At 37.4% G+C, this 257,901-nt stretch overlaps 221 non-coding genes and 1 pseudogene across 221 annotated transcripts; 1 reads left to right on the forward strand and 221 right to left on the reverse strand.

The window, feature by feature from the left end:
* The first annotated feature begins 89,214 nt into the window (after positions 1–89,214).
* LOC119221151 (U2 spliceosomal RNA) lies at positions 89,215–89,316 on the forward strand (annotated as a pseudogene).
* Positions 89,317–94,584: 5,268 nt separating this feature from the next.
* Positions 94,585–94,655, reverse strand: trnag-gcc (transfer RNA glycine (anticodon GCC)). The gene has a single exon. It is a non-coding gene; the product is annotated as a tRNA-Gly (tRNA).
* Positions 94,656–96,666: 2,011 nt separating this feature from the next.
* Positions 96,667–96,737, reverse strand: trnag-gcc (transfer RNA glycine (anticodon GCC)). The gene has a single exon. It is a non-coding gene; the product is annotated as a tRNA-Gly (tRNA).
* A 158-nt stretch (positions 96,738–96,895) lies between these two features.
* trnag-gcc (transfer RNA glycine (anticodon GCC)) lies at positions 96,896–96,966 on the reverse strand. The gene has a single exon. It is a non-coding gene; the product is annotated as a tRNA-Gly (tRNA).
* A 336-nt stretch (positions 96,967–97,302) lies between these two features.
* trnag-gcc (transfer RNA glycine (anticodon GCC)) lies at positions 97,303–97,373 on the reverse strand. Its single transcript has one exon. It is a non-coding gene; the product is annotated as a tRNA-Gly (tRNA).
* Positions 97,374–97,659: 286 nt separating this feature from the next.
* trnag-gcc (transfer RNA glycine (anticodon GCC)) lies at positions 97,660–97,730 on the reverse strand. The gene has a single exon. It is a non-coding gene; the product is annotated as a tRNA-Gly (tRNA).
* A 158-nt stretch (positions 97,731–97,888) lies between these two features.
* On the reverse strand, positions 97,889–97,959 carry trnag-gcc (transfer RNA glycine (anticodon GCC)). Its single transcript has one exon. It is a non-coding gene; the product is annotated as a tRNA-Gly (tRNA).
* A 158-nt stretch (positions 97,960–98,117) lies between these two features.
* Positions 98,118–98,188, reverse strand: trnag-gcc (transfer RNA glycine (anticodon GCC)). Its single transcript has one exon. It is a non-coding gene; the product is annotated as a tRNA-Gly (tRNA).
* A 336-nt stretch (positions 98,189–98,524) lies between these two features.
* On the reverse strand, positions 98,525–98,595 carry trnag-gcc (transfer RNA glycine (anticodon GCC)). The gene has a single exon. It is a non-coding gene; the product is annotated as a tRNA-Gly (tRNA).
* A 286-nt stretch (positions 98,596–98,881) lies between these two features.
* trnag-gcc (transfer RNA glycine (anticodon GCC)) lies at positions 98,882–98,952 on the reverse strand. Its single transcript has one exon. It is a non-coding gene; the product is annotated as a tRNA-Gly (tRNA).
* Positions 98,953–99,110: 158 nt separating this feature from the next.
* Positions 99,111–99,181, reverse strand: trnag-gcc (transfer RNA glycine (anticodon GCC)). The gene has a single exon. It is a non-coding gene; the product is annotated as a tRNA-Gly (tRNA).
* A 158-nt stretch (positions 99,182–99,339) lies between these two features.
* Positions 99,340–99,410, reverse strand: trnag-gcc (transfer RNA glycine (anticodon GCC)). Its single transcript has one exon. It is a non-coding gene; the product is annotated as a tRNA-Gly (tRNA).
* Positions 99,411–99,806: 396 nt separating this feature from the next.
* Positions 99,807–99,877, reverse strand: trnag-gcc (transfer RNA glycine (anticodon GCC)). The gene has a single exon. It is a non-coding gene; the product is annotated as a tRNA-Gly (tRNA).
* A 336-nt stretch (positions 99,878–100,213) lies between these two features.
* trnag-gcc (transfer RNA glycine (anticodon GCC)) lies at positions 100,214–100,284 on the reverse strand. The gene has a single exon. It is a non-coding gene; the product is annotated as a tRNA-Gly (tRNA).
* A 336-nt stretch (positions 100,285–100,620) lies between these two features.
* On the reverse strand, positions 100,621–100,691 carry trnag-gcc (transfer RNA glycine (anticodon GCC)). Its single transcript has one exon. It is a non-coding gene; the product is annotated as a tRNA-Gly (tRNA).
* Positions 100,692–101,382: 691 nt separating this feature from the next.
* Positions 101,383–101,453, reverse strand: trnag-gcc (transfer RNA glycine (anticodon GCC)). Its single transcript has one exon. It is a non-coding gene; the product is annotated as a tRNA-Gly (tRNA).
* A 336-nt stretch (positions 101,454–101,789) lies between these two features.
* On the reverse strand, positions 101,790–101,860 carry trnag-gcc (transfer RNA glycine (anticodon GCC)). Its single transcript has one exon. It is a non-coding gene; the product is annotated as a tRNA-Gly (tRNA).
* Positions 101,861–102,714: 854 nt separating this feature from the next.
* Positions 102,715–102,785, reverse strand: trnag-gcc (transfer RNA glycine (anticodon GCC)). Its single transcript has one exon. It is a non-coding gene; the product is annotated as a tRNA-Gly (tRNA).
* Positions 102,786–103,121: 336 nt separating this feature from the next.
* On the reverse strand, positions 103,122–103,192 carry trnag-gcc (transfer RNA glycine (anticodon GCC)). The gene has a single exon. It is a non-coding gene; the product is annotated as a tRNA-Gly (tRNA).
* A 752-nt stretch (positions 103,193–103,944) lies between these two features.
* trnag-gcc (transfer RNA glycine (anticodon GCC)) lies at positions 103,945–104,015 on the reverse strand. The gene has a single exon. It is a non-coding gene; the product is annotated as a tRNA-Gly (tRNA).
* Positions 104,016–104,351: 336 nt separating this feature from the next.
* trnag-gcc (transfer RNA glycine (anticodon GCC)) lies at positions 104,352–104,422 on the reverse strand. The gene has a single exon. It is a non-coding gene; the product is annotated as a tRNA-Gly (tRNA).
* An 854-nt stretch (positions 104,423–105,276) lies between these two features.
* Positions 105,277–105,347, reverse strand: trnag-gcc (transfer RNA glycine (anticodon GCC)). Its single transcript has one exon. It is a non-coding gene; the product is annotated as a tRNA-Gly (tRNA).
* A 336-nt stretch (positions 105,348–105,683) lies between these two features.
* trnag-gcc (transfer RNA glycine (anticodon GCC)) lies at positions 105,684–105,754 on the reverse strand. The gene has a single exon. It is a non-coding gene; the product is annotated as a tRNA-Gly (tRNA).
* Positions 105,755–106,506: 752 nt separating this feature from the next.
* Positions 106,507–106,577, reverse strand: trnag-gcc (transfer RNA glycine (anticodon GCC)). The gene has a single exon. It is a non-coding gene; the product is annotated as a tRNA-Gly (tRNA).
* Positions 106,578–106,913: 336 nt separating this feature from the next.
* On the reverse strand, positions 106,914–106,984 carry trnag-gcc (transfer RNA glycine (anticodon GCC)). Its single transcript has one exon. It is a non-coding gene; the product is annotated as a tRNA-Gly (tRNA).
* Positions 106,985–107,320: 336 nt separating this feature from the next.
* trnag-gcc (transfer RNA glycine (anticodon GCC)) lies at positions 107,321–107,391 on the reverse strand. The gene has a single exon. It is a non-coding gene; the product is annotated as a tRNA-Gly (tRNA).
* A 691-nt stretch (positions 107,392–108,082) lies between these two features.
* On the reverse strand, positions 108,083–108,153 carry trnag-gcc (transfer RNA glycine (anticodon GCC)). Its single transcript has one exon. It is a non-coding gene; the product is annotated as a tRNA-Gly (tRNA).
* A 336-nt stretch (positions 108,154–108,489) lies between these two features.
* On the reverse strand, positions 108,490–108,560 carry trnag-gcc (transfer RNA glycine (anticodon GCC)). The gene has a single exon. It is a non-coding gene; the product is annotated as a tRNA-Gly (tRNA).
* A 1,201-nt stretch (positions 108,561–109,761) lies between these two features.
* On the reverse strand, positions 109,762–109,832 carry trnag-gcc (transfer RNA glycine (anticodon GCC)). Its single transcript has one exon. It is a non-coding gene; the product is annotated as a tRNA-Gly (tRNA).
* A 1,022-nt stretch (positions 109,833–110,854) lies between these two features.
* Positions 110,855–110,925, reverse strand: trnag-gcc (transfer RNA glycine (anticodon GCC)). Its single transcript has one exon. It is a non-coding gene; the product is annotated as a tRNA-Gly (tRNA).
* Positions 110,926–111,261: 336 nt separating this feature from the next.
* Positions 111,262–111,332, reverse strand: trnag-gcc (transfer RNA glycine (anticodon GCC)). Its single transcript has one exon. It is a non-coding gene; the product is annotated as a tRNA-Gly (tRNA).
* A 157-nt stretch (positions 111,333–111,489) lies between these two features.
* trnag-gcc (transfer RNA glycine (anticodon GCC)) lies at positions 111,490–111,560 on the reverse strand. The gene has a single exon. It is a non-coding gene; the product is annotated as a tRNA-Gly (tRNA).
* Positions 111,561–111,896: 336 nt separating this feature from the next.
* trnag-gcc (transfer RNA glycine (anticodon GCC)) lies at positions 111,897–111,967 on the reverse strand. The gene has a single exon. It is a non-coding gene; the product is annotated as a tRNA-Gly (tRNA).
* Positions 111,968–112,719: 752 nt separating this feature from the next.
* Positions 112,720–112,790, reverse strand: trnag-gcc (transfer RNA glycine (anticodon GCC)). Its single transcript has one exon. It is a non-coding gene; the product is annotated as a tRNA-Gly (tRNA).
* Positions 112,791–113,126: 336 nt separating this feature from the next.
* Positions 113,127–113,197, reverse strand: trnag-gcc (transfer RNA glycine (anticodon GCC)). Its single transcript has one exon. It is a non-coding gene; the product is annotated as a tRNA-Gly (tRNA).
* Positions 113,198–113,711: 514 nt separating this feature from the next.
* Positions 113,712–113,782, reverse strand: trnag-gcc (transfer RNA glycine (anticodon GCC)). The gene has a single exon. It is a non-coding gene; the product is annotated as a tRNA-Gly (tRNA).
* A 691-nt stretch (positions 113,783–114,473) lies between these two features.
* On the reverse strand, positions 114,474–114,544 carry trnag-gcc (transfer RNA glycine (anticodon GCC)). The gene has a single exon. It is a non-coding gene; the product is annotated as a tRNA-Gly (tRNA).
* A 336-nt stretch (positions 114,545–114,880) lies between these two features.
* Positions 114,881–114,951, reverse strand: trnag-gcc (transfer RNA glycine (anticodon GCC)). Its single transcript has one exon. It is a non-coding gene; the product is annotated as a tRNA-Gly (tRNA).
* Positions 114,952–116,152: 1,201 nt separating this feature from the next.
* On the reverse strand, positions 116,153–116,223 carry trnag-gcc (transfer RNA glycine (anticodon GCC)). Its single transcript has one exon. It is a non-coding gene; the product is annotated as a tRNA-Gly (tRNA).
* A 1,022-nt stretch (positions 116,224–117,245) lies between these two features.
* trnag-gcc (transfer RNA glycine (anticodon GCC)) lies at positions 117,246–117,316 on the reverse strand. Its single transcript has one exon. It is a non-coding gene; the product is annotated as a tRNA-Gly (tRNA).
* Positions 117,317–117,652: 336 nt separating this feature from the next.
* trnag-gcc (transfer RNA glycine (anticodon GCC)) lies at positions 117,653–117,723 on the reverse strand. The gene has a single exon. It is a non-coding gene; the product is annotated as a tRNA-Gly (tRNA).
* Positions 117,724–118,924: 1,201 nt separating this feature from the next.
* trnag-gcc (transfer RNA glycine (anticodon GCC)) lies at positions 118,925–118,995 on the reverse strand. The gene has a single exon. It is a non-coding gene; the product is annotated as a tRNA-Gly (tRNA).
* Positions 118,996–120,908: 1,913 nt separating this feature from the next.
* Positions 120,909–120,979, reverse strand: trnag-gcc (transfer RNA glycine (anticodon GCC)). The gene has a single exon. It is a non-coding gene; the product is annotated as a tRNA-Gly (tRNA).
* Positions 120,980–122,180: 1,201 nt separating this feature from the next.
* Positions 122,181–122,251, reverse strand: trnag-gcc (transfer RNA glycine (anticodon GCC)). The gene has a single exon. It is a non-coding gene; the product is annotated as a tRNA-Gly (tRNA).
* A 285-nt stretch (positions 122,252–122,536) lies between these two features.
* trnag-gcc (transfer RNA glycine (anticodon GCC)) lies at positions 122,537–122,607 on the reverse strand. Its single transcript has one exon. It is a non-coding gene; the product is annotated as a tRNA-Gly (tRNA).
* Positions 122,608–123,604: 997 nt separating this feature from the next.
* Positions 123,605–123,675, reverse strand: trnag-gcc (transfer RNA glycine (anticodon GCC)). The gene has a single exon. It is a non-coding gene; the product is annotated as a tRNA-Gly (tRNA).
* Positions 123,676–124,240: 565 nt separating this feature from the next.
* trnag-gcc (transfer RNA glycine (anticodon GCC)) lies at positions 124,241–124,311 on the reverse strand. Its single transcript has one exon. It is a non-coding gene; the product is annotated as a tRNA-Gly (tRNA).
* A 641-nt stretch (positions 124,312–124,952) lies between these two features.
* trnag-gcc (transfer RNA glycine (anticodon GCC)) lies at positions 124,953–125,023 on the reverse strand. The gene has a single exon. It is a non-coding gene; the product is annotated as a tRNA-Gly (tRNA).
* A 307-nt stretch (positions 125,024–125,330) lies between these two features.
* Positions 125,331–125,401, reverse strand: trnag-gcc (transfer RNA glycine (anticodon GCC)). Its single transcript has one exon. It is a non-coding gene; the product is annotated as a tRNA-Gly (tRNA).
* A 641-nt stretch (positions 125,402–126,042) lies between these two features.
* On the reverse strand, positions 126,043–126,113 carry trnag-gcc (transfer RNA glycine (anticodon GCC)). Its single transcript has one exon. It is a non-coding gene; the product is annotated as a tRNA-Gly (tRNA).
* Positions 126,114–126,420: 307 nt separating this feature from the next.
* Positions 126,421–126,491, reverse strand: trnag-gcc (transfer RNA glycine (anticodon GCC)). Its single transcript has one exon. It is a non-coding gene; the product is annotated as a tRNA-Gly (tRNA).
* A 642-nt stretch (positions 126,492–127,133) lies between these two features.
* trnag-gcc (transfer RNA glycine (anticodon GCC)) lies at positions 127,134–127,204 on the reverse strand. Its single transcript has one exon. It is a non-coding gene; the product is annotated as a tRNA-Gly (tRNA).
* Positions 127,205–127,889: 685 nt separating this feature from the next.
* trnag-gcc (transfer RNA glycine (anticodon GCC)) lies at positions 127,890–127,960 on the reverse strand. The gene has a single exon. It is a non-coding gene; the product is annotated as a tRNA-Gly (tRNA).
* A 641-nt stretch (positions 127,961–128,601) lies between these two features.
* trnag-gcc (transfer RNA glycine (anticodon GCC)) lies at positions 128,602–128,672 on the reverse strand. Its single transcript has one exon. It is a non-coding gene; the product is annotated as a tRNA-Gly (tRNA).
* Positions 128,673–130,432: 1,760 nt separating this feature from the next.
* trnag-gcc (transfer RNA glycine (anticodon GCC)) lies at positions 130,433–130,503 on the reverse strand. The gene has a single exon. It is a non-coding gene; the product is annotated as a tRNA-Gly (tRNA).
* A 565-nt stretch (positions 130,504–131,068) lies between these two features.
* On the reverse strand, positions 131,069–131,139 carry trnag-gcc (transfer RNA glycine (anticodon GCC)). Its single transcript has one exon. It is a non-coding gene; the product is annotated as a tRNA-Gly (tRNA).
* Positions 131,140–131,780: 641 nt separating this feature from the next.
* On the reverse strand, positions 131,781–131,851 carry trnag-gcc (transfer RNA glycine (anticodon GCC)). The gene has a single exon. It is a non-coding gene; the product is annotated as a tRNA-Gly (tRNA).
* Positions 131,852–132,158: 307 nt separating this feature from the next.
* On the reverse strand, positions 132,159–132,229 carry trnag-gcc (transfer RNA glycine (anticodon GCC)). The gene has a single exon. It is a non-coding gene; the product is annotated as a tRNA-Gly (tRNA).
* Positions 132,230–132,870: 641 nt separating this feature from the next.
* Positions 132,871–132,941, reverse strand: trnag-gcc (transfer RNA glycine (anticodon GCC)). Its single transcript has one exon. It is a non-coding gene; the product is annotated as a tRNA-Gly (tRNA).
* Positions 132,942–133,248: 307 nt separating this feature from the next.
* trnag-gcc (transfer RNA glycine (anticodon GCC)) lies at positions 133,249–133,319 on the reverse strand. The gene has a single exon. It is a non-coding gene; the product is annotated as a tRNA-Gly (tRNA).
* Positions 133,320–133,961: 642 nt separating this feature from the next.
* Positions 133,962–134,032, reverse strand: trnag-gcc (transfer RNA glycine (anticodon GCC)). The gene has a single exon. It is a non-coding gene; the product is annotated as a tRNA-Gly (tRNA).
* Positions 134,033–134,717: 685 nt separating this feature from the next.
* Positions 134,718–134,788, reverse strand: trnag-gcc (transfer RNA glycine (anticodon GCC)). The gene has a single exon. It is a non-coding gene; the product is annotated as a tRNA-Gly (tRNA).
* Positions 134,789–135,429: 641 nt separating this feature from the next.
* Positions 135,430–135,500, reverse strand: trnag-gcc (transfer RNA glycine (anticodon GCC)). The gene has a single exon. It is a non-coding gene; the product is annotated as a tRNA-Gly (tRNA).
* A 943-nt stretch (positions 135,501–136,443) lies between these two features.
* Positions 136,444–136,514, reverse strand: trnag-gcc (transfer RNA glycine (anticodon GCC)). Its single transcript has one exon. It is a non-coding gene; the product is annotated as a tRNA-Gly (tRNA).
* A 285-nt stretch (positions 136,515–136,799) lies between these two features.
* trnag-gcc (transfer RNA glycine (anticodon GCC)) lies at positions 136,800–136,870 on the reverse strand. The gene has a single exon. It is a non-coding gene; the product is annotated as a tRNA-Gly (tRNA).
* A 641-nt stretch (positions 136,871–137,511) lies between these two features.
* On the reverse strand, positions 137,512–137,582 carry trnag-gcc (transfer RNA glycine (anticodon GCC)). Its single transcript has one exon. It is a non-coding gene; the product is annotated as a tRNA-Gly (tRNA).
* Positions 137,583–137,889: 307 nt separating this feature from the next.
* trnag-gcc (transfer RNA glycine (anticodon GCC)) lies at positions 137,890–137,960 on the reverse strand. Its single transcript has one exon. It is a non-coding gene; the product is annotated as a tRNA-Gly (tRNA).
* Positions 137,961–138,602: 642 nt separating this feature from the next.
* On the reverse strand, positions 138,603–138,673 carry trnag-gcc (transfer RNA glycine (anticodon GCC)). The gene has a single exon. It is a non-coding gene; the product is annotated as a tRNA-Gly (tRNA).
* A 685-nt stretch (positions 138,674–139,358) lies between these two features.
* trnag-gcc (transfer RNA glycine (anticodon GCC)) lies at positions 139,359–139,429 on the reverse strand. Its single transcript has one exon. It is a non-coding gene; the product is annotated as a tRNA-Gly (tRNA).
* Positions 139,430–140,070: 641 nt separating this feature from the next.
* On the reverse strand, positions 140,071–140,141 carry trnag-gcc (transfer RNA glycine (anticodon GCC)). Its single transcript has one exon. It is a non-coding gene; the product is annotated as a tRNA-Gly (tRNA).
* A 1,760-nt stretch (positions 140,142–141,901) lies between these two features.
* Positions 141,902–141,972, reverse strand: trnag-gcc (transfer RNA glycine (anticodon GCC)). Its single transcript has one exon. It is a non-coding gene; the product is annotated as a tRNA-Gly (tRNA).
* Positions 141,973–142,537: 565 nt separating this feature from the next.
* On the reverse strand, positions 142,538–142,608 carry trnag-gcc (transfer RNA glycine (anticodon GCC)). The gene has a single exon. It is a non-coding gene; the product is annotated as a tRNA-Gly (tRNA).
* Positions 142,609–142,893: 285 nt separating this feature from the next.
* Positions 142,894–142,964, reverse strand: trnag-gcc (transfer RNA glycine (anticodon GCC)). Its single transcript has one exon. It is a non-coding gene; the product is annotated as a tRNA-Gly (tRNA).
* Positions 142,965–143,783: 819 nt separating this feature from the next.
* Positions 143,784–143,854, reverse strand: trnag-gcc (transfer RNA glycine (anticodon GCC)). The gene has a single exon. It is a non-coding gene; the product is annotated as a tRNA-Gly (tRNA).
* Positions 143,855–144,419: 565 nt separating this feature from the next.
* On the reverse strand, positions 144,420–144,490 carry trnag-gcc (transfer RNA glycine (anticodon GCC)). Its single transcript has one exon. It is a non-coding gene; the product is annotated as a tRNA-Gly (tRNA).
* Positions 144,491–145,131: 641 nt separating this feature from the next.
* trnag-gcc (transfer RNA glycine (anticodon GCC)) lies at positions 145,132–145,202 on the reverse strand. Its single transcript has one exon. It is a non-coding gene; the product is annotated as a tRNA-Gly (tRNA).
* Positions 145,203–145,509: 307 nt separating this feature from the next.
* Positions 145,510–145,580, reverse strand: trnag-gcc (transfer RNA glycine (anticodon GCC)). Its single transcript has one exon. It is a non-coding gene; the product is annotated as a tRNA-Gly (tRNA).
* A 641-nt stretch (positions 145,581–146,221) lies between these two features.
* trnag-gcc (transfer RNA glycine (anticodon GCC)) lies at positions 146,222–146,292 on the reverse strand. Its single transcript has one exon. It is a non-coding gene; the product is annotated as a tRNA-Gly (tRNA).
* Positions 146,293–146,599: 307 nt separating this feature from the next.
* trnag-gcc (transfer RNA glycine (anticodon GCC)) lies at positions 146,600–146,670 on the reverse strand. The gene has a single exon. It is a non-coding gene; the product is annotated as a tRNA-Gly (tRNA).
* A 641-nt stretch (positions 146,671–147,311) lies between these two features.
* Positions 147,312–147,382, reverse strand: trnag-gcc (transfer RNA glycine (anticodon GCC)). Its single transcript has one exon. It is a non-coding gene; the product is annotated as a tRNA-Gly (tRNA).
* Positions 147,383–148,067: 685 nt separating this feature from the next.
* Positions 148,068–148,138, reverse strand: trnag-gcc (transfer RNA glycine (anticodon GCC)). The gene has a single exon. It is a non-coding gene; the product is annotated as a tRNA-Gly (tRNA).
* Positions 148,139–148,779: 641 nt separating this feature from the next.
* On the reverse strand, positions 148,780–148,850 carry trnag-gcc (transfer RNA glycine (anticodon GCC)). Its single transcript has one exon. It is a non-coding gene; the product is annotated as a tRNA-Gly (tRNA).
* A 943-nt stretch (positions 148,851–149,793) lies between these two features.
* Positions 149,794–149,864, reverse strand: trnag-gcc (transfer RNA glycine (anticodon GCC)). The gene has a single exon. It is a non-coding gene; the product is annotated as a tRNA-Gly (tRNA).
* A 285-nt stretch (positions 149,865–150,149) lies between these two features.
* On the reverse strand, positions 150,150–150,220 carry trnag-gcc (transfer RNA glycine (anticodon GCC)). The gene has a single exon. It is a non-coding gene; the product is annotated as a tRNA-Gly (tRNA).
* A 743-nt stretch (positions 150,221–150,963) lies between these two features.
* Positions 150,964–151,034, reverse strand: trnag-gcc (transfer RNA glycine (anticodon GCC)). Its single transcript has one exon. It is a non-coding gene; the product is annotated as a tRNA-Gly (tRNA).
* Positions 151,035–151,319: 285 nt separating this feature from the next.
* Positions 151,320–151,390, reverse strand: trnag-gcc (transfer RNA glycine (anticodon GCC)). The gene has a single exon. It is a non-coding gene; the product is annotated as a tRNA-Gly (tRNA).
* Positions 151,391–151,675: 285 nt separating this feature from the next.
* On the reverse strand, positions 151,676–151,746 carry trnag-gcc (transfer RNA glycine (anticodon GCC)). Its single transcript has one exon. It is a non-coding gene; the product is annotated as a tRNA-Gly (tRNA).
* Positions 151,747–152,031: 285 nt separating this feature from the next.
* On the reverse strand, positions 152,032–152,102 carry trnag-gcc (transfer RNA glycine (anticodon GCC)). Its single transcript has one exon. It is a non-coding gene; the product is annotated as a tRNA-Gly (tRNA).
* Positions 152,103–152,566: 464 nt separating this feature from the next.
* On the reverse strand, positions 152,567–152,637 carry trnag-gcc (transfer RNA glycine (anticodon GCC)). The gene has a single exon. It is a non-coding gene; the product is annotated as a tRNA-Gly (tRNA).
* Positions 152,638–153,152: 515 nt separating this feature from the next.
* On the reverse strand, positions 153,153–153,223 carry trnag-gcc (transfer RNA glycine (anticodon GCC)). The gene has a single exon. It is a non-coding gene; the product is annotated as a tRNA-Gly (tRNA).
* An 870-nt stretch (positions 153,224–154,093) lies between these two features.
* Positions 154,094–154,164, reverse strand: trnag-gcc (transfer RNA glycine (anticodon GCC)). Its single transcript has one exon. It is a non-coding gene; the product is annotated as a tRNA-Gly (tRNA).
* Positions 154,165–154,806: 642 nt separating this feature from the next.
* trnag-gcc (transfer RNA glycine (anticodon GCC)) lies at positions 154,807–154,877 on the reverse strand. The gene has a single exon. It is a non-coding gene; the product is annotated as a tRNA-Gly (tRNA).
* Positions 154,878–155,569: 692 nt separating this feature from the next.
* trnag-gcc (transfer RNA glycine (anticodon GCC)) lies at positions 155,570–155,640 on the reverse strand. Its single transcript has one exon. It is a non-coding gene; the product is annotated as a tRNA-Gly (tRNA).
* Positions 155,641–155,925: 285 nt separating this feature from the next.
* Positions 155,926–155,996, reverse strand: trnag-gcc (transfer RNA glycine (anticodon GCC)). Its single transcript has one exon. It is a non-coding gene; the product is annotated as a tRNA-Gly (tRNA).
* Positions 155,997–156,332: 336 nt separating this feature from the next.
* On the reverse strand, positions 156,333–156,403 carry trnag-gcc (transfer RNA glycine (anticodon GCC)). The gene has a single exon. It is a non-coding gene; the product is annotated as a tRNA-Gly (tRNA).
* A 336-nt stretch (positions 156,404–156,739) lies between these two features.
* trnag-gcc (transfer RNA glycine (anticodon GCC)) lies at positions 156,740–156,810 on the reverse strand. The gene has a single exon. It is a non-coding gene; the product is annotated as a tRNA-Gly (tRNA).
* A 285-nt stretch (positions 156,811–157,095) lies between these two features.
* trnag-gcc (transfer RNA glycine (anticodon GCC)) lies at positions 157,096–157,166 on the reverse strand. Its single transcript has one exon. It is a non-coding gene; the product is annotated as a tRNA-Gly (tRNA).
* Positions 157,167–157,808: 642 nt separating this feature from the next.
* On the reverse strand, positions 157,809–157,879 carry trnag-gcc (transfer RNA glycine (anticodon GCC)). Its single transcript has one exon. It is a non-coding gene; the product is annotated as a tRNA-Gly (tRNA).
* Positions 157,880–158,571: 692 nt separating this feature from the next.
* trnag-gcc (transfer RNA glycine (anticodon GCC)) lies at positions 158,572–158,642 on the reverse strand. The gene has a single exon. It is a non-coding gene; the product is annotated as a tRNA-Gly (tRNA).
* Positions 158,643–159,741: 1,099 nt separating this feature from the next.
* Positions 159,742–159,812, reverse strand: trnag-gcc (transfer RNA glycine (anticodon GCC)). Its single transcript has one exon. It is a non-coding gene; the product is annotated as a tRNA-Gly (tRNA).
* A 1,048-nt stretch (positions 159,813–160,860) lies between these two features.
* Positions 160,861–160,931, reverse strand: trnag-gcc (transfer RNA glycine (anticodon GCC)). Its single transcript has one exon. It is a non-coding gene; the product is annotated as a tRNA-Gly (tRNA).
* Positions 160,932–162,209: 1,278 nt separating this feature from the next.
* Positions 162,210–162,280, reverse strand: trnag-gcc (transfer RNA glycine (anticodon GCC)). The gene has a single exon. It is a non-coding gene; the product is annotated as a tRNA-Gly (tRNA).
* A 692-nt stretch (positions 162,281–162,972) lies between these two features.
* On the reverse strand, positions 162,973–163,043 carry trnag-gcc (transfer RNA glycine (anticodon GCC)). Its single transcript has one exon. It is a non-coding gene; the product is annotated as a tRNA-Gly (tRNA).
* Positions 163,044–164,142: 1,099 nt separating this feature from the next.
* On the reverse strand, positions 164,143–164,213 carry trnag-gcc (transfer RNA glycine (anticodon GCC)). The gene has a single exon. It is a non-coding gene; the product is annotated as a tRNA-Gly (tRNA).
* Positions 164,214–164,854: 641 nt separating this feature from the next.
* trnag-gcc (transfer RNA glycine (anticodon GCC)) lies at positions 164,855–164,925 on the reverse strand. The gene has a single exon. It is a non-coding gene; the product is annotated as a tRNA-Gly (tRNA).
* A 285-nt stretch (positions 164,926–165,210) lies between these two features.
* Positions 165,211–165,281, reverse strand: trnag-gcc (transfer RNA glycine (anticodon GCC)). Its single transcript has one exon. It is a non-coding gene; the product is annotated as a tRNA-Gly (tRNA).
* A 514-nt stretch (positions 165,282–165,795) lies between these two features.
* trnag-gcc (transfer RNA glycine (anticodon GCC)) lies at positions 165,796–165,866 on the reverse strand. The gene has a single exon. It is a non-coding gene; the product is annotated as a tRNA-Gly (tRNA).
* A 743-nt stretch (positions 165,867–166,609) lies between these two features.
* On the reverse strand, positions 166,610–166,680 carry trnag-gcc (transfer RNA glycine (anticodon GCC)). The gene has a single exon. It is a non-coding gene; the product is annotated as a tRNA-Gly (tRNA).
* A 285-nt stretch (positions 166,681–166,965) lies between these two features.
* Positions 166,966–167,036, reverse strand: trnag-gcc (transfer RNA glycine (anticodon GCC)). The gene has a single exon. It is a non-coding gene; the product is annotated as a tRNA-Gly (tRNA).
* A 285-nt stretch (positions 167,037–167,321) lies between these two features.
* Positions 167,322–167,392, reverse strand: trnag-gcc (transfer RNA glycine (anticodon GCC)). Its single transcript has one exon. It is a non-coding gene; the product is annotated as a tRNA-Gly (tRNA).
* A 285-nt stretch (positions 167,393–167,677) lies between these two features.
* Positions 167,678–167,748, reverse strand: trnag-gcc (transfer RNA glycine (anticodon GCC)). The gene has a single exon. It is a non-coding gene; the product is annotated as a tRNA-Gly (tRNA).
* A 285-nt stretch (positions 167,749–168,033) lies between these two features.
* Positions 168,034–168,104, reverse strand: trnag-gcc (transfer RNA glycine (anticodon GCC)). The gene has a single exon. It is a non-coding gene; the product is annotated as a tRNA-Gly (tRNA).
* Positions 168,105–168,389: 285 nt separating this feature from the next.
* trnag-gcc (transfer RNA glycine (anticodon GCC)) lies at positions 168,390–168,460 on the reverse strand. Its single transcript has one exon. It is a non-coding gene; the product is annotated as a tRNA-Gly (tRNA).
* Positions 168,461–168,744: 284 nt separating this feature from the next.
* Positions 168,745–168,815, reverse strand: trnag-gcc (transfer RNA glycine (anticodon GCC)). The gene has a single exon. It is a non-coding gene; the product is annotated as a tRNA-Gly (tRNA).
* Positions 168,816–169,457: 642 nt separating this feature from the next.
* On the reverse strand, positions 169,458–169,528 carry trnag-gcc (transfer RNA glycine (anticodon GCC)). Its single transcript has one exon. It is a non-coding gene; the product is annotated as a tRNA-Gly (tRNA).
* Positions 169,529–170,043: 515 nt separating this feature from the next.
* On the reverse strand, positions 170,044–170,114 carry trnag-gcc (transfer RNA glycine (anticodon GCC)). Its single transcript has one exon. It is a non-coding gene; the product is annotated as a tRNA-Gly (tRNA).
* Positions 170,115–170,984: 870 nt separating this feature from the next.
* trnag-gcc (transfer RNA glycine (anticodon GCC)) lies at positions 170,985–171,055 on the reverse strand. The gene has a single exon. It is a non-coding gene; the product is annotated as a tRNA-Gly (tRNA).
* Positions 171,056–171,391: 336 nt separating this feature from the next.
* On the reverse strand, positions 171,392–171,462 carry trnag-gcc (transfer RNA glycine (anticodon GCC)). Its single transcript has one exon. It is a non-coding gene; the product is annotated as a tRNA-Gly (tRNA).
* Positions 171,463–171,798: 336 nt separating this feature from the next.
* trnag-gcc (transfer RNA glycine (anticodon GCC)) lies at positions 171,799–171,869 on the reverse strand. The gene has a single exon. It is a non-coding gene; the product is annotated as a tRNA-Gly (tRNA).
* A 285-nt stretch (positions 171,870–172,154) lies between these two features.
* trnag-gcc (transfer RNA glycine (anticodon GCC)) lies at positions 172,155–172,225 on the reverse strand. The gene has a single exon. It is a non-coding gene; the product is annotated as a tRNA-Gly (tRNA).
* Positions 172,226–172,867: 642 nt separating this feature from the next.
* trnag-gcc (transfer RNA glycine (anticodon GCC)) lies at positions 172,868–172,938 on the reverse strand. The gene has a single exon. It is a non-coding gene; the product is annotated as a tRNA-Gly (tRNA).
* A 515-nt stretch (positions 172,939–173,453) lies between these two features.
* trnag-gcc (transfer RNA glycine (anticodon GCC)) lies at positions 173,454–173,524 on the reverse strand. Its single transcript has one exon. It is a non-coding gene; the product is annotated as a tRNA-Gly (tRNA).
* A 514-nt stretch (positions 173,525–174,038) lies between these two features.
* Positions 174,039–174,109, reverse strand: trnag-gcc (transfer RNA glycine (anticodon GCC)). Its single transcript has one exon. It is a non-coding gene; the product is annotated as a tRNA-Gly (tRNA).
* Positions 174,110–174,445: 336 nt separating this feature from the next.
* On the reverse strand, positions 174,446–174,516 carry trnag-gcc (transfer RNA glycine (anticodon GCC)). Its single transcript has one exon. It is a non-coding gene; the product is annotated as a tRNA-Gly (tRNA).
* Positions 174,517–174,852: 336 nt separating this feature from the next.
* trnag-gcc (transfer RNA glycine (anticodon GCC)) lies at positions 174,853–174,923 on the reverse strand. Its single transcript has one exon. It is a non-coding gene; the product is annotated as a tRNA-Gly (tRNA).
* A 285-nt stretch (positions 174,924–175,208) lies between these two features.
* trnag-gcc (transfer RNA glycine (anticodon GCC)) lies at positions 175,209–175,279 on the reverse strand. Its single transcript has one exon. It is a non-coding gene; the product is annotated as a tRNA-Gly (tRNA).
* Positions 175,280–175,921: 642 nt separating this feature from the next.
* On the reverse strand, positions 175,922–175,992 carry trnag-gcc (transfer RNA glycine (anticodon GCC)). Its single transcript has one exon. It is a non-coding gene; the product is annotated as a tRNA-Gly (tRNA).
* A 1,328-nt stretch (positions 175,993–177,320) lies between these two features.
* On the reverse strand, positions 177,321–177,391 carry trnag-gcc (transfer RNA glycine (anticodon GCC)). Its single transcript has one exon. It is a non-coding gene; the product is annotated as a tRNA-Gly (tRNA).
* A 1,048-nt stretch (positions 177,392–178,439) lies between these two features.
* On the reverse strand, positions 178,440–178,510 carry trnag-gcc (transfer RNA glycine (anticodon GCC)). The gene has a single exon. It is a non-coding gene; the product is annotated as a tRNA-Gly (tRNA).
* A 336-nt stretch (positions 178,511–178,846) lies between these two features.
* Positions 178,847–178,917, reverse strand: trnag-gcc (transfer RNA glycine (anticodon GCC)). Its single transcript has one exon. It is a non-coding gene; the product is annotated as a tRNA-Gly (tRNA).
* Positions 178,918–179,075: 158 nt separating this feature from the next.
* On the reverse strand, positions 179,076–179,146 carry trnag-gcc (transfer RNA glycine (anticodon GCC)). Its single transcript has one exon. It is a non-coding gene; the product is annotated as a tRNA-Gly (tRNA).
* A 336-nt stretch (positions 179,147–179,482) lies between these two features.
* trnag-gcc (transfer RNA glycine (anticodon GCC)) lies at positions 179,483–179,553 on the reverse strand. The gene has a single exon. It is a non-coding gene; the product is annotated as a tRNA-Gly (tRNA).
* A 285-nt stretch (positions 179,554–179,838) lies between these two features.
* Positions 179,839–179,909, reverse strand: trnag-gcc (transfer RNA glycine (anticodon GCC)). Its single transcript has one exon. It is a non-coding gene; the product is annotated as a tRNA-Gly (tRNA).
* Positions 179,910–180,551: 642 nt separating this feature from the next.
* Positions 180,552–180,622, reverse strand: trnag-gcc (transfer RNA glycine (anticodon GCC)). Its single transcript has one exon. It is a non-coding gene; the product is annotated as a tRNA-Gly (tRNA).
* Positions 180,623–181,314: 692 nt separating this feature from the next.
* trnag-gcc (transfer RNA glycine (anticodon GCC)) lies at positions 181,315–181,385 on the reverse strand. The gene has a single exon. It is a non-coding gene; the product is annotated as a tRNA-Gly (tRNA).
* Positions 181,386–182,484: 1,099 nt separating this feature from the next.
* On the reverse strand, positions 182,485–182,555 carry trnag-gcc (transfer RNA glycine (anticodon GCC)). Its single transcript has one exon. It is a non-coding gene; the product is annotated as a tRNA-Gly (tRNA).
* A 641-nt stretch (positions 182,556–183,196) lies between these two features.
* Positions 183,197–183,267, reverse strand: trnag-gcc (transfer RNA glycine (anticodon GCC)). The gene has a single exon. It is a non-coding gene; the product is annotated as a tRNA-Gly (tRNA).
* A 1,531-nt stretch (positions 183,268–184,798) lies between these two features.
* trnag-gcc (transfer RNA glycine (anticodon GCC)) lies at positions 184,799–184,869 on the reverse strand. Its single transcript has one exon. It is a non-coding gene; the product is annotated as a tRNA-Gly (tRNA).
* A 285-nt stretch (positions 184,870–185,154) lies between these two features.
* trnag-gcc (transfer RNA glycine (anticodon GCC)) lies at positions 185,155–185,225 on the reverse strand. The gene has a single exon. It is a non-coding gene; the product is annotated as a tRNA-Gly (tRNA).
* Positions 185,226–186,223: 998 nt separating this feature from the next.
* On the reverse strand, positions 186,224–186,294 carry trnag-gcc (transfer RNA glycine (anticodon GCC)). The gene has a single exon. It is a non-coding gene; the product is annotated as a tRNA-Gly (tRNA).
* Positions 186,295–186,859: 565 nt separating this feature from the next.
* Positions 186,860–186,930, reverse strand: trnag-gcc (transfer RNA glycine (anticodon GCC)). The gene has a single exon. It is a non-coding gene; the product is annotated as a tRNA-Gly (tRNA).
* Positions 186,931–187,571: 641 nt separating this feature from the next.
* trnag-gcc (transfer RNA glycine (anticodon GCC)) lies at positions 187,572–187,642 on the reverse strand. Its single transcript has one exon. It is a non-coding gene; the product is annotated as a tRNA-Gly (tRNA).
* Positions 187,643–187,927: 285 nt separating this feature from the next.
* Positions 187,928–187,998, reverse strand: trnag-gcc (transfer RNA glycine (anticodon GCC)). Its single transcript has one exon. It is a non-coding gene; the product is annotated as a tRNA-Gly (tRNA).
* A 107-nt stretch (positions 187,999–188,105) lies between these two features.
* trnag-gcc (transfer RNA glycine (anticodon GCC)) lies at positions 188,106–188,176 on the reverse strand. Its single transcript has one exon. It is a non-coding gene; the product is annotated as a tRNA-Gly (tRNA).
* Positions 188,177–188,690: 514 nt separating this feature from the next.
* On the reverse strand, positions 188,691–188,761 carry trnag-gcc (transfer RNA glycine (anticodon GCC)). Its single transcript has one exon. It is a non-coding gene; the product is annotated as a tRNA-Gly (tRNA).
* Positions 188,762–188,919: 158 nt separating this feature from the next.
* trnag-gcc (transfer RNA glycine (anticodon GCC)) lies at positions 188,920–188,990 on the reverse strand. Its single transcript has one exon. It is a non-coding gene; the product is annotated as a tRNA-Gly (tRNA).
* Positions 188,991–189,326: 336 nt separating this feature from the next.
* trnag-gcc (transfer RNA glycine (anticodon GCC)) lies at positions 189,327–189,397 on the reverse strand. Its single transcript has one exon. It is a non-coding gene; the product is annotated as a tRNA-Gly (tRNA).
* Positions 189,398–190,038: 641 nt separating this feature from the next.
* On the reverse strand, positions 190,039–190,109 carry trnag-gcc (transfer RNA glycine (anticodon GCC)). The gene has a single exon. It is a non-coding gene; the product is annotated as a tRNA-Gly (tRNA).
* A 463-nt stretch (positions 190,110–190,572) lies between these two features.
* trnag-gcc (transfer RNA glycine (anticodon GCC)) lies at positions 190,573–190,643 on the reverse strand. The gene has a single exon. It is a non-coding gene; the product is annotated as a tRNA-Gly (tRNA).
* Positions 190,644–190,928: 285 nt separating this feature from the next.
* On the reverse strand, positions 190,929–190,999 carry trnag-gcc (transfer RNA glycine (anticodon GCC)). Its single transcript has one exon. It is a non-coding gene; the product is annotated as a tRNA-Gly (tRNA).
* Positions 191,000–191,869: 870 nt separating this feature from the next.
* On the reverse strand, positions 191,870–191,940 carry trnag-gcc (transfer RNA glycine (anticodon GCC)). Its single transcript has one exon. It is a non-coding gene; the product is annotated as a tRNA-Gly (tRNA).
* Positions 191,941–192,581: 641 nt separating this feature from the next.
* trnag-gcc (transfer RNA glycine (anticodon GCC)) lies at positions 192,582–192,652 on the reverse strand. The gene has a single exon. It is a non-coding gene; the product is annotated as a tRNA-Gly (tRNA).
* A 285-nt stretch (positions 192,653–192,937) lies between these two features.
* On the reverse strand, positions 192,938–193,008 carry trnag-gcc (transfer RNA glycine (anticodon GCC)). The gene has a single exon. It is a non-coding gene; the product is annotated as a tRNA-Gly (tRNA).
* Positions 193,009–193,115: 107 nt separating this feature from the next.
* On the reverse strand, positions 193,116–193,186 carry trnag-gcc (transfer RNA glycine (anticodon GCC)). Its single transcript has one exon. It is a non-coding gene; the product is annotated as a tRNA-Gly (tRNA).
* A 565-nt stretch (positions 193,187–193,751) lies between these two features.
* On the reverse strand, positions 193,752–193,822 carry trnag-gcc (transfer RNA glycine (anticodon GCC)). The gene has a single exon. It is a non-coding gene; the product is annotated as a tRNA-Gly (tRNA).
* Positions 193,823–194,158: 336 nt separating this feature from the next.
* trnag-gcc (transfer RNA glycine (anticodon GCC)) lies at positions 194,159–194,229 on the reverse strand. Its single transcript has one exon. It is a non-coding gene; the product is annotated as a tRNA-Gly (tRNA).
* Positions 194,230–194,336: 107 nt separating this feature from the next.
* trnag-gcc (transfer RNA glycine (anticodon GCC)) lies at positions 194,337–194,407 on the reverse strand. The gene has a single exon. It is a non-coding gene; the product is annotated as a tRNA-Gly (tRNA).
* Positions 194,408–194,921: 514 nt separating this feature from the next.
* On the reverse strand, positions 194,922–194,992 carry trnag-gcc (transfer RNA glycine (anticodon GCC)). The gene has a single exon. It is a non-coding gene; the product is annotated as a tRNA-Gly (tRNA).
* Positions 194,993–195,150: 158 nt separating this feature from the next.
* Positions 195,151–195,221, reverse strand: trnag-gcc (transfer RNA glycine (anticodon GCC)). Its single transcript has one exon. It is a non-coding gene; the product is annotated as a tRNA-Gly (tRNA).
* A 336-nt stretch (positions 195,222–195,557) lies between these two features.
* trnag-gcc (transfer RNA glycine (anticodon GCC)) lies at positions 195,558–195,628 on the reverse strand. The gene has a single exon. It is a non-coding gene; the product is annotated as a tRNA-Gly (tRNA).
* A 285-nt stretch (positions 195,629–195,913) lies between these two features.
* trnag-gcc (transfer RNA glycine (anticodon GCC)) lies at positions 195,914–195,984 on the reverse strand. Its single transcript has one exon. It is a non-coding gene; the product is annotated as a tRNA-Gly (tRNA).
* Positions 195,985–196,625: 641 nt separating this feature from the next.
* On the reverse strand, positions 196,626–196,696 carry trnag-gcc (transfer RNA glycine (anticodon GCC)). Its single transcript has one exon. It is a non-coding gene; the product is annotated as a tRNA-Gly (tRNA).
* A 641-nt stretch (positions 196,697–197,337) lies between these two features.
* Positions 197,338–197,408, reverse strand: trnag-gcc (transfer RNA glycine (anticodon GCC)). Its single transcript has one exon. It is a non-coding gene; the product is annotated as a tRNA-Gly (tRNA).
* A 565-nt stretch (positions 197,409–197,973) lies between these two features.
* trnag-gcc (transfer RNA glycine (anticodon GCC)) lies at positions 197,974–198,044 on the reverse strand. Its single transcript has one exon. It is a non-coding gene; the product is annotated as a tRNA-Gly (tRNA).
* A 641-nt stretch (positions 198,045–198,685) lies between these two features.
* Positions 198,686–198,756, reverse strand: trnag-gcc (transfer RNA glycine (anticodon GCC)). The gene has a single exon. It is a non-coding gene; the product is annotated as a tRNA-Gly (tRNA).
* Positions 198,757–199,499: 743 nt separating this feature from the next.
* trnag-gcc (transfer RNA glycine (anticodon GCC)) lies at positions 199,500–199,570 on the reverse strand. The gene has a single exon. It is a non-coding gene; the product is annotated as a tRNA-Gly (tRNA).
* A 463-nt stretch (positions 199,571–200,033) lies between these two features.
* trnag-gcc (transfer RNA glycine (anticodon GCC)) lies at positions 200,034–200,104 on the reverse strand. Its single transcript has one exon. It is a non-coding gene; the product is annotated as a tRNA-Gly (tRNA).
* A 565-nt stretch (positions 200,105–200,669) lies between these two features.
* On the reverse strand, positions 200,670–200,740 carry trnag-gcc (transfer RNA glycine (anticodon GCC)). The gene has a single exon. It is a non-coding gene; the product is annotated as a tRNA-Gly (tRNA).
* A 641-nt stretch (positions 200,741–201,381) lies between these two features.
* On the reverse strand, positions 201,382–201,452 carry trnag-gcc (transfer RNA glycine (anticodon GCC)). The gene has a single exon. It is a non-coding gene; the product is annotated as a tRNA-Gly (tRNA).
* Positions 201,453–202,017: 565 nt separating this feature from the next.
* On the reverse strand, positions 202,018–202,088 carry trnag-gcc (transfer RNA glycine (anticodon GCC)). Its single transcript has one exon. It is a non-coding gene; the product is annotated as a tRNA-Gly (tRNA).
* A 336-nt stretch (positions 202,089–202,424) lies between these two features.
* trnag-gcc (transfer RNA glycine (anticodon GCC)) lies at positions 202,425–202,495 on the reverse strand. The gene has a single exon. It is a non-coding gene; the product is annotated as a tRNA-Gly (tRNA).
* Positions 202,496–203,060: 565 nt separating this feature from the next.
* Positions 203,061–203,131, reverse strand: trnag-gcc (transfer RNA glycine (anticodon GCC)). The gene has a single exon. It is a non-coding gene; the product is annotated as a tRNA-Gly (tRNA).
* A 565-nt stretch (positions 203,132–203,696) lies between these two features.
* On the reverse strand, positions 203,697–203,767 carry trnag-gcc (transfer RNA glycine (anticodon GCC)). The gene has a single exon. It is a non-coding gene; the product is annotated as a tRNA-Gly (tRNA).
* Positions 203,768–204,332: 565 nt separating this feature from the next.
* On the reverse strand, positions 204,333–204,403 carry trnag-gcc (transfer RNA glycine (anticodon GCC)). Its single transcript has one exon. It is a non-coding gene; the product is annotated as a tRNA-Gly (tRNA).
* Positions 204,404–205,222: 819 nt separating this feature from the next.
* On the reverse strand, positions 205,223–205,293 carry trnag-gcc (transfer RNA glycine (anticodon GCC)). Its single transcript has one exon. It is a non-coding gene; the product is annotated as a tRNA-Gly (tRNA).
* A 564-nt stretch (positions 205,294–205,857) lies between these two features.
* trnag-gcc (transfer RNA glycine (anticodon GCC)) lies at positions 205,858–205,928 on the reverse strand. The gene has a single exon. It is a non-coding gene; the product is annotated as a tRNA-Gly (tRNA).
* A 285-nt stretch (positions 205,929–206,213) lies between these two features.
* trnag-gcc (transfer RNA glycine (anticodon GCC)) lies at positions 206,214–206,284 on the reverse strand. Its single transcript has one exon. It is a non-coding gene; the product is annotated as a tRNA-Gly (tRNA).
* A 641-nt stretch (positions 206,285–206,925) lies between these two features.
* On the reverse strand, positions 206,926–206,996 carry trnag-gcc (transfer RNA glycine (anticodon GCC)). The gene has a single exon. It is a non-coding gene; the product is annotated as a tRNA-Gly (tRNA).
* A 285-nt stretch (positions 206,997–207,281) lies between these two features.
* Positions 207,282–207,352, reverse strand: trnag-gcc (transfer RNA glycine (anticodon GCC)). The gene has a single exon. It is a non-coding gene; the product is annotated as a tRNA-Gly (tRNA).
* Positions 207,353–207,993: 641 nt separating this feature from the next.
* On the reverse strand, positions 207,994–208,064 carry trnag-gcc (transfer RNA glycine (anticodon GCC)). Its single transcript has one exon. It is a non-coding gene; the product is annotated as a tRNA-Gly (tRNA).
* A 336-nt stretch (positions 208,065–208,400) lies between these two features.
* On the reverse strand, positions 208,401–208,471 carry trnag-gcc (transfer RNA glycine (anticodon GCC)). Its single transcript has one exon. It is a non-coding gene; the product is annotated as a tRNA-Gly (tRNA).
* Positions 208,472–208,807: 336 nt separating this feature from the next.
* On the reverse strand, positions 208,808–208,878 carry trnag-gcc (transfer RNA glycine (anticodon GCC)). Its single transcript has one exon. It is a non-coding gene; the product is annotated as a tRNA-Gly (tRNA).
* A 285-nt stretch (positions 208,879–209,163) lies between these two features.
* trnag-gcc (transfer RNA glycine (anticodon GCC)) lies at positions 209,164–209,234 on the reverse strand. Its single transcript has one exon. It is a non-coding gene; the product is annotated as a tRNA-Gly (tRNA).
* Positions 209,235–209,799: 565 nt separating this feature from the next.
* On the reverse strand, positions 209,800–209,870 carry trnag-gcc (transfer RNA glycine (anticodon GCC)). Its single transcript has one exon. It is a non-coding gene; the product is annotated as a tRNA-Gly (tRNA).
* A 565-nt stretch (positions 209,871–210,435) lies between these two features.
* Positions 210,436–210,506, reverse strand: trnag-gcc (transfer RNA glycine (anticodon GCC)). Its single transcript has one exon. It is a non-coding gene; the product is annotated as a tRNA-Gly (tRNA).
* An 819-nt stretch (positions 210,507–211,325) lies between these two features.
* Positions 211,326–211,396, reverse strand: trnag-gcc (transfer RNA glycine (anticodon GCC)). Its single transcript has one exon. It is a non-coding gene; the product is annotated as a tRNA-Gly (tRNA).
* A 742-nt stretch (positions 211,397–212,138) lies between these two features.
* Positions 212,139–212,209, reverse strand: trnag-gcc (transfer RNA glycine (anticodon GCC)). Its single transcript has one exon. It is a non-coding gene; the product is annotated as a tRNA-Gly (tRNA).
* A 285-nt stretch (positions 212,210–212,494) lies between these two features.
* trnag-gcc (transfer RNA glycine (anticodon GCC)) lies at positions 212,495–212,565 on the reverse strand. Its single transcript has one exon. It is a non-coding gene; the product is annotated as a tRNA-Gly (tRNA).
* Positions 212,566–213,206: 641 nt separating this feature from the next.
* On the reverse strand, positions 213,207–213,277 carry trnag-gcc (transfer RNA glycine (anticodon GCC)). Its single transcript has one exon. It is a non-coding gene; the product is annotated as a tRNA-Gly (tRNA).
* Positions 213,278–213,562: 285 nt separating this feature from the next.
* On the reverse strand, positions 213,563–213,633 carry trnag-gcc (transfer RNA glycine (anticodon GCC)). The gene has a single exon. It is a non-coding gene; the product is annotated as a tRNA-Gly (tRNA).
* A 641-nt stretch (positions 213,634–214,274) lies between these two features.
* On the reverse strand, positions 214,275–214,345 carry trnag-gcc (transfer RNA glycine (anticodon GCC)). The gene has a single exon. It is a non-coding gene; the product is annotated as a tRNA-Gly (tRNA).
* A 336-nt stretch (positions 214,346–214,681) lies between these two features.
* Positions 214,682–214,752, reverse strand: trnag-gcc (transfer RNA glycine (anticodon GCC)). Its single transcript has one exon. It is a non-coding gene; the product is annotated as a tRNA-Gly (tRNA).
* A 336-nt stretch (positions 214,753–215,088) lies between these two features.
* Positions 215,089–215,159, reverse strand: trnag-gcc (transfer RNA glycine (anticodon GCC)). The gene has a single exon. It is a non-coding gene; the product is annotated as a tRNA-Gly (tRNA).
* Positions 215,160–215,444: 285 nt separating this feature from the next.
* Positions 215,445–215,515, reverse strand: trnag-gcc (transfer RNA glycine (anticodon GCC)). The gene has a single exon. It is a non-coding gene; the product is annotated as a tRNA-Gly (tRNA).
* Positions 215,516–216,157: 642 nt separating this feature from the next.
* trnag-gcc (transfer RNA glycine (anticodon GCC)) lies at positions 216,158–216,228 on the reverse strand. The gene has a single exon. It is a non-coding gene; the product is annotated as a tRNA-Gly (tRNA).
* An 870-nt stretch (positions 216,229–217,098) lies between these two features.
* trnag-gcc (transfer RNA glycine (anticodon GCC)) lies at positions 217,099–217,169 on the reverse strand. Its single transcript has one exon. It is a non-coding gene; the product is annotated as a tRNA-Gly (tRNA).
* Positions 217,170–217,502: 333 nt separating this feature from the next.
* Positions 217,503–217,573, reverse strand: trnag-gcc (transfer RNA glycine (anticodon GCC)). Its single transcript has one exon. It is a non-coding gene; the product is annotated as a tRNA-Gly (tRNA).
* Positions 217,574–217,909: 336 nt separating this feature from the next.
* trnag-gcc (transfer RNA glycine (anticodon GCC)) lies at positions 217,910–217,980 on the reverse strand. Its single transcript has one exon. It is a non-coding gene; the product is annotated as a tRNA-Gly (tRNA).
* Positions 217,981–218,087: 107 nt separating this feature from the next.
* trnag-gcc (transfer RNA glycine (anticodon GCC)) lies at positions 218,088–218,158 on the reverse strand. Its single transcript has one exon. It is a non-coding gene; the product is annotated as a tRNA-Gly (tRNA).
* An 819-nt stretch (positions 218,159–218,977) lies between these two features.
* trnag-gcc (transfer RNA glycine (anticodon GCC)) lies at positions 218,978–219,048 on the reverse strand. The gene has a single exon. It is a non-coding gene; the product is annotated as a tRNA-Gly (tRNA).
* Positions 219,049–219,384: 336 nt separating this feature from the next.
* On the reverse strand, positions 219,385–219,455 carry trnag-gcc (transfer RNA glycine (anticodon GCC)). The gene has a single exon. It is a non-coding gene; the product is annotated as a tRNA-Gly (tRNA).
* A 285-nt stretch (positions 219,456–219,740) lies between these two features.
* Positions 219,741–219,811, reverse strand: trnag-gcc (transfer RNA glycine (anticodon GCC)). Its single transcript has one exon. It is a non-coding gene; the product is annotated as a tRNA-Gly (tRNA).
* A 641-nt stretch (positions 219,812–220,452) lies between these two features.
* trnag-gcc (transfer RNA glycine (anticodon GCC)) lies at positions 220,453–220,523 on the reverse strand. The gene has a single exon. It is a non-coding gene; the product is annotated as a tRNA-Gly (tRNA).
* A 285-nt stretch (positions 220,524–220,808) lies between these two features.
* trnag-gcc (transfer RNA glycine (anticodon GCC)) lies at positions 220,809–220,879 on the reverse strand. Its single transcript has one exon. It is a non-coding gene; the product is annotated as a tRNA-Gly (tRNA).
* Positions 220,880–221,520: 641 nt separating this feature from the next.
* Positions 221,521–221,591, reverse strand: trnag-gcc (transfer RNA glycine (anticodon GCC)). Its single transcript has one exon. It is a non-coding gene; the product is annotated as a tRNA-Gly (tRNA).
* Positions 221,592–221,927: 336 nt separating this feature from the next.
* On the reverse strand, positions 221,928–221,998 carry trnag-gcc (transfer RNA glycine (anticodon GCC)). The gene has a single exon. It is a non-coding gene; the product is annotated as a tRNA-Gly (tRNA).
* A 336-nt stretch (positions 221,999–222,334) lies between these two features.
* On the reverse strand, positions 222,335–222,405 carry trnag-gcc (transfer RNA glycine (anticodon GCC)). Its single transcript has one exon. It is a non-coding gene; the product is annotated as a tRNA-Gly (tRNA).
* Positions 222,406–222,690: 285 nt separating this feature from the next.
* trnag-gcc (transfer RNA glycine (anticodon GCC)) lies at positions 222,691–222,761 on the reverse strand. Its single transcript has one exon. It is a non-coding gene; the product is annotated as a tRNA-Gly (tRNA).
* Positions 222,762–223,403: 642 nt separating this feature from the next.
* On the reverse strand, positions 223,404–223,474 carry trnag-gcc (transfer RNA glycine (anticodon GCC)). The gene has a single exon. It is a non-coding gene; the product is annotated as a tRNA-Gly (tRNA).
* Positions 223,475–224,344: 870 nt separating this feature from the next.
* On the reverse strand, positions 224,345–224,415 carry trnag-gcc (transfer RNA glycine (anticodon GCC)). Its single transcript has one exon. It is a non-coding gene; the product is annotated as a tRNA-Gly (tRNA).
* Positions 224,416–224,748: 333 nt separating this feature from the next.
* trnag-gcc (transfer RNA glycine (anticodon GCC)) lies at positions 224,749–224,819 on the reverse strand. Its single transcript has one exon. It is a non-coding gene; the product is annotated as a tRNA-Gly (tRNA).
* Positions 224,820–225,155: 336 nt separating this feature from the next.
* trnag-gcc (transfer RNA glycine (anticodon GCC)) lies at positions 225,156–225,226 on the reverse strand. Its single transcript has one exon. It is a non-coding gene; the product is annotated as a tRNA-Gly (tRNA).
* A 107-nt stretch (positions 225,227–225,333) lies between these two features.
* Positions 225,334–225,404, reverse strand: trnag-gcc (transfer RNA glycine (anticodon GCC)). Its single transcript has one exon. It is a non-coding gene; the product is annotated as a tRNA-Gly (tRNA).
* An 819-nt stretch (positions 225,405–226,223) lies between these two features.
* On the reverse strand, positions 226,224–226,294 carry trnag-gcc (transfer RNA glycine (anticodon GCC)). The gene has a single exon. It is a non-coding gene; the product is annotated as a tRNA-Gly (tRNA).
* Positions 226,295–227,037: 743 nt separating this feature from the next.
* Positions 227,038–227,108, reverse strand: trnag-gcc (transfer RNA glycine (anticodon GCC)). The gene has a single exon. It is a non-coding gene; the product is annotated as a tRNA-Gly (tRNA).
* Positions 227,109–227,215: 107 nt separating this feature from the next.
* On the reverse strand, positions 227,216–227,286 carry trnag-gcc (transfer RNA glycine (anticodon GCC)). Its single transcript has one exon. It is a non-coding gene; the product is annotated as a tRNA-Gly (tRNA).
* Positions 227,287–227,444: 158 nt separating this feature from the next.
* On the reverse strand, positions 227,445–227,515 carry trnag-gcc (transfer RNA glycine (anticodon GCC)). Its single transcript has one exon. It is a non-coding gene; the product is annotated as a tRNA-Gly (tRNA).
* A 275-nt stretch (positions 227,516–227,790) lies between these two features.
* trnag-gcc (transfer RNA glycine (anticodon GCC)) lies at positions 227,791–227,861 on the reverse strand. The gene has a single exon. It is a non-coding gene; the product is annotated as a tRNA-Gly (tRNA).
* Positions 227,862–228,909: 1,048 nt separating this feature from the next.
* On the reverse strand, positions 228,910–228,980 carry trnag-gcc (transfer RNA glycine (anticodon GCC)). Its single transcript has one exon. It is a non-coding gene; the product is annotated as a tRNA-Gly (tRNA).
* A 107-nt stretch (positions 228,981–229,087) lies between these two features.
* On the reverse strand, positions 229,088–229,158 carry trnag-gcc (transfer RNA glycine (anticodon GCC)). The gene has a single exon. It is a non-coding gene; the product is annotated as a tRNA-Gly (tRNA).
* An 819-nt stretch (positions 229,159–229,977) lies between these two features.
* trnag-gcc (transfer RNA glycine (anticodon GCC)) lies at positions 229,978–230,048 on the reverse strand. Its single transcript has one exon. It is a non-coding gene; the product is annotated as a tRNA-Gly (tRNA).
* A 743-nt stretch (positions 230,049–230,791) lies between these two features.
* trnag-gcc (transfer RNA glycine (anticodon GCC)) lies at positions 230,792–230,862 on the reverse strand. The gene has a single exon. It is a non-coding gene; the product is annotated as a tRNA-Gly (tRNA).
* Between the last annotated feature and the right edge of the window lie 27,039 nt (positions 230,863–257,901).

Consider the following 257,901-nt stretch of genomic DNA (forward strand, 5'->3'; position numbering starts at 1 on the left):
AACTTTCACTGTTACTATCAAGCAAATGACCTTTTTTCATCCCTATCATTATGGTATGAAGGATGATGTTTAGTTTTAGAACCTGATTCACTCAACCACGTTTTGACCAATATTGTTACTTTCAAAGCTTTTGCAGAACGAGAAAACAGCTAAAACGGACTGTATGAAGAATGCTTTACCTTACACTGTTTCTATCAAGCAAATTACCTTTTTTCATCCCTATCACTATGCTATGAATGATGATGTTTAGTTTTAGAACCTGAATGACTCAACCACGTTTTTTACCGTTATTGTTACTTTCAAAGCTTTTGCAGAAGGAGAAAACAGCTAAAACGGACTGTATGAAGAATGCTTTAACTTTCACTGTTACTATCAAGCAAATGACCTTTTTTCATCCGTATCACTATGGTGTGAAGGATGATGTTTAGTTTTAGAACCTGATTCACTCAAGCACATTTTGACCATTATTGTTACTTTCAAAGCTGTTGCAGAAGCAGTAAACAGCTAAAACAGACTGTATCAAGATTGCTTTAGCTTAAACTGTTTCTATCAAGCAAATTACCTTTTTTCATCCCTATCATTATGGTATGGAGGATGATGTTTAGTTTTAGAACCTGATTCACTCTACTACGTTTTGACCATTATTGTTAATTTCAAAGCTTTTGCAGAAGGAGTAAACAGCTAAAACGGACTATATGAAGAATGCTTTTAACTTTCACTGTTACTATCAAGCAAATTACCTTTTTTCATCCCTATCATTATGGTATGAAGGATGATGTTTAGTTTTAGAACCTGAATCACTCAACCACGTTTTTTACCATTATTGTTACTTTCAAAGCTTTTGCAGAAGGAGTAAACAGCTAAAACGGACTGTATGAAGAAAGATTTACCTTACACTGTTTCTATTAAGCAAATGACCTTTTTTCATCCGTATCATTATGGTATGAAGGATGATGTTTAGTTTTAGAACCTGAATGACTCAACCACGTTTTTTACCATTATTGTTACTTTCAAAGCTTTTGCAGAAGGAGAAAACAGCTAAAACGGACTGTATGAAGAATGCTTTAACTTTCACTGTTACTATCAAGCAAATGACCTTTTTTCATCCCTATCATTATGGTATGAAGGATGATGTTTAGTTTTAGAACCTGATTTACTCTACTACGTTTTGACCATTATTGTTACTTTCAAAGCTTTTGCAGAATGAGAAAACAGCTAAAACGGACTGTATAAAGAATCCTTTAGCTTACACTGTTTCTATAAGGCAAATGACCTTTTCACCATTTTCATCATCGTATGATGGATTAGGTTTGGTTTTAGAACCTGATTCACTCAACAACGTTTTGACCATTATTGTTACTTTCAAAGCCTTTGCAGAAGGAGTAAACAGCTAAAACGGACTGTATGAAGAATGATTTACCTTACACTGTTTCTATCAAGCAAATGACCTTTTTTCATCCCTATCATTATGGTATGAAGGATGATGTTTAGTTTTAGAACCTGATTCACTCAACCACATTTTGACCATTATTGTTACTTTCAAAGCTGTTGCAGAAGCAGTAAACAGCTAAAACAGACTGTATCAAGATTGCTTTAACTTTCACTGTTACTATCAAGGAAATTACCTTTTTTCATCCCTATCATTATAGTATGAAGGATGATGTTTAGTTTTAGAACCTGAATGACTCAACCACGTTTTTTACCATTATTGTTACTTTCAAAGCTTTTGCAGAAGGAGAAAACAGCTAAAACGGACTGTATGAAGAATGCTTTAACTTTCACTGTTACTATCAAGCAAATTACCTTTTTTCATCCCTATCATTATGGTATGAAGGATGATGTTTAGTTTTAGAACCTGATTCACTCAACAACGTTTTGACCATTATTGTTACTTTCAAAGCTGTTGCAGAAGCAGTAAACAGCTAAAACGGACTGTATCAAGATTGCTTTAGCTTAAACTGTTTCTATCAAGCAAATTACCTTTTTTCATCCCTATCATTATGGTATGGAGGATGATGTTTAGTTTTAGAACCTGATTCACTCTACTACGTTTTGACCATTATTGTTAATTTCAAAGCTTTTGCAGAAGGAGTAAACAGCTAAAACGGACTGTATGAAGAATGCTTTTAACTTTCACTGTTACTATCAAGCAAATTACCTTTTTTCATCCCTATCATTATGGTATGAAGGATGATGTTTAGTTTTAGAACCTGAATCACTCAACCACGTTTTTTACCATTATTGTTACTTTCAAAGCTTTTGCAGAAGGAGTAAACAGCTAAAACGGACTGTATGAAGAAAGATTTACCTTACACTGTTTCTATTAAGCAAATGACCTTTTTTCATCCGTATCACTATGGTGTGAAGGATGATGTTTAGTTTTAAAACCTGATTCACTCAACCACATTTTGACCATTATTGTTACTTTCAAAGCTGTTGCAGAATGAGAAAACAGCTAAAACGGACTGTATGAAGAATGCTTTAACTTTCACTGTTACTATCAAGCAAATGACCTTTTTTCATCCCTATCATTATGGTATGAAGGATGATGTTTAGTTTTAGAACCTGATTCACTCAACCACGTTTTGACCATTATTGTTACTTCCAAAGCTTTTGCAGATGGAGAAAACAGCTAAAACGGACTGTATGAAGAATGCTTTACCTTACACTGTTTCTATCAAGCAAATTACCTTTTTTCATCCCTATCACTATGCTATGAATGATGATGTTTAGTTTTAGAACCTGAATGACTCAACCACGTTTTTTACCGTTATTGTTACTTTCAAAGCTTTTGCAGAAGGAGAAAACAGCTAAAACGGACTGTATGAAGAATGCTTTAACTTTCACTGTTACTATCAAGCAAATTACCTTTTTTCATCCCTATCATTATGGTATGAAGGATGATGTTTAGTTTTAGAACCTGATTCACTCTACTACGTTTTGACCATTATTGTTACTTTCAAAGCCTTTGCAGATGGAGTAAACAGCTAAAACGGACTGTATGAAGAATGATTTACCTTACACTGTTTCTATCAAGCAAATGACCTTTTTTCATCCGTATCACTATGGTGTGAAGGATGATGTTTAGTTTTAGAACCTGATTCACTCAAGCACATTTTGACCATTATTGTTACTTTCAAAGCTGTTGCAGAAGCAGTAAACAGCTAAAACAGACTGTATCAAGATTGCTTTAACTTTCACTGTTACTATCAAGCAAATGACCTTTTTTCATCCCTATCATTATGGTATGAAGGATGATGTTTAGTTTTAGAACCTGAATGACTCAACCACGTTTTTTACCATTATTGTTACTTTCAAAGCTTTTGCAGAAGGAGAAAACAGCTAAAACGGACTGTATGAAGAATGCTTTAACTTTCACTGTTACTATCAAGCAAATTACCTTTTTTCATCCCTATCATTATGGTATGAAGGATGATGTTTAGTTTTAGAACCTGATTCACTCAACAACGTTTTGACCATTATTGTTACTTTCAAAGCTGTTGCAGAAGCAGTAAACAGCTAAAACGGACTGTATCAAGATTGCTTTAGCTTAAACTGTTTCTATCAAGCAAATTACCTTTTTTCATCCCTATCATTATGGTATGGAGGATGATGTTTAGTTTTAGAACCTGATTCACTCTACTACGTTTTGACCATTATTGTTAATTTCAAAGCTTTTGCAGAAGGAGTAAACAGCTAAAACGGACTGTATGAAGAATGCTTTTAACTTTCACTGTTACTATCAAGCAAATTACCTTTTTTCATCCCTATCATTATGGTATGAAGGATGATGTTTAGTTTTAGAACCTGAATCACTCAACCACGTTTTTTACCATTATTGTTACTTTCAAAGCTTTTGCAGAAGGAGTAAACAGCTAAAACGGACTGTATGAAGAAAGATTTACCTTACACTGTTTCTATTAAGCAAATGACCTTTTTTCATCCGTATCACTATGGTGTGAAGGATGATGTTTAGTTTTAAAACCTGATTCACTCAACCACATTTTGACCATTATTGTTACTTTCAAAGCTGTTGCAGAATGAGAAAACAGCTAAAACGGACTGTATGAAGAATGCTTTAACTTTCACTGTTACTATCAAGCAAATTACCTTTTTTCATCCCTATCATTATGGTATGAAGGATGATGTTTAGTTTTAGAACCTGATTCACTCTACTACGTTTTGACCATTATTGTTACTTTCAAAGCCTTTGCAGATGGAGTAAACAGCTAAAACGGACTGTATGAAGAATGATTTACCTTACACTGTTTCTATCAAGCAAATGACCTTTTTTCATCCGTATCACTATGGTGTGAAGGATGATGTTTAGTTTTAGAACCTGATTCACTCAAGCACATTTTGACCATTATTGTTACTTTCAAAGCTGTTGCAGAAGCAGTAAACAGCTAAAACAGACTGTATCAAGATTGCTTTAACTTTCACTGTTACTATCAAGCAAATGACCTTTTTTCATCCCTATCATTATGGTATGGAGGATGATGTTTAGTTTTAGAACCTGATTCACTCTACTACGTTTTGACCATTATTGTTAATTTCAAAGCTTTTGCAGAAGGAGTAAACAGCTAAAACGGACTGTATGAAGAATGCTTTTAACTTTCACTGTTACTATCAAGCAAATTACCTTTTTTCATCCCTATCATTATGGTATGAAGGATGATGTTTAGTTTTAGAACCTGAATCACTCAACCACGTTTTTTACCATTATTGTTACTTTCAAAGCTTTTGCAGAAGGAGTAAACAGCTAAAACGGACTGTATGAAGAAAGATTTACCTTACACTGTTTCTATTAAGCAAATGACCTTTTTTCATCCGTATCACTATGGTGTGAAGGATGATGTTTAGTTTTAAAACCTGATTCACTCAACCACATTTTGACCATTATTGTTACTTTCAAAGCTGTTGCAGAATGAGAAAACAGCTAAAACGGACTGTATGAAGAATGCTTTAACTTTCACTGTTACTATCAAGCAAATGACCTTTTTTCATCCCTATCATTATGGTATGAAGGATGATGTTTAGTTTTAGAACCTGATTCACTCAACCACGTTTTGACCATTATTGTTACTTTCAAAGCTTTTGCAGATGGAGAAAACAGCTAAAACGGACTGTATGAAGAATGCTTTACCTTACACTGTTTCTATCAAGCAAATTACCTTTTTTCATCCCTATCACTATGCTATGAATGATGATGTTTAGTTTTAGAACCTGAATGACTCAACCACGTTTTTTACCGTTATTGTTACTTTCAAAGCTTTTGCAGAAGGAGAAAACAGCTAAAACGGACTGTATGAAGAATGCTTTAACTTTCACTGTTACTATCAAGCAAATTACCTTTTTTCATCCGTATCACTATGGTGTGAAGGATGATGTTTAGTTTTAGAACCTGATTCACTCAAGCACATTTTGACCATTATTGTTACTTTCAAAGCTGTTGCAGAAGCAGTAAACAGCTAAAACAGACTGTATCAAGATTGCTTTAGCTTAAACTGTTTCTATCAAGCAAATTACCTTTTTTCATCCCTATCATTATAGTATGAAGGATGATGTTTAGTTTTAGAACCTGAATGACTCAACCACGTTTTTTACCATTATTGTTACTTTCAAAGCTTTTGCAGAAGGAGAAAACAGCTAAAACGGACTGTATGAAGAATGCTTTAACTTTCACTGTTACTATCAAGCAAATTACCTTTTTTCATCCCTATCATTATGGTATGAAGGATGATGTTTAGTTTTAGAACCTGATTCACTCAACAACGTTTTGACCATTATTGTTACTTTCAAAGCTGTTGCAGAATCAGTAAACAGCTAAAACGGACTGTATCAAGATTGCTTTAACTTTCACTGTTACTATCAAGCAAATTACCTTTTTTCATCCCTATCATTATAGTATGAAGGATGATGTTTAGTTTTAGAACCTGAATGACTCAACCACGTTTTTTACCATTATTGTTACTTTCAAAGCTTTTGCAGAAGGAGAAAACAGCTAAAATGGACTGTATGAAGAATGCTTTAACTTTCACTGTTACTATCAAGCAAATGACCTTTTTTCATCCCTATCATTATGGTATGGAGGATGATGTTTAGTTTTAGAACCTGATTCACTCTACTACGTTTTGACCATTATTGTTAATTTCAAAGCTTTTGCAGAAGGAGTAAACAGCTAAAACGGACTGTATGAAGAATGCTTTTAACTTTCACTGTTACTATCAAGCAAATTACCTTTTTTCATCCCTATCATTATGGTATGAAGGATGATGTTTAGTTTTAGAACCTGAATCACTCAACCACGTTTTTTACCATTATTGTTACTTTCAAAGCTTTTGCAGAAGGAGTAAACAGCTAAAACGGACTGTATGAAGAATGATTTACCTTACACTGTTTCTATTAAGCAAATGACCTTTTTTCATCCGTATCACTATGGTGTGAAGGATGATGTTTAGTTTTAAAACCTGATTCACTCAACCACATTTTGACCATTATTGTTACTTTCAAAGCTGTTGCAGAATGAGAAAACAGCTAAAACGGACTGTATGAAGAATGCTTTAACTTTCACTGTTACTATCAAGCAAATTACCTTTTTTCATCCCTATCATTATGGTATGAAGGATGATGTTTAGTTTTAGAACCTGATTCACTCAACAACGTTTTGACCATTATTGTTACTTTCAAAGCTTTTGCAGATGGAGAAAACAGCTAAAACGGACTGTATGAAGAATGCTTTACCTTACACTGTTTCTATCAAGCAAATTACCTTTTTTCATCCCTATCACTATGCTATGAATGATGATGTTTAGTTTTAGAACCTGATTCACTCAAGCACATTTTGACCATTATTGTTACTTTCAAAGCTGTTGCAGAAGCAGTAAACAGCTAAAACAGACTGTATCAAGATTGCTTTAACTTTCACTGTTACTATCAAGCAAATTACCTTTTTTCATCCCTATCATTATAGTATGAAGGATGATGTTTAGTTTTAGAACCTGAATGACTCAACCACGTTTTTTACCATTATTGTTACTTTCAAAGCTTTTGCAGAAGGAGAAAACAGCTAAAACGGACTGTATGAAGAATGCTTTAACTTTCACTGTTACTATCAAGCAAATTACCTTTTTTCATCCCTATCATTATGGTATGAAGGATGATGTTTAGTTTTAGAACCTGATTCACTCAACAACGTTTTGACCATTATTGTTACTTTCAAAGCTGTTGCAGAATCAGTAAACAGCTAAAACGGACTGTATCAAGATTGCTTTAACTTTCACTGTTACTATCAAGCAAATTACCTTTTTTCATCCCTATCATTATAGTATGAAGGATGATGTTTAGTTTTAGAACCTGAATGACTCAACCACGTTTTTTACCATTATTGTTACTTTCAAAGCTTTTGCAGAAGGAGAAAACAGCTAAAACGGACTGTATGAAGAATGCTTTAACTTTCACTGTTACTATCAAGCAAATTACCTTTTTTCATCCCTATCATTATGGTATGGAGGATGATGTTTAGTTTTAGAACCTGATTCACTCTACTACGTTTTGACCATTATTGTTAATTTCAAAGCTTTTGCAGAAGGAGTAAACAGCTAAAACGGACTGTATGAAGAATGCTTTTAACTTTCACTGTTACTATCAAGCAAATTACCTTTTTTCATCCCTATCATTATGGTATGAAGGATGATGTTTAGTTTTAGAACCTGAATCACTCAACCACGTTTTTTACCATTATTGTTACTTTCAAAGCTTTTGCAGAAGGAGTAAACAGCTAAAACGGACTGTATGAAGAAAGATTTACCTTACACTGTTTCTATTAAGCAAATGACCTTTTTTCATCCGTATCACTATGGTGTGAAGGATGATGTTTAGTTTTAAAACCTGATTCACTCAACCACATTTTGACCATTATTGTTACTTTCAAAGCTGTTGCAGAATGAGAAAACAGCTAAAACGGACTGTATGAAGAATGCTTTAACTTTCACTGTTACTATCAAGCAAATGACCTTTTTTCATCCCTATCATTATGGTATGAAGGATGATGTTTAGTTTTAGAACCTGATTCACTCAACCACGTTTTGACCATTATTGTTACTTTCAAAGCTTTTGCAGATGGAGAAAACAGCTAAAACGGACTGTATGAAGAATGCTTTACCTTACACTGTTTCTATCAAGCAAATTACCTTTTTTCATCCCTATCACTATGCTATGAATGATGATGTTTAGTTTTAGAACCTGAATGACTCAACCACGTTTTTTACCGTTATTGTTACTTTCAAAGCTTTTGCAGAAGGAGAAAACAGCTAAAACGGACTGTATGAAGAATGCTTTAACTTTCACTGTTACTATCAAGCAAATTACCTTTTTTCATCCGTATCACTATGGTGTGAAGGATGATGTTTAGTTTTAGAACCTGATTCACTCAAGCACATTTTGACCATTATTGTTACTTTCAAAGCTGTTGCAGAAGCAGTAAACAGCTAAAACAGACTGTATCAAGATTGCTTTAGCTTAAACTGTTTCTATCAAGCAAATTACCTTTTTTCATCCCTATCATTATGGTATGGAGGATGATGTTTAGTTTTAGAACCTGATTCACTCTACTACGTTTTGACCATTATTGTTAATTTCAAAGCTTTTGCAGAAGGAGTAAACAGCTAAAACGGACTGTATGAAGAATGCTTTTAACTTTCACTGTTACTATCAAGCAAATTACCTTTTTTCATCCCTATCATTATGGTATGAAGGATGATGTTTAGTTTTAGAACCTGAATCACTCAACCACGTTTTTTACCATTATTGTTACTTTCAAAGCTTTTGCAGAAGGAGTAAACAGCTAAAACGGACTGTATGAAGAATGCTTTACCTTACACTGTTTCTATCAAGCAAATTACCTTTTTTCATCCCTATCACTATGCTATGAATGATGATGTTTAGTTTTAGAACCTGAATGACTCAACCACGTTTTTTACCGTTATTGTTACTTTCAAAGCTTTTGCAGAAAGAGAAAACAGCTAAAACGGACTGTATGAAGAATGCTTTAACTTTCACTGTTACTATCAAGCAAATTACCTTTTTTCATCCCTATCATTATGGTATTAAGGATGATGTTTAGTTTTAGAACCTGATTCACTCAACAACGTTTTGACCATTATTGTTACTTTCAAAGCTTTTGCAGATGGAGAAAACAGCTAAAACGGACTGTATGAAGAATGCTTTACCTTACACTGTTTCTATCAAGCAAATTACCTTTTTTCATCCCTATCACTATGCTATGAATGATGATGTTTAGTTTTAGAACCTGATTCACTCAAGCACATTTTGACCATTATTGTTACTTTCAAAGCTGTTGCAGAAGCAGTAAACAGCTAAAACAGACTGTATCAAGATTGCTTTAACTTTCACTGTTACTATCAAGCAAATTACCTTTTTTCATCCCTATCATTATAGTATGAAGGATGATGTTTAGTTTTAGAACCTGAATGACTCAACCACGTTTTTTACCATTATTGTTACTTTCAAAGCTTTTGCAGAAGGAGAAAACAGCTAAAACGGACTGTATGAAGAATGCTTTAACTTTCACTGTTACTATCAAGCAAATTACCTTTTTTCATCCCTATCATTATGGTATGAAGGATGATGTTTAGTTTTAGAACCTGATTCACTCAACAACGTTTTGACCATTATTGTTACTTTCAAAGCTGTTGCAGAATCAGTAAACAGCTAAAACGGACTGTATCAAGATTGCTTTAACTTTCACTGTTACTATCAAGCAAATTACCTTTTTTCATCCCTATCACTATGCTATGAATGATGATGTTTAGTTTTAGAACCTGAATGACTCAACCACGTTTTTTACCATTATTGTTACTTTCAAAGCTTTTGCAGAAGGAGAAAACAGCTAAAACGGACTGTATGAAGAATGCTTTAACTTTCACTGTTACTATCAAGCAAATTACCTTTTTTCATCCCTATAATTATGGTATGAAGGATGATGTTTAGTTTTAGAACCTGAATCACTCAACCACGTTTTTTACCATTATTGTTACTTTCAAAGCTTTTGCAGAAGGAGTAAACAGCTAAAACGGACTGTATGAAGAAAGATTTACCTTACACTGTTTCTATTAAGCAAATGACCTTTTTTCATCCGTATCACTATGGTGTGAAGGATGATGTTTAGTTTTAAAACCTGATTCACTCAACCACATTTTGACCATTATTGTTACTTTCAAAGCTGTTGCAGAATGAGAAAACAGCTAAAACGGACTGTATGAAGAATGCTTTAACTTTCACTGTTACTATCAAGCAAATGACCTTTTTTCATCCCTATCATTATGGTATGAAGGATGATGTTTAGTTTTAGAACCTGATTCACTCAACCACGTTTTGACCATTATTGTTACTTTCAAAGCTTTTGCAGATGGAGAAAACAGCTAAAACGGACTGTATGAAGAATGCTTTACCTTACACTGTTTCTATCAAGCAAATTACCTTTTTTCATCCCTATCACTATGCTATGAATGATGATGTTTAGTTTTAGAACCTGAATGACTCAACCACGTTTTTTACCGTTATTGTTACTTTCAAAGCTTTTGCAGAAGGAGAAAACAGCTAAAACGGACTGTATGAAGAATGCTTTAACTTTCACTGTTACTATCAAGCAAATGACCTTTTTTCATCCGTATCACTATGGTGTGAAGGATGATGTTTAGTTTTAGAACCTGATTCACTCAAGCACATTTTGACCATTATTGTTACTTTCAAAGCTGTTGCAGAAGCAGTAAACAGCTAAAACAGACTGTATCAAGATTGCTTTAGCTTAAACTGTTTCTATCAAGCAAATTACCTTTTTTCATCCCTATCATTATGGTATGGAGGATGATGTTTAGTTTTAGAACCTGATTCACTCTACTACGTTTTGACCATTATTGTTAATTTCAAAGCTTTTGCAGAAGGAGTAAACAGCTAAAACGGACTGTATGAAGAATGCTTTTAACTTTCACTGTTACTATCAAGCAAATTACCTTTTTTCATCCCTATCATTATGGTATGAAGGATGATGTTTAGTTTTAGAACCTGAATCACTCAACCACGTTTTTTACCATTATTGTTACTTTCAAAGCTTTTGCAGAAGGAGTAAACAGCTAAAACGGACTGTATGAAGAATGATTTACCTTACACTGTTTCTATTAAGCAAATGACCTTTTTTCATCCGTATCACTATGGTGTGAAGGATGATGTTTAGTTTTAAAACCTGATTCACTCAACCACATTTTGACCATTATTGTTACTTTCAAAGCTGTTGCAGAATGAGAAAACAGCTAAAACGGACTGTATGAAGAATGCTTTAACTTTCACTGTTACTATCAAGCAAATGACCTTTTTTCATCCCTATCATTATGGTATGAAGGATGATGTTTAGTTTTAGAACCTGATTCACTCAAGCACATTTTGACCATTATTGTTACTTTCAAAGCTGTTGCAGAAGCAGTAAACAGCTAAAACAGACTGTATCAAGATTGCTTTAACTTTCACTGTTACTATCAAGCAAATTACCTTTTTTCATCCCTATCATTATAGTATGAAGGATGATGTTTAGTTTTAGAACCTGAATGACTCAACCACGTTTTTTACCATTATTGTTACTTTCAAAGCTTTTGCAGAAGGAGAAAACAGCTAAAACGGACTGTATGAAGAATGCTTTAACTTTCACTGTTACTATCAAGCAAATTACCTTTTTTCATCCCTATCATTATGGTATGAAGGATGATGTTTAGTTTTAGAACCTGATTCACTCAACAACGTTTTGACCATCATTGTTACTTTCAAAGCTGTTGCAGAATCAGTAAACAGCTAAAACGGACTGTATCAAGATTGCTTTAACTTTCACTGTTACTATCAAGCAAATTACCTTTTTTCATCCCTATCATTATAGTATGAAGGATGATGTTTAGTTTTAGAACCTGAATGACTCAACCACGTTTTTTACCATTATTGTTACTTTCAAAGCTTTTGCAGAAGGAGAAAACAGCTAAAACGGACTGTATGAAGAATGCTTTAACTTTCACTGTTACTATCAAGCAAATGACCTTTTTTCATCCCTATCATTATGGTATGGAGGATGATGTTTAGTTTTAGAACCTGATTCACTCTACTACGTTTTGACCATTATTGTTAATTTCAAAGCTTTTGCAGAAGGAGTAAACAGCTAAAACGGACTGTATGAAGAATGCTTTTAACTTTCACTGTTACTATCAAGCAAATTACCTTTTTTCATCCCTATCATTATGGTATGAAGGATGATGTTTAGTTTTAGAACCTGAATCACTCAACCACGTTTTTTACCATTATTGTTACTTTCAAAGCTTTTGCAGAAGGAGTAAACAGCTAAAACGGACTGTATGAAGAAAGATTTACCTTACACTGTTTCTATTAAGCAAATGACCTTTTTTCATCCGTATCACTATGGTGTGAAGGATGATGTTTAGTTTTAAAACCTGATTCACTCAACCACATTTTGACCATTATTGTTACTTTCAAAGCTGTTGCAGAATGAGAAAACAGCTAAAACGGACTGTATGAAGAATGCTTTAACTTTCACTGTTACTATCAAGCAAATGACTTTTTTTCATCCCTATCATTATGGTATGAAGGATGATGTTTACTTTTAGAACCTGATTCACTCAACCACGTTTTGACCATTATTGTTACTTTCAAAGCTTTTGCAGATGGAGAAAACAGCTAAAACGGACTGTATGAAGAATGCTTTACCTTACACTGTTTCTATCAAGCAAATTACCTTTTTTCATCCCTATCACTATGCTATGAATGATGATGTTTAGTTTTAGAACCTGATTCACTCAAGCACATTTTGACCATTATTGTTACTTTCAAAGCTGTTGCAGAAGCAGTAAACAGCTAAAACAGACTGTATCAAGATTGCTTTAGCTTAAACTGTTTCTATCAAGCAAATTACCTTTTTTCATCCCTATCATTATGGTATGAAGGATGATGTTTAGTTTTAGAACCTGATTCACTCAAGCACATTTTGACCATTATTGTTACTTTCAAAGCTGTTGCAGAAGCAGTAAACAGCTAAAACAGACTGTATCAAGATTGCTTTAACTTTCACTGTTACTATCAAGCAAATTACCTTTTTTCATCCCTATCATTATAGTATGAAGGATGATGTTTAGTTTTAGAACCTGAATGACTCAACCACGTTTTTTACCATTATTGTTACTTTCAAAGCTTTTGCAGAAGGAGAAAACAGCTAAAACGGACTGTATGAAGAATGCTTTAACTTTCACTGTTACTATCAAGCAAATTACCTTTTTTCATCCCTATCATTATGGTATGAAGGATGATGTTTAGTTTTAGAACCTGATTCACTCTACTACGTTTTGACCATTATTGTTACTTTCAAAGCTTTTGCAGAAGGAGTAAACAGCTAAAACGGACTGTATGAAGAATGCTTTTAACTTTCACTGTTACTATCAAGCAAATTACCTTTTTTCATCCCTATCACTATGCTATGAATGATGATGTTTAGTTTTAGAACCTGAATCACTCAACCACGTTTTTTACCATTATTGTTACTTTCAAAGCTTTTGCAGAAGGAGTAAACAGCTAAAACGGACTGTATGAAGAAAGATTTACCTTACACTGTTTCTATTAAGCAAATGACCTTTTTTCATCCGTATCACTATGGTGTGAAGGATGATGTTTAGTTTTAAAACCTGATTCACTCAACCACATTTTGACCATTATTGTTACTTTCAAAGCTGTTGCAGAATGAGAAAACAGCTAAAACGGACTGTATGAAGAATACTTTAACTTTCACTGTTACTATCAAGCAAATGACCTTTTTTCATCCCTATCATTATGGTATGAAGGATGATGTTTAGTTTTAGAACCTGATTCACTCAACCACGTTTTGACCATTATTGTTACTTTCAAAGCTTTTGCAGATGGAGAAAACAGCTAAAACGGACTGTATGAAGAATGCTTTACCTTACACTGTTTCTATCAAGCAAATTACCTTTTTTCATCCCTATCACTATGCTATGAATGATGATGTTTAGTCTTAGAGCCTGAATGACTCAACCACGTTTTTTACCGTTATTGTTACTTTCAAAGCTTTTGCAGAAGGAGAAAACAGCTAAAACGGACTGTATGAAGAATGCTTTAACTTTCACTGTTACTATCAAGCAAATGACCTTTTTTCATCCGTATCACTATGGTGTGAAGGATGATGTTTAGTTTTAGAACCTGATTCACTCAAGCACATTTTGACCATTATTGTTACTTTCAAAGCTGTTGCAGAAGCAGTAAACAGCTAAAACAGACTGTATCAAGATTGCTTTAGCTTAAACTGTTTCTATCAAGCAAATTACCTTTTTTCATCCCTATCATTATGGTATGGAGGATGATGTTTAGTTTTAGAACCTGATTCACTCTACTACGTTTTGACCATTATTGTTAATTTCAAAGCTTTTGCAGAAGGAGTAAACAGCTAAAACGGACTGTATGAAGAATGATTTACCTTACACTGTTTCTATTAAGCAAATGACCTTTTTTCATCCGTATCACTATGGTGTGAAGGATGATGTTTAGTTTTAAAACCTGATTCACTCAACCACATTTTGACCATTATTGTTACTTTCAAAGCTGTTGCAGAATGAGAAAACAGCTAAAACGGACTGTATGAAGAATGCTTTAACTTTCACTGTTACTATCAAGCAAATGACCTTTTTTCATCCCTATCATTATGGTATGAAGGATGATGTTTAGTTTTAGAACCTGATTCACTCAAGCACATTTTGACCATTATTGTTACTTTCAAAGCTGTTGCAGAAGCAGTAAACAGCTAAAACAGACTGTATCAAGATTGCTTTAACTTTCACTGTTACTATCAAGCAAATTACCTTTTTTCATCCCTATCATTATAGTATGAAGGATGATGTTTAGTTTTAGAACCTGAATGACTCAACCACGTTTTTTACCATTATTGTTACTTTCAAAGCTTTTGCAGAAGGAGAAAACAGCTAAAACGGACTGTATGAAGAATGCTTTAACTTTCACTGTTACTATCAAGCAAATTACCTTTTTTCATCCCTATCATTATGGTATGAAGGATGATGTTTAGTTTTAGAACCTGATTCACTCAAGCACATTTTGACCATTATTGTTACTTTCAAAGCTGTTGCAGAAGCAGTAAACAGCTAAAACAGACTGTATCAAGATTGCTTTAACTTTCACTGTTACTATCAAGCAAATTACCTTTTTTCATCCCTATCATTATAGTATGAAGGATGATGTTTAGTTTTAGAACCTGAATGACTCAACCACGTTTTTTACCATTATTGTTACTTTCAAAGCTTTTGCAGAAGGAGAAAACAGCTAAAACGGACTGTATGAAGAATGCTTTAACTTTCACTGTTACTATCAAGCAAATGACCTTTTTTCATCCCTATCATTATGGTATGAAGGATGATGTTTAGTTTTAGAACCTGATTCACTCAAGCACATTTTGACCATTATTGTTACTTTCAAAGCTGTTGCAGAAGCAGTAAACAGCTAAAACAGACTGTATCAAGATTGCTTTAACTTTCACTGTTACTATCAAGCAAATTACCTTTTTTCATCCCTATCATTATAGTATGAAGGATGATGTTTAGTTTTAGAACCTGAATGACTCAACCACGTTTTTTACCATTATTGTTACTTTCAAAGCTTTTGCAGAAGGAGAAAACAGCTAAAACGGACTGTATGAAGAATGCTTTAACTTTCACTGTTACTATCAAGCAAATTACCTTTTTTCATCCCTATCATTATGGTATGAAGGATGATGTTTAGTTTTAGAACCTGATTCACTCTACTACGTTTTGACCATTATTGTTACTTTCAAAGCTTTTGCAGAAGGAGTAAACAGCTAAAACGGACTGTATGAAGAATGCTTTTAACTTTCACTGTTACTATCAAGCAAATTACCTTTTTTCATCCCTATCACTATGCTATGAATGATGATGTTTAGTTTTAGAACCTGAATCACTCAACCACGTTTTTTACCATTATTGTTACTTTCAAAGCTTTTGCAGAAGGAGTAAACAGCTAAAACGGACTGTATGAAGAAAGATTTACCTTACACTGTTTCTATTAAGCAAATGACCTTTTTTCATCCGTATCACTATGGTGTGAAGGATGATGTTTAGTTTTAAAACCTGATTCACTCAACCACGTTTTGACCATTATTGTTACTTTCAAAGCTTTTGCAGATGGAGAAAACAGCTAAAACGGACTGTATGAAGAATGCTTTACCTTACACTGTTTCTATCAAGCAAATTACCTTTTTTCATCCCTATCACTATGCTATGAATGATGATGTTTAGTCTTAGAGCCTGAATGACTCAACCACGTTTTTTACCGTTATTGTTACTTTCAAAGCTTTTGCAGAAGGAGAAAACAGCTAAAACGGACTGTATGAAGAATGCTTTAACTTTCACTGTTACTATCAAGCAAATGACCTTTTTTCATCCGTATCACTATGGTGTGAAGGATGATGTTTAGTTTTAGAACCTGATTCACTCAAGCACATTTTGACCATTATTGTTACTTTCAAAGCTGTTGCAGAAGCAGTAAACAGCTAAAACAGACTGTATCAAGATTGCTTTAGCTTAAACTGTTTCTATCAAGCAAATTACCTTTTTTCATCCCTATCATTATGGTATGGAGGATGATGTTTAGTTTTAGAACCTGATTCACTCTACTACGTTTTGACCATTATTGTTAATTTCAAAGCTTTTGCAGAAGGAGTAAACAGCTAAAACGGACTGTATGAAGAATGATTTACCTTACACTGTTTCTATTAAGCAAATGACCTTTTTTCATCCGTATCACTATGGTGTGAAGGATGATGTTTAGTTTTAAAACCTGATTCACTCAACCACATTTTGACCATTATTGTTACTTTCAAAGCTGTTGCAGAATGAGAAAACAGCTAAAACGGACTGTATGAAGAATGCTTTAACTTTCACTGTTACTATCAAGCAAATGACCTTTTTTCATCCCTATCATTATGGTATGAAGGATGATGTTTAGTTTTAGAACCTGATTCACTCAAGCACATTTTGACCATTATTGTTACTTTCAAAGCTGTTGCAGAAGCAGTAAACAGCTAAAACAGACTGTATCAAGATTGCTTTAACTTTCACTGTTACTATCAAGCAAATTACCTTTTTTCATCCCTATCATTATAGTATGAAGGATGATGTTTAGTTTTAGAACCTGAATGACTCAACCACGTTTTTTACCATTATTGTTACTTTCAAAGCTTTTGCAGAAGGAGAAAACAGCTAAAACGGACTGTATGAAGAATGCTTTAACTTTCACTGTTACTATCAAGCAAATTACCTTTTTTCATCCCTATCATTATGGTATGAAGGATGATGTTTAGTTTTAGAACCTGATTCACTCAAGCACATTTTGACCATTATTGTTACTTTCAAAGCTGTTGCAGAAGCAGTAAACAGCTAAAACAGACTGTATCAAGATTGCTTTAACTTTCACTGTTACTATCAAGCAAATTACCTTTTTTCATCCCTATCATTATAGTATGAAGGATGATGTTTAGTTTTAGAACCTGAATGACTCAACCACGTTTTTTACCATTATTGTTACTTTCAAAGCTTTTGCAGAAGGAGAAAACAGCTAAAACGGACTGTATGAAGAATGCTTTAACTTTCACTGTTACTATCAAGCAAATTACCTTTTTTCATCCCTATCATTATGGTATGAAGGATGATGTTTAGTTTTAGAACCTGATTCACTCAACAGCGTTTTGACCATTATTGTTACTTTCAAAGCTGTTGCAGAATCAGTAAACAGCTAAAACGGACTGTATCAAGATTGCTTTAACTTTCACTGTTACTATCAAGCAAATTACCTTTTTTCCTCCCTATCATTATAGTATGAAGGATGATGTTTAGTTTTAGAACCTGAATGACTCAACCACGTTTTTTACCATTATTGTTACTTTCAAAGCTTTTGCAGAAGGAGAAAACAGCTAAAACGGACTGTATGAAGAATGCTTTTAACTTTCACTGTTACTATCAAGCAAATTACCTTTTTTCATCCCTATCATTATGGTATGAAGGATGATGTTTAGTTTTAGAACCTGAATCACTCAACCACGTTTTTTACCATTATTGTTACTTTCAAAGCTTTTGCAGAAGGAGTAAACAGCTAAAACGGACTGTATGAAGAAAGATTTACCTTACACTGTTTCTATTAAGCAAATGACCTTTTTTCATCCGTATCACTATGGTGTGAAGGATGATGTTTAGTTTTAAAACCTGATTCACTCAACCACATTTTGACCATTATTGTTACTTTCAAAGCTGTTGCAGAATGAGAAAACAGCTAAAACGGACTGTATGAAGAATGCTTTAACTTTCACTGTTACTATCAAGCAAATGACTTTTTTTCATCCCTATCATTATGGTATGAAGGATGATGTTTAGTTTTAGAACCTGATTCACTCAACCACGTTTTGACCATTATTGTTACTTTCAAAGCTTTTGCAGATGGAGAAAACAGCTAAAACGGACTGTATGAAGAAAGATTTACCTTACACTGTTTCTATTAAGCAAATGACCTTTTTTCATCCGTATCACTATGGTGTGAAGGATGATGTTTAGTTTTAAAACCTGATTCACTCAACCACATTTTGACCATTATTGTTACTTTCAAAGCTTTTGCAGAAGGAGAAAACAGCTAAAACGGACTGTATGAAGAATGCTTTAACTTTCACTGTTACTATCAAGCAAATTACCTTTTTTCATCCCTATCATTATGGTATGAAGGATGATGTTTAGTTTTAGAACCTGAATCACTCAACCACGTTTTTTACCATTATTGTTACTTTCAAAGCTTTTGCAGAAGGAGTAAACAGCTAAAACGGACTGTATCAAGATTGCTTTAACTTTCACTGTTACTATCAAGCAAATTACCTTTTTTCATCCCTATCATTATGGTATGAAGGATGATGTTTAGTTTTAGAACCTGATTCACTCTACTACGTTTTGACCATTATTGTTACTTTCAAAGCTTTTGCAGAAGGAGTAAACAGCTAAAACGGACTGTATGAAGAATGCTTTTAACTTTCACTGTTACTATCAAGCAAATTACCTTTTTTCATCCCTATCACTATGCTATGAATGATGATGTTTAGTTTTAGAACCTGAATGACTCAACCACGTTTTTTACCGTTATTGTTACTTTCAAAGCTTTTGCAGAAGGAGAAAACAGCTAAAACGGACTGTATGAAGAATGCTTTAACTTTCATTGTTACTATCAAGCAAATGACCTTTTTTCATCCGTATCACTATGGTGTGAAGGATGATGTTTAGTTTTAGAACCTGATTCACTCAAGCACATTTTGACCATTATTGTTACTTTCAAAGCTGTTGCAGAAGCAGTAAACAGCTAAAACAGACTGTATCAAGATTGCTTTAACTTTCACTGTTACTATCAAGCAAATTACCTTTTTCATCCCTATCATTATAGTATGAAGGATGATGTTTAGTTTTAGAACCTGAATGACTCAACCACGTTTTTTACCATTATTGTTACTTTCAAAGCTTTTGCAGAAGGAGAAAACAGCTAAAACGGACTGTATGAAGAATGCTTTAACTTTCACTGTTACTATCAAGCAAATTACCTTTTTTCATCCCTATAATTATGGTATGAAGGATGATGTTTAGTTTTAGAACCTGAATCACTCAACCACGTTTTTTACCATTATTGTTACTTTCAAAGCTTTTGCAGAAGGAGTAAACAGCTAAAACGGACTGTATGAAGAAAGATTTACCTTACACTGTTTCTATTAAGCAAATGACCTTTTTTCATCCGTATCACTATGGTGTGAAGGATGATGTTTAGTTTTAAAACCTGATTCACTCAACCACATTTTGACCATTATTGTTACTTTCAAAGCTGTTGCAGAATGAGAAAACAGCTAAAACGGACTGTATGAAGAATGCTTTAACTTTCACTGTTACTATCAAGCAAATGACCTTTTTTCATCCCTATCATTATGGTATGAAGGATGATGTTTAGTTTTAGAACCTGATTCACTCAACCACGTTTTGACCATTATTGTTACTTTCAAAGCTTTTGCAGATGGAGAAAACAGCTAAAACGGACTGTATGAAGAATGCTTTACCTTACACTGTTTCTATCAAGCAAATTACCTTTTTTCATCCCTATCACTATGCTATGAATGATGATGTTTAGTTTTAGAACCTGAATGACTCAACCACGTTTTTTACCGTTATTGTTACTTTCAAAGCTTTTGCAGAAGGAGAAAACAGCTAAAACGGACTGTATGAAGAATGCTTTAACTTTCACTGTTACTATCAAGCAAATGACCTTTTTTCATCCGTATCACTATGGTGTGAAGGATGATGTTTAGTTTTAGAACCTGATTCACTCAAGCACATTTTGACCATTATTGTTACTTTCAAAGCTGTTGCAGAAGCAGTAAACAGCTAAAACAGACTGTATCAAGATTGCTTTAGCTTAAACTGTTTCTATCAAGCAAATTACCTTTTTTCATCCCTATCATTATGGTATGGAGGATGATGTTTAGTTTTAGAACCTGATTCACTCTACTACGTTTTGACCATTATTGTTAATTTCAAAGCTTTTGCAGAAGGAGTAAACAGCTAAAACGGACTGTATGAAGAATGCTTTTAACTTTCACTGTTACTATCAAGCAAATTACCTTTTTTCATCCCTATCATTATGGTATGAAGGATGATGTTTAGTTTTAGAACCTGAATCACTCAACCACGTTTTTTACCATTATTGTTACTTTCAAAGCTTTTGCAGAAGGAGTAAACAGCTAAAACGGACTGTATGAAGAATGATTTACCTTACACTGTTTCTATTAAGCAAATGACCTTTTTTCATCCGTATCACTATGGTGTGAAGGATGATGTTTAGTTTTAAAACCTGATTCACTCAACCACATTTTGACCATTATTGTTACTTTCAAAGCTGTTGCAGAATGAGAAAACAGCTAAAACGGACTGTATGAAGAATGCTTTAACTTTCACTGTTACTATCAAGCAAATGACCTTTTTTCATCCCTATCATTATGGTATGAAGGATGATGTTTAGTTTTAGAACTTGATTCACTCAAGCACATTTTGACCATTATTGTTACTTTCAAAGCTGTTGCAGAAGCAGTAAACAGCTAAAACAGACTGTATCAAGATTGCTTTAACTTTCACTGTTACTATCAAGCAAATTACCTTTTTTCATCCCTATCATTATAGTATGAAGGATGATGTTTAGTTTTAGAACCTGAATGACTCAACCACGTTTTTTACCATTATTGTTACTTTCAAAGCTTTTGCAGAAGGAGAAAACAGCTAAAACGGACTGTATGAAGAATGCTTTAACTTTCACTGTTACTATCAAGCAAATTACCTTTTTTCATCCCTATCATTATGGTATGAAGGATGATGTTTAGTTTTAGAACCTGATTCACTCAAGCACATTTTGACCATTATTGTTACTTTCAAAGCTGTTGCAGAAGCAGTAAACAGCTAAAACAGACTGTATCAAGATTGCTTTAACTTTCACTGTTACTATCAAGCAAATTACCTTTTTTCATCCCTATCATTATGGTATGAAGGATGATGTTTAGTTTTAGAACCTGATTCACTCAACAACGTTTTGACCATTATTGTTACTTTCAAAGCTGTTGCAGAAGCAGTAAACAGCTAAAACGGACTGTATCAAGATTGCTTTAGCTTAAACTGTTTCTATCAAGCAAATGACCTTTTTTCATCCCTATCATTATGGTATGAAGGATGATGTTTAGTTTTAGAACCTGAATGACTCAACCACGTTTTTTACCATTATTGTTACTTTCAAAGCTTTTGCAGAAGGAGAAAACAGCTAAAACGGACTGTATGAAGAATGCTTTAACTTTCACTGTTACTATCAAGCAAATGACCTTTTTTCATCCCTATCATTATGGTATGAAGGATGATGTTTAGTTTTAGAACCTGATTTACTCTAATACGTTTTGACCATTATTGTTACTTTCAAAGCTTTTGCAGAATGAGAAAACAGCTAAAACGGACTGTATAAAGAATCCTTTAGCTTACACTGTTTCTATAAGGCAAATGACCTTTTCACCATTTTCATCATCGTATGATGGATTAGGTTTGGTTTTAGAACCTGATTCACTCAACAACGTTTTGACCATTATTGTTACTTTCAAAGCCTTTGCAGAAGGAGTAAACAGCTAAAACGGACTGTATGAAGAATGCTTTACCTTACACTGTTTCTATCAAGCAAATGACCTTTTTTCATCCCTATCATTATGGTATAAAGGATGATGTTTAGTTTTAGAACCTGATTCACTCAACCACGTTTTGACCATTATTGTTACTTTCAAAGCTGTTGCAGAAGCAGTAAACAGCTAAAACAGACTGTATCAAGATTGCTTTAACTTTCACTGTTACTATCAAGCAAATTACCTTTTTTCATCCCTATCATTATAGTATGAAGGATGATGTTTAGTTTTAGAACCTGAATGACTCAACCACGTTTTTTACCATTATTGTTACTTTCAAAGCATTTGCAGAAGGAGAAAACAGCTAAAACGGACTGTATGAAGAATGCTTTAACTTTCACTGTTACTATCAAGCAAATTACCTTTTTTCATCCGTATCACTATGGTGTGAAGGATGATGTTTAGTTTTAGAACCTGATTCACTCTACTACGTTTTGACCATTATTGTTACTTTCAAAGCCTTTGCAGATGGAGTAAACAGCTAAAACGGACTGTATGAAGAATGATTTACCTTACACTGTTTCTATCAAGCAAATGACCTTTTTTCATCCCTATCATTATGGTATGAAGGATGATGTTTAGTTTTAGAACCTGATTCACTCTACTACGTTTTGACCATTATTGTTACTTTCAAAGCCTTTGCAGATGGAGTAAACAGCTAAAACGGACTGTATGAAGAATGATTTACCTTACACTGTTTCTATCAAGCAAATGACCTTTTTTCATCCCTATCACTATGCTATGAATGATGATGTTTAGTTTTAGAACCTGAATGACTCAACCACGTTTTTTACCGTTATTGTTACTTTCAAAGCTTTTGCAGAAGGAGAAAACAGCTAAAACGGACTGTATGAAGAATGCTTTTAACTTTCACTGTTACTATCAAGCAAATGACCTTTTTTCATCCGTATCACTATGGTGTGAAGGATGATGTTTAGTTTTAGAACCTGATTCACTCAAGCACATTTTGACCATTATTGTTACTTTCAAAGCTGTTGCAGAAGCAGTAAACAGCTAAAACAGACTGTATCAAGATTGCTTTAACTTTCACTGTTACTATCAAGCAAATTACCTTTTTTCATCCCTATCATTATAGTATGAAGGATGATGTTTAGTTTTAGAACCTGATTCACTCTACTACGTTTTGACCATTATTGTTACTTTCAAAGCCTTTGCAGATGGAGTAAACAGCTAAAACGGACTGTATGAAGAATGATTTACCTTACACTGTTTCTATCAAGCAAATGACCTTTTTTCATCCCTATCATTATGGTATGAAGGATGATGTTTAGTTTTAGAACCTGATTCACTCTACTACGTTTTGACCATTATTGTTACTTTCAAAGCTTTTGCAGAAGGAGTAAACAGCTAAAACGGACTGTATGAAGAATGATTTACCTTACACTGTTTCTATTAAGCAAATGACCTTTTTTCATCCGTATCACTATGGTGTGAAGGATGATGTTTAGTTTTAAAACCTGATTCACTCAACCACATTTTGACCATTATTGTTACTTTCAAAGCTGTTGCAGAATGAGAAAACAGCTAAAACGGACTGTATGAAGAATGCTTTAACTTTCACTGTTACTATCAAGCAAATAACCTTTTTTCATCCCTATCATTATGGTATGAAGGATGATGTTTAGTTTTAGAACCTGATTCACTCTACTACGTTTTGACCATTATTGTTACTTTCAAAGCCTTTGCAGATGGAGTAAACAGCTAAAACGGACTGTATGAAGAATGATTTACCTTACACTGTTTCTATCAAGCAAATGACCTTTTTTCATCCCTATCACTATGCTATGAATGATGATGTTTAGTTTTAGAACCTGAAATACTCAACCACGTTTTTTACCGTTATTGTTACTTTCAAAGCTTTTGCAGAAGGAGAAAACAGCTAAAACGGACTGTATGAAGAATGCTTTAACTTTCACTGTTACTATCAAGCAAATGACCTTTTTTCATCCGTATCACTATGGTGTGAAGGATGATGTTTAGTTTTAGAACCTGATTCACTCAAGCACATTTTGACCATTATTGTTACTTTCAAAGCTGTTGCAGAAGCAGTAAACAGCTAAAACAGACTGTATCAAGATTGCTTTAACTTTCACTGTTACTATCAAGCAAATGACCTTTTTTCATCCCTATCATTATAGTATGAAGGATGATGTTTAGTTTTAGAACCTGAATGACTCAACCACGTTTTTGACCATTATTGTTACTTTCAAAGCTTTTGCAGAAGGAGTAAACAGCTAAAACAGACTGTATCAAGATTGCTTTAACTTTCACTGTTACTATCAAGCAAATTACCTATTTTCATCCCTATCATTATAGTATGAAGGATGATGTTTAGTTTTAGAACCTGAATGACTCAACCACGTTTTTGACCATTATTGTTACTTTCAAAGCTTTTGCAGAAGGAGTAAACAGCTAAAACAGACTGTATCAAGATTGCTTTAACTTTCACTGTTACTATCAAGCAAATGACCTTTTTTCATCCCTATCATTTTAGTATGAAGGATGATGTTTAGTTTTAGAACCTGAATGACTCAACCACGTTTTTTACCATTATTGTTACTTTCAAAGCTTTTGCAGAAGGAGAAAAGAGCTAAAACGGACTGTATGAAGAATGCTTTAACTTTCACTGTTACTATCAAGCAAATGACCTTTTTTCATCCGTATCACTATGGTGTGAAGGATGATGTTTAGTTTTAGAACCTGATTCACTCAAGCACATTTTGACCATTATTGTTACTTTCAAAGCTGTTGCAGAAGCAGTAAACAGCTAAAACAGACTGTATCAAGATTGCTTTAACTTTCACTGTTACTATCAAGCAAATGACCTTTTTTCATCCCTATCATTATAGTATGAAGGATGATGTTTAGTTTTAGAACCTGAATGACTCAACCACGTTTTTGACCATTATTGTTACTTTCAAAGCTTTTGCAGAAGGAGTAAACAGCTAAAACAGACTGTATCAAGATTGCTTTAACTTTCACTGTTACTATCAAGCAAATTACCTTTTTTCATCCCTATCATTATAGTATGAAGGATGATGTTTAGTTTTAGAACCTGAATGACTCAACAACGTTTTGACCATTATTGTTACTTTCAAAGCTGTTGCAGAAGCAGTAAACAGCTAAAACGGACTGTATTAAGATTGCTTTACCTTACACTGTTTCTATTAAGCAAATGACCTTTTTTCATCCGTATCACTATGGTGTGAAGGATGATGTTTAGTTTTAAAACCTGATTCACTCAACCACATTTTGACCATTATTGTTACTTTCAAAGCTGTTGCAGAATGAGAAAACAGCTAAAACGGACTGTATGAAGAATGCTTTAACTTTCACTGTTACTATCAAGCAAATGACCTTTTTTCATCCCTATCATTATGGTATGAAGGATGATGTTTAGTTTTAGAACCTGATTCACTCTACTACGTTTTGACCATTATTGTTACTTTCAAAGCCTTTGCAGATGGAGTAAACAGCTAAAACGGACTGTATGAAGAATGATTTACCTTACACTGTTTCTATCAAGCAAATGACCTTTTTTCATCCCTATCACTATGCTATGAATGATGATGTTTAGTTTTAGAACCTGAATGACTCAACCACGTTTTTTACCGTTATTGTTACTTTCAAAGCTTTTGCAGAAGGAGAAAACAGCTAAAACGGACTGTATAAAGAATGCTTTAACTTTCACTGTTACTATCAAGCAAATGACCTTTTTTCATCCGTATCACTATGGTGTGAAGGATGATGTTTAGTTTTAGAACCTGATTCACTCAAGCACATTTTGACCATTATTGTTACTTTCAAAGCTGTTGCAGAAGCAGTAAACAGCTAAAACAGACTGTATCAAGATTGCTTTAACTTTCACTGTTACTATCAAGCAAATTACCTTTTTACATCCCTATCATTATAGTATGAAGGATGATGTTTAGTTTTAGAACCTGATTCACTCTACTACGTTTTGACCATTATTGTTACTTTCAAAGCCTTTGCAGATGGAGTAAACAGCTAAAACGGACTGTATGAAGAATGATTTACCTTACACTGTTTCTATCAAGCAAATGACCTTTTTTCATCCCTATCACTATGCTATGAATGATGATGTTTAGTTTTAGAACCTGAATGACTCAACCACGTTTTTTACCGTTATTGTTACTTTCAAAGCTTTTGCAGAAGGAGAAAACAGCTAAAACGGACTGTATGAAGAATGCTTTAACTTTCACTGTTACTATCAAGCAAATGACCTTTTTTCATCCGTATCACTATGGTGTGAAGGATGATGTTTAGTTTTAGAACCTGATTCACTCAAGCACATTTTGACCATTATTGTTACTTTCAAAGCTGTTGCAGAAGCAGTAAACAGCTAAAACAGACTGTATCAAGATTGCTTTAACTTTCACTGTTACTATCAAGCAAATTACCTTTTTTCATCCCTATCATTATAGTATGAAGGATGATGTTTAGTTTTAGAACCTGAATGACTCAACCACGTTTTTTACCATTATTGTTACTTTCAAAGCTTTTGCAGAAGGAGAAAACAGCTAAAACGGACTGTATGAAGAATGCTTTAACTTTCACTGTTACTATCAAGCAAATTACCTTTTTTCATCCCTATCATTATGGTATGAAGGATGATGTTTAGTTTTAGAACCTGATTCACTCAACAACGTTTTGACCATTATTGTTACTTTCAAAGCTGTTGCAGAAGCAGTAAACAGCTAAAACGGACTGTATGAAGATTGCTTTAGCTTAAACTGTTTCTATCAAGCAAATTACCTTTTTTCATCCCTATCATTATGGTATGGAGGATGATGTTTAGTTTTAGAACCTGATTCACTCTACTACGTTTTGACCATTATTGTTACTTTCAAAGCTTTTGCAGAAGGAGAAAACAGCTAAAACGGACTGTATGAAGAATGATTTACCTTACACTGTTTCTATTAAGCAAATGACCTTTTTTCATCCGTATCACTATGGTGTGAAGGATGATGTTTAGTTTTAAAACCTGAGTCACTCAACCACATTTTGACCATTATTGTTACTTTCAAAGCTGTTGCAGAATGAGAAAACAGCTAAAACGGACTGTATCAAGATTGCTTTAACTTTCACTGTTACTATCAAGCAAATTACCTTTTTTCATCCCTATCATTATATGAAGGATGATGTTTAGTTTTAGAACCTGATTCACTCTACTACGTTTTGACCATTATTGTTACTTTCAAAGCCTTTGCAGATGGAGTAAACAGCTAAAACGGACTGTATGAAGAATGATTTACCTTACACTGTTTCTATCAAGCAAATGACCTTTTTTCATCCCTATCACTATGCTATGAATGATGATGTTTAGTTTTAGAACCTGAATGACTCAACCACGTTTTTTACCGTTATTGTTACTTTCAAAGCTTTTGCAGAAGGAGAAAACAGCTATAACGGACTGTATGAAGAATGCTTTAACTTTCACTGTTACTATCAAGCAAATGACCTTTTTTCATCCGTATCACTATGGTGTGAAGGATGATGTTTAGTTTTAGAACCTGATTCACTCAAGCACATTTTGACCATTATTGTTACTTTCAAAGCTGTTGCAGAAGCAGTAAACAGCTAAAACAGACTGTATCAAGATTGCTTTAACTTTCACTGTTTCTATCAAGCAAATTACCTTTTTTCATCCCTATCATTATGGTATGGAGGATGATGTTTAGTTTTAGAACCTGATTCACTCTACTACGTTTTGACCATTATTGTTACTTTCAAAGCTTTTGCAGAAGGAGTAAACAGCAAAAACGGACTGTATGAAGAATGATTTACCTTACACTGTTTCTATTAAGCAAATGACCTTTTTTCATCCGTATCACTATGGTGTGAAGGATGATGTTTAGTTTTAAAACCTGATTCACTCAACCACATTTTGACCATTATTGTTACTTTCAAAGCTGTTGCAGAATGAGAAAACAGCTAAAACGGACTGTATGAAGAATGCTTTAACTTTCACTGTTACTATCAAGCAAATGACCTTTTTTCATCCCTATCATTATGGTATGAAGGATGATGTTTAGTTTTAGAACCTGATTCACTCTACTACGTTTTGACCATTATTGTTACTTTCAAAGCCTTTGCAGATGGAGTAAACAGCTAAAACGGACTGTATGAAGAATGATTTACCTTACACTGTTTCTATCTAGCAAATGACCTTTTTTCATCCCTATCACTATGCTATGAATGATGATGTTTAGTTTTAGAACCTGAATGACTCAACCACGTTTTTTACCGTTATTGTTACTTTCAAAGCTTTTGCAGAAGGAGAAAACAGCTAAAACGGACTGTATGAAGAATGCTTTTAACTTTCACTGTTACTATCAAGCAAATGACCTTTTTTCATCCGTATCATTATAGTATGAAGGATGATGTTTAGTTTTAGAACCTGATTCACTCAAGCACATTTTGACCATTATTGTTACTTTCAAAGCTGTTGCAGAAGCAGTAAACAGCTAAAACAGACTGTATCAAGATTGCTTTAACTTTCACTGTTACTATCAAGCAAATTACCTTTTTTCATCCCTATCATTATAGTATGAAGGATGATGTTTAGTTTTAGAACCTGATTCACTCAACAACGTTTTGACCATTATTGTTACTTTCAAAGCTTTTGCAGAAGGAGTAAACAGCTAAAACGGACTGTATGAAGAATGCTTTTAACTTTCACTGTTACTATCAAGCAAATTACCTTTTTTCATCCCTATCATTATGGTATGAAGGATGATGTTTAGTTTTAGAACCTGAATCACTCAACCACGTTTTTTACCATTATTGTTACTTTCAAAGCTTTTGCAGAAGGAGTAAACAGCTAAAACGGACTGTATGAAGAATGATTTACCTTACACTGTTTCTATTAAGCAAATGACCTTTTTTCATCCGTATCATCCGTATGATCATCCGTATCATCCGTATGATTTACCTTACACTGTTTCTATCAAGCAAATGACCTTTTTTCATCCCTATCACTATGCTATGAATGATGATGTTTAGTTTTAGAACCTGAATGACTCAACCACGTTTTTTACCGTTATTGTTACTTTCAAAGCTTTTGCAGAAGGAGAAAACAGCTAAAACGGACTGTATGAAGAATGCTTTAACTTTCACTGTTACTATCAAGCAAATGACCTTTTTTCATCCGTATCACTATGGTGTGAAGGATGATGTTTAGTTTTAGAACCTGATTCACTCAAGCACATTTTGACCATTATTGTTACTTTCAAAGCTGTTGCAGAAGCAGTAAACAGCTAAAACAGACTGTATCAAGATTGCTTTAACTTTCACTGTTACTATCAAGCAAATTACCTTTTTTCATCCCTATCATTATAGTATGAAGGATGATGTTTAGTTTTAGTTTTCTTCCCTCCACCCAACTCGGAACCTTGAATGAAGGAGCACACATCCAACAAGGAGGCGGTGAGTCTGTTGCGTCACTTCCTGTCGACAGCGTGTTTGATGTCTTGAACTTTTTCAGAGCTCTAGCGATACCAAGTTGATTCTGTCGTGATATTGTCAGTACAAGCGGCGAATTATCTACGTGAGACGTTGTTAAACGCCTCGCCGTCCAGCACTTTGTCGTTTAAACGAATAGTTGCTTAGACGTTGTTTAGCGTTAGCGCTACCTCTTTTAGCATTAGCTTAGCAGCTAACATTGTGATGTCTTCCCTCCCTACCTCCCCTGCTCTCTCTTGCTCGGTGTGTCACATGTTTAGCTATTCCTCTGCCTCCCTTACGGATAATGGTACATGTAAGAAGTGCAGTATATTTGATCGCTTGGAGGCGAGGCTTAGTGAGTTAGAAGCACGGCTCCGCACCATGGAGGTAGCCGCTGTTAACCAGCCATCTCCTATAGTCGGTGCGGACCACATAGACGTATCGTTTGCTCCTGCTAACCGTCCCCCGGCAACCCCCGAGCGGCCGGGAGGCTGGGTGACTGTCCGGAATAAGCATAAGTCTAAGTCGAAGCACACGGTTAACCACCAACCACTTCACGTTTCAAACCGCTTCTCCCCACTCAGCGACACACCCGCTGAGAAGCCAACTCTGGTTATAGGTAGCTCCATTCTGAGGAACGTGAAGTTAGCGAAACCAGGGGCCATAGTCACTTGTATCCCCGGGGCCAGAGCGGGCGACATTGAGTCTTATCTTAAACTGCTGGCTAAGGATAAACGTAAATACAGTAAGATTGTAATACATGTCGGCGGTAATGACTCCCGGTTACGCCACTCGGAAGTCACAAAAGTTAACGTGGAATCGGTGTGTACATACGCTAAAACAATGTCGGACACCGTAGTTTTCTCTGGCCCCCTCCCAAACTTGATCAGTGACGACATGTATAGCCGCATGTCGTCATTCCGCCGCTGGTTGTCGAGGTGGTGCCCAGTAAATAATGTGGGCTTCGTTGATCACTGGAAAACGTTTTGGGGAGTGCCTGGTCTGATTAGGAGGGACGGCATCCATCCAACTTTGGATGGAGCTCAACTCATTTCTAAGAACCTGACCCAGTTTCTTAATGGACTTAATCCATGACCCAGAGTTCAGACCAGGAAGCAGAGTCGCAGTCTTACACACTTCTCTGCGCTTCATTCCGAGCAGTCACTCAGCGTAATTAACTCTATAGAAACTGTTTCTGCCCCACGGACACCGTTATTTAAGTTAAAGGTAAACAACCGAGGAGTTATATTTAATAACTTAATCAAAGTTAAATGTAACAATACAACTGTGCAACAAACTAGGAGAATTAAAGGGGGTCTTTTGAATATTAGATCTCTGTGCTCTAAAGCTGTTTTAGTAAATGAACTAATATCTGACAACCATGTTGATATTTTCTGTCTTACTGAAACATGGCTATCGGATGGGGAGTACTTTAGCTTAAATGAAGCGACTCCTCCAAGTCATGTTAATACTCATATCCCCCGAGGCACAGGCCGAGGGGGTGGAGTGGCAGCTATTTATGACTCCTGCCTTTTAATAAACCTTAAACCTAAACTGGATTATAACTCATTTGAAAGTCTGACTTTCAGTCTTTCACAACCAACCTGGAAAATAATCCAGCCGGTTCTCTTTGTAATAGTGTACAGGGCCCCAGGTCCTTATTCTGAATTTTTATGTGAATTTTCACAGTTCTTAACGAGTTTGGTCCTTAAAACGGACAAGGTAATTATAGTGGGTGACTTTAACATTCATGTGGATGTCGATAACGACAGCCTTGGTACTTCATTTCTCTCTTTGCTGGAATCAATTGGTTTCTGTCAGACTGTAAACAAACCAACTCATTGTTTTAACCACACCCTCGACTTGGTTCTTGTGTATGGTATTGTGATAGAACACTTAACAATCTTTCCACAGAACCCTCTCCTGTCCGACCATTGTCTGATAACCTTTGAATTTCTACTGCCAGAATCTCCTCCTCCTGCCAAGGGTTTCTACAGTCGATGTTTATCGGACACCGCTGTAGCCTCATTTAAAGAAACCATTCCTTCTGCTCTAAGTTCAGTGTCCTGTCTCAAGATATCAGAAGACTCCTGTGAAAACTTCAGTCCGTCACAAATCGACCATCTTGTCGATACTGCCACAGGCTCTTTGAGAATGGCGCTGGACGGTATTGCTCCCCTCAAAAGAAGAATGGCAACAAGAAGGAAGTTCGCGCCTTGGTATAACTCTCAAACCCGGAACCTAAAGCAAACTGTGCGGAAACTTGAGCGGTTATGGCGTTCCACCAAATCAGAAGGATCTAGGCTAACTTGGCAAGACAGCGTTAAAACATATAAGAAGGCTCTCCGTAACGCAAGAGCATCTTATTACTCATCATTAATCGAGAAAAATAAAAACAACTCCAGGTTTCTCTTCAGCACTGTAGCCAGACTGACAGAGAGTCACAGCGCTGTCGAGCCGTGTATTCCTGTGGACCTCAGTAGTAACGACTTTATGAACTTCTTCAATAATAAGATTCTGACTATCAAAGAGAAAATTGATGGTCTACTGCCCCCAACCAGAGCCAACCCGTCCGCGGATGTAGGATCCTTGGACGCAGCCGTGGGCCCTGATACCTACTTGGATGGTTTCTCTTCCATCAACCTTGATCAACTGACTTCTACAATTTTGAAATCCAACTCTTCCACTTGTCTCCTGGATCCGATTCCAACTAAGCTGCTTAAGGAAGTTTTTCCGTTAATTAGCACATCCCTACTGGATATTATGAATCTGTCTTTGTTGACAGGACATGTACCACAGTCCTTCAAGGTAGCTGTAATTAAACCTCTTCTGAAGAAACCTACCCTAGCTCCAGAGGTGTTGGCTAACTACAGACCCATCTCTAATCTTCCCTTCCTCGCTAAGATCCTGGAGAAATCTGTCGCGAATCAATTATGTGACTTTCTACAAAACAATGCTTTGTTCGAGGATTTCCAGTCAGGATTTCGAATGCATCACAGCACAGAAACGGCACTGGTGAAAATTACAAATGATCTTCTACTTGCATCGGACCAAGGACTTGTATCTTTTCTTGTATTGCTGGACCTCAGTGCTGCATTTGACACCATCGATCACCGTATCCTGCTGCAGAGACTGGAACACTTGATTGGCATCAAAGGAACTGCACTCAGCTGGTTTAAATCTTATTTATCGGATCGATCCCAGTTTGTGTTTGTGAACGGTGAATCATCGAGGACCACAAATGTTGTTCACGGAGTCCCACAAGGTTCTGTGCTTGGACCGATTCTATTTACCCTGTACATGCTTCCTTTGGGCGACGTTATCAGAAAACACCGCATAAACTTCCATTGTTATGCAGACGATACTCAACTGTATCTATCGATCAAGCCAGAAGACACCAACCAACTTGTTAGACTTCAGGACTGTCTTGGAGACATCAAAACCTGGATGACCTGCAACTTCCTGATGTTAAACTCGGAAAAAACGGAAGTTATCATGATAGGCCCAGAGCGCCTTCGAAGTCAGCTGTCACGTGATACAGTCTCTATGGATGGAATTGCTCTGGTATCCAACAGCACCGTCAGAAATCTTGGAGTTCTCTTCGACCAGGATATGTCCTTCAACTCTCATATAAAGAAGACTTCAAGGACTGCCTTTTTTCATCTACGGAATATATCAAAAATCAGGAACTTCCTGTCTCAAAGTGATGCAGAAAAACTAGTTCATGCATTTGTTACTTCTAGACTGGATTACTGTAATTCTTTGTTATCAGGCTGCTCTTGTAAATCGCTTAAACCTCTCCAACTGATTCAGAATGCTGCAGCACGTGTATTAACAAGAACTAAGAAATGGGATCATATAACTCCTGTATTAACTTCTCTGCACTGGCTTCCTGTTAAATCAAGAATAGAATTTAAGGTACTTCTCCTCACCTACAAGGCACTTGCTGGTGAGGCACCGTCTTATCTTAAAGAGCTTGTTACACCGTATTGTCCTACAAGGCATCTACGCTCCATAGATGCTGGGCTACTTGTGGTTCCTAGAGTTTTAAAAAGTAGGATGGGGGCCAGAGCCTTCAGTTATCAAGCTCCTCTTTTGTGGAACCAGCTTCCACTTTCAGTCCGGGGGGCAGACTCGGTCAGTTCATTTAAGATAAAGCTTAAAACGTTCCTCTTTGATATTGCTTATAGTTAGGGCTGGCTCAGGTTAGCCTGGACCAGCCCTTAGTTAAGCTGCTCTAGGCTTAGACTGCCGGGGGACTTCTTAGGACACACCGAGCCCCTCTCTCACTCTCACTCTCTCCTCCCACAATCATCCATGCTTTATTAATGTACATCACTAATTAAGCTTCTTTCCGGGAGTTTTTTGTGCTTTCTCGCCTAGCAGGTCTCCGTGGATCATAGTTTCGTGCGGACCCCGGTTCTGACTCCTGGCTCATGGCTCTGCTGACACCTGCTGCTGCCATCATCATTACTTTAAATATGATTCATATTACTGTCATCAAAAACCAACATCTTTCTGCTCTCCCTCCCCACAGAAGCCTCTGTGGATGGTGGTTCGATCTGATGGAGGTTGTCCCTGCAGTGGTCCTGCCGTACACCTCTTCTGCTACTTGCAATTACTTGTATTATTTCAGTTAGAGAAATTGAATGTATTGTACATCTTTTACATTGTTGATTCTGTACACATGACATCCATTGCAGTCTGTCCATCCCGGGAGAGGGATCCCTCCTCTGACGTTCTCCCTAAGGTTTCTTCCCTTTTTTCCCCATTGAAGGGTTTTTTTCATATTTTGGGGAGTTTTTCCTGTGCCGATGTGAGGGTTTCGGGACAGAGGATGTTGCATGTGTACAGACTGTAAAGCCCTCTGAGGCAAATTTGTAATTTGCGATTTTGGGCTATACAAAATAAAAAAAACTAAAAATGAATTGAATCACTATGGTGTGAAGGATGATGTTTAGTTTTAGAACCTGATTTACTCTACTACGTTTTGACCATTATTGTTACTTTCAAAGCTTTTGCAGAAGGAGAAAACAGCTAAAACGGACTGTATGAAGAATGCTTTAACTTTCACTGTTACTATCAAGCAAATGACCTTTTTTCATCCCTATCACTATGCTATGAATGATGATGTTTAGTTTTAGAACCTGAATGACTCAACCACGTTTTTTACCGTTATTGTTACTTTCAAAGCTTTTGCAGAAGGAGAAAACAGCTAAAACGGACTGTATGAAGAATGCTTTAACTTTCACTGTTACTATCAAGCAAATGACCTTTTTTCATCCGTATCACTATGGTGTGAAGGATGATGTTTAGTTTTAGAACCTGATTCACTCAACCACATTTTGACCATTATTGTTACTTTCAAAGCTGTTGCAGAAGGAGTAAACAGCTAAAACGGACTGTATGAAGAATGATTTACCTTACACTGTTTCTATTAAGCAAATGACCTTTTTTCATCCGTATCACTATGGTGTGAAGGATGATGTTTAGTTTTAAAACCTGATTCACTCAACCACATTTTGACCATTATTGTTACTTTCAAAGCTGTTGCAGAATGAGAAAACAGCTAAAACGGACTGTATGAAGAATGCTTTAACTTTCACTGTTACTATCAAGCAAATGACCTTTTTTCATCCCTATCATTATGGTATGAAGGATGATGTTTAGTTTTAGAACCTGATTCACTCTACTACGTTTTGACCATTATTGTTACTTTCAAAGCCTTTGCAGATGGAGTAAACAGCTAAAACGGACTGTATGAAGAATGATTTACCTTACACTGTTTCTATCAAGGAAATGACCTTTTTTCATCCCTATCACTATGCTATGAATGATGATGTTTAGTTTTAGAACCTGAATGACTCAACCACGTTTTTTACCGTTATTGTTACTTTCAAAGCTTTTGCAGAAGGAGAAAACAGCTAAAACGGACTGTATAAAGAATGCTTTAACTTTCACTGTTACTATCAAGCAAATGACCTTTTTTCATCCGTATCACTATGGTGTGAAGGATGATGTTTAGTTTTAGAACCTGATTCACTCTACTACGTTTTGACCATTATTGTTACTTTCAAAGCCTTTGCAGATGGAGTAAACAGCTAAAACGGACTGTATGAAGAATGATTTACCTTACACTGTTTCTATCAAGCAAATGACCTTTTTTCATCCCTATCACTATGCTATGAATGATGATGTTTAGTTTTAGAACCTGAATGACTCAACCACGTTTTTTACCGTTATTGTTACTTTCAAAGCTTTTGCAGAAGGAGAAAACAGCTAAAACGGACTGTATGAAGAATGCTTTAACTTTCACTGTTACTATCAAGCAAATGACCTTTTTTCATCCGTATCACTATGGTGTGAAGGATGATGTTTAGTTTTAGAACCTGATTCACTCAAGCACATTTTGACCATTATTGTTACTTTCAAAGCTGTTGCAGAAGCAGTAAACAGCTAAAACAGACTGTATCAAGATTGCTTTAACTTTCACTGTTACTATCAAGCAAATTACCTTTTTTCATCCCTATCATTATAGTATGAAGGATGATGTTTAGTTTTAGAACCTGAATGACTCAACCACGTTTTTTTACCATTATTGTTACTTTCAAAGCTTTTGCAGAAGGAGAAAACAGCTAAAACGGACTGTATGAAGAATGCTTTAACTTTCACTGTTACTATCAAGCAAATTACCTTTTTTCATCCCTATCATTATGGTATGAAGGATGATGTTTAGTTTTAGAACCTGATTCACTCAACAACGTTTTGACCATTATTGTTACTTTCAAAGCTGTTGCAGAAGCAGTAAACAGCTAAAACGGACTGTATCAAGATTGCTTTAGCTTAAACTGTTTCTATCAAGCAAATTACCTTTTTTCATCCCTATCATTATGGTATGGAGGATGATGTTTAGTTTTAGAACCTGATTCACTCTACTACGTTTTGACCATTATTGTTACTTTCAAAGCTTTTGCAGAAGGAGTAAACAGCTAAAACGGACTGTATGAAGAATGCTTTTAACTTTCACTGTTACTATCAAGCAAATTACCTTTTTTCATCCCTATCATTATGGTATGAAGGATGATGTTTAGTTTTAGAACCTGAATCACTCAACCACGTTTTTTACCATTATTGTTACTTTCAAAGCTTTTGCAGAAGGTGTAAACAGCTAAAACGGACTGTATGAAGAATGATTTACCTTACACTGTTTCTATTAAGCAAATGACCTTTTTTCATCCGTATCACTATGGTGTGAAGGATGATGTTTAGTTTTAAAACCTGATTCACTCAACCACATTTTGACCATTATTGTTACTTTCAAAGCTGTTGCAGAATGAGAAAACAGCTAAAACGGACTGTATGAAGAATGCTTTAACTTTCACTGTTACTATCAAGCAAATGACCTTTTTTCATCCCTATCATTATGGTATGAAGGATGATGTTTAGTTTTAGAACCTGATTCACTCTACTACGTTTTGACCATTATTGTTACTTTCAAAGCCTTTGCAGATGGAGTAAACAGCTAAAACGGACTGTATGAAGAATGATTTACCTTACACTGTTTCTATCAAGCAAATGACCTTTTTTCATCCCTATCACTATGCTATGAATGATGATGTTTAGTTTTAGAACCTGAATGACTCAACCACGTTTTTTACCGTTATTGTTACTTTCAAAGCTTTTGCAGAAGCAGTAAACAGCTAAAACAGACTGTATCAAGATTGCTTTAACTTTCACTGTTACTATCAAGCAAATTACCTTTTTTCATCCCTATCATTATAGTATGAAGGATGATGTTTAGTTTTAGAACCTGAATGACTCAACCACGTTTTGACCATTATTGTTACTTTCAAAGCTGTTGCAGAAGCAGTAAACAGCTAAAACGGACTGTATCAAGATTGCTTTAGCTTAAACTGTTTCTATCAAGCAAATTACCTTTTTTCATCCCTATCATTATGGTATGGAGGATGATGTTTAGTTTTAGAACCTGATTCACTCTACTACGTTTTGACCATTATTGTTACTTTCAAAGCTTTTGCAGAAGGAGTAAACAGCTAAAACGGACTGTATGAAGAATGCTTTTAACTTTCACTGTTACTATCAAGCAAATTACCTTTTTTCATCCCTATCATTATGGTATGAAGGATGATGTTTAGTTTTAGAACCTGAATCACTCAACCACGTTTTTTACCATTATTGTTACTTTCAAAGCTTTTGCAGAAGGAGTAAACAGCTAAAACGGACTGTATGAAGAATGATTTACCTTACACTGTTTCTATTAAGCAAATGACCTTTTTTCATCCGTATCACTATGGTGTGAAGGATGATGTTTAGTTTTAAAACCTGATTCACTCAACCACATTTTGACCATTATTGTTACTTTCAAAGCTGTTGCAGAATGAGAAAACAGCTAAAACGGACTGTATGAAGAATGCTTTAACTTTCACTGTTACTATCAAGCAAATGACCTTTTTTCATCCCTATCATTATGGTATGAAGGATGATGTTTAGTTTTAGAACCTGATTCACTCTACTACGTTTTGACCATTATTGTTACTTTCAAAGCCTTTGCAGATGGAGTAAACAGCTAAAACGGACTGTATGAAGAATGATTTACCTTACACTGTTTCTATCAAGCAAATGACCTTTTTTCATCCCTATCACTATGCTATGAATGATGATGTTTAGTTTTAGAACCTGAATGACTCAACCACGTTTTTTACCGTTATTGTTACTTTCAAAGCTTTTGCAGAAGGAGAAAACAGCTAAAACGGACTGTCTAAAGAATGCTTTAACTTTCACTGTTACTATCAAGCAAATGACCTTTTTTCATCCGTATCACTATGGTGTGAAGGATGATGTTTAGTTTTAGAACCTGATTCACTCTACTACGTTTTGACCATTATTGTTACTTTCAAAGCCTTTGCAGATGGAGTAAACAGCTAAAACGGACTGTATGAAGAATGATTTACCTTACACTGTTTCTATCAAGCAAATGACCTTTTTTCATCCCTATCACTATGCTATGAATGATGATGTTTAGTTTTAGAACCTGAATGACTCAACCACGTTTTTTACCGTTATTGTTACTTTCAAAGCTTTTGCAGAAGGAGAAAACAGCTAAAACGGACTGTATGAAGAATGCTTTTAACTTTCACTGTTACTATCAAGCAAATGACCTTTTTTCATCCGTATCACTATGGTGTGAAGGATGATGTTTAGTTTTAGAACCTGATTCACTCAAGCACATTTTGACCATTATTGTTACTTTCAAAGCTGTTGCAGAAGCAGTAAACAGCTAAAACAGACTGTATCAAGATTGCTTTAACTTTCACTGTTACTATCAAGCAAATTACCTTTTTTCATCCCTATCATTATAGTATGAAGGATGATGTTTAGTTTTAGAACCTGATTCACTCTACTACGTTTTGACCATTATTGTTACTTTCAAAGCCTTTGCAGATGGAGTAAACAGCTAAAACGGACTGTATGAAGAATGATTTACCTTACACTGTTTCTATCAAGCAAATGACCTTTTTTCATCCCTATCACTATGCTATGAATGATGATGTTTAGTTTTAGAACCTGAATGACTCAACCACGTTTTTTACCGTTATTGTTACTTTCAAAGCTTTTGCAGAAGGAGAAAACAGCTAAAACGGACTGTATGAAGAATGCTTTAACTTTCACTGTTACTATCAAGCAAATGACCTTTTTTCATCCGTATCACTATGGTGTGAAGGATGATGTTTAGTTTTAGAACCTGATTCACTCAAGCACATTTTGACCATTATTGTTACTTTCAAAGCTGTTGCAGAAGCAGTAAACAGCTAAAACAGACTGTATCAAGATTGCTTTAACTTTCACTGTTACTATCAAGCAAATTACCTTTTTTCATCCCTATCATTATAGTAGGAAGGATGATGTTTAGTTTTAGAACCTGAATGACTGAACCACGTTTTTTACCATTATTGTTACTTTCAAAGCTTTTGCAGAAGGAGAAAACAGCTAAAACGGACTGTATGAAGAATGCTTTAACTTTCACTGTTACTATCAAGCAAATTACCTTTTTTCATCCCTATCATTATGGTATGAAGGATGATGTTTAGTTTTAGAACCTGATTCACTCAACAACGTTTTGACCATTATTGTTACTTTCAAAGCTGTTGCAGAAGCAGTAAACAGCTAAAACGGACTGTATCAAGATTGCTTTAGCTTAAACTGTTTCTATCAAGCAAATTACCTTTTTTCATCCCTATCATTATGGTATGAAGGATGATGTTTAGTTTTAGAACCTGAATCACTCAACCACGTTTTTTACCATTATTGTTACTTTCAAAGCTTTTGCAGAAGGAGTAAACAGCTAAAACGGACTGTATGAAGAATGATTTACCTTACACTGTTTCTATTAAGCAAATGACCTTTTTTCATCCGTATCACTATGGTGTGAAGGATGATGTTTAGTTTTAAAACCTGATTCACTCAACCACATTTTGACCATTATTGTTACTTTCAAAGCTGTTGCAGAATGAGAAAACAGCTAAAACGGACTGTATGAAGAATGCTTTAACTTTCACTGTTACTATCAAGCAAATGACCTTTTTTCATCCCTATCATTATGGTATGAAGGATGATGTTTAGTTTTAGAACCTGATTCACTCTACTACGTTTTGACCATTATTGTTACTTTCAAAGCCTTTGCAGATGGAGTAAACAGCTAAAACGGACTGTATGAAGAATGATTTACCTTACACTGTTTCTATCAAGCAAATGACCTTTTTTCATCCCTATCACTATGCTATGAATGATGATGTTTAGTTTTAGAACCTGAATGACTCAACCACGTTTTTTACCGTTATTGTTACTTTCAAAGCTTTTGCAGAAGGAGAAAACAGCTAAAACGGACTGTCTAAAGAATGTTTTAACTTTCACTGTTACTATCAAGCAAATGACCTTTTTTCATCCGTATCACTATGGTGTGAAGGATGATGTTTAGTTTTAGAACCTGATTCACTCTACTACGTTTTGACCATTATTGTTACTTTCAAAGCTGTTGCAGAAGCAGTAAACAGCTAAAACAGACTGTATCAAGATTGCTTTAACTTTCACTGTTACTATCAAGCAAATTACCTTTTTTCATCCCTATCATTATAGTATGAAGGATGATGTTTAGTTTTAGAACCTGATTCACTCTACTACGTTTTGACCATTATTGTTACTTTCAAAGCCTTTGCAGATGGAGTAAACAGCTAAAACGGACTGTATGAAGAATGATTTACCTTACACTGTTTCTATCAAGCAAATGACCTTTTTTCATCCCTATCACTATGCTATGAATGATGATGTTTAGTTTTAGAACCTGAATGACTCAACCACGTTTTTTACCGTTATTGTTACTTTCAAAGCTTTTGCAGAAGGAGAAAACAGCTAAAACGGACTGTATGAAGAATGCTTTAACTTTCACTGTTACTATCAAGCAAATGACCTTTTTTCATCCGTATCACTATGGTGTGAAGGATGATGTTTAGTTTTAGAACCTGATTCACTCAAGCACATTTTGACCATTATTGTTACTTTCAAAGCTGTTGCAGAAGCAGTAAACAGCTAAAACAGACTGTATCAAGATTGCTTTAACTTTCACTGTTACTATCAAGCAAATTACCTTTTTTCATCCCTATCATTATAGTAGGAAGGATGATGTTTAGTTTTAGAACCTGAATGACTCAACCACGTTTTTTACCATTATTGTTACTTTCAAAGCTTTTGCAGAAGGAGAAAACAGCTAAAACGGACTGTATGAAGAATGCTTTAACTTTCACTGTTACTATCAAGCAAATTACCTTTTTTCATCCCTATCATTATGGTATGAAGGATGATGTTTAGTTTTAGAACCTGATTCACTCAACAACGTTTTGACCATTATTGTTACTTTCAAAGCTGTTGCAGAAGCAGTAAACAGCTAAAACGGACTGTATCAAGATTGCTTTAGCTTAAACTGTTTCTATCAAGCAAATTACCTTTTTTCATCCCTATCATTATGGTATGGAGGATGATGTTTAGTTTTAGAACCTTATTCACTCTACTACGTTTTGACCATTATTGTTACTTTCAAAGCTTTTGCAGAAGGAGTAAACAGCTAAAACGGACTGTATGAAGAATGCTTTTAACTTTCACTGTTACTATCAAGCAAATTACCTTTTTTCATCCCTATCATTATGGTATGAAGGATGATGTTTAGTTTTAGAACCTGAATCACTCAACCACGTTTTTTACCATTATTGTTACTTTCAAAGCTTTTGCAGAAGGAGTAAACAGCTAAAACGGACTGTATGAAGAATGATTTACCTTACACTGTTTCTATTAAGCAAATGACCTTTTTTCATCCGTATCACTATGGTGTGAAGGATGATGTTTAGTTTTAAAACCTGATTCACTCAACCACATTTTGACCATTATTGTTACTTTCAAAGCTGTTGCAGAATGAGAAAACAGCTAAAACGGACTGTATGAAGAATGCTTTAACTTTCACTGTTACTATCAAGCAAATGACCTTTTTTCATCCCTATCATTATGGTATGAAGGATGATGTTTAGTTTTAGAACCTGATTCACTCTACTACGTTTTGACCATTATTGTTACTTTCAAAGCCTTTGCAGATGGAGTAAACAGCTAAAACGGACTGTATGAAGAATGATTTACCTTACACTGTTTCTATCAAGCAAATGACCTTTTTTCATCCCTATCACTATGCTATGAATGATGATGTTTAGTTTTAGAACCTGAATGACTCAACCACGTTTTTTACCGTTATTGTTACTTTCAAAGCTTTTGCAGAAGGAGAAAACAGCTAAAACGGACTGTATGAAGAATGCTTTAACTTTCACTGTTACTATCAAGCAAATGACCTTTTTTCATCCGTATCACTATGGTGTGAAGGATGATGTTTAGTTTTAGAACCTGATTCACTCAAGCACATTTTGACCATTATTGTTACTTTCAAAGCTGTTGCAGAAGCAGTAAATAGCTAAAACAGACTGTATCAAGATTGCTTTAACTTTCACTGTTACTATCAAGCAAATTACCTTTTTTCATCCCTATCATTATAGTATGAAGGATGATGTTTAGTTTTAGAACCTGAATGACTCAACCACGTTTTTTACCATTATTGTTACTTTCAAAGCTTTTGCAGAAGGAGAAAACAGCTAAAACGGACTGTATGAAGAATGCTTTAACTTTCACTGTTACTATCAAGCAAATTACCTTTTTTCATCCCTATCATTATGGTATGAAGGATGATGTTTAGTTTTAGAACCTGATTCACTCAACAACGTTTTGACCATTATTGTTACTTTCAAAGCTGTTGCAGAAGCAGTAAACAGCTAAAACGGACTGTATCAAGATTGCTTTAGCTTAAACTGTTTCTATCAAGCAAATTACCTTTTTTCATCCCTATCATTATGGTATGGAGGATGATGTTTAGTTTTAGAACCTGATTCACTCTACTACGTTTTGACCATTATTGTTACTTTCAAAGCTTTTGCAGAAGGAGTAAACAGCTAAAACGGACTGTATGAAGAATGCTTTTAACTTTCACTGTTACTATCAAGCAAATGACCTTTTTTCATCCCTATCATTATGGTATGAAGGATGATGTTTAGTTTTAGAACCTGATTCACTCAAGCACATTTTGACCATTATTGTTACTTTCAAAGCTGTTGCAGAAGCAGTAAACAGCTAAAACAGACTGTATCAAGATTGCTTTAACTTTCACTGTTACTATCAAGCAAATTACCTTTTTTCATCCCTATCATTATGGTATGAAGGATGATGTTTAGTTTTAGAACCTGATTCACTCTACTACGTTTTGACCATTATTGTTACTTTCAAAGCCTTTGCAGATGGAGTAAACAGCTAAAACGGACTGTATGAAGAATGATTTACCTTACACTGTTTCTATCAAGCAAATGACCTTTTTTCATCCCTATCACTATGCTATGAATGATGATGTTTAGTTTTAGAACCTGAATGACTCAACCACGTTTTTTACCGTTATTGTTACTTTCAAAGCTTTTGCAGAAGGAGAAAACAGCTAAAACGGACTGTCTAAAGAATGCTTTAACTTTCACTGTTACTATCAAGCAAATGACCTTTTTTCATCCGTATCACTATGGTGTGAAGGATGATGTTTAGTTTTAGAACCTGATTCACTCTACTACGTTTTGACCATTATTGTTACTTTCAAAGCCTTTGCAGATGGAGTAAACAGCTAAAACGGACTGTATGAAGAATGATTTACCTTACACTGTTTCTATCAAGCAAATGACCTTTTTTCATCCCTATCACTATGCTATGAATGATGATGTTTAGTTTTAGAACCTGAATGACTCAACCACGTTTTTTACCGTTATTGTTACTTTCAAAGCTTTTGCAGAAGGAGAAAACAGCTAAAACGGACTGTATGAAGAATGCTTTTAACTTTCACTGTTACTATCAAGCAAATGACCTTTTTTCATCCGTATCACTATGGTGTGAAGGATGATGTTTAGTTTTAGAACCTGATTCACTCAAGCACATTTTGACCATTATTGTTACTTTCAAAGCTGTTGCAGAAGCAGTAAACAGCTAAAACAGACTGTATCAAGATTGCTTTAACTTTCACTGTTACTATCAAGCAAATTACCTTTTTTCATCCCTATCATTATAGTATGAAGGATGATGTTTAGTTTTAGAACCTGATTCACTCTACTACGTTTTGACCATTATTGTTACTTTCAAAGCCTTTGCAGATGGAGTAAACAGCTAAAACGGACTGTATGAAGAATGATTTACCTTACACTGTTTCTATCAAGCAAATGACCTTTTTTCATCCCTATCACTATGCTATGAATGATGATGTTTAGTTTTAGAACCTGAATGACTCAACCACGTTTTTTACCGTTATTGTTACTTTCAAAGCTTTTGCAGAAGGAGAAAACAGCTAAAACGGACTGTATGAAGAATGCTTTAACTTTCACTGTTACTATCAAGCAAATGACCTTTTTTCATCCGTATCACTATGGTGTGAAGGATGATGTTTAGTTTTAGAACCTGATTCACTCAAGCACATTTTGACCATTATTGTTACTTTCAAAGCTGTTGCAGAAGCAGTAAACAGCTAAAACAGACTGTATCAAGATTGCTTTAACTTTCACTGTTACTATCAAGCAAATTACCTTTTTTCATCCCTATCATTATAGTAGGAAGGATGATGTTTAGTTTTAGAACCTGAATGACTCAACCACGTTTTTTACCATTATTGTTACTTTCAAAGCTTTTGCAGAAGGAGAAAACAGCTAAAACGGACTGTATGAAGAATGCTTTAACTTTCACTGTTACTATCAAGCAAATTACCTTTTTTCATCCCTATCATTATGGTATGAAGGATGATGTTTAGTTTTAGAACCTGATTCACTCAACAACGTTTTGACCATTATTGTTACTTTCAAAGCTGTTGCAGAAGCAGTAAACAGCTAAAACGGACTGTATCAAGATTGCTTTAGCTTAAACTGTTTCTATCAAGCAAATTACCTTTTTTCATCCCTATCATTATGGTATGGAGGATGATGTTTAGTTTTAGAACCTTATTCACTCTACTACGTTTTGACCATTATTGTTACTTTCAAAGCTTTTGCAGAAGGAGTAAACAGCTAAAACAGACTGTATCAAGATTGCTTTAACTTTCACTGTTACTATCAAGCAAATTACCTTTTTTCATCCCTATCATTATAGTATGAAGGATGATGTTTAGTTTTAGAACCTGATTCACTCTACTACGTTTTGACCATTATTGTTACTTTCAAAGCCTTTGCAGATGGAGTAAACAGCTAAAACGGACTGTATGAAGAATGATTTACCTTACACTGTTTCTATCAAGCAAATGACCTTTTTTCATCCCTATCACTATGCTATGAATGATGATGTTTAGTTTTAGAACCTGAATGACTCAACCACGTTTTTTACCGTTATTGTTACTTTCAAAGCTTTTGCAGAAGGAGAAAACAGCTAAAACGGACTGTATGAAGAATGCTTTAACTTTCACTGTTACTATCAAGCAAATGACCTTTTTTCATCCGTATCACTATGGTGTGAAGGATGATGTTTAGTTTTAGAACCTGATTCACTCAAGCACATTTTGACCATTATTGTTACTTTCAAAGCTGTTGCAGAAGCAGTAAACAGCTAAAACAGACTGTATCAAGATTGCTTTAACTTTCACTGTTACTATCAAGCAAATTACCTTTTTTCATCCCTATCATTATGGTATGAAGGATGATGTTTAGTTTTAGAACCTGATTCACTCAACAACGTTTTGACCATTATTGTTACTTTCAAAGCTGTTGCAGAAGCAGTAAACAGCTAAAACGGACTGTATCAAGATTGCTTTAGCTTAAACTGTTTCTATCAAGCAAATTACCTTTTTTCATCCCTATCATTATGGTATGGAGGATGATGTTTAGTTTTAGAACCTTATTCACTCTACTACGTTTTGACCATTATTGTTACTTTCAAAGCTTTTGCAGAAGGAGTAAACAGCTAAAACGGACTGTATGAAGAATGCTTTTAACTTTCACTGTTACTATCAAGCAAATTACCTTTTTTCATCCCTATCATTATGGTATGAAGGATGATGTTTAGTTTTAGAACCTGAATCACTCAACCACGTTTTTTACCATTATTGTTACTTTCAAAGCTTTTGCAGAAGGAGTAAACAGCTAAAACGGACTGTATGAAGAATGATTTACCTTACACTGTTTCTATTAAGCAAATGACCTTTTTTCATCCGTATCACTATGGTGTGAAGGATGATGTTTAGTTTTAAAACCTGATTCACTCAACCACATTTTGACCATTATTGTTACTTTCAAAGCTGTTGCAGAATGAGAAAACAGCTAAAACGGACTGTATGAAGAATGCTTTAACTTTCACTGTTACTATCAAGCAAATGACCTTTTTTCATCCCTATCATTATGGTATGAAGGATGATGTTTAGTTTTAGAACCTGATTCACTCTACTACGTTTTGACCATTATTGTTACTTTCAAAGCCTTTGCAGATGGAGTAAACAGCTAAAACGGACTGTATGAAGAATGATTTACCTTACACTGTTTCTATCAAGCAAATGACCTTTTTTCATCCCTATCACTATGCTATGAATGATGATGTTTAGTTTTAGAACCTGAATGACTCAACCACGTTTTTTACCGTTATTGTTACTTTCAAAGCTTTTGCAGAAGGAGAAAACAGCTAAAACGGACTGTATGAAGAATGCTTTAACTTTCACTGTTACTATCAAGCAAATGACCTTTTTTCATCCGTATCACTATGGTGTGAAGGATGATGTTTAGTTTTAGAACCTGATTCACTCAAGCACATTTTGACCATTATTGTTACTTTCAAAGCTGTTGCAGAAGCAGTAAACAGCTAAAACAGACTGTATCAAGATTGCTTTAACTTTCACTGTTACTATCAAGCAAATTACCTTTTTTCATCCCTATCATTATAGTATGAAGGATGATGTTTAGTTTTAGAACCTGAATGACTCAACCACGTTTTTTACCATTATTGTTACTTTCAAAGCTTTTGCAGAAGGAGAAAACAGCTAAAACGGACTGTATGAAGAATGCTTTAACTTTCACTGTTACTATCAAGCAAATTACCTTTTTTCATCCCTATCATTATGGTATGAAGGATGATGTTTAGTTTTAGAACCTGATTCACTCAACAACGTTTTGACCATTATTGTTACTTTCAAAGCTGTTGCAGAAGCAGTAAACAGCTAAAACGGACTGTATCAAGATTGCTTTAGCTTAAACTGTTTCTATCAAGCAAATTACCTTTTTTCATCCCTATCATTATGGTATGGAGGATGATGTTTAGTTTTAGAACCTGATTCACTCTACTACGTTTTGACCATTATTGTTACTTTCAAAGCTTTTGCAGAAGGAGTAAACAGCTAAAACGGACTGTATGAAGAATGCTTTTAACTTTCACTGTTACTATCAAGCAAATGACCTTTTTTCATCCCTATCATTATGGTATGAAGGATGATGTTTAGTTTTAGAACCTGATTCACTCAAGCACATTTTGACCATTATTGTTACTTTCAAAGCTGTTGCAGAAGCAGTAAACAGCTAAAACAGACTGTATCAAGATTGCTTTAACTTTCACTGTTACTATCAAGCAAATTACCTTTTTTCATCCCTATCATTATAGTATGAAGGATGATGTTTAGTTTTAGAACCTGATTCACTCTACTACGTTTTGACCATTATTGTTACTTTCAAAGCCTTTGCAGATGGAGTAAACAGCTAAAACGGACTGTATGAAGAATGATTTACCTTACACTGTTTCTATCAAGCAAATGACCTTTTTTCATCCCTATCACTATGCTATGAATGATGATGTTTAGTTTTAGAACCTGAATGACTCAACCACGTTTTTTACCGTTATTGTTACTTTCAAAGCTTTTGCAGAAGGAGAAAACAGCTAAAACGGACTGTATGAAGAATGCTTTAACTTTCACTGTTACTATCAAGCAAATGACCTTTTTTCATCCCTATCATTATGGTGTGAAGGATGATGTTTAGTTTTAGAACCTGATTCACTCTACTACGTTTTGACCATTATTGTTACTTTCAAAGCTTTTGCAGAAGGAGTAAACAGCTAAAACGGACTGTATGAAGAATGCTTTTAACTTTCACTGTTACTATCAAGCAAATGACCTTTTTTCATCCCTATCACTATGCTATGAATGATGATGTTTAGTTTTAGAACCTGATTCACTCAACAACGTTTTGACCATTATTGTTACTGTCACGTTCGCAGCTGAAGCAGGATGCAGGGAGGACTCAAGCGCAGAGTTTTTCCAGTCAAAGTGCTCTTTATTCTTTAAACAAACCAAAACGTGCTCCAACAACGAGGGACATTTAGACAATGACGCGACAGGGGACAACAGGCACACAGGGCTTAAATACACAAGGGAGGTGCAGGTGATTGGACACAGGTGGAGACAATCACGCAATCACAAGACAAGGCAGGAAGTTAAGTTAACCCAGGACCACAAGAGACATGAAACTTCAAACTAAAACAGGAAGCGAAGCCAAACCGTGACAGAACCCCCCCCTTAAGGACCGGATTCCAGACGGTCCTAAAGGAGGGTGGAACCTAGAAAAACAGACAAGGGAGGGAGGGCGGGGAACCCAACAACCCCCGGCCGCCCAGGGGACCCCAAGGGTCGGCGGCACGGGGTCGGGTCCCTCCGGCCGGGATGCCACGGCGCCCAGACTTCAGGGTCTCGGGGGGCCGGCCGCTACGGCGACCGGGCTTCAGGGTCTCGGGGGGCCGGCCGCTACGGCGACCGGGCTTCAGGGTCTCGGGGGGCCGGCCGCTACGGCGACCGGGCTTCAGGGTCTCGGGGGGCGCCGGGCGGTGCGGCTCCGGCGTCGTCGTGGCGGGGGGCGCCGGGCGGTGCGGCTCCGGCGTCGTCGTGGCGTGGGGCGCCGAGCTGTGCGGCTCCGGCGTCGTCGTGGCGGGGGGCGCCGAGCTGTGCGGCTCCGGCGTCGTCGTGGCGCGGGGCGCCGAGCTGTGCGGCGTCTTCGTGGCGAGGATCACCGGGCTGAGCCCTGACCCCAATCCCCCTCCAAGGACCGGATTCCAGACGGTCCCCAGAGGGTGGGAAGGGGGGGTCATGGTCAGGCGCCGCGGGGCCGGGACCGGGGGCGTGGTTCTCGGGGCCGGGACCGGGGGCGTGGTTCTCGGGGCAGGAACGGGCGCTGACGGGGTTCTCGGGGCAGGAACGGGCGCTGACGGGGTTCTCGGGGCAGGAACGGGCGCTGACGGGCGTCTCGGCGCAGGAACGGGCGCTGACGGGCGTCTCGGCGCAGGAACGGGCGCTGACGGGCGTCTCGGCGCAGGAACGGGCGCTGACGGGCGTCTCGGCGCAGGAACGGGCGCTGACGGGCGTCTCGGCGCAGGAACGGGCGCTGACGGGCGTCTCGGCGCAGGAACGGGCGCTGACGGGCGTCTCGGCGCAGGAACGGGCGCTGACGGGCGTCTCGGGGCCGGCACGGGCGCTGACGGGCGTCTCGGGGCCGGCACGGGCGCTGACGGGCGTCTGGGGGCCGGGACGGGCGGAGACGAGACTCTGGGGGCCGGGACAGGCGGAGGCGAGGCTCTGGGTTCCGGAACGGGTGGAGGCGAGACTCTGGGGGCCGGGACAGGAGCCGGGACTGGGGGGTTTGAGGTCTCCTCCCCCCCCGGGCTCCCTTTCCTCGGGTTGAGGAGGTCTCGAATCTCGAGGCACATCTCTCGGTAGCCTCTGGGCCCGAGAGTCATGGTCAGGCGCCGCGGGGCCGGGACCGGGGGCGTGGTTCTCGGGGCAGGAACGGGCGCTGACGGGGTTCTCGGGGCAGGAACGGGCGCTGACGGGGTTCTCGGGGCAGGAACGGGCGCTGACGGGGTTCTCGGGGCAGGAACGGGCGCTGACGGGGTTCTCGGGGCAGGAACGGGCGCTGACGGGGTTCTCGGGGCAGGAACGGGCGCTGACGGGGTTCTCGGGGCAGGAACGGGCGCTGACGGGCGTCTCGGCGCAGGAACGGGCGCTGACGGGCGTCTCGGCGCAGGAACGGGCGCTGACGGGCGTCTCGGCGCAGGAACGGGCGCTGACGGGCGTCTCGGGGCCGGCACGGGCGCTGACGGGCGTCTCGGGGCCGGCACGGGCGCTGACGGGCGTCTGGGGGCCGGGACGGGCGGAGACGAGACTCTGGGGGCCGGGACAGGCGGAGGCGAGGCTCTGGGTTCCGGAACGGGTGGAGGCGAGACTCTGGGGGCCGGGACAGGAGCCGGGACTGGGGGGTTCGAGGTCTCCTCCCCCCCCGGGCTCCCTTTCCTCGGGTTGAGGAGGTCTCGAATCTCGAGGCACATCTCTCGGTAGCCTCTGGGCCCGAGAACGAGGTCCGTCTCGCGCTGCCAAAAAGGACTTCCCACCTCCAGATAGTCGGGGGCCCGAACACTCCAAAACTCCGCTGAGTCCTCCTGGGGTCGCGTCATTCTGTCACGTTCGCAGCTGAAGCAGGATGCAGGGAGGACTCAAGCGCAGAGTTTTTCCAGTCAAAGTGCTCTTTATTCTTTAAACAAACCAAAACGTGCTCCAACAACGAGGGACATTTAGACAATGACGCGACAGGGGACAACAGGCACACAGGGCTTAAATACACAAGGGAGGTGCAGGTGATTGGACACAGGTGGAGACAATCACGCAATCACAAGACAAGGCAGGAAGTGAAGTTAACCCAGGACCACAAGAGACATGAAACTTCAAACTAAAACAGGAAGCGAAGCCAAACCGTGACAGTTACTTTCAAAGCTGTTGCATAAGTAGTAAACAGCTAAAACGGACTGTATCAAGATTGCTTTAGCTTAAACTGTTTCTATCAAGCAAATTACCTTTTTTCATCCCTATCATTATGGTATGGAGGATGATGTTTAGTTTTAGAACCTGATTCACTCTACTACGTTTTGACCATTATTGTTACTTTCAAAGCTTTTGCAGAAGGAGTAAACAGCAAAAACGGACTGTATGAAGAATGCTTTTAACTTTCACTGTTACTATCAAGCAAATTACCTTTTTTCATCCCTATCATTATGGTATGAAGGATGATGTTTAGTTTTAGAACCTGAATCACTCAACCACGTTTTTTACCATTATTGTTACTTTCAAAGCTTTTGCAGAAGGAGTAAACAGCTAAAACGGACTGTATGAAGAATGATTTACCTTACACTGTTTCTATTAAGCAAATGACCTTTTTTCATCCGTATCACTATGGTGTGAAGGATGATGTTTAGTTTTAAAACCTGATTCACTCAACCACATTTTGACCATTATTGTTACTTTCAAAGCTGTTGCAGAATGAGAAAACAGCTAAAACGGACTGTATGAAGAATGCTTTAACTTTCACTGTTACTATCAAGCAAATTACCTTTTTTCATCCCTATCATTATGGTATGAAGGATGATGTTTAGTTTTAGAACCTGATTCACTCAACAACGTTTTGACCATTATTGTTACTTTCAAAGCTGTTGCAGAAGCAGTAAACAGCTAAAACGGACGTTATCAAGATTGCTTTAGCTTAAACTGTTTCTATCAAGCAAATTACCTTTTTTCATCCCTATCATTATGGTATGGAGGATGATGTTTAGTTTTAGAACCTGATTCACTCTACTACGTTTTGACCATTATTGTTACTTTCAAAGCTTTTGCAGAAGGAGTAAACAGCTAAAACGGACTGTATGAAGAATGCTTTTAACTTTCACTGTTACTATCAAGCAAATTACCTTTTTTCATCCCTATCATTATGGTATGAAGGATGATGTTTAGTTTTAGAACCTGAATCACTCAACCACGTTTTTTACCATTATTGTTACTTTCAAAGCTTTTGCAGAAGGAGTAAACAGCTAAAACGGACTGTATGAAGAATGATTTACCTTACACTGTTTCTATTAAGCAAATGACCTTTTTTCATCCGTATCACTATGGTGTGAAGGATGATGTTTAGTTTTAAAACCTGATTCACTCAACCACATTTTGACCATTATTGTTACTTTCAAAGCTGTTGCAGAATGAGAAAACAGCTAAAACGGACTGTATGAAGAATGCTTTAACTTTCACTGTTACTATCAAGCAAATGACCTTTTTTCATCCCTATCATTATGGTATGAAGGATGATGTTTAGTTTTAGAACCTGATTCACTCTACTACGTTTTGACCATTATTGTTACTTTCAAAGCCTTTGCAGATGGAGTAAACAGCTAAAACGGACTGTATGAAGAATGATTTACCTTACACTGTTTCTATCAAGCAAATGAACTTTTTTCATCCCTATCACTATGCTATGAATGATGATGTTTAGTTTTAGAACCTGAATGACTCAACCACGTTTTTTACCGTTATTGTTACTTTCAAAGCTTTTGCAGAAGGAGAAAACAGCTAAAACGGACTGTATGAAGAATGCTTTAACTTTCACTGTTACTATCAAGCAAATTACCTTTTTTCATCCCTATCATTATGGTATGAAGGATGATGTTTAGTTTTAGAACCTGATTCACTCAACAACGTTTTGACCATTATTGTTACTTTCAAAGCTGTTGCAGAATGAGAAAACAGCTAAAACGGACTGTATGAAGAATGCTTTAACTTTCACTGTTACTATCAAGCAAATTACCTTTTTTCATCCCTATCATTATGGTATGAAGGATGATGTTTAGTTTTAGAACCTGATTCACTCAACAACGTTTTGACCATTATTGTTACTTTCAAAGCTGTTGCAGAATGAGAAAACAGCTAAAACGGACTGTATGAAGAATGATTTTAACTTTCACTGTTACTATCAAGCAAATTACCTTTTTTCATCCCTATCATTATGGTATGAAGGATGATGTTTAGTTTTAGAACCTGAATCACTCAACCACGTTTTTTACCATTATTGTTACTTTCAAAGCCTTTGCAGAAGCAGTAAACAGCTAAAACAGACTGTATCAAGATTGCTTTAACTTTCACTGTTACTATCAAGCAAATTACCTTTTTTCATCCCTATCATTATAGTATGAAGGATGATGTTTAGTTTTAGAACCTGAATGACTCAACCACGTTTTTTACCATTATTGTTACTTTCAAAGCTTTTGCAGAAGGAGAAAACAGCTAAAACGGACTGTATGAAGAATGCTTTAACTTTCACTGTTACTATCAAGCAAATTACCTTTTTTCATCCCTATCATTATGGTATGAAGGATGATGTTTAGTTTTAGAACCTGATTCACTCAACAACGTTTTGACCATTATTGTTACTTTCAAAGCTGTTGCAGAAGCAGTAAACAGCTAAAACGGACTGTATCAAGATTGCTTTAGCTTAAACTGTTTCTATCAAGCAAATTACCTTTTTTCATCCCTATCATTATGGTATGGAGGATGATGTTTAGTTTTAGAACCTGATTCACTCTACTACGTTTTGACCATTATTGTTACTTTCAAAGCTTTTGCAGAAGGAGTAAACAGCTAAAACGGACTGTATGAAGAATGCTTTTAACTTTCACTGTTACTATCAAGCAAATGACCTTTTTTCATCCCTATCATTATGGTATGAAGGATGATGTTTAGTTTTAGAACCTGATTCACTCAAGCACATTTTGACCATTATTGTTACTTTCAAAGCTGTTGCAGAAGCAGTAAACAGCTAAAACAGACTGTATCAAGATTGCTTTAACTTTCACTGTTACTATCAAGCAAATTACCTTTTTTCATCCCTATCATTATAGTATGAAGGATGATGTTTAGTTTTAGAACCTGATTCACTCTACTACGTTTTGACCATTATTGTTACTTTCAAAGCCTTTGCAGATGGAGTAAACAGCTAAAACGGACTGTATGAAGAATGATTTACCTTACACTGTTTCTATCAAGCAAATGACCTTTTTTCATCCGTATCACTATGGTGTGAAGGATGATGTTTAGTTTTAGAACCTGATTCACTCAAGCACATTTTGACCATTATTGTTACTTTCAAAGCTGTTGCAGAATGAGAAAACAGCTAAAACGGACTGTATGAAGAATGCTTTAACTTTCACTGTTACTATCAAGCAAATGACCTTTTTTCATCCCTATCATTATGGTATGAAGGATGATGTTTAGTTTTAGAACCTGATTCACTCAACCACGTTTTGACCATTATTGTTACTTTCAAAGCTTTTGCAGAAGGAGAAAACAGCTAAAACGGACTGTATGAAGAATGCTTTAACTTTCACTGTTACTATCAAGCAAATGACCTTTTTTCATCCCTATCATTATGGTATGAAGGATGATGTTTAGTTTTAGAACCTGATTCACTCAAGCACATTTTGACCATTATTGTTACTTTCAAAGCTGTTGCAGAAGCAGTAAACAGCTAAAACAGACTGTATCAAGATTGCTTTAACTTTCACTGTTTCTATCAAGCAAATGACCTTTTTTCATCCCTATCATTATGGTATGAAGGATGATGTTTAGTTTTAGAACCTGATTCACTCTACTATGTTTTGACCATTATTGTTACTTTCAAAGCTGTTGCAGAATGAGAAAACAGCTAAAACGGACTGTATGAAGCATGCTTTAACTTTCACTGTTACTATCAAGCAAATGACCTTTTTTCATCCGTATCACTATGGTGTGAAGGATGATGTTTAGTTTTAGAACCTGATTCACTCAAGCACATTTTGACCATTATTGTTACTTTCAAAGCTGTTGCAGAAGCAGTAAACAGCTAAAACGGACTGTATGAAGAATGATTTACCTTACACTGTTTCTATCAAGCAAATGACCTTTTTTCATCCCTATCATTATGGTATGAAGGATGATGTTTAGTTTTAGAACCTGATTCACTCTACTATGTTTTGACCATTATTGTTACTTTCAAAGCTGTTGCAGAATGAGAAAACAGCTAAAACGGACTGTATGAAGAATGCTTTAACTTTCACTGTTACTATCAAGCAAATGACCTTTTTTCATCCGTATCACTATGGTGTGAAGGATGATGTTTAGTTTTAGAACCTGATTCACTCAAGCACATTTTGACCATTATTGTTACTTTCAAAGCTGTTGCAGAAGCAGTAAACAGCTAAAACAGACTGTATCAAGATTGCTTTAACTTTCACTGTTACTATCAAGCAAATTACCTTTTTTCATCCCTATCATTATAGTATGAAGGATGATGTTTAGTTTTAGAACCTGAATGACTCAACCACGTTTTTTACCATTATTGTTACTTTCAAAGCTTTTGCAGAAGGAGAAAACAGCTAAAACGGACTGTATGAAGAATGCTTTAACTTTCACTGTTACTATCAAGCAAATTACCTTTTTTCATCCCTATCATTATGGTATGAAGGATGATGTTTAGTTTTAGAACCTGATTCACTCAACAACGTTTTGACCATTATTGTTACTTTCAAAGCTGTTGCAGAATGAGAAAACAGCTAAAACGGACTGTATGAAGAATGCTTTAACTTTCACTGTTACTATCAAGCAAATTACCTTTTTTCATCCCTATCATTATGGTATGAAGGATGATGTTTAGTTTTAGAACCTGATTCACTCAACAACGTTTTGACCATTATTGTTACTTTCAAAGCTGTTGCAGAATGAGAAAACAGCTAAAACGGACTGTATGAAGAATGATTTTAACTTTCACTGTTACTATCAAGCAAATTACCTTTTTTCATCCCTATCATTATGGTATGAAGGATGATGTTTAGTTTTAGAACCTGAATCACTCAACCACGTTTTTTACCATTATTGTTACTTTCAAAGCCTTTGCAGATGGAGTAAACAGCTAAAACGGACTGTATGAAGAATGATTTACCTTACACTGTTTCTATCAAGCAAATGACCTTTTTTCATCCCTATCACTATGCTATGAATGATGATGTTTAGTTTTAGAACCTGAATGACTCAACCACGTTTTTTACCGTTATTGTTACTTTCAAAGCTTTTGCAGAAGGAGAAAACAGCTAAAACGGACTGTATGAAGAATGCTTTAACTTTCACTGTTACTATCAAGCAAATGACCTTTTTTCATCCGTATCACTATGGTGTGAAGGATGATGTTTAGTTTTAGAACCTGATTCACTCAAGCACATTTTGACCATTATTGTTACTTTCAAAGCTGTTGCAGAAGCAGTAAACAGCTAAAACAGACTGTATCAAGATTGCTTTAACTTTCACTGTTACTATCAAGCAAATTACCTTTTTTCATCCCTATCATTATAGTATGAAGGATGATGTTTAGTTTTAGAACCTGAATGACTCAACCACGTTTTTTACCATTATTGTTACTTTCAAAGCTTTTGCAGAAGGAGAAAACAGCTAAAACGGACTGTATGAAGAATGCTTTAACTTTCACTGTTACTATCAAGCAAATTACCTTTTTTCATCCCTATCATTATGGTATGAAGGATGATGTTTAGTTTTAGAACCTGATTCACTCAACAACGTTTTGACCATTATTGTTACTTTCAAAGCTGTTGCAGAAGCAGTAAACAGCTAAAACGGACTGTATCAAGATTGCTTTAGCTTAAACTGTTTCTATCAAGCAAATTACCTTTTTTCATCCCTATCATTATGGTATGGAGGATGATGTTTAGTTTTAGAACCTGATTCACTCTACTACGTTTTGACCATTATTGTTACTTTCAAAGCTTTTGCAGAAGGAGTAAACAGCTAAAACGGACTGTATGAAGAATGCTTTTAACTTTCACTGTTACTATCAAGCAAATGACCTTTTTTCATCCCTATCATTATGGTATGAAGGATGATGTTTAGTTTTAGAACCTGATTCACTCAAGCACATTTTGACCATTATTGTTACTTTCAAAGCTGTTGCAGAAGCAGTAAACAGCTAAAACAGACTGTATCAAGATTGCTTTAACTTTCACTGTTACTATCAAGCAAATTACCTTTTTTCATCCCTATCATTATAGTATGAAGGATGATGTTTAGTTTTAGAACCTGATTCACTCTACTACGTTTTGACCATTATTGTTACTTTCAAAGCCTTTGCAGATGGAGTAAACAGCTAAAACGGACTGTATGAAGAATGATTTACCTTACACTGTTTCTATCAAGCAAATGACCTTTTTTCATCCGTATCACTATGGTGTGAAGGATGATGTTTAGTTTTAGAACCTGATTCACTCAAGCACATTTTGACCATTATTGTTACTTTCAAAGCTGTTGCAGAATGAGAAAACAGCTAAAACGGACTGTATGAAGAATGCTTTAACTTTCACTGTTACTATCAAGCAAATGACCTTTTTTCATCCCTATCATTATGGTATGAAGGATGATGTTTAGTTTTAGAACCTGATTCACTCAACCACGTTTTGACCATTATTGTTACTTTCAAAGCTTTTGCAGAAGGAGAAAACAGCTAAAACGGACTGTATGAAGAATGATTTACCTTACACTGTTTCTATCAAGCAAATGACCTTTTTTCATCCCTATCATTATGGTATGAAGGATGATGTTTAGTTTTAGAACCTGATTCACTCTACTATGTTTTGACCATTATTGTTACTTTCAAAGCTGTTGCAGAATGAGAAAACAGCTAAAACGGACTGTATGAAGCATGCTTTAACTTTCACTGTTACTATCAAGCAAATGACCTTTTTTCATCCGTATCACTATGGTGTGAAGGATGATGTTTAGTTTTAGAACCTGATTCACTCAAGCACATTTTGACCATTATTGTTACTTTCAAAGCTGTTGCAGAATGAGAAAACAGCTAAAACGGACTGTATGAAGCATGCTTTAACTTTCACTGTTACTATCAAGCAAATGACCTTTTTTCATCCGTATCACTATGGTGTGAAGGATGATGTTTAGTTTTAGAACCTGATTCACTCAAGCACATTTTGACCATTATTGTTACTTTCAAAGCTGTTGCAGAAGCAGTAAACAGCTAAAACGGACTGTATGAAGAATGATTTACCTTACACTGTTTCTATCAAGCAAATGACCTTTTTTCATCCCTATCATTATGGTATGAAGGATGATGTTTAGTTTTAGAACCTGATTCACTCTACTATGTTTTGACCATTATTGTTACTTTCAAAGCTGTTGCAGAATGAGAAAACAGCTAAAACGGACTGTATGAAGAATGCTTTAACTTTCACTGTTACTATCAAGCAAATGACCTTTTTTCATCCGTATCACTATGGTGTGAAGGATGATGTTTAGTTTTAGAACCTGATTCACTCAAGCACATTTTGACCATTATTGTTACTTTCAAAGCTGTTGCAGAAGCAGTAAACAGCTAAAACAGACTGTATCAAGATTGCTTTAACTTTCACTGTTACTATCAAGCAAATTACCTTTTTTCATCCCTATCATTATAGTATGAAGGATGATGTTTAGTTTTAGAACCTGAATGACTCAACCACGTTTTTTACCATTATTGTTACTTTCAAAGCTTTTGCAGAAGGAGAAAACAGCTAAAACGGACTGTATGAAGAATGCTTTAACTTTCACTGTTACTATCAAGCAAATTACCTTTTTTCATCCCTATCATTATGGTATGAAGGATGATGTTTAGTTTTAGAACCTGATTCACTCAACAACGTTTTGACCATTATTGTTACTTTCAAAGCTGATGCAGAAGCAGTAAACAGCTAAAACGGACTGTATCAAGATTGCTTTAGCTTAAACTGTTTCTATCAAGCAAATTACCTTTTTTCATCCCTATCATTATGGTATGGAGGATGATGTTTAGTTTTAGAACCTGATTCACTCTACTACGTTTTGACCATTATTGTTACTTTCAAAGCTTTTGCAGAAGGAGTAAACAGCTAAAACGGACTGTATGAAGAATGCTTTTAACTTTCACTGTTACTATCAAGCAAATGACCTTTTTTCATCCCTATCATTATGGTATGAAGGATGATGTTTAGTTTTAGAACCTGATTCACTCAAGCACATTTTGACCATTATTGTTACTTTCAAAGCTGTTGCAGAAGCAGTAAACAGCTAAAACAGACTGTATCAAGATTGCTTTAACTTTCACTGTTACTATCAAGCAAATTACCTTTTTTCATCCCTATCATTATAGTATGAAGGATGATGTTTAGTTTTAGAACCTGATTCACTCTACTACGTTTTGACCATTATTGTTACTTTCAAAGCCTTTGCAGATGGAGTAAACAGCTAAAACGGACTGTATGAAGAATGATTTACCTTACACTGTTTCTATCAAGCAAATGACCTTTTTTCATCCGTATCACTATGGTGTGAAGGATGATGTTTAGTTTTAGAACCTGATTCACTCAAGCACATTTTGACCATTATTGTTACTTTCAAAGCTGTTGCAGAATGAGAAAACAGCTAAAACGGACTGTATGAAGAATGCTTTAACTTTCACTGTTACTATCAAGCAAATGACCTTTTTTCATCCCTATCATTATGGTATGAAGGATGATGTTTAGTTTTAGAACCTGATTCACTCAACCACGTTTTGACCATTATTGTTACTTTCAAAGCTTTTGCAGAAGGAGAAAACAGCTAAAACGGACTGTATGAAGAATGATTTACCTTACACTGTTTCTATCAAGCAAATGACCTTTTTTCATCCCTATCATTATGGTATGAAGGATGATGTTTAGTTTTAGAACCTGATTCACTCTACTATGTTTTGACCATTATTGTTACTTTCAAAGCTGTTGCAGAATGAGAAAACAGCTAAAACGGACTGTATGAAGCATGCTTTAACTTTCACTGTTACTATCAAGCAAATGACCTTTTTTCATCCGTATCACTATGGTGTGAAGGATGATGTTTAGTTTTAGAACCTGATTCACTCAAGCACATTTTGACCATTATTGTTACTTTCAAAGCTGTTGCAGAAGCAGTAAACAGCTAAAACGGACTGTATGAAGAATGATTTACCTTACACTGTTTCTATCAAGCAAATGACCTTTTTTCATCCCTATCATTATGGTATGAAGGATGATGTTTAGTTTTAGAACCTGATTCACTCTACTATGTTTTGACCATTATTGTTACTTTCAAAGCTGTTGCAGAATGAGAAAACAGCTAAAACGGACTGTATGAAGAATGCTTTAACTTTCACTGTTACTATCAAGCAAATGACCTTTTTTCATCCGTATCACTATGGTGTGAAGGATGATGTTTAGTTTTAGAACCTGATTCACTCAAGCACATTTTGACCATTATTGTTACTTTCAAAGCTGTTGCAGAAGCAGTAAACAGCTAAAACAGACTGTATGAAGAATGCTTTAACTTTCACTGTTACTATCAAGCAAATTACCTTTTTTCATCCCTATCATTATGGTATGAAGGATGATGTTTAGTTTTAGAACCTGATTCACTCAACAACGTTTTGACCATTATTGTTACTTTCAAAGCTGTTGCAGAATGAGAAAACAGCTAAAACGGACTGTATGAAGAATGCTTTAACTTTCACTGTTACTATCAAGCAAATTACCTTTTTTCATCCCTATCATTATGGTATGAAGGATGATGTTTAGTTTTAGAACCTGATTCACTCAACAACGTTTTGACCATTATTGTTACTTTCAAAGCTGTTGCAGAATGAGAAAACAGCTAAAACGGACTGTATGAAGAATGATTTTAACTTTCACTGTTACTATCAAGCAAATTACCTTTTTTCATCCCTATCATTATGGTATGAAGGATGATGTTTAGTTTTAGAACCTGAATCACTCAACCACGTTTTTTACCATTATTGTTACTTTCAAAGCCTTTGCAGATGGAGTAAACAGCTAAAACGGACTGTATGAAGAATGATTTACCTTACACTGTTTCTATCAAGCAAATGACCTTTTTTCATCCCTATCACTATGCTATGAATGATGATGTTTAGTTTTAGAACCTGAATGACTCAACCACGTTTTTTACCGTTATTGTTACTTTCAAAGCTTTTGCAGAAGGAGAAAACAGCTAAAACGGACTGTATGAAGAATGCTTTAACTTTCACTGTTACTATCAAGCAAATGACCTTTTTTCATCCGTATCACTATGGTGTGAAGGATGATGTTTAGTTTTAGAACCTGATTCACTCAAGCACATTTTGACCATTATTGTTACTTTCAAAGCTGTTGCAGAAGCAGTAAACAGCTAAAACAGACTGTATCAAGATTGCTTTAACTTTCACTGTTACTATCAAGCAAATTACCTTTTTTCATCCCTATCATTATAGTATGAAGGATGATGTTTAGTTTTAGAACCTGAATGACTCAACCACGTTTTTTACCATTATTGTTACTTTCAAAGCTTTTGCAGAAGGAGAAAACAGCTAAAACGGACTGTATGAAGAATGCTTTAACTTTCACTGTTACTATCAAGCAAATTACCTTTTTTCATCCCTATCATTATGGTATGAAGGATGATGTTTAGTTTTAGAACCTGATTCACTCAACAACGTTTTGACCATTATTGTTACTTTCAAAGCTGTTGCAGAAGCAGTAAACAGCTAAAACGGACTGTATCAAGATTGCTTTAGCTTAAACTGTTTCTATCAAGCAAATTACCTTTTTTCATCCCTATCATTATGGTATGGAGGATGATGTTTAGTTTTAGAACCTGATTCACTCTACTACGTTTTGACCATTATTGTTACTTTCAAAGCTTTTGCAGAAGGAGTAAACAGCTAAAACGGACTGTATGAAGAATGCTTTTAACTTTCACTGTTACTATCAAGCAAATGACCTTTTTTCATCCCTATCATTATGGTATGAAGGATGATGTTTAGTTTTAGAACCTGATTCACTCAAGCACATTTTGACCATTATTGTTACTTTCAAAGCTGTTGCAGAAGCAGTAAACAGCTAAAACAGACTGTATCAAGATTGCTTTAACTTTCACTGTTACTATCAAGCAAATTACCTTTTTTCATCCCTATCATTATAGTATGAAGGATGATGTTTAGTTTTAGAACCTGATTCACTCTACTACGTTTTGACCATTATTGTTACTTTCAAAGCCTTTGCAGATGGAGTAAACAGCTAAAACGGACTGTATGAAGAATGATTTACCTTACACTGTTTCTATCAAGCAAATGACCTTTTTTCATCCGTATCACTATGGTGTGAAGGATGATGTTTAGTTTTAGAACCTGATTCACTCAAGCACATTTTGACCATTATTGTTACTTTCAAAGCTGTTGCAGAATGAGAAAACAGCTAAAACGGACTGTATGAAGAATGCTTTAACTTTCACTGTTACTATCAAGCAAATGACCTTTTTTCATCCCTATCATTATGGTATGAAGGATGATGTTTAGTTTTAGAACCTGATTCACTCAACCACGTTTTGACCATTATTGTTACTTTCAAAGCTTTTGCAGAAGGAGAAAACAGCTAAAACGGACTGTATGAAGAATGATTTACCTTACACTGTTTCTATCAAGCAAATGACCTTTTTTCATCCCTATCATTATGGTATGAAGGATGATGTTTAGTTTTAGAACCTGATTCACTCTACTATGTTTTGACCATTATTGTTACTTTCAAAGCTGTTGCAGAATGAGAAAACAGCTAAAACGGACTGTATGAAGCATGCTTTAACTTTCACTGTTACTATCAAGCAAATGACCTTTTTTCATCCGTATCACTATGGTGTGAAGGATGATGTTTAGTTTTAGAACCTGATTCACTCAAGCACATTTTGACCATTATTGTTACTTTCAAAGCTGTTGCAGAAGCAGTAAACAGCTAAAACGGACTGTATGAAGAATGATTTACCTTACACTGTTTCTATCAAGCAAATGACCTTTTTTCATCCCTATCATTATGGTATGAAGGATGATGTTTAGTTTTAGAACCTGATTCACTCTACTATGTTTTGACCATTATTGTTACTTTCAAAGCTGTTGCAGAATGAGAAAACAGCTAAAACGGACTGTATGAAGAATGCTTTAACTTTCACTGTTACTATCAAGCAAATGACCTTTTTTCATCCGTATCACTATGGTGTGAAGGATGATGTTTAGTTTTAGAACCTGATTCACTCAAGCACATTTTGACCATTATTGTTACTTTCAAAGCTGTTGCAGAAGCAGTAAACAGCTAAAACAGACTGTATCAAGATTGCTTTAACTTTCACTGTTACTATCAAGCAAATTACCTTTTTTCATCCCTATCATTATAGTATGAAGGATGATGTTTAGTTTTAGAACCTGAATGACTCAACCACGTTTTTTACCATTATTGTTACTTTCAAAGCTTTTGCAGAAGGAGAAAACAGCTAAAACGGACTGTATGAAGAATGCTTTAACTTTCACTGTTACTATCAAGCAAATTACCTTTTTTCATCCCTATCATTATGGTATGAAGGATGATGTTTAGTTTTAGAACCTGATTCACTCAACAACGTTTTGACCATTATTGTTACTTTCAAAGCTGATGCAGAAGCAGTAAACAGCTAAAACGGACTGTATCAAGATTGCTTTAGCTTAAACTGTTTCTATCAAGCAAATTACCTTTTTTCATCCCTATCATTATGGTATGGAGGATGATGTTTAGTTTTAGAACCTGATTCACTCTACTACGTTTTGACCATTATTGTTACTTTCAAAGCTTTTGCAGAAGGAGTAAACAGCTAAAACGGACTGTATGAAGAATGCTTTTAACTTTCACTGTTACTATCAAGCAAATGACCTTTTTTCATCCCTATCATTATGGTATGAAGGATGATGTTTAGTTTTAGAACCTGATTCACTCAAGCACATTTTGACCATTATTGTTACTTTCAAAGCTGTTGCAGAAGCAGTAAACAGCTAAAACAGACTGTATCAAGATTGCTTTAACTTTCACTGTTACTATCAAGCAAATTACCTTTTTTCATCCCTATCATTATAGTATGAAGGATGATGTTTAGTTTTAGAACCTGATTCACTCTACTACGTTTTGACCATTATTGTTACTTTCAAAGCCTTTGCAGATGGAGTAAACAGCTAAAACGGACTGTATGAAGAATGATTTACCTTACACTGTTTCTATCAAGCAAATGACCTTTTTTCATCCGTATCACTATGGTGTGAAGGATGATGTTTAGTTTTAGAACCTGATTCACTCAAGCACATTTTGACCATTATTGTTACTTTCAAAGCTGTTGCAGAATGAGAAAACAGCTAAAACGGACTGTATGAAGAATGCTTTAACTTTCACTGTTACTATCAAGCAAATGACCTTTTTTCATCCCTATCATTATGGTATGAAGGATGATGTTTAGTTTTAGAACCTGATTCACTCTACTACGTTTTGACCATTATTGTTACTTTCAAAGCCTTTGCAGATGGAGTAAACAGCTAAAACGGACTGTATGAAGAATGATTTAACTTTCACTGTTTCTATCAAGCAAATGAACTTTTTTCATCCCTATCACTATGCTATGAATGATGATGTTTAGTTTTAGAACCTGAATGACTCAACCACGTTTTTTACCGTTATTGTTACTTTCAAAGCTTTTGCAGAAGGAGAAAACAGCTAAAACGGACTGTATGAAGAATGCTTTAACTTTCACTGTTACTATCAAGCAAATTACCTTTTTTCATCCCTATCATTATGGTATGAAGGATGATGTTTAGTTTTAGAACCTGATTCACTCAACAACGTTTTGACCATTATTGTTACTTTCAAAGCTGTTGCAGAATGAGAAAACAGCTAAAACGGACTGTATGAAGAATGCTTTAACTTTCACTGTTACTATCAAGCAAATTACCTTTTTTCATCCCTATCATTATGGTATGAAGGATGATGTTTAGTTTTAGAACCTGATTCACTCAACAACGTTTTGACCATTATTGTTACTTTCAAAGCTGTTGCAGAATGAGAAAACAGCTAAAACGGACTGTATGAAGAATGATTTTAACTTTCACTGTTACTATCAAGCAAATTACCTTTTTTCATCCCTATCATTATGGTATGAAGGATGATGTTTAGTTTTAGAACCTGAATCACTCAACCACGTTTTTTACCATTATTGTTACTTTCAAAGCCTTTGCAGAAGCAGTAAACAGCTAAAACAGACTGTATCAAGATTGCTTTAACTTTCACTGTTACTATCAAGCAAATTACCTTTTTTCATCCCTATCATTATAGTATGAAGGATGATGTTTAGTTTTAGAACCTGAATGACTCAACCACGTTTTTTACCATTATTGTTACTTTCAAAGCTTTTGCAGAAGGAGAAAACAGCTAAAACGGACTGTATGAAGAATGCTTTAACTTTCACTGTTACTATCAAGCAAATTACCTTTTTTCATCCCTATCATTATGGTATGAAGGATGATGTTTAGTTTTAGAACCTGATTCACTCAACAACGTTTTGACCATTATTGTTACTTTCAAAGCTGTTGCAGAAGCAGTAAACAGCTAAAACGGACTGTATCAAGATTGCTTTAGCTTAAACTGTTTCTATCAAGCAAATTACCTTTTTTCATCCCTATCATTATGGTATGGAGGATGATGTTTAGTTTTAGAACCTGATTCACTCTACTACGTTTTGACCATTATTGTTACTTTCAAAGCTTTTGCAGAAGGAGTAAACAGCTAAAACGGACTGTATGAAGAATGCTTTTAACTTTCACTGTTACTATCAAGCAAATGACCTTTTTTCATCCCTATCATTATGGTATGAAGGATGATGTTTAGTTTTAGAACCTGATTCACTCAAGCACATTTTGACCATTATTGTTACTTTCAAAGCTGTTGCAGAAGCAGTAAACAGCTAAAACAGACTGTATCAAGATTGCTTTAACTTTCACTGTTACTATCAAGCAAATTACCTTTTTTCATCCCTATCATTATAGTATGAAGGATGATGTTTAGTTTTAGAACCTGATTCACTCTACTACGTTTTGACCATTATTGTTACTTTCAAAGCCTTTGCAGATGGAGTAAACAGCTAAAACGGACTGTATGAAGAATGATTTACCTTACACTGTTTCTATCAAGCAAATGACCTTTTTTCATCCGTATCACTATGGTGTGAAGGATGATGTTTAGTTTTAGAACCTGATTCACTCAAGCACATTTTGACCATTATTGTTACTTTCAAAGCTGTTGCAGAATGAGAAAACAGCTAAAACGGACTGTATGAAGAATGCTTTAACTTTCACTGTTACTATCAAGCAAATGACCTTTTTTCATCCCTATCATTATGGTATGAAGGATGATGTTTAGTTTTAGAACCTGATTCACTCAACCACGTTTTGACCATTATTGTTACTTTCAAAGCTTTTGCAGAAGGAGAAAACAGCTAAAACGGACTGTATGAAGAATGATTTACCTTACACTGTTTCTATCAAGCAAATGACCTTTTTTCATCCCTATCATTATGGTATGAAGGATGATGTTTAGTTTTAGAACCTGATTCACTCTACTATGTTTTGACCATTATTGTTACTTTCAAAGCTGTTGCAGAATGAGAAAACAGCTAAAACGGACTGTATGAAGCATGCTTTAACTTTCACTGTTACTATCAAGCAAATGACCTTTTTTCATCCGTATCACTATGGTGTGAAGGATGATGTTTAGTTTTAGAACCTGATTCACTCAAGCACATTTTGACCATTATTGTTACTTTCAAAGCTGTTGCAGAAGCAGTAAACAGCTAAAACAGACTGTATCAAGATTGCTTTAACTTTCACTGTTACTATCAAGCAAATTACCTTTTTTCATCCCTATCATTATAGTATGAAGGATGATGTTTAGTTTTAGAACCTGAATGACTCAACCACGTTTTTTACCATTATTGTTACTTTCAAAGCTTTTGCAGAAGGAGAAAACAGCTAAAACGGACTGTATGAAGAATGCTTTAACTTTCACTGTTACTATCAAGCAAATTACCTTTTTTCATCCCTATCATTATGGTATGAAGGATGATGTTTAGTTTTAGAACCTGATTCACTCAACAACGTTTTGACCATTATTGTTACTTTCAAAGCTGTTGCAGAATGAGAAAACAGCTAAAACGGACTGTATGAAGAATGCTTTAACTTTCACTGTTACTATCAAGCAAATTACCTTTTTTCATCCCTATCATTATGGTATGAAGGATGATGTTTAGTTTTAGAACCTGATTCACTCAACAACGTTTTGACCATTATTGTTACTTTCAAAGCTGTTGCAGAATGAGAAAACAGCTAAAACGGACTGTATGAAGAATGATTTTAACTTTCACTGTTACTATCAAGCAAATTACCTTTTTTCATCCCTATCATTATGGTATGAAGGATGATGTTTAGTTTTAGAACCTGAATCACTCAACCACGTTTTTTACCATTATTGTTACTTTCAAAGCCTTTGCAGATGGAGTAAACAGCTAAAACGGACTGTATGAAGAATGATTTACCTTACACTGTTTCTATCAAGCAAATGACCTTTTTTCATCCCTATCACTATGCTATGAATGATGATGTTTAGTTTTAGAACCTGAATGACTCAACCACGTTTTTTACCGTTATTGTTACTTTCAAAGCTTTTGCAGAAGGAGAAAACAGCTAAAACGGACTGTATGAAGAATGCTTTAACTTTCACTGTTACTATCAAGCAAATGACCTTTTTTCATCCGTATCACTATGGTGTGAAGGATGATGTTTAGTTTTAGAACCTGATTCACTCAAGCACATTTTGACCATTATTGTTACTTTCAAAGCTGTTGCAGAAGCAGTAAACAGCTAAAACAGACTGTATCAAGATTGCTTTAACTTTCACTGTTACTATCAAGCAAATTACCTTTTTTCATCCCTATCATTATAGTATGAAGGATGATGTTTAGTTTTAGAACCTGAATGACTCAACCACGTTTTTTACCATTATTGTTACTTTCAAAGCTTTTGCAGAAGGAGAAAACAGCTAAAACGGACTGTATGAAGAATGCTTTAACTTTCACTGTTACTATCAAGCAAATTACCTTTTTTCATCCCTATCATTATGGTATGAAGGATGATGTTTAGTTTTAGAACCTGATTCACTCAACAACGTTTTGACCATTATTGTTACTTTCAAAGCTGTTGCAGAAGCAGTAAACAGCTAAAACGGACTGTATCAAGATTGCTTTAGCTTAAACTGTTTCTATCAAGCAAATTACCTTTTTTCATCCCTATCATTATGGTATGGAGGATGATGTTTAGTTTTAGAACCTGATTCACTCTACTACGTTTTGACCATTATTGTTACTTTCAAAGCTTTTGCAGAAGGAGTAAACAGCTAAAACGGACTGTATGAAGATTGCTTTTAACTTTCACTGTTACTATCAAGCAAATGACCTTTTTTCATCCCTATCATTATGGTATGAAGGATGATGTTTAGTTTTAGAACCTGATTCACTCAAGCACATTTTGACCATTATTGTTACTTTCAAAGCTGTTGCAGAAGCAGTAAACAGCTAAAACAGACTGTATCAAGATTGCTTTAACTTTCACTGTTACTATCAAGCAAATTACCTTTTTTCATCCCTATCATTATAGTATGAAGGATGATGTTTAGTTTTAGAACCTGATTCACTCTACTACGTTTTGACCATTATTGTTACTTTCAAAGCCTTTGCAGATGGAGTAAACAGCTAAAACGGACTGTATGAAGAATGATTTACCTTACACTGTTTCTATCAAGCAAATGACCTTTTTTCATCCGTATCACTATGGTGTGAAGGATGATGTTTAGTTTTAGAACCTGATTCACTCAAGCACATTTTGACCATTATTGTTACTTTCAAAGCTGTTGCAGAATGAGAAAACAGCTAAAACGGACTGTATGAAGAATGCTTTAACTTTCACTGTTACTATCAAGCAAATGACCTTTTTTCATCCCTATCATTATGGTATGAAGGATGATGTTTAGTTTTAGAACCTGATTCACTCAACCACGTTTTGACCATTATTGTTACTTTCAAAGCTTTTGCAGAAGGAGAAAACAGCTAAAACGGACTGTATGAAGAATGATTTACCTTACACTGTTTCTATCAAGCAAATGACCTTTTTTCATCCCTATCATTATGGTATGAAGGATGATGTTTAGTTTTAGAACCTGATTCACTCTACTATGTTTTGACCATTATTGTTACTTTCAAAGCTGTTGCAGAATGAGAAAACAGCTAAAACGGACTGTATGAAGCATGCTTTAACTTTCACTGTTACTATCAAGCAAATGACCTTTTTTCATCCGTATCACTATGGTGTGAAGGATGATGTTTAGTTTTAGAACCTGATTCACTCAAGCACATTTTGACCATTATTGTTACTTTCAAAGCTGTTGCAGAAGCAGTAAACAGCTAAAACGGACTGTATGAAGAATGATTTACCTTACACTGTTTCTATCAAGCAAATGACCTTTTTTCATCCCTATCATTATGGTATGAAGGATGATGTTTAGTTTTAGAACCTGATTCACTCTACTATGTTTTGACCATTATTGTTACTTTCAAAGCTGTTGCAGAATGAGAAAACAGCTAAAACGGACTGTATGAAGAATGCTTTAACTTTCACTGTTACTATCAAGCAAATGACCTTTTTTCATCCGTATCACTATGGTGTGAAGGATGATGTTTAGTTTTAGAACCTGATTCACTCAAGCACATTTTGACCATTATTGTTACTTTCAAAGCTGTTGCAGAAGCAGTAAACAGCTAAAACAGACTGTATCAAGATTGCTTTAACTTTCACTGTTACTATCAAGCAAATGACCTTTTTTCATCCCTATCATTATGGTATGAAGGATGATGTTTAGTTTTAGAACCTGATTCACTCAAGCACATTTTGACCATTATTGTTACTTTCAAAGCTGTTGCAGAAGCAGTAAACAGCTAAAACAGACTGTATCAAGATTGCTTTAACTTTCACTGTTACTATCAAGCAAATTACCTTTTTTCATCCCTATCATTATAGTATGAAGGATGATGTTTAGTTTTAGAACCTGATTCACTCTACTACGTTTTGACCATTATTGTTACTTTCAAAGCCTTTGCAGATGGAGTAAACAGCTAAAACGGACTGTATGAAGAATGATTTACCTTACACTGTTTCTATCAAGCAAATGACCTTTTTTCATCCGTATCACTATGGTGTGAAGGATGATGTTTAGTTTTAGAACCTGATTCACTCAAGCACATTTTGACCATTATTGTTACTTTCAAAGCTGTTGCAGAATGAGAAAACAGCTAAAACGGACTGTATGAAGAATGCTTTAACTTTCACTGTTACTATCAAGCAAATGACCTTTTTTCATCCCTATCATTATGGTATGAAGGATGATGTTTAGTTTTAGAACCTGATTCACTCAACCACGTTTTGACCATTATTGTTACTTTCAAAGCTTTTGCAGAAGGAGAAAACAGCTAAAACGGACTGTATGAAGAATGATTTACCTTACACTGTTTCTATCAAGCAAATGACCTTTTTTCATCCCTATCATTATGGTATGAAGGATGATGTTTAGTTTTAGAACCTGATTCACTCTACTATGTTTTGACCATTATTGTTACTTTCAAAGCTGTTGCAGAATGAGAAAACAGCTAAAACGGACTGTATGAAGCATGCTTTAACTTTCACTGTTACTATCAAGCAAATGACCTTTTTTCATCCGTATCACTATGGTGTGAAGGATGATGTTTAGTTTTAGAACCTGATTCACTCAAGCACATTTTGACCATTATTGTTACTTTCAAAGCTGTTGCAGAAGCAGTAAACAGCTAAAACGGACTGTATGAAGAATGATTTACCTTACACTGTTTCTATCAAGCAAATGACCTTTTTTCATCCCTATCATTATGGTATGAAGGATGATGTTTAGTTTTAGAACCTGATTCACTCTACTATGTTTTGACCATTATTGTTACTTTCAAAGCTGTTGCAGAATGAGAAAACAGCTAAAACGGACTGTATGAAGAATGCTTTAACTTTCACTGTTACTATCAAGCAAATGACCTTTTTTCATCCCTATCATTATGGTATGAAGGATGATGTTTAGTTTTAGAACCTGATTCACTCAACCACGTTTTGACCATTATTGTTACTTTCAAAGCTTTTGCAGAAGGAGTAAACAGCTAAAACGGACTGTATGAAGAATGCTTTACCTTACACTGTTTCTATCAAGCAAATGACCTTTTTTCATCCCTATCACTATGCTATGAATGATGATGTTTAGTTGTAGAACCTGAATGACTCAACCACGTTTTTTACCGTTATTGTTACTTTCAAAGCTTTTGCAGAAGGAGAAAACAGCTAAAACGGACTGTATGAAGAATGCTTTAACTTTCACTGTTACTATCAAGCAAATGACCTTTTTTCATCCGTATCACTATGGTGTGAAGGATGATGTTTAGTTTTAGAACCTGATTCACTCAAGCACATTTTGACCATTATTGTTACTTTCAAAGCTGTTGCAGAAGCAGTAAACAGCTAAAACAGACTGTATCAAGATTGCTTTAACTTTCACTGTTACTATCAAGCAAATTACCTTTTTTCATCCCTATCATTATAGTATGAAGGATGATGTTTAGTTTTAGAACCTGAATGACTCAACCACGTTTTTTACCATTATTGTTACTTTCAAAGCTTTTGCAGAAGGAGAAAACAGCTAAAACGGACTGTATGAAGAATGCTTTAACTTTCACTGTTACTATCAAGCAAATTACCTTTTTTCATCCCTATCATTATGGTATGAAGGATGATGTTTAGTTTTAGAACCTGATTCACTCAACAACGTTTTGACCATTATTGTTACTTTCAAAGCTGTTGCAGAAGCAGTAAACAGCTAAAACGGACTGTATCAAGATTGCTTTAGCTTAAACTGTTTCTATCAAGCAAATTACCTTTTTTCATCCCTATCATTATGGTATGGAGGATGATGTTTAGTTTTAGAACCTGATTCACTCTACTACGTTTTGACCATTATTGTTACTTTCAAAGCTTTTGCAGAAGGAGTAAACAGCTAAAACGGACTGTATGAAGAATGATTTACCTTACACTGTTTCTATTAAGCAAATGACCTTTTTTCATCCGTATCACTATGGTGTGAAGGATGATGTTTAGTTCTAAAACCTGATTCACTCAACCACATTTTGACCATTATTGTTACTTTCAAAGCTGTTGCAGAATGAGAAAACAGCTAAAACGGACTGTATGAAGAATGCTTTAACTTTCACTGTTACTATCAAGCAAATGACCTTTTTTCATCCCTATCATTATGGTATGAAGGATGATGTTTAGTTTTAGAACCTGATTCACTCTACTACGTTTTGACCATTATTGTTACTTTCAAAGCCTTTGCAGATGGAGTAAACAGCTAAAACGGACTGTATGAAGAATGATTTACCTTACACTGTTTCTATCAAGCAAATGACCTTTTTTCATCCCTATCACTATGCTATGAATGATGATGTTTAGTTTTAGAACCTGAATGACTCAACCACGTTTTTTACCGTTATTGTTACTTTCAAAGCTTTTGCAGAAGGAGAAAACAGCTAAAACGGACTGTATGAAGAATGCTTTAACTTTCACTGTTACTATCAAGCAAATGACCTTTTTTCATCCGTATCACTATGGTGTGAAGGATGATGTTTAGTTTTAGAACCTGATTCACTCAAGCACATTTGACCATTATTGTTACTTTCAAAGCTGTTGCAGAATGAGAAAACAGCTAAAACGGACTGTATGAAGAATGCTTTAACTTTCACTGTTACTATCAAGCAAATGACCTTTTTTCATCCCTATCATTATGGTATGAAGGATGATGTTTAGTTTTAGAACCTGATTCACTCAACCACGTTTTGACCATTATTGTTACTTTCAAAGCTGTTGCAGAAGCAGTAAAAAGCTAAAACAGACTGTATAAAGAATCCTTTAGCTTACACTGTTTCTATCAAGCAAATGACCTTTTCACCATTTTCGTCATCGTATGATGGATTAGGTTTAGTTTTAGAACCTTATTCACTCAACAACGTTTTGACCATTATTGTTACTTTCAAAGCTGTTGCAAAAGCAGTAAACAGCTAAAACAGACTGTATCAAGATTGCTTTAACTTTCACTGTTACTATCAAGCAAATTACCTTTTTTCATCCCTATCATTATGGTATGAAGGATGATGTTTAGTTTTAGAACCTGATTCACTCTACTACGTTTTGACCATTATTGTTACTTTCAAAGCCTTTGCAGATGGAGTAAACAGCTAAAACGGACTGTATGAAGAATGATTTACCTTACACTGTTTCTATCAAGCAAATGACTTTTTTTCATCCGTATCACTATGGTGTGAAGGATGATGTTAAGTTTTAGAACCTGATTCACTCAAGCACATTTTGACCATTATTGTTACTTTCAAAGCTGTTGCAGAAGCAGTAAACAGCTAAAACAGACTGTATCAAGATTGCTTTAACTTTCACTGTTACTATCAAGCAAATGACCTTTTTTCATCCCTATCATTATGGTATGAAGGATGATGTTTAGTTTTAGAACCTGATTTACTCTACTACGTTTTGACCATTATTGTTACTTTCAAAGCTTTTGCAGAATGAGAAAACAGCTAAAACGGACTGTATAAAGAATCCTTTAGCTTACACTGTTTCTATAAGGCAAATGACCTTTTCACCATTTTCATCATCGTATGATGGATTAGGTTTAGTTTTAGAACCTGATTCACTCAACAACGTTTTGACCATTATTGTTACTTTCAAAGCTTTTGCAGAAGGAGTAAACAGCTAAAACGGACTGTATGAAGAATGCTTTAACTTTCACTGTTTCTATCAAGCAAATTACCTTTTTTCATCCCTATCATTATCGTATGAAGGATGATGTTTAGTTTTAGAACCTGAATCACTCAACCACGTTTTTTACCACTATTGTTACTTTCAAAGCTTTTGCAGAAGGAGTAAACAGCTAAAACGGACTGTTTGAAGAATGATTTACCTTACACTGTTTCTATTAAGCAAATGACCTTTTTTCATCCGTATCACTATGGTGTGAAGGATGATGTTTAGTTTTAAAACCTGATTCACTCAACCACATTTTGACCATTATTGTTACTTTCAAAGCTGTTGCAGAATGAGAAAACAGCTAAAACGGACTGTATGAAGAATGCTTTACCTTTCACTGTTACTATCAAGCAAATGACCTTTTTTCATCCCTATCATTATGGTATGAAGGATGATGTTTAGTTTTAGAACCTGATTCACTCAACCATGTTTTGACCATTATTGTTACTTTCAAAGCTGTTGCGGAAGCAGTAAAAAGCTAAAACAGACTGTATAAAGAATCCTTTAGCTTACACTGTTTCTATCAAGCAAATGACCTTTTCACCATTTTCGTCATCGTATGATGGATTAGGTTTAGTTTTAGAACCTTATTCACTCAACAACGTTTTGACCATTATTGTTACTTTCAAAGCTGTTGCAGAAGCAGTAAACAGCTAAAACAGACTGTATCAAGATTGCTTTAACTTTCACTGTTACTATCAAGCAAATTACCTTTTTTCATCCCTATCATTATGGTATGAAGGATGATGTTTAGTTTTAGAACCTGATTTACTCTACTACGTTTCGACCATTATTGTTACTTTCAAAGCTTTTGCAGAATGAGAAAACAGCTAAAACGGACTGTATAAAGAATCCTTTAGCTTACACTGTTTCTATAAGGCAAATGACCTTTTCACCATTTTCATCATCGTATGATGGATTAGGTTTAGTTTTAGAACCTGATTCACTCAACAACGTTTTGACCATTATTGTTACTTTCAAAGCCTTTGCAGAAGGAGTAAACAGCTAAAACGGACTGTATGAAGAATGCTTTAACTTTCACTGTTTCTATCAAGCAAATTACCTTTTTTCATCCCTATCATTATCGTATGAAGGATGATGTTTAGTTTTAGAACCTGAATCACTCAACCACGTTTTTTACCATTATTGTTACTTTCAAAGCTTTTGCAGAAGGAGTAAACAGCTAAAACGGACTGTATGAAGAATGATTTACCTTACACTGTTTCTATTAAGCAAATGACCTTTTTTCATCCGTATCACTATGGTGTGAAGGATGATGTTTAGTTTTAAAACCTGATTCACTCAACCACATTTTGACCATTATTGTTACTTTCAAAGCTGTTGCAGAATGAGAAAACAGCTAAAACGGACTGTATGAAGAATGCTTTACCTTTCACTGTTACTATCAAGCAAATGACCTTTTTTCATCCCTATCATTATAGTATGAAGGATGATGTTTAGTTTTAGAACCTGATTCACTCAACCACGTTTTGACCATTATTGTTACTTTCAAAGCTGTTGCAGAAGCAGTAAACAGCTAAAACAGACTGTATCAAGATTGCTTTAACTTTCACTGTTACTATCAAGCAAATGACCTTTTTTCATCCCTATCATTATGGTATGAAGGATGATGTTTAGTTTTAGAACCTGATTTACTCTACTACGTTTCGACCATTATTGTTACTTTCAAAGCTTTTGCAGAATGAGAAAACAGCTAAAACGGACTGTATAAAGAATCCTTTAGCTTACACTGTTTCTATAAGGCAAATGACCTTTTCACCATTTTCATCATCGTATGATGGATTAGGTTTAGTTTTAGAACCTGATTCACTCAACAACGTTTTGACCATTATTGTTACTTTCAAAGCCTTTGCAGAAGGAGTAAACAGCTAAAACGGACTGTATGAAGAATGCTTTAACTTTCACTGTTTCTATCAAGCAAATTACCTTTTTTCATCCCTATCATTATCGTATGAAGGATGATGTTTAGTTTTAGAACCTGAATCACTCAACCACGTTTTTTACCATTATTGTTACTTTCAAAGCTTTTGCAGAAGGAGTAAACAGCTAAAACGGACTGTATGAAGAATGATTTACCTTACACTGTTTCTATTAAGCAAATGACCTTTTTTCATCCGTATCACTATGGTGTGAAGGATGATGTTTAGTTTTAAAACCTGATTCACTCAACCACATTTTGACCATTATTGTTACTTTCAAAGCTGTTGCAGAATGAGAAAACAGCTAAAACGGACTGTATGAAGAATGCTTTACCTTTCACTGTTACTATCAAGCAAATGACCTTTTTTCATCCCTATCATTATGGTATGAAGGATGATGTTTAGTTTTAGAACCTGATTCACTCAACCACGTTTTGACCATTATTGTTACTTTCAAAGCTGTTGCAGAAGCAGTAAAAAGCTAAAACAGACTGTATAAAGAATCCTTTAGCTTACACTGTTTCTATCAAGCAAATGACCTTTTCACCATTTTCGTCATCGTATGATGGATTAGGTTTAGTTTTAGAACCTTATTCACTCAACAACGTTTTGACCATTATTGTTACTTTCAAAGCTGTTGCAGAAGCAGTAAACAGCTAAAACAGACTGTATCAAGATTGCTTTAACTTTCACTGTTACTATCAAGCAAATTACCTTTTTTCATCCCTATCATTATGGTATGAAGGATGATGTTTAGTTTTAGAACCTGATTCACTCTACTACGTTTTGACCATTATTGTTACTTTCAAAGCCTTTGCAGATGGAGTAAACAGCTAAAACGGACTGTATGAAGAATGATTTACCTTACACTGTTTCTATCAAGCAAATGACTTTTTTTCATCCGTATCACTATGGTGTGAAGGATGATGTTAAGTTTTAGAACCTGATTCACTCAAGCACATTTTGACCATTATTGTTACTTTCAAAGCTGTTGCAGAAGCAGTAAACAGCTAAAACAGACTGTATCAAGATTGCTTTAAATTTCACTGTTACTATCAAGCAAATGACCTTTTTTCATCCCTATCATTATGGTATGAAGGATGATGTTTAGTTTTAGAACCTGATTTACTCTACTACGTTTTGACCATTATTGTTACTTTCAAAGCTTTTGCAGAATGAGAAAACAGCTAAAACGGACTGTATAAAGAATCCTTTAGCTTACACTGTTTCTATCAAGCAAATTACCTTTTTTCATCCCTATCATTATCGTATGAAGGATGATGTTTAGTTTTAGAACCTGAATCACTCAACCACGTTTTTTACCATTATTGTTACTTTCAAAGCTTTTGCAGAAGGAGTAAACAGCTAAAACGGACTGTATGAAGAATGATTTACCTTACACTGTTTCTATTAAGCAAATGACCTTTTTTCATCCGTATCACTATGGTGTGAAGGATGATGTTTAGTTTTAAAACCTGATTCACTCAACCACATTTTGACCATTATTGTTACTTTCAAAGCTGTTGCAGAATGAGAAAACAGCTAAAACGGACTGTATGAAGAATGCTTTAACTTTCACTGTTACTATCAAGCAAATGACCTTTTTTCATCCCTATCATTATGGTATGAAGGATGATGTTTAGTTTTAGAACTTGATTCATTCTACTACGTTTTGACCATTATTGTTACTTTCAAAGCCTTTGCAGATGGAGTAAACAGCTAAAACGGACTGTATGAAGAATGATTTACCTTACACTGTTTCTATCAAGCAAATGACTTTTTTTCATCCGTATCACTATGGTGTGAAGGATGATGTTAAGTTTTAGAACCTGATTCACTCAAGCACATTTTGACCATTATTGTTACTTTCAAAGCTGTTGCAGAAGCAGTAAACAGCTAAAACAGACTGTATCAAGATTGCTTTAACTTTCACTGTTACTATCAAGCAAATGACCTTTTTTCATCCCTATCATTATGGTATGAAGGATGATGTTTAGTTTTAGAACCTGATTTACTCTACTACGTTTCGACCATTATTGTTACTTTCAAAGCTTTTGCAGAATGAGAAAACAGCTAAAACGGACTGTATAAAGAATCCTTTAGCTTACACTGTTTCTATAAGGCAAATGACCTTTTCACCATTTTCATCATCGTATGATGGATTAGGTTTAGTTTTAGAACCTGATTCACTCTACTACGTTTTGACCATTATTGTTACTTTCAAAGCCTTTGCAGATGGAGTAAACAGCTAAAACGGACTGTATGAAGAATGATTTACCTTACACTGTTTCTATCAAGCAAATGACTTTTTTTCATCCGTATCACTATGGTGTGAAGGATGATGTTAAGTTTTAGAACCTGATTCACTCAAGCACATTTTGACCATTATTGTTACTTTCAAAGCTGTTGCAGAAGCAGTAAACAGCTAAAACAGACTGTATCAAGATTGCTTTAACTTTCACTGTTACTATCAAGCAAATGACCTTTTTTCGTCCCTATCATTATGGTATGAAGGATGATGTTTAGTTTTAGAACCTGAATGACTCAACCACGTTTTTTACCGTTATTGTTACTTTCAAAGCTTTTGCAGAAGGAGAAAACAGCTAAAACGGACTGTATGAAGAATGCTTTAGCTTAAACTGTTTCTATCAAGCAAATTACCTTTTTTCATCCCTATCACTATGCTATGAATGATGATGTTTAGTTTTAGAACCTGAATGACTCAACCACGTTTTTTACCGTTATTGTTACTTTCAAAGCTTTTGCAGAAGGAGAAAACAGCTAAAACGGACTGTATGAAGAATGCTTTAACTTTCACTGTTACTATCAAGCAAATGACCTTTTTTCATCCGTATCACTATGGTGTGAAGGATGATGTTTAGTTTTAGAACCTGATTCACTCAAGCACATTTTGACCATTATTGTTGCTTTCAAAGCTGTTGCAGAAGCAGTAAACAGCTAAAACAGACTGTATCAAGATTGCTTTAACTTTCACTGTTACTATCAAGCAAATTACCTTTTTTCATCCCTATCATTATAGTATGAAGGATGATGTTTAGTTTTAGAACCTGAATGACTCAACCAAGTTTTTTACCATTATTGTTACTTTCAAAGCTTTTGCAGAAGGAGAAAACAGCTAAAACGGACTGTATGAAGAATGCTTTAACTTTCACTGTTACTATCAAGCAAATTACCTTTTTTCATCCCTATCATTATGGTATGAAGGATGATGTTTAGTTTTAGAACCTGAATGACTCAACCACGTTTTTTACCGTTATTGTTACTTTCAAAGCTTTTGCAGAAGGAGAAAACAGCTAAAACGGACTGTAATGAAGAATGCTTTAACTTTCACTGTTACTATCAAGCAAATTACCTTTTTTCATCCCTATCATTATGGTATGAAGGATGATGTTTAGTTTTAGAACCTGATTCACTCAACAACGTTTTGACCATTATTGTTACTTTCAAAGCTGTTGCAGAAGCAGTAAACAGCTAAAACGGACTGTATCAAGATTGCTTTAGCTTAAACTGTTTCTATCAAGCAAATTACCTTTTTTCATCCCTATCATTATGGTATGGAGGATGATGTTTAGTTTTAGAACCTGATTCACTCTACTACGTTTTGACCATTATTGTTACTTTCAAAGCTTTTGCAGAAGGAGTAAACAGCTAAAACGGACTGTATGAAGAATGCTTTTAACTTTCACTGTTACTATCAAGCAAATTACCTTTTTTCATCCCTATCATTATGGTATGAAGGATGATGTTTAGTTTTAGAACCTGATTCACTCTACTACGTTTTGACCATTATTGTTACTTTCAAAGCCTTTGCAGATGGAGTAAACAGCTAAAACGGACTGTATGAAGAATGATTTACCTTACACTGTTTCTATCAAGCAAATGACTTTTTTTCATCCGTATCACTATGGTGTGAAGGATGATGTTTAGTTTTAGAACCTGATTCACTCAAGCACATTTTGACCATTATTGTTACTTTCAAAGCTGTTGCAGAAGCAGTAAACAGCTAAAACAGACTGTATCAAGATTGCTTTAACTTTCACTGTTACTATCAAGCAAATGACCTTTTTTCATCCCTATCATTATGGTATGAAGGATGATGTTTAGTTTTAGAACCTGATTTACTCTACTACGTTTTGACCATTATTGTTACTTTCAAAGCTTTTGCAGAATGAGAAAACAGCTAAAACGGACTGTATAAAGAATCCTTTAGCTTACACTGTTTCTATAAGGCAAATGACCTTTTCACCATTTTCATCATCGTATGATGGATTAGGTTTAGTTTTAGAACCTGATTCACTCAACAACGTTTTGACCATTATTGTTTCTTTCAAAGCTGTTGCAGAAGCAGTAAACAGCTAAAACGGACTGTATCAAGATTGCTTTAACTTTCACTGTTACTATCAAGCAAATGACGTTTTTTCATCCCTATCATTATGGTGTGAAGGATGATGTTTAGTTTTAAAACCTGATTCACTCAACCACATTTTGACCATTATTGTTACTTTCAAAGCTTTTGCAGAAGGAGTAAACAGCTAAAACGGACTGTATCAAGATTGCTTTAGCTTAAACTGTTTCTATCAAGCAAATTACCTTTTTTCATCCCTATCACTATGCTATGAATGATGATGTTTAGTTTTAGAACCTGAATGACTCAACCACGTTTTTTACCATTATTGTTACTTTCAAAGCTTTTGCAGAAGGAGAAAACAGCTAAAACGGACTGTATGAAGAATGCTTTAACTTTCACTGTTACTATCAAGCAAATTACCTTTTTTCATCCCTATCATTATGGTATGAAGGATGATGTTTAGTTTTAGAACCTGATTCACTCAACAACGTTTTGACCATTATTGTTACTTTCAAAGCTGTTGCAGAAGCAGTAAACAGCTAAAACGGACTGTATCAAGATTGCTTTAGCTTAAACTGTTTCTATCAAGCAAATGACCTTTTTTCATCCCTATCATTATGGTATGGAGGATGATGTTTAGTTTTAGAACCTGATTCACTCTACTACGTTTTGACCATTATTGTTACTTTCAAAGCTTTTGCAGAAGGAGTAAACAGCTAAAACGGACTGTATGAAGAATGATTTTAACTTTCACTGTTACTATCAAGCAAATTACCTTTTTTCATCCCTATCATTATGGTATGAAGGATGATGTTTAGTTTTAGAACCTGAATCACTCAACCACGTTTTTTACCATTATTGTTACTTTCAAAGCTTTTGCAGAAGGAGTAAACAGCTAAAACGGACTGTATGAAGAATGATTTACCTTACACTGTTTCTATTAAGCAAATGACCTTTTTTCATCCGTATCACTATGGTGTGAAGGATGATGTTTAGTTTTAGAACCTGATTCACTCAACGTTTTGACCATTATTGTTACTTTCAAAGCTGTTGCAGAAGCAGTAAACAGCTAAAACGGACTGTATCAAGATTGCTTTAGCTTAAACTGTTTCTATCAAGCAAATGACCTTTTCACCATTTTCATCATCGTATGATGGATTAGGTTTAGTTTTAGAACCTGATTCACTCAACAACGTTTTGACCATTATTGTTACTTTCAAAGCTTTTGCAGAAGGAGTAAACAGCTAAAACGGACTGTATGAAGAATGCTTTAACTTTCACTGTTTCTATCAAGCAAATTACCTTTTTTTCATCCCTATCATTATGGTATGAAGGATGAATTTTAGTTTTAGAACCTGATTCACTCAACAACGTTTTGACCATTATTGTTACTTTCAAAGCTGTTGCAGAAGGAGTAAACAGCTAAAACGGACTGTATGAAGAATGATTTACCTTACACTGTTTCTATTAAGCAAATGACCTTTTTTCATCCGTATCACTATGGTGTGAAGGATGATGTTTAGTTTTAGAACCTGATTCACTCAACGTTTTGACCATTATTGTTACTTTCAAAGCTGTTGCAGAAGCAGTAAACAGCTAAAACGGACTGTATCAAGATTGCTTTAGCTTAAACTGTTTCTATCAAGCAAATGACCTTTTCACCATTTTCATCATCGTATGATGGATTAGGTTTAGTTTTAGAACCTGATTCACTCAACAACGTTTTGACCATTATTGTTACTTTCAAAGCTTTTGCAGAAGGAGTAAACAGCTAAAACGGACTGTATGAAGAATGCTTTAACTTTCACTGTTTCTATCAAGCAAATTACCTTTTTTTCATCCCTATCATTATGGTATGAAGGATGAATTTTAGTTTTAGAACCTGATTCACTCAACAACGTTTTGACCATTATTGTTACTTTCAAAGCTGTTGCAGAAGGAGTAAACAGCTAAAACGGACTGTATGAAGAATGATTTACCTTACACTGTTTCTATTAAGCAAATGACCTTTTTTCATCCGTATCACTATGGTGTGAAGGATGATGTTTAGTTTTAGAACCTGATTCACTCAACGTTTTGACCATTATTGTTACTTTCAAAGCTGTTGCAGAAGCAGTAAACAGCTAAAACGGACTGTATCAAGATTGCTTTAGCTTAAACTGTTTCTATCAAGCAAATGACCTTTTCACCATTTTCATCATCGTATGATGGATTAGGTTTAGTTTTAGAACCTGATTCACTCTACTACGTTTTGACCATTATTGTTACTTTCAAAGCCTTTGCAGATGGAGTAAACAGCTAAAACGGACTGTATGAAGAATGATTTACCTTACACTGTTTCTATCAAGCAAATGACTTTTTTTCATCCGTATCACTATGGTGTGAAGGATGATGTTAAGTTTTAGAACCTGATTCACTCAAGCACATTTTGACCATTATTGTTACTTTCAAAGCTGTTGCAGAAGCAGTAAACAGCTAAAACAGACTGTATCAAGATTGCTTTAACTTTCACTGTTACTATCAAGCAAATGACCTTTTTTCGTCCCTATCATTATGGTATGAAGGATGATGTTTAGTTTTAGAACCTGAATGACTCAACCACGTTTTTTACCGTTATTGTTACTTTCAAAGCTTTTGCAGAAGGAGAAAACAGCTAAAACGGACTGTATGAAGAATGCTTTAGCTTAAACTGTTTCTATCAAGCAAATTACCTTTTTTCATCCCTATCACTATGCTATGAATGATGATGTTTAGTTTTAGAACCTGAATGACTCAACCACGTTTTTTACCGTTATTGTTACTTTCAAAGCTTTTGCAGAAGGAGAAAACAGCTAAAACGGACTGTATGAAGAATGCTTTAACTTTCACTGTTACTATCAAGCAAATGACCTTTTTTCATCCGTATCACTATGGTGTGAAGGATGATGTTTAGTTTTAGAACCTGATTCACTCAAGCACATTTTGACCATTATTGTTGCTTTCAAAGCTGTTGCAGAAGCAGTAAACAGCTAAAACAGACTGTATCAAGATTGCTTTAACTTTCACTGTTACTATCAAGCAAATTACCTTTTTTCATCCCTATCATTATAGTATGAAGGATGATGTTTAGTTTTAGAACCTGAATGACTCAACCAAGTTTTTTACCATTATTGTTACTTTCAAAGCTTTTGCAGAAGGAGAAAACAGCTAAAACGGACTGTATGAAGAATGCTTTAACTTTCACTGTTACTATCAAGCAAATTACCTTTTTTCATCCCTATCATTATGGTATGAAGGATGATGTTTAGTTTTAGAACCTGAATGACTCAACCACGTTTTTTACCGTTATTGTTACTTTCAAAGCTTTTGCAGAAGGAGAAAACAGCTAAAACGGACTGTAATGAAGAATGCTTTAACTTTCACTGTTACTATCAAGCAAATTACCTTTTTTCATCCCTATCATTATGGTATGAAGGATGATGTTTAGTTTTAGAACCTGATTCACTCAACAACGTTTTGACCATTATTGTTACTTTCAAAGCTGTTGCAGAAGCAGTAAACAGCTAAAACGGACTGTATCAAGATTGCTTTAGCTTAAACTGTTTCTATCAAGCAAATTACCTTTTTTCATCCCTATCATTATGGTATGGAGGATGATGTTTAGTTTTAGAACCTGATTCACTCTACTACGTTTTGACCATTATTGTTACTTTCAAAGCTTTTGCAGAAGGAGTAAACAGCTAAAACGGACTGTATGAAGAATGCTTTTAACTTTCACTGTTACTATCAAGCAAATTACCTTTTTTCATCCCTATCATTATGGTATGAAGGATGATGTTTAGTTTTAGAACCTGATTCACTCTACTACGTTTTGACCATTATTGTTACTTTCAAAGCCTTTGCAGATGGAGTAAACAGCTAAAACGGACTGTATGAAGAATGATTTACCTTACACTGTTTCTATCAAGCAAATGACTTTTTTTCATCCGTATCACTATGGTGTGAAGGATGATGTTTAGTTTTAGAACCTGATTCACTCAAGCACATTTTGACCATTATTGTTACTTTCAAAGCTGTTGCAGAAGCAGTAAACAGCTAAAACAGACTGTATCAAGATTGCTTTAACTTTCACTGTTACTATCAAGCAAATGACCTTTTTTCATCCCTATCATTATGGTATGAAGGATGATGTTTAGTTTTAGAACCTGATTTACTCTACTACGTTTTGACCATTATTGTTACTTTCAAAGCTTTTGCAGAATGAGAAAACAGCTAAAACGGACTGTATAAAGAATCCTTTAGCTTACACTGTTTCTATAAGGCAAATGACCTTTTCACCATTTTCATCATCGTATGATGGATTAGGTTTAGTTTTAGAACCTGATTCACTCAACAACGTTTTGACCATTATTGTTTCTTTCAAAGCTGTTGCAGAAGCAGTAAACAGCTAAAACGGACTGTATCAAGATTGCTTTAACTTTCACTGTTACTATCAAGCAAATGACGTTTTTTCATCCCTATCATTATGGTGTGAAGGATGATGTTTAGTTTTAAAACCTGATTCACTCAACCACATTTTGACCATTATTGTTACTTTCAAAGCTTTTGCAGAAGGAGTAAACAGCTAAAACGGACTGTATCAAGATTGCTTTAGCTTAAACTGTTTCTATCAAGCAAATTACCTTTTTTCATCCCTATCACTATGCTATGAATGATGATGTTTAGTTTTAGAACCTGAATGACTCAACCACGTTTTTTACCATTATTGTTACTTTCAAAGCTTTTGCAGAAGGAGAAAACAGCTAAAACGGACTGTATGAAGAATGCTTTAACTTTCACTGTTACTATCAAGCAAATTACCTTTTTTCATCCCTATCATTATGGTATGAAGGATGATGTTTAGTTTTAGAACCTGATTCACTCAACAACGTTTTGACCATTATTGTTACTTTCAAAGCTGTTGCAGAAGCAGTAAACAGCTAAAACGGACTGTATCAAGATTGCTTTAGCTTAAACTGTTTCTATCAAGCAAATGACCTTTTTTCATCCCTATCATTATGGTATGGAGGATGATGTTTAGTTTTAGAACCTGATTCACTCTACTACGTTTTGACCATTATTGTTACTTTCAAAGCTTTTGCAGAAGGAGTAAACAGCTAAAACGGACTGTATGAAGAATGATTTTAACTTTCACTGTTACTATCAAGCAAATTACCTTTTTTCATCCCTATCATTATGGTATGAAGGATGATGTTTAGTTTTAGAACCTGAATCACTCAACCACGTTTTTTACCATTATTGTTACTTTCAAAGCTTTTGCAGAAGGAGTAAACAGCTAAAACGGACTGTATGAAGAATGATTTACCTTACACTGTTTCTATTAAGCAAATGACCTTTTTTCATCCGTATCACTATGGTGTGAAGGATGATGTTTAGTTTTAGAACCTGATTCACTCAACGTTTTGACCATTATTGTTACTTTCAAAGCTGTTGCAGAAGCAGTAAACAGCTAAAACGGACTGTATCAAGATTGCTTTAGCTTAAACTGTTTCTATCAAGCAAATGACCTTTTCACCATTTTCATCATCGTATGATGGATTAGGTTTAGTTTTAGAACCTGATTCACTCAACAACGTTTTGACCATTATTGTTACTTTCAAAGCTTTTGCAGAAGGAGTAAACAGCTAAAACGGACTGTATGAAGAATGCTTTAACTTTCACTGTTTCTATCAAGCAAATTACCTTTTTTTCATCCCTATCATTATGGTATGAAGGATGAATTTTAGTTTTAGAACCTGATTCACTCAACAACGTTTTGACCATTATTGTTACTTTCAAAGCTGTTGCAGAAGGAGTAAACAGCTAAAACGGACTGTATGAAGAATGATTTACCTTACACTGTTTCTATTAAGCAAATGACCTTTTTTCATCCGTATCACTATGGTGTGAAGGATGATGTTTAGTTTTAGAACCTGATTCACTCAACGTTTTGACCATTATTGTTACTTTCAAAGCTGTTGCAGAAGCAGTAAACAGCTAAAACGGACTGTATCAAGATTGCTTTAGCTTAAACTGTTTCTATCAAGCAAATGACCTTTTCACCATTTTCATCATCGTATGATGGATTAGGTTTAGTTTTAGAACCTGATTCACTCAACAACGTTTTGACCATTATTGTTACTTTCAAAGCTTTTGCAGAAGGAGTAAACAGCTAAAACGGACTGTATGAAGAATGCTTTAACTTTCACTGTTTCTATCAAGCAAATTACCTTTTTTTCATCCCTATCATTATGGTATGAAGGATGAATTTTAGTTTTAGAACCTGATTCACTCAACAACGTTTTGACCATTATTGTTACTTTCAAAGCTGTTGCAGAAGGAGTAAACAGCTAAAACGGACTGTATGAAGAATGATTTACCTTACACTGTTTCTATTAAGCAAATGACCTTTTTTCATCCGTATCACTATGGTGTGAAGGATGATGTTTAGTTTTAGAACCTGATTCACTCAACGTTTTGACCATTATTGTTACTTTCAAAGCTGTTGCAGAAGCAGTAAACAGCTAAAACGGACTGTATCAAGATTGCTTTAGCTTAAACTGTTTCTATCAAGCAAATGACCTTTTCACCATTTTCATCATCGTATGATGGATTAGGTTTAGTTTTAGAACCTGATTCACTCAACAACGTTTTGACCATTATTGTTACTTTCAAAGCTTTTGCAGAAGGAGTAAACAGCTAAAACGGACTGTATGAAGAATGCTTTAACTTTCACTGTTTCTATCAAGCAAATTACCTTTTTTTCATCCCTATCATTATGGTATGAAGGATGAATTTTAGTTTTAGAACCTGATTCACTCAACAACGTTTTGACCATTATTGTTACTTTCAAAGCTGTTGCAGAAGCAGTAAACAGCTAAAACGGACTGTATCAAGATTGCTTTAGCTTAAACTGTTTCTATCAAGCAAATGACTTTTTCACCATTTTCATCATCGTATGATGGATTAGGTTTAGTTTTAGAACCTGATTCACTCAACAACGTTTTGACCATTATTGTTACTTTCAAAGCTGTTGCAGAAGCAGTAAACAGCTAAAACGGACTGTATCAAGATTGCTTTAGCTTAAACTGTTTCTATCAAGCAAATTACCTTTTTTCATCCCTATCATTATGGTATGGAGGATGATGTTTAGTTTTAGAACCTGATTCACTCTACTACGTTTTGACCATTATTGTTACTTTCAAAGCTTTTGCAGAAGGAGTAAACAGCTAAAACGGACTGTATGAAGAATGATTTTAACTTTCACTGTTACTATCAAGCAAATTACCTTTTTTCATCCCTATCATTATGGTATGAAGGATGATGTTTAGTTTTAGAACCTGAATCACTCAACCACGTTTTTTACCATTATTGTTACTTTCAAAGCTTTTGCAGAAGGAGTAAACAGCTAAAACGGACTGTATGAAGAATGATTTACCTTACACTGTTTCTATTAAGCAAATGACCTTTTTTCATCCGTATCACTATGGTGTGAAGGATGATGTTTAGTTTTAGAACCTGATTCACTCAACGTTTTGACCATTATTGTTACTTTCAAAGCTGTTGCAGAAGCAGTAAACAGCTAAAACGGACTGTATCAAGATTGCTTTAGCTTAAACTGTTTCTATCAAGCAAATGACCTTTTCACCATTTTCATCATCGTATGATGGATTAGGTTTAGTTTTAGAACCTGATTCACTCAACAACGTTTTGACCATTATTGTTACTTTCAAAGCTGTTGCAGAAGGAGTAAACAGCTAAAACGGACTGTATGAAGAATGCTTTAACTTACACTGTTTTTATCAAGCAAATTACCTTTTTTCATCCCTATCATTATGGTATGAATGATGATGTTTAGTTTTAGAACCTGATTCACTCAACAACGTTTTGACCATTATTGTTACTTTCAAAGCTGTTGCAGAAGCAGTAAACAGCTAAAACGGACTGTATGAAGAATGCTTTAGCTCACACTGTTTCTATCAAGCAAATTACCTTTTTTCATCCCTATCACTATGATAATAATGATGATGTTTAGTTTTAGAACCGTATTGACTCCACTACGTTTTGACCATTATTGTTACTTTCAAAGCTTTTGCAGACGGAGAAAACAGCTAAAACGGACTGTATGAAGAATGCTTTACCTTACACTGTTTCTATCAAGCAAATTACCTTTTTTCATCCGTATCACTATGGTGTGAAGGATGATGTTTAGTTTTAAAACCTGATTCCTTCCACCACACATGTTTACTCAACAAGACATCTATGTTTAGACCCGTTTTCAACGTGATTTTTAATATCGGTGGTAAACGCACAAACGTGGACGTAATTTCTTTTTACACCTATAAAATAATGCTATAGCACAAAGTAGAGGACGACATTTTACCGTATTAAAAATCACGTTGATATGCGGTCTAAATATAGACGTCTTTTCAACGTCTACAAATAGGCGTTGAAACAACTTTCACTTTTAAACCATTTTGCAACGTCTTTTCAACGTCTGGCATAGACGTTGATTCAACGTCTTTTCAACCAAAAAATGTTCACTGGGCACAGGCTGCTTGGGGAGTGGGTTGTTAAGTAACAGGCGACTGCCACACCCATTTGTATGAGCCGCACGCCGACATTTGAGAGATGGGCTAGTTCGTTGGGTCTGGAGGCAAACATTCTAGTGTCATCGCTTCTCGGTCTTTTGGCTAAGATCAAGTGTAGTATCTCTTCTTATTAGAGGAAGGGGAAAAGTGCACACGGTATTTCTTTAAGAAAATTGTAAACAAAGGGGGGGGCTTGCTAAGACTGAAAAAAGACAGCGGAGACACAGCAGAAACAACTGCAGAAATACTTTCTGTAATAGAAAACTTTTATTCAGACCTCTACAAAGAAAAATCTATAAAAAGCGAAGCCATAGAGGATGTTTTAAAATACATTGAAAAAACGGTAGAAGACAGCAGGCTTTTAACCCACAATTTTACCATACCAGAGTTAAGCAACTGCATGAAAAGTTTTAAAACAGGGAAGTCTCCAGGAGAAGATGGCCTCCCGTGGGAATTTTACTCAACCTTTTGGGACATTCTAAACCCTGACTTGCTCACTGTCTTCATGGACCTTGAAAAATTTGATCAACTACCTGAAAGATTTAGAGTTGGAATAGTGACCCTCCTGCATAAAGGTAAGGAAAAAACAGACCTGAAGAACTGGATACCGATCACCCTCTTAAACTGTGACTGTAAACTTTTTAGCAAAATGTTGGCATCACGGATGTCTGGAGTTTTAGGGGAGATGATTCACCCAGATCAATCCTGTGCCGTACCTGGGAGAAAGATCACAGATAGCCTCATACTGATCCGAGACACCATCTGTTATGCGAGAGACAGAAACATTTGGCTAGTAGTCCTAAATTTAGACTTTGAAAAAGCCTTTGATCGGGTCTCGCACCAGTACCTCTTTCAAGTGCTGCAAAAAGTGGGCTTCCCAGAGAGGATGATAAGATGGGTAGGATTGCTGTACAGGGGCATCACAAGCAAATTTGTTGCTAACGGGCACCTGACAAAAGCAGTTAATATAAACTGCGTTCATCAAGGTTGTCCGTTATCTGCTTTCCTCTATGTTATAGGTATCGAACCTTTGGCAAGAGCCTTGAGAAAAGACAAACAAATCAATGGGGTAATAGTGCCAGGGAGTGGAGGACTTGAAACCAAATGCATCCTATATATGGACGACATAAACATCATATGCACTGATTTTTCATCTGTCAACAGGACACTGGACCTCACTGACTGGTATGGACGGGCATCTGGGTCAAAGCTCAACAGAAGCAAGACCCAAGCTCAATTTTATGGACCATGGAAGGCCACGGAAACAACAGAACTCCCCATGACTGTGATCCGGACAGATCAAAGAATACTTGGGATCAAATTTAATGGGGAAGGGCGGGGGGAATCAAATTGGCCTGTCGTGATAAGGAAAGTTAGGCAGAGACTAGGTTACTGGACACTAAGAAGACTGACCTTAGAGGGAAAGGTTCTAATTTTTAAAGCTGTAATCTTACCCTTGTTTCTACTCATCTGTTCTGTTTTCTTACCACCAAAAAAACTGCTTTCAGAGTTGGAAAGAGCCATCTTTTATTTCCTGTGGGGGTCCAAGTGGGAACGACTGAGAAGAAGTGAAATGAAAAAGACAAAGAAGAAAGGAGGAAAAGGAGTGCCGGACCTGCTTTTGTTCTTAGGAAGCAGATACACTGCACTGCACCTCACCGCTGCAACAGCGCCATCAAGAAACCCAAAGACTGCAGCAATAACCCAGTTCTGGATGGGGTCCAGAACTTTAAAACGTACACCCAAAGATTTGAGAAAACCAGTTTCCTTTAATCTGCCACCGGCCTATGCTTTTATCCAGACCTTTTTAAAGAATTTTAAACTCGAAAAGGAGGACTTAAAGGCACTAACTAATCACTGCTGTCTGATTTCTGTTGTGCAGGAACGAGATCCAGTTACCCCAGTACGTGGGCTACCATTTGGAAATCCATCAACAGTTTGGCGAAATGTAAACAACCCTGCTCTTCCAAACAGACTCAGGGACCTGTCATGGATGGTGGCTCACGAGATCCTCCCAGTCAGGTCCGTCATGCACTCCCGCGGGATGTCTGCACACTCACCTGCCCCAGACCAGGCTGTGGCGCACCAGAGTCTGTGAGGCACCTGCTGTAGGAGTGCGGTGCTGCCGTAGACCAGTGGGCTCCTTGAATTTCCCGTACTTGCCAGAAAGGAGGTCCTGACAGCGCAGCTAGTGTTGTATGGGTTGAGCGAAAAAGCAGAAATCCCAGCAAGTGACTTTGACAAACAGTGGGTCACCCTAGTCGCAATTACAGATGCCATATGGACCTCCAGAAACATGCTGGTAAGAAGGCACATGCAGATCCCCCCCATGGCTGTGACCCAAATGGCCGCAGCAACGGTCCAAATGGCTGCAGGCAGAAGGCCAAGGGCACAGCCAAAAAGAAGAATCGCCTCAGTGCCCATTCGGACGAAGGAGCCGGAGCCACACATGCAGAGGTCAAAGCAGCGGCGGCCTGACTCTCCGGGAGAGGCAGGTGGGAAGGAGCATTGGGTGGGGCTCTCCCGATTACCAACTACAGGACCCAGGAATATCCGTTTTGAAGAGCAAAAGAAAAAAAAAACGGGACCCCTCTCCCAAATCCGGCACAACAAGACATGATAGATTACTTTTAAAGTCATTTGTCAATTCTGTAAAATCTGTTTGGTTTTTAAATGTATGTTGTAAATGCAAAAATCCCTTTCTTAAAACATCCTTGTAAACTGTATTTGACCTTTTTACCTAAAAAGTACTTGATTGACTGATGACGGACAAGAAAAAGTACCAATAAAACTTTTCGAAAGAAAAAAAATCTGTTATTATTAGATATTATCCTTGGCTTACTACTGGAACTAACAGAATTTGGGGCAAGAGATTTCAAAATGGTCGCCTATGGCCGTGATGAACAAATGAAAAGCTTTAAAAAGGAAAATGCTATTGAACTAAAAGTTATTCTATACTGGCTGGGAATCGGACCCAGATCTCTCGCATGGCAAGCAAGACTTCTACCATTGAACCACTAATGCTTAAACTACAAAATCTAGGGCAAAAGATTTCAAAATGGCCGCCTATGGACATGATGAACAACTGAAAAGCTCTAAAAAGGACAGTTCTATTCAAGCAAAAGTTATTCTGCACTGGCTGGGAATCGGATCCAAATCTCTAGCATGTCAAGCGAGAATTCTTGCATTGAACCATGAATGCTTATTAGAGATGAGCGAGTACAGCATTATCTGTATCTGTATCTGTTGAACCATATGAATTATCTGTATCCGTATCCATACTCGGACTGGGCGGGGCCTAACCCGGAAGTAGGAAGGATTTACCCCGTAATTTGTCGGGTTAAGCCTTTCTGCGGTTAAAACAGCATTCCTTCTTAATTCTTATCACTGATGATCATGAGAGAGGGGGGAAGTGTGTGTGTGGCTTAATTTGTAATATTAATATTTAGTTATTCAACACAACTAGTCAACGTCAGACAATGAGTGCGTGAATTCAATTCATTTTATTTTGTATAGCCCAAAATCGCAAATTACAAATTTGCCTCAGAGGGCTTTACAGTCTGTACACATGCAACATCCTCTGTCCCGAAACCCTCACATCGGCACAGGAAAAACTCCCCAAAATATGAAAAAACCCTTCAATGGGGAAAAAACGGAAGAAACCTTAGGGAGAACGTCAGAGGAGGGATCCCTCTCCCGGGATGGACAGACTGCAATGGATGTCATGTGTACAGAATCAACAATGTAAAAGATGTACAATACATTCAATTTCTCTAACAGAAATGATACAAGTAATTGCAAGTAGCAGAACAAGTGAACGGCAGGACCACCACAGGGACAACCACCATCAGGTAGAACCACCATCCACACAGGCTTCAGGAGTCAGAACCGGGGTCCGTACGAAACTATGATCCACGGAGACCTGCTAGGCGAGAAAGCACAAAAAACTCCCGGAAAGAAGCTTTATTAGTGATGTACATTAATAAAACATGGATGATTGTGGGAGGAGAGAGTGAGAGTGTGAGAGTGGAAGAGGGGCTCGGTGTGTCCTAAGAAGTCCACCGGTGGTCTAAGCCTAAAGCAGCTTAACTAAGGGCTGGTCCAGGCTAACCTGAGCCAGCCCTAACTATAAGCAATATCAAAGAGGAACGTTTTAAGCTTCATCTTAAATGAACTGACCGAGTCTGCCCCCCGGACTGAAAGTGGAAGCTGGTTCCACAAAAGAGGAGCTTGATAACTGAAGGCTCTAAACCCCCATCCTACTTTTTAAAACTCTAGGAACCATGAGTAGCCCAGCATCTACGGAGCGCAGATGCGTTGTAGGGAAATACGGTGTAACAAGCTCTAAGATAAGACGGTTCCTCACCAGCAAGTGCCTTGTAGGTGAGAAGTACTTTAAATTCTATTCTTGATTTAACAGGAAGCCAGTGCAGAGAAGTTAATACAGGAGTTATATGATCCCATTTCTTAGTTCTTGTTAATACACGTGCTGCAGCATTCTGAATCAGTTGGAGAGGTTTAAGCGATTTACAAGAGCAGCCTGATAACAAAGAATTACAGTAATCCAGTCTAGAAGTAACAAATGCATGAACTAGTTTTTCTGCATCACTTTGAGACAGGAAGTTCCTGATTTTCGTTATATATTCCGTAGATTAAAAAAGGCAGTCCTTGAAGTCTTCTTTATATGAGCATGGCAAGCAAGACTTCAACCATTGAACATCCAATGCTTATACAACAGAATTTGGGGCAAGAGATTTCAAAATGGTCAGCCTATGGCCATGATGAACAAAAGAAAAGCTTTAAAAAGGACAAAGTTTATGAGGCAAAAGTTATTCTGCACTGGCTGGGAATAACTTTTATCGGACCCAGATCTCTCGTATGGCAAGCGAGAATTCTACCATTGAACCACCAATGCTGATATGAAAATATTTAGGGCAAGAGATTTCAAAATGGCCACCCATGGCCATGATGAACAACTGAAAAGCTCTAAAAAGGAAAATTCTATGGAAGAAAAAGTTATTCTGCTCTGGCTGGGAATCGGACCCAGAACTCTCGCATGGGAAAAGAGAATTCTACCATTGAATCCACCAATGCTCATACGACAAAATTTAGTGCAAGAAATTTCAAAATAGCTGCCTAATGGCCATGATGAACAAATAAATAGTTCTTTTTAGAATTCTTGCAAATAAATCGCTCTTTTTAGAGCGATTTATTTTTGAGCTATATATTTGGGATTGAAGCAAAAGTTATTCTGCACTGGCTGGGAATCGGATCCAGATCTCTCGGGAATCGGACCCAAATCCGTCGCATGGCAAGCGAGACTTCAACCATTGAACAACCAATGCTTAAACAACAAATTTTAGGAGAAAAATTTTCAAAATGGCGGCCTATGGACATTATGAACAACTGAAAAGCTCCAAAAAGGACAATTCTATTGAAGCATAAGATATTTTGCACTGGCTGGGAATCGGACCCAGGTCTCTCGCATGGCAAGCGAGAATTCTACCATTGAACCACCAATGCTCATACGACCAAATTTAGTGCAAGAAATTTCAAAATAGCTGCCTGATGGCCATGATGAACAAATAAATAGCTCTTTTTAGAATTCTTGCAAATAAATAGCTCTTTTTAGAGCTATTTATTTTAGAACTGTATATTTGGGAAATTCTATAGAAGCAAAGGTTATTCTGCACTGGCTGGGAATCGGATCGAGATCTCTCGCATGGCAAGCTAGAATTCTACCATACAACCACCAATGCTTATACTACAGAATTAACTGCAAGATATTTAAAAATGGCCAACTATGGACATAATGAACAAATAATGAGCTTTAAAAAGGACAATTCTATTGAAGCAAAGGTTATTCTGCACTGGCTGGGAATCGGACCCAAATCTCTCGCATTGCAAGCGAGACTTCAACCATTGAACCACCCATGCTTAAACAACAAATTTTACGGGAAAAAATTTCAAAATGGCGGCCTATGGACATTATGAAAAACTGAAAAGCTCCAAAAAGGACAATTCTATTGAAGCAAAAGTTAATTTGCACTGGCTGGGAATCGGACCCAAATCTCTCGCATTGCAAGCGAGACTTCAACCATTGAACCACCCATGCTTAAACAACAAATTTTACGGGAAGAAATTTCAAAATGGCGGCCTATGGACATTATGAAAAACTGAAAAGCTCCAAAAAGGACAATTCTATTGAAGCAAAAGTTAATTTGCACTGGCTGGGAATCGGACCCAAATCCGTCGCATGGCAAGCGAGACTTCAACCATTCAACCACCAATGCTTAAACAACAAATTTTAGGGGAAAGAATTTCAAAATGGCGGCCTATGGACATGATGAACAACTGAAAAGCTCCAAAAAGGACAATTCTATTGAAGCAAAAGTTAATTTTCACTGGCTGGGAATCTGACCCAAATCCGTCGCATGGCAAGCGAGACTTCAACCATTGAACCACCAATGCTTCAACAACAAATTTTACGTGAAAAAATTTCAAAATGGCAGCCTATGGACATTATGAACAACTGAAAAGCTCCAAAAAAGACAATTCTATTGAAGCATAAGATATTTTGCACTGGCTGGGAATCGGATCCAGATCTCTCGCATGGCAAGCGAGAATTCTACCATTGAACCACCAATGCTCATATGACAAAATTTAGTGCAAGAGATTTCAAAATGGCCGCCTATGGCCACGATGAACAACTGAAAAGCTCCAAAAAGGAAAATTCTATTGAAGCAAAAGTTATTGTGCACTGGCTGGGAATCGGACCCAAATCCGTCGCATGGCAAGCGAGACTTCAACCATTCAACCACCAATGCTTAAACAACAAATTTTAGGGGAAAAATTTTCAAAATGGTGGCCTATGGCCATGATGAACAACTGAAAAGCTCCAAAAAGGAAAATTCTATTGAAGCAAAAGTTATTGTGCACTGGCTGGGAATCGGACCCAAATCCGTCGCACGGCAAGCGAGACTTCAACCATTGAACCACCAATGCTTAAACAACAAATTTTAGGGGAAAAATTTTCAAAATGGCGGCCTATGGACATTATGAACAACTGAAAAGCTCCAAAAAGGACAATTCTATTGAAGCAAAAGTTAATTTGCACTGGCTGGGAATCGGACCCAGATCTCTCGCATGGCAAGCGAAAATTCTACCATTGAACCACCAATGCTTAAACAACAAAATTTAGTGCAAGACATTTCAAAATAGCTGCCTAAAGGCCACGATGAACAAATAAATAGCTCTTTTTAGAATTCTTGCTAATATATAGCTCTAAAATAAATAGCTCTACAAAGAGCTATTTATTTTAGAGCTATATATTTGGGATTGAAGCAAAAGTTAATTTGCACTGGCTGGGAATCGGACCCAGAACTCTTGCATGGGAAAAGAGAATTCTACCATTGAACCACCAATGCTCATACAAAAATATTTAGGGCAAGAGATTTCAAAATGGCCACCTATGGCCATGATAAACAACTGAAAAGCTCCAAAAAGGACAATTCTATTGAAGCAAAAGTTAATTTGCACTGGCTGGGAATCGGACCCAGATCTCTCGCATGGCAAGCGAGAATTCTACCATTGAACCACCAATGCTCATACGACAAAATTTAGTGCAAGAAATTTCAAAATAGCTGCCTAAAGGCCACGATGAACAAATAAATAGCTCTTTTTAGAATTCTTGCAAATAAATAGCTCTTTTTAGAGCTATTTTTTTTAGAGTTATATATTTGGGATTGAAGCAAAAGTTAAATTGCACTGGCTGGGAATCGGACCCAGATCTCTCGCATGGCAAGCGAGAATTCTACCATTGAACCACCAATGCTCATACGACAAAATTTAGTGCAAGAAATTTCAAAATAGCTGCCTAAAGGCCACGATGAACAAATTAATAGCTCTTTTTAGAATTCTTGCAAATAAATACCTCTTTTTAGAGCTATTTATTTTAGAGCTATATATTTGGGATTGAAGCAAAAGTTAATTTGCACTGGCTGGGAATCGGACCCAGAACTCTCGCATGGGAAAAGAGAATTCTACCCTTGAACCACCAATGCTCATATGACAAAATTTAGTGCAAGAGATTTCAAAATAGCTGCCTATGGACATTATGAACAACTGAAAAGCTCCAAAAAGGACAATTCTATTGAAGCATAAGTTAAATTGCACTGGCTGGGAATCGGACCCAGATCTCTCGCATGGCAAGCGAGAATTCTACCATTGAACCACCAATGCTTAAACAACAAATTTTAGGGGAAAAATTTTCAAAATGGCGGCCTATGGACATTATGAACAACTGAAAAGCTCCAAAAAGGACAATTCTTTTGAAGCATGAGTTAAATTGCACTGGCTGGGAATCTGACCCAGATCTCTCGCATGGCAAGCGAGAATTCTACCATTGAACCACCAATGCTTAAACAACAAATTTTAGGGGAAATTTTTTTCAAAATGGCGGCCTATGGACATGATGAACAACTGAAAAGCTCCAAAAAGGACAAATCTATTGAAGCAGAAGTTGATTTGCACTGGCTGGGAATCGGACCCAGATCTCTCGCATGGCAAGCGAGAATTCTACCATTGAACCACCAATGCTCATACGACAAAATTTAGTGCAAGAAATTTCAAAATAGCTGCCTAAAGGCCACGATGAACAAATAAATAGCTCTTTTTAGAATTCTTGCAAATAAATAGCTCTTTTTAGAGCTATTTTTTTTAGAGCTATATATTTGGGATTGAAGCAAAAGTTAAAATGCACTGGCTGGGAATCGGACCCAGATCTCTCGCATGGCAAGCGAGAATTCTACCATTGAACCACCAATGCTCATACGACAAAATTTAGTGCAAGAAATTTCAAAATAGCTGCCTAAAGGCCACGATGAACAAATAAATAGCTCTTTTTAGAATTCTTGCAAATAAATAGCTCTTTTTAGAGCTATTTTTTTTAGAGTTATATATTTGGGATTGAAGCAAAAGTTAAATTGCACTGGCTGGGAATCGGACCCAGATCTCTCGCATGGCAAGCGAGAATTCTACCATTGAACCACCAATGCTCATACGACAAAATTTAGTGCAAGAAATTTCAAAATAGCTGCCTAAAGGCCACGATGAACAAATTAATAGCTCTTTTTAGAATTCTTGCAAATAAATACCTCTTTTTAGAGCTATTTATTTTAGAGCTATATATTTGGGATTGAAGCAAAAGTTAATTTGCACTGGCTGGGAATCGGACCCAGAACTCTCGCATGGGAAAAGAGAATTCTACCCTTGAACCACCAATGCTCATATGACAAAATTTAGTGCAAGAGATTTCAAAATAGCTGCCTATGGACATTATGAACAACTGAAAAGCTCCAAAAAGGACAATTCTATTGAAGCATAAGTTAAATTGCACTGGCTGGGAATCGGACCCAGATCTCTCGCATGGCAAGCGAGAATTCTACCATTGAACCACCAATGCTTAAACAACAAATTTTAGGGGAAAAATTTTCAAAATGGCGGCCTATGGACATTATGAACAACTGAAAAGCTCCAAAAAGGACAATTCTTTTGAAGCATGAGTTAAATTGCACTGGCTGGGAATCTGACCCAGATCTCTCGCATGGCAAGCGAGAATTCTACCATTGAACCACCAATGCTTAAACAACAAATTTTAGGGGAAATTTTTTTCAAAATGGCGGCCTATGGACATGATGAACAACTGAAAAGCTCCAAAAAGGACAAATCTATTGAAGCAGAAGTTGATTTGCACTGGCTGGGAATCGGACCCAGATCTCTCGCATGGCAAGCGAGAATTCTACCATTGAACCACCAATGCTCATACGACAAAATTTAGTGCAAGAAATTTCAAAATAGCTGCCTAAAGGCCACGATGAACAAATAAATAGCTCTTTTTAGAATTCTTGCAAATAAATAGCTCTTTTTAGAGCTATTTTTTTTAGAGCTATATATTTGGGATTGAAGCAAAAGTTAAAATGCACTGGCTGGGAATCGGACCCAGATCTCTCGCATGGCAAGCGAGAATTCTACCATTGAACCACCAATGCTCATACGACAAAATTTAGTGCAAGAAATTTCAAAATAGCTGCCTAAAGGCCACGATGAACAAATAAATAGCTCTTTTTAGAATTCTTGCAAATAAATAGCTCTTTTTAGAGCTATTTTTTTTAGAGTTATATATTTGGGATTGAAGCAAAAGTTAAATTGCACTGGCTGGGAATCGGACCCAGATCTCTCGCATGGCAAGCGAGAATTCTACCATTGAACCACCAATGCTCATACGACAAAATTTAGTGCAAGAAATTTCAAAATAGCTGCCTAAAGGCCACGATGAACAAATTAATAGCTCTTTTTAGAATTCTTGCAAATAAATACCTCTTTTTAGAGCTATTTATTTTAGAGCTATATATTTGGGATTGAAGCAAAAGTTAATTTGCACTGGCTGGGAATCGGACCCAGAACTCTCGCATGGGAAAAGAGAATTCTACCCTTGAACCACCAATGCTCATATGACAAAATTTAGTGCAAGAGATTTCAAAATAGCTGCCTATGGACATTATGAAAAACTGAAAAGCTCCAAAAAGGACAATTCTATTGAAGCATAAGTTAATGGACATTATGAACAACTGAAAAGCTCCAAAAAGGACAATTCTATTGAAGCAAAAGTTAAATTGCACTGGCTGGGAATCGGACCCAGATCTCTCGCATGGCAAGCGAGAATTCTACCATTGAACCACCAATGCTCATACGACAAAATTTAGTGCAAGAAATTTCAAAATAGCTGCCTAAAGGCCACGATGAACAAATAAATAGCTCTTTTTAGAATTCTTGCAAATAAATAGCTCTTTTTAGAGCTATTTATTTTAGAGCTATATATTTGGGATTGAAGCAAAAGTTAATTTGCACTGGCTGGGAATCGGACCCAGAACTCTCGCATGGGAAAAGAGAATTCTACCCTTGAACCACCAATGCTCATATGACAAAATTTAGTGCAAGAGATTTCAAAATAGCTGCCTATGGACATTATGAACAACTGAAAAGCTCCAAAAAGGACAATTCTATTGAAGCATAAGTTAAATTGCACTGGCTGGGAATCGGACCCAGATCTCTCGCATGGCAAGCGAGAATTCTACCATTGAACCACCAATGCTCATACGACAAAATTTAGTGCAAGAGATTTCAAAATAGCTGCCTAAAGGCCACGATGAACAAATAAATAGCTCTTTTTAGAATTCTTGCAAATAAATAGCTCTTTTTAGAGCTATTTTTTTTAGAGTTATATATTTGGGATTGAAGCAAAAGTTAATTTGCACTGGCTGGGAATCGGACCCAGAACTCTCGCATGGGAAAAGAGAATTCTACCCTTGAACCACCAATGCTCATATGACAAAATTTAGTGCAAGAGATTTCAAAATAGCTGCCTATGGACATGATGAACAACTGAAAAGCTCCAAAAAGGACAATTCTATTGAAGCATAAGTTAAATTGCACTGGCTGGGAATCGGACCCAGATCTCTCGCATGGCAAGCGAGAATTCTACCATTGAACCACCAATGCTTAAACAACAAATTTTGGGGGAAAAAATTTCAAAATGGCGTTCTATGGACATTATGAAGAACTGAAAAGCTCCAAAAAGGACAATTCTATTGAAGCAAAAGTTAAATTGCACTTGTTGGGAATCGGACCCAGATCTCTCGCATGGCAAGCGAGAATTCTACCATTGAACCACCAATGCTTAAACAACAAATTTTAGGGGAAAAAAATTCAAAATGGCGACCTATGGACAATATGAACAACTGAAAAGCTCCAAAAAGGACAATTCTATTGAAACAAAAGTTAATTTGCACTGGCTGGGAATCGGACCCAGAACTCTCGCATGGGAAAAGAGAATTATACCCTTGAACCACCAATGCTCATATGACAAAATTTAGTGCAAGAGATTTTAAAATAGCTGCCTATGGACATTATGAAAAACTGAAAAGCTCCAAAAAGGACAATTCTATTGAAGCATAAGTTAAATTGCACTGGCTGGGAATCTGACCCAGATCTCTCGCATGGCAAGCGAGAATTCTACCATTGAACCACCAATGCTTAAACAACAAATTTTAGGGGAAAAAATTTCAAAATGGCGGCCTATGGACATGATGAACAAATAAATAGCTCTTTTTAGAATTCTTGCAAATAAATAGCTCTTTTTAGAGCTATTTTTTTTAGAGTTATATATTTGGGATTGAAGCAAAAGCTAAATTGCACTGGCTGGGAATCGGACCCAGATCTCTCGCATGGCAAGCGAGAATTCTACCATTGAACCACCAATGCTCATACGACAAAATTTAGTGCAAGAAATTTCAAAATAGCTGCCTAAAGGCCACGATGAACAAATAAATAGCTCTTTTTAGAATTCTTGCAAATAAATAGCTCTTTTTAGAGCTATTTATTTTAGAGCTATATATTTGGGATTGAAGCAAAAGTTAATTTGCACTGGCTGGGAATCGGACCCAGAACTCTCGCATGGGAAAAGAGAATTCTACCCTTGAACCACCAATGCTCATATGACAAAATTTAGTGCAAGAGATTTCAAAATAGCTGCCTATGGACATTATGAACAACTGAAAAGCTCCAAAAAGGACAATTCTATTGAAGCATAAGTTAAATTGCACTGGCTGGGAATCGGACCCAGATCTCTCGCATGGCAAGCGAGAATTCTACCATTGAACCACCAATGCTCATACGACAAAATTTAGTGCAAGAAATTTCAAAATAGCTGCCTAAAGGCCACGATGAACAAATAAATAGCTCTTTTTAGAATTCTTGCAAATAAATAGCTCTTTTTAGAGCTATTCTTTTTAGAGTTATATATTTGGGATTGAAGCAAAAGGTAAATTGCACTGCCTGGGAATCGGACCCAGATCTCTCGCATGGCAAGCGAGAATTCTACCATTGAACCACCAATGCTCATACGACAAAATTTAGTGCAAGAAATTTCAAAATAGCTGCCTAAAGGCCACGATGAACAAATAAATAGCTCTTTTTAGAATTCTTGCAAATAAATAGCTCTTTTTAGAGCTATTTATTTTAGAGCTATATATTTGGGATTGAAGCAAAAGTTAATTTGCACTGGCTGGGAATCGGACCCAGAACTCTCGCATGGGAAAAGAGAATTCTACCCTTGAACCACCAATGCTCATATGACAAAATTTAGTGCAAGAGATTTTAAAATAGCTGCCTAAAGGCCACGATGAACAAATAAATAGCTCTTTTTAGAATTCTTGCAAATAAATAGCTCTTTTTAGAGCTATTTATTTTAGAGCTATATATTTGGGATTGAAGCAAAAGTTAATTTGCACTGGCTGGGAATCGGACCCAGAACTCTCGCATGGGAAAAGAGAATTCTACCCTTGAACCACCAATGCTCATATGACAAAATTTAGTGCAAGAGATTTCAAAATAGCTGCCTATGGACATTATGAAAAACTGAAAAGCTCCAAAAAGGACAATTCTATTGAAGCATAAGTTAATGGACATTATGAACAACTGAAAAGCTCCAAAAAGGACAATTCTATTGAAGCAAAAGTTAAATTGCACTGGCTGGGAATCGGACCCAGATCTCTCGCATGGCAAGCGAGAATTCTACCATTGAACCACCAATGCTCATACGACAAAATTTAGTGCAAGAAATTTCAAAATAGCTGCCTAAAGGCCACGATGAACAAATAAATAGCTCTTTTTAGAATTCTTGCAAATAAATAGCTCTTTTTAGAGCTATTTATTTTAGAGCTATATATTTGGGATTGAAGCAAAAGTTAATTTGCACTGGCTGGGAATCGGACCCAGAACTCTCGCATGGGAAAAGAGAATTCTACCCTTGAACCACCAATGCTCATATGACAAAATTTAGTGCAAGAGATTTCAAAATAGCTGCCTATGGACATTATGAACAACTGAAAAGCTCCAAAAAGGACAATTCTATTGAAGCATAAGTTAAATTGCACTGGCTGGGAATCGGACCCAGATCTCTCGCATGGCAAGCGAGAATTCTACCATTGAACCACCAATGCTCATACGACAAAATTTAGTGCAAGAAATTTCAAAATAGCTGCCTAAAGGCCACGATGAACAAATAAATAGCTCTTTTTAGAATTCTTGCAAATAAATAGCTCTTTTTAGAGCTATTTTTTTTAGAGTTATATATTTGGGATTGAAGCAAAAGTTAATTTGCACTGGCTGGGAATCGGACCCAGAACTCTCGCATGGGAAAAGAGAATTCTACCCTTGAACCACCAATGCTCATATGACAAAATTTAGTGCAAGAGATTTCAAAATAGCTGCCTATGGACATGATGAACAACTGAAAAGCTCCAAAAAGGACAATTCTATTGAAGCAAAAGTTAATTTGCACTGGCTGGGAATCGGACCCAGAACTCTCGCATGGGAAAAGAGAATTCTACCCTTGAACCACCAATGCTCATATGACAAAATTTAGTGCAAGAGATTTCAAAATAGCTGCCTATGGACATTATGAACAACTGAAAAGCTCCAAAAAGGACAATTCTATTGAAGCATAAGTTAAATTGCACTGGCTGGGAATCGGACCCAGATCTCTCGCATGGCAAGCGAGAATTCTACCATTGAACCAATAATGCTTAAACAACAAATTTTAGGGGAAAAAATTTCAAAATGGCGGCCTATGGACATTATGAAGACCTGAAAAGCTCCAAAAAGGACAATTCTATTGAAGCATAAGTTAATGGACATTATGAACAACTGAAAAGCTCCAAAAAGGACAATTCTATTGAAGCAAAAGTTAAATTGCACTGGCTGGGAATCGGACCCAGATCTCTCGCATGGCAAGCGAGAATTCTACCATTGAACCACCAATGCTCATACGACAAAATTTAGTGCAAGAAATTTCAAAATAGCTGCCTAAAGGCCACGATGAACAAATAAATAGCTCTTCTTAGAATTCTTGCAAATAAATAGCTCTTTTTAGAGCTATTTATTTTAGAGCTATATATTTGGGATTGAAGCAAAAGTTAATTTGCACTGGCTGGGAATCGGACCCAGAACTCTCGCATGGGAAAAGAGAATTCTACCCTTGAACCACCAATGCTCATATGACAAAATTTAGTGCAAGAGATTTCAAAATAGCTGCCTATGGACATTATGAACAACTGAAAAGCTCCAAAAAGGACAATTCTATTGAAGCATAAGTTAAATTGCACTGGCTGGGAATCGGACCCAGATCTCTCGCATGGCAAGCGAGAATTCTACCATTGAACCACCAATGCTCATACGACAAAATTTAGTGCAAGAAATTTCAAAATAGCTGCCTAAAGGCCACGATGAACAAATAAATAGCTCTTTTTAGAATTCTTGCAAATAAATAGCTCTTTTTAGAGCTATTCTTTTTAGAGTTATATATTTGGGATTGAAGCAAAAGGTAAATTGCACTGCCTGGGAATCGGACCCAGATCTCTCGCATGGCAAGCGAGAATTCTACCATTGAACCACCAATGCTCATACGACAAAATTTAGTGCAAGAAATTTCAAAATAGCTGCCTAAAGGCCACGATGAACAAATAAATAGCTCTTTTTAGAATTCTTGCAAATAAATAGCTCTTTTTAGAGCTATTTATTTTAGAGCTATATATTTGGGATTGAAGCAAAAGTTAATTTGCACTGGCTGGGAATCGGACCCAGAACTCTCGCATGGGAAAAGAGAATTCTACCCTTGAACCACCAATGCTCATATGACAAAATTTAGTGCAAGAGATTTTAAAATAGCTGCCTAAAGGCCACGATGAACAAATAAATAGCTCTTTTTAGAATTCTTGCAAATAAATAGCTCTTTTTAGAGCTATTTATTTTAGAGCTATATATTTGGGATTGAAGCAAAAGTTAATTTGCACTGGCTGGGAATCGGACCCAGAACTCTCGCATGGGAAAAGAGAATTCTACCCTTGAACCACCAATGCTCATATGACAAAATTTAGTGCAAGAGATTTCAAAATAGCTGCCTATGGACATTATGAAAAACTGAAAAGCTCCAAAAAGGACAATTCTATTGAAGCATAAGTTAATGGACATTATGAACAACTGAAAAGCTCCAAAAAGGACAATTCTATTGAAGCAAAAGTTAAATTGCACTGGCTGGGAATCGGACCCAGATCTCTCGCATGGCAAGCGAGAATTCTACCATTGAACCACCAATGCTCATACGACAAAATTTAGTGCAAGAAATTTCAAAATAGCTGCCTAAAGGCCACGATGAACAAATAAATAGCTCTTTTTAGAATTCTTGCAAATAAATAGCTCTTTTTAGAGCTATTTATTTTAGAGCTATATATTTGGGATTGAAGCAAAAGTTAATTTGCACTGGCTGGGAATCGGACCCAGAACTCTCGCATGGGAAAAGAGAATTCTACCCTTGAACCACCAATGCTCATATGACAAAATTTAGTGCAAGAGATTTCAAAATAGCTGCCTATGGACATTATGAACAACTGAAAAGCTCCAAAAAGGACAATTCTATTGAAGCATAAGTTAAATTGCACTGGCTGGGAATCGGACCCAGATCTCTCGCATGGCAAGCGAGAATTCTACCATTGAACCACCAATGCTCATACGACAAAATTTAGTGCAAGAAATTTCAAAATAGCTGCCTAAAGGCCACGATGAACAAATAAATAGCTCTTTTTAGAATTCTTGCAAATAAATAGCTCTTTTTAGAGCTATTTTTTTTAGAGTTATATATTTGGGATTGAAGCAAAAGTTAATTTGCACTGGCTGGGAATCGGACCCAGAACTCTCGCATGGGAAAAGAGAATTCTACCCTTGAACCACCAATGCTCATATGACAAAATTTAGTGCAAGAGATTTCAAAATAGCTGCCTATGGACATGATGAACAACTGAAAAGCTCCAAAAAGGACAATTCTATTGAAGCAAAAGTTAATTTGCACTGGCTGGGAATCGGACCCAGAACTCTCGCATGGGAAAAGAGAATTCTACCCTTGAACCACCAATGCTCATATGACAAAATTTAGTGCAAGAGATTTCAAAATAGCTGCCTATGGACATTATGAACAACTGAAAAGCTCCAAAAAGGACAATTCTATTGAAGCATAAGTTAAATTGCACTGGCTGGGAATCGGACCCAGATCTCTCGCATGGCAAGCGAGAATTCTACCATTGAACCAATAATGCTTAAACAACAAATTTTAGGGGAAAAAATTTCAAAATGGCGGCCTATGGACATTATGAAGACCTGAAAAGCTCCAAAAAGGACAATTCTATTGAAGCATAAGTTAATGGACATTATGAACAACTGAAAAGCTCCAAAAAGGACAATTCTATTGAAGCAAAAGTTAAATTGCACTGGCTGGGAATCGGACCCAGATCTCTCGCATGGCAAGCGAGAATTCTACCATTGAACCACCAATGCTCATACGACAAAATTTAGTGCAAGAAATTTCAAAATAGCTGCCTAAAGGCCACGATGAACAAATAAATAGCTCTTCTTAGAATTCTTGCAAATAAATAGCTCTTTTTAGAGCTATTTATTTTAGAGCTATATATTTGGGATTGAAGCAAAAGTTAATTTGCACTGGCTGGGAATCGGACCCAGAACTCTCGCATGGGAAAAGAGAATTCTACCCTTGAACCACCAATGCTCATATGACAAAATTTAGTGCAAGAGATTTCAAAATAGCTGCCTATGGACATTATGAACAACTGAAAAGCTCCAAAAAGGACAATTCTATTGAAGCATAAGTTAAATTGCACTGGCTGGGAATCGGACCCAGATCTCTCGCATGGCAAGCGAGAATTCTACCATTGAACCACCAATGCTCATACGACAAAATTTAGTGCAAGAAATTTCAAAATAGCTGCCTAAAGGCCACGATGAACAAATAAATAGCTCTTTTTAGAATTCTTGCAAATAAATAGCTCTTTTTAGAGCTATTTTTTTTAGAGTTATATATTTGGGATTGAAGCAAAAGTTAATTTGCACTGGCTGGGAATCGGACCCAGAACTCTCGCATGGGAAAAGAGAATTCTACCCTTGAACCACCAATGCTCATATGACAAAATTTAGTGCAAGAGATTTCAAAATAGCTGCCTATGGACATTATGAACAACTGAAAAGCTCCAAAAAGGACAATTCTATTGAAGCATAAGTTAAATTGCACTGGCTGGGAATCGGACCCAGATCTCTCGCATGGCAAGCGAGAATTCTACCATTGAACCACCAATGCTTAAACAACAAATTTTGGGGGAAAAAATTTCAAAATGGCGTTCTATGGACATTATGAAGAACTGAAAAGCTCCAAAAAGGACAATTCTATTGAAGCAAAAGTTAAATTGCACTTGTTGGGAATCGGACCCAGATCTCTCGCATGGCAAGCGAGAATTCTACCATTGAACCACCAATGCTTAAACAACAAATTTTAGGGGAAAAAAATTCAAAATGGCGACCTATGGACAATATGAACAACTGAAAAGCTCCAAAAAGGACAATTCTATTGAAACAAAAGTTAATTTGCACTGGCTGGGAATCGGACCCAGAACTCTCGCATGGGAAAAGAGAATTATACCCTTGAACCACCAATGCTCATATGACAAAATTTAGTGCAAGAGATTTTAAAATAGCTGCCTATGGACATTATGAAAAACTGAAAAGCTCCAAAAAGGACAATTCTATTGAAGCATAAGTTAAATTGCACTGGCTGGGAATCTGACCCAGATCTCTCGCATGGCAAGCGAGAATTCTACCATTGAACCACCAATGCTTAAACAACAAATTTTAGGGGAAAAAATTTCAAAATGGCGGCCTATGGACATGATGAACAAATAAATAGCTCTTTTTAGAATTCTTGCAAATAAATAGCTCTTTTTAGAGCTATTTTTTTTAGAGTTATATATTTGGGATTGAAGCAAAAGCTAAATTGCACTGGCTGGGAATCGGACCCAGATCTCTCGCATGGCAAGCGAGAATTCTACCATTGAACCACCAATGCTCATACGACAAAATTTAGTGCAAGAAATTTCAAAATAGCTGCCTAAAGGCCACGATGAACAAATAAATAGCTCTTTTTAGAATTCTTGCAAATAAATAGCTCTTTTTAGAGCTATTTATTTTAGAGCTATATATTTGGGATTGAAGCAAAAGTTAATTTGCACTGGCTGGGAATCGGACCCAGAACTCTCGCATGGGAAAAGAGAATTCTACCCTTGAACCACCAATGCTCATATGACAAAATTTAGTGCAAGAGATTTCAAAATAGCTGCCTATGGACATTATGAACAACTGAAAAGCTCCAAAAAGGACAATTCTATTGAAGCATAAGTTAAATTGCACTGGCTGGGAATCGGACCCAGATCTCTCGCATGGCAAGCGAGAATTCTACCATTGAACCACCAATGCTCATACGACAAAATTTAGTGCAAGAAATTTCAAAATAGCTGCCTAAAGGCCACGATGAACAAATAAATAGCTCTTTTTAGAATTCTTGCAAATAAATAGCTCTTTTTAGAGCTATTCTTTTTAGAGTTATATATTTGGGATTGAAGCAAAAGGTAAATTGCACTGCCTGGGAATCGGACCCAGATCTCTCGCATGGCAAGCGAGAATTCTACCATTGAACCACCAATGCTCATACGACAAAATTTAGTGCAAGAAATTTCAAAATAGCTGCCTAAAGGCCACGATGAACAAATAAATAGCTCTTTTTAGAATTCTTGCAAATAAATAGCTCTTTTTAGAGCTATTTATTTTAGAGCTATATATTTGGGATTGAAGCAAAAGTTAATTTGCACTGGCTGGGAATCGGACCCAGAACTCTCGCATGGGAAAAGAGAATTCTACCCTTGAACCACCAATGCTCATATGACAAAATTTAGTGCAAGAGATTTTAAAATAGCTGCCTAAAGGCCACGATGAACAAATAAATAGCTCTTTTTAGAATTCTTGCAAATAAATAGCTCTTTTTAGAGCTATTTTTTTTAGAGTTATATATTTGGGATTGAAGCAAAAGGTAAATTGCACTGCCTGGGAATCGGACCCAGATCTCTCGCATGGCAAGCGAGAATTCTACCATTGAACCACCAATGCTCATACGACAAAATTTAGTGCAAGAAATTTCAAAATAGCTGCCTAAAGGCCACGATGAACAAATAAATAGCTCTTTTTAGAATTCTTGCAAATAAATAGCTCTTTTTAGAGCTATTTATTTTAGAGCTATATATTTGGGATTGAAGCAAAAGTTAATTTGCACTGGCTGGGAATCGGACCCAGAACTCTCGCATGGGAAAAGAGAATTCTACCCTTGAACCACCAATGCTCATATGACAAAATTTAGTGCAAGAGATTTTAAAATAGCTGCCTATGGACATTATGAAAAACTGAAAAGCTCCAAAAAGGACAATTCTATTGAAGCATAAGTTAAATTGCACTGGCTGGGAATCTGACCCAGATCTCTCGCATGGCAAGCGAGAATTCTACCATTGAACCACCAATGCTTAAACAACAAATTTTAGGGGAAATTTTTTCAAAATGGCGGCCTATGGACATGATGAACAACTGAAAAGCTCCAAAAAGGACAAATCTATTGAAGCAAAAGTTAAATTGCACTGGCTGGGAATCGGACCCAGATCTCTCGCATGGCAAGCGAGAATTCTACCATTGAACCACCAATGCTCATACGACAAAATTTAGTGCAAGAAATTTCAAAATAGCTGCCTAAAGGCCACGATGAACAAATAAATAGCTCTTTTTAGAATTCTTGCAAATAAATAGCTCTTTTTAGAGCTATTTTTTTTAGAGTTATATATTTGGGATTGAAGCAAAAGGTAAATTGCACTGCCTGGGAATCGGACCCAGATCTCTCGCATGGCAAGCGAGAATTCTACCATTGAACCACCAATGCTCATACGACAAAATTTAGTGCAAGAAATTTCAAAATAGCTGCCTAAAGGCCACGATGAACAAATAAATAGCTCTTTTTAGAATTCTTGCAAATAAATAGCTCTTTTTAGAGCTATTTATTTTAGAGCTATATATTTGGGATTGAAGCAAAAGTTAATTTGCACTGGCTGGGAATCGGACCCAGAACTCTCGCATGGGAAAAGAGAATTCTACCCTTGAACCACCAATGCTCATATGACAAAATTTAGTGCAAGAGATTTTAAAATAGCTGCCTATGGACATTATGAAAAACTGAAAAGCTCCAAAAAGGACAATTCTATTGAAGCATAAGTTAAATTGCACTGGCTGGGAATCTGACCCAGATCTCTCGCATGGCAAGCGAGAATTCTACCATTGAACCACCAATGCTCATACGACAAAATTTAGTGCAAGAAATTTCAAAATAGCTGCCTAAAGGCCACGATGAACAAATAAATAGCTCTTTTTAGAATTCTTGCAAATAAATAGCTCTTTTTAGAGCTATTTTTTTTAGAGTTATATATTTGGGATTGAAGCAAAAGCTAAATTGCACTGGCTGGGAATCGGACCCAGATCTCTCGCATGGGAAAAGAGAATTCTACCATTGAACCACCAATGCTCATACGACAAAATTTAGTGCAAGAAATTTCAAAATGGCGGCCTATGGACATGATGAACAAATAAATAGCTCTTTTTAGAATTCTTGCAAATAAATAGCTCTTTTTAGAGCTATTTTTTTTAGAGTTATATATTTGGGATTGAAGCAAAAGCTAAATTGCACTGGCTGGGAATCGGACCCAGATCTCTCGCATGGCAAGCGAGAATTCTACCATTGAACCACCAATGCTCATACGACAAAATTTAGTGCAAGAAATTTTAAAATAGCTGCCTAAAGGCCACGATGAACAAATAAATAGCTCTTTTTAGAATTCTTGCAAATAAATAGCTCTTTTTAGAGCTATTTATTTTAGAGCTATATATTTGGGATTGAAGCAAAAGTTAATTTGCACTGGCTGGGAATCGGACCCAGAACTCTCGCATGGGAAAAGAGAATTCTACCCTTGAACCACCAATGCTCATATGACAAAATTTAGTGCAAGAGATTTCAAAATAGCTGCCTATGGACATTATGAACAACTGAAAAGCTCCAAAAAGGACAATTCTATTGAAGCATAAGTTAAATTGCACTGGCTGGGAATCGGACCCAGATCTCTCGCATGGCAAGCGAGAATTCTACCATTGAACCACCAATGCTCATACGACAAAATTTAGTGCAAGAAATTTCAAAATGGCGGCCTATGGACATGATGAACAAATAAATAGCTCTTTTTAGAATTCTTGCAAATAAATAGCTCTTTTTAGAGCTATTTTTTTTAGAGTTATATATTTGGGATTGAAGCAAAAGCTAAATTGCACTGGCTGGGAATCGGACCCAGATCTCTCGCATGGCAAGCGAGAATTCTACCATTGAACCACCAATGCTCATACGACAAAATTTAGTGCAAGAAATTTTAAAATAGCTGCCTAAAGGCCACGATGAACAAATAAATAGCTCTTTTTAGAATTCTTGCAAATAAATAGCTCTTTTTAGAGCTATTTATTTTAGAGCTATATATTTGGGATTGAAGCAAAAGTTAATTTGCACTGGCTGGGAATCGGACCCAGAACTCTCGCATGGGAAAAGAGAATTCTACCCTTGAACCACCAATGCTCATATGACAAAATTTAGTGCAAGAGATTTCAAAATAGCTGCCTATGGACATTATGAACAACTGAAAAGCTCCAAAAAGGACAATTCTATTGAAGCATAAGTTAAATTGCACTGGCTGGGAATCGGACCCAGATCTCTCGCATGGCAAGCGAGAATTCTACCATTGAACCACCAATGCTCATACGACAAAATTTAGTGCAAGAAATTTCAAAATAGCTGCCTAAAGGCCACGATGAACAAATAAATAGCTCTTTTTAGAATTCTTGCAAATAAATAGCTCTTTTTAGAGCTATTTTTTTTAGAGTTATATATTTGGGATTGAAGCAAAAGTTAATTTGCACTGGCTGGGAATCGGACCCAGAACTCTCGCATGGGAAAAGAGAATTCTACCCTTGAACCACCAATGCTCATATGACAAAATTTAGTGCAAGAGATTTCAAAATAGCTGCCTATGGACATGATGAACAACTGAAAAGCTCCAAAAAGGACAATTCTATTGAAGCAAAAGTTAATTTGCACTGGCTGGGAATCGGACCCAGAACTCTCGCATGGGAAAAGAGAATTCTACCCTTGAACCACCAATGCTCATATGACAAAATTTAGTGCAAGAGATTTCAAAATAGCTGCCTATGGACATTATGAACAACTGAAAAGCTCCAAAAAGGACAATTCTATTGAAGCATAAGTTAAATTGCACTGGCTGGGAATCGGACCCAGATCTCTCGCATGGCAAGCGAGAATTCTACCATTGAACCAATAATGCTTAAACAACAAATTTTAGGGGAAAAAATTTCAAAATGGCGGCCTATGGACATTATGAAGACCTGAAAAGCTCCAAAAAGGACAATTCTATTGAAGCATAAGTTAATGGACATTATGAACAACTGAAAAGCTCCAAAAAGGACAATTCTATTGAAGCAAAAGTTAAATTGCACTGGCTGGGAATCGGACCCAGATCTCTCGCATGGCAAGCGAGAATTCTACCATTGAACCACCAATGCTCATACGACAAAATTTAGTGCAAGAAATTTCAAAATAGCTGCCTAAAGGCCACGATGAACAAATAAATAGCTCTTCTTAGAATTCTTGCAAATAAATAGCTCTTTTTAGAGCTATTTATTTTAGAGCTATATATTTGGGATTGAAGCAAAAGTTAATTTGCACTGGCTGGGAATCGGACCCAGAACTCTCGCATGGGAAAAGAGAATTCTACCCTTGAACCACCAATGCTCATATGACAAAATTTAGTGCAAGAGATTTCAAAATAGCTGCCTATGGACATTATGAACAACTGAAAAGCTCCAAAAAGGACAATTCTATTGAAGCATAAGTTAAATTGCACTGGCTGGGAATCGGACCCAGATCTCTCGCATGGCAAGCGAGAATTCTACCATTGAACCACCAATGCTCATACGACAAAATTTAGTGCAAGAAATTTCAAAATAGCTGCCTAAAGGCCACGATGAACAAATAAATAGCTCTTTTTAGAATTCTTGCAAATAAATAGCTCTTTTTAGAGCTATTTTTTTTAGAGTTATATATTTGGGATTGAAGCAAAAGTTAATTTGCACTGGCTGGGAATCGGACCCAGAACTCTCGCATGGGAAAAGAGAATTCTACCCTTGAACCACCAATGCTCATATGACAAAATTTAGTGCAAGAGATTTCAAAATAGCTGCCTATGGACATGATGAACAACTGAAAAGCTCCAAAAAGGACAATTCTATTGAAGCAAAAGTTAATTTGCACTGGCTGGGAATCGGACCCAGAACTCTCGCATGGGAAAAGAGAATTCTACCCTTGAACCACCAATGCTCATATGACAAAATTTAGTGCAAGAGATTTCAAAATAGCTGCCTATGGACATTATGAACAACTGAAAAGCTCCAAAAAGGACAATTCTATTGAAGCATAAGTTAAATTGCACTGGCTGGGAATCGGACCCAGATCTCTCGCATGGCAAGCGAGAATTCTACCATTGAACCACCAATGCTTAAACAACAAATTTTGGGGGAAAAAATTTCAAAATGGCGTTCTATGGACATTATGAAGAACTGAAAAGCTCCAAAAAGGACAATTCTATTGAAGCAAAAGTTAAATTGCACTTGTTGGGAATCGGACCCAGATCTCTCGCATGGCAAGCGAGAATTCTACCATTGAACCACCAATGCTTAAACAACAAATTTTAGGGGAAAAAAATTCAAAATGGCGACCTATGGACAATATGAACAACTGAAAAGCTCCAAAAAGGACAATTCTATTGAAACAAAAGTTAATTTGCACTGGCTGGGAATCGGACCCAGAACTCTCGCATGGGAAAAGAGAATTATACCCTTGAACCACCAATGCTCATATGACAAAATTTAGTGCAAGAGATTTTAAAATAGCTGCCTATGGACATTATGAAAAACTGAAAAGCTCCAAAAAGGACAATTCTATTGAAGCATAAGTTAAATTGCACTGGCTGGGAATCTGACCCAGATCTCTCGCATGGCAAGCGAGAATTCTACCATTGAACCACCAATGCTTAAACAACAAATTTTAGGGGAAAAAATTTCAAAATGGCGGCCTATGGACATGATGAACAAATAAATAGCTCTTTTTAGAATTCTTGCAAATAAATAGCTCTTTTTAGAGCTATTTTTTTTAGAGTTATATATTTGGGATTGAAGCAAAAGCTAAATTGCACTGGCTGGGAATCGGACCCAGATCTCTCGCATGGCAAGCGAGAATTCTACCATTGAACCACCAATGCTCATACGACAAAATTTAGTGCAAGAAATTTCAAAATAGCTGCCTAAAGGCCACGATGAACAAATAAATAGCTCTTTTTAGAATTCTTGCAAATAAATAGCTCTTTTTAGAGCTATTTATTTTAGAGCTATATATTTGGGATTGAAGCAAAAGTTAATTTGCACTGGCTGGGAATCGGACCCAGAACTCTCGCATGGGAAAAGAGAATTCTACCCTTGAACCACCAATGCTCATATGACAAAATTTAGTGCAAGAGATTTCAAAATAGCTGCCTATGGACATTATGAACAACTGAAAAGCTCCAAAAAGGACAATTCTATTGAAGCATAAGTTAAATTGCACTGGCTGGGAATCGGACCCAGATCTCTCGCATGGCAAGCGAGAATTCTACCATTGAACCACCAATGCTCATACGACAAAATTTAGTGCAAGAAATTTCAAAATAGCTGCCTAAAGGCCACGATGAACAAATAAATAGCTCTTTTTAGAATTCTTGCAAATAAATAGCTCTTTTTAGAGCTATTCTTTTTAGAGTTATATATTTGGGATTGAAGCAAAAGGTAAATTGCACTGCCTGGGAATCGGACCCAGATCTCTCGCATGGCAAGCGAGAATTCTACCATTGAACCACCAATGCTCATACGACAAAATTTAGTGCAAGAAATTTCAAAATAGCTGCCTAAAGGCCACGATGAACAAATAAATAGCTCTTTTTAGAATTCTTGCAAATAAATAGCTCTTTTTAGAGCTATTTATTTTAGAGCTATATATTTGGGATTGAAGCAAAAGTTAATTTGCACTGGCTGGGAATCGGACCCAGAACTCTCGCATGGGAAAAGAGAATTCTACCCTTGAACCACCAATGCTCATATGACAAAATTTAGTGCAAGAGATTTTAAAATAGCTGCCTAAAGGCCACGATGAACAAATAAATAGCTCTTTTTAGAATTCTTGCAAATAAATAGCTCTTTTTAGAGCTATTTTTTTTAGAGTTATATATTTGGGATTGAAGCAAAAGGTAAATTGCACTGCCTGGGAATCTGACCCAGATCTCTCGCATGGCAAGCGAGAATTCTACCATTGAACCACCAATGCTCATACGACAAAATTTAGTGCAAGAAATTTCAAAATAGCTGCCTAAAGGCCACGATGAACAAATAAATAGCTCTTTTTAGAATTCTTGCAAATAAATAGCTCTTTTTAGAGCTATTTATTTTAGAGCTATATATTTGGGATTGAAGCAAAAGTTAATTTGCACTGGCTGGGAATCGGACCCAGAACTCTCGCATGGGAAAAGAGAATTCTACCCTTGAACCACCAATGCTCATATGACAAAATTTAGTGCAAGAGATTTTAAAATAGCTGCCTATGGACATTATGAAAAACTGAAAAGCTCCAAAAAGGACAATTCTATTGAAGCATAAGTTAAATTGCACTGGCTGGGAATCTGACCCAGATCTCTCGCATGGCAAGCGAGAATTCTACCATTGAACCACCAATGCTTAAACAACAAATTTTAGGGGAAATTTTTTCAAAATGGCGGCCTATGGACATGATGAACAACTGAAAAGCTCCAAAAAGGACAAATCTATTGAAGCAAAAGTTAAATTGCACTGGCTGGGAATCGGACCCAGATCTCTCGCATGGCAAGCGAGAATTCTACCATTGAACCACCAATGCTCATACGACAAAATTTAGTGCAAGAAATTTCAAAATAGCTGCCTAAAGGCCACGATGAACAAATAAATAGCTCTTTTTAGAATTCTTGCAAATAAATAGCTCTTTTTAGAGCTATTTTTTTTAGAGTTATATATTTGGGATTGAAGCAAAAGGTAAATTGCACTGCCTGGGAATCGGACCCAGATCTCTCGCATGGCAAGCGAGAATTCTACCATTGAACCACCAATGCTCATACGACAAAATTTAGTGCAAGAAATTTCAAAATAGCTGCCTAAAGGCCACGATGAACAAATAAATAGCTCTTTTTAGAATTCTTGCAAATAAATAGCTCTTTTTAGAGCTATTTATTTTAGAGCTATATATTTGGGATTGAAGCAAAAGTTAATTTGCACTGGCTGGGAATCGGACCCAGAACTCTCGCATGGGAAAAGAGAATTCTACCCTTGAACCACCAATGCTCATATGACAAAATTTAGTGCAAGAGATTTTAAAATAGCTGCCTATGGACATTATGAAAAACTGAAAAGCTCCAAAAAGGACAATTCTATTGAAGCATAAGTTAAATTGCACTGGCTGGGAATCTGACCCAGATCTCTCGCATGGCAAGCGAGAATTCTACCATTGAACCACCAATGCTCATACGACAAAATTTAGTGCAAGAAATTTCAAAATAGCTGCCTAAAGGCCACGATGAACAAATAAATAGCTCTTTTTAGAATTCTTGCAAATAAATAGCTCTTTTTAGAGCTATTTTTTTTAGAGTTATATATTTGGGATTGAAGCAAAAGCTAAATTGCACTGGCTGGGAATCGGACCCAGATCTCTCGCATGGGAAAAGAGAATTCTACCATTGAACCACCAATGCTCATACGACAAAATTTAGTGCAAGAAATTTCAAAATGGCGGCCTATGGACATGATGAACAAATAAATAGCTCTTTTTAGAATTCTTGCAAATAAATAGCTCTTTTTAGAGCTATTTTTTTTAGAGTTATATATTTGGGATTGAAGCAAAAGCTAAATTGCACTGGCTGGGAATCGGACCCAGATCTCTCGCATGGCAAGCGAGAATTCTACCATTGAACCACCAATGCTCATACGACAAAATTTAGTGCAAGAAATTTCAAAATAGCTGCCTAAAGGCCACGATGAACAAATAAATAGCTCTTTTTAGAATTCTTGCAAATAAATAGCTCTTTTTAGAGCTATTTATTTTAGAGCTATATATTTGGGATTGAAGCAAAAGTTAATTTGCACTGGCTGGGAATCGGACCCAGAACTCTCGCATGGGAAAAGAGAATTCTACCCTTGAACCACCAATGCTCATATGACAAAATTTAGTGCAAGAGATTTCAAAATAGCTGCCTATGGACATTATGAACAACTGAAAAGCTCCAAAAAGGACAATTCTATTGAAGCATAAGTTAAATTGCACTGGCTGGGAATCGGACCCAGATCTCTCGCATGGCAAGCGAGAATTCTACCATTGAACCACCAATGCTCATACGACAAAATTTAGTGCAAGAAATTTCAAAATAGCTGCCTAAAGGCCACGATGAACAAATAAATAGCTCTTTTTAGAATTCTTGCAAATAAATAGCTCTTTTTAGAGCTATTCTTTTTAGAGTTATATATTTGGGATTGAAGCAAAAGGTAAATTGCACTGCCTGGGAATCGGACCCAGATCTCTCGCATGGCAAGCGAGAATTCTACCATTGAACCACCAATGCTCATACGACAAAATTTAGTGCAAGAAATTTCAAAATAGCTGCCTAAAGGCCACGATGAACAAATAAATAGCTCTTTTTAGAATTCTTGCAAATAAATAGCTCTTTTTAGAGCTATTTATTTTAGAGCTATATATTTGGGATTGAAGCAAAAGTTAATTTGCACTGGCTGGGAATCGGACCCAGAACTCTCGCATGGGAAAAGAGAATTCTACCCTTGAACCACCAATGCTCATATGACAAAATTTAGTGCAAGAGATTTTAAAATAGCTGCCTAAAGGCCACGATGAACAAATAAATAGCTCTTTTTAGAATTCTTGCAAATAAATAGCTCTTTTTAGAGCTATTTTTTTTAGAGTTATATATTTGGGATTGAAGCAAAAGGTAAATTGCACTGCCTGGGAATCGGACCCAGATCTCTCGCATGGCAAGCGAGAATTCTACCATTGAACCACCAATGCTCATACGACAAAATTTAGTGCAAGAAATTTCAAAATAGCTGCCTAAAGGCCACGATGAACAAATAAATAGCTCTTTTTAGAATTCTTGCAAATAAATAGCTCTTTTTAGAGCTATTTATTTTAGAGCTATATATTTGGGATTGAAGCAAAAGTTAATTTGCACTGGCTGGGAATCGGACCCAGAACTCTCGCATGGGAAAAGAGAATTCTACCCTTGAACCACCAATGCTCATATGACAAAATTTAGTGCAAGAGATTTTAAAATAGCTGCCTATGGACATTATGAAAAACTGAAAAGCTCCAAAAAGGACAATTCTATTGAAGCATAAGTTAAATTGCACTGGCTGGGAATCTGACCCAGATCTCTCGCATGGCAAGCGAGAATTCTACCATTGAACCACCAATGCTTAAACAACAAATTTTAGGGGAAATTTTTTCAAAATGGCGGCCTATGGACATGATGAACAACTGAAAAGCTCCAAAAAGGACAAATCTATTGAAGCAAAAGTTAAATTGCACTGGCTGGGAATCGGACCCAGATCTCTCGCATGGCAAGCGAGAATTCTACCATTGAACCACCAATGCTCATACGACAAAATTTAGTGCAAGAAATTTCAAAATAGCTGCCTAAAGGCCACGATGAACAAATAAATAGCTCTTTTTAGAATTCTTGCAAATAAATAGCTCTTTTTAGAGCTATTTTTTTTAGAGTTATATATTTGGGATTGAAGCAAAAGGTAAATTGCACTGCCTGGGAATCGGACCCAGATCTCTCGCATGGCAAGCGAGAATTCTACCATTGAACCACCAATGCTCATACGACAAAATTTAGTGCAAGAAATTTCAAAATAGCTGCCTAAAGGCCACGATGAACAAATAAATAGCTCTTTTTAGAATTCTTGCAAATAAATAGCTCTTTTTAGAGCTATTTATTTTAGAGCTATATATTTGGGATTGAAGCAGAAGTTAATTTGCACTGGCTGGGAATCGGACCCAGAACTCTCGCATGGGAAAAGAGAATTCTACCCTTGAACCACCAATGCTCATATGACAAAATTTAGTGCAAGAGATTTTAAAATAGCTGCCTATGGACATTATGAAAAACTGAAAAGCTCCAAAAAGGACAATTCTATTGAAGCATAAGTTAAATTGCACTGGCTGGGAATCTGACCCAGATCTCTCGCATGGCAAGCGAGAATTCTACCATTGAACCACCAATGCTCATACGACAAAATTTAGTGCAAGAAATTTCAAAATAGCTGCCTAAAGGCCACGATGAACAAATAAATAGCTCTTTTTAGAATTCTTGCAAATAAATAGCTCTTTTTAGAGCTATTTTTTTTAGAGTTATATATTTGGGATTGAAGCAAAAGCTAAATTGCACTGGCTGGGAATCGGACCCAGATCTCTCGCATGGGAAAAGAGAATTCTACCATTGAACCACCAATGCTCATACGACAAAATTTAGTGCAAGAAATTTCAAAATAGCTGCCTAAAGGCCACGATGAACAAATAAATAGCTCTTTTTAGAATTCTTGCAAATAAATAGCTCTTTTTAGAGCAATTTATTTTAGAGCTATATATTTGGGATTGAAGCAAAAGTTAATTTGCACTGGCTGGGAATCGGACCCAGAACTCTCGCATGGGAAAAGAGAATTCTACCCTTGAACCACCAATGCTCATATGACAAAATTTAGTGCAAGAGATTTCAAAATAGCTGCCTATGGACATTATGAACAACTGAAAAGCTCCAAAAAGGACAATTCTATTGAAGCATAAGTTAAATTGCACTGGCTGGGAATCGGACCCAGATCTCTCGCATGGCAAGCGAGAATTGTACTATTGAACCACCAATGCTTAAACAACAAATTTTAGGGGAAAAATTTTCAAAATGGCGTTCTATGGACATTATGAAGAACTGAAAAGCTCCAAAAAGGACAATTCTATTGAAGCAAAAGTTAAATTGCACTTGTTGGGAATCGGACCCAGATCTCTCGCATGGCAAGCGAGAATTCTACCATTGAACCACCAATGCTTAAACAACAAATTTTAGGGGAAAAAATTTCAAAATGGCGACCTATGGACATTATGAACAACTGAAAAGCTCCAAAAAGGACAATTCTATTGAAACAAAAGTTAATTTGCACTGGCTGGGAATCGGACCCAGAACTCTCGCATGGGAAAAGAGAATTATACCCTTGAAACACCAATGCTCATATGACAAAATTTAGTGCAAGAGATTTTAAAATAGCTGCCTATGGACATTATGAAAAACTGAAAAGCTCCAAAAAGGACAATTCTATTGAAGCATAAGTTAAATTGCACTGGCTGGGAATCTGACCCAGATCTCTCGCATGGCAAGCGAGAATTCTACCATTGAACCACCAATGCTTAAACAACAAATTTTAGGGGAAATTTTTTCAAAATGGCGGCCTATGGACATGATGAACAACTGAAAAGCTCCAAAAAGGACAAATCTATTGAAGCAAAAGTTAAATTGCACTGGCTGGGAATCGGACCCAGATCTCTCGCATGGCAAGCGAGAATTCTACCATTGAACCACCAATGCTCATACGACAAAATTTAGTGCAAGAAATTTCAAAATAGCTGCCTAAAGGCCACGATGAACAAATAAATAGCTCTTTTTAGAATTCTTGCAAATAAATAGCTCTTTTTAGAGCTATTTTTTTTAGAGTTATATATTTGGGATTGAAGCAAAAGGTAAATTGCACTGCCTGGGAATCGGACCCAGATCTCTCGCATGGCAAGCGAGAATTCTACCATTGAACCACCAATGCTCATACGACAAAATTTAGTGCAAGAAATTTCAAAATAGCTGCCTAAAGGCCACGATGAACAAATAAATAGCTCTTTTTAGAATTCTTGCAAATAAATAGCTCTTTTTAGAGCTATTTTTTTTAGAGCTATATATTTGGGATTGAAGCAAAAGTTAATTTGCACTGGCTGGGAATCGGACCCAGAACTCTCGCATGGGAAAAGAGAATTCTACCCTTGAACCACCAATGCTCATATGACAAAATTTAGTGCAAGAGATTTTAAAATAGCTGCCTATGGACATTATGAAAAACTGAAAAGCTCCAAAAAGGACAATTCTATTGAAGCATAAGTTAAATTGCACTGGCTGGGAATCTGACCCAGATCTCTCGCATGGCAAGCGAGAATTCTACCATTGAACCACCAATGCTCATACGACAAAATTTAGTGCAAGAAATTTCAAAATAGCTGCCTAAAGGCCACGATGAACAAATAAATAGCTCTTTTTAGAATTCTTGCAAATAAATAGCTCTTTTTAGAGCTATTTTTTTTAGAGTTATATATTTGGGATTGAAGCAAAAGCTAAATTGCACTGGCTGGGAATCGGACCCAGATCTCTCGCATGGGAAAAGAGAATTCTACCATTGAACCACCAATGCTCATACGACAAAATTTAGTGCAAGAAATTTCAAAATAGCTGCCTAAAGGCCACGATGAACAAATAAATAGCTCTTTTTAGAATTCTTGCAAATAAATAGCTCTTTTTAGAGCTATTTATTTTAGAGCTATATATTTGGGATTGAAGCAAAAGTTAATTTGCACTGGCTGGGAATCGGACCCAGAACTCTCGCATGGGAAAAGAGAATTCTACCCTTGAACCACCAATGCTCATATGACAAAATTTAGTGCAAGAGATTTCAAAATAGCTGCCTATGGACATTATGAACAACTGAAAAGCTCCAAAAAGGACAATTCTATTGAAGCATAAGTTAAATTGCACTGGCTGGGAATCGGACCCAGATCTCTCGCATGGCAAGCGAGAATTCTACCATTGAACCACCAATGCTTAAACAACAAATTTTAGGGGAAAAAATTTCGAAATGGCGGCCTATGGACATTATGAACAACTGAAAAGCTCCAAAAAGGACAATTCTATTGAAGCAAAAGTTAATTTGCACTGGCTGGGAATCGGACCCAGAACTCTCGCATGGGAAAAGAGAATTCTTCCCTTGAACCACCAATGCTCATATGACAAAATTTAGTGCAAGAGATTTCAAAATAGCTGCCTATGGACATTATGAACAACTGAAAAGCTCCAAAAAGGACAATTCTATTGAAGCATAAGTTAAATTGCACTGGCTGGGAATCGGACCCAGATCTCTCGCATGGCAAGCGAGAATTCTACCATTGAACCACCAATGCTTGAACAACAAATTTTAGGGGAAAAAATTTCAAAATGGCGTTCTATGGACATTATGAAGAACTGAAAAGCTCCAAAAAGGACAATTCTATTGAAGCAAAAGTTAAATTGCACTTGTTGGGAATCGGACCCAGATCTCTCGCATGGCAAGCGAGAATTCTACCATTGAACCACCAATGCTTAAACAACAAATTTTAGGGGAAAAAATTTCAAAATGGCGGCCTATGGACATTATGAACAACTGAAAAGCTCCAAAAAGGACAATTCTATTGAAACAAAAGTTAATTTGCACTGGCTGGGAATCGGACCCAGAACTCTCGCATGGGAAAAGAGAATTCTACCCTTGAACCACCAATGCTCATATGACAAAATTTAGTGCAAGAGATTTTAAAATAGCTGCCTATGGACATTATGAAAAACTGAAAAGCTCCAAAAAGGACAATTCTATTGAAGCATAAGTTAAATTGCACTGGCTGGGAATCTGACCCAGATCTCTCGCATGGCAAGCGAGAATTCTACCATTGAACCACCAATGCTCATATGACAAAATTTAGTGCAAGAGATTTTAAAATAGCTGCCTATGGACATTATGAAAAACTGAAAAGCTCCAAAAAGGACAATTCTATTGAAGCATAAGTTAAATTGCACTGGCTGGGAATCTGACCCAGATCTCTCGCATGGCAAGCGAGAATTCTACCATTGAACCACCAATGCTCATACGACAAAATTTAGTGCAAGAAATTTTAAAATAGCTGCCTATGGACATTATGAAAAACTGAAAAGCTCCAAAAAGGACAATTCTATTGAAGCATAAGTTAAATTGCACTGGCTGGGAATCTGACCCAGATCTCTCGCATGGCAAGCGAGAATTCTACAATTGAACCACCAATGCTTAAACAACAAATTTTAGGGGAAATTTTTTCAAAATGGCGGCCTATGGACATGATGAACAACTGAAAAGCTCCAAAAAGGACAAATCTATTGAAGCAAAAGTTAAATTGCACTGGCTGGGAATCGGACCCAGATCTCTCGCATGGCAAGCGAGAATTCTACCATTGAACCACCAATGCTCATACGACAAAATTTAGTGCAAGAAATTTCAAAATAGCTGCCTAAAGGCCACGATGAACAAATAAATAGCTCTTTTTAGAATTCTTGCAAATAAATAGCTCTTTTTAGAGCTATTTTTTTTAGAGTTATATATTTGGGATTGAAGCAAAAGGTAAATTGCACTGCCTGGGAATCGGACCCAGATCTCTCGCATGGCAAGCGAGAATTCTACCATTGAACCACCAATGCTCATACGACAAAATTTAGTGCAAGAAATTTCAAAATAGCTGCCTAAAGGCCACGATGAACAAATAAATAGCTCTTTTTAGAATTCTTGCAAATAAATAGCTCTTTTTAGAGCTATTTATTTTAGAGCTATATATTTGGGATTGAAGCAAAAGTTAATTTGCACTGGCTGGGAATCGGACCCAGAACTCTCGCATGGGAAAAGAGAATTCTACCCTTGAACCACCAATGCTCATATGACAAAATTTAGTGCAAGAGATTTTAAAATAGCTGCCTATGGACATTATGAACAACTGAAAAGCTCCAAAAAGGACAATTCTATTGAAGCATAAGTTAAATTGCACTGGCTGGGAATCGGACCCAGATCTCTCGCATGGCAAGCGAGAATTCTACCATTGAACCACCAATGCTTAAACAACAAATTTTAGGGGAAAAAATTTCAAAATGGCGTTCTATGGACATTATGAAGAACTGAAAAGCTCCAAAAAGGACAATTCTATTGAAGCAAAAGTTAAATTGCACTTGTTGGGAATCGGACCCAGATCTCTCGCATGGCAAGCGAGAATTCTACCATTGAACCACCAATGCTTAAACAACAAATTTTAGGGGAAAAAATTTCAAAATGGCGGCCTATGGACATTATGAACAACTGAAAAGCTCCAAAAAGGACAATTCTATTGAAACAAAAGTTAATTTGCACTGGCTGGGAATCGGACCCAGAACTCTCGCATGGGAAAAGAGAATTCTACCCTTGAACCACCAATGCTCATATGACAAAATTTAGTGCAAGAGATTTTAAAATAGCTGCCTATGGACATTATGAAAAACTGAAAAGCTCCAAAAAGGACAATTCTATTGAAGCATAAGTTAAATTGCACTGGCTGGGAATCTGACCCAGATCTCTCGCATGGCAAGCGAGAATTCTACCATTGAACCACCAATGCTTAAACAACAAATTTTAGGGGAAATTTTTTCAAAATGGCGGCCTATGGACATGATGAACAACTGAAAAGCTCCAAAAAGGACAAATCTATTGAAGCAAAAGTTAAATTGCACTGGCTGGGAATCGGACCCAGATCTCTCGCATGGCAAGCGAGAATTCTACCATTGAACCACCAATGCTCATACGACAAAATTTAGTGCAAGAAATTTCAAAATAGCTGCCTAAAGGCCACGATGAACAAATAAATAGCTCTTTTTAGAGCTATTTATTTTAGAGCTATATATTTGGGATTGAAGCAAAAGTTAATTTGCACTGGCTGGGAATCGGACCCAGAACTCTCGCATGGGAAAAGAGAATTCTACCCTTGAACCACCAATGCTCATATGACAAAATTTAGTGCAAGAGATTTTAAAATAGCTGCCTATGGACATTATGAAAAACTGAAAAGCTCCAAAAAGGACAATTCTATTGAAGCATAAGTTAAATTGCACTGGCTGGGAATCGGACCCAGATCTCTCGCATGGCAAGCGAGAATTCTACCATTGAACCACCAATGCTTAAACAACAAATTTTAGGGGAAAAAATTTCAAAATGGCGTTCTATGGACATTATGAAGAACTGAAAAGCTCCAAAAAGGACAATTCTATTGAAGCAAAAGTTAAATTGCACTTGTTGGGAATCGGACCCAGATCTCTCGCATGGCAAGCGAGAATTCTACCATTGAACCACCAATGCTTAAACAACAAATTTTAGGGGAAAAAATTTCAAAATGGCGGCCTATGGACATTATGAACAACTGAAAAGCTCCAAAAAGGACAATTCTATTGAAACAAAAGTTAATTTGCACTGGCTGGGAATCGGACCCAGAACTCTCGCATGGGAAAAGAGAATTCTACCCTTGAACCACCAATGCTCATATGACAAAATTTAGTGCAAGAGATTTTAAAATAGCTGCCTATGGACATTATGAAAAACTGAAAAGCTCCAAAAAGGACAATTCTATTGAAGCATAAGTTAAATTGCACTGGCTGGGAATCTGACCCAGATCTCTCGCATGGCAAGCGAGAATTCTACCATTGAACCACCAATGCTTAAACAACAAATTTTAGGGGAAATTTTTTCAAAATGGCGGCCTATGGACATGATGAACAACTGAAAAGCTCCAAAAAGGACAAATCTATTGAAGCAAAAGTTAAATTGCACTGGCTGGGAATCGGACCCAGATCTCTCGCATGGCAAGCGAGAATTCTACCATTGAACCACCAATGCTCATACGACAAAATTTAGTGCAAGAAATTTCAAAATAGCTGCCTAAAGGCCACGATGAACAAATAAATAGCTCTTTTTAGAGCTATTTATTTTAGAGCTATATATTTGGGATTGAAGCAAAAGTTAATTTGCACTGGCTGGGAATCGGACCCAGAACTCTCGCATGGGAAAAGAGAATTCTACCCTTGAACCACCAATGCTCATATGACAAAATTTAGTGCAAGAGATTTTAAAATAGCTGCCTATGGACATTATGAAAAACTGAAAAGCTCCAAAAAGGACAATTCTATTGAAGCATAAGTTAAATTGCACTGGCTGGGAATCGGACCCAGATCTCTCGCATGGCAAGCGAGAATTCTACCATTGAACCACCAATGCTTAAACAACAAATTTTAGGGGAAAAAATTTCAAAATGGCGTTCTATGGACATTATGAAGAACTGAAAAGCTCCAAAAAGGACAATTCTATTGAAGCAAAAGTTAAATTGCACTTGTTGGGAATCGGACCCAGATCTCTCGCATGGCAAGCGAGAATTCTACCATTGAACCACCAATGCTTAAACAACAAATTTTAGGGGAAAAAATTTCAAAATGGCGGCCTATGGACATTATGAACAACTGAAAAGCTCCAAAAAGGACAATTCTATTGAAACAAAAGTTAATTTGCACTGGCTGGGAATCGGACCCAGAACTCTCGCATGGGAAAAGAGAATTCTACCCTTGAACCACCAATGCTCATATGACAAAATTTAGTGCAAGAGATTTTAAAATAGCTGCCTATGGACATTATGAAAAACTGAAAAGCTCCAAAAAGGACAATTCTATTGAAGCATAAGTTAAATTGCACTGGCTGGGAATCTGACCCAGATCTCTCGCATGGCAAGCGAGAATTCTACCATTGAACCACCAATGCTTAAACAACAAATTTTAGGGGAAATTTTTTCAAAATGGCGGCCTATGGACATGATGAACAACTGAAAAGCTCCAAAAAGGACAAATCTATTGAAGCAAAAGTTAAAATTGCACTGGCTGGGAATCGGACCCAGATCTCTCGCATGGCAAGCGAGAATTCTACCATTGAACCACCAATGCTCATACGACAAAATTTAGTGCAAGAAATTTCAAAATAGCTGCCTAAAGGCCACGATGAACAAATAAATAGCTCTTTTTAGAGCTATTTATTTTAGAGCTATATATTTGGGATTGAAGCAAAAGTTAATTTGCACTGGCTGGGAATCGGACCCAGAACTCTCGCATGGGAAAAGAGAATTCTACCCTTGAACCACCAATGCTCATATGGCAAAATTTAGTGCAAGAGATTTTAAAATAGCTGCCTATGGACATTATGAAAAACTGAAAAGCTCCAAAAAGGACAATTCTATTGAAGCATAAGTTAAATTGCACTGGCTGGGAATCTGACCCAGATCTCTCGCATGGCAAGCGAGAATTCTACCATTGAACCACCAATGCTCATACGACAAAATTTAGTGCAAGAAATTTCAAAATAGCTGCCTAAAGGCCACGATGAACAAATAAATAGCTCTTTTTAGAGCTATTTATTTTAGAGCTATATATTTGGGATTGAAGCAAAAGTTAATTTGCACTGGCTGGGAATCGGACCCAGAACTCTCGCATGGGAAAAGAGAATTCTACCCTTGAACCACCAATGCTCATATGACAAAATTTAGTGCAAGAGATTTTAAAATAGCTGCCTATGGACATTATGAAAAACTGAAAAGCTCCAAAAAGGACAATTCTATTGAAGCATAAGTTAAATTGCACTGGCTGGGAATCGGACCCAGATCTCTCGCATGGCAAGCGAGAATTCTACCATTGAACCACCAATGCTTAAACAACAAATTTTAGGGGAAAAAATTTCAAAATGGCGTTCTATGGACATTATGAAGAACTGAAAAGCTCCAAAAAGGACAATTCTATTGAAGCAAAAGTTAAATTGCACTTGTTGGGAATCGGACCCAGATCTCTCGCATGGCAAGCGAGAATTCTACCATTGAACCACCAATGCTTAAACAACAAATTTTAGGGGAAAAAATTTCAAAATGGCGGCCTATGGACATTATGAACAACTGAAAAGCTCCAAAAAGGACAATTCTATTGAAACAAAAGTTAATTTGCACTGGCTGGGAATCGGACCCAGAACTCTCGCATGGGAAAAGAGAATTCTACCCTTGAACCACCAATGCTCATATGACAAAATTTAGTGCAAGAGATTTTAAAATAGCTGCCTATGGACATTATGAAAAACTGAAAAGCTCCAAAAAGGACAATTCTATTGAAGCATAAGTTAAATTGCACTGGCTGGGAATCTGACCCAGATCTCTCGCATGGCAAGCGAGAATTCTACCATTGAACCACCAATGCTTAAACAACAAATTTTAGGGGAAATTTTTTCAAAATGGCGGCCTATGGACATGATGAACAACTGAAAAGCTCCAAAAAGGACAAATCTATTGAAGCAAAAGTTAAATTGCACTGGCTGGGAATCGGACCCAGATCTCTCGCATGGCAAGCGAGAATTCTACCATTGAACCACCAATGCTCATACGACAAAATTTAGTGCAAGAAATTTCAAAATAGCTGCCTAAAGGCCACGATGAACAAATAAATAGCTCTTTTTAGAGCTATTTATTTTAGAGCTATATATTTGGGATTGAAGCAAAAGTTAATTTGCACTGGCTGGGAATCGGACCCAGAACTCTCGCATGGGAAAAGAGAATTCTACCCTTGAACCACCAATGCTCATATGGCAAAATTTAGTGCAAGAGATTTTAAAATAGCTGCCTATGGACATTATGAAAAACTGAAAAGCTCCAAAAAGGACAATTCTATTGAAGCATAAGTTAAATTGCACTGGCTGGGAATCTGACCCAGATCTCTCGCATGGCAAGCGAGAATTCTACCATTGAACCACCAATGCTCATACGACAAAATTTAGTGCAAGAAATTTCAAAATAGCTGCCTAAAGGCCACGATGAACAAATAAATAGCTCTTTTTAGAATTCTTGCAAATAAATAGCTCTTTTTAGAGCTATTTTTTTTAGAGTTATACACTCACCGGCCACTTTATTAGGTACACCTGTCCAACTGCTCGTTAACACTTAATTTCTAAGCAGCCAATCACATGGCGGCAACTCAGTGCATTTAGGCATGTAGACATTGTCAAGACAATCTCCTGCAGTTCAAACCGAGCATCAGTATGGGGAAGAAAGGTGATTTGAGTGACTTTGAACGTGGCATGATTGTTGGTGCCAGAAGGGCTGGTCTGAGTATTTCAGAAACTGCTAATCTACTGGGATTTTCACGCACAACCATCTCTAGGGTTTACAGAGAATGGTTCGAAAAAGAAAAAACATCCAGTGAGCGGCAGTTCTGTGGGCGGAAATGCCTTGTTGATGCCAGAGGTCAGAGGAGAATGGCCAGACTGGTTCGAGCTGATAGAAGGGCAACAGTGACTCAAATAACCACCCGTTACAACCAAGGTGGGCATAAGAGCATCTCTGAACGCACAGTACGTCGAACTTTGAGGCAGATGGGCTACAGCAGCAGAAGACCACACCGGGTGCCACTCCTTTCAGCTAAGAACAGGAAACTGAGGCTACAATTTGCACAAGCTCATCGAAATTGGACAATAGAAGATTGGAAAAACGTTGCCTGGTCTGATGAGTCTCGATTTCTGCTGCGACATTCGGATGGTAGGGTCAGAATTTGGCGTCTACAACATGAAAGCATGGATCCATCCTGCCTTGTATCAACGGTTCAGGCTGGTGGTGGTGGTGTCATGGTGTGGGGAATATTTTCTTGGCACTCTTTGGGCCCCTTGGTACCAATTGAGCATCGTTGCAACGCCACAGCCTACCTGAGTATTGTTGCTGACCATGTCCATCCCTTTATGACCACAATGTACCCAACTTCTGATGGCTACTTTCAGCAGGATAATGCGCCATGTCATAAAGCTGGAATCATCTCAGACTGGTTTCTTGAACATGACAATGAGTTCGCTGTACTCAAATGGCCTCCACAATCACCAGATCTCAATCCAATAGAGCATCTTTGGGATGTGGTGGAACGGGAGATTCGCATCATGGATGTGCAGCCGACAAATCTGCGGCAAACTGTGTGATGCCATCATGTCAATATGGACCAAACTCCCTGAGGAATGCTTCCAGCACCTTGTTGAATCTATGCCACGAAGAATTGAGGCAGTTCTGAAGGCAAAAGGGGGTCCAACCCGTTACTAGCATGGGGTACCTAATAAAGTGGCCGGTGAGTGTATATTTGGGATTGAAGCAAAAGCTAAATTGCACTGGCTGGGAATCGGACCCAGATCTCTCGCATGGCAAGCGAGAATTCTACCATTGAACCACCAATGCTCATACGACAAAATTTAGTGCAAGAAATTTCAAAATAGCTGCCTAAAGGCCACGATGAACAAATAAATAGCTCTTTTTAGAATTCTTGCAAATAAATAGCTCTTTTTAGAGCTATTTTTTTTAGAGTTATATATTTGGGATTGAAGCAAAAGGTAAATTGCACTGCCTGGGAATCGGACCCAGATCTCTCGCATGGCAAGCGAGAATTCTACCATTGAACCACCAATGCTCATACGACAAAATTTAGTGCAAGAAATTTCAAAATAGCTGCCTAAAGGCCACGATGAACAAATAAATAGCTCTTTTTAGAATTCTTGCAAATAAATAGCTCTTTTTAGAGCTATTTATTTTAGAGCTATATATTTGGGATTGAAGCAAAAGTTAATTTGCACTGGCTGGGAATCGGACCCAGAACTCTCGCATGGGAAAAGAGAATTCTACCCTTGAACCACCAATGCTCATATGACAAAATTTAGTGCAAGAGATTTTAAAATAGCTGCCTATGGACATTATGAACAACTGAAAAGCTCCAAAAAGGACAATTCTATTGAAGCATAAGTTAAATTGCACTGGCTGGGAATCGGACCCAGATCTCTCGCATGGCAAGCGAGAATTCTACCATTGAACCACCAATGCTTAAACAACAAATTTTAGGGGAAAAAATTTCAAAATGGCGTTCTATGGACATTATGAAGAACTGAAAAGCTCCAAAAAGGACAATTCTATTGAAGCAAAAGTTAAATTGCACTTGTTGGGAATCGGACCCAGATCTCTCGCATGGCAAGCGAGAATTCTACCATTGAACCACCAATGCTTAAACAACAAATTTTAGGGGAAAAAATTTCAAAATGGCGGCCTATGGACATTATGAACAACTGAAAAGCTCCAAAAAGGACAATTCTATTGAAACAAAAGTTAATTTGCACTGGCTGGGAATCGGACCCAGAACTCTCGCATGGGAAAAGAGAATTCTACCCTTGAACCACCAATGCTCATATGACAAAATTTAGTGCAAGAGATTTTAAAATAGCTGCCTATGGACATTATGAAAAACTGAAAAGCTCCAAAAAGGACAATTCTATTGAAGCATAAGTTAAATTGCACTGGCTGGGAATCTGACCCAGATCTCTCGCATGGCAAGCGAGAATTCTACCATTGAACCACCAATGCTTAAACAACAAATTTTAGGGGAAATTTTTTCAAAATGGCGGCCTATGGACATGATGAACAACTGAAAAGCTCCAAAAAGGACAAATCTATTGAAGCAAAAGTTAAATTGCACTGGCTGGGAATCGGACCCAGATCTCTCGCATGGCAAGCGAGAATTCTACCATTGAACCACCAATGCTCATACGACAAAATTTAGTGCAAGAAATTTCAAAATAGCTGCCTAAAGGCCACGATGAACAAATAAATAGCTCTTTTTAGAGCTATTTATTTTAGAGCTATATATTTGGGATTGAAGCAAAAGTTAATTTGCACTGGCTGGGAATCGGACCCAGAACTCTCGCATGGGAAAAGAGAATTCTACCCTTGAACCACCAATGCTCATATGACAAAATTTAGTGCAAGAGATTTTAAAATAGCTGCCTATGGACATTATGAAAAACTGAAAAGCTCCAAAAAGGACAATTCTATTGAAGCATAAGTTAAATTGCACTGGCTGGGAATCGGACCCAGATCTCTCGCATGGCAAGCGAGAATTCTACCATTGAACCACCAATGCTTAAACAACAAATTTTAGGGGAAAAAATTTCAAAATGGCGTTCTATGGACATTATGAAGAACTGAAAAGCTCCAAAAAGGACAATTCTATTGAAGCAAAAGTTAAATTGCACTTGTTGGGAATCGGACCCAGATCTCTCGCATGGCAAGCGAGAATTCTACCATTGAACCACCAATGCTTAAACAACAAATTTTAGGGGAAAAAATTTCAAAATGGCGGCCTATGGACATTATGAACAACTGAAAAGCTCCAAAAAGGACAATTCTATTGAAACAAAAGTTAATTTGCACTGGCTGGGAATCGGACCCAGAACTCTCGCATGGGAAAAGAGAATTCTACCCTTGAACCACCAATGCTCATATGACAAAATTTAGTGCAAGAGATTTTAAAATAGCTGCCTATGGACATTATGAAAAACTGAAAAGCTCCAAAAAGGACAATTCTATTGAAGCATAAGTTAAATTGCACTGGCTGGGAATCTGACCCAGATCTCTCGCATGGCAAGCGAGAATTCTACCATTGAACCACCAATGCTTAAACAACAAATTTTAGGGGAAATTTTTTCAAAATGGCGGCCTATGGACATGATGAACAACTGAAAAGCTCCAAAAAGGACAAATCTATTGAAGCAAAAGTTAAATTGCACTGGCTGGGAATCGGACCCAGATCTCTCGCATGGCAAGCGAGAATTCTACCATTGAACCACCAATGCTCATACGACAAAATTTAGTGCAAGAAATTTCAAAATAGCTGCCTAAAGGCCACGATGAACAAATAAATAGCTCTTTTTAGAGCTATTTATTTTAGAGCTATATATTTGGGATTGAAGCAAAAGTTAATTTGCACTGGCTGGGAATCGGACCCAGAACTCTCGCATGGGAAAAGAGAATTCTACCCTTGAACCACCAATGCTCATATGACAAAATTTAGTGCAAGAGATTTTAAAATAGCTGCCTATGGACATTATGAAAAACTGAAAAGCTCCAAAAAGGACAATTCTATTGAAGCATAAGTTAAATTGCACTGGCTGGGAATCGGACCCAGATCTCTCGCATGGCAAGCGAGAATTCTACCATTGAACCACCAATGCTTAAACAACAAATTTTAGGGGAAAAAATTTCAAAATGGCGTTCTATGGACATTATGAAGAACTGAAAAGCTCCAAAAAGGACAATTCTATTGAAGCAAAAGTTAAATTGCACTTGTTGGGAATCGGACCCAGATCTCTCGCATGGCAAGCGAGAATTCTACCATTGAACCACCAATGCTTAAACAACAAATTTTAGGGGAAAAAATTTCAAAATGGCGGCCTATGGACATTATGAACAACTGAAAAGCTCCAAAAAGGACAATTCTATTGAAACAAAAGTTAATTTGCACTGGCTGGGAATCGGACCCAGAACTCTCGCATGGGAAAAGAGAATTCTACCCTTGAACCACCAATGCTCATATGACAAAATTTAGTGCAAGAGATTTTAAAATAGCTGCCTATGGACATTATGAAAAACTGAAAAGCTCCAAAAAGGACAATTCTATTGAAGCATAAGTTAAATTGCACTGGCTGGGAATCTGACCCAGATCTCTCGCATGGCAAGCGAGAAATCTACCATTGAACCACCAATGCTTAAACAACAAATTTTAGGGGAAATTTTTTCAAAATGGCGGCCTATGGACATGATGAACAACTGAAAAGCTCCAAAAAGGACAAATCTATTGAAGCAAAAGTTAAAATTGCACTGGCTGGGAATCGGACCCAGATCTCTCGCATGGCAAGCGAGAATTCTACCATTGAACCACCAATGCTCATACGACAAAATTTAGTGCAAGAAATTTCAAAATAGCTGCCTAAAGGCCACGATGAACAAATAAATAGCTCTTTTTAGAGCTATTTATTTTAGAGCTATATATTTGGGATTGAAGCAAAAGTTAATTTGCACTGGCTGGGAATCGGACCCAGAACTCTCGCATGGGAAAAGAGAATTCTACCCTTGAACCACCAATGCTCATATGGCAAAATTTAGTGCAAGAGATTTTAAAATAGCTGCCTATGGACATTATGAAAAACTGAAAAGCTCCAAAAAGGACAATTCTATTGAAGCATAAGTTAAATTGCACTGGCTGGGAATCTGACCCAGATCTCTCGCATGGCAAGCGAGAATTCTACCATTGAACCACCAATGCTCATACGACAAAATTTAGTGCAAGAAATTTCAAAATAGCTGCCTAAAGGCCACGATGAACAAATAAATAGCTCTTTTTAGAGCTATTTATTTTAGAGCTATATATTTGGGATTGAAGCAAAAGTTAATTTGCACTGGCTGGGAATCGGACCCAGAACTCTCGCATGGGAAAAGAGAATTCTACCCTTGAACCACCAATGCTCATATGACAAAATTTAGTGCAAGAGATTTTAAAATAGCTGCCTATGGACATTATGAAAAACTGAAAAGCTCCAAAAAGGACAATTCTATTGAAGCATAAGTTAAATTGCACTGGCTGGGAATCGGACCCAGATCTCTCGCATGGCAAGCGAGAATTCTACCATTGAACCACCAATGCTTAAACAACAAATTTTAGGGGAAAAAATTTCAAAATGGCGTTCTATGGACATTATGAAGAACTGAAAAGCTCCAAAAAGGACAATTCTATTGAAGCAAAAGTTAAATTGCACTTGTTGGGAATCGGACCCAGATCTCTCGCATGGCAAGCGAGAATTCTACCATTGAACCACCAATGCTTAAACAACAAATTTTAGGGGAAAAAATTTCAAAATGGCGGCCTATGGACATTATGAACAACTGAAAAGCTCCAAAAAGGACAATTCTATTGAAACAAAAGTTAATTTGCACTGGCTGGGAATCGGACCCAGAACTCTCGCATGGGAAAAGAGAATTCTACCCTTGAACCACCAATGCTCATATGACAAAATTTAGTGCAAGAGATTTTAAAATAGCTGCCTATGGACATTATGAAAAACTGAAAAGCTCCAAAAAGGACAATTCTATTGAAGCATAAGTTAAATTGCACTGGCTGGGAATCTGACCCAGATCTCTCGCATGGCAAGCGAGAATTCTACCATTGAACCACCAATGCTTAAACAACAAATTTTAGGGGAAATTTTTTCAAAATGGCGGCCTATGGACATGATGAACAACTGAAAAGCTCCAAAAAGGACAAATCTATTGAAGCAAAAGTTAAATTGCACTGGCTGGGAATCGGACCCAGATCTCTCGCATGGCAAGCGAGAATTCTACCATTGAACCACCAATGCTCATACGACAAAATTTAGTGCAAGAAATTTCAAAATAGCTGCCTAAAGGCCACGATGAACAAATAAATAGCTCTTTTTAGAGCTATTTATTTTAGAGCTATATATTTGGGATTGAAGCAAAAGTTAATTTGCACTGGCTGGGAATCGGACCCAGAACTCTCGCATGGGAAAAGAGAATTCTACCCTTGAACCACCAATGCTCATATGGCAAAATTTAGTGCAAGAGATTTTAAAATAGCTGCCTATGGACATTATGAAAAACTGAAAAGCTCCAAAAAGGACAATTCTATTGAAGCATAAGTTAAATTGCACTGGCTGGGAATCTGACCCAGATCTCTCGCATGGCAAGCGAGAATTCTACCATTGAACCACCAATGCTCATACGACAAAATTTAGTGCAAGAAATTTCAAAATAGCTGCCTAAAGGCCACGATGAACAAATAAATAGCTCTTTTTAGAATTCTTGCAAATAAATAGCTCTTTTTAGAGCTATTTTTTTTAGAGTTATATATTTGGGATTGAAGCAAAAGCTAAATTGCACTGGCTGGGAATCGGACCCAGATCTCTCGCATGGCAAGCGAGAATTCTACCATTGAACCACCAATTCTCATACGACAAAATTTAGTGCAAGAAATTTCAAAATAGCTGCCTAAAGGCCACGATGAACAAATAAATAGCTCTTTTTAGAATTCTTACAAATAAATAGCTCTTTTTAGAGCTATTTATTTTAGAGCTATATATTTGGGATTGAAGCAAAAGTTAATTTGCACTGGCTGGGAATCGGACCCAGAACTCTCGCATGGGAAAAGAGAATTCTACCCTTGAACCACCAATGCTCATATGACAAAATTTAGTGCAAGAGATTTCAAAATAGCTGCCTATGGACATTATGAACAACTGAAAAGCTCCAAAAAGGACAATTCTATTGAAGCATAAGTTAAATTGCACTGGCTGGGAATCGGACCCAGATCTCTCGCATGGCAAGCGAGAATTCTACCATTGAACCACCAATGCTTAAACAACAAATTTTAGGGGAAAAAATTTCGAAATGGCGGCCTATGGACATTATGAACAACTGAAAAGCTCCAAAAAGGACAATTCTATTGAAGCAAAAGTTAATTTGCACTGGCTGGGAATCGGACCCAGAACTCTCGCATGGGAAAAGAGAATTCTACCCTTGAACCACCAATGCTCATATGACAAAATTTAGTGCAAGAGATTTTAAAATAGCTGCCTATGGACATTATGAACAACTGAAAAGCTCCAAAAAGGACAATTCTATTGAAACAAAAGTTAATTTGCACTGGCTGGGAATCGGACCCAGATCTCTCGCATGGCAAGCGAGAATTCTACCATTGAACCACCAATGCTTAAACAACAAATTTTAGGGGAAAAAATTTCAAAATGGCGTTCTATGGACATTATGAAGAACTGAAAAGCTCCAAAAAGGACAATTCTATTGAAGCAAAAGTTAAATTGCACTTGTTGGGAATCGGACCCAGATCTCTCGCATGGCAAGCGAGAATTCTACCATTGAACCACCAATGCTTAAACAACAAATTTTAGGGGAAAAAATTTCAAAATGGCGGCCTATGGACATTATGAACAACTGAAAAGCTCCAAAAAGGACAATTCTATTGAAACAAAAGTTAATTTGCACTGGCTGGGAATCGGACCCAGAACTCTCGCATGGGAAAAGAGAATTCTACCCTTGAACCACCAATGCTCATATGACAAAATTTAGTGCAAGAGATTTTAAAATAGCTGCCTATGGACATTATGAAAAACTGAAAAGCTCCAAAAAGGACAATTCTATTGAAGCATAAGTTAAATTGCACTGGCTGGGAATCTGACCCAGATCTCTCGCATGGCAAGCGAGAATTCTACCATTGAACCACCAATGCTTAAACAACAAATTTTAGGGGAAATTTTTTCAAAATGGCGGCCTATGGACATGATGAACAACTGAAAAGCTCCAAAAAGGACAAATCTATTGAAGCAAAAGTTAAATTGCACTGGCTGGGAATCGGACCCAGATCTCTCGCATGGCAAGCGAGAATTCTACCATTGAACCACCAATGCTCATACGACAAAATTTAGTGCAAGAAATTTCAAAATAGCTGCCTAAAGGCCACGATGAACAAATAAATAGCTCTTTTTAGAGCTATTTATTTTAGAGCTATATATTTGGGATTGAAGCAAAAGTTAATTTGCACTGGCTGGGAATCGGACCCAGAACTCTCGCATGGGAAAAGAGAATTCTACCCTTGAACCACCAATGCTCATATGACAAAATTTAGTGCAAGAGATTTTAAAATAGCTGCCTATGGACATTATGAAAAACTGAAAAGCTCCAAAAAGGACAATTCTATTGAAGCATAAGTTAAATTGCACTGGCTGGGAATCGGACCCAGATCTCTCGCATGGCAAGCGAGAATTCTACCATTGAACCACCAATGCTTAAACAACAAATTTTAGGGGAAAAAATTTCAAAATGGCGTTCTATGGACATTATGAAGAACTGAAAAGCTCCAAAAAGGACAATTCTATTGAAGCAAAAGTTAAATTGCACTTGTTGGGAATCGGACCCAGATCTCTCGCATGGCAAGCGAGAATTCTACCATTGAACCACCAATGCTTAAACAACAAATTTTAGGGGAAAAAATTTCAAAATGGCGGCCTATGGACATTATGAACAACTGAAAAGCTCCAAAAAGGACAATTCTATTGAAACAAAAGTTAATTTGCACTGGCTGGGAATCGGACCCAGAACTCTCGCATGGGAAAAGAGAATTCTACCCTTGAACCACCAATGCTCATATGACAAAATTTAGTGCAAGAGATTTTAAAATAGCTGCCTATGGACATTATGAAAAACTGAAAAGCTCCAAAAAGGACAATTCTATTGAAGCATAAGTTAAATTGCACTGGCTGGGAATCTGACCCAGATCTCTCGCATGGCAAGCGAGAATTCTACCATTGAACCACCAATGCTTAAACAACAAATTTTAGGGGAAATTTTTTCAAAATGGCGGCCTATGGACATGATGAACAACTGAAAAGCTCCAAAAAGGACAAATCTATTGAAGCAAAAGTTAAAATTGCACTGGCTGGGAATCGGACCCAGATCTCTCGCATGGCAAGCGAGAATTCTACCATTGAACCACCAATGCTCATACGACAAAATTTAGTGCAAGAAATTTCAAAATAGCTGCCTAAAGGCCACGATGAACAAATAAATAGCTCTTTTTAGAGCTATTTATTTTAGAGCTATATATTTGGGATTGAAGCAAAAGTTAATTTGCACTGGCTGGGAATCGGACCCAGAACTCTCGCATGGGAAAAGAGAATTCTACCCTTGAACCACCAATGCTCATATGGCAAAATTTAGTGCAAGAGATTTTAAAATAGCTGCCTATGGACATTATGAAAAACTGAAAAGCTCCAAAAAGGACAATTCTATTGAAGCATAAGTTAAATTGCACTGGCTGGGAATCTGACCCAGATCTCTCGCATGGCAAGCGAGAATTCTACCATTGAACCACCAATGCTCATACGACAAAATTTAGTGCAAGAAATTTCAAAATAGCTGCCTAAAGGCCACGATGAACAAATAAATAGCTCTTTTTAGAGCTATTTATTTTAGAGCTATATATTTGGGATTGAAGCAAAAGTTAATTTGCACTGGCTGGGAATCGGACCCAGAACTCTCGCATGGGAAAAGAGAATTCTACCCTTGAACCACCAATGCTCATATGACAAAATTTAGTGCAAGAGATTTTAAAATAGCTGCCTATGGACATTATGAAAAACTGAAAAGCTCCAAAAAGGACAATTCTATTGAAGCATAAGTTAAATTGCACTGGCTGGGAATCGGACCCAGATCTCTCGCATGGCAAGCGAGAATTCTACCATTGAACCACCAATGCTTAAACAACAAATTTTAGGGGAAAAAATTTCAAAATGGCGTTCTATGGACATTATGAAGAACTGAAAAGCTCCAAAAAGGACAATTCTATTGAAGCAAAAGTTAAATTGCACTTGTTGGGAATCGGACCCAGATCTCTCGCATGGCAAGCGAGAATTCTACCATTGAACCACCAATGCTTAAACAACAAATTTTAGGGGAAAAAATTTCAAAATGGCGGCCTATGGACATTATGAACAACTGAAAAGCTCCAAAAAGGACAATTCTATTGAAACAAAAGTTAATTTGCACTGGCTGGGAATCGGACCCAGAACTCTCGCATGGGAAAAGAGAATTCTACCCTTGAACCACCAATGCTCATATGACAAAATTTAGTGCAAGAGATTTTAAAATAGCTGCCTATGGACATTATGAAAAACTGAAAAGCTCCAAAAAGGACAATTCTATTGAAGCATAAGTTAAATTGCACTGGCTGGGAATCTGACCCAGATCTCTCGCATGGCAAGCGAGAATTCTACCATTGAACCACCAATGCTTAAACAACAAATTTTAGGGGAAATTTTTTCAAAATGGCGGCCTATGGACATGATGAACAACTGAAAAGCTCCAAAAAGGACAAATCTATTGAAGCAAAAGTTAAATTGCACTGGCTGGGAATCGGACCCAGATCTCTCGCATGGCAAGCGAGAATTCTACCATTGAACCACCAATGCTCATACGACAAAATTTAGTGCAAGAAATTTCAAAATAGCTGCCTAAAGGCCACGATGAACAAATAAATAGCTCTTTTTAGAGCTATTTATTTTAGAGCTATATATTTGGGATTGAAGCAAAAGTTAATTTGCACTGGCTGGGAATCGGACCCAGAACTCTCGCATGGGAAAAGAGAATTCTACCCTTGAACCACCAATGCTCATATGGCAAAATTTAGTGCAAGAGATTTTAAAATAGCTGCCTATGGACATTATGAAAAACTGAAAAGCTCCAAAAAGGACAATTCTATTGAAGCATAAGTTAAATTGCACTGGCTGGGAATCTGACCCAGATCTCTCGCATGGCAAGCGAGAATTCTACCATTGAACCACCAATGCTCATACGACAAAATTTAGTGCAAGAAATTTCAAAATAGCTGCCTAAAGGCCACGATGAACAAATAAATAGCTCTTTTTAGAATTCTTGCAAATAAATAGCTCTTTTTAGAGCTATTTTTTTTAGAGTTATACACTCACCGGCCACTTTATTAGGTACACCTGTCCAACTGCTCGTTAACACTTAATTTCTAAGCAGCCAATCACATGGCGGCAACTCAGTGCATTTAGGCATGTAGACATTGTCAAGACAATCTCCTGCAGTTCAAACCGAGCATCAGTATGGGGAAGAAAGGTGATTTGAGTGACTTTGAACGTGGCATGATTGTTGGTGCCAGAAGGGCTGGTCTGAGTATTTCAGAAACTGCTAATCTACTGGGATTTTCACGCACAACCATCTCTAGGGTTTACAGAGAATGGTTCGAAAAAGAAAAAACATCCAGTGAGCGGCAGTTCTGTGGGCGGAAATGCCTTGTTGATGCCAGAGGTCAGAGGAGAATGGCCAGACTGGTTCGAGCTGATAGAAGGGCAACAGTGACTCAAATAACCACCCGTTACAACCAAGGTGGGCATAAGAGCATCTCTGAACGCACAGTACGTCGAACTTTGAGGCAGATGGGCTACAGCAGCAGAAGACCACACCGGGTGCCACTCCTTTCAGCTAAGAACAGGAAACTGAGGCTACAATTTGCACAAGCTCATCGAAATTGGACAATAGAAGATTGGAAAAACGTTGCCTGGTCTGATGAGTCTCGATTTCTGCTGCGACATTCGGATGGTAGGGTCAGAATTTGGCGTCTACAACATGAAAGCATGGATCCATCCTGCCTTGTATCAACGGTTCAGGCTGGTGGTGGTGGTGTCATGGTGTGGGGAATATTTTCTTGGCACTCTTTGGGCCCCTTGGTACCAATTGAGCATCGTTGCAACGCCACAGCCTACCTGAGTATTGTTGCTGACCATGTCCATCCCTTTATGACCACAATGTACCCAACTTCTGATGGCTACTTTCAGCAGGATAATGCGCCATGTCATAAAGCTGGAATCATCTCAGACTGGTTTCTTGAACATGACAATGAGTTCGCTGTACTCAAATGGCCTCCACAATCACCAGATCTCAATCCAATAGAGCATCTTTGGGATGTGGTGGAACGGGAGATTCGCATCATGGATGTGCAGCCGACAAATCTGCGGCAAACTGTGTGATGCCATCATGTCAATATGGACCAAACTCCCTGAGGAATGCTTCCAGCACCTTGTTGAATCTATGCCACGAAGAATTGAGGCAGTTCTGAAGGCAAAAGGGGGTCCAACCCGTTACTAGCATGGGGTACCTAATAAAGTGGCCGGTGAGTGTATATTTGGGATTGAAGCAAAAGCTAAATTGCACTGGCTGGGAATCGGACCCAGATCTCTCGCATGGCAAGCGAGAATTCTACCATTGAACCACCAATGCTCATACGACAAAATTTAGTGCAAGAAATTTCAAAATAGCTGCCTAAAGGCCACGATGAACAAATAAATAGCTCTTTTTAGAATTCTTGCAAATAAATAGCTCTTTTTAGAGCTATTTTTTTTAGAGTTATATATTTGGGATTGAAGCAAAAGCTAAATTGCACTGGCTGGGAATCGGACCCAGATCTCTCGCATGGCAAGCGAGAATTCTACCATTGAACCACCAATTCTCATACGACAAAATTTAGTGCAAGAAATTTCAAAATAGCTGCCTAAAGGCCACGATGAACAAATAAATAGCTCTTTTTAGAATTCTTACAAATAAATAGCTCTTTTTAGAGCTATTTATTTTAGAGCTATATATTTGGGATTGAAGCAAAAGTTAATTTGCACTGGCTGGGAATCGGACCCAGAACTCTCGCATGGGAAAAGAGAATTCTACCCTTGAACCACCAATGCTCATATGACAAAATTTAGTGCAAGAGATTTCAAAATAGCTGCCTATGGACATTATGAACAACTGAAAAGCTCCAAAAAGGACAATTCTATTGAAGCATAAGTTAAATTGCACTGGCTGGGAATCGGACCCAGATCTCTCGCATGGCAAGCGAGAATTCTACCATTGAACCACCAATGCTTAAACAACAAATTTTAGGGGAAAAAATTTCGAAATGGCGGCCTATGGACATTATGAACAACTGAAAAGCTCCAAAAAGGACAATTCTATTGAAGCAAAAGTTAATTTGCACTGGCTGGGAATCGGACCCAGAACTCTCGCATGGGAAAAGAGAATTCTACCCTTGAACCACCAATGCTCATATGACAAAATTTAGTGCAAGAGATTTCAAAATAGCTGCCTATGGACATTATGAACAACTGAAAAGCTCCAAAAAGGACAATTCTATTGAAGCATAAGTTAAATTGCACTGGCTGGGAATCGGACCCAGATCTCTCGCATGGCAAGCGAGAATTCTACCATTGAACCACCAATGCTTAAACAACAAATTTTAGGGGAAAAAATTTCAAAATGGCGGCCTATGGACATTATGAACAACTGAAAAGCTCCAAAAAGGACAATTCTATTGAAACAAAAGTTAATTTGCACTGGCTGGGAATCGGACCCAGAACTCTCGCATGGGAAAAGAGAATTCTACCCTTGAACCACCAATGCTCATATGACAAAATTTAGTGCAAGAGATTTTAAAATAGCTGCCTATGGACATTATGAAAAACTGAAAAGCTCCAAAAAGGACAATTCTATTGAAGCATAAGTTAAATTGCACTGGCTGGGAATCTGACCCAGATCTCTCGCATGGCAAGCGAGAATTCTACCATTGAACCACCAATGCTCATATGACAAAATTTAGTGCAAGAGATTTTAAAATAGCTGCCTATGGACATTATGAAAAACTGAAAAGCTCCAAAAAGGACAATTCTATTGAAGCATAAGTTAAATTGCACTGGCTGGGAATCTGACCCAGATCTCTCGCATGGCAAGCGAGAATTCTACCATTGAACCACCAATGCTCATACGACAAAATTTAGTGCAAGAAATTTTAAAATAGCTGCCTATGGACATTATGAAAAACTGAAAAGCTCCAAAAAGGACAATTCTATTGAAGCATAAGTTAAATTGCACTGGCTGGGAATCTGACCCAGATCTCTCGCATGGCAAGCGAGAATTCTACCATTGAACCACCAATGCTTAAACAACAAATTTTAGGGGAAATTTTTTCAAAATGGCGGCCTATGGACATGATGAACAACTGAAAAGCTCCAAAAAGGACAAATCTATTGAAGCAAAAGTTAAATTGCACTGGCTGGGAATCGGACCCAGATCTCTCGCATGGCAAGCGAGAATTCTACCATTGAACCACCAATGCTCATACGACAAAATTTAGTGCAAGAAATTTCAAAATAGCTGCCTAAAGGCCACGATGAACAAATAAATAGCTCTTTTTAGAATTCTTGCAAATAAATAGCTCTTTTTAGAGCTATTTTTTTTAGAGTTATATATTTGGGATTGAAGCAAAAGGTAAATTGCACTGCCTGGGAATCGGACCCAGATCTCTCGCATGGCAAGCGAGAATTCTACCATTGAACCACCAATGCTCATACGACAAAATTTAGTGCAAGAAATTTCAAAATAGCTGCCTAAAGGCCACGATGAACAAATAAATAGCTCTTTTTAGAATTCTTGCAAATAAATAGCTCTTTTTAGAGCTATTTATTTTAGAGCTATATATTTGGGATTGAAGCAAAAGTTAATTTGCACTGGCTGGGAATCGGACCCAGAACTCTCGCATGGGAAAAGAGAATTCTACCCTTGAACCACCAATGCTCATATGACAAAATTTAGTGCAAGAGATTTTAAAATAGCTGCCTATGGACATTATGAACAACTGAAAAGCTCCAAAAAGGACAATTCTATTGAAGCATAAGTTAAATTGCACTGGCTGGGAATCGGACCCAGATCTCTCGCATGGCAAGCGAGAATTCTACCATTGAACCACCAATGCTTAAACAACAAATTTTAGGGGAAAAAATTTCAAAATGGCGTTCTATGGACATTATGAAGAACTGAAAAGCTCCAAAAAGGACAATTCTATTGAAGCAAAAGTTAAATTGCACTTGTTGGGAATCGGACCCAGATCTCTCGCATGGCAAGCGAGAATTCTACCATTGAACCACCAATGCTTAAACAACAAATTTTAGGGGAAAAAATTTCAAAATGGCGGCCTATGGACATTATGAACAACTGAAAAGCTCCAAAAAGGACAATTCTATTGAAACAAAAGTTAATTTGCACTGGCTGGGAATCGGACCCAGAACTCTCGCATGGGAAAAGAGAATTCTACCCTTGAACCACCAATGCTCATATGACAAAATTTAGTGCAAGAGATTTTAAAATAGCTGCCTATGGACATTATGAAAAACTGAAAAGCTCCAAAAAGGACAATTCTATTGAAGCATAAGTTAAATTGCACTGGCTGGGAATCTGACCCAGATCTCTCGCATGGCAAGCGAGAATTCTACCATTGAACCACCAATGCTTAAACAACAAATTTTAGGGGAAATTTTTTCAAAATGGCGGCCTATGGACATGATGAACAACTGAAAAGCTCCAAAAAGGACAAATCTATTGAAGCAAAAGTTAAATTGCACTGGCTGGGAATCGGACCCAGATCTCTCGCATGGCAAGCGAGAATTCTACCATTGAACCACCAATGCTCATACGACAAAATTTAGTGCAAGAAATTTCAAAATAGCTGCCTAAAGGCCACGATGAACAAATAAATAGCTCTTTTTAGAGCTATTTATTTTAGAGCTATATATTTGGGATTGAAGCAAAAGTTAATTTGCACTGGCTGGGAATCGGACCCAGAACTCTCGCATGGGAAAAGAGAATTCTACCCTTGAACCACCAATGCTCATATGACAAAATTTAGTGCAAGAGATTTTAAAATAGCTGCCTATGGACATTATGAAAAACTGAAAAGCTCCAAAAAGGACAATTCTATTGAAGCATAAGTTAAATTGCACTGGCTGGGAATCGGACCCAGATCTCTCGCATGGCAAGCGAGAATTCTACCATTGAACCACCAATGCTTAAACAACAAATTTTAGGGGAAAAAATTTCAAAATGGCGTTCTATGGACATTATGAAGAACTGAAAAGCTCCAAAAAGGACAATTCTATTGAAGCAAAAGTTAAATTGCACTTGTTGGGAATCGGACCCAGATCTCTCGCATGGCAAGCGAGAATTCTACCATTGAACCACCAATGCTTAAACAACAAATTTTAGGGGAAAAAATTTCAAAATGGCGGCCTATGGACATTATGAACAACTGAAAAGCTCCAAAAAGGACAATTCTATTGAAACAAAAGTTAATTTGCACTGGCTGGGAATCGGACCCAGAACTCTCGCATGGGAAAAGAGAATTCTACCCTTGAACCACCAATGCTCATATGACAAAATTTAGTGCAAGAGATTTTAAAATAGCTGCCTATGGACATTATGAAAAACTGAAAAGCTCCAAAAAGGACAATTCTATTGAAGCATAAGTTAAATTGCACTGGCTGGGAATCTGACCCAGATCTCTCGCATGGCAAGCGAGAATTCTACCATTGAACCACCAATGCTTAAACAACAAATTTTAGGGGAAATTTTTTCAAAATGGCGGCCTATGGACATGATGAACAACTGAAAAGCTCCAAAAAGGACAAATCTATTGAAGCAAAAGTTAAATTGCACTGGCTGGGAATCGGACCCAGATCTCTCGCATGGCAAGCGAGAATTCTACCATTGAACCACCAATGCTCATACGACAAAATTTAGTGCAAGAAATTTCAAAATAGCTGCCTAAAGGCCACGATGAACAAATAAATAGCTCTTTTTAGAGCTATTTATTTTAGAGCTATATATTTGGGATTGAAGCAAAAGTTAATTTGCACTGGCTGGGAATCGGACCCAGAACTCTCGCATGGGAAAAGAGAATTCTACCCTTGAACCACCAATGCTCATATGACAAAATTTAGTGCAAGAGATTTTAAAATAGCTGCCTATGGACATTATGAAAAACTGAAAAGCTCCAAAAAGGACAATTCTATTGAAGCATAAGTTAAATTGCACTGGCTGGGAATCGGACCCAGATCTCTCGCATGGCAAGCGAGAATTCTACCATTGAACCACCAATGCTTAAACAACAAATTTTAGGGGAAAAAATTTCAAAATGGCGTTCTATGGACATTATGAAGAACTGAAAAGCTCCAAAAAGGACAATTCTATTGAAGCAAAAGTTAAATTGCACTTGTTGGGAATCGGACCCAGATCTCTCGCATGGCAAGCGAGAATTCTACCATTGAACCACCAATGCTTAAACAACAAATTTTAGGGGAAAAAATTTCAAAATGGCGGCCTATGGACATTATGAACAACTGAAAAGCTCCAAAAAGGACAATTCTATTGAAACAAAAGTTAATTTGCACTGGCTGGGAATCGGACCCAGAACTCTCGCATGGGAAAAGAGAATTCTACCCTTGAACCACCAATGCTCATATGACAAAATTTAGTGCAAGAGATTTTAAAATAGCTGCCTATGGACATTATGAAAAACTGAAAAGCTCCAAAAAGGACAATTCTATTGAAGCATAAGTTAAATTGCACTGGCTGGGAATCTGACCCAGATCTCTCGCATGGCAAGCGAGAATTCTACCATTGAACCACCAATGCTTAAACAACAAATTTTAGGGGAAATTTTTTCAAAATGGCGGCCTATGGACATGATGAACAACTGAAAAGCTCCAAAAAGGACAAATCTATTGAAGCAAAAGTTAAATTGCACTGGCTGGGAATCGGACCCAGATCTCTCGCATGGCAAGCGAGAATTCTACCATTGAACCACCAATGCTCATACGACAAAATTTAGTGCAAGAAATTTCAAAATAGCTGCCTAAAGGCCACGATGAACAAATAAATAGCTCTTTTTAGAGCTATTTATTTTAGAGCTATATATTTGGGATTGAAGCAAAAGTTAATTTGCACTGGCTGGGAATCGGACCCAGAACTCTCGCATGGGAAAAGAGAATTCTACCCTTGAACCACCAATGCTCATATGGCAAAATTTAGTGCAAGAGATTTTAAAATAGCTGCCTATGGACATTATGAAAAACTGAAAAGCTCCAAAAAGGACAATTCTATTGAAGCATAAGTTAAATTGCACTGGCTGGGAATCTGACCCAGATCTCTCGCATGGCAAGCGAGAATTCTACCATTGAACCACCAATGCTCATACGACAAAATTTAGTGCAAGAAATTTCAAAATAGCTGCCTAAAGGCCACGATGAACAAATAAATAGCTCTTTTTAGAGCTATTTATTTTAGAGCTATATATTTGGGATTGAAGCAAAAGTTAATTTGCACTGGCTGGGAATCGGACCCAGAACTCTCGCATGGGAAAAGAGAATTCTACCCTTGAACCACCAATGCTCATATGACAAAATTTAGTGCAAAAGATTTTAAAATAGCTGCCTATGGACATTATGAAAAACTGAAAAGCTCCAAAAAGGACAATTCTATTGAAGCATAAGTTAAATTGCACTGGCTGGGAATCGGACCCAGATCTCTCGCATGGCAAGCGAGAATTCTACCATTGAACCACCAATGCTTAAACAACAAATTTTAGGGGAAAAAATTTCAAAATGGCGTTCTATGGACATTATGAAGAACTGAAAAGCTCCAAAAAGGACAATTCTATTGAAGCAAAAGTTAAATTGCACTTGTTGGGAATCGGACCCAGATCTCTCGCATGGCAAGCGAGAATTCTACCATTGAACCACCAATGCTTAAACAACAAATTTTAGGGGAAAAAATTTCAAAATGGCGGCCTATGGACATTATGAACAACTGAAAAGCTCCAAAAAGGACAATTCTATTGAAACAAAAGTTAATTTGCACTGGCTGGGAATCGGACCCAGAACTCTCGCATGGGAAAAGAGAATTCTACCCTTGAACCACCAATGCTCATATGACAAAATTTAGTGCAAGAGATTTTAAAATAGCTGCCTATGGACATTATGAAAAACTGAAAAGCTCCAAAAAGGACAATTCTATTGAAGCATAAGTTAAATTGCACTGGCTGGGAATCTGACCCAGATCTCTCGCATGGCAAGCGAGAATTCTACCATTGAACCACCAATGCTTAAACAACAAATTTTAGGGGAAATTTTTTCAAAATGGCGGCCTATGGACATGATGAACAACTGAAAAGCTCCAAAAAGGACAAATCTATTGAAGCAAAAGTTAAATTGCACTGGCTGGGAATCGGACCCAGATCTCTCGCATGGCAAGCGAGAATTCTACCATTGAACCACCAATGCTCATACGACAAAATTTAGTGCAAGAAATTTCAAAATAGCTGCCTAAAGGCCACGATGAACAAATAAATAGCTCTTTTTAGAGCTATTTATTTTAGAGCTATATATTTGGGATTGAAGCAAAAGTTAATTTGCACTGGCTGGGAATCGGACCCAGAACTCTCGCATGGGAAAAGAGAATTCTACCCTTGAACCACCAATGCTCATATGGCAAAATTTAGTGCAAGAGATTTTAAAATAGCTGCCTATGGACATTATGAAAAACTGAAAAGCTCCAAAAAGGACAATTCTATTGAAGCATAAGTTAAATTGCACTGGCTGGGAATCTGACCCAGATCTCTCGCATGGCAAGCGAGAATTCTACCATTGAACCACCAATGCTCATACGACAAAATTTAGTGCAAGAAATTTCAAAATAGCTGCCTAAAGGCCACGATGAACAAATAAATAGCTCTTTTTAGAATTCTTGCAAATAAATAGCTCTTTTTAGAGCTATTTTTTTTAGAGTTATATATTTGGGATTGAAGCAAAAGCTAAATTGCACTGGCTGGGAATCGGACCCAGATCTCTCGCATGGCAAGCGAGAATTCTACCATTGAACCACCAATTCTCATACGACAAAATTTAGTGCAAGAAATTTCAAAATAGCTGCCTAAAGGCCACGATGAACAAATAAATAGCTCTTTTTAGAATTCTTACAAATAAATAGCTCTTTTTAGAGCTATTTATTTTAGAGCTATATATTTGGGATTGAAGCAAAAGTTAATTTGCACTGGCTGGGAATCGGACCCAGAACTCTCGCATGGGAAAAGAGAATTCTACCCTTGAACCACCAATGCTCATATGACAAAATTTAGTGCAAGAGATTTCAAAATAGCTGCCTATGGACATTATGAACAACTGAAAAGCTCCAAAAAGGACAATTCTATTGAAGCATAAGTTAAATTGCACTGGCTGGGAATCGGACCCAGATCTCTCGCATGGCAAGCGAGAATTCTACCATTGAACCACCAATGCTTAAACAACAAATTTTAGGGGAAAAAATTTCGAAATGGCGGCCTATGGACATTATGAACAACTGAAAAGCTCCAAAAAGGACAATTCTATTGAAGCAAAAGTTAATTTGCACTGGCTGGGAATCGGACCCAGAACTCTCGCATGGGAAAAGAGAATTCTACCCTTGAACCACCAATGCTCATATGACAAAATTTAGTGCAAGAGATTTCAAAATAGCTGCCTATGGACATTATGAACAACTGAAAAGCTCCAAAAAGGACAATTCTATTGAAGCATAAGTTAAATTGCACTGGCTGGGAATCGGACCCAGATCTCTCGCATGGCAAGCGAGAATTCTACCATTGAACCACCAATGCTTGAACAACAAATTTTAGGGGAAAAAATTTCAAAATGGCGTTCTATGGACATTATGAAGAACTGAAAAGCTCCAAAAAGGACAATTCTATTGAAGCAAAAGTTAAATTGCACTTGTTGGGAATCGGACCCAGATCTCTCGCATGGCAAGCGAGAATTCTACCATTGAACCACCAATGCTCATACGACAAAATTTAGTGCAAGAAATTTCAAAATAGCTGCCTAAAGGCCACGATGAACAAATAAATAGCTCTTTTTAGAATTCTTGCAAATAAATAGCTCTTTTTAGAGCTATTTTTTTTAGAGTTATATATTTGGGATTGAAGCAAAAGGTAAATTGCACTGCCTGGGAATCGGACCCAGATCTCTCGCATGGCAAGCGAGAATTCTACCATTGAACCACCAATGCTCATACGACAAAATTTAGTGCAAGAAATTTCAAAATAGCTGCCTAAAGGCCACGATGAACAAATAAATAGCTCTTTTTAGAATTCTTGCAAATAAATAGCTCTTTTTAGAGCTATTTATTTTAGAGCTATATATTTGGGATTGAAGCAAAAGTTAATTTGCACTGGCTGGGAATCGGACCCAGAACTCTCGCATGGGAAAAGAGAATTCTACCCTTGAACCACCAATGCTCATATGACAAAATTTAGTGCAAGAGATTTTAAAATAGCTGCCTATGGACATTATGAACAACTGAAAAGCTCCAAAAAGGACAATTCTATTGAAGCATAAGTTAAATTGCACTGGCTGGGAATCGGACCCAGATCTCTCGCATGGCAAGCGAGAATTCTACCATTGAACCACCAATGCTTAAACAACAAATTTTAGGGGAAAAAATTTCAAAATGGCGGCCTATGGACATTATGAACAACTGAAAAGCTCCAAAAAGGACAATTCTATTGAAACAAAAGTTAATTTGCACTGGCTGGGAATCGGACCCAGAACTCTCGCATGGGAAAAGAGAATTCTACCCTTGAACCACCAATGCTCATATGACAAAATTTAGTGCAAGAGATTTTAAAATAGCTGCCTATGGACATTATGAACAACTGAAAAGCTCCAAAAAGGACAATTCTATTGAAGCATAAGTTAAATTGCACTGGCTGGGAATCGGACCCAGATCTCTCGCATGGCAAGCGAGAATTCTACCATTGAACCACCAATGCTTAAACAACAAATTTTAGGGGAAAAAATTTCAAAATGGCGTTCTATGGACATTATGAAGAACTGAAAAGCTCCAAAAAGGACAATTCTATTGAAGCAAAAGTTAAATTGCACTTGTTGGGAATCGGACCCAGATCTCTCGCATGGCAAGCGAGAATTCTACCATTGAACCACCAATGCTCATACGACAAAATTTAGTGCAAGAGATTTCAAAATAGCTGCCTATGGACATTATGAACAACTGAAAAGCTCCAAAAAGGACAATTCTATTGAAGCATAAGTTAAATTGCACTGGCTGGGAATCGGACCCAGATCTCTCGCATGGCAAGCGAGAATTCTACCATTGAACCACCAATGCTTAAACAACAAATTTTAGGGGAAAAAATTTCAAAATGGCGTTCTATGGACATTATGAAGAACTGAAAAGCTCCAAAAAGGACAATTCTATTGAAGCAAAAGTTAAATTGCACTTGTTGGGAATCGGACCCAGATCTCTCGCATGGCAAGCGAGAATTCTACCATTGAACCACCAATGCTTAAACAACAAATTTTAGGGGAAAAAATTTCAAAATGGCGGCCTATGGACATGATGAACAACTGAAAAGCTCCAAAAAGGACAATTCTATTGAAGCAAAAGTTAATTTGCACTGGCTGGGAATCGGACCCAGATCTCTCGCATGGCAAGCGAGAATTCTACCATTGAACCACCAATGCTTAAACAACAAATTTTAGGGGAAAAAATTTCAAAATGGCGTTCTATGGACATTATGAAGAACTGAAAAGCTCCAAAAAGGACAATTCTATTGAAGCAAAAGTTAATTTGCACTGGCTGGGAATCGGACCCAGAACTCTCGCATGGGAAAAGAGAATTCTACCCTTGAACCACCAATGCTCATATGACAAAATTTAGTGCAAGAGATTTCAAAATAGCTGCCTATGGACATTATGAACAACTGAAAAGCTCCAAAAAGGACAATTCTATTGAAGCATAAGTTAAATTGCACTGGCTGGGAATCTGACCCAGATCTCTCGCATGGCAAGCGAGAATTCTACCATTGAACCACCAATGCTTAAACAACAAATTTTAGGGGAAATTTTTTTCAAAATGGCGGCCTATGGACATGATGAACAACTGAAAAGCTCCAAAAAGGACAAATCTATTGAAGCAAAAGTTAATTTGCACTGGCTGGGAATCGGACCCAGATCTCTCGCATGGCAAGCGAGAATTCTACCATTGAACCACCAATGCTCATACGACAAAATTTAGTGCAAGAAATTTCAAAATAGCTGCCTAAAGGCCACGATGAACAAATAAATAGCTCTTTTTAGAATTCTTGCAAATAAATAGCTCTTTTTAGAGCTATTTTTTTTAGAGTTATATATTTGGGATTGAAGCAAAAGTTAAATTGCACTGGCTGGGAATCGGACCCAGAACTCTCGCATGGGAAAAGAGAATTCTACCCTTGAACCACCAATGCTCATATGACAAAATTTAGTGCAAGAGATTTCAAAATAGCTGCCTATGGACATTATGAAAAACTGAAAAGCTCCAAAAAGGACAATTCTATTGAAGCATAAGTTAAATTGCACTGGCTGGAAATCGGACCCAGATCTCTCGCATGGCAAGCGAGAATTCTACCATTGAACCACCAATGCTTAAACAACAAATTTTAGGGGAAATTTTTTTCAAAATGGCGGCCTATGGACATGATGAACAACTGAAAAGCTCCAAAAAGGACAAATCTATTGAAGCAAAAGTTAATTTGCACTGGCTGGGAATCGGACCCAGATCTCTCGCATGGCAAGCGAGAATTCTACCATTGAACCACCAATGCTCATACGACAAAATTTAGTGCAAGAAATTTCAAAATAGCTGCCTAAAGGCCACGATGAACAAATAAATAGCTCTTTTTAGAATTCTTGCAAATAAATAGCTCTTTTTAGAGCTATTTTTTTTAGAGTTATATATTTGGGATTGAAGCAAAAGTTAAATTGCACTGGCTGGGAATCGGACCCAGATCTCTCGCATGGCAAGCGAGAATTCTACCATGGAACCACCAATGCTTAAACAACAAATTTTAGGGGAAAAAATTTCAAAATGGCGGCCTATGGACATTATGAACAACTGAAAAGCTCCAAAAAGGACAATTCTATTGAAGCAAAAGTTAATTTGCACTGGCTGGGAATCGGACCCAGAACTCTCGCATGGGAAAAGAGAATTCTACCCTTGAACCACCAATGCTCATATGACAAAATTTAGTGCAAGAGATTTCAAAATAGCTGCCTATGGACATTATGAAAAACTGAAAAGCTCCAAAAAGGACAATTCTATTGAAGCATAAGTTAAATTGCACTGGCTGGAAATCGGACCCAGATCTCTCGCATGGCAAGCGAGAATTCTACCATTGAACCACCAATGCTTAAACAACAAATTTTAGGGGAAAAAATTTCAAAATGGCGGCCTATGGACATTATGAACAACTGAAAAGCTCCAAAAAGGACAATTCTATTGAAGCAAAAGTTAATTTGCACTGGCTGGGAATCGGACCCAGAACTCTCGCATGGGAAAAGAGAATTCTACCCTTGAACCACCAATGCTCATATGACAAAATTTAGTGCAAGAGATTTCAAAATAGCTGCCTATGGACATTATGAACAACTGAAAAGCTCCAAAAAGGACAATTCTATTGAAGCATAAGTTAAATTGCACTGGCTGGGAATCGGACCCAGATCTCTCGCATGGCAAGCGAGAATTCTACCATTGAACCACCAATGCTTAAACAACAAATTTTAGGGGAAGAAATTTCAAAATGGCGTTCTATGGACATTATGAAGAACTGAAAAGCTCCAAAAAGGACAATTCTATTGAAGCAAAAGTTAAATTGCACTTGTTGGGAATCGGACCCAGATCTCTCGCATGGCAAGCGAGAATTCTACCATTGAACCACCAATGCTTAAACAACAAATTTTAGGGGAAAAAATTTCAAAATGGCGGCCTATGGACATTATGAACAACTGAAAAGCTCCAAAAAGGACAATTCTATTGAAGCATAAGTTAATTTGCACTGGCTGGGAATCGGACCCAGAACTCTCGCATGGGAAAAGAGAATTCTACCCTTGAACCACCAATGCTCATATGACAAAATTTAGTGCAAGAGATTTCAAAATAGCTGCCTATGGACATTATGAACAACTGAAAAGCTCCAAAAAGGACAATTCTATTGAAGCATAAGTTAAATTGCACTGGCTGGGAATCTGACCCAGATCTCTCGCATGGCAAGCGAGAATTCTACCATTGAACCACCAATGCTTAAACAACAAATTTTAGGGGAAATTTTTTTCAAAATGGCGGCCTATGGACATGATGAACAACTGAAAAGCTCCAAAAAGGACAAATCTATTGAAGCAAAAGTTAATTTGCACTGGCTGGGAATCGGACCCAGATCTCTCGCATGGCAAGCGAGAATTCTACCATTGAACCACCAATGCTCATACGACAAAATTTAGTGCAAGAAATTTCAAAATAGCTGCCTAAAGGCCACGATGAACAAATAAATAGCTCTTTTTAGAATTCTTGCAAATAAATAGCTCTTTTTAGAGCTATTTTTTTTAGAGTTATATATTTGGGATTGAAGCAAAAGTTAAATTGCACTGGCTGGGAATCGGACCCAGATCTCTCGCATGGCAAGCGAGAATTCTACCATGGAACCACCAATGCTTAAACAACAAATTTTAGGGGAAAAAATTTCAAAATGGCGGCCTATGGACATTATGAACAACTGAAAAGCTCCAAAAAGGACAATTCTATTGAAGCAAAAGTTAATTTGCACTGGCTGGGAATCGGACACAGAACTCTCGCATGGGAAAAGAGAATTCTACCCTTGAACCACCAATGCTCATATGACAAAATTTAGTGCAAGAGATTTCAAAATAGCTGCCTATGGACATTATGAAAAACTGAAAAGCTCCAAAAAGGACAATTCTATTGAAGCATAAGTTAAATTGCACTGGCTGGGAATTGGACCCAGAACTCTCGCATGGGAAAAGAGAATTCTACCCTTGAACCACCAATGCTCATATGACAAAATTTAGTGCAAGAGATTTCAAAATAGATGCCTATGGACATTATAAACAACTGAAAAGCTCCAAAAAGGACAATTCTATTGAAGCATAAGTTAAAGTGCACTGGCTGGGAATCGGACCCAGATCTCTCGCATGGCAAGCGAGAATTCTACCATTGAACCACCAATGCTTAAACAACAAATTTTAGGGGAAAAAATTTCAAAATGGCGGCCTATGGACATTATGAACAACTGAAAAGCTCCAAAAAGGACAATTCTATTGAAGCAAAAGTTAATTTGCACTGGCTGGGAATCGGACCCAGAACTCTCGCATGGGAAAAGAGAATTCTACCCTTGAACCACCAATGCTCATATGACAAAATTTAGTGCAAGAGATTTCAAAATAGCTGCCTATGGACATTATGAACAACTGAAAAGCTCCAAAAAGGACAATTCTATTGAAGCATAAGTTAAATTGCACTGGCTGGGAATCGGACCCAGATCTCTCGCATGGCAAGCGAGAATTCTACCATTGAACCACCAATGCTTAAACAACAAATTTTAGGGGAAGAAATTTCAAAATGGCGTTCTATGGACATTATGAAGAACTGAAAAGCTCCAAAAAGGACAATTCTATTGAAGCAAAAGTTAAATTGCACTTGTTGGGAATCGGACCCAGATCTCTCGCATGGCAAGCGAGAATTCTACCATTGAACCACCAATGCTCATACGACAAAATTTAGTGCAAGAAATTTCAAAATAGCTGCCTAAAGGCCACGATGAACAAATAAATAGCTCTTTTTAGAATTCTTGCAAATAAATAGCTCTTTTTAGAGCTATTTTTTTTAGAGTTATATATTTGGGATTGAAGCAAAAGCTAAATTGCACTGGCTGGGAATCGGACCCAGATCTCTCGCATGGCAAGCGAGAATTCTACCATTGAACCACCAATGCTCATACGACAAAATTTAGTGCAAGAAATTTCAAAATAGCTGCCTAAAGGCCACGATGAACAAATAAATAGCTCTTTTTAGAATTCTTACAAATAAATAGCTCTTTTTAGATCTATTTATTTTAGAGCTATATATTTGGGATTGAAGCAAAAGTTAATTTGCACTGGCCTGGAATCGGACCCAGAACTCTCGCATGGGAAAAGAGAATTCTACCCTTGAACCACCAATGCTCATATGACAAAATTTAGTGCAAGAGATTTCAAAATAGCTGCCTATGGACATTATGAAAAACTGAAAAGCTCCAAAAAGGACAATTCTATTGAAGCATAAGTTAAATTGCACTGGCTGGGAATCGGACCCAGATCTCTCGCATGGCAAGCGAGAATTCTACCATTGAACCACCAATGCTTAAACAACAAATTTTAGGGGAAAAAATTTCAAAATCGCGGCCTATGGACATTATGAACAACTGAAAAGCTCCAAAAAGGACAATTCTATTGAAGCAAAAGTTAATTTGCACTGGCTGGGAATCGGACCCAGAACTCTCGCATGGGAAAAGAGAATTCTACCCTTGAACCACCAATGCTCATATGACAAAATTTAGTGCAAGAGATTTCAAAATAGCTGCCTATGGACATTATGAACAACTGAAAAGCTCCAAAAAGGACAATTCTATTGAAGCATAAGTTAAATTGCACTGGCTGGGAATCGGACCCAGATCTCTCGCATGGCAAGCGAGAATTCTACCATTGAACCACCAATGCTTAAACAACAAATTTTAGGGGAAAAAATTTCAAAATGGCGTTCTATGGACATTATGAAGAACTGAAAAGCTCCAAAAAGGACAATTCTATTGAAGCAAAAGTTAAATTGCACTTGTTGGGAATCGGACCCAGATCTCTCGCATGGCAAGCGAGAATTCCACCATTGAACCACCAATGCTTAAACAACAAATTTTAGGGGAAAAAATTTCAAAATGGCGGCCTATGGACATTATGAACAACTGAAAAGCTCCAAAAAGGACAATTCTATTGAAACAAAAGTTAATTTGCACTGGCTGGGAATCGGACCCAGAACTCTCGCATGGGAAAAGAGAATTCTACCCTTGAACCACCAATGCTCATATGACAAAATTTAGTGCAAGAGATTTTAAAATAGCTGCCTATGGACATTATGAAAAACTGAAAAGCTCCAAAAAGGACAATTCTATTGAAGCATAAGTTAAATTGCACTGGCTGGGAATCTGACCCAGATCTCTCGCATGGCAAGCGAGAATTCTACCATTGAACCACCAATGCTTAAACAACAAATTTTAGGGGAAATTTTTTTCAAAATGGCGGCCTATGGACATGATGAACAACTGAAAAGCTCCAAAAAGGACAAATCTATTGAAGCAAAAGTTAATTTGCACTGGCTGGGAATCGGACCCAGATCTCTCGCATGGCAAGCGAGAATTCTACCATTGAACCACCAATGCTCATACGACAAAATTTAGTGCAAGAAATTTCAAAATAGCTGCCTAAAGGCCACGATGAACAAATAAATAGCTCTTTTTAGAATTCTTGCAAATAAATAGCTCTTTTTAGAGCTATTTTTTTTAGAGTTATATATTTGGGATTGAAGCAAAAGTTAAATTGCACTGGCTGGGAATCGGACCCAGATCTCTCGCATGGCAAGCGAGAATTCTACCATGGAACCACCAATGCTTAAACAACAAATTTTAGGGGAAAAAATTTCAAAATGGCGGCCTATGGACATTATGAACAACTGAAAAGCTCCAAAAAGGACAATTCTATTGAAGCAAAAGTTAATTTGCACTGGCTGGGAATCGGACACAGAACTCTCGCATGGGAAAAGAGAATTCTACCCTTGAACCACCAATGCTCATATGACAAAATTTAGTGCAAGAGATTTCAAAATAGCTGCCTATGGACATTATGAAAAACTGAAAAGCTCCAAAAAGGACAATTCTATTGAAGCATAAGTTAAATTGCACTGGCTGGGAATTGGACCCAGAACTCTCGCATGGGAAAAGAGAATTCTACCCTTGAACCACCAATGCTCATATGACAAAATTTAGTGCAAGAGATTTCAAAATAGATGCCTATGGACATTATAAACAACTGAAAAGCTCCAAAAAGGACAATTCTATTGAAGCATAAGTTAAAGTGCACTGGCTGGGAATCGGACCCAGATCTCTCGCATGGCAAGCGAGAATTCTACCATTGAACCACCAATGCTTAAACAACAAATTTTAGGGGAAAAAATTTAGAAATGGCGGCCTATGGACATTATGAACAACTGAAAAGCTCCAAAAAGGACAATTCTATTGAAGCAAAAGTTAATTTGCACTGGCTGGGAATCGGACCCAGAACTCTCGCATGGGAAAAGAGAATTCTACCCTTGAACCACCAATGCTCATATGACAAAATTTAGTGCAAGAGATTTCAAAATAGCTGCCTATGGACATTATGAACAACTGAAAAGCTCCAAAAAGGAAAATTCTATTGAAACAAAAGTTAATTTGCACTGGCTGGGAATCGGACCCAGAACTCTCGCATGGCAAGCGAGAATTCTACCATTGAACCACCAATGCTTAAACAACAAATTTTAGGGGAAAAAATTTCAAAATGGCGTTCTATGGACATTATGAAGAACTGAAAAGCTCCAAAAAGGACAATTCTATTGAAGCAAAAGTTAAATTGCACTTGTTGGAAATCGGACCCAGATCTCTCGCATGGCAAGCGAGAATTCTACCATTGAACCACCAATGCTCATACGACAAAATTTAGTGCAAGAAATTTCAAAATAGCTGCCTAAAGGCCACGATGAACAAATAAATAGCTCTTTTTAGAATTCTTGCAAATAAATAGCTCTTTTTAGAGCTATTTTTTTTAGAGTTATATATTTTGGATTGAAGCAAAAGTTAAATTGCACTGGCTGGGAATCGGACCCAGATCTCTCGCATGGCAAGCGGGAATTCTACCATTGAACCACCAATGCTCATACGACAAAATTTAGTGCAAGAAATTTCAAAATAGCTGCCTAAAGGCCACGATGAACAAATAAATAGCTCTTTTTAGAATTCTTGCAAATAAATAGCTCTTTTTAGAGCTATTTATTTTAGAGCTATATATTTGGGATTGAAGAAAAAGTTAATTTGCACTGGCTGGGAATCGGACCCAGAACTCTCGCATGGGAAAAGAGAATTCTACCATTGAACCACCAATGCTCATATGACAAAATTTAGTGCAAGAGATTTCAAAATAGCTGCCTATGGACATTATGAACAACTGAAAAGCTCCAAAAAGGACAATTCTATTGAAGCATAAGTTAAATTGCACTGGCTGGGAATCGGACCCAGATCTCTCGCATGGCAAGCGAGAATTCTACCATTGAACCACCAATGCTTAAAGAACAAATTTTAGGGGAAAAAATTTCAAAATGGCGGCCTATGGACATTATGAACAACTGAAAAGCTCCAAAAAGGACAATTCTATTGAAGCAAAAGTTAATTTGCACTGGCTGGGAATTGGACCCAGAACTCTCGCATGGGAAAAGAGAATTCTACCCTTGAACCACCAATGCTCATATGACAAAATTTAGTGCAAGAGATTTCAAAATAGCTGCCTATGGACATTATAAACAACTGAAAACCTCCAAAAAGGACAATTCTATTGAAGCATAAGTTAAATGGCACTGGCTGGGAATCGGACCCAGATCTCTCGCATGGCAAGCGAGAATTCTACCATTGAACCACCAATGCTCATACGACAAAATTTAGTGCAAGAAATTTCAAAATAGCTGCCTAAAGGCCACGATGAACAAATAAATAGCTCTTTTTAGAATTCTTGCAAATAAATAGCTCTTTTTAGAGCTATTTTTTTTAGAGTTATATATTTGGGATTGAAGCAAAAGTTAAATTGCACTGGCTGGGAATCGGACCCAGATCTCTCGCATGGCAAGCGAGAATTCTACCATGGAACCACCAATGCTTAAACAACAAATTTTAGGGGAAAAAATTTCAAAATGGCGGCCTATGGACATTATGAACAACTGAAAAGCTCCAAAAAGGACAATTCTATTGAAGCAAAAGTTAATTTGCACTGGCTGGGAATCGGACACAGAACTCTCGCATGGGAAAAGAGAATTCTACCCTTGAACCACCAATGCTCATATGACAAAATTTAGTGCAAGAGATTTCAAAATAGCTGCCTATGGACATTATGAAAAACTGAAAAGCTCCAAAAAGGACAATTCTATTGAAGCATAAGTTAAATTGCACTGGCTGGGAATTGGACCCAGAACTCTCGCATGGGAAAAGAGAATTCTACCCTTGAACCACCAATGCTCATATGACAAAATTTAGTGCAAGAGATTTCAAAATAGATGCCTATGGACATTATAAACAACTGAAAAGCTCCAAAAAGGACAATTCTATTGAAGCATAAGTTAAAGTGCACTGGCTGGGAATCGGACCCAGATCTCTCGCATGGCAAGCGAGAATTCTACCATTGAACCACCAATGCTTAAACAACAAATTTTAGGGGAAAAAATTTAGAAATGGCGGCCTATGGACATTATGAACAACTGAAAAGCTCCAAAAAGGACAATTCTATTGAAGCAAAAGTTAATTTGCACTGGCTGGGAATCGGACCCAGAACTCTCGCATGGGAAAAGAGAATTCTACCCTTGAACCACCAATGCTCATATGACAAAATTTAGTGCAAGAGATTTCAAAATAGCTGCCTATGGACATTATGAACAACTGAAAAGCTCCAAAAAGGACAATTCTATTGAAACAAAAGTTAATTTGCACTGGCTGGGAATCGGACCCAGAACTCTCGCATGGCAAGCGAGAATTCTACCATTGAACCACCAATGCTTAAACAACAAATTTTAGGGGAAAAAATTTCAAAATGGCGTTCTATGGACATTATGAAGAACTGAAAAGCTCCAAAAAGGACAATTCTATTGAAGCAAAAGTTAAATTGCACTTGTTGGAAATCGGACCCAGATCTCTCGCATGGCAAGCGAGAATTCTACCATTGAACCACCAATGCTCATACGACAAAATTTAGTGCAAGAAATTTCAAAATAGCTGCCTAAAGGCCACGATGAACAAATAAATAGCTCTTTTTAGAATTCTTGCAAATAAATAGCTCTTTTTAGAGCTATTTTTTTTAGAGTTATATATTTTGGATTGAAGCAAAAGTTAAATTGCACTGGCTGGGAATCGGACCCAGATCTCTCGCATGGCAAGCGGGAATTCTACCATTGAACCACCAATGCTCATACGACAAAATTTAGTGCAAGAAATTTCAAAATAGCTGCCTAAAGGCCACGATGAACAAATAAATAGCTCTTTTTAGAATTCTTGCAAATAAATAGCTCTTTTTAGAGCTATTTATTTTAGAGCTATATATTTGGGATTGAAGAAAAAGTTAATTTGCACTGGCTGGGAATCGGACCCAGAACTCTCGCATGGGAAAAGAGAATTCTACCCTTGAACCACCAATGCTCATATGACAAAATTTAGTGCAAGAGATTTCAAAATAGCTGCCTATGGACATTATGAACAACTGAAAAGCTCCAAAAAGGACAATTCTATTGAAGCATAAGTTAAATTGCACTGGCTGGGAATCGGATCCAGATCTCTCGCATGGCAAGCGAGAATTCTACCATTGAACCACCAATGCTTAAAGAACAAATTTTAGGGGAAATTTTTTTCAAAATGGCGGCCTATGGACATGATGAACAACTGAAAAGCTCCAAAAAGGACAAATCTATTGAAGCAAAAGTTAATTTGCACTGGCTGGGAATCGGACCCAGATCTCTCGCATGGCAAGCGAGAATTCTACCATTGAACCACCAATGCTCATACGACAAAATTTAGTGCAAGAAATTTCAAAATAGCTGCCTAAAGGCCACGATGAACAAATAAATAGCTCTTTTTAGAATTCTTGCAAATAAATAGCTCTTTTTAGAGCTATTTTTTTTAGAGTTATATATTTGGGATTGAAGCAAAAGTTAAATTGCACTGGCTGGGAATCGGACCCAGATCTCTCGCATGGCAAGCGAGAATTCTACCATGGAACCACCAATGCTTAAACAACAAATTTTAGGGGAAAAAATTTCAAAATGGCGGCCTATGGACATTATGAACAACTGAAAAGCTCCAAAAAGGACAATTCTATTGAAGCAAAAGTTAATTTGCACTGGCTGGGAATCGGACACAGAACTCTCGCATGGGAAAAGAGAATTCTACCCTTGAACCACCAATGCTCATATGACAAAATTTAGTGCAAGAGATTTCAAAATAGCTGCCTATGGACATTATGAAAAACTGAAAAGCTCCAAAAAGGACAATTCTATTGAAGCATAAGTTAAATTGCACTGGCTGGGAATTGGACCCAGAACTCTCGCATGGGAAAAGAGAATTCTACCCTTGAACCACCAATGCTCATATGACAAAATTTAGTGCAAGAGATTTCAAAATAGATGCCTATGGACATTATAAACAACTGAAAAGCTCCAAAAAGGACAATTCTATTGAAGCATAAGTTAAAGTGCACTGGCTGGGAATCGGACCCAGATCTCTCGCATGGCAAGCGAGAATTCTACCATTGAACCACCAATGCTTAAACAACAAATTTTAGGGGAAAAAATTTAGAAATGGCGGCCTATGGACATTATGAACAACTGAAAAGCTCCAAAAAGGACAATTCTATTGAAGCAAAAGTTAATTTGCACTGGCTGGGAATCGGACCCAGAACTCTCGCATGGGAAAAGAGAATTCTACCCTTGAACCACCAATGCTCATATGACAAAATTTAGTGCAAGAGATTTCAAAATAGCTGCCTATGGACATTATGAACAACTGAAAAGCTCCAAAAAGGACAATTCTATTGAAACAAAAGTTAATTTGCACTGGCTGGGAATCGGACCCAGAACTCTCGCATGGCAAGCGAGAATTCTACCATTGAACCACCAATGCTTAAACAACAAATTTTAGGGGAAAAAATTTCAAAATGGCGTTCTATGGACATTATGAAGAACTGAAAAGCTCCAAAAAGGACAATTCTATTGAAGCAAAAGTTAAATTGCACTTGTTGGAAATCGGACCCAGATCTCTCGCATGGCAAGCGAGAATTCTACCATTGAACCACCAATGCTCATACGACAAAATTTAGTGCAAGAAATTTCAAAATAGCTGCCTAAAGGCCACGATGAACAAATAAATAGCTCTTTTTAGAATTCTTGCAAATAAATAGCTCTTTTTAGAGCTATTTTTTTTAGAGTTATATATTTTGGATTGAAGCAAAAGTTAAATTGCACTGGCTGGGAATCGGACCCAGATCTCTCGCATGGCAAGCGGGAATTCTACCATTGAACCACCAATGCTCATACGACAAAATTTAGTGCAAGAAATTTCAAAATAGCTGCCTAAAGGCCACGATGAACAAATAAATAGCTCTTTTTAGAATTCTTGCAAATAAATAGCTCTTTTTAGAGCTATTTATTTTAGAGCTATATATTTGGGATTGAAGAAAAAGTTAATTTGCACTGGCTGGGAATCGGACCCAGAACTCTCGCATGGGAAAAGAGAATTCTACCCTTGAACCACCAATGCTCATATGACAAAATTTAGTGCAAGAGATTTCAAAATAGCTGCCTATGGACATTATGAACAACTGAAAAGCTCCAAAAAGGACAATTCTATTGAAGCATAAGTTAAATTGCACTGGCTGGGAATCGGACCCAGATCTCTCGCATGGCAAGCGAGAATTCTACCATTGAACCACCAATGCTTAAAGAACAAATTTTAGGGGAAAAAATTTCAAAATGGCGGCCTATGGACATTATGAACAACTGAAAAGCTCCAAAAAGGACAATTCTATTGAAGCAAAAGTTAATTTGCACTGGCTGGGAATTGGACCCAGAACTCTCGCATGGGAAAAGAGAATTCTACCCTTGAACCACCAATGCTCATATGACAAAATTTAGTGCAAGAGATTTCAAAATAGCTGCCTATGGACATTATAAACAACTGAAAACCTCCAAAAAGGACAATTCTATTGAAGCATAAGTTAAATGGCACTGGCTGGGAATCGGACCCAGATCTCTCGCATGGCAAGCGAGAATTCTACCATTGAACCACCAATGCTTAAACAACAAATTTTAGGGGAAAAAATTTAGAAATGGCGGCCTATGGACATTATGAACAACTGAAAAGCTCCAAAAAGGACAATTCTATTAAAGCAAAAGTTAATTTGCACTGGCTGGGAATCGGACCCAGAACTCTCGCATGGGAAAAGAGAATTCTACCCTTGAACCACCAATGCTCATATGACAAAATTTAGTGCAAGAGATTTCAAAATAGCTGCCTATGGACATTATGAACAACTGAAAAGCTCCAAAAAGGACAATTCTATTGAAGAATAAGTTAAATTGCACTGGCTGGGAATCGGACCCAGATCTCTCGCATGGCAAGCGAGAATTCTACCATTGAACCACCAATGCTTAAACAACAAATTTTAGGGGAAAAAATTTCAAAATGGCGGCCTATGGACATGATGAACAACTGAAAAGCTCCAAAAAGGACAATTCTATTGAAGCAAAAGTTAATTTGCACTGGCTGGGAATCGGACCCAGAACTCTCGCATGGGAAAAGAGAATTCTACCCTTGAACCACCAATGCTCATATGACAAAATTTAGTGCAAGAGATTTCAAAATAGCTGCCTATGGACATTATGAACAACTGAAAAGCTCCAAAAAGGACAATTCTATTGAAGCATAAGTTAAATTGCACTGGCTGGGAATCGGACCCAGATCTCTCGCATGGCAAGCGAGAATTCTACCATTGAACCACCAATGCTTAAACAACAAATTTTAGGGGAAAAAATTTCGAAATGGCGGCCTATGGACATTATGAACAACTGAAAAGCTCCAAAAAGGACAATTCTATTGAAGCAAAAGTTAATTTGCACTGGCTGGGAATCGGACCCAGAACTCTCGCATGGGAAAAGAGAATTCTACCCTTGAACCACCAATGCTCATATGACAAAATTTAGTGCAAGAGATTTTAAAATAGCTGCCTAAAGGCCACGATGAACAAATAAATAGCTCTTTTTAGAATTCTTGCAAATAAATAGCTCTTTTTAGAGCTATTTATTTTAGAGCTATATATTTGGGATTGAAGCAAAAGTTAATTTGCACTGGCTGGGAATCGGACCCAGAACTCTCGCATGGGAAAAGAGAATTCTACCCTTGAACCACCAATGCTCATATGACAAAATTTAGTGCAAGAGATTTCAAAATAGCTGCCTATGGACATTATGAACAACTGAAAAGCTCCAAAAAGGACAATTCTATTGAAGCATAAGTTAAATTGCACTGGCTGGGAATCGGACCCAGATCTCTCGCATGGCAAGCGAGAATTCTACCATTGAACCACCAATGCTTGAACAACAAATTTTAGGGGAAAAAATTTCAAAATGGCGTTCTATGGACATTATGAAGAACTGAAAAGCTCCAAAAAGGACAATTCTATTGAAGCAAAAGTTAAATTGCACTTGTTGGGAATCGGACCCAGATCTCTCGCATGGCAAGCGAGAATTCTACCATTGAACCACCAATGCTCATACGACAAAATTTAGTGCAAGAAATTTCAAAATAGCTGCCTAAAGGCCACGATGAACAAATAAATAGCTCTTTTTAGAATTCTTGCAAATAAATAGCTCTTTTTAGAGCTATTTTTTTTAGAGTTATATATTTGGGATTGAAGCAAAAGGTAAATTGCACTGCCTGGGAATCGGACCCAGATCTCTCGCATGGCAAGCGAGAATTCTACCATTGAACCACCAATGCTCATACGACAAAATTTAGTGCAAGAAATTTCAAAATAGCTGCCTAAAGGCCACGATGAACAAATAAATAGCTCTTTTTAGAATTCTTGCAAATAAATAGCTCTTTTTAGAGCTATTTATTTTAGAGCTATATATTTGGGATTGAAGCAAAAGTTAATTTGCACTGGCTGGGAATCGGACCCAGAACTCTCGCATGGGAAAAGAGAATTCTACCCTTGAACCACCAATGCTCATATGACAAAATTTAGTGCAAGAGATTTTAAAATAGCTGCCTATGGACATTATGAACAACTGAAAAGCTCCAAAAAGGACAATTCTATTGAAGCATAAGTTAAATTGCACTGGCTGGGAATCGGACCCAGATCTCTCGCATGGCAAGCGAGAATTCTACCATTGAACCACCAATGCTTAAACAACAAATTTTAGGGGAAAAAATTTCAAAATGGCGGCCTATGGACATTATGAACAACTGAAAAGCTCCAAAAAGGACAATTCTATTGAAACAAAAGTTAATTTGCACTGGCTGGGAATCGGACCCAGAACTCTCGCATGGGAAAAGAGAATTCTACCCTTGAACCACCAATGCTCATATGACAAAATTTAGTGCAAGAGATTTTAAAATAGCTGCCTATGGACATTATGAACAACTGAAAAGCTCCAAAAAGGACAATTCTATTGAAGCATAAGTTAAATTGCACTGGCTGGGAATCGGACCCAGATCTCTCGCATGGCAAGCGAGAATTCTACCATTGAACCACCAATGCTTAAACAACAAATTTTAGGGGAAAAAATTTCAAAATGGCGTTCTATGGACATTATGAAGAACTGAAAAGCTCCAAAAAGGACAATTCTATTGAAGCAAAAGTTAAATTGCACTTGTTGGGAATCGGACCCAGATCTCTCGCATGGCAAGCGAGAATTCTACCATTGAACCACCAATGCTCATACGACAAAATTTAGTGCAAGAGATTTCAAAATAGCTGCCTATGGACATTATGAACAACTGAAAAGCTCCAAAAAGGACAATTCTATTGAAGCATAAGTTAAATTGCACTGGCTGGGAATCGGACCCAGATCTCTCGCATGGCAAGCGAGAATTCTACCATTGAACCACCAATGCTTAAACAACAAATTTTAGGGGAAAAAATTTCAAAATGGCGTTCTATGGACATTATGAAGAACTGAAAAGCTCCAAAAAGGACAATTCTATTGAAGCAAAAGTTAAATTGCACTTGTTGGGAATCGGACCCAGATCTCTCGCATGGCAAGCGAGAATTCTACCATTGAACCACCAATGCTCATACGACAAAATTTAGTGCAAGAGATTTCAAAATAGCTGCCTATGGACATTATGAACAACTGAAAAGCTCCAAAAAGGACAATTCTATTGAAGCATAAGTTAAATTGCACTGGCTGGGAATCGGACCCAGATCTCTCGCATGGCAAGCGAGAATTCTACCATTGAACCACCAATGCTTAAACAACAAATTTTAGGGGAAAAAATTTCAAAATGGCGGCCTATGGACATTATGAACAACTGAAAAGCTCCAAAAAGGACAATTCTATTGAAACAAAAGTTAATTTGCACTGGCTGGGAATCGGACCCAGAACTCTCGCATGGGAAAAGAGAATTCTACCCTTGAACCACCAATGCTCATATGACAAAATTTAGTGCAAGAGATTTTAAAATAGCTGCCTATGGACATTATGAACAACTGAAAAGCTCCAAAAAGGACAATTCTATTGAAGCATAAGTTAAATTGCACTGGCTGGGAATCGGACCCAGATCTCTCGCATGGCAAGCGAGAATTCTACCATTGAACCACCAATGCTTAAACAACAAATTTTAGGGGAAAAAATTTCAAAATGGCGTTCTATGGACATTATGAAGAACTGAAAAGCTCCAAAAAGGACAATTCTATTGAAGCAAAAGTTAAATTGCACTTGTTGGGAATCGGACCCAGATCTCTCGCATGGCAAGCGAGAATTCTACCATTGAACCACCAATGCTCATACGACAAAATTTAGTGCAAGAGATTTCAAAATAGCTGCCTATGGACATTATGAACAACTGAAAAGCTCCAAAAAGGACAATTCTATTGAAGCATAAGTTAAATTGCACTGGCTGGGAATCGGACCCAGATCTCTCGCATGGCAAGCGAGAATTCTACCATTGAACCACCAATGCTTAAACAACAAATTTTAGGGGAAAAAATTTCAAAATGCGTTCTATGGACATTATGAAGAACTGAAAAGCTCCAAAAAGGACAATTCTATTGAAGCAAAAGTTAAATTGCACTTGTTGGGAATCGGACCCAGATCTCTCGCATGGCAAGCGAGAATTCTACCATTGAACCACCAATGCTCATACGACAAAATTTAGTGCAAGAGATTTCAAAATAGCTGCCTATGGACATTATGAACAACTGAAAAGCTCCAAAAAGGACAATTCTATTGAAGCATAAGTTAAATTGCACTGGCTGGGAATCGGACCCAGATCTCTCGCATGGCAAGCGAGAATTCTACCATTGAACCACCAATGCTTAAACAACAAATTTTAGGGGAAAAAATTTCAAAATGGCGTTCTATGGACATTATGAAGAACTGAAAAGCTCCAAAAAGGACAATTCTATTGAAGCAAAAGTTAAATTGCACTTGTTGGGAATCGGACCCAGATCTCTCGCATGGCAAGCGAGAATTCTACCATTGAACCACCAATGCTTAAACAACAAATTTTAGGGGAAAAAATTTCAAAATGGCGGCCTATGGACATTATGAACAACTGAAAAGCTCCAAAAAGGACAATTCTATTGAAGCATAAGTTAATTTGCACTGGCTGGGAATCGGACCCAGAACTCTCGCATGGGAAAAGAGAATTCTACCCTTGAACCACCAATGCTCATATGACAAAATTTAGTGCAAGAGATTTCAAAATAGCTGCCTATGGACATTATGAACAACTGAAAAGCTCCAAAAAGGACAATTCTATTGAAGCATAAGTTAAATTGCACTGGCTGGGAATCTGACCCAGATCTCTCGCATGGCAAGCGAGAATTCTACCATTGAACCACCAATGCTTAAACAACAAATTTTAGGGGAAATTTTTTTCAAAATGGCGGCCTATGGACATGATGAACAACTGAAAAGCTCCAAAAAGGACAAATCTATTGAAGCAAAAGTTAATTTGCACTGGCTGGGAATCGGACCCAGATCTCTCGCATGGCAAGCGAGAATTCTACCATTGAACCACCAATGCTCATACGACAAAATTTAGTGCAAGAAATTTCAAAATAGCTGCCTAAAGGCCACGATGAACAAATAAATAGCTCTTTTTAGAATTCTTGCAAATAAATAGCTCTTTTTAGAGCTATTTTTTTTAGAGTTATATATTTGGGATTGAAGCAAAAGTTAAATTGCACTGGCTGGGAATCGGACCCAGAACTCTCGCATGGGAAAAGAGAATTCTACCCTTGAACCACCAATGCTCATATGACAAAATTTAGTGCAAGAGATTTCAAAATAGCTGCCTATGGACATTATGAAAAACTGAAAAGCTCCAAAAAGGACAATTCTATTGAAGCATAAGTTAAATTGCACTGGCTGGAAATCGGACCCAGATCTCTCGCATGGCAAGCGAGAATTCTACCATTGAACCACCAATGCTTAAACAACAAATTTTAGGGGAAATTTTTTTCAAAATGGCGGCCTATGGACATGATGAACAACTGAAAAGCTCCAAAAAGGACAAATCTATTGAAGCAAAAGTTAATTTGCACTGGCTGGGAATCGGACCCAGATCTCTCGCATGGCAAGCGAGAATTCTACCATTGAACCACCAATGCTCATACGACAAAATTTAGTGCAAGAAATTTCAAAATAGCTGCCTAAAGGCCACGATGAACAAATAAATAGCTCTTTTTAGAATTCTTGCAAATAAATAGCTCTTTTTAGAGCTATTTTTTTTAGAGTTATATATTTGGGATTGAAGCAAAAGTTAAATTGCACTGGCTGGGAATCGGACCCAGATCTCTCGCATGGCAAGCGAGAATTCTACCATGGAACCACCAATGCTTAAACAACAAATTTTAGGGGAAAAAATTTCAAAATGGCGGCCTATGGACATTATGAACAACTGAAAAGCTCCAAAAAGGACAATTCTATTGAAGCAAAAGTTAATTTGCACTGGCTGGGAATCGGACCCAGAACTCTCGCATGGGAAAAGAGAATTCTACCCTTGAACCACCAATGCTCATATGACAAAATTTAGTGCAAGAGATTTCAAAATAGCTGCCTATGGACATTATGAAAAACTGAAAAGCTCCAAAAAGGACAATTCTATTGAAGCATAAGTTAAATTGCACTGGCTGGAAATCGGACCCAGATCTCTCGCATGGCAAGCGAGAATTCTACCATTGAACCACCAATGCTTAAACAACAAATTTTAGGGGAAAAAATTTCAAAATGGCGGCCTATGGACATTATGAACAACTGAAAAGCTCCAAAAAGGACAATTCTATTGAAGCAAAAGTTAATTTGCACTGGCTGGGAATCGGACCCAGAACTCTCGCATGGGAAAAGAGAATTCTACCCTTGAACCACCAATGCTCATATGACAAAATTTAGTGCAAGAGATTTCAAAATAGCTGCCTATGGACATTATGAACAACTGAAAAGCTCCAAAAAGGACAATTCTATTGAAGCATAAGTTAAATTGCACTGGCTGGGAATCGGACCCAGATCTCTCGCATGGCAAGCGAGAATTCTACCATTGAACCACCAATGCTTAAACAACAAATTTTAGGGGAAGAAATTTCAAAATGGCGTTCTATGGACATTATGAAGAACTGAAAAGCTCCAAAAAGGACAATTCTATTGAAGCAAAAGTTAAATTGCACTTGTTGGGAATCGGACCCAGATCTCTCGCATGGCAAGCGAGAATTCTACCATTGAACCACCAATGCTCATACGACAAAATTTAGTGCAAGAAATTTCAAAATAGCTGCCTAAAGGCCACGATGAACAAATAAATAGCTCTTTTTAGAATTCTTGCAAATAAATAGCTCTTTTTAGAGCTATTTTTTTTAGAGTTATATATTTGGGATTGACGCAAAAGCTAAATTGCACTGGCTGGGAATCGGACCCAGATCTCTCGCATGGCAAGCGAGAATTCTACCATTGAACCACCAATGCTCATACGACAAAATTTAGTGCAAGAAATTTCAAAATAGCTGCCTAAAGGCCACGATGAACAAATAAATAGCTCTTTTTAGAATTCTTACAAATAAATAGCTCTTTTTAGATCTATTTATTTTAGAGCTATATATTTGGGATTGAAGCAAAAGTTAATTTGCACTGGCCTGGAATCGGACCCAGAACTCTCGCATGGGAAAAGAGAATTCTACCCTTGAACCACCAATGCTCATATGACAAAATTTAGTGCAAGAGATTTCAAAATAGCTGCCTATGGACATTATGAAAAACTGAAAAGCTCCAAAAAGGACAATTCTATTGAAGCATAAGTTAAATTGCACTGGCTGGGAATCGGACCCAGATCTCTCGCATGGCAAGCGAGAATTCTACCATTGAACCACCAATGCTTAAACAACAAATTTTAGGGGAAAAAATTTCAAAATCGCGGCCTATGGACATTATGAACAACTGAAAAGCTCCAAAAAGGACAATTCTATTGAAGCAAAAGTTAATTTGCACTGGCTGGGAATCGGACCCAGAACTCTCGCATGGGAAAAGAGAATTCTACCCTTGAACCACCAATGCTCATATGACAAAATTTAGTGCAAGAGATTTCAAAATAGCTGCCTATGGACATTATGAACAACTGAAAAGCTCCAAAAAGGACAATTCTGTTGAAGCATAAGTTAAATTGCACTGGCTGGGAATCGGACCCAGATCTCTCGCATGGCAAGCGAGAATTCTACCATTGAACCACCAATGCTTAAACAACAAATTTTAGGGGAAAAAATTTCAAAATGGCGTTCTATGGACATTATGAAGAACTGAAAAGCTCCAAAAAGGACAATTCTATTGAAGCAAAAGTTAAATTGCACTTGTTGGGAATCGGACCCAGATCTCTCGCATGGCAAGCGAGAATTCTACCATTGAACCACCAATGCTTAAACAACAAATTTTAGGGGAAAAAATTTCAAAATGGCGGCCTATGGACATTATGAACAACTGAAAAGCTCCAAAAAGGACAATTCTATTGAAGCATAAGTTAATTTGCACTGGCTGGGAATCGGACCCAGAACTCTCGCATGGGAAAAGAGAATTCTACCCTTGAACCACCAATGCTCATATGACAAAATTTAGTGCAAGAGATTTCAAAATAGCTGCCTATGGACATTATGAACAACTGAAAAGCTCCAAAAAGGACAATTCTATTGAAGCATAAGTTAAATTGCACTGGCTGGGAATCTGACCCAGATCTCTCGCATGGCAAGCGAGAATTCTACCATTGAACCACCAATGCTTAAACAACAAATTTTAGGGGAAATTTTTTTCAAAATGGCGGCCTATGGACATGATGAACAACTGAAAAGCTCCAAAAAGGACAAATCTATTGAAGCAAAAGTTAATTTGCACTGGCTGGGAATCGGACCCAGATCTCTCGCATGGCAAGCGAGAATTCTACCATTGAACCACCAATGCTCATACGACAAAATTTAGTGCAAGAAATTTCAAAATAGCTGCCTAAAGGCCACGATGAACAAATAAATAGCTCTTTTTAGAATTCTTGCAAATAAATAGCTCTTTTTAGAGCTATTTTTTTTAGAGTTATATATTTGGGATTGAAGCAAAAGTTAAATTGCACTGGCTGGGAATCGGACCCAGAACTCTCGCATGGGAAAAGAGAATTCTACCCTTGAACCACCAATGCTCATATGACAAAATTTAGTGCAAGAGATTTCAAAATAGCTGCCTATGGACATTATGAAAAACTGAAAAGCTCCAAAAAGGACAATTCTATTGAAGCATAAGTTAAATTGCACTGGCTGGAAATCGGACCCAGATCTCTCGCATGGCAAGCGAGAATTCTACCATTGAACCACCAATGCTTAAACAACAAATTTTAGGGGAAATTTTTTTCAAAATGGCGGCCTATGGACATGATGAACAACTGAAAAGCTCCAAAAAGGACAAATCTATTGAAGCAAAAGTTAATTTGCACTGGCTGGGAATCGGACCCAGATCTCTCGCATGGCAAGCGAGAATTCTACCATTGAACCACCAATGCTCATACGACAAAATTTAGTGCAAGAAATTTCAAAATAGCTGCCTAAAGGCCACGATGAACAAATAAATAGCTCTTTTTAGAATTCTTGCAAATAAATAGCTCTTTTTAGAGCTATTTTTTTTAGAGTTATATATTTGGGATTGAAGCAAAAGTTAAATTGCACTGGCTGGGAATCGGACCCAGATCTCTCGCATGGCAAGCGAGAATTCTACCATGGAACCACCAATGCTTAAACAACAAATTTTAGGGGAAAAAATTTCAAAATGGCGGCCTATGGACATTATGAACAACTGAAAAGCTCCAAAAAGGACAATTCTATTGAAGCAAAAGTTAATTTGCACTGGCTGGGAATCGGACCCAGAACTCTCGCATGGGAAAAGAGAATTCTACCCTTGAACCACCAATGCTCATATGACAAAATTTAGTGCAAGAGATTTCAAAATAGCTGCCTATGGACATTATGAAAAACTGAAAAGCTCCAAAAAGGACAATTCTATTGAAGCATAAGTTAAATTGCACTGGCTGGGAATCGGACCCAGATCTCTCGCATGGCAAGCGAGAATTCTACCATTGAACCACCAATGCTTAAACAACAAATTTTAGGGGAAGAAATTTCAAAATGGCGTTCTATGGACATTATGAAGAACTGAAAAGCTCCAAAAAGGACAATTCTATTGAAGCAAAAGTTAAATTGCACTTGTTGGGAATCGGACCCAGATCTCTCGCATGGCAAGCGAGAATTCTACCATTGAACCACCAATGCTCATACGACAAAATTTAGTGCAAGAAATTTCAAAATAGCTGCCTAAAGGCCACGATGAACAAATAAATAGCTCTTTTTAGAATTCTTGCAAATAAATAGCTCTTTTTAGAGCTATTTTTTTTAGAGTTATATATTTGGGATTGAAGCAAAAGCTAAATTGCACTGGCTGGGAATCGGACCCAGATCTCTCGCATGGCAAGCGAGAATTCTACCATTGAACCACCAATGCTCATACGACAAAATTTAGTGCAAGAAATTTCAAAATAGCTGCCTAAAGGCCACGATGAACAAATAAATAGCTCTTTTTAGAATTCTTACAAATAAATAGCTCTTTTTAGATCTATTTATTTTAGAGCTATATATTTGGGATTGAAGCAAAAGTTAATTTGCACTGGCCTGGAATCGGACCCAGAACTCTCGCATGGGAAAAGAGAATTCTACCCTTGAACCACCAATGCTCATATGACAAAATTTAGTGCAAGAGATTTCAAAATAGCTGCCTATGGACATTATGAAAAACTGAAAAGCTCCAAAAAGGACAATTCTATTGAAGCATAAGTTAAATTGCACTGGCTGGGAATCGGACCCAGATCTCTCGCATGGCAAGCGAGAATTCTACCATTGAACCACCAATGCTTAAACAACAAATTTTAGGGGAAAAAATTTCAAAATCGCGGCCTATGGACATTATGAACAACTGAAAAGCTCCAAAAAGGACAATTCTATTGAAGCAAAAGTTAATTTGCACTGGCTGGGAATCGGACCCAGAACTCTCGCATGGGAAAAGAGAATTCTACCCTTGAACCACCAATGCTCATATGACAAAATTTAGTGCAAGAGATTTCAAAATAGCTGCCTATGGACATTATGAACAACTGAAAAGCTCCAAAAAGGACAATTCTATTGAAGCATAAGTTAAATTGCACTGGCTGGGAATCGGACCCAGATCTCTCGCATGGCAAGCGAGAATTCTACCATTGAACCACCAATGCTTAAACAACAAATTTTAGGGGAAAAAATTTCAAAATGGCGTTCTATGGACATTATGAAGAACTGAAAAGCTCCAAAAAGGACAATTCTATTGAAGCAAAAGTTAAATTGCACTTGTTGGGAATCGGACCCAGATCTCTCGCATGGCAAGCGAGAATTCTACCATTGAACCACCAATGCTTAAACAACAAATTTTAGGGGAAAAAATTTCAAAATGGCGGCCTATGGACATTATGAACAACTGAAAAGCTCCAAAAAGGACAATTCTATTGAAACAAAAGTTAATTTGCACTGGCTGGGAATCGGACCCAGAACTCTCGCATGGGAAAAGAGAATTCTACCCTTGAACCACCAATGCTCATATGACAAAATTTAGTGCAAGAGATTTTAAAATAGCTGCCTATGGACATTATGAAAAACTGAAAAGCTCCAAAAAGGACAATTCTATTGAAGCATAAGTTAAATTGCACTGGCTGGGAATCTGACCCAGATCTCTCGCATGGCAAGCGAGAATTCTACCATTGAACCACCAATGCTTAAACAACAAATTTTAGGGGAAATTTTTTTCAAAATGGCGGCCTATGGACATGATGAACAACTGAAAAGCTCCAAAAAGGACAAATCTATTGAAGCAAAAGTTAATTTGCACTGGCTGGGAATCGGACCCAGATCTCTCGCATGGCAAGCGAGAATTCTACCATTGAACCACCAATGCTCATACGACAAAATTTAGTGCAAGAAATTTCAAAATAGCTGCCTAAAGGCCACGATGAACAAATAAATAGCTCTTTTTAGAATTCTTGCAAATAAATAGCTCTTTTTAGAGCTATTTTTTTTAGAGTTATATATTTGGGATTGAAGCAAAAGTTAAATTGCACTGGCTGGGAATCGGACCCAGATCTCTCGCATGGCAAGCGAGAATTCTACCATGGAACCACCAATGCTTAAACAACAAATTTTAGGGGAAAAAATTTCAAAATGGCGGCCTATGGACATTATGAACAACTGAAAAGCTCCAAAAAGGACAATTCTATTGAAGCAAAAGTTAATTTGCACTGGCTGGGAATCGGACACAGAACTCTCGCATGGGAAAAGAGAATTCTACCCTTGAACCACCAATGCTCATATGACAAAATTTAGTGCAAGAGATTTCAAAATAGCTGCCTATGGACATTATGAAAAACTGAAAAGCTCCAAAAAGGACAATTCTATTGAAGCATAAGTTAAATTGCACTGGCTGGGAATCTGACCCAGATCTCTCGCATGGCAAGCGAGAATTCTACCATTGAACCACCAATGCTTAAACAACAAATTTTAGGGGAAAAAATTTCAAAATGGCGTTCTATGGACATTATGAAGAACTGAAAAGCTCCAAAAAGGACAATTCTATTGAAGCAAAAGTTAAATTGCACTTGTTGGAAATCGGACCCAGATCTCTCGCATGGCAAGCGAGAATTCTACCATTGAACCACCAATGCTCATACGACAAAATTTAGTGCAAGAAATTTCAAAATAGCTGCCTAAAGGCCACGATGAACAAATAAATAGCTCTTTTTAGAATTCTTGCAAATAAATAGCTCTTTTTAGAGCTATTTTTTTTAGAGTTATATATTTTGGATTGAAGCAAAAGTTAAATTGCACTGGCTGGGAATCGGACCCAGATCTGTCGCATGGCAAGCGGGAATTCTACCATTGAACCACCAATGCTCATACGACAAAATTTAGTGCAAGAAATTTCAAAATAGCTGCCTAAAGGCCACGATGAACAAATAAATAGCTCTTTTTAGAATTCTTGCATATAAATAGCTCTTTTTAGAGCTATTTATTTTAGAGCTATATATTTGGGATTGAAGAAAAAGTTAATTTGCACTGGCTGGGAATCGGACCCAGAACTCTCGCATGGGAAAAGAGAATTCTACCCTTGAACCACCAATGCTCATATGACAAAATTTAGTGCAAGAGATTTCAAAATAGCTGCCTATGGACATTATGAACAACTGAAAAGCTCCAAAAAGGACAATTCTATTGAAGCATAAGTTAAATTGCACTGGCTGGGAATCGGACCCAGATCTCTCGCATGGCAAGCGAGAATTCTACCATTGAACCACCAATGCTTAAAGAACAAATTTTAGGGGAAAAAATTTCAAAATGGCGGCCTATGGACATTATGAACAACTGAAAAGCTCCAAAAAGGACAATTCTATTGAAGCAAAAGTTAATTTGCACTGGCTGGGAATTGGACCCAGAACTCTCGCATGGGAAAAGAGAATTCTACCCTTGAACCACCAATGCTCATATGACAAAATTTAGTGCAAGAGATTTCAAAATAGCTGCCTATGGACATTATAAACAACTGAAAACCTCCAAAAAGGACAATTCTATTGAAGCATAAGTTAAATGGCACTGGCTGGGAATCGGACCCAGATCTCTCGCATGGCAAGCGAGAATTCTACCATTGAACCACCAATGCTTAAACAACAAATTTTAGGGGAAAAAATTTCAAAATGGCGTTCTATGGACATTATGAAGAACTGAAAAGCTCCAAAAAGGACAATTCTATTGAAGCAAAAGTTAAATTGCACTTGTTGGGAATCGGACCCAGATCTCTCGCATGGCAAGCGAGAATTCTACCATTGAACCACCAATGCTTAAACAACAAATTTTAGGGGAAAAAATTTCAAAATGGCGGCCTATGGACATTATGGACAACTGAAAAGCTCCAAAAAGGACAATTCTATTGAAACAAAAGTTAATTTGCACTGGCTGAGAATCGGACCCAGATCTCTCGCATGGCAAGCGAGAATTCTACCATTGAACCACCAATGCTTAAACAACAAATTTTAGGGGAAGAAATTTCAAAATGGCGTTCTATGGACATTATGAAGAACTGAAAAGCTCCAAAAAGGACAATTCTATTGAAGCAAAAGTTAAATTGCACTTGTTGGGAATCGGACCCAGATCTCTCGCATGGCAAGCGAGAATTCTACCATTGAACCACCAATGCTCATACGACAAAATTTAGTGCAAGAAATTTCAAAATAGCTGCCTAAAGGCCACGATGAACAAATAAATAGCTCTTTTTAGAATTCTTGCAAATAAATAGCTCTTTTTAGAGCTATTTTTTTTAGAGTTATATATTTGGGATTGAAGCAAAAGCTAAATTGCACTGGCTGGGAATCGGACCCAGATCTCTCGCATGGCAAGCGAGAATTCTACCATTGAACCACCAATGCTCATACGACAAAATTTAGTGCAAGAAATTTCAAAATAGCTGCCTAAAGGCCACGATGAACAAATAAATAGCTCTTTTTAGAATTCTTACAAATAAATAGCTCTTTTTAGATCTATTTATTTTAGAGCTATATATTTGGGATTGAAGCAAAAGTTAATTTGCACTGGCCTGGAATCGGACCCAGAACTCTCGCATGGGAAAAGAGAATTCTACCCTTGAACCACCAATGCTCATATGACAAAATTTAGTGCAAGAGATTTCAAAATAGCTGCCTATGGACATTATGAAAAACTGAAAAGCTCCAAAAAGGACAATTCTATTGAAGCATAAGTTAAATTGCACTGGCTGGGAATCGGACCCAGATCTCTCGCATGGCAAGCGAGAATTCTACCATTGAACCACCAATGCTCATACGACAAAATTTAGTGCAAGAAATTTCAAAATAGCTGCCTAAAGGCCACGATGAACAAATAAATAGCTCTTTTTAGAATTCTTGCAAATAAATAGCTCTTTTTAGAGCTATTTTTTTTAGAGTTATATATTTGGGATTGAAGCAAAAGCTAAATTGCACTGGCTGGGAATCGGACCCAGATCTCTCGCATGGCAAGCGAGAATTCTACCATTGAACCACCAATGCTCATACGACAAAATTTAGTGCAAGAAATTTCAAAATAGCTGCCTAAAGGCCACGATGAACAAATAAATAGCTCTTTTTAGAATTCTTACAAATAAATAGCTCTTTTTAGATCTATTTATTTTAGAGCTATATATTTGGGATTGAAGCAAAAGTTAATTTGCACTGGCCTGGAATCGGACCCAGAACTCTCGCATGGGAAAAGAGAATTCTACCCTTGAACCACCAATGCTCATATGACAAAATTTAGTGCAAGAGATTTCAAAATAGCTGCCTATGGACATTATGAAAAACTGAAAAGCTCCAAAAAGGACAATTCTATTGAAGCATAAGTTAAATTGCACTGGCTGGGAATCGGACCCAGATCTCTCGCATGGCAAGCGAGAATTCTACCATTGAACCACCAATGCTTAAACAACAAATTTTAGGGGAAAAAATTTCAAAATCGCGGCCTATGGACATTATGAACAACTGAAAAGCTCCAAAAAGGACAATTCTATTGAAGCAAAAGTTAATTTGCACTGGCTGGGAATCGGACCCAGAACTCTCGCATGGGAAAAGAGAATTCTACCCTTGAACCACCAATGCTCATATGACAAAATTTAGTGCAAGAGATTTCAAAATAGCTGCCTATGGACATTATGAACAACTGAAAAGCTCCAAAAAGGACAATTCTATTGAAGCATAAGTTAAATTGCACTGGCTGGGAATCGGACCCAGATCTCTCGCATGGCAAGCGAGAATTCTACCATTGAACCACCAATGCTTAAACAACAAATTTTAGGGGAAAAAATTTCAAAATGGCGTTCTATGGACATTATGAAGAACTGAAAAGCTCCAAAAAGGACAATTCTATTGAAGCAAAAGTTAAATTGCACTTGTTGGGAATCGGACCCAGATCTCTCGCATGGCAAGCGAGAATTCTACCATTGAACCACCAATGCTTAAACAACAAATTTTAGGGGAAAAAATTTCAAAATGGCGGCCTATGGACATTATGAACAACTGAAAAGCTCCAAAAAGGACAATTCTATTGAAACAAAAGTTAATTTGCACTGGCTGGGAATCGGACCCAGAACTCTCGCATGGGAAAAGAGAATTCTACCGTTGAACCACCAATGCTCATATGACAAAATTTAGTGCAAGAGATTTTAAAATAGCTGCCTATGGACATTATGAAAAACTGAAAAGCTCCAAAAAGGACAATTCTATTGAAGCATAAGTTAAATTGCACTGGCTGGGAATCTGACCCAGATCTCTCGCATGGCAAGCGAGAATTCTACCATTGAACCACCAATGCTTAAACAACAAATTTTAGGGGAAATTTTTTTCAAAATGGCGGCCTATGGACATGATGAACAACTGAAAAGCTCCAAAAAGGACAAATCTATTGAAGCAAAAGTTAATTTGCACTGGCTGGGAATCGGACCCAGATCTCTCGCATGGCAAGCGAGAATTCTACCATTGAACCACCAATGCTCATACGACAAAATTTAGTGCAAGAAATTTCAAAATAGCTGCCTAAAGGCCACGATGAACAAATAAATAGCTCTTTTTAGAATTCTTGCAAATAAATAGCTCTTTTTAGAGCTATTTTTTTTAGAGTTATATATTTGGGATTGAAGCAAAAGTTAAATTGCACTGGCTGGGAATCGGACCCAGATCTCTCGCATGGCAAGCGAGAATTCTACCATGGAACCACCAATGCTTAAACAACAAATTTTAGGGGAAAAAATTTCAAAATGGCGGCCTATGGACATTATGAACAACTGAAAAGCTCCAAAAAGGACAATTCTATTGAAGCAAAAGTTAATTTGCACTGGCTGGGAATCGGACACAGAACTCTCGCATGGGAAAAGAGAATTCTACCCTTGAACCACCAATGCTCATATGACAAAATTTAGTGCAAGAGATTTCAAAATAGCTGCCTATGGACATTATGAAAAACTGAAAAGCTCCAAAAAGGACAATTCTATTGAAGCATAAGTTAAATTGCACTGGCTGGGAATTGGACCCAGAACTCTCGCATGGGAAAAGAGAATTCTACCCTTGAACCACCAATGCTCATATGACAAAATTTAGTGCAAGAGATTTCAAAATAGATGCCTATGGACATTATAAACAACTGAAAAGCTCCAAAAAGGACAATTCTATTGAAGCATAAGTTAAAGTGCACTGGCTGGGAATCGGACCCAGATCTCTCGCATGGCAAGCGAGAATTCTACCATTGAACCACCAATGCTTAAACAACAAATTTTAGGGGAAAAAATTTAGAAATGGCGGCCTATGGACATTATGAACAACTGAAAAGCTCCAAAAAGGACAATTCTATTGAAGCAAAAGTTAATTTGCACTGGCTGGGAATCGGACCCAGAACTCTCGCATGGGAAAAGAGAATTCTACCCTTGAACCACCAATGCTCATATGACAAAATTTAGTGCAAGAGATTTCAAAATAGCTGCCTATGGACATTATGAACAACTGAAAAGCTCCAAAAAGGACAATTCTATTGAAACAAAAGTTAATTTGCACTGGCTGGGAATCGGACCCAGAACTCTCGCATGGCAAGCGAGAATTCTACCATTGAACCACCAATGCTTAAACAACAAATTTTAGGGGAAAAAATTTCAAAATGGCGTTCTATGGACATTATGAAGAACTGAAAAGCTCCAAAAAGGACAATTCTATTGAAGCAAAAGTTAAATTGCACTTGTTGGAAATCGGACCCAGATCTCTCGCATGGCAAGCGAGAATTCTACCATTGAACCACCAATGCTCATACGACAAAATTTAGTGCAAGAAATTTCAAAATAGCTGCCTAAAGGCCACGATGAACAAATAAATAGCTCTTTTTAGAATTCTTGCAAATAAATAGCTCTTTTTAGAGCTATTTTTTTTAGAGTTATATATTTTGGATTGAAGCAAAAGTTAAATTGCACTGGCTGGGAATCGGACCCAGATCTCTCGCATGGCAAGCGGGAATTCTACCATTGAACCACCAATGCTCATACGACAAAATTTAGTGCAAGAAATTTCAAAATAGCTGCCTAAAGGCCACGATGAACAAATAAATAGCTCTTTTTAGAATTCTTGCAAATAAATAGCTCTTTTTAGAGCTATTTATTTTAGAGCTATATATTTGGGATTGAAGAAAAAGTTAATTTGCACTGGCTGGGAATCGGACCCAGAACTCTCGCATGGGAAAAGAGAATTCTACCCTTGAACCACCAATGCTCATATGACAAAATTTAGTGCAAGAGATTTCAAAATAGCTGCCTATGGACATTATGAACAACTGAAAAGCTCCAAAAAGGACAATTCTATTGAAGCATAAGTTAAATTGCACTGGCTGGGAATCGGACCCAGATCTCTCGCATGGCAAGCGAGAATTCTACCATTGAACCACCAATGCTTAAAGAACAAATTTTAGGGGAAAAAATTTCAAAATGGCGGCCTATGGACATTATGAACAACTGAAAAGCTCCAAAAAGGACAATTCTATTGAAGCAAAAGTTAATTTGCACTGGCTGGGAATTGGACCCAGAACTCTCGCATGGGAAAAGAGAATTCTACCCTTGAACCACCAATGCTCATATGACAAAATTTAGTGCAAGAGATTTCAAAATAGCTGCCTATGGACATTATAAACAACTGAAAACCTCCAAAAAGGACAATTCTATTGAAGCATAAGTTAAATGGCACTGGCTGGGAATCGGACCCAGATCTCTCGCATGGCAAGCGAGAATTCTACCATTGAACCACCAATGCTTAAACAACAAATTTTAGGGGAAAAAATTTAGAAATGGCGGCCTATGGACATTATGAACAACTGAAAAGCTCCAAAAAGGACAATTCTATTAAAGCAAAAGTTAATTTGCACTGGCTGGGAATCGGACCCAGAACTCTCGCATGGGAAAAGAGAATTCTACCCTTGAACCACCAATGCTCATATGACAAAATTTAGTGCAAGAGATTTCAAAATAGCTGCCTATGGACATTATGAACAACTGAAAAGCTCCAAAAAGGACAATTCTATTGAAGAATAAGTTAAATTGCACTGGCTGGGAATCGGACCCAGATCTCTCGCATGGCAAGCGAGAATTCTACCATTGAACCACCAATGCTTAAACAACAAATTTTAGGGGAAAAAATTTCAAAATGGCGGCCTATGGACATGATGAACAACTGAAAAGCTCCAAAAAGGACAATTCTATTGAAGCAAAAGTTAATTTGCACTGGCTGGGAATCGGACCCAGAACTCTCGCATGGGAAAAGAGAATTCTACCCTTGAACCACCAATGCTCATATGACAAAATTTAGTGCAAGAGATTTCAAAATAGCTGCCTATGGACATTATGAACAACTGAAAAGCTCCAAAAAGGACAATTCTATTGAAGCATAAGTTAAATTGCACTGGCTGGGAATCGGACCCAGATCTCTCGCATGGCAAGCAAGAATTCTACCATTGAACCACCAATGCTTAAACAACAAATTTTAGGGGAAAAAATTTAGAAATGGCGGCCTATGGACATTATGAACAACTGAAAAGCTCCAAAAAGGACAATTCTATTGAAGCAAAAGTTAATTTGCACTGGCTGGGAATCGGACCCAGAACTCTCGCATGGGAAAAGAGAATTCTACCCTTGAACCACCAATGCTCATATGACAAAATTTAGTGCAAGAGATTTCAAAATAGCTGCCTATGGACATTATGAACAACTGAAAAGCTCCAAAAAGGACAATTCTATTGAAACAAAAGTTAATTTGCACTGGCTGGGAATCGGACCCAGAACTCTCGCATGGCAAGCGAGAATTCTACCATTGAACCACCAATGCTTAAACAACAAATTTTAGGGGAAAAAATTTCAAAATGGCGTTCTATGGACATTATGAAGAACTGAAAAGCTCCAAAAAGGACAATTCTATTGAAGCAAAAGTTAAATTGCACTTGTTGGGAATCGGACCCAGATCTCTCGCATGGCAAGCGAGAATTCTACCATTGAACCACCAATGCTTAAACAACAAATTTTAGGGGAAAAAATTTCAAAATGGCGGCCTATGGACATTATGAACAACTGAAAAGCTCCAAAAAGGACAATTCTATTGAAACAAAAGTTAATTTGCACTGGCTGAGAATCGGACCCAGATCTCTCGCATGGCAAGCGAGAATTCTACCATTGAACCACCAATGCTTAAACAACAAATTTTAGGGGAAAAAATTTCAAAATGGCGGCCTATGGACATTATGAACAACTGAAAAGCTCCAAAAAGGACAATTCTATTGAAGCAAAAGTTAATTTGCACTGGCTGGGAATTGGACCCAGAACTCTCGCATGGGAAAAGAGAATTCTACCCTTGAACCACCAATGCTCATATGACAAAATTTAGGGGAAAAAATTTAGAAATGGCGGCCTATGGACATTATGAACAACTGAAAAGCTCCAAAAAGGACAATTCTATTAAAGCAAAAGTTAATTTGCACTGGCTGGGAATCGGACCCAGAACTCTCGCATGGGAAAAGAGAATTCTACCCTTGAACCACCAATGCTCATATGACAAAATTTAGTGCAAGAGATTTCAAAATAGCTGCCTATGGACATTATGAACAACTGAAAAGCTCCAAAAAGGACAATTCTATTGAAGAATAAGTTAAATTGCACTGGCTGGGAATCGGACCCAGATCTCTCGCATGGCAAGCGAGAATTCTACCATTGAACCACCAATGCTTAAACAACAAATTTTAGGGGAAAAAATTTCAAAATGGCGGCCTATGGACATGATGAACAACTGAAAAGCTCCAAAAAGGACAATTCTATTGAAGCAAAAGTTAATTTGCACTGGCTGGGAATCGGACCCAGAACTCTCGCATGGGAAAAGAGAATTCTACCCTTGAACCACCAATGCTCATATGACAAAATTTAGTGCAAGAGATTTCAAAATAGCTGCCTATGGACATTATGAACAACTGAAAAGCTCCAAAAAGGACAATTCTATTGAAGCATAAGTTAAATTGCACTGGCTGGGAATCGGACCCAGATCTCTCGCATGGCAAGCGAGAATTCTACCATTGAACCACCAATGCTTAAACAACAAATTTTAGGGGAAAAAATTTAGAAATGGCGGCCTATGGACATTATGAACAACTGAAAAGCTCCAAAAAGGACAATTCTATTGAAGCAAAAGTTAATTTGCACTGGCTGGGAATCGGACCCAGAACTCTCGCATGGGAAAAGAGAATTCTACCCTTGAACCACCAATGCTCATATGACAAAATTTAGTGCAAGAGATTTCAAAATAGCTGCCTATGGACATTATGAACAACTGAAAAGCTCCAAAAAGGACAATTCTATTGAAACAAAAGTTAATTTGCACTGGCTGGGAATCGGACCCAGAACTCTCGCATGGCAAGCGAGAATTCTACCATTGAACCACCAATGCTTAAACAACAAATTTTAGGGGAAAAAATTTCAAAATGGCGTTCTATGGACATTATGAAGAACTGAAAAGCTCCAAAAAGGACAATTCTATTGAAGCAAAAGTTAAATTGCACTTGTTGGGAATCGGACCCAGATCTCTCGCATGGCAAGCGAGAATTCTACCATTGAACCACCAATGCTTAAACAACAAATTTTAGGGTAAAAAATTTCAAAATGGCGGCCTATGGACATTATGAACAACTGAAAAGCTCCAAAAAGGACAATTCTATTGAAACAAAAGTTAATTTGCACTGGCTGAGAATCGGACCCAGATCTCTCGCATGGCAAGCGAGAATTCTACCATTGAACCACCAATGCTTAAACAACAAATTTTAGGGGAAAAAATTTCAAAATGGCGGCCTATGGACATTATGAACAACTGAAAAGCTCCAAAAAGGACAATTCTATTGAAACAAAAGTTAATTTGCACTGGCTGAGAATCGGACCCAGATCTCTCGCATGGCAAGCGAGAATTCTACCATTGAACCACCAATGCTTAAACAACAAATTTTAGGGGAAAATTTTTTCAAAATGGCGGCCTATGGACATGATGAACAACTGAAAAGCTCCAAAAAGGACAAATCTATTGAAGCAAAAGTTAATTTGCACTGGCTGGGAATCGGACCCAGATCTCTCGCATGGCAAGCGAGAATTCTACCATTGAACCACCAATGCTCATACGACAAAATTTAGTGCAAGAAATTTCAAAATAGCTGCCTAAAGGCCACGATGAACAAATAAATAGCTCTTTTTAGAATTCTTGCAAATAAATAGCTCTTTTTAGAGCTATTTTTTTTAGAGTTATATATTTGGGATTGAAGCAAAAGTTAAATTGCACTGGCTGGAAATCGGACCCAGATCTCTCGCATGGCAAGCGGGAATTCTACCATTGAACCACCAATGCTCATACGACAAAATTTAGTGCAAGAAATTTCAAAATAGCTGCCTAAAGGCCACGATGAACAAATAAATAGCTCTTTTTAGAATTCTTGCAAATAAATAGCTCTTTTTAGAGCTATTTATTTTAGAGCTATATATTTGGGATTGAAGAAAAAGTTAATTTGCACTGGCTGGGAATCGGACCCAGAACTCTCGCATGGGAAAAGAGAATTCTACCCTTGAACCACCAATGCTCATATGACAAAATTTAGTGCAAGAGATTTCAAAATAGCTGCCTATGGACATTATGAACAACTGAAAAGCTCCAAAAAGGAGAATTCTATTGAAGCATAAGTTAAATTGCACTGGCTGGGAATCGGACCCAGATCTCTCGCATGGCAAGCGAGAATTCTACCATTGAACCACCAATGCTTAAACAACAAATTTTAGGGGAAAAAATTTCAAAATGGCGGCCTATGGACATTATGAACAACTGAAAAGCTCCAAAAAGGACAATTCTATTGAAGCAAAAGTTAATTTGCACTGGCTGGGAATTGGACCCAGAACTCTCGCATGGGAAAAGAGAATTCTACCCTTGAACCACCAATGCTCATATGACAAAATTTAGTGCAAGAGATTTCAAAATAGCTGCCTATGGACATTATAAACAACTGAAAACCTCCAAAAAGGAAAATTCTATTGAAGCATAAGTTAAATGGCACTGGCTGGGAATCGGACCCAGATCTCTCGCATGGCAAGCGAGAATTCTACCATTGAACCACCAATGCTTAAACAACAAATTTTAGGGGAAAAAATTTAGAAATGGCGGCCTATGGACATTATGAACAACTGAAAAGCTCCAAAAAGGACAATTCTATTGAAGCAAAAGTTAATTTGCACTGGCTGGGAATCGGACCCAGAACTCTCGCATGGGAAAAGAGAATTCTACCCTTGAACCACCAATGCTCATATGACAAAATTTAGTGCAAGAGATTTCAAAATAGCTGCCTATGGACATTATGAACAACTGAAAAGCTCCAAAAAGGACAATTCTATTGAAGCATAAGTTAAATTGCACTGGCTGGGAATCGGACCCAGATCTCTCGCATGGCAAGCGAGAATTCTACCATTGAACCACCAATGCTTAAACAACAAATTTTAGGGGAAAAAATTTCAAAATGGCGGCCTATGGACATTATGAACAACTGAAAAGCTCCAAAAAGGACAATTCTATTGAAGCAAAAGTTAATTTGCACTGGCTGGGAATCGGACCCAGAACTCTCGCATGGGAAAAGAGAATTCTACCCTTGAACCACCAATGCTCATATGACAAAATTTAGTGCAAGAGATTTCAAAATAGCTGCCTATGGACATTATGAACAACTGAAAAGCTCCAAAAAGGACAATTCTATTGAAGCATAAGTTAAATTGCACTGGCTGGGAATCGGACCCAGATCTCTCGCATGGCAAGCGAGAATTCTACCATTGAACCACCAATGCTTAAACAACAAATTTTAGGGGAAAAAATTTCAAAATGGCGTTCTATGGACATTATGAAGAACTGAAAAGCTCCAAAAAGGACAATTCTATTGAAGCAAAAGCTAAATTGCACTGGCTGGGAATCGGACCCAGATCTCTCGCATGGCAAGCGAGAATTCTACCATTGAACCACCAATGCTCATACGACAAAATTTAGTGCAAGAAATTTCAAAATAGCTGCCTAAAGGCCACGATGAACAAATAAATAGCTCTTTTTAGAATTCTTGCAAATAAATAGCTCTTTTTAGAGCTATTTATTTTAGAGCTATATATTTGGGATTGAAGCAAAAGTTAATTTGCACTGGCTGGGAATCGGACCCAGAACTCTCGCATGGGAAAAGAGAATTCTACCCTTGAACCACCAATGCTCATATGACAAAATTTAGTGCAAGAGATTTTAAAATAGCTGCCTATGGACATTATGAAAAACTGAAAAGCTCCAAAAAGGACAATTCTATTGAAGCATAAGTTAAATTGCACTGGCTGGGAATCTGACCCAGATCTCTCGCATGGCAAGCGAGAATTCTACCATTGAACCACCAATGCTTAAACAACAAATTTTAGGGGAAATTTTTTCAAAATGGCGGCCTATGGACATGATGAACAACTGAAAAGCTCCAAAAAGGACAAATCTATTGAAGCAAAAGTTAATTTGCACTGGCTGGGAATCGGACCCAGATCTCTCGCATGGCAAGCGAGAATTCTACCATTGAACCACCAATGCTCATACGACAAAATTTAGTGCAAGAAATTTCAAAATAGCTGCCTAAAGGCCACGATGAACAAATAAATAGCTCTTTTTAGAATTCTTGCAAATAAATAGCTCTTTTTAGAGCTATTTTTTTTAGAGTTATATATTTGGGATTGAAGCAAAAGCTAAATTGCACTGGCTGGGAATCGGACCCAGATCTCTCGCATGGCAAGCGAGAATTCTACCATTGAACCACCAATGCTCATACGACAAAATTTAGTGCAAGAAATTTCAAAATAGCTGCCTAAAGGCCACGATGAACAAATAAATAGCTCTTTTTAGAATTCTTACAAATAAATAGCTCTTTTTAGAGCTATTTATTTTAGAGCTATATATTTGGGATTGAAGCAAAAGTTAATTTGCACTGGCTGGGAATCGGACCCAGAACTCTCGCATGGGAAAAGAGAATTCTACCCTTGAACCACCAATGCTCATATGACAAAATTTAGTGCAAGAGATTTCAAAATAGCTGCCTATGGACATTATGAACAACTGAAAAGCTCCAAAAAGGACAATTCTATTGAAGCATAAGTTAAATTGCACTGGCTGGGAATCGGACCCAGATCTCTCGCATGGCAAGCGAGAATTCTACCATTGAACCACCAATGCTTAAACAACAAATTTTAGGGGAAAAAATTTCAAAATGGCGGCCTATGGACATTATGAACAACTGAAAAGCTCCAAAAAGGACAATTCTATTGAAGCAAAAGTTAATTTGCACTGGCTGGGAATTGGACCCAGAACTCTCGCATGGGAAAAGAGAATTCTACCCTTGAACCACCAATGCTCATATGACAAAATTTAGTGCAAGAGATTTCAAAATAGCTGCCTATGGACATTATAAACAACTGAAAACCTCCAAAAAGGAAAATTCTATTGAAGCATAAGTTAAATGGCACTGGCTGGGAATCGGACCCAGATCTCTCGCATGGCAAGCGAGAATTCTACCATTGAACCACCAATGCTTAAACAACAAATTTTAGGGGAAAAAATTTAGAAATGGCGGCCTATGGACATTATGAACAACTGAAAAGCTCCAAAAAGGACAATTCTATTGAAGCAAAAGTTAATTTGCACTGGCTGGGAATCGGACCCAGAACTCTCGCATGGGAAAAGAGAATTCTACCCTTGAACCACCAATGCTCATATGACAAAATTTAGTGCAAGAGATTTCAAAATAGCTGCCTATGGACATTATGAACAACTGAAAAGCTCCAAAAAGGACAATTCTATTGAAGCATAAGTTAAATTGCACTGGCTGGGAATCGGACCCAGATCTCTCGCATGGCAAGCGAGAATTCTACCATTGAACCACCAATGCTTAAACAACAAATTTTAGGGGAAAAAATTTCAAAATGGCGGCCTATGGACATTATGAACAACTGAAAAGCTCCAAAAAGGACAATTCTATTGAAGCAAAAGTTAATTTGCACTGGCTGGGAATTGGACCCAGAACTCTCGCATGGGAAAAGAGAATTCTACCCTTGAACCACCAATGCTCATATGACAAAATTTAGGGGAAAAAATTTAGAAATGGCGGCCTATGGACATTATGAACAACTGAAAAGCTCCAAAAAGGACAATTCTATTAAAGCAAAAGTTAATTTGCACTGGCTGGGAATCGGACCCAGAACTCTCGCATGGGAAAAGAGAATTCTACCCTTGAACCACCAATGCTCATATGACAAAATTTAGTGCAAGAGATTTCAAAATAGCTGCCTATGGACATTATGAACAACTGAAAAGCTCCAAAAAGGACAATTCTATTGAAGAATAAGTTAAATTGCACTGGCTGGGAATCGGACCCAGATCTCTCGCATGGCAAGCGAGAATTCTACCATTGAACCACCAATGCTTAAACAACAAATTTTAGGGGAAAAAATTTCAAAATGGCGGCCTATGGACATGATGAACAACTGAAAAGCTCCAAAAAGGACAATTCTATTGAAGCAAAAGTTAATTTGCACTGGCTGGGAATCGGACCCAGAACTCTCGCATGGGAAAAGAGAATTCTACCCTTGAACCACCAATGCTCATATGACAAAATTTAGTGCAAGAGATTTCAAAATAGCTGCCTATGGACATTATGAACAACTGAAAAGCTCCAAAAAGGACAATTCTATTGAAGCATAAGTTAAATTGCACTGGCTGGGAATCGGACCCAGATCTCTCGCATGGCAAGCGAGAATTCTACCATTGAACCACCAATGCTTAAACAACAAATTTTAGGGGAAAAAATTTAGAAATGGCGGCCTATGGACATTATGAACAACTGAAAAGCTCCAAAAAGGACAATTCTATTGAAGCAAAAGTTAATTTGCACTGGCTGGGAATCGGACCCAGAACTCTCGCATGGGAAAAGAGAATTCTACCCTTGAACCACCAATGCTCATATGACAAAATTTAGTGCAAGAGATTTCAAAATAGCTGCCTATGGACATTATGAACAACTGAAAAGCTCCAAAAAGGACAATTCTATTGAAACAAAAGTTAATTTGCACTGGCTGGGAATCGGACCCAGAACTCTCGCATGGCAAGCGAGAATTCTACCATTGAACCACCAATGCTTAAACAACAAATTTTAGGGGAAAAAATTTCAAAATGGCGTTCTATGGACATTATGAAGAACTGAAAAGCTCCAAAAAGGACAATTCTATTGAAGCAAAAGTTAAATTGCACTTGTTGGGAATCGGACCCAGATCTCTCGCATGGCAAGCGAGAATTCTACCATTGAACCACCAATGCTCATACGACAAAATTTAGTGCAAGAAATTTCAAAATAGCTGCCTAAAGGCCACGATGAACAAATAAATAGCTCTTTTTAGAATTCTTACAAATAAATAGCTCTTTTTAGAGCTATTTATTTTAGAGCTATATATTTGGGATTGAAGCAAAAGTTAATTTGCACTGGCTGGGAATCGGACCCAGAACTCTCGCATGGGAAAAGAGAATTCTACCCTTGAACCACCAATGCTCATATGACAAAATTTAGTGCAAGAGATTTCAAAATAGCTGCCTATGGACATTATGAACAACTGAAAAGCTCCAAAAAGGACAATTCTATTGAAGCATAAGTTAAATTGCACTGGCTGGGAATCGGACCCAGATCTCTCGCATGGCAAGCGAGAATTCTACCATTGAACCACCAATGCTTAAACAACAAATTTTAGGGGAAAAAATTTCAAAATGGCGGCCTATGGACATTATGAACAACTGAAAAGCTCCAAAAAGGACAATTCTATTGAAGCAAAAGTTAATTTGCACTGGCTGGGAATTGGACCCAGAACTCTCGCATGGGAAAAGAGAATTCTACCCTTGAACCACCAATGCTCATATGACAAAATTTAGTGCAAGAGATTTCAAAATAGCTGCCTATGGACATTATAAACAACTGAAAACCTCCAAAAAGGAAAATTCTATTGAAGCATAAGTTAAATGGCACTGGCTGGGAATCGGACCCAGATCTCTCGCATGGCAAGCGAGAATTCTACCATTGAACCACCAATGCTTAAACAACAAATTTTAGGGGAAAAAATTTAGAAATGGCGGCCTATGGACATTATGAACAACTGAAAAGCTCCAAAAAGGACAATTCTATTGAAGCAAAAGTTAATTTGCACTGGCTGGGAATCGGACCCAGAACTCTCGCATGGGAAAAGAGAATTCTACCCTTGAACCACCAATGCTCATATGACAAAATTTAGTGCAAGAGATTTCAAAATAGCTGCCTATGGACATTATGAACAACTGAAAAGCTCCAAAAAGGACAATTCTATTGAAGCATAAGTTAAATTGCACTGGCTGGGAATCGGACCCAGATCTCTCGCATGGCAAGCGAGAATTCTACCATTGAACCACCAATGCTTAAACAACAAATTTTAGGGGAAAAAATTTCAAAATGGCGGCCTATGGACATTATGAACAACTGAAAAGCTCCAAAAAGGACAATTCTATTGAAGCAAAAGTTAATTTGCACTGGCTGGGAATCGGACCCAGAACTCTCGCATGGGAAAAGAGAATTCTACCCTTGAACCACCAATGCTCATATGACAAAATTTAGTGCAAGAGATTTCAAAATAGCTGCCTATGGACATTATGAACAACTGAAAAGCTCCAAAAAGGACAATTCTATTGAAGCATAAGTTAAATTGCACTGGCTGGGAATCGGACCCAGATCTCTCGCATGGCAAGCGAGAATTCTACCATTGAACCACCAATGCTTAAACAACAAATTTTAGGGAAAAAAATTTCAAAATGGCGTTCTATGGACATTATGAAGAACTGAAAAGCTCCAAAAAGGACAATTCTATTGAAGCAAAAGCTAAATTGCACTGGCTGGGAATCGGACCCAGATCTCTCGCATGGCAAGCGAGAATTCTACCATTGAACCACCAATGCTCATACGACAAAATTTAGTGCAAGAAATTTCAAAATAGCTGCCTAAAGGCCACGATGAACAAATAAATAGCTCTTTTTAGAATTCTTGCAAATAAATAGCTCTTTTTAGAGCTATTTATTTTAGAGCTATATATTTGGGATTGAAGCAAAAGTTAATTTGCACTGGCTGGGAATCGGACCCAGAACTCTCGCATGGGAAAAGAGAATTCTACCCTTGAACCACCAATGCTCATATGACAAAATTTAGTGCAAGAGATTTTAAAATAGCTGCCTATGGACATTATGAAAAACTGAAAAGCTCCAAAAAGGACAATTCTATTGAAGCATAAGTTAAATTGCACTGGCTGGGAATCTGACCCAGATCTCTCGCATGGCAAGCGAGAATTCTACCATTGAACCACCAATGCTCATACGACAAAATTTAGTGCAAGAAATTTCAAAATAGCTGCCTAAAGGCCACGATGAACAAATAAATAGCTCTTTTTAGAATTCTTGCAAATAAATAGCTCTTTTTAGAGCTATTTTTTTTAGAGTTATATATTTGGGATTGAAGCAAAAGCTAAATTGCACTGGCTGGGAATCGGACCCAGATCTCTCGCATGGCAAGCGAGAATTCTACCATTGAACCACCAATGCTCATACGACAAAATTTAGTGCAAGAAATTTCAAAATAGCTGCCTAAAGGCCACGATGAACAAATAAATAGCTCTTTTTAGAATTCTTACAAATAAATAGCTCTTTTTAGAGCTATTTATTTTAGAGCTATATATTTGGGATTGAAGCAAAAGTTAATTTGCACTGGCTGGGAATCGGACCCAGAACTCTCGCATGGGAAAAGAGAATTCTACCCTTGAACCACCAATGCTCATATGACAAAATTTAGTGCAAGAGATTTCAAAATAGCTGCCTATGGACATTATGAACAACTGAAAAGCTCCAAAAAGGACAATTCTATTGAAGCATAAGTTAAATTGCACTGGCTGGGAATCGGACCCAGATCTCTCGCATGGCAAGCGAGAATTCTACCATTGAACCACCAATGCTTAAACAACAAATTTTAGGGGAAAAAATTTCAAAATGGCGTTCTATGGACATTATGAAGAACTGAAAAGCTCCAAAAAGGACAATTCTATTGAAGCAAAAGCTAAATTGCACTGGCTGGGAATCGGACCCAGATCTCTCGCATGGCAAGCGAGAATTCTACCATTGAACCACCAATGCTCATACGACAAAATTTAGTGCAAGAAATTTCAAAATAGCTGCCTAAAGGCCACGATGAACAAATAAATAGCTCTTTTTAGAATTCTTGCAAATAAATAGCTCTTTTTAGAGCTATTTATTTTAGAGCTATATATTTGGGATTGAAGCAAAAGTTAATTTGCACTGGCTGGGAATCGGACCCAGAACTCTCGCATGGGAAAAGAGAATTCTACCCTTGAACCACCAATGCTCATATGACAAAATTTAGTGCAAGAGATTTTAAAATAGCTGCCTATGGACATTATGAAAAACTGAAAAGCTCCAAAAAGGACAATTCTATTGAAGCATAAGTTAAATTGCACTGGCTGGGAATCTGACCCAGATCTCTCGCATGGCAAGCGAGAATTCTACCATTGAACCACCAATGCTTAAACAACAAATTTTAGGGGAAATTTTTTCAAAATGGCGGCCTATGGACATGATGAACAACTGAAAAGCTCCAAAAAGGACAAATCTATTGAAGCAAAAGTTAATTTGCACTGGCTGGGAATCGGACCCAGATCTCTCGCATGGCAAGCGAGAATTCTACCATTGAACCACCAATGCTCATACGACAAAATTTAGTGCAAGAAATTTCAAAATAGCTGCCTAAAGGCCACGATGAACAAATAAATAGCTCTTTTTAGAATTCTTGCAAATAAATAGCTCTTTTTAGAGCTATTTTTTTTAGAGTTATATATTTGGGATTGAAGCAAAAGCTAAATTGCACTGGCTGGGAATCGGACCCAGATCTCTCGCATGGCAAGCGAGAATTCTACCATTGAACCACCAATGCTCATACGACAAAATTTAGTGCAAGAAATTTCAAAATAGCTGCCTAAAGGCCACGATGAACAAATAAATAGCTCTTTTTAGAATTCTTACAAATAAATAGCTCTTTTTAGAGCTATTTATTTTAGAGCTATATATTTGGGATTGAAGCAAAAGTTAATTTGCACTGGCTGGGAATCGGACCCAGAACTCTCGCATGGGAAAAGAGAATTCTACCCTTGAACCACCAATGCTCATATGACAAAATTTAGTGCAAGAGATTTCAAAATAGCTGCCTATGGACATTATGAACAACTGAAAAGCTCCAAAAAGGACAATTCTATTGAAGCATAAGTTAAATTGCACTGGCTGGGAATCGGACCCAGATCTCTCGCATGGCAAGCGAGAATTCTACCATTGAACCACCAATGCTTAAACAACAAATTTTAGGGGAAAAAATTTCGAAATGGCGGCCTATGGACATTATGAACAACTGAAAAGCTCCAAAAAGGACAATTCTATTGAAGCAAAAGTTAATTTGCACTGGCTGGGAATCGGACCCAGAACTCTCGCATGGGACAAGAGAATTCTACCCTTGAACCACCAATAATCATATGACAAAATTTAGTGCAAGAGATTTCAAAATAGCTGCCTATGGACATTATGAACAACTGAAAAGCTCCAAAAAGGACAATTCTATTGAAGCATAAGTTAAATTGCACTGGCTGGGAATCGGACCCAGATCTCTCGCATGGCAAGCGAGAATTCTACCATTGAACCACCAATGCTTGAACAACAAATTTTAGGGGAAAAAATTTCAAAATGGCGTTCTATGGACATTATGAAGAACTGAAAAGCTCCAAAAAGGACAATTCTATTGAAGCAAAAGTTAAATTGCACTTGTTGGGAATCGGACCCAGATCTCTCGCATGGCAAGCGAGAATTCTACCATTGAACCACCAATGCTTAAACAACAAATTTTAGGGGAAAAAATTTCAAAATGGCGGCCTATGGACATTATGAACAACTGAAAAGCTCCAAAAAGGACAATTCTATTGAAACAAAAGTTAATTTGCACTGGCTGGGAATCGGACCCAGAACTCTCGCATGGGAAAAGAGAATTCTACCCTTGAACCACCAATGCTCATATGACAAAATTTAGTGCAAGAGATTTTAAAATAGCTGCCTATGGACATTATTAAAAACTGAAAAGCTCCAAAAAGGACAATTCTATTGAAGCATAAGTTAAATTGCACTGGCTGGGAATCTGACCCAGATCTCTCGCATGGCAAGCGAGAATTCTACCATTGAACCACCAATGCTTAAACAACAAATTTTAGGGGAAATTTTTTCAAAATGGCGGCCTATGGACATGATGAACAACTGAAAAGCTCCAAAAAGGACAAATCTATTGAAGCAAAAGTTAAATTGCACTGGCTGGGAATCGGACCCAGATCTCTCGCATGGCAAGCGAGAATTCTACCATTGAACCACCAATGCTCATACGACAAAATTTAGTGCAAGAAATTTCAAAATGGCGTTCTATGGACATTATGAAGAACTGAAAAGCTCCAAAAAGGACAATTCTATTGAAGCAAAAGTTAAATTGCACTTGTTGGGAATCGGACCCAGATCTCTCGCATGGCAAGCGAGAATTCTACCATTGAACCACCAATGCTTAAACAACAAATTTTAGGGGAAAAAATTTCAAAATGGCGGCCTATGGACATTATGAACAACTGAAAAGCTCCAAAAAGGACAATTCTATTGAAACAAAAGTTAATTTGCACTGGCTGGGAATCGGACCCAGAACTCTCGCATGGGAAAAGAGAATTCTACCCTTGAACCACCAATGCTCATATGACAAAATTTAGTGCAAGAGATTTTAAAATAGCTGCCTATGGACATTATGAAAAACTGAAAAGCTCCAAAAAGGACAATTCTATTGAAGCATAAGTTAAATTGCACTGGCTGGGAATCTGACCCAGATCTCTCGCATGGCAAGCGAGAATTCTACCATTGAACCACCAATGCTTAAACAACAAATTTTAGGGGAAATTTTTTCAAAATGGCGGCCTATGGACATGATGAACAACTGAAAAGCTCCAAAAAGGACAAATCTATTGAAGCAAAAGTTAAATTGCACTGGCTGGGAATCGGACCCAGATCTCTCGCATGGCAAGCGAGAATTCTACCATTGAACCACCAATGCTCATACGACAAAATTTAGTGCAAGAAATTTCAAAATAGCTGCCTAAAGGCCACGATGAACAAATAAATAGCTCTTTTTAGAATTCTTGCAAATAAATAGCTCTTTTTAGAGCTATTTTTTTTAGAGTTATATATTTGGGATTGAAGCAAAAGGTAAATTGCACTGCCTGGGAATCGGACCCAGATCTCTCGCATGGCAAGCGAGAATTCTACCATTGAACCACCAATGCTCATACGACAAAATTTAGTGCAAGAAATTTCAAAATAGCTGCCTAAAGGCCACGATGAACAAATAAATAGCTCTTTTTAGAATTCTTGCAAATAAATAGCTCTTTTTAGAGCTATTTATTTTAGAGCTATATATTTGGGATTGAAGCAAAAGTTAATTTGCACTGGCTGGGAATCGGACCCAGAACTCTCGCATGGGAAAAGAGAATTCTACCCTTGAACCACCAATGCTCATATGACAAAATTTAGTGCAAGAGATTTTAAAATAGCTGCCTATGGACATTATGAACAACTGAAAAGCTCCAAAAAGGACAATTCTATTGAAGCATAAGTTAAATTGCACTGGCTGGGAATCGGACCCAGATCTCTCGCATGGCAAGCGAGAATTCTACCATTGAACCACCAATGCTTAAACAACAAATTTTAGGGGAAAAAATTTCAAAATGGCGTTCTATGGACATTATGAAGAACTGAAAAGCTCCAAAAAGGACAATTCTATTGAAGCAAAAGTTAAATTGCACTTGTTGGGAATCGGACCCAGATCTCTCGCATGGCAAGCGAGAATTCTACCATTGAACCACCAATGCTTAAACAACAAATTTTAGGGGAAAAAATTTCAAAATGGCGGCCTATGGACATTATGAACAACTGAAAAGCTCCAAAAAGGACAATTCTATTGAAACAAAAGTTAATTTGCACTGGCTGGGAATCGGACCCAGAACTCTCGCATGGGAAAAGAGAATTCTACCCTTGAACCACCAATGCTCATATGACAAAATTTAGTGCAAGAGATTTTAAAAGAGCTGCCTATGGACATTATGAAAAACTGAAAAGCTCCAAAAAGGACAATTCTATTGAAGCATAAGTTAAATTGCACTGGCTGGGAATCTGACCCAGATCTCTCGCATGGCAAGCGAGAATTCTACCATTGAACCACCAATGCTTAAACAACAAATTTTAGGGGAAATTTTTTCAAAATGGCGGCCTATGGACATGATGAACAACTGAAAAGCTCCAAAAAGGACAAATCTATTGAAGCAAAAGTTAAATTGCACTGGCTGGGAATCGGACCCAGATCTCTCGCATGGCAAGCGAGAATTCTACCATTGAACCACCAATGCTCATACGACAAAATTTAGTGCAAGAAATTTCAAAATAGCTGCCTAAAGGCCACGATGAACAAATAAATAGCTCTTTTTAGAATTCTTGCAAATAAATAGCTCTTTTTAGAGCTATTTATTTTAGAGCTATATATTTGGGATTGAAGCAAAAGTTAATTTGCACTGGCTGGGAATCGGACCCAGAACTCTCGCATGGGAAAAGAGAATTCTATCCTTGAACCACCAATGCTTATATGACAAAATTTAGTGCAAGAGATTTTAAAATAGCTGCCTATGGACATTATGAAAAACTGAAAAGCTCCAAAAAGGACAATTCTATTGAAGCATAAGTTAAATTGCACTGGCTGGGAATCTGACCCAGATCTCTCGCATGGCAAGCGAGAATTCTACCATTGAACCACCAATGCTCATACGACAAAATTTAGTGCAAGAAATTTCAAAATAGCTGCCTAAAGGCCACGATGAACAAATAAATAGCTCTTTTTAGAATTCTTACAAATAAATAGCTCTTTTTAGAGCTATTTATTTTAGAGCTATATATTTGGGATTGAAGCAAAAGTTAATTTGCACTGGCTGGGAATCGGACCCAGAACTCTCGCATGGGAAAAGAGAATTCTACCCTTGAACCACCAATGCTCATATGACAAAATTTAGTGCAAGAGATTTCAAAATAGCTGCCTATGGACATTATGAACAACTGAAAAGCTCCAAAAAGGACAATTCTATTGAAGCATAAGTTAAATTGCACTGGCTGGGAATCGGACCCAGATCTCTCGCATGGCAAGCGAGAATTCTACCATTGAACCACCAATGCTTAAACAACAAATTTTAGGGGAAAAAATTTCGAAATGGCGGCCTATGGACATTATGAACAACTGAAAAGCTCCAAAAAGGACAATTCTATTGAAGCAAAAGTTAATTTGCACTGGCTGGGAATCGGACCCAGAACTCTCGCATGGGAAAAGAGAATTCTACCCTTGAACCACCAATGCTCATATGACAAAATTTAGTGCAAGAGATTTTAAAATAGCTGCCTATGGACATTATGAAAAACTGAAAAGCTCCAAAAAGGACAATTCTATTGAAGCATAAGTTAAATTGCACTGGCTGGGAATCTGACCCAGATCTCTCGCATGGCAAGCGAGAATTCTACCATTGAACCACCAATGCTTAAACAACAAATTTTAGGGGAAATTTTTTCAAAATGGCGGCCTATGGACATGATGAACAACTGAAAAGCTCCAAAAAGGACAAATCTATTGAAGCAAAAGTTAAATTGCACTGGCTGGGAATCGGACCCAGATCTCTCGCATGGCAAGCGAGAATTCTACCATTGAACCACCAATGCTCATACGACAAAATTTAGTGCAAGAAATTTCAAAATAGCTGCCTAAAGGCCACGATGAACAAATAAATAGCTCTTTTTAGAATTCTTGCAAATAAATAGCTCTTTTTAGAGCTATTTTTTTTAGAGTTATATATTTGGGATTGAAGCAAAAGGTAAATTGCACTGCCTGGGAATCGGACCCAGATCTCTCGCATGGCAAGCGAGAATTCTACCATTGAACCACCAATGCTCATACGACAAAATTTAGTGCAAGAAATTTCAAAATAGCTGCCTAAAGGCCACGATGAACAAATAAATAGCTCTTTTTAGAATTCTTGCAAATAAATAGCTCTTTTTAGAGCTATTTATTTTAGAGCTATATATTTGGGATTGAAGCAAAAGTTAATTTGCACTGGCTGGGAATCGGACCCAGAACTCTCGCATGGGAAAAGAGAATTCTACCCTTGAACCACCAATGCTCATATGACAAAATTTAGTGCAAGAGATTTTAAAATAGCTGCCTATGGACATTATGAACAACTGAAAAGCTCCAAAAAGGACAATTCTATTGAAGCATAAGTTAAATTGCACTGGCTGGGAATCGGACCCAGATCTCTCGCATGGCAAGCGAGAATTCTACCATTGAACCACCAATGCTTAAACAACAAATTTTAGGGGAAAAAATTTCAAAATGGCGTTCTATGGACATTATGAAGAACTGAAAAGCTCCAAAAAGGACAATTCTATTGAAGCAAAAGTTAAATTGCACTTGTTGGGAATCGGACCCAGATCTCTCGCATGGCAAGCGAGAATTCTACCATTGAACCACCAATGCTTAAACAACAAATTTTAGGGGAAAAAATTTCAAAATGGCGGCCTATGGACATTATGAACAACTGAAAAGCTCCAAAAAGGACAATTCTATTGAAACAAAAGTTAATTTGCACTGGCTGGGAATCGGACCCAGAACTCTCGCATGGGAAAAGAGAATTCTACCCTTGAACCACCAATGCTCATATGACAAAATTTAGTGCAAGAGATTTTAAAATAGCTGCCTATGGACATTATGAAAAACTGAAAAGCTCCAAAAAGGACAATTCTATTGAAGCATAAGTTAAATTGCACTGGCTGGGAATCTGACCCAGATCTCTCGCATGGCAAGCGAGAATTCTACCATTGAACCACCAATGCTTAAACAACAAATTTTAGGGGAAATTTTTTCAAAATGGCGGCCTATGGACATGATGAACAACTGAAAAGCTCCAAAAAGGACAAATCTATTGAAGCAAAAGTTAAATTGCACTGGCTGGGAATCGGACCCAGATCTCTCGCATGGCAAGCGAGAATTCTACCATTGAACCACCAATGCTCATACGACAAAATTTAGTGCAAGAAATTTCAAAATAGCTGCCTAAAGGCCACGATGAACAAATAAATAGCTCTTTTTAGAATTCTTGCAAATAAATAGCTCTTTTTAGAGCTATTTATTTTAGAGCTATATATTTGGGATTGAAGCAAAAGTTAATTTGCACTGGCTGGGAATCGGACCCAGAACTCTCGCATGGGAAAAGAGAATTCTATCCTTGAACCACCAATGCTCATATGACAAAATTTAGTGCAAGAGATTTTAAAATAGCTGCCTATGGACATTATGAATAACTGAAAAGCTCCAAAAAGGACAATTCTATTGAAGCATAAGTTAAATTGCACTGGCTGGGAATCTGACCCAGATCTCTCGCATGGCAAGCGAGAATTCTACCATTGAACCACCAATGCTCATACGACAAAATTTAGTGCAAGAAATTTCAAAATAGCTGCCTAAAGGCCACGATGAACAAATAAATAGCTCTTTTTAGAATTCTTGCAAATAAATAGCTCTTTTTAGAGCTATTTTTTTTAGAGTTATATATTTGGGATTGAAGCAAAAGCTAAATTGCACTGGCTGGGAATCGGACCCAGATCTCTCGCATGGCAAGCGAGAATTCTACCATTGAACCACCAATGCTCATACGACAAAATTTAGTGCAAGAAATTTCAAAATAGCTGCCTAAAGGCCACGATGAACAAAAGAATAGCTCTTTTTAGAATTCTTGCAAATAAATAGCTCTTTTTAGAGCTATTTTTTTTAGAGTTATATATTTGGGATTGAAGCAAAAGCTAAATTGCACTGCCTGGGAATCGGACCCAGATCTCTCGCATGGCAAGCGAGAATTCTACCATTGAACCACCAATGCTTAAACAACAAATTTTAGGGGAAATTTTTTCAAAATGGCGGCCTATGGACATGATGAACAACTGAAAAGCTCCAAAAAGGACAAATCTATTGAAGCAAAAGTTAAATTGCACTGGCTGGGAATCGGACCCAGATCTCTCGCATGGCAAGCGAGAATTCTACCATTGAACCACCAATGCTCATACGACAAAATTTAGTGCAAGAAATTTCAAAATAGCTGCCTAAAGGCCACGATGAACAAATAAATAGCTCTTTTTAGAATTCTTGCAAATAAATAGCTCTTTTTAGAGCTATTTATTTTAGAGCTATATATTTGGGATTGAAGCAAAAGTTAATTTGCACTGGCTGGGAATCGGACCCAGAACTCTCGCATGGGAAAAGAGAATTCTATCCTTGAACCACCAATGCTCATATGACAAAATTTAGTGCAAGAGATTTTAAAATAGCTGCCTATGGACATTATGAATAACTGAAAAGCTCCAAAAAGGACAATTCTATTGAAGCATAAGTTAAATTGCACTGGCTGGGAATCTGACCCAGATCTCTCGCATGGCAAGCGAGAATTCTACCATTGAACCACCAATGCTCATACGACAAAATTTAGTGCAAGAAATTTCAAAATAGCTGCCTAAAGGCCACGATGAACAAATAAATAGCTCTTTTTAGAATTCTTGCAAATAAATAGCTCTTTTTAGAGCTATTTTTTTTAGAGTTATATATTTGGGATTGAAGCAAAAGCTAAATTGCACTGGCTGGGAATCGGACCCAGATCTCTCGCATGGCAAGCGAGAATTCTACCATTGAACCACCAATGCTCATACGACAAAATTTAGTGCAAGAAATTTCAAAATAGCTGCCTAAAGGCCACGATGAACAAAAGAATAGCTCTTTTTAGAATTCTTGCAAATAAATAGCTCTTTTTAGAGCTATTTATTTTAGAGCTATATATTTGGGATTGAAGCAAAAGTTAATTTGCACTGGCTGGGAATCGGACCCAGAACTCTCGCATGGGAAAAGAGAATTCTATCCTTGAACCACCAATGCTCATATGACAAAATTTAGTGCAAGAGATTTTAAAATAGCTGCCTATGGACATTATGAATAACTGAAAAGCTCCAAAAAGGACAATTCTATTGAAGCATAAGTTAAATTGCACTGGCTGGGAATCTGACCCAGATCTCTCGCATGGCAAGCGAGAATTCTACCATTGAACCACCAATGCTCATACGACAAAATTTAGTGCAAGAAATTTCAAAATAGCTGCCTAAAGGCCACAATGAACAAATAAATAGCTCTTTTTAGAATTCTTGCAAATAAATAGCTCTTTTTAGAGCTATTTTTTTTAGAGTTATATATTTGGGATTGAAGCAAAAGCTAAATTGCACTGGCTGGGAATCGGACCCAGATCTCTCGCATGGCAAGCGAGAATTCTACCATTGAACCACCAATGCTCATACGACAAAATTTAGTGCAAGAAATTTCAAAATAGCTGCCTAAAGGCCACGATGAACAAAAGAATAGCTCTTTTTAGAATTCTTGCAAATAAATAGCTCTTTTTAGAGCTATTTTTTTTAGAGTTATATATTTGGGATTGAAGCAAAAGCTAAATTGCACTGCCTGGGAATCGGACCCAGATCTCTCGCATGGCAAGCGAGAATTCTACCATTGAACCACCAATGCTCATACGACAAAATTTAGTGCAAGAAATTTCAAAATAGCTGCCTAAAGGCCACGATGAACAAATAAATAGCTCTTTTTAGAATTCTTGCAAATAAATAGCTCTTTTTAGAGCTATTTATTTTAGAGCTATATATTTGGGATTGAAGCAAAAGTTAATTTGCACTGGCTGGGAATCGGACCCAGAACTCTCGCATGGGAAAAGAGAATTCTACCCTTGAACCACCAATGCTCATATGACAAAATTTAGTGCAAGAGATTTTAAAATAGCTGCCTATGGACATTATGAACAACTGAAAAGCTCCAAAAAGGACAATTCTATTGAAGCATAAGTTAAATTGCACTGGCTGGGAATCGGACCCAGATCTCTCGCATGGCAAGCGAGAATTCTACCATTGAACCACCAATGCTTAAACAACAAATTTTAGGGGAAAAAATTTCAAAATGGCGTTCTATGGACATTATGAAGAACTGAAAAGCTCCAAAAAGGACAATTCTATTGAAGCAAAAGTTAAATTGCACTTGTTGGGAATCGGACCCAGATCTCTCGCATGGCAAGCGAGAATTCTACCATTGAACCACCAATGCTTAAACAACAAATTTTAGGGGAAAAAATTTCAAAATGGCGTTCTATGGACATTATGAAGAACTGAAAAGCTCCAAAAAGGACAATTCTATTGAAGCAAAAGTTAAATTGCACTTGTTGGGAATCGGACCCAGATCTCTCGCATGGCAAGCGAGAATTCTACCATTGAACCACCAATGCTTAAACAACAAATTTTAGGGGAAAAAATTTCAAAATGGCGGCCTATGGACATTATGAACAACTGAAAAGCTCCAAAAAGGACAATTCTATTGAAGCAAAAGTTAATTTGCACTGGCTGGGAATCGGACACAGAACTCTCGCATGGGAAAAGAGAATTCTACCCTTGAACCACCAATGCTCATATGACAAAATTTAGTGCAAGAGATTTCAAAATAGCTGCCTATGGACATTATGAAAAACTGAAAAGCTCCAAAAAGGACAATTCTATTGAAGCATAAGTTAAATTGCACTGGCTGGGAATCTGACCCAGATCTCTCGCATGGCAAGCGAGAATTCTACCATTGAACCACCAATGCTTAAACAACAAATTTTCGGCGAAATTTTTTCAAAATGGCGGCCTATGGACATGATGAACAACTGAAAAGCTCCAAAAAGGACAAATCTATTGAAGCAAAAGTTAAATTGCACTGGCTGGGAATCGGACCCAGATCTCTCGCATGGCAAGCGAGAATTCTACCATTGAACCACCAATGCTCATACGACAAAATTTAGTGCAAGAAATTTCAAAATAGCTGCCTAAAGGCCACGATGAACAAATAAATAGCTCTTTTTAGAATTCTTGCAAATAAATAGCTCTTTTTAGAGCTATTTTTTTAGAGTTATATATTTGGGATTGAAGCAAAAGGTAAATTGCACTGCCTGGGAATCGGACCCAGATCTCTCGCATGGCAAGCGAGAATTCTACCATTGAACCACCAATGCTCATACGACAAAATTTAGTGCAAGAAATTTCAAAATAGCTGCCTAAAGGCCACGATGAACAAATAAATAGCTCTTTTTAGAATTCTTGCAAATAAATAGCTCTTTTTAGAGCTATTTATTTTAGAGCTATATATTTGGGATTGAAGCAAAAGTTAATTTGCACTGGCTGGGAATCGGACCCAGAACTCTCGCATGGGAAAAGAGAATTCTACCCTTGAACCACCAATGCTCATATGACAAAATTTAGTGCAAGAGATTTTAAAATAGCTGCCTATGGACATTATGAACAACTGAAAAGCTCCAAAAAGGACAATTCTATTGAAGCTTAAGTTAAATTGCACTGGCTGGGAATCGGACCCAGATCTCTCGCATGGCAAGCGAGAATTCTACCATTGAACCACCAATGCTTAAACAACAAATTTTAGGGGAAAAAATTTCAAAATGGCGTTCTATGGACATTATGAAGAACTGAAAAGCTCCAAAAAGGACAATTCTATTGAAGCAAAAGTTAAATTGCACTTGTTGGGAATCGGACCCAGATCTCTCGCATGGCAAGCGAGAATTCTACCATTGAACCACCAATGCTCATACGACAAAATTTAGTGCAAGAGATTTCAAAATAGCTGCCTATGGACATTATGAACAACTGAAAAGCTCCAAAAAGGACAATTCTATTGAAGCATAAGTTAAATTGCACTGGCTGGGAATCGGACCCAGATCTCTCGCATGGCAAGCGAGAATTCTACCATTGAACCACCAATGCTTAAACAACAAATTTTAGGGGAAAAAATTTCAAAATGGCGTTCTATGGACATTATGAAGAACTGAAAAGCTCCAAAAAGGACAATTCTATTGAAGCAAAAGTTAATTTGCACTGGCTGGGAATCGGACCCAGAACTCTCGCATGGGAAAAGAGAATTCTACCCTTGAACCACCAATGCTCATATGACAAAATTTAGTGCAAGAGATTTCAAAATAGCTGCCTATGGACATTATGAAAAACTGAAAAGCTCCAAAAAGGACAATTCTATTGAAGCATAAGTTAAATTGCACTGGCTGGAAATCGGACCCAGATCTCTCGCATGGCAAGCGAGAATTCTACCATTGAACCACCAATGCTTAAACAACAAATTTTAGGGGAAAAAATTTCAAAATGGCGGCCTATGGACATTATGAACAACTGAAAAGCTCCAAAAAGGACAATTCTATTGAAGCAAAAGTTAATTTGCACTGGCTGGGAATCGGACCCAGAACTCTCGCATGGGAAAAGAGAATTCTACCCTTGAACCACCAATGCTCATATGACAAAATTTAGTGCAAGAGATTTCAAAATAGCTGCCTATGGACATTATGAACAACTGAAAAGCTCCAAAAAGGACAATTCTATTGAAGCATAAGTTAAATTGCACTGGCTGGGAATCGGACCCAGATCTCTCGCATGGCAAGCGAGAATTCTACCATTGAACCACCAATGCTTAAACAACAAATTTTAGGGGAAGAAATTTCAAAATGGCGTTCTATGGACATTATGAAGAACTGAAAAGCTCCAAAAAGGACAATTCTATTGAAGCAAAAGTTAAATTGCACTTGTTGGGAATCGGACCCAGATCTCTCGCATGGCAAGCGAGAATTCTACCATTGAACCACCAATGCTCATACGACAAAATTTAGTGCAAGAGATTTCAAAATAGCTGCCTATGGACATTATGAACAACTGAAAAGCTCCAAAAAGGACAATTCTATTGAAGCATAAGTTAAATTGCACTGGCTGGGAATCGGACCCAGATCTCTCGCATGGCAAGCGAGAATTCTACCATTGAACCACCAATGCTTAAACAACAAATTTTAGGGGAAAAAATTTCAAAATGGCGTTCTATGGACATTATGAAGAACTGAAAAGCTCCAAAAAGGACAATTCTATTGAAGCAAAAGTTAATTTGCACTGGCTGGGAATCGGACCCAGAACTCTCGCATGGGAAAAGAGAATTCTACCCTTGAACCACCAATGCTCATATGACAAAATTTAGTGCAAGAGATTTCAAAATAGCTGCCTATGGACATTATGAAAAACTGAAAAGCTCCAAAAAGGACAATTCTATTGAAGCATAAGTTAAATTGCACTGGCTGGAAATCGGACCCAGATCTCTCGCATGGCAAGCGAGAATTCTACCATTGAACCACCAATGCTTAAACAACAAATTTTAGGGGAAAAAATTTCAAAATGGCGGCCTATGGACATTATGAACAACTGAAAAGCTCCAAAAAGGACAATTCTATTGAAGCAAAAGTTAATTTGCACTGGCTGGGAATCGGACCCAGAACTCTCGCATGGGAAAAGAGAATTCTACCCTTGAACCACCAATGCTCATATGACAAAATTTAGTGCAAGAGATTTCAAAATAGCTGCCTATGGACATTATGAACAACTGAAAAGCTCCAAAAAGGACAATTCTATTGAAGCATAAGTTAAATTGCACTGGCTGGGAATCGGACCCAGATCTCTCGCATGGCAAGCGAGAATTCTACCATTGAACCACCAATGCTTAAACAACAAATTTTAGGGGAAGAAATTTCAAAATGGCGTTCTATGGACATTATGAAGAACTGAAAAGCTCCAAAAAGGACAATTCTATTGAAGCAAAAGTTAAATTGCACTTGTTGGGAATCGGACCCAGATCTCTCGCATGGCAAGCGAGAATTCTACCATTGAACCACCAATGCTCATACGACAAAATTTAGTGCAAGAAATTTCAAAATAGCTGCCTAAAGGCCACGATGAACAAATAAATAGCTCTTTTTAGAATTCTTGCAAATAAATAGCTCTTTTTAGAGCTATTTTTTTTAGAGTTATATATTTGGGATTGAAGCAAAAGCTAAATTGCACTGGCTGGGAATCGGACCCAGATCTCTCGCATGGCAAGCGAGAATTCTACCATTGAACCACCAATGCTCATACGACAAAATTTAGTGCAAGAAATTTCAAAATAGCTGCCTAAAGGCCACGATGAACAAATAAATAGCTCTTTTTAGAATTCTTGCAAATAAATAGCTCTTTTTAGAGCTATTTATTTTAGAGCTATATATTTGGGATTGAAGCAAAAGTTAATTTGCACTGGCTGGGAATCGGACCCAGAACTCTCGCATGGGAAAAGAGAATTCTACCCTTGAACCACCAATGCTCATATGACAAAATTTAGTGCAAGAGATTTTAAAATAGCTGCCTATGGACATTATGAACAACTGAAAAGCTCCAAAAAGGACAATTCTATTGAAGCATAAGTTAAATTGCACTGGCTGGGAATCGGACCCAGATCTCTCGCATGGCAAGCGAGAATTCTACCATTGAACCACCAATGCTTAAACAACAAATTTTAGGGGAAAAAATTTCAAAATGGCGTTCTATGGACATTATGAAGAACTGAAAAGCTCCAAAAAGGACAATTCTATTGAAGCAAAAGTTAAATTGCACTTGTTGGGAATCGGACCCAGATCTCTCGCATGGCAAGCGAGAATTCTACCATTGAACCACCAATGCTCATACGACAAAATTTAGTGCAAGAGATTTCAAAATAGCTGCCTATGGACATTATGAACAACTGAAAAGCTCCAAAAAGGACAATTCTATTGAAGCATAAGTTAAATTGCACTGGCTGGGAATCGGACCCAGATCTCTCGCATGGCAAGCGAGAATTCTACCATTGAACCACCAATGCTCATACGACAAAATTTAGTGCAAGAAATTTCAAAATAGCTGCCTAAAGGCCACGATGAACAAAAGAATAGCTCTTTTTAGAATTCTTGCAAATAAATAGCTCTTTTTAGAGCTATTTATTTTAGAGCTATATATTTGGGATTGAAGCAAAAGTTAATTTGCACTGGCTGGGAATCGGACCCAGAACTCTCGCATGGGAAAAGAGAATTCTATCCTTGAACCACCAATGCTCATATGACAAAATTTAGTGCAAGAGATTTTAAAATAGCTGCCTATGGACATTATGAATAACTGAAAAGCTCCAAAAAGGACAATTCTATTGAAGCATAAGTTAAATTGCACTGGCTGGGAATCTGACCCAGATCTCTCGCATGGCAAGCGAGAATTCTACCATTGAACCACCAATGCTCATACGACAAAATTTAGTGCAAGAAATTTCAAAATAGCTGCCTAAAGGCCACAATGAACAAATAAATAGCTCTTTTTAGAATTCTTGCAAATAAATAGCTCTTTTTAGAGCTATTTTTTTTAGAGTTATATATTTGGGATTGAAGCAAAAGCTAAATTGCACTGGCTGGGAATCGGACCCAGATCTCTCGCATGGCAAGCGAGAATTCTACCATTGAACCACCAATGCTCATACGACAAAATTTAGTGCAAGAAATTTCAAAATAGCTGCCTAAAGGCCACGATGAACAAAAGAATAGCTCTTTTTAGAATTCTTGCAAATAAATAGCTCTTTTTAGAGCTATTTTTTTTAGAGTTATATATTTGGGATTGAAGCAAAAGCTAAATTGCACTGCCTGGGAATCGGACCCAGATCTCTCGCATGGCAAGCGAGAATTCTACCATTGAACCACCAATGCTCATACGACAAAATTTAGTGCAAGAAATTTCAAAATAGCTGCCTAAAGGCCACGATGAACAAATAAATAGCTCTTTTTAGAATTCTTGCAAATAAATAGCTCTTTTTAGAGCTATTTATTTTAGAGCTATATATTTGGGATTGAAGCAAAAGTTAATTTGCACTGGCTGGGAATCGGACCCAGAACTCTCGCATGGGAAAAGAGAATTCTACCCTTGAACCACCAATGCTCATATGACAAAATTTAGTGCAAGAGATTTTAAAATAGCTGCCTATGGACATTATGAACAACTGAAAAGCTCCAAAAAGGACAATTCTATTGAAGCATAAGTTAAATTGCACTGGCTGGGAATCGGACCCAGATCTCTCGCATGGCAAGCGAGAATTCTACCATTGAACCACCAATGCTTAAACAACAAATTTTAGGGGAAAAAATTTCAAAATGGCGTTCTATGGACATTATGAAGAACTGAAAAGCTCCAAAAAGGACAATTCTATTGAAGCAAAAGTTAAATTGCACTTGTTGGGAATCGGACCCAGATCTCTCGCATGGCAAGCGAGAATTCTACCATTGAACCACCAATGCTTAAACAACAAATTTTAGGGGAAAAAATTTCAAAATGGCGTTCTATGGACATTATGAAGAACTGAAAAGCTCCAAAAAGGACAATTCTATTGAAGCAAAAGTTAAATTGCACTTGTTGGGAATCGGACCCAGATCTCTCGCATGGCAAGCGAGAATTCTACCATTGAACCACCAATGCTTAAACAACAAATTTTAGGGGAAAAAATTTCAAAATGGCGGCCTATGGACATTATGAACAACTGAAAAGCTCCAAAAAGGACAATTCTATTGAAGCAAAAGTTAATTTGCACTGGCTGGGAATCGGACACAGAACTCTCGCATGGGAAAAGAGAATTCTACCCTTGAACCACCAATGCTCATATGACAAAATTTAGTGCAAGAGATTTCAAAATAGCTGCCTATGGACATTATGAAAAACTGAAAAGCTCCAAAAAGGACAATTCTATTGAAGCATAAGTTAAATTGCACTGGCTGGGAATCTGACCCAGATCTCTCGCATGGCAAGCGAGAATTCTACCATTGAACCACCAATGCTTAAACAACAAATTTTCGGCGAAATTTTTTCAAAATGGCGGCCTATGGACATGATGAACAACTGAAAAGCTCCAAAAAGGACAAATCTATTGAAGCAAAAGTTAAATTGCACTGGCTGGGAATCGGACCCAGATCTCTCGCATGGCAAGCGAGAATTCTACCATTGAACCACCAATGCTCATACGACAAAATTTAGTGCAAGAAATTTCAAAATAGCTGCCTAAAGGCCACGATGAACAAATAAATAGCTCTTTTTAGAATTCTTGCAAATAAATAGCTCTTTTTAGAGCTATTTTTTTAGAGTTATATATTTGGGATTGAAGCAAAAGGTAAATTGCACTGCCTGGGAATCGGACCCAGATCTCTCGCATGGCAAGCGAGAATTCTACCATTGAACCACCAATGCTCATACGACAAAATTTAGTGCAAGAAATTTCAAAATAGCTGCCTAAAGGCCACGATGAACAAATAAATAGCTCTTTTTAGAATTCTTGCAAATAAATAGCTCTTTTTAGAGCTATTTATTTTAGAGCTATATATTTGGGATTGAAGCAAAAGTTAATTTGCACTGGCTGGGAATCGGACCCAGAACTCTCGCATGGGAAAAGAGAATTCTACCCTTGAACCACCAATGCTCATATGACAAAATTTAGTGCAAGAGATTTCAAAATAGCTGCCTATGGACATTATGAAAAACTGAAAAGCTCCAAAAAGGACAATTCTATTGAAGCATAAGTTAAATTGCACTGGCTGGAAATCGGACCCAGATCTCTCGCATGGCAAGCGAGAATTCTACCATTGAACCACCAATGCTTAAACAACAAATTTTAGGGGAAAAAATTTCAAAATGGCGGCCTATGGACATTATGAACAACTGAAAAGCTCCAAAAAGGACAATTCTATTGAAGCTTAAGTTAAATTGCACTGGCTGGGAATCGGACCCAGATCTCTCGCATGGCAAGCGAGAATTCTACCATTGAACCACCAATGCTTAAACAACAAATTTTAGGGGAAAAAATTTCAAAATGGCGTTCTATGGACATTATGAAGAACTGAAAAGCTCCAAAAAGGACAATTCTATTGAAGCAAAAGTTAAATTGCACTTGTTGGGAATCGGACCCAGATCTCTCGCATGGCAAGCGAGAATTCTACCATTGAACCACCAATGCTCATACGACAAAATTTAGTGCAAGAGATTTCAAAATAGCTGCCTATGGACATTATGAACAACTGAAAAGCTCCAAAAAGGACAATTCTATTGAAGCATAAGTTAAATTGCACTGGCTGGGAATCGGACCCAGATCTCTCGCATGGCAAGCGAGAATTCTACCATTGAACCACCAATGCTTAAACAACAAATTTTAGGGGAAAAAATTTCAAAATGGCGTTCTATGGACATTATGAAGAACTGAAAAGCTCCAAAAAGGACAATTCTATTGAAGCAAAAGTTAATTTGCACTGGCTGGGAATCGGACCCAGAACTCTCGCATGGGAAAAGAGAATTCTACCCTTGAACCACCAATGCTCATATGACAAAATTTAGTGCAAGAGATTTCAAAATAGCTGCCTATGGACATTATGAAAAACTGAAAAGCTCCAAAAAGGACAATTCTATTGAAGCATAAGTTAAATTGCACTGGCTGGAAATCGGACCCAGATCTCTCGCATGGCAAGCGAGAATTCTACCATTGAACCACCAATGCTTAAACAACAAATTTTAGGGGAAAAAATTTCAAAATGGCGGCCTATGGACATTATGAACAACTGAAAAGCTCCAAAAAGGACAATTCTATTGAAGCAAAAGTTAATTTGCACTGGCTGGGAATCGGACCCAGAACTCTCGCATGGGAAAAGAGAATTCTACCCTTGAACCACCAATGCTCATATGACAAAATTTAGTGCAAGAGATTTCAAAATAGCTGCCTATGGACATTATGAACAACTGAAAAGCTCCAAAAAGGACAATTCTATTGAAGCATAAGTTAAATTGCACTGGCTGGGAATCGGACCCAGATCTCTCGCATGGCAAGCGAGAATTCTACCATTGAACCACCAATGCTTAAACAACAAATTTTAGGGGAAGAAATTTCAAAATGGCGTTCTATGGACATTATGAAGAACTGAAAAGCTCCAAAAAGGACAATTCTATTGAAGCAAAAGTTAAATTGCACTTGTTGGGAATCGGACCCAGATCTCTCGCATGGCAAGCGAGAATTCTACCATTGAACCACCAATGCTCATACGACAAAATTTAGTGCAAGAGATTTCAAAATAGCTGCCTATGGACATTATGAACAACTGAAAAGCTCCAAAAAGGACAATTCTATTGAAGCATAAGTTAAATTGCACTGGCTGGGAATCGGACCCAGATCTCTCGCATGGCAAGCGAGAATTCTACCATTGAACCACCAATGCTTAAACAACAAATTTTAGGGGAAAAAATTTCAAAATGGCGTTCTATGGACATTATGAAGAACTGAAAAGCTCCAAAAAGGACAATTCTATTGAAGCAAAAGTTAATTTGCACTGGCTGGGAATCGGACCCAGAACTCTCGCATGGGAAAAGAGAATTCTACCCTTGAACCACCAATGCTCATATGACAAAATTTAGTGCAAGAGATTTCAAAATAGCTGCCTATGGACATTATGAAAAACTGAAAAGCTCCAAAAAGGACAATTCTATTGAAGCATAAGTTAAATTGCACTGGCTGGAAATCGGACCCAGATCTCTCGCATGGCAAGCGAGAATTCTACCATTGAACCACCAATGCTTAAACAACAAATTTTAGGGGAAAAAATTTCAAAATGGCGGCCTATGGACATTATGAACAACTGAAAAGCTCCAAAAAGGACAATTCTATTGAAGCAAAAGTTAATTTGCACTGGCTGGGAATCGGACCCAGAACTCTCGCATGGGAAAAGAGAATTCTACCCTTGAACCACCAATGCTCATATGACAAAATTTAGTGCAAGAGATTTCAAAATAGCTGCCTATGGACATTATGAACAACTGAAAAGCTCCAAAAAGGACAATTCTATTGAAGCATAAGTTAAATTGCACTGGCTGGGAATCGGACCCAGATCTCTCGCATGGCAAGCGAGAATTCTACCATTGAACCACCAATGCTTAAACAACAAATTTTAGGGGAAGAAATTTCAAAATGGCGTTCTATGGACATTATGAAGAACTGAAAAGCTCCAAAAAGGACAATTCTATTGAAGCAAAAGTTAAATTGCACTTGTTGGGAATCGGACCCAGATCTCTCGCATGGCAAGCGAGAATTCTACCATTGAACCACCAATGCTCATACGACAAAATTTAGTGCAAGAAATTTCAAAATAGCTGCCTAAAGGCCACGATGAACAAATAAATAGCTCTTTTTAGAATTCTTGCAAATAAATAGCTCTTTTTAGAGCTATTTTTTTTAGAGTTATATATTTGGGATTGAAGCAAAAGCTAAATTGCACTGGCTGGGAATCGGACCCAGATCTCTCGCATGGCAAGCGAGAATTCTACCATTGAACCACCAATGCTCATACGACAAAATTTAGTGCAAGAAATTTCAAAATAGCTGCCTAAAGGCCACGATGAACAAATAAATAGCTCTTTTTAGAATTCTTGCAAATAAATAGCTCTTTTTAGAGCTATTTATTTTAGAGCTATATATTTGGGATTGAAGCAAAAGTTAATTTGCACTGGCTGGGAATCGGACCCAGAACTCTCGCATGGGAAAAGAGAATTCTACCCTTGAACCACCAATGCTCATATGACAAAATTTAGTGCAAGAGATTTTAAAATAGCTGCCTATGGACATTATGAACAACTGAAAAGCTCCAAAAAGGACAATTCTATTGAAGCATAAGTTAAATTGCACTGGCTGGGAATCGGACCCAGATCTCTCGCATGGCAAGCGAGAATTCTACCATTGAACCACCAATGCTTAAACAACAAATTTTAGGGGAAAAAATTTCAAAATGGCGTTCTATGGACATTATGAAGAACTGAAAAGCTCCAAAAAGGACAATTCTATTGAAGCAAAAGTTAAATTGCACTTGTTGGGAATCGGACCCAGATCTCTCGCATGGCAAGCGAGAATTCTACCATTGAACCACCAATGCTCATACGACAAAATTTAGTGCAAGAGATTTCAAAATAGCTGCCTATGGACATTATGAACAACTGAAAAGCTCCAAAAAGGACAATTCTATTGAAGCATAAGTTAAATTGCACTGGCTGGGAATCGGACCCAGATCTCTCGCATGGCAAGCGAGAATTCTACCATTGAACCACCAATGCTTAAACAACAAATTTTAGGGGAAAAAATTTCAAAATGGCGTTCTATGGACATTATGAAGAACTGAAAAGCTCCAAAAAGGACAATTCTATTGAAGCAAAAGTTAAATTGCACTTGTTGGGAATCGGACCCAGATCTCTCGCATGGCAAGCGAGAATTCTACCATTGAACCACCAATGCTTAAACAACAATTTTTAGGGGAAAAAATTTCAAAATGGCGGCCTATGGACATTATGAACAACTGAAAAGCTCCAAAAAGGACAATTCTATTGAAACAAAAGTTAATTTGCACTGGCTGGGAATCGGACCCAGAACTCTCGCATGGGAAAAGAGAATTCTACCCTTGAACCACCAATGCTCATATGACAAAATTTAGTGCAAGAGATTTTAAAATAGCTGCCTATGGACATTATGAAAAACTGAAAAGCTCCAAAAAGGACAATTCTATTGAAGCATAAGTTAAATTGCACTGGCTGGGAATCTGACCCAGATCTCTCGCATGGCAAGCGAGAATTCTACCATTGAACCACCAATGCTTAAACAACAAATTTTAGGGGAAATTTTTTTCAAAATGGCGGCCTATGGACATGATGAACAACTGAAAAGCTCCAAAAAGGACAAATCTATTGAAGCAAAAGTTAATTTGCACTGGCTGGGAATCGGACCCAGATCTCTCGCATGGCAAGCGAGAATTCTACCATTGAACCACCAATGCTCATACGACAAAATTTAGTGCAAGAAATTTCAAAATAGCTGCCTAAAGGCCACGATGAACAAATAAATAGCTCTTTTTAGAATTCTTGCAAATAAATAGCTCTTTTTAGAGCTATTTTTTTTAGAGTTATATATTTGGGATTGAAGCAAAAGTTAAATTGCACTGGCTGGGAATCGGACCCAGATCTCTCGCATGGCAAGCGAGAATTCTACCATGGAACCACCAATGCTTAAACAACAAATTTTAGGGGAAAAAATTTCAAAATGGCGGCCTATGGACATTATGAACAACTGAAAAGCTCCAAAAAGGACAATTCTATTGAAGCAAAAGTTAATTTGCACTGGCTGGGAATCGGACCCAGAACTCTCGCATGGGAAAAGAGAATTCTACCCTTGAACCACCAATGCTCATATGACAAAATTTAGTGCAAGAGATTTCAAAATAGCTGCCTATGGACATTATGAAAAACTGAAAAGCTCCAAAAAGGACAATTCTATTGAAGCATAAGTTAAATTGCACTGGCTGGAAATCGGACCCAGATCTCTCGCATGGCAAGCGAGAATTCTACCATTGAACCACCAATGCTTAAACAACAAATTTTAGGGGAAAAAATTTCAAAATGGCGGCCTATGGACATTATGAACAACTGAAAAGCTCCAAAAAGGACAATTCTATTGAAGCAAAAGTTAATTTGCACTGGCTGGGAATCGGACCCAGAACTCTCGCATGGGAAAAGAGAATTCTACCCTTGAACCACCAATGCTCATATGACAAAATTTAGTGCAAGAGATTTCAAAATAGCTGCCTATGGACATTATGAACAACTGAAAAGCTCCAAAAAGGACAATTCTATTGAAGCATAAGTTAAATTGCACTGGCTGGGAATCGGACCCAGATCTCTCGCATGGCAAGCGAGAATTCTACCATTGAACCACCAATGCTTAAACAACAAATTTTAGGGGAAGAAATTTCAAAATGGCGTTCTATGGACATTATGAAGAACTGAAAAGCTCCAAAAAGGACAATTCTATTGAAGCAAAAGTTAAATTGCACTTGTTGGGAATCGGACCCAGATCTCTCGCATGGCAAGCGAGAATTCTACCATTGAACCACCAATGCTCATACGACAAAATTTAGTGCAAGAAATTTCAAAATAGCTGCCTAAAGGCCACGATGAACAAATAAATAGCTCTTAGAATTCTTGCAAATAAATAGCTCTTTTTAGAGCTATTTTTTTTAGAGTTATATATTTGGGATTGAAGCAAAAGCTAAATTGCACTGGCTGGGAATCGGACCCAGATCTCTCGCATGGCAAGCGAGAATTCTACCATTGAACCACCAATGCTCATACGACAAAATTTAGTGCAAGAAATTTCAAAATAGCTGCCTAAAGGCCACGATGAACAAATAAATAGCTCTTTTTAGAATTCTTGCAAATAAATAGCTCTTTTTAGAGCTATTTATTTTAGAGCTATATATTTGGGATTGAAGAAAAAGTTAATTTGCACTGGCTGGGAATCGGACCCAGAACTCTCGCATGGGAAAAGAGAATTCTACCCTTGAACCACCAATGCTCATATGACAAAATTTAGTGCAAGAGATTTCAAAATAGCTGCCTATGGACATTATGAACAACTGAAAAGCTCCAAAAAGGACAATTCTATTGAAGCATAAGTTAAATTGCACTGGCTGGGAATCGGACCCAGATCTCTCGCATGGCAAGCGAGAATTCTACCATTGAACCACCAATGCTTAAAGAACAAATTTTAGGGGAAAAAATTTCAAAATGGCGGCCTATGGACATGATGAACAACTGAAAAGCTCCAAAAAGGACAAATCTATTGAAGCAAAAGTTAAATTGCACTGGCTGGGAATCGGACCCAGATCTCTCGCATGGCAAGCGAGAATTCTACCATTGAACCACCAATGCTCATACGACAAAATTTAGTGCAAGAAATTTCAAAATGGCGTTCTATGGACATTATGAAGAACTGAAAAGCTCCAAAAAGGACAATTCTATTGAAGCAAAAGTTAAATTGCACTTGTTGGGAATCGGACCCAGATCTCTCGCATGGCAAGCGAGAATTCTACCATTGAACCACCAATGCTTAAACAACAAATTTTAGGGGAAAAAATTTCAAAATGGCGGCCTATGGACATTATGAAGAACTGAAAAGCTCCAAAAAGGACAATTCTATTGAAGCAAAAGTTAAATTGCACTTGTTGGGAATCGGACCCAGATCTCTCGCATGGCAAGCGAGAATTCTACCATTGAACCACCAATGCTTAAACAACAAATTTTAGGGGAAAAAATTTCAAAATGGCGGCCTATGGACATTATGAACAACTGAAAAGCTCCAAAAAGGACAATTCTATTGAAACAAAAGTTAATTTGCACTGGCTGGGAATCGGACCCAGAACTCTCGCATGGGAAAAGAGAATTCTACCCTTGAACCACCAATGCTCATATGACAAAATTTAGTGCAAGAGATTTTAAAATAGCTGCCTATGGACATTATGAAAAACTGAAAAGCTCCAAAAAGGACAATTCTATTGAAGCATAAGTTAAATTGCACTGGCTGGGAATCTGACCCAGATCTCTCGCATGGCAAGCGAGAATTCTACCATTGAACCACCAATGCTTAAACAACAAATTTTAGGGGAAATTTTTTCAAAATGGCGGCCTATGGACATGATGAACAACTGAAAAGCTCCAAAAAGGACAAATCTATTGAAGCAAAAGTTAAATTGCACTGGCTGGGAATCGGACCCAGATCTCTCGCATGGCAAGCGAGAATTCTACCATTGAACCACCAATGCTCATACGACAAAATTTAGTGCAAGAAATTTCAAAATAGCTGCCTAAAGGCCACGATGAACAAATAAATAGCTCTTTTTAGAATTCTTGCAAATAAATAGCTCTTTTTAGAGCTATTTATTTTAGAGCTATATATTTGGGATTGAAGCAAAAGTTAATTTGCACTGGCTGGGAATCGGACCCAGAACTCTCGCATGGGAAAAGAGAATTCTACCCTTGAACCACCAATGCTCATATGACAAAATTTAGTGCAAGAGATTTTAAAATAGCTGCCTATGGACATTATGAACAACTGAAAAGCTCCAAAAAGGACAATTCTATTGAAGCTTAAGTTAAATTGCACTGGCTGGGAATCGGACCCAGATCTCTCGCATGGCAAGCGAGAATTCTACCATTGAACCACCAATGCTTAAACAACAAATTTTAGGGGAAAAAATTTCAAAATGGCGTTCTATGGACATTATGAAGAACTGAAAAGCTCCAAAAAGGACAATTCTATTGAAGCAAAAGTTAAATTGCACTTGTTGGGAATCGGACCCAGATCTCTCGCATGGCAAGCGAGAATTCTACCATTGAACCACCAATGCTCATACGACAAAATTTAGTGCAAGAGATTTCAAAATAGCTGCCTATGGACATTATGAACAACTGAAAAGCTCCAAAAAGGACAATTCTATTGAAGCATAAGTTAAATTGCACTGGCTGGGAATCGGACCCAGATCTCTCGCATGGCAAGCGAGAATTCTACCATTGAACCACCAATGCTTAAACAACAAATTTTAGGGGAAAAAATTTCAAAATGGCGTTCTATGGACATTATGAAGAACTGAAAAGCTCCAAAAAGGACAATTCTATTGAAGCAAAAGTTAATTTGCACTGGCTGGGAATCGGACCCAGAACTCTCGCATGGGAAAAGAGAATTCTACCCTTGAACCACCAATGCTCATATGACAAAATTTAGTGCAAGAGATTTCAAAATAGCTGCCTATGGACATTATGAAAAACTGAAAAGCTCCAAAAAGGACAATTCTATTGAAGCATAAGTTAAATTGCACTGGCTGGAAATCGGACCCAGATCTCTCGCATGGCAAGCGAGAATTCTACCATTGAACCACCAATGCTTAAACAACAAATTTTAGGGGAAAAAATTTCAAAATGGCGGCCTATGGACATTATGAACAACTGAAAAGCTCCAAAAAGGACAATTCTATTGAAGCAAAAGTTAATTTGCACTGGCTGGGAATCGGACCCAGAACTCTCGCATGGGAAAAGAGAATTCTACCCTTGAACCACCAATGCTCATATGACAAAATTTAGTGCAAGAGATTTCAAAATAGCTGCCTATGGACATTATGAACAACTGAAAAGCTCCAAAAAGGACAATTCTATTGAAGCATAAGTTAAATTGCACTGGCTGGGAATCGGACCCAGATCTCTCGCATGGCAAGCGAGAATTCTACCATTGAACCACCAATGCTTAAACAACAAATTTTAGGGGAAGAAATTTCAAAATGGCGTTCTATGGACATTATGAAGAACTGAAAAGCTCCAAAAAGGACAATTCTATTGAAGCAAAAGTTAAATTGCACTTGTTGGGAATCGGACCCAGATCTCTCGCATGGCAAGCGAGAATTCTACCATTGAACCACCAATGCTCATACGACAAAATTTAGTGCAAGAGATTTCAAAATAGCTGCCTATGGACATTATGAACAACTGAAAAGCTCCAAAAAGGACAATTCTATTGAAGCATAAGTTAAATTGCACTGGCTGGGAATCGGACCCAGATCTCTCGCATGGCAAGCGAGAATTCTACCATTGAACCACCAATGCTTAAACAACAAATTTTAGGGGAAAAAATTTCAAAATGGCGTTCTATGGACATTATGAAGAACTGAAAAGCTCCAAAAAGGACAATTCTATTGAAGCAAAAGTTAATTTGCACTGGCTGGGAATCGGACCCAGAACTCTCGCATGGGAAAAGAGAATTCTACCCTTGAACCACCAATGCTCATATGACAAAATTTAGTGCAAGAGATTTCAAAATAGCTGCCTATGGACATTATGAAAAACTGAAAAGCTCCAAAAAGGACAATTCTATTGAAGCATAAGTTAAATTGCACTGGCTGGAAATCGGACCCAGATCTCTCGCATGGCAAGCGAGAATTCTACCATTGAACCACCAATGCTTAAACAACAAATTTTAGGGGAAAAAATTTCAAAATGGCGGCCTATGGACATTATGAACAACTGAAAAGCTCCAAAAAGGACAATTCTATTGAAGCAAAAGTTAATTTGCACTGGCTGGGAATCGGACCCAGAACTCTCGCATGGGAAAAGAGAATTCTACCCTTGAACCACCAATGCTCATATGACAAAATTTAGTGCAAGAGATTTCAAAATAGCTGCCTATGGACATTATGAACAACTGAAAAGCTCCAAAAAGGACAATTCTATTGAAGCATAAGTTAAATTGCACTGGCTGGGAATCGGACCCAGATCTCTCGCATGGCAAGCGAGAATTCTACCATTGAACCACCAATGCTTAAACAACAAATTTTAGGGGAAGAAATTTCAAAATGGCGTTCTATGGACATTATGAAGAACTGAAAAGCTCCAAAAAGGACAATTCTATTGAAGCAAAAGTTAAATTGCACTTGTTGGGAATCGGACCCAGATCTCTCGCATGGCAAGCGAGAATTCTACCATTGAACCACCAATGCTCATACGACAAAATTTAGTGCAAGAAATTTCAAAATAGCTGCCTAAAGGCCACGATGAACAAATAAATAGCTCTTTTTAGAATTCTTGCAAATAAATAGCTCTTTTTAGAGCTATTTTTTTTAGAGTTATATATTTGGGATTGAAGCAAAAGCTAAATTGCACTGGCTGGGAATCGGACCCAGATCTCTCGCATGGCAAGCGAGAATTCTACCATTGAACCACCAATGCTCATACGACAAAATTTAGTGCAAGAAATTTCAAAATAGCTGCCTAAAGGCCACGATGAACAAATAAATAGCTCTTTTTAGAATTCTTGCAAATAAATAGCTCTTTTTAGAGCTATTTATTTTAGAGCTATATATTTGGGATTGAAGCAAAAGTTAATTTGCACTGGCTGGGAATCGGACCCAGAACTCTCGCATGGGAAAAGAGAATTCTACCCTTGAACCACCAATGCTCATATGACAAAATTTAGTGCAAGAGATTTTAAAATAGCTGCCTATGGACATTATGAACAACTGAAAAGCTCCAAAAAGGACAATTCTATTGAAGCATAAGTTAAATTGCACTGGCTGGGAATCGGACCCAGATCTCTCGCATGGCAAGCGAGAATTCTACCATTGAACCACCAATGCTTAAACAACAAATTTTAGGGGAAAAAATTTCAAAATGGCGTTCTATGGACATTATGAAGAACTGAAAAGCTCCAAAAAGGACAATTCTATTGAAGCAAAAGTTAAATTGCACTTGTTGGGAATCGGACCCAGATCTCTCGCATGGCAAGCGAGAATTCTACCATTGAACCACCAATGCTCATACGACAAAATTTAGTGCAAGAGATTTCAAAATAGCTGCCTATGGACATTATGAACAACTGAAAAGCTCCAAAAAGGACAATTCTATTGAAGCATAAGTTAAATTGCACTGGCTGGGAATCGGACCCAGATCTCTCGCATGGCAAGCGAGAATTCTACCATTGAACCACCAATGCTTAAACAACAAATTTTAGGGGAAAAAATTTCAAAATGGCGTTCTATGGACATTATGAAGAACTGAAAAGCTCCAAAAAGGACAATTCTATTGAAGCAAAAGTTAAATTGCACTTGTTGGGAATCGGACCCAGATCTCTCGCATGGCAAGCGAGAATTCTACCATTGAACCACCAATGCTTAAACAACAATTTTTAGGGGAAAAAATTTCAAAATGGCGGCCTATGGACATTATGAACAACTGAAAAGCTCCAAAAAGGACAATTCTATTGAAACAAAAGTTAATTTGCACTGGCTGGGAATCGGACCCAGAACTCTCGCATGGGAAAAGAGAATTCTACCCTTGAACCACCAATGCTCATATGACAAAATTTAGTGCAAGAGATTTTAAAATAGCTGCCTATGGACATTATGAAAAACTGAAAAGCTCCAAAAAGGACAATTCTATTGAAGCATAAGTTAAATTGCACTGGCTGGGAATCTGACCCAGATCTCTCGCATGGCAAGCGAGAATTCTACCATTGAACCACCAATGCTTAAACAACAAATTTTAGGGGAAATTTTTTTCAAAATGGCGGCCTATGGACATGATGAACAACTGAAAAGCTCCAAAAAGGACAAATCTATTGAAGCAAAAGTTAATTTGCACTGGCTGGGAATCGGACCCAGATCTCTCGCATGGCAAGCGAGAATTCTACCATTGAACCACCAATGCTCATACGACAAAATTTAGTGCAAGAAATTTCAAAATAGCTGCCTAAAGGCCACGATGAACAAATAAATAGCTCTTTTTAGAATTCTTGCAAATAAATAGCTCTTTTTAGAGCTATTTTTTTTAGAGTTATATATTTGGGATTGAAGCAAAAGTTAAATTGCACTGGCTGGGAATCGGACCCAGATCTCTCGCATGGCAAGCGAGAATTCTACCATGGAACCACCAATGCTTAAACAACAAATTTTAGGGGAAAAAATTTCAAAATGGCGGCCTATGGACATTATGAACAACTGAAAAGCTCCAAAAAGGACAATTCTATTGAAGCAAAAGTTAATTTGCACTGGCTGGGAATCGGACCCAGAACTCTCGCATGGGAAAAGAGAATTCTACCCTTGAACCACCAATGCTCATATGACAAAATTTAGTGCAAGAGATTTCAAAATAGCTGCCTATGGACATTATGAAAAACTGAAAAGCTCCAAAAAGGACAATTCTATTGAAGCATAAGTTAAATTGCACTGGCTGGAAATCGGACCCAGATCTCTCGCATGGCAAGCGAGAATTCTACCATTGAAACACCAATGCTTAAACAACAAATTTTAGGGGAAAAAATTTCAAAATGGCGGCCTATGGACATTATGAACAACTGAAAAGCTCCAAAAAGGACAATTCTATTGAAGCAAAAGTTAATTTGCACTGGCTGGGAATCGGACCCAGAACTCTCGCATGGGAAAAGAGAATTCTACCCTTGAACCACCAATGCTCATATGACAAAATTTAGTGCAAGAGATTTCAAAATAGCTGCCTATGGACATTATGAACAACTGAAAAGCTCCAAAAAGGACAATTCTATTGAAGCATAAGTTAAATTGCACTGGCTGGGAATCGGACCCAGATCTCTCGCATGGCAAGCGAGAATTCTACCATTGAACCACCAATGCTTAAACAACAAATTTTAGGGGAAGAAATTTCAAAATGGCGTTCTATGGACATTATGAAGAACTGAAAAGCTCCAAAAAGGACAATTCTATTGAAGCAAAAGTTAAATTGCACTTGTTGGGAATCGGACCCAGATCTCTCGCATGGCAAGCGAGAATTCTACCATTGAACCACCAATGCTCATACGACAAAATTTAGTGCAAGAAATTTCAAAATAGCTGCCTAAAGGCCACGATGAACAAATAAATAGCTCTTAGAATTCTTGCAAATAAATAGCTCTTTTTAGAGCTATTTTTTTTAGAGTTATATATTTGGGATTGAAGCAAAAGCTAAATTGCACTGGCTGGGAATCGGACCCAGATCTCTCGCATGGCAAGCGAGAATTCTACCATTGAACCACCAATGCTCATACGACAAAATTTAGTGCAAGAAATTTCAAAATAGCTGCCTAAAGGCCACGATGAACAAATAAATAGCTCTTTTTAGAATTCTTGCAAATAAATAGCTCTTTTTAGAGCTATTTATTTTAGAGCTATATATTTGGGATTGAAGAAAAAGTTAATTTGCACTGGCTGGGAATCGGACCCAGAACTCTCGCATGGGAAAAGAGAATTCTACCCTTGAACCACCAATGCTCATATGACAAAATTTAGTGCAAGAGATTTCAAAATAGCTGCCTATGGACATTATGAACAACTGAAAAGCTCCAAAAAGGACAATTCTATTGAAGCATAAGTTAAATTGCACTGGCTGGGAATCGGACCCAGATCTCTCGCATGGCAAGCGAGAATTCTACCATTGAACCACCAATGCTTAAAGAACAAATTTTAGGGGAAAAAATTTCAAAATGGCGGCCTATGGACATGATGAACAACTGAAAAGCTCCAAAAAGGACAAATCTATTGAAGCAAAAGTTAAATTGCACTGGCTGGGAATCGGACCCAGATCTCTCGCATGGCAAGCGAGAATTCTACCATTGAACCACCAATGCTCATACGACAAAATTTAGTGCAAGAAATTTCAAAATGGCGTTCTATGGACATTATGAAGAACTGAAAAGCTCCAAAAAGGACAATTCTATTGAAGCAAAAGTTAAATTGCACTTGTTGGGAATCGGACCCAGATCTCTCGCATGGCAAGCGAGAATTCTACCATTGAACCACCAATGCTTAAACAACAAATTTTAGGGGAAAAAATTTCAAAATGGCGGCCTATGGACATTATGAAGAACTGAAAAGCTCCAAAAAGGACAATTCTATTGAAGCAAAAGTTAAATTGCACTTGTTGGGAATCGGACCCAGATCTCTCGCATGGCAAGCGAGAATTCTACCATTGAACCACCAATGCTTAAACAACAAATTTTAGGGGAAAAAATTTCAAAATGGCGGCCTATGGACATTATGAACAACTGAAAAGCTCCAAAAAGGACAATTCTATTGAAACAAAAGTTAATTTGCACTGGCTGGGAATCGGACCCAGAACTCTCGCATGGGAAAAGAGAATTCTACCCTTGAACCACCAATGCTCATATGACAAAATTTAGTGCAAGAGATTTTAAAATAGCTGCCTATGGACATTATGAAAAACTGAAAAGCTCCAAAAAGGACAATTCTATTGAAGCATAAGTTAAATTGCACTGGCTGGGAATCTGACCCAGATCTCTCGCATGGCAAGCGAGAATTCTACCATTGAACCACCAATGCTTAAACAACAAATTTTAGGGGAAATTTTTTCAAAATGGCGGCCTATGGACATGATGAACAACTGAAAAGCTCCAAAAAGGACAAATCTATTGAAGCAAAAGTTAAATTGCACTGGCTGGGAATCGGACCCAGATCTCTCGCATGGCAAGCGAGAATTCTACCATTGAACCACCAATGCTCATACGACAAAATTTAGTGCAAGAAATTTCAAAATAGCTGCCTAAAGGCCACGATGAACAAATAAATAGCTCTTTTTAGAATTCTTGCAAATAAATAGCTCTTTTTAGAGCTATTTATTTTAGAGCTATATATTTGGGATTGAAGCAAAAGTTAATTTGCACTGGCTGGGAATCGGACCCAGAACTCTCGCATGGGAAAAGAGAATTCTACCCTTGAACCACCAATGCTCATATGACAAGATTTAGTGCAAGAGTTTTCAAAATAGCTGCCTATGGACATTATGAACAACTGAAAAGCTCCAAAAAGGACAATTCTATTGAAGCATAAGTTAAATTGCACTGGCTGGGAATCGGACCCAGATCTCTCGCATGGCAAGCAAGAATTCTACCATTGAACCACCAATGCTTAAACAACAAATTTTAGGGGAAAAAATTTAGAAATGGCGGCCTATGGACATTATGAACAACTGAATAGCTCCAAAAAGGAGAATTCTATTGAAGCAAAAGTTAATTTGCACTGGCTGGGAATCGGACCCAGAACTCTCGCATGGGAAAAGAGAATTCTACCCTTGAACCACCAATGCTCATATGACAAAATTTAGTGCAAGAGATTTCAAAATAGCTGCCTAAAGGCCACGATGAACAAATAAATAGCTCTTTTTAGAATTCTTGCAAATAAATAGCTCTTTTTAGAGCTATTTTTTTTAGAGTTATATATTTGGGATTGAAGGAAAAGTTAAATTGCACTGGCTGGGAATCGGACCCAGATCTCTCGCATGGCAAGCGAGAATTCTACCATTGAACCACCAATGCTTAAACAACAAATTTTAGGGGAAAAAATTTCAAAATGGCGGCCTATGGACATTATGAACAACTGAAAAGCTCCAAAAAGGACAAATCTATTGAAGCAAAAGTTAAATTGCACTGGCTGGGAATCGGACCCAGATCTCTCGCATGGCAAGCGAGAATTCTACCATTGAACCACCAATGCTCATACGACAAAATTTAGTGCAAGAAATTTCAAAATAGCTGCCTAAAGGCCACGATGAACAAATAAATAGCTCTTTTTAGAATTCTTGCAAATAAATAGCTCTTTTTAGAGCTATTTTTTTTAGAGTTATATATTTGGGATTGAAGCAAAAGTTAAATTGCACTGGCTGGGAATCGGACCCAGATCTCTCGCATGGCAAGCGAGAATTCTACCATTGAACCACCAATGCTTAAACAACAAATTTTAGGGGAAAAAATTTCAAAATGGCGTTCTATGGACATTATGAAGAACTGAAAAGCTCCAAAAAGGACAATTCTATTGAAGCAAAAGTTAAATTGCACTTGTTGGGAATCGGACCCAGATCTCTCGCATGGCAAGCGAGAATTCTACCATTCAACCACCAATGCTTAAACAACAAATTTTAGGGGAAAAAATTTCAAAATGGACATTATGAACAACTGAAAAGCTCCAAAAAGGACAATTCTATTGAAACAAAAGTTAATTTGCACTGGCTGGGAATCGGACCCAGATCTCTCGCATGGCAAGCGAGAATTCTACCATTGAACCACCAATGCTTAAACAACAAATTTTAGGGGAAAAAATTTCAAAATGGCGGCCTATGGACATTATGAACAACTGTAAAGCTCCAAAAAGAACAATTCTATTGAAACAAAAGTTAATTTGCACTGGCTGGGAATCGGAACCAGAACTCTCGCATGGCAAGCGAGAATTCTACCATTGAACCACCAATGCTCATACGACAAAATTTAGTGCAAGAAATTTCAAAATAGCTGCCTAAAGGCCACGATGAACAAATAATTAGCTCTTTTTAGAATTCTTGCAAATAAATAGCTCTTTTTAGAGCTATTTTTTTTAGAGTTATATATTTGGGATTGAAGCAAAAGTTAAATTGCACTGGCTGGGAATCGGACCCAGATCTCTCGCATGGCAAGCGGGAATTCTACCATTGAACCACCAATGCTCATACGACAAAATTTAGGGGAAAAAATTTCAAAATGGCGTTCTATGGACATTATGAAGAACTGAAAAGCTCTAAAAAGGACAATTCTATTGAAACAAAAGTTAATTTGCACTGGCTGGGAATCGGACCCAGAACTCTCGCATGGGAAAAGAGAATTCTACCCTTGAACCACCAATGCTCATATGACAAAATTTAGTGCAAGAGATTTTAAAATAGCTGCCTATGGACATTATGAAAAACTGAAAAGCTCCAAAAAGGACAATTCTATTGAAGCATAAGTTAAATTGCACTGGCTGGGAATCTGACCCAGATCTCTCGCATGGCAAGCGAGAATTCTACCATTGAACCACCAATGCTTAAACAACAAATTTTAGGGGAAAAAATTTCAAAATGGCGGCCTATGGACATTATGAACAACTGAAAAGCTCCAAAAAGGACAATTCTATTGAAGCAAAAGTTAAATTGCACTGGCTGGGAATCGGACCCAGAACTCTCGCATGGGAAAAGAGAATTCTACCCTTGAACCACCAATGCTCATATGACAAAATTTAGTGCAAGAGATTTCAAAATAGCTGCCTATGGACATTATGAACAACTGAAAAGCTCCAAAAAGGACAATTCTATTGAAGCATAAGTTAAATTGCACTGGCTGGGAATCGGACCCAGATCTCTCGCATGGCAAGCGAGAATTCTACCATTGAACCACCAATGCTTAAAGAACAAATTTTAGGGGAAAAAATTTCAAAATGGCGGCCTATGGACATGATGAACAACTGAAAAGCTCCAAAAAGGACAAATCTATTGAAGCAAAAGTTAAATTGCACTGGCTGGGAATCGGACCCAGATCTCTCGCATGGCAAGCGAGAATTCTACCATTGAACCACCAATGCTCATACGACAAAATTTAGTGCAAGAAATTTCAAAATGGCGTTCTATGGACATTATGAAGAACTGAAAAGCTCCAAAAAGGACAATTCTATTGAAGCAAAAGTTAAATTGCACTTGTTGGGAATCGGACCCAGATCTCTCGCATGGCAAGCGAGAATTCTACCATTGAACCACCAATGCTTAAAGAACAAATTTTAGGGGAAAAAATTTCAAAATGGCGGCCTATGGACATTATGAAGAACTGAAAAGCTCCAAAAAGGACAATTCTATTGAAGCAAAAGTTAAATTGCACTTGTTGGGAATCGGACCCAGATCTCTCGCATGGCAAGCGAGAATTCTACCATTGAACCACCAATGCTTAAACAACAAATTTTAGGGGAAAAAATTTCAAAATGGCGGCCTATGGACATTATGAACAACTGAAAAGCTCCAAAAAGGACAATTCTATTGAAACAAAAGTTAATTTGCACTGGCTGGGAATCGGACCCAGAACTCTCGCATGGGAAAAGAGAATTCTACCCTTGAACCACCAATGCTCATATGACAAAATTTAGTGCAAGAGATTTTAAAATAGCTGCCTATGGACATTATGAAAAACTGAAAAGCTCCAAAAAGGACAATTCTATTGAAGCATAAGTTAAATTGCACTGGCTGGGAATCTGACCCAGATCTCTCGCATGGCAAGCGAGAATTCTACCATTGAACCACCAATGCTTAAACAACAAATTTTAGGGGAAATTTTTTCAAAATGGCGGCCTATGGACATGATGAACAACTGAAAAGCTCCAAAAAGGACAAATCTATTGAAGCAAAAGTTAAATTGCACTGGCTGGGAATCGGACCCAGATCTCTCGCATGGCAAGCGAGAATTCTACCATTGAACCACCAATGCTCATACGACAAAATTTAGTGCAAGAAATTTCAAAATAGCTGCCTAAAGGCCACGATGAACAAATAAATAGCTCTTTTTAGAATTCTTGCAAATAAATAGCTCTTTTTAGAGCTATTTATTTTAGAGCTATATATTTGGGATTGAAGCAAAAGTTAATTTGCACTGGCTGGGAATCGGACCCAGAACTCTCGCATGGGAAAAGAGAATTCTACCCTTGAACCACCAATGCTCATATGACAAGATTTAGTGCAAGAGTTTTCAAAATAGCTGCCTATGGACATTATGAACAACTGAAAAGCTCCAAAAAGGACAATTCTATTGAAGCATAAGTTAAATTGCACTGGCTGGGAATCGGACCCAGATCTCTCGCATGGCAAGCAAGAATTCTACCATTGAACCACCAATGCTTAAACAACAAATTTTAGGGGAAAAAATTTAGAAATGGCGGCCTATGGACATTATGAACAACTGAATAGCTCCAAAAAGGAGAATTCTATTGAAGCAAAAGTTAATTTGCACTGGCTGGGAATCGGACCCAGAACTCTCGCATGGGAAAAGAGAATTCTACCCTTGAACCACCAATGCTCATATGACAAAATTTAGTGCAAGAGATTTCAAAATAGCTGCCTAAAGGCCACGATGAACAAATAAATAGCTCTTTTTAGAATTCTTGCAAATAAATAGCTCTTTTTAGAGCTATTTTTTTTAGAGTTATATATTTGGGATTGAAGGAAAAGTTAAATTGCACTGGCTGGGAATCGGACCCAGATCTCTCGCATGGCAAGCGAGAATTCTACCATTGAACCACCAATGCTTAAACAACAAATTTTAGGGGAAAAAATTTCAAAATGGCGGCCTATGGACATTATGAACAACTGAAAAGCTCCAAAAAGGACAAATCTATTGAAGCAAAAGTTAAATTGCACTGGCTGGGAATCGGACCCAGATCTCTCGCATGGCAAGCGAGAATTCTACCATTGAACCACCAATGCTCATACGACAAAATTTAGTGCAAGAAATTTCAAAATAGCTGCCTAAAGGCCACGATGAACAAATAAATAGCTCTTTTTAGAATTCTTGCAAATAAATAGCTCTTTTTAGAGCTATTTTTTTTAGAGTTATATATTTGGGATTGAAGCAAAAGTTAAATTGCACTGGCTGGGAATCGGACCCAGATCTCTCGCATGGCAAGCGAGAATTCTACCATTGAACCACCAATGCTTAAACAACAAATTTTAGGGGAAAAAATTTCAAAATGGCGTTCTATGGACATTATGAAGAACTGAAAAGCTCCAAAAAGGACAATTCTATTGAAGCAAAAGTTAAATTGCACTTGTTGGGAATCGGACCCAGATCTCTCGCATGGCAAGCGAGAATTCTACCATTCAACCACCAATGCTTAAACAACAAATTTTAGGGGAAAAAATTTCAAAATGGACATTATGAACAACTGAAAAGCTCCAAAAAGGACAATTCTATTGAAACAAAAGTTAATTTGCACTGGCTGGGAATCGGACCCAGATCTCTCGCATGGCAAGCGAGAATTCTACCATTGAACCACCAATGCTTAAACAACAAATTTTAGGGGAAAAAATTTCAAAATGGCGGCCTATGGACATTATGAACAACTGTAAAGCTCCAAAAAGAACAATTCTATTGAAACAAAAGTTAATTTGCACTGGCTGGGAATCGGAACCAGAACTCTCGCATGGCAAGCGAGAATTCTACCATTGAACCACCAATGCTCATACGACAAAATTTAGTGCAAGAAATTTCAAAATAGCTGCCTAAAGGCCACGATGAACAAATAAATAGCTCTTTTTAGAATTCTTGCAAATAAATAGCTCTTTTTAGAGCTATTTTTTTTAGAGTTATATATTTGGGATTGAAGCAAAAGTTAAATTGCACTGGCTGGGAATCGGACCCAGATCTCTCGCATGGCAAGCGGGAATTCTACCATTGAACCACCAATGCTCATACGACAAAATTTAGGGGAAAAAATTTCAAAATGGCGTTCTATGGACATTATGAAGAACTGAAAAGCTCTAAAAAGGACAATTCTATTGAAACAAAAGTTAATTTGCACTGGCTGGGAATCGGACCCAGAACTCTCGCATGGGAAAAGAGAATTCTACCCTTGAACCACCAATGCTCATATGACAAAATTTAGTGCAAGAGATTTTAAAATAGCTGCCTATGGACATTATGAAAAACTGAAAAGCTCCAAAAAGGACAATTCTATTGAAGCATAAGTTAAATTGCACTGGCTGGGAATCTGACCCAGATCTCTCGCATGGCAAGCGAGAATTCTACCATTGAACCACCAATGCTTAAACAACAAATTTTAGGGGAAAAAATTTCAAAATGGCGGCCTATGGACATTATGAACAACTGAAAAGCTCCAAAAAGGACAATTCTATTGAAGCAAAAGTTAATTTGCACTGGCTGGGAATTGGACCCAGAACTCTCGCATGGGAAAAGAGAATTCTACCCTTGAACCACCAATGCTCATATGACAAAATTTAGTGCAAGAGATTTCAAAATAGCTGCCTATGGACATTATAAACAACTGAAAACCTCCAAAAAGGAAAATTCTATTGAAGCATAAGTTAAATGGCACTGGCTGGGAATCGGACCCAGATCTCTCGCATGGCAAGCGAGAATTCTACCATTGAACCACCAATGCTTAAACAACAAATTTTAGGGGAAAAAATTTAGAAATGGCGGCCTATGGACATTATGAACAACTGAAAAGCTCCAAAAAGGACAATTCTATTGAAGCAAAAGTTAATTTGCACTGGCTGGGAATCGGACCCAGAACTCTCGCATGGGAAAAGAGAATTCTACCCTTGAACCACCAATGCTCATATGACAAAATTTAGTGCAAGAGATTTCAAAATAGCTGCCTATGGACATTATGAACAACTGAAAAGCTCCAAAAAGGACAATTCTATTGAAGCATAAGTTAAATTGCACTGGCTGGGAATCGGACCCAGATCTCTCGCATGGCAAGCGAGAATTCTACCATTGAACCACCAATGCTTAAACAACAAATTTTAGGGGAAAAAATTTCAAAATGGCGGCCTATGGACATTATGAACAACTGAAAAGCTCCAAAAAGGACAATTCTATTGAAACAAAAGTTAATTTGCACTGGCTGGGAATCGGACCCAGATCTCTCGCATGGCAAGCGAGAATTCTACCATTGAACCACCAATGCTTAAACAACAAATTTTAGGGGAAAAAATTTCAAAATGGCGGCCTATGGACATTATGAACAACTGTAAAGCTCCAAAAAGAACAATTCTATTGAAACAAAAGTTAATTTGCACTGGCTGGGAATCGGACCCAGAACTCTCGCATGGGAAAAGAGAATTCTACCCTTGAACCACCAATGCTCATATGACAAAATTTAGTGCAAGAGATTTCAAAATAGCTGCCTATGGACATTATGAACAACTGAAAAGCTCCAAAAAGGACAATTCTATTGAAGCATAAGTTAAATTGCACTGGCTGGGAATCTGACCCAGATCTCTCGCATGGCAAGCGAGAATTCTACCATTGAACCACCAATGCTTAAACAACAAATTTTAGGGGAAATTTTTTCAAAATGGCGGCCTATGGACATGATGAACAACTGAAAAGCTCCAAAAAGGACAAATCTATTGAAGCAAAAGTTAAATTGCACTGGCTGGGAATCGGACCCAGATCTCTCGCATGGCAAGCGAGAATTCTACCATTGAACCACCAATGCTCATACGACAAAATTTAGTGCAAGAAATTTCAAAATAGCTGCCTAAAGGCCACGATGAACAAATAAATAGCTCTTTTTAGAATTCTTGCAAATAAATAGCTCTTTTTAGAGCTATTTATTTTAGAGCTATATATTTGGGATTGAAGCAAAAGTTAATTTGCACTGGCTGGGAATCGGACCCAGAACTCTCGCATGGGAAAAGAGAATTCTACCCTTGAACCACCAATGCTCATATGACAAGATTTAGTGCAAGAGTTTTCAAAATAGCTGCCTATGGACATTATGAACAACTGAAAAGCTCCAAAAAGGACAATTCTATTGAAGCATAAGTTAAATTGCACTGGCTGGGAATCGGACCCAGATCTCTCGCATGGCAAGCAAGAATTCTACCATTGAACCACCAATGCTTAAACAACAAATTTTAGGGGAAAAAATTTAGAAATGGCGGCCTATGGACATTATGAACAACTGAATAGCTCCAAAAAGGAGAATTCTATTGAAGCAAAAGTTAATTTGCACTGGCTGGGAATCGGACCCAGAACTCTCGCATGGGAAAAGAGAATTCTACCCTTGAACCACCAATGCTCATATGACAAAATTTAGTGCAAGAGATTTCAAAATAGCTGCCTAAAGGCCACGATGAACAAATAAATAGCTCTTTTTAGAATTCTTGCAAATAAATAGCTCTTTTTAGAGCTATTTTTTTTAGAGTTATATATTTGGGATTGAAGGAAAAGTTAAATTGCACTGGCTGGGAATCGGACCCAGATCTCTCGCATGGCAAGCGAGAATTCTACCATTGAACCACCAATGCTTAAACAACAAATTTTAGGGGAAAAAATTTCAAAATGGCGGCCTATGGACATTATGAACAACTGAAAAGCTCCAAAAAGGACAAATCTATTGAAGCAAAAGTTAAATTGCACTGGCTGGGAATCGGACCCAGATCTCTCGCATGGCAAGCGAGAATTCTACCATTGAACCACCAATGCTCATACGACAAAATTTAGTGCAAGAAATTTCAAAATAGCTGCCTAAAGGCCACGATGAACAAATAAATAGCTCTTTTTAGAATTCTTGCAAATAAATAGCTCTTTTTAGAGCTATTTTTTTTAGAGTTATATATTTGGGATTGAAGCAAAAGTTAAATTGCACTGGCTGGGAATCGGACCCAGATCTCTCGCATGGCAAGCGAGAATTCTACCATTGAACCACCAATGCTTAAACAACAAATTTTAGGGGAAAAAATTTCAAAATGGCGTTCTATGGACATTATGAAGAACTGAAAAGCTCCAAAAAGGACAATTCTATTGAAGCAAAAGTTAAATTGCACTTGTTGGGAATCGGACCCAGATCTCTCGCATGGCAAGCGAGAATTCTACCATTCAACCACCAATGCTTAAACAACAAATTTTAGGGGAAAAAATTTCAAAATGGACATTATGAACAACTGAAAAGCTCCAAAAAGGACAATTCTATTGAAACAAAAGTTAATTTGCACTGGCTGGGAATCGGACCCAGATCTCTCGCATGGCAAGCGAGAATTCTACCATTGAACCACCAATGCTTAAACAACAAATTTTAGGGGAAAAAATTTCAAAATGGCGGCCTATGGACATTATGAACAACTGTAAAGCTCCAAAAAGAACAATTCTATTGAAACAAAAGTTAATTTGCACTGGCTGGGAATCGGAACCAGAACTCTCGCATGGCAAGCGAGAATTCTACCATTGAACCACCAATGCTCATACGACAAAATTTAGTGCAAGAAATTTCAAAATAGCTGCCTAAAGGCCACGATGAACAAATAAATAGCTCTTTTTAGAATTCTTGCAAATAAATAGCTCTTTTTAGAGCTATTTTTTTTAGAGTTATATATTTGGGATTGAAGCAAAAGTTAAATTGCACTGGCTGGGAATCGGACCCAGATCTCTCGCATGGCAAGCGGGAATTCTACCATTGAACCACCAATGCTCATACGACAAAATTTAGGGGAAAAAATTTCAAAATGGCGTTCTATGGACATTATGAAGAACTGAAAAGCTCTAAAAAGGACAATTCTATTGAAACAAAAGTTAATTTGCACTGGCTGGGAATCGGACCCAGAACTCTCGCATGGGAAAAGAGAATTCTACCCTTGAACCACCAATGCTCATATGACAAAATTTAGTGCAAGAGATTTTAAAATAGCTGCCTATGGACATTATGAAAAACTGAAAAGCTCCAAAAAGGACAATTCTATTGAAGCATAAGTTAAATTGCACTGGCTGGGAATCTGACCCAGATCTCTCGCATGGCAAGCGAGAATTCTACCATTGAACCACCAATGCTTAAACAACAAATTTTAGGGGAAAAAATTTCAAAATGGCGGCCTATGGACATTATGAACAACTGAAAAGCTCCAAAAAGGACAATTCTATTGAAGCAAAAGTTAATTTGCACTGGCTGGGAATTGGACCCAGAACTCTCGCATGGGAAAAGAGAATTCTACCCTTGAACCACCAATGCTCATATGACAAAATTTAGTGCAAGAGATTTCAAAATAGCTGCCTATGGACATTATAAACAACTGAAAACCTCCAAAAAGGAAAATTCTATTGAAGCATAAGTTAAATGGCACTGGCTGGGAATCGGACCCAGATCTCTCGCATGGCAAGCGAGAATTCTACCATTGAACCACCAATGCTTAAACAACAAATTTTAGGGGAAAAAATTTAGAAATGGCGGCCTATGGACATTATGAACAACTGAAAAGCTCCAAAAAGGACAATTCTATTGAAGCAAAAGTTAATTTGCACTGGCTGGGAATCGGACCCAGAACTCTCGCATGGGAAAAGAGAATTCTACCCTTGAACCACCAATGCTCATATGACAAAATTTAGTGCAAGAGATTTCAAAATAGCTGCCTATGGACATTATGAACAACTGAAAAGCTCCAAAAAGGACAATTCTATTGAAGCATAAGTTAAATTGCACTGGCTGGGAATCGGACCCAGATCTCTCGCATGGCAAGCGAGAATTCTACCATTGAACCACCAATGCTTAAACAACAAATTTTAGGGGAAAAAATTTCAAAATGGCGGCCTATGGACATTATGAACAACTGAAAAGCTCCAAAAAGGACAATTCTATTGAAACAAAAGTTAATTTGCACTGGCTGGGAATCGGACCCAGATCTCTCGCATGGCAAGCGAGAATTCTACCATTGAACCACCAATGCTTAAACAACAAATTTTAGGGGAAAAAATTTCAAAATGGCGGCCTATGGACATTATGAACAACTGTAAAGCTCCAAAAAGAACAATTCTATTGAAACAAAAGTTAATTTGCACTGGCTGGGAATCGGAACCAGAACTCTCGCATGGCAAGCGAGAATTCTACCATTGAACCACCAATGCTCATACGACAAAATTTAGTGCAAGAAATTTCAAAATAGCTGCCTAAAGGCCACGATGAACAAATAAATAGCTCTTTTTAGAATTCTTGCAAATAAATAGCTCTTTTTAGAGCTATTTTTTTTAGAGTTATATATTTGGGATTGAAGCAAAAGTTAAATTGCACTGGCTGGGAATCGGACCCAGATCTCTCGCATGGCAAGCGGGAATTCTACCATTGAACCACCAATGCTCATACGACAAAATTTAGGGGAAAAAATTTCAAAATGGCGTTCTATGGACATTATGAAGAACTGAAAAGCTCTAAAAAGGACAATTCTATTGAAACAAAAGTTAATTTGCACTGGCTGGGAATCGGACCCAGAACTCTCGCATGGGAAAAGAGAATTCTACCCTTGAACCACCAATGCTCATATGACAAAATTTAGTGCAAGAGATTTTAAAATAGCTGCCTATGGACATTATGAAAAACTGAAAAGCTCCAAAAAGGACAATTCTATTGAAGCATAAGTTAAATTGCACTGGCTGGGAATCTGACCCAGATCTCTCGCATGGCAAGCGAGAATTCTACCATTGAACCACCAATGCTTAAACAACAAATTTTAGGGGAAAAAATTTCAAAATGGCGGCCTATGGACATTATGAACAACTGAAAAGCTCCAAAAAGGACAATTCTATTGAAGCAAAAGTTAATTTGCACTGGCTGGGAATTGGACCCAGAACTCTCGCATGGGAAAAGAGAATTCTACCCTTGAACCACCAATGCTCATATGACAAAATTTAGTGCAAGAGATTTCAAAATAGCTGCCTATGGACATTATAAACAACTGAAAACCTCCAAAAAGGAAAATTCTATTGAAGCATAAGTTAAATGGCACTGGCTGGGAATCGGACCCAGATCTCTCGCATGGCAAGCGAGAATTCTACCATTGAACCACCAATGCTTAAACAACAAATTTTAGGGGAAAAAATTTAGAAATGGCGGCCTATGGACATTATGAACAACTGAAAAGCTCCAAAAAGGACAATTCTATTGAAGCAAAAGTTAATTTGCACTGGCTGGGAATCGGACCCAGAACTCTCGCATGGGAAAAGAGAATTCTACCCTTGAACCACCAATGCTCATATGACAAAATTTAGTGCAAGAGATTTCAAAATAGCTGCCTATGGACATTATGAACAACTGAAAAGCTCCAAAAAGGACAATTCTATTGAAGCATAAGTTAAATTGCACTGGCTGGGAATCGGACCCAGATCTCTCGCATGGCAAGCGAGAATTCTACCATTGAACCACCAATGCTTAAACAACAAATTTTAGGGGAAAAAATTTCAAAATGGCGGCCTATGGACATTATGAACAACTGAAAAGCTCCAAAAAGGACAATTCTATTGAAACAAAAGTTAATTTGCACTGGCTGGGAATCGGACCCAGATCTCTCGCATGGCAAGCGAGAATTCTACCATTGAACCACCAATGCTTAAACAACAAATTTTAGGGGAAAAAATTTCAAAATGGCGGCCTATGGACATTATGAACAACTGTAAAGCTCCAAAAAGAACAATTCTATTGAAACAAAAGTTAATTTGCACTGGCTGGGAATCGGAACCAGAACTCTCGCATGGCAAGCGAGAATTCTACCATTGAACCACCAATGCTCATACGACAAAATTTAGTGCAAGAAATTTCAAAATAGCTGCCTAAAGGCCACGATGAACAAATAAATAGCTCTTTTTAGAATTCTTGCAAATAAATAGCTCTTTTTAGAGCTATTTTTTTTAGAGTTATATATTTGGGATTGAAGCAAAAGTTAAATTGCACTGGCTGGGAATCGGACCCAGATCTCTCGCATGGCAAGCGGGAATTCTACCATTGAACCACCAATGCTCATACGACAAAATTTAGGGGAAAAAATTTCAAAATGGCGTTCTATGGACATTATGAAGAACTGAAAAGCTCTAAAAAGGACAATTCTATTGAAACAAAAGTTAATTTGCACTGGCTGGGAATCGGACCCAGAACTCTCGCATGGGAAAAGAGAATTCTACCCTTGAACCACCAATGCTCATATGACAAAATTTAGTGCAAGAGATTTTAAAATAGCTGCCTATGGACATTATGAAAAACTGAAAAGCTCCAAAAAGGACAATTCTATTGAAGCATAAGTTAAATTGCACTGGCTGGGAATCTGACCCAGATCTCTCGCATGGCAAGCGAGAATTCTACCATTGAACCACCAATGCTTAAACAACAAATTTTAGGGGAAAAAATTTCAAAATGGCGGCCTATGGACATTATGAACAACTGAAAAGCTCCAAAAAGGACAATTCTATTGAAGCAAAAGTTAATTTGCACTGGCTGGGAATTGGACCCAGAACTCTCGCATGGGAAAAGAGAATTCTACCCTTGAACCACCAATGCTCATATGACAAAATTTAGTGCAAGAGATTTCAAAATAGCTGCCTATGGACATTATAAACAACTGAAAACCTCCAAAAAGGAAAATTCTATTGAAGCATAAGTTAAATGGCACTGGCTGGGAATCGGACCCAGATCTCTCGCATGGCAAGCGAGAATTCTACCATTGAACCACCAATGCTTAAACAACAAATTTTAGGGGAAAAAATTTAGAAATGGCGGCCTATGGACATTATGAACAACTGAAAAGCTCCAAAAAGGACAATTCTATTGAAGCAAAAGTTAATTTGCACTGGCTGGGAATCGGACCCAGAACTCTCGCATGGGAAAAGAGAATTCTACCCTTGAACCACCAATGCTCATATGACAAAATTTAGTGCAAGAGATTTCAAAATAGCTGCCTATGGACATTATGAACAACTGAAAAGCTCCAAAAAGGACAATTCTATTGAAGCATAAGTTAAATTGCACTGGCTGGGAATCGGACCCAGATCTCTCGCATGGCAAGCGAGAATTCTACCATTGAACCACCAATGCTTAAACAACAAATTTTAGGGGAAAAAATTTCAAAATGGCGGCCTATGGACATTATGAACAACTGAAAAGCTCCAAAAAGGACAATTCTATTGAAGCAAAAGTTAATTTGCACTGGCTGGGAATCGGACCCAGAACTCTCGCATGGGAAAAGAGAATTCTACCCTTGAACCACCAATGCTCATATGACAAAATTTAGTGCAAGAGATTTCAAAATAGCTGCCTATGGACATTATGAACAACTGAAAAGCTCCAAAAAGGACAATTCTATTGAAGCATAAGTTAAATTGCACTGGCTGGGAATCGGACCCAGATCTCTCGCATGGCAAGCGAGAATTCTACCATTAAACCACCAATGCTTAAACAACAAATTTTAGGGGAAAAAATTTCAAAATGGCGGCCTATGGACATTATGAACAACTGAAAAGCTCCAAAAAGGACAATTCTATTGAAGCATAAGTTAAATTGCACTGGCTGGGAATCGGACCCAGATCTCTCGCATGGCAAGCGAGAATTCTACCATTGAACCACCAATGCTTAAACAACAAATTTTAGGGGAAAAAATTTCAAAATGGCGTTCTATGGACATTATGAAGAACTGAAAAGCTCCAAAAAGGACAATTCTATTGAAGCAAAAGCTAAATTGCACTGGCTGGGAATCGGACCCAGATCTCTCGCATGGCAAGCGAGAATTCTACCATTGAACCACCAATGCTCATACGACAAAATTTAGTGCAAGAAATTTCAAAATAGCTGCCTAAAGGCCACGATGAACAAATAAATAGCTCTTTTTAGAATTCTTGCAAATAAATAGCTCTTTTTAGAGCTATTTATTTTAGAGCTATATATTTGGGATTGAAGCAAAAGTTAATTTGCACTGGCTGGGAATCGGACCCAGATCTCTCGCATGGCAAGCGAGAATTCTACCATTGAACCACCAATGCTCATACGACAAAATTTAGTGCAAGAAATTTCAAAATAGCTGCCTAAAGGCAACGATGAACAAATAAATAGCTCTTTTTAGAATTCTTGCAAATAAATAGCTCTTTTTAGAGCTATTTTTTTTAGAGTTATATATTTGGGATTGAAGCAAAAGCTAAATTGCACTGGCTGGGAATCGGACCCAGATCTCTCGCATGGCAAGCGAGAATTCTACCATTGAACCACCAATGCTCATACGACAAAATTTAGTGCAAGAAATTTCAAAATAGCTGCCTAAAGGCCACGATGAACAAATAAATAGCTCTTTTTAGAATTCTTACAAATAAATAGCTCTTTTTAGAGCTATTTATTTTAGAGCTATATATTTGGGATTGAAGCAAAAGTTAATTTGCACTGGCTGGGAATCGGACCCAGAACTCTCGCATGGGAAAAGAGAATTCTACCCTTGAACCACCAATGCTCATATGACAAAATTTAGTGCAAGAGATTTCAAAATAGCTGCCTATGGACATTATGAACAACTGAAAAGCTCCAAAAAGGACAATTCTATTGAAGCAAAAGTTAAATTGCACTTGTTGGGAATCGGACCCAGATCTCTCGCATGGCAAGCGAGAATTCTACCATTGAACCACCAATGCTTAAACAACAAATTTTAGGGGAAAAAATTTCAAAATGGCGGCCTATGGACATTATGAACAACTGAAAAGCTCCAAAAAGGACAATTCTATTGAAACAAAAGTTAATTTGCACTGGCTGGGAATCGGACCCAGAACTCTCGCATGGGAAAAGAGAATTCTACCCTTGAACCACCAATGCTCATATGACAAAATTTAGTGCAAGAGATTTTAAAATAGCTGCCTATGGACATTATGAAAAACTGAAAAGCTCCAAAAAGGACAATTCTATTGAAGCATAAGTTAAATTGCACTGGCTGGGAATCTGACCCAGATCTCTCGCATGGCAAGCGAGAATTCTACCATTGAACCACCAATGCTTAAACAACAAATTTTAGGGGAAATTTTTTTCAAAATGGCGGCCTATGGACATGATGAACAACTGAAAAGCTCCAAAAAGGACAAATCTATTGAAGCAAAAGTTAATTTGCACTGGCTGGGAATCGGACCCAGATCTCTCGCATGGCAAGCGAGAATTCTACCATTGAACCACCAATGCTCATACGACAAAATTTAGTGCAAGAAATTTCAAAATAGCTGCCTAAAGGCCACGATGAACAAATAAATAGCTCTTTTTAGAATTCTTGCAAATAAATAGCTCTTTTTAGAGCTATTTTTTTTAGAGTTATATATTTGGGATTGAAGCAAAAGTTAAATTGCACTGGCTGGGAATCGGACCCAGATCTCTCGCATGGCAAGCGAGAATTCTACCATGGAACCACCAATGCTTAAACAACAAATTTTAGGGGAAAAAATTTCAAAATGGCGGCCTATGGACATTATGAACAACTGAAAAGCTCCAAAAAGGACAAATCTATTGAAGCAAAAGTTAAATTGCACTGGCTGGGAATCGGACCCAGATCTCTCGCATGGCAAGCGAGAATTCTACCATTGAACCACCAATGCTCATACGACAAAATTTAGTGCAAGAAATTTCAAAATAGCTGCCTAAAGGCCACGATGAACAAATAAATAGCTCTTTTTAGAATTCTTGCAAATAAATAGCTCTTTTTAGAGCTATTTTTTTTAGAGTTATATATTTGGGATTGAAGCAAAAGTTAAATTGCACTGGCTGGGAATCGGACCCAGATCTCTCGCATGGCAAGCGAGAATTCTACCATTGAACCACCAATGCTTAAACAACAAATTTTAGGGGAAAAAATTTCAAAATGGCGTTCTATGGACATTATGAAGAACTGAAAAGCTCCAAAAAGGACAATTCTATTGAAGCAAAAGTTAAATTGCACTTGTTGGGAATCGGACCCAGATCTCTCGCATGGCAAGCGAGAATTCTACCATTGAACCACCAATGCTTAAACAACAAATTTTAGGGGAAAAAATTTCAAAATGGACATTATGAACAACTGAAAAGCTCCAAAAAGGACAATTCTATTGAAACAAAAGTTAATTTGCACTGGCTGGGAATCGGACCCAGATCTCTCGCATGGCAAGCGAGAATTCTACCATTGAACCACCAATGCTTAAACAACAAATTTTAGGGGAAAAAATTTCAAAATGGCGGCCTATGGACATTATGAACAACTGTAAAGCTCCAAAAAGAACAATTCTATTGAAACAAAAGTTAATTTGCACTGGCTGGGAATCGGAACCAGAACTCTCGCATGGCAAGCGAGAATTCTACCATTGAACCACCAATGCTCATACGACAAAATTTAGTGCAAGAAATTTCAAAATAGCTGCCTAAAGGCCACGATGAACAAATAAATAGCTCTTTTTAGAATTCTTGCAAATAAATAGCTCTTTTTAGAGCTATTTTTTTTAGAGTTATATATTTGGGATTGAAGCAAAAGTTAAATTGCACTGGCTGGGAATCGGACCCAGATCTCTCGCATGGCAAGCGGGAATTCTACCATTGAACCACCAATGCTCATACGACAAAATTTAGGGGAAAAAATTTCAAAATGGCGTTCTATGGACATTATGAAGAACTGAAAAGCTCTAAAAAGGACAATTCTATTGAAACAAAAGTTAATTTGCACTGGCTGGGAATCGGACCCAGAACTCTCGCATGGGAAAAGAGAATTCTACCCTTGAACCACCAATGCTCATATGACAAAATTTAGTGCAAGAGATTTTAAAATAGCTGCCTATGGACATTATGAAAAACTGAAAAGCTCCAAAAAGGACAATTCTATTGAAGCATAAGTTAAATTGCACTGGCTGGGAATCTGACCCAGATCTCTCGCATGGCAAGCGAGAATTCTACCATTGAACCACCAATGCTTAAACAACAAATTTTAGGGGAAAAAATTTCAAAATGGCGGCCTATGGACATTATGAACAACTGAAAAGCTCCAAAAAGGACAATTCTATTGAAGCAAAAGTTAATTTGCACTGGCTGGGAATTGGACCCAGAACTCTCGCATGGGAAAAGAGAATTCTACCCTTGAACCACCAATGCTCATATGACAAAATTTAGTGCAAGAGATTTCAAAATAGCTGCCTATGGACATTATAAACAACTGAAAACCTCCAAAAAGGAAAATTCTATTGAAGCATAAGTTAAATGGCACTGGCTGGGAATCGGACCCAGATCTCTCGCATGGCAAGCGAGAATTCTACCATTGAACCACCAATGCTTAAACAACAAATTTTAGGGGAAAAAATTTAGAAATGGCGGCCTATGGACATTATGAACAACTGAAAAGCTCCAAAAAGGACAATTCTATTGAAGCAAAAGTTAATTTGCACTGGCTGGGAATCGGACCCAGAACTCTCGCATGGGAAAAGAGAATTCTACCCTTGAACCACCAATGCTCATATGACAAAATTTAGTGCAAGAGATTTCAAAATAGCTGCCTATGGACATTATGAACAACTGAAAAGCTCCAAAAAGGACAATTCTATTGAAGCATAAGTTAAATTGCACTGGCTGGGAATCGGACCCAGATCTCTCGCATGGCAAGCGAGAATTCTACCATTGAACCACCAATGCTTAAACAACAAATTTTAGGGGAAAAAATTTCAAAATGGCGGCCTAAGGACATTATGAACAACTGAAAAGCTCCAAAAAGGACAATTCTATTGAAACAAAAGTTAATTTGCACTGGCTGGGAATCGGACCCAGATCTCTCGCATGGCAAGCGAGAATTCTACCATTGAACCACCAATGCTCATACGACAAAATTTAGTGCAAGAAATTTCAAAATAGCTGCCTAAAGGCCACGATGAACAAATAAATAGCTCTTTTTAGAATTCTTGCAAATAAATAGCTCTTTTTAGAGCTATTTTTTTTAGAGTTATATATTTGGGATTGAAGCAAAAGTTAAATTGCACTGGCTGGGAATCGGACCCAGATCTCTCGCATGGCAAGCGGGAATTCTACCATTGAACCACCAATGCTCATACGACAAAATTTAGGGGAAAAAATTTCAAAATGGCGTTCTATGGACATTATGAAGAACTGAAAAGCTCTAAAAAGGACAATTCTATTGAAACAAAAGTTAATTTGCACTGGCTGGGAATCGGACCCAGAACTCTCGCATTGGGAAAAGAGAATTCTACCCTTGAACCACCAATGCTCATATGACAAAATTTAGTGCAAGAGATTTTAAAATAGCTGCCTATGGACATTATGAAAAACTGAAAAGCTCCAAAAAGGACAATTCTATTGAAGCATAAGTTAAATTGCACTGGCTGGGAATCTGACCCAGATCTCTCGCATGGCAAGCGAGAATTCTACCATTGAACCACCAATGCTTAAACAACAAATTTTAGGGGAAAAAATTTCAAAATGGCGGCCTATGGACATTATGAACAACTGAAAAGCTCCAAAAAGGACAATTCTATTGAAGCAAAAGTTAATTTGCACTGGCTGGGAATTGGACCCAGAACTCTCGCATGGGAAAAGAGAATTCTACCCTTGAACCACCAATGCTCATATGACAAAATTTAGTGCAAGAGATTTCAAAATAGCTGCCTATGGACATTATAAACAACTGAAAACCTCCAAAAAGGAAAATTCTATTGAAGCATAAGTTAAATGGCACTGGCTGGGAATCGGACCCAGATCTCTCGCATGGCAAGCGAGAATTCTACCATTGAACCACCAATGCTTAAACAACAAATTTTAGGGGAAAAAATTTAGAAATGGCGGCCTATGGACATTATGAACAACTGAAAAGCTCCAAAAAGGACAATTCTATTGAAGCAAAAGTTAATTTGCACTGGCTGGGAATCGGACCCAGAACTCTCGCATGGGAAAAGAGAATTCTACCCTTGAACCACCAATGCTCATATGACAAAATTTAGTGCAAGAGATTTCAAAATAGCTGCCTATGGACATTATGAACAACTGAAAAGCTCCAAAAAGGACAATTCTATTGAAGCATAAGTTAAATTGCACTGGCTGGGAATCGGACCCAGATCTCTCGCATGGCAAGCGAGAATTCTACCATTGAACCACCAATGCTTAAACAACAAATTTTAGGGGAAAAAATTTCAAAATGGCGGCCTATGGACATTATGAACAACTGAAAAGCTCCAAAAAGGACAATTCTATTGAAGCAAAAGTTAATTTGCACTGGCTGGGAATCGGACCCAGAACTCTCGCATGGGAAAAGAGAATTCTACCCTTGAACCACCAATGCTCATATGACAAAATTTAGTGCAAGAGATTTCAAAATAGCTGCCTATGGACATTATGAACAACTGAAAAGCTCCAAAAAGGACAATTCTATTGAAGCATAAGTTAAATTGCACTGGCTGGGAATCGGACCCAGATCTCTCGCATGGCAAGCGAGAATTCTACCATTAAACCACCAATGCTTAAACAACAAATTTTAGGGGAAAAAATTTCAAAATGGCGGCCTATGGACATTATGAACAACTGAAAAGCTCCAAAAAGGACAATTCTATTGAAGCATAAGTTAAATTGCACTGGCTGGGAATCGGACCCAGATCTCTCGCATGGCAAGCGAGAATTCTACCATTGAACCACCAATGCTTAAACAACAAATTTTAGGGGAAAAAATTTCAAAATGGCGTTCTATGGACATTATGAAGAACTGAAAAGCTCCAAAAAGGACAATTCTATTGAAGCAAAAGCTAAATTGCACTGGCTGGGAATCGGACCCAGATCTCTCGCATGGCAAGCGAGAATTCTACCATTGAACCACCAATGCTCATACGACAAAATTTAGTGCAAGAAATTTCAAAATAGCTGCCTAAAGGCCACGATGAACAAATAAATAGCTCTTTTTAGAATTCTTGCAAATAAATAGCTCTTTTTAGAGCTATTTATTTTAGAGCTATATATTTGGGATTGAAGCAAAAGTTAATTTGCACTGGCTGGGAATCGGACCCAGATCTCTCGCATGGCAAGCGAGAATTCTACCATTGAACCACCAATGCTCATACGACAAAATTTAGTGCAAGAAATTTCAAAATAGCTGCCTAAAGGCAACGATGAACAAATAAATAGCTCTTTTTAGAATTCTTGCAAATAAATAGCTCTTTTTAGAGCTATTTTTTTTAGAGTTATATATTTGGGATTGAAGCAAAAGCTAAATTGCACTGGCTGGGAATCGGACCCAGATCTCTCGCATGGCAAGCGAGAATTCTACCATTGAACCACCAATGCTCATACGACAAAATTTAGTGCAAGAAATTTCAAAATAGCTGCCTAAAGGCCACGATGAACAAATAAATAGCTCTTTTTAGAATTCTTACAAATAAATAGCTCTTTTTAGAGCTATTTATTTTAGAGCTATATATTTGGGATTGAAGCAAAAGTTAATTTGCACTGGCTGGGAATCGGACCCAGAACTCTCGCATGGGAAAAGAGAATTCTACCCTTGAACCACCAATGCTCATATGACAAAATTTAGTGCAAGAGATTTCAAAATAGCTGCCTATGGACATTATGAACAACTGAAAAGCTCCAAAAAGGACAATTCTATTGAAGCAAAAGTTAAATTGCACTTGTTGGGAATCGGACCCAGATCTCTCGCATGGCAAGCGAGAATTCTACCATTGAACCACCAATGCTTAAACAACAAATTTTAGGGGAAAAAATTTCAAAATGGCGGCCTATGGACATTATGAACAACTGAAAAGCTCCAAAAAGGACAATTCTATTGAAACAAAAGTTAATTTGCACTGGCTGGGAATCGGACCCAGAACTCTCGCATGGGAAAAGAGAATTCTACCCTTGAACCACCAATGCTCATATGACAAAATTTAGTGCAAGAGATTTTAAAATAGCTGCCTATGGACATTATGAAAAACTGAAAAGCTCCAAAAAGGACAATTCTATTGAAGCATAAGTTAAATTGCACTGGCTGGGAATCTGACCCAGATCTCTCGCATGGCAAGCGAGAATTCTACCATTGAACCACCAATGCTTAAACAACAAATTTTAGGGGAAATTTTTTTCAAAATGGCGGCCTATGGACATGATGAACAACTGAAAAGCTCCAAAAAGGACAAATCTATTGAAGCAAAAGTTAATTTGCACTGGCTGGGAATCGGACCCAGATCTCTCGCATGGCAAGCGAGAATTCTACCATTGAACCACCAATGCTCATACGACAAAATTTAGTGCAAGAAATTTCAAAATAGCTGCCTAAAGGCCACGATGAACAAATAAATAGCTCTTTTTAGAATTCTTGCAAATAAATAGCTCTTTTTAGAGCTATTTTTTTTAGAGTTATATATTTGGGATTGAAGCAAAAGTTAAATTGCACTGGCTGGGAATCGGACCCAGATCTCTCGCATGGCAAGCGAGAATTCTACCATGGAACCACCAATGCTTAAACAACAAATTTTAGGGGAAAAAATTTCAAAATGGCGGCCTATGGACATTATGAACAACTGAAAAGCTCCAAAAAGGACAAATCTATTGAAGCAAAAGTTAAATTGCACTGGCTGGGAATCGGACCCAGATCTCTCGCATGGCAAGCGAGAATTCTACCATTGAACCACCAATGCTCATACGACAAAATTTAGTGCAAGAAATTTCAAAATAGCTGCCTAAAGGCCACGATGAACAAATAAATAGCTCTTTTTAGAATTCTTGCAAATAAATAGCTCTTTTTAGAGCTATTTTTTTTAGAGTTATATATTTGGGATTGAAGCAAAAGTTAAATTGCACTGGCTGGGAATCGGACCCAGATCTCTCGCATGGCAAGCGAGAATTCTACCATTGAACCACCAATGCTTAAACAACAAATTTTAGGGGAAAAAATTTCAAAATGGCGTTCTATGGACATTATGAAGAACTGAAAAGCTCCAAAAAGGACAATTCTATTGAAGCAAAAGTTAAATTGCACTTGTTGGGAATCGGACCCAGATCTCTCGCATGGCAAGCGAGAATTCTACCATTGAACCACCAATGCTTAAACAACAAATTTTAGGGGAAAAAATTTCAAAATGGACATTATGAACAACTGAAAAGCTCCAAAAAGGACAATTCTATTGAAACAAAAGTTAATTTGCACTGGCTGGGAATCGGACCCAGATCTCTCGCATGGCAAGCGAGAATTCTACCATTGAACCACCAATGCTTAAACAACAAATTTTAGGGGAAAAAATTTCAAAATGGCGGCCTATGGACATTATGAACAACTGTAAAGCTCCAAAAAGAACAATTCTATTGAAACAAAAGTTAATTTGCACTGGCTGGGAATCGGAACCAGAACTCTCGCATGGCAAGCGAGAATTCTACCATTGAACCACCAATGCTCATACGACAAAATTTAGTGCAAGAAATTTCAAAATAGCTGCCTAAAGGCCACGATGAACAAATAAATAGCTCTTTTTAGAATTCTTGCAAATAAATAGCTCTTTTTAGAGCTATTTTTTTTAGAGTTATATATTTGGGATTGAAGCAAAAGTTAAATTGCACTGGCTGGGAATCGGACCCAGATCTCTCGCATGGCAAGCGGGAATTCTACCATTGAACCACCAATGCTCATACGACAAAATTTAGGGGAAAAAATTTCAAAATGGCGTTCTATGGACATTATGAAGAACTGAAAAGCTCTAAAAAGGACAATTCTATTGAAACAAAAGTTAATTTGCACTGGCTGGGAATCGGACCCAGAACTCTCGCATGGGAAAAGAGAATTCTACCCTTGAACCACCAATGCTCATATGACAAAATTTAGTGCAAGAGATTTTAAAATAGCTGCCTATGGACATTATGAAAAACTGAAAAGCTCCAAAAAGGACAATTCTATTGAAGCATAAGTTAAATTGCACTGGCTGGGAATCTGACCCAGATCTCTCGCATGGCAAGCGAGAATTCTACCATTGAACCACCAATGCTTAAACAACAAATTTTAGGGGAAAAAATTTCAAAATGGCGGCCTATGGACATTATGAACAACTGAAAAGCTCCAAAAAGGACAATTCTATTGAAGCAAAAGTTAATTTGCACTGGCTGGGAATTGGACCCAGAACTCTCGCATGGGAAAAGAGAATTCTACCCTTGAACCACCAATGCTCATATGACAAAATTTAGTGCAAGAGATTTCAAAATAGCTGCCTATGGACATTATAAACAACTGAAAACCTCCAAAAAGGAAAATTCTATTGAAGCATAAGTTAAATGGCACTGGCTGGGAATCGGACCCAGATCTCTCGCATGGCAAGCGAGAATTCTACCATTGAACCACCAATGCTTAAACAACAAATTTTAGGGGAAAAAATTTAGAAATGGCGGCCTATGGACATTATGAACAACTGAAAAGCTCCAAAAAGGACAATTCTATTGAAGCAAAAGTTAATTTGCACTGGCTGGGAATCGGACCCAGAACTCTCGCATGGGAAAAGAGAATTCTACCCTTGAACCACCAATGCTCATATGACAAAATTTAGTGCAAGAGATTTCAAAATAGCTGCCTATGGACATTATGAACAACTGAAAAGCTCCAAAAAGGACAATTCTATTGAAGCATAAGTTAAATTGCACTGGCTGGGAATCGGACCCAGATCTCTCGCATGGCAAGCGAGAATTCTACCATTGAACCACCAATGCTTAAACAACAAATTTTAGGGGAAAAAATTTCAAAATGGCGGCCTAAGGACATTATGAACAACTGAAAAGCTCCAAAAAGGACAATTCTATTGAAACAAAAGTTAATTTGCACTGGCTGGGAATCGGACCCAGATCTCTCGCATGGCAAGCGAGAATTCTACCATTGAACCACCAATGCTCATACGACAAAATTTAGTGCAAGAAATTTCAAAATAGCTGCCTAAAGGCCACGATGAACAAATAAATAGCTCTTTTTAGAATTCTTGCAAATAAATAGCTCTTTTTAGAGCTATTTTTTTTAGAGTTATATATTTGGGATTGAAGCAAAAGTTAAATTGCACTGGCTGGGAATCGGACCCAGATCTCTCGCATGGCAAGCGGGAATTCTACCATTGAACCACCAATGCTCATACGACAAAATTTAGGGGAAAAAATTTCAAAATGGCGTTCTATGGACATTATGAAGAACTGAAAAGCTCTAAAAAGGACAATTCTATTGAAACAAAAGTTAATTTGCACTGGCTGGGAATCGGACCCAGAACTCTCGCATTGGGAAAAGAGAATTCTACCCTTGAACCACCAATGCTCATATGACAAAATTTAGTGCAAGAGATTTTAAAATAGCTGCCTATGGACATTATGAAAAACTGAAAAGCTCCAAAAAGGACAATTCTATTGAAGCATAAGTTAAATTGCACTGGCTGGGAATCTGACCCAGATCTCTCGCATGGCAAGCGAGAATTCTACCATTGAACCACCAATGCTTAAACAACAAATTTTAGGGGAAAAAATTTCAAAATGGCGGCCTATGGACATTATGAACAACTGAAAAGCTCCAAAAAGGACAATTCTATTGAAGCAAAAGTTAATTTGCACTGGCTGGGAATTGGACCCAGAACTCTCGCATGGGAAAAGAGAATTCTACCATTGAACCACCAATGCTCATACGACAAAATTTAGTGCAAGAAATTTCAAAATAGCTGCCTAAAGGCCACGATGAACAAATAAATAGCTCTTTTTAGAATTCTTACAAATAAATAGCTCTTTTTAGAGCTATTTATTTTAGAGCTATATATTTGGGATTGAAGCAAAAGTTAATTTGCACTGGCTGGGAATCGGACCCAGAACTCTCGCATGGGAAAAGAGAATTCTACCCTTGAACCACCAATGCTCATATGACAAAATTTAGTGCAAGAGATTTCAAAATAGCTGCCTATGGACATTATGAACAACTGAAAAGCTCCAAAAAGGACAATTCTATTGAAGCAAAAGCTAAATTGCACTGGCTGGGAATCGGACCCAGATCTCTCGCATGGCAAGCGAGAATTCTACCATTGAACCACAAATGCTCATACGACAAAATTTAGTGCAAGAAATTTCAAAATAGCTGCCTAAAGGCCACAATGAACAAATAAATAGCTCTTTTTAGAATTCTTGCAAATAAATAGCTCTTTTTAGAGCTATTTTTTTTAGAGTTATATATTTGGGATTGAAGCAAAAGCTAAATTGCACTGGCTGGGAATCGGACCCAGATCTCTCGCATGGCAAGCGGGAATTCTACCATTGAACCACCAATGCTCATACGACAAAATTTAGTGCAAGAAATTTCAAAATAGCTGCCTAAAGGCCACGATGAACAAATAAATAGCTCTTTTTAGAATTCTTGCAAATAAATAGCTCTTTTTAGAGCTATTTATTTTAGAGCTATATATTTGGGATTGAAGCAAAAGTTAATTTGCACTGGCTGGGAATCGGACCCAGAACTCTCGCATGGGAAAAGAGAATTCTACCCTTGAACCACCAATGCTCATATGACAAAATTTAGTGCAAGAGATTTTAAAATAGCTGCCTATGGACATTATGAAAAACTGAAAAGCTCCAAAAAGGACAATTCTATTGAAGCATAAGTTAAATTGCACTGGCTGGGAATCTGACGCAGATCTCTCGCATGGCAAGCGAGAATTCTACCATTGAACCACCAATGCTCATACGACAAAATTTAGTGCAAGAAATTTCAAAATAGCTGCCTAAAGGCCACGATGAACAAATAAATAGCTCTTTTTAGAATTCTTGCAAATAAATAGCTCTTTTTAGAGCTATTTTTTTTAGAGTTATATATTTGGGATTGAAGCAAAAGCTAAATTGCACTGGCTGGGAATCGGACCCAGATCTCTCGCATGGCAAGCGAGAATTCTACCATTGAACCACCAATGCTCATACGACAAAATTTAGTGCAAGAAATTTCAAAATAGCTGCCTAAAGGCCACGATGAACAAATAAATAGCTCTTTTTAGAATTCTTACAAATAAATAGCTCTTTTTAGAGCTATTTATTTTAGAGCTATATATTTGGGATTGAAGCAAAAGTTAATTTGCACTGGCTGGGAATCGGACCCAGAACTCTCGCATGGGAAAAGAGAATTCTACCCTTGAACCACCAATGCTCATATGACAAAATTTAGTGCAAGAGATTTCAAAATAGCTGCCTATGGACATTATGAACAACTGAAAAGCTCCAAAAAGGACAATTCTATTGAAGCATAAGTTAAATTGCACTGGCTGGGAATTGGACCCAGAACTCTCGCATGGGAAAAGAGAATTCTACCCTTGAACCACCAATGCTCATATGACAAAATTTAGTGCAAGAGATTTCAAAATAGCTGCCTATGGACATTATAAACAACTGAAAAGCTCCAAAAAGGACAATTCTATTGAAGCATAAGTTAAATTGCACTGGCTGGGAATCGGACCCAGATCTCTCGCATGGCAAGCGAGAATTCTACCATTGAACCACCAATGCTTAAACAACAAATTTTAGGGGAAAAAATTTAGAAATGGCGGCCTATGGACATTATGAACAACTGAAAAGCTCCAAAAAGGACAAATCTATTGAAGCAAAAGTTAATTTGCACTGGCTGGGAATCGGACCCAGATCTCTCGCATGGCAAGCGAGAATTCTACCATTGAACCACCAATGCTTGAACAACAAATTTTAGGGGAAAAAATTTCAAAATGGCGTTCTATGGACATTATGAAGAACTGAAAAGCTCCAAAAAGGACAATTCTATTGAAGCAAAAGTTAAATTGCACTTGTTGGGAATCGGACCCAGATCTCTCGCATGGCAAGCAAGAATTCTACCATTGAACCACCAATGCTTAAACAACAAATTTTAGGGGAAACAATTTCAAAATGGCGGCCTATGGACATTATGAACAACTGAAAAGCTCCAAAAAGGACAATTCTATTGAAACAAAAGTTAATTTGCACTGGCTGGGAATCGGACCCAGAACTCTCGCATGGGAAAAGAGAATTCTACCCTTGAACCACCAATGCTCATATGACAAAATTTAGTGCAAGAGATTTTAAAATAGCTGCCTATGGACATTATGAAAAACTGAAAAGCTCCAAAAAGGACAATTCTATTGAAGCATAAGTTAAATTGCACTGGCTGGGAATCTGACCCAGATCTCTCGCATGGCAAGCGAGAATTCTACCATTGAACCACCAATGCTCATACGACAAAATTTAGTGCAAGAAATTTCAAAATAGCTGCCTAAAGGCCACGATGAACAAATAAATAGCTCTTTTTAGAATTCTTGCAAATAAATAGCTCTTTTTAGAGCTATTTTTTTTAGAGTTATATATTTGGGATTGAAGCAAAAGCTAAATTGCACTGGCTGGGAATCGGACCCAGATCTCTCGCATGGCAAGCGAGAATTCTACCATTGAACCACCAATGCTCATACGACAAAATTTAGTGCAAGAAATTTCAAAATAGCTGCCTAAAGGCCACAATGAACAAATAAATAGCTCTTTTTAGAATTCTTGCAAATAAATAGCTCTTTTTAGAGCTATTTTTTTTAGAGTTATATATTTGGGATTGAAGCAAAAGCTAAATTGCACTGGCTGGGAATCGGACCCAGATCTCTCGCATGGCAAGCGGGAATTCTACCATTGAACCACCAATGCTCATACGACAAAATTTAGTGCAAGAAATTTCAAAATAGCTGCCTAAAGGCCACGATGAACAAATAAATAGCTCTTTTTAGAATTCTTGCAAATAAATAGCTCTTTTTAGAGCTATTTATTTTAGAGCTATATATTTGGGATTGAAGCAAAAGTTAATTTGCACTGGCTGGGAATCGGACCCAGAACTCTCGCATGGGAAAAGAGAATTCTACCCTTGAACCACCAATGCTCATATGACAAAATTTAGTGCAAGAGATTTTAAAATAGCTGCCTATGGACATTATGAAAAACTGAAAAGCTCCAAAAAGGACAATTCTATTGAAGCATAAGTTAAATTGCACTGGCTGGGAATCTGACGCAGATCTCTCGCATGGCAAGCGAGAATTCTACCATTGAACCACCAATGCTCATACGACAAAATTTAGTGCAAGAAATTTCAAAATAGCTGCCTAAAGGCCACGATGAACAAATAAATAGCTCTTTTTAGAATTCTTGCAAATAAATAGCTCTTTTTAGAGCTATTTTTTTTAGAGTTATATATTTGGGATTGAAGCAAAAGCTAAATTGCACTGGCTGGGAATCGGACCCAGATCTCTCGCATGGCAAGCGAGAATTCTACCATTGAACCACCAATGCTCATACGACAAAATTTAGTGCAAGAAATTTCAAAATAGCTGCCTAAAGGCCACGATGAACAAATAAATAGCTCTTTTTAGAATTCTTGCAAATAAATAGCTCTTTTTAGAGCTATTTTTTTTAGAGTTATATATTTGGGATTGAAGCAAAAGCTAAATTGCACTGGCTGGGAATCGGACCCAGATCTCTCGCATGGCAAGCGAGAATTCTACCATTGAACCACCAATGCTTAAACAACAAATTTTAGGGGAAAAAATTTCAAAATGGCGGCCTATGGACATTATGAACAACTGAAAAGCTCCAAAAAGGACAAATCTATTGAAGCAAAAGTTAAATTGCACTGGCTGGGAATCGGACCCAGATCTCTCGCATGGCAAGCGAGAATTCTACCATTGAACCACCAATGCTCATACGACAAAATTTAGTGCAAGAAATTTCAAAATAGCTGCCTAAAGGCCACGATGAACAAATAAATAGCTCTTTTTAGAATTCTTGCAAATAAATAGCTCTTTTTAGAGCTATTTTTTTTAGAGTTATATATTTGGGATTGAAGCAAAAGTTAAATTGCACTGGCTGGGAATCGGACCCAGATCTCTCGCATGGCAAGCGAGAATTCTACCATTGAACCACCAATGCTTAAACAACAAATTTTAGGGGAAAAAATTTCAAAATGGCGTTCTATGGACATTATGAAGAACTGAAAAGCTCCAAAAAGGACAATTCTATTGAAGCAAAAGTTAAATTGCACTTGTTGGGAATCGGACCCAGATCTCTCGCATGGCAAGCGAGAATTCTACCATTGAACCACCAATGCTTAAACAACAAATTTTAGGGGAAAAAATTTCAAAATGGCGGCCTATGGACATTATGAACAACTGAAAAGCTCCAAAAAGGACAATTCTATTGAAACAAAAGTTAATTTGCACTGGCTGGGAATCGGACCCAGATCTCTCGCATGGCAAGCGAGAATTCTACCATTGAACCACCAATGCTTAAACAACAAATTTTAGGGGAAAAAATTTCAAAATGGCGGCCTATGGACATTATGAACAACTGAAAAGCTCCAAAAAGAACAATTCTATTGAAACAAAAGTTAATTTGCACTGGCTGGGAATCGGAACCAGAACTCTCGCATGGGAAAAGAGAATTCTACCCTTGAACCACCAATGCTCATATGACAAAATTTAGTGCAAGAGATTTTAAAATAGCTGCCTATGGACATTATGAAAAACTGAAAAGCTCCAAAAAGGACAATTCTATTGAAGCATAAGTTAAATTGCACTGGCTGGGAATCTGACCCAGATCTCTCGCATGGCAAGCGAGAATTCTACCATTGAACCACCAATGCTTAAACAACAAATTTTAGGGGAAAATTTTTTCAAAATGGCGGCCTATGGACATGATGAACAACTGAAAAGCTCCAAAAAGGACAAATCTATTGAAGCAAAAGTTAAATTGCACTGGCTGGGAATCGGACCCAGATCTCTCGCATGGCAAGCGAGAATTCTACCATTGAACCACCAATGCTTAAACAACAAATTTTAGGGGAAAAAATTTCAAAATGGCGGCCTATGGACATTATGAACAACTGAAAAGCTCCAAAAAGGACAAATCTATTGAAGCAAAAGTTAAATTGCACTGGCTGGGAATCGGACCCAGATCTCTCGCATGGCAAGCGAGAATTCTACCATTGAACCACCAATGCTCATACGACAAAATTTAGTGCAAGAAATTTCAAAATAGCTGCCTAAAGGCCACGATGAACAAATAAATAGCTCTTTTTAGAATTCTTGCAAATAAATAGCTCTTTTTAGAGCTATTTTTTTTAGAGTTATATATTTGGGATTGAAGCAAAAGATAAATTGCACTGGCTGGGAATCGGACCCAGATCTCTCGCATGGCAAGCGAGAATTCTACCATTGAACCACCAATGCTTAAACAACAAATTTTAGGGGAAAAAATTTCAAAATGGCGTTCTATGGACATTATGAAGAACTGAAAAGCTCCAAAAAGGACAATTCTATTGAAGCAAAAGTTAAATTGCACTTGTTGGGAATCGGACCCAGATCTCTCGCATGGCAAGCGAGAATTCTACCATTGAACCACCAATGCTTAAACAACAAATTTTAGGGGAAAAAATTTCAAAATGGCGGCCTATGGACATTATGAACAACTGAAAAGCTCCAAAAAGGACAATTCTATTGAAACAAAAGTTAATTTGCACTGGCTGGGAATCGGACCCAGATCTCTCGCATGGCAAGCGAGAATTCTACCATTGAACCACCAATGCTTAAACAACAAATTTTAGGGGAAAAAATTTCAAAATGGCGGCCTATGGACATTATGAACAACTGAAAAGCTCCAAAAAGAACAATTCTATTGAAACAAAAGTTAATTTGCACTGGCTGGGAATCGGAACCAGAACTCTCGCATGGGAAAAGAGAATTCTACCCTTGAACCACCAATGCTCATATGACAAAATTTAGTGCAAGAGATTTTAAAATAGCTGCCTATGGACATTATGAAAAACTG

This window comes from Pungitius pungitius, chromosome 18 (assembly GCF_949316345.1).
Source record: "Pungitius pungitius chromosome 18, fPunPun2.1, whole genome shotgun sequence".
Classification (NCBI taxonomy): Eukaryota; Metazoa; Chordata; class Actinopteri; order Perciformes; family Gasterosteidae; genus Pungitius; species Pungitius pungitius.